The 288,358-nt window shown below is 47.9% G+C and overlaps 2 protein-coding genes and 1 non-coding gene across 4 annotated transcripts; 2 read left to right on the top strand and 1 right to left on the bottom strand.

Annotated features, from left to right (window-relative positions):
• Nucleotides 1-7,076: 7,076 nt before the first annotated feature.
• Nucleotides 7,077-14,353, bottom strand: tifa (TRAF interacting protein with forkhead associated domain). 2 transcript variants are annotated; one of them, XM_072495882.1, is made up of 2 exons: nt 14,183-14,353; nt 7,077-8,646 (listed from the first exon to the last, which is right to left on the bottom strand). In XM_072495882.1, exon 2 carries the CDS (start codon nt 8,642-8,644, stop codon nt 8,060-8,062), a length of 585 nt encoding a protein of 194 aa, XP_072351983.1. In that variant the 5' UTR covers nt 8,645-8,646; nt 14,183-14,353; the 3' UTR covers nt 7,077-8,059. The 2 variants fall into 2 exon arrangements, with proteins under 2 accessions (XP_072351983.1, XP_072351984.1); XM_072495883.1 differs by lacking the exon at nt 14,183-14,353 and adding an exon at nt 13,680-14,123.
• Nucleotides 14,354-49,943: 35,590 nt separating this feature from the next.
• On the top strand, nt 49,944-267,038 carry alpk1 (alpha-kinase 1). Its single transcript, XM_072495881.1, has 15 exons — nt 49,944-50,105; nt 62,524-62,597; nt 127,950-128,112; nt 140,191-140,345; nt 196,036-196,234; nt 215,016-215,075; nt 219,970-220,056; nt 221,483-221,559; nt 223,050-223,145; nt 236,813-236,917; nt 248,928-250,854; nt 258,157-258,310; nt 259,568-259,730; nt 263,001-263,187; nt 264,524-267,038. Exons 3-15 carry the CDS (start codon nt 128,004-128,006, stop codon nt 264,724-264,726), a joined length of 3,522 nt encoding a protein of 1,173 aa, XP_072351982.1. The 5' UTR covers nt 49,944-50,105; nt 62,524-62,597; nt 127,950-128,003; the 3' UTR covers nt 264,727-267,038.
• Nucleotides 267,039-276,009: 8,971 nt separating this feature from the next.
• Nucleotides 276,010-276,082, top strand: trnak-uuu (transfer RNA lysine (anticodon UUU)). The gene has a single exon. It is a non-coding gene; the product is annotated as a tRNA-Lys (tRNA).
• The last annotated feature ends 12,276 nt before the right edge of the window (nt 276,083-288,358 follow it).

Raw genomic sequence — 288,358 nt, 5'->3', positions numbered from 1 at the left:
CATCACACACACACTCAACCAATAGATCAGTTAGATAGGACACGACCAATGGACATTCACGATACACACAGACGTGACACGACCACAGGGGGGCATTACACCAACCCATATATAAAGGACGCCACACACATGATCTGCCTCTTTCCAGTGGAGAGAGTCAATGAGTAGAGACACAGGGTGGATTCAATATTACACCCACCACGTGGATTGCAGCAACTGGTTAGTCAGTCTGGGTAGCTATAGTCGGATTAGCAGTAGTGTTGAACCCGAATAACAGAAGTGTAAATAGTTTAATAAACGTGTTGAAGTTATCTCCACGTCTGAACCTTCCTTTGTCAAGTGCACCACAAGGAAGCCGCTTATGTTGCACCTAGAACATAACAAATCAGACCCTACCAAGCGCGTCCGCCCAGAGGCCCTCCTCTATCTCTTCCCCCCCAGCTCCTCCTGCCACTTTTGCTTCAGCTCCTCGGCCTGCGTCTCCTCCGAACCCATAAGCTCTTTATATATGTCCGAGACGCGCCCCTCTCCTATCCATCCTCTAGAAACCACCCTATCCTGAAACCCTTAGCGGCAGGAGTGGGAAGGTTGGTACCTGTCTACGCAGAAAGTCCCTCACCTGTAAATATCGAAATGCATTCCTCTCCGCCAAAGCAAACTTCTCCTCCAGCGCCCTCATACTCGGGAAGCTTCCTTCTATAAACAAGTCCCCCATCCTCTCGATCACCACTCTCCGCCAAGTTTGGAATCCCTCTGTCCATCCTCCCTGGGGTAAACCAGTGATTATCGCAGATTGGGAACCATACCGATGCCCCCTCTGCTCCCACATGTCTCTTCCATTGCCCCCAAACTCTCAGGGCTGCCACCACCACTGGACTGGTAGAGTACCAGGCCGGCGGGAATAGCAGAGGCGCTGTTACCAGCGCCCCCAGACTTGTGCCCTTACAAGAAGCCGCCTCCATGTGCACCCATGCCGGCTCCCCCCCCCCCCCCCCCCACACCAGCCAACTCCTCACCATGACTATGTTAGCCGCCCAGTAGTAATTGCTGAAATTCGGCAGGGCCAGCCCTCCATCCCCCCGACTCCGCTCGAGCATTGCCCTCTTCACTCGTGGGGACTTGGCCCCACACACAGCCCACAATAATCTTTTTAAAAAGAACCGCGGGATGAAGATGAAGATGGGGAGGCATTGGAAAATGAATAGGAATCTCGGGAGGACCGTCATTTTTACCAATTGAACTCTGCCCGCCAGAGACAACAGGAATGCAACCCATCTCCGGAAATCCTCCTTCATTTGATCCACCAATCGGGCCAAGTTCAATTTATGTAGCTGGTCCCAATCCTGCGCCATTTGGATACCCTGGGACCTGAAACTGTCCCCTACCACTCTGAACGGCAGTTTCCACATTCGCGTCTCCTGACCTCTTGCCTGGACCACAAACCTCTTGCTCATCCCCATATTGAGCTTATACCCCGAAAACCGGCCTAATTCCCCTAAAATTCCCATAATTTCTTCCATCCCCTCCATTGGGTCTGAGACATACAGCAGGAGGTCATCAGCACACAGCGAGACTGTGCTCCCCCCCCTCCGGAGCAATTGCCAGCGGCTCTGTCACCAGCGCAAACAGCAGTGGGGAGAGGGGGCATCTCTGTCTCGTCCCCCGGTGCAATCTGAAATAGTCCGAAGTTGTCCTGTTTGTCTGTACACTTGCAACCGGAGCCCAGTACAGCAACCTAACCCAGTCAATAAAGCCCCTTCCAAACCTGAACCACTCCAGCACATCCCATAAGTAATCCCACTCGACCCGGTCAAAGGCTTTTCCCGTGTCCATCGCGACCACCACCTCAACCTCCCTAACTTCCGCGGGCATCATGATCACGTTTAACAGCCTTCTTACATTGGCCACCAGCTGCCTGCCCTTAATGAACCCCATCTGATCCTCCACTATAACATCCGGTACACAGTCCTCAATCCTGGAGGACAAGATTTTGGCCAGAAGTTTGGCATCTACGTTCAGCAAGGAAATCGGCCTTTAAGGCCCACATAGCTACGGGTCTTTGTCCTTTTTCAAAATGAGCGAGATCATGGCCTGTGACATCGTCTGGGGCAGCGCCACTCTTTCCTTAGCCTCGTTAAAGATCTTCATCAGCACCGGCCCCAATATTCCAGAGTACTTTTTATAGAACTCGGCTGGGTACCCGTCCGGTCCCGGGGCCCCCTTTGCCTTTCTGAGCTGTTCCACTGCCCTGCCCTGTTAACAAACCAAATTCCGCCTGTAGCCTCCAACGTTCCCTTAATAGCCCTGCCTCTGGAGCCTCCGCATACCTCCTATCAACTCGTAGAATCTCTTTTACCAGTCGGTCCGTTTCTGCCCTATCCGTCCTGTCCCTGTGAGCCCGGATCAAGATCAGCTCTCCTCTCACCACTACCTTCAGCGCTTCCCAGACCACAATTGCTGAGACCACCCCCGTACCATTTACCTGCAGGTAGTTCAGCATGCACTTCCTCAGCCTCTCGCACACCGCTTCGTCCGCCAATAACCCTACATCCAAACTCCATTGTGGGCGCTGCTTACTATCCATACTAACCTGCAGGTGCACCCAGTGCAGAGCATGGTCCGAGATTGTAATCGCCGACTACCCCAAGGCAAAGAAATCGATCCGGGAATACATGTACGTGGGAGTAAAAAGAAAATTCCTTGGCCTTCGGCTGCCTAAATCTCCACAGATCCACCCCCCCGATCTGCTCCATGAACCCTTTCAGTTCCTTTGCCATTGCTAGAGGTATTTAAATAAGTGTTCTGGTTCTGTAAGTGATGTGAATGCCCATAGCTATCCCTGTCAATTAATACCAGAGTAGCCAAGCACGGCCATCTTGTGGCCGGATTGTTTTTGCATTGATATCTGAGCACAAGATGTCATTTTATACTCTTCATAAAATTATTCACAGCCAGATATTTATAGCCACTCTGTTGCCTGATTCATCATATCTGTCTGCAAGTTGTCTGTTTCATCATTTCTGTCTACAAATGATAGCAGGAAGCAACTTTTTTATATTTATATTACAGGGGTTTTTTTTTCGTGAAAGTAGTTTGATGACATACAAAGAAATCACTTGATGTTTGCAGTTCATGAAGTTATTATCCTTGAATCCTTCTGTAGTGGATATGACACATTTGTAACACATCCATCTATAAAATGGAGTAAAGTTGATGGGGCTTGGAACTGGTGACATAACAAACAGCCTTTCGGGCAAAGTTTACTGAGGTCATCTGAGAAGAAAATAAGGAAATAGTTACAGAGATGTTTATAATTCTGTCACCAGCTTCTTGTGTGCTTCCTGGTGCTCCATCTCCGACAGCGGGTGATTGTGATGTGCCACTTATCATCAGGGTACCCTCCACCTGTCAACTGCACTGTTTGTGGCAGCTCACCTCAGTCCCGCCTCTATCCTTGCATTTTGGACTCCCCTCTGTTCTGTACTGGGTCGTTTACTAGGCCGCAGTCAGAACCAAACATTATGCAACTCGTGGGATGCAGTAACTCAACAGGTAGGTTTTTATTATTTTATGCTGAGCACTCTCTCGGGCTTAACTACAAGGCTGGGCCTAAAGCCTATCCACCTGACTGATAACTTCACCAGTGCTCACGTGACTCGCCCCTTGAAGTGACACTATCCCAACATAACATGCACCAAGTGTAATACATAACACCGCCTCCCCCTTTACCTTGAAACTTCTTAAGCAAACACCTCCAGTTTTTACATAGAGATGAAAAACAGTAATTTTTGTGGTCTCTGTCTCGTAAAGGGTCATCCGACTTGAGGGACCAATGGAAACTGAGAGTGAGTGATCACCCCAGAGGGTGGAGTCCTCTTTCAGGCAGAATACATTTGAAAGCCATGTACCAAGTATGTAAGGATTGGACCACCCTGACTTGGAAATATATCGCCGTTCCTTTGCTGTCACTGGGGTAACATCCCACAACTCTCTCCCTAACAGCACAGTGGGCGTACCTACACCTCAAGGACTACAGTGGTTCAAGAAGACAACTCACCACCACCTTCTGAAGGGCAACTAGGGCTGGGCAATAAATGCTGGACTAACCAGCGATGCCCACATCCTGTAAATAAATTTTTAAAAGTGGACTGGCCATGCTAAATTGCCCCCTAGTGTCCAACGGTTAGGTGGGGTCACAAGGATAGGGTGGGGGCGTGGTAGGTACAGTGCTCCTTCAAAGGGTCGGTGCAGACTTGATGGGCCATATGGTCTCTGTCTGCACTGTAGGGATTCTATGATGAGATTTATATTTGTTCAGAAGTTACTCCTTGTAATCCAGTATAGACCAGGCCGGCTGTAGAATTGGGTTGTTTCTCTTCTGTATGGGGTCAGTACACACAAGATTGATTTACCCACTGACTCACTGAAAAGCTGCTGAAGATTTGGTCTTTTACAAAGAGGTTTTTTTAAAGATTGTGAAATGATTATATGGCAGCATGCTTGTCAAAACATGTCTTTTGATGATATGAGGGTCTCCTTAAAAGTTTTAGCCAAATGTTGTTGCCCATGTAGGCTGAGAAAGTCAGTTTTCCTTTCTACGGGTGAGATAAGAATTGCTATGTTTAATGAACAGGATGTGGTAAATGCTGTATTTCAATGACAGTTTTACAGATATTTGCAAACTCACAAAATATATGCAAGCAGAATCTGGGCCAAAAACCAGGAAGTACTTGGAGGCCTTCCTTTGTGGAATTGTCCAAGTGAATCTTTTGAACTTTGTAAGCAGCTGTGGAGAACTCGAATGAACAAGGAACAGGAGTAGACCATTCGGCCCTTCAAGCCTGCTCCGCCATTTAATAAGGTCATTGCTGATCTGATAGTAACCTCAAATCTGAATCCTGCCTATGCCTGATAAGTTATCACTGACTTGCTCACCAAGAATTTATCCACCTCTGCCTTAAGACTCTGCTTCCACCACCTTTTCGGGAAGAAATTCCAAAGACTCGCGACCATCTGAGAGAGAGAATTTAATCTCATCTCTGTTTTAAATGGGCGACCTCTTATTTTTAAACAATGACCCCTAGTTCAAAATCTCCCATAAGATCTCACCCTTTTTTATTTGTAGACTCCTTGGGCGGGATTCTCTGACCCCCTGCTGGGTCGGAGAATCGCCGGGGGCTGACGTGAATCCCGCCCCCGCCGGTTGCCGAATTCTCCGGCACCAGATATTCGGTGGGGGCGGGAATCGCTCCGCGCCGGTTGGCGCCCCCCCCCCCCCCCCCCCCCGGCGATTCTCTGGCCCAGATGGGCCGAAGTCCCGCTGCTGGAATGCCTGTCCCGCCGGCGTGGATTAAACCACCTCTCTTACCGGCAGGACAAGGCGGCGCGGGCGGGCTCCGGGGTCCTGGGGGGGCGCCCCAAGGTGGCCTGGCCCGCGATCAGGGCCCACCGATCCGCGGGTGGGCCTGTGCCGTGGGGGCACTCTTTTCCTTACGTCTTCGCCACGGTCTCCACCATGGCGGAGGCGGAAGAGACCCCCTCCACTGCGCATGCGCGGGGATGCCGTGAGCGGCTGCTGACGCTCCCGCGCATGCGCCGCCCGGTAGTCATTTCCACGCCAGCTGGCGGGGCACCAAAGGCCTTTCCCGCCAGCTGGCAGGGCGGAAATCAGTCCGGCGCGGGCCTAGCCCCTCAAGGTTAGGGCTCGGCCGCTCAAGTTGCGGAGGATTCCGCACCTTTGGGGTGGCGTGATGCCGGACTGATTTGCGCCGTTTTTGGCGCCGGCCAGCGGACATCGCGCCGATTACGTAGAATTCCGCCCCTTATGTCCGCTTCACAACTTACTTTCAGACATATCTTTGTGTCATCAGCAAATTTGGCAACTACCCCATCCACCCCTTCACCCAAGTAATTTATGTCAATTAGGAACAGTTGAGGTCTCAGCACTGATCCCTGTGGCACACCACTCATTACATCTTGGTAACCTGAAAACGACACAATTATGTCTACTCTCTGCTTCTTGTTAGCTAGCCAATACTATACATATGCCAATATGTTACCCCATACCATGAACTTTTATTTTCCGCAATTACCTTCGATGTGGCGTCTTATCAATTGTCTTCAAGAAATCTAAGTCCAGTACACCCACCCGTTCTGCTTTATCCACAGCACATGGGACTCCTTCTAAAGAATTCCGATAAGTTGGATAAACATGATTTCCCTTTCTCAAAACCATGGGTTTTTTTTAATATAAATTTAGAGTACCCAATTCATATTTTCCAATTAAGGGGCAATTTGGTGTGGCCAATCCACATCTTTGGGTTGTGGGGGTGATACCCACGCAGACACTGGGAGAATGTGCAAACACCACACGGACAGTGACCAGGGCCATGATCGAACCCGGGTACTCGCCGCTGTGAGACAAAAGTTTTGGCCACTGCGCCACCCGAAGCTTCTTTAATAATAGCTTCTAACATTTTCCCTACTGCAGATGTTAAACTAATCGGCCTGTTGTTTCCTGCTTTCTTTCTTCCTCCCTTTTTGAATAATGCAGTTACATTTCCTATCTTCCAATCTAATGGAACCTTCCCCAAATCTCAGGAGTTTCTCAAAATGAATACCAACACATCAATTTTGCCCCACAACAACTGGAAGAGAAAATATTACAATAGTGACTAGCAATGGAATGGTCTTTAAGACAGAGGGGGAAGTGGATGTTTTTAAAAAATATTACGCATGCCATGTTTATGAATTTTCCATAGTGTGCCATCTACATAATTAAAAAGTGGTAACTGACAATATAGAATGTTAATGTTATCTTGCATTCTGTTACTTCCCAATACAAGTTCACATAAGTTACACCGATTTGTTGAGAATACATTTTTTAAAATGGGAATTGAGGTGCTTTTTTTGTGTGCAAATAAACAATGTAAAAATTCCAAACAAAACTATTTCCCAAAGACACCTATTGTCTGATACGAGGGAATAATTTACAAAGTAAATTGTGATCATTTGGATTGATTTAACGGAAAATTACAATGGAAAGGACTCCAATATAAAGTACCGCCTACATCACATAATTTATACCTTATTTTTAATATCCAACAATACAAAGACAGATCACTTAAAACTACCGCTGTCTCTTGACAATAGTAAAGCAATAAACATTTGGAGGTTGTTTTGTCTATCCTTTAGAACCAGAGGGAAATACACAGCTGGAGAGGAAGTAGACCAGTGGGATTATTTTTCTATTCCTTTAGCAAAAGGCTGCACAGGCATAATACCTGTACAATTCTACAGTTTGCATTTCTGAATTTTGGAAACATACAGCCAGTAAAATACAATTATGGAAACAATAGAGTAGTATGGTTAACAAATATCAATCTTAGCACTTCTATGTTTACCTGCAGCATTACAATCATGAATGCTTCAATTTAAATGATTCTTAAATATTTGATGTCATGCACTTGCACTGACGATGGCCTGGAATTTGTGGTGGCAATAACAATGGTGCTGTCTGCGACCATCGTGATTGCAAATCATTGAGGCCTCACAACTAAGTGGTATGCACAAGCTGCAGCAAGTAAATCCAGAAGTGGCAGCAGACCAATCTACGCTACTCCGAAGGCCTCGCCACCTCAATCACTGACTTGCAGGTTCAAACGGTGGGTACTGAAAAAGTAAGAAATTGGGCTAATTGCCCACTTAATAACAATCTATTCGCACAAGAAACATTTTTGGGCTGTTGCTTTGCCTCTGACCCCAATGTCCAGCTCAATACATTCCAGAGTATTTAATAAACAGGAAAATTCCACGAGGATAAAACAATAGTTTCAGTGCTGGATAAATAATGTCAACAGTGATTCATCTCAGTATATGGATGACTGAAGCAGCTAACCTAATATAGAATGGAAATTCTGTCTCATCATTGCAACTACAATCAAGCAATTTATTAGTCATTTATTGCTATGCCCACAGATCACAGATTATTTGATTAGCACACGCAGAATGGCTCAAATTTCTACTCATGCTGTCTAGCAAGTTATCTTATGGCACCAATTCATTTCATTTCATTTTCATCAATTTCAACTGCAGTCTGAAATTGGCTTTCAGGAGCTGGAGCATTTACAATATTCAAAACGCCAATTTCAGGTACAGGTTGTGTTAGGGTCTCCACATTGATCTCTTGACAAAATGGAACTAGGGAAAGTTTGATGAAGATTTCAAAGTGTTCCCTGGCTTCCCCGTCATCTTTTTCTAGATAGAACTGATAGTCACCAAACCGTAAAACACACTTCCTTGGTAAATCGATCTTATTGAGGTGATCCAGAATTTCATTATTGACACACAGTTTAGTCCTCAAGCTTGTATTTTTGATTTCAAAACAGAGTTCTGAGCTCTCGTTGTGTCGGAAAGCTTGGATGACGAACTGCATTCGAGAGGCACGTTTGTCCATTAGGGGAAAATGACATACTTTTGTATCGCGGCCAAACTTTATCATTTCTTCAGCTCGGTACTTCTGTTTCTCAATGCAATTCAGGGAACTAAATACCACTGCCTGGGGGTGGTAAACATTGATAATGAGACAGGTAATGGTCTCTTCAGTGTCAGCATTTTCAAAAGACATTGTGTTGCACGTTGACATTTCTGCAAAAGCAATAATAATCATTATTGTTTCCCATCAATCCAACAATAGCTGCAATGCAGAAATACATCAATGACTGTGAAATGATTTGAGAGTTCTGAGGTATGTGAATGGCAATGTATAAATGGAAGTGTTTCCATTTTATACATTGGCATCATAAGTGCACCGGACAAACAATTCATCCATGCAATCTAATATTTGAGACATTTAAACTCAAAAATGAACTCAGCACTCTTAAAAGCTCTTTAATGGAACAGCCAATGTCCAGTAAACAGCTCCTTTGTTTCCCTTTTTAAGCAAATACTAGATTTTTAGTACCAGCTTTGTGAGTTGCCACAAACTGAAATCATTAATGCTGTTAACTGTTTAAGCCTGTTCAAAGTGGAATTACTGCGCAGTAACAGAAAAGCAAACAAACCTACCCATAATTATACCATAGAATCCCTACACTGCAGAAGGAGGCCATTGGGCCCATCAAGTCTGCACCGACCCTCCAAAAGAGAATCCCACCGAGGCCCACTCCCCCGCCCTATCCCAGTAACCCCACCTAACCGTCACATCTTTGGACATTAAGGTGTAATTTAGCATGGCTAATCCACCTAACCTGAACATCTTTGGACTGTGGGAGGAAACCGGAGCAGCAGAAGGGAACCCACGCAGACAGTCATTCCAGGCCAGAATCAAACCTGGGTTCCTAGCGCTGTGAGGTAACAGTACCTTCGTGCCACCCACAGTTAATGTTACCCACAGAATCTGTAGAATAGATTAAAGTGCTAACATAAGAGTTTCCTCAAGGCAGCAACTGGTTAACCGTTCTGACAGAACTTAAACAAAAGATTCAGTGCTTGTACCATTGAAAGAATTTGGTAAGATTCCGATACATTTTAACAAGAAGCTTCAGCTGGAATATTGTGTTCAATTCTGGACACCACAGTTTCAGAAGGATGTCAAAGCCTGAGCGAACGTACAGAGATTTATTAGAATGGTGCCAGGGATAAGGAACTGATTATATGGAGAGACTGTATAAATTGAGGTGATGGTCCTTGGAGGGAGGAAGGTAAAGAATAAATTAGATAGAGGTGTTCAAAATCATTAATTATTGCGATAGAATAAAAAGGGATAAATTATTTTCAATGGCAGAAGGTTCAGTAACCAGAAGACATCTGAAGAGCTATGAGAAAAGAGCAAGGAAGTTGTTAGGGTAGGCCTAACAACGTGCCAATGCAAGTTTTTTTAAAATATAAATTTAAATGTGCAGGGTAGGTGGATTGGTCACACTAAATTGCCCCTTAATTGAAAAAAATGAATTGGGCACTCTAAATTTAAAAAATAAAATCTGAGGAAGGATGTTCTTGCTATGGAGGGAATGCAGTAAAGGTTTACCAGGCTAATTCCTGGGATGGCAGATCTGTCATATGAGGAGAGACTAAGTCTCTTAGGATTATATTCATAAGAGTTTAGAAGAGTGAGAGGGTATCTCATAGAAACTAACAAAATTCTAACAGGATTAGACAGGGTAGATTCAGAAATAATGGTGGGGGAGTCCAGAACTAGGGGTCACAGTTTGAGGATAAGGGATAAACCTTTTAGGACTGAGGTGTGGAGAAATTTCTTCACCCAGAGAGTGGTGAATCTGTGGAATTTGTTGCCACAGAAAGTAGTTGAGATCAAAACATTGTCATTTCAAAAGGGAATTAGATATAGCTCTTGGGGCTAAAGGTATCAAGGGGTATGGGGGGGAAGGCAGGATCAGGATATTGAACTTGATGATCAGCTATGATCATAATGAATGGTGAAGCTTCTATTGTCTATGTTTCTATGTTTCACTACAATTAGATAGTGTGATGTAATATAAATGTGTCCAAGTGCCTACGTCAGATTTAATGTGGAACATACGACTTTAGTACTAGGATTAGTCTATCCGAGCCTGATCCACCATTCCCAACAAGGAAAAAGAACATTAAAAACAGAAAGTGCAGGGGGGAAATCAGCAGGTCTGGCAGCATCTATGCTTGAACACTGCGGGAGGCAACATCACACACAGCAGCCAACATCCAAACACCCAGGGGATGGAACACAGCTCCAGGAACATATCCACGGCCAGAGTGTGGGTGGGTGCCATGGGTAGAGGGTATGCCTGGAGAGATGGGCGAAGGGTTCGGAGGTTAGCCCGCCTTGAGGAAGAAGGTAACAGAGGCATCATACTGGTTGTGCACAAAGGTGCTCATTGTGTTTGACAATTCCCCATGCTGCTGATGGTGCGCCTCCTTCCCCACCCCCAACCCCCTCACCTCCTACCTACCCTCCCAACCCCTCCCTCGGTGCCCTCAGTGATCCTTGATGTCCTTTGCCCTTCTAGCTCTACCACTACGTCTTAGTGTTTCCCCAGGATGCACATCTGAGGTGGAGGCAGCCAGCTGCTTACCTCATCCCGTGGCCTTTGATTCCCTGGGTGGGCGTCCTCTGGGGTCAGAGGGCCCTGGCTCACTTTGCAGCACATGCAAAGCTGGCCACCATTGCCACTCCCTGGGACTCGTCTAGGTTTGTGTATAGGGCCCTGAAATTCACCTTGGGACGGAGGGACAGCTGGTTCAAGCCCCGGCTGTCCCTGGCGGTTCCCCATGGTCCACACCATCATGTTGACGTCCTTGGCGATACTCCTCAATGATTGGGACAAGCTCTGCAGTGCCTCAACAATGCCCACCTGCGATTGCGACAGGCTCCACAGTGTCTTGGCCATTCCCATCTGAGAGCGGGACATGTTCCGCAGAACTGCATCAAGGTCAGCCTGGTACTGGGTGACATCCCCCAGTGAAGTGGATATTCTGTCGAGACCCTCAGCCATGGCCGTCACAGACTGCGCAACGCCTCAGACACTTTCACCCTTCACTAATGGTGTTGACGTTGTGCACCAGGCTCTCCACTGCGGTCGCCACCCTAGCCATGTTGGCCTCGGTATCATGCATTGCCAGCGACATCTCCTGCGTCCGTAGCCTTTGGGACTCCTTCAAGCAGCTATTGATCTGCTGGAGTGACACTGACATCTCCCTCTGAATGTCCCAGCTTCTCCCTAATGTCTCCATCAGCCCCGGGTAACCCTGTTCCACAGGCTCAGCATCAGGCTGGGACCCAGCTTGGGCCAGGGATCCAGCAGACCTCTGACTGCTGTCTCGCCTGGGGGTTTCTGCCTCCACCTGATGGACATCAGCAGCAGTGTGGTGCTCAGCAGATTGTGCCCCCGAAGCCTGACCAGTAACATTTCCCACTGAGGTGCGTGTATCTGAGCTGGTGAAGGGTGGGGATGACAGCTGTGCCGCGACTATTACGGTGGCATCCTCGGAGCTCTCCTCCAAGGTGTTCTCCTCAGAGTCAGGAGAGGGTGCCATCCAGGATGAGCCAGCACCGTCCGCTGGAGGACCTGTAGAAGAATGATCATGTGGTTAGTGGGAGGGATGGGTCAGTCAGTAAGTCAATAACACCCGTTGACAGGTCCCCTGGATGGAGCCTGGTGATTTCCCACCTCTGGGGCTTCCACCAGCCCTGTCACCTCCAGGGCCCACTTCTCGAAGGAGGTGAGGATTCTTAGGTTTGGCACACCAGCGCCAGTCTTAGCCTTCTCCTGGCAATTATAGGAGAGCTTTTCCGGAGGAGACAAAGAGGGCATCGTTAGCCATATGCGTGGTTCACAGTAGTGGGAGAGGGGTTGTTAAGGGTTGGAGGGAGGATTGGGGGTCACATGGAGAATTGGGGGTGGATGGTCCCTTGGGGACGGACAGGTCTCGGGGCGGGGGGGGGGGGGGGGGGGGGGGGGGGGGGGGCATTAGTGTCTACTCACTCATGCTGCCCGGTGTAGGTCATTGACCTTCTTCCTGCACTGGAGGCCAGTCCTCTCGGTCACATTCCCAGCAGCCACCACCACATCCCAGGCAGCACTAGCTGTCCTAAGGCTAACCCTCCGGGACCCTCGGGGAAACAGGACGTCCCTCCTGCCTCCACGGTGTCTAGGAGCCTCCCCAGGTCAGTGACTCCGAATCTTAGGGCTGGTCTCCTGGGCACAATTGTTGCGAACTGGCTGGGGTTGGCTGAGCAAGTGTAGCTTAAGTGCTGCTCCACCTTGTTCGCGGGGGGCTGGCGAACGCGGTGGCCGAATCCATTTGCGGCGTGAAGCTCTTGAGGCCTCGTTAAGTAGACCAATCAACGTTGAATAGCTTTGCCTGCCTCGCTGGGCTGAGCGCCGGGAAGCTCGCAGAAATTCCCGCTTGCCACAACACTTGGAAATCTTTCTGGAGAATCAGGCCCAATATGTTACTAGGAGAACAAATGCCAATGCTCAGTGAAAGCAAACTTTTGATCATGTGACAGATGGTTCTGTGGGGGAGGGGGGAACAAATGTTACTTGTTTTCCCTAAACTGCAATGCATTTTCATTGTAGAATAAATATATTCTTCAGCAAATTATCATAGAATATTCCAAAGTAATTCAATTTTCTTAGTTAAAATGAGTTCAACTAATGATGAAAAACATGCATTTCTATTCCATCATAACCAGTTGCTGCCAATGGAAAACTCGTCCCACTCCCCCACCCTATCCCCATAACCTCACCATGTTTGGACACTAAGGGACAATTTGGCACAGCCAATCCACCTAACCTGCATATCTTTGGGACTGTGGGAAGAAACAGGAGCACAGAGAAAACCCAGGCAGACGCGGGGAGAGCATGCAAACCCCAGACAGTCAGTCACCCGAGGGCGGAATTGAACTGGGTGCCTCGCGCTGTGAGGCAGCAATGCTACCCACTGTGCCGGGCTTATACCATACTGGGAAAGAATCTGGTACACACACAAGCCAAATCTCAGCTACTGGCCAGGATACCAATGCTCCACGATAACATTAGGGTTGCCATTAGCGGCTACAACAACATGCTTATGAATATTCATTATTTTAGAAAACCGCACAGCTGCCAAACGTGACTTTAAAAAAAAAAGCCCTGCAATGGATCAGTGGGCACAGGCGCAATAAAGTAAACCGTACAAACCACGGAACGTTTCCGGCTTCGCTTCCAGGGTGGGTGATGAATTTAGCCCGAGGAGCCCACGGCCTGGGGAAGGGGTTAGTGAAGTCAGATCGACATTCCTGCGACTGATGGTAATTCTCAAAGCAAAAATGCAGCTCAGATCTTCTAAGAGAGAACGAAACGCAGAGCTTACATGGCTGTTTTCCTTTACGTTCGAAAGAAAGGGGGCTTGAGGGGGAAATAGTTACTAGAAGATTAAAACTTTTGAAAACCCAAATGTTAAAGCTGCAATGAAAACGTTTTTTTAAAAACTCCGAATCAGGCACGGTTAAATTCTCTGGGACTCCGGATAATTTAAACCGTACTGAGACAGTCGATCCTGTAGCCTGATAGATAAATAAATAAATAAAAATGCAACGCATGAATGAGGGAATCTTGGGGAACGATAGTGCAGTTATGCCGTTGAACAGTGCAGTCTGTTTGCGCGGTCTTCGCGCTGCTGTTTCCAGTCGCCAGTTACCAACCTTGGGAGTCACTGCTAGCCTCAGGAATGTCAGATAATTCATACAGCGAAAATCCGCACCATTCACCACGCCACTGATGCTGAGGAGACGACACAAGTATTGTTCACCAGTCACCAACCTCAGTCCGGTAAATATAGCTCAGAATGGTTCCCTCTGATGGACATCTGAGTTTTCAAATCAGCGCAGTGTCTCTGTGATTGACAGCTTCCTGTCCTTCCTTTTTAAAAACACAGCTTTCTTCACAATGGGGAATTACACAGCTGCAGTAATGGGATATTCCACTTGAACAATGTCAATTTTCTTGATCACAGTAAGAAGTCTTACAGCAGCAGGTTAAAGTCCAACAGGTTTGTTTCGAATCACTAGCTTTCGGAGCACTGCTGCTTCCTCAGGTGAATGAAGAGGTAAGTTCGAGAAACATATAAAAAGACAATGTCAAAAATCCAAGACTATCCTTTGATGGCGAGTCTTTGCAGGTGATTAAGTATACAGGAACGGACGGAGCCCCTGGAGAGAAGGACAAACAAAGAACAAAGAAATGTACAGCATAGGAACAGGCCCTTCGACCCTCCAAGCCCGTGTCGACCATGCTGCCTGACTAAACTACAATCTTCTACACTTCCTGGGTCCGTATCCCTCTACTCCCATCCTATTCATATATTTGTCAAGATGCCCCTTAAATGTCCCTATCGTCCCTGCTTCCACCACCTCCTCCGGTAGCGAGTTCCAGGCACCCACTACCCTCTGCGTAAAAAACCTGCCTCGTACATCTACTCTAAACCTTGCCCCTCTCACCTTAAACCTATGCCCCCTAGTAATTGACCCCTCTACCCCAGGGAAAAGCCTCTGACTATCCACTCGTGTCTATGCCCCTCATAATTTTGTAGACCTCTATCAGGTAGCCCCTCAACCTCCGTCCTTCCAGTGAGAACAAACCGAGTTTATTCAACCGCTCCTCATAGCTAATGCCCTCCATACCAGGCAACATTCTGGTAAATCCCTTCTGCACCCTCTCTCAAGCCTCCACATCCTTCTGGTGGTGTGGCGACCAGAATTGAACACTATACTCCAAGTGTGGCCTAACTAAGGACAGTTTTGTTGATCCCAGCAGATGTGCATCTAGCGCTGGTTTGATTTGTGACGGCAGATGCCGATCAACAACTATGGGAATCACACTCAAAGCTCCAAGAAAATCATTTGGCGCGCTGGGGAGTAAGATTTGAGAAGGGAGCGGGAGGTTCAGGGGGCAGCTCTGAGGTGGAGGTGTGGTATTTTTAAAGGATGGGCTTGCAGACCACGGAGGTGTAAACAAATAAGAGTTTTATTTTAAAAGCATTTACTCCACAGGTTGTTAAGATCGACTGCCCCTAAACGGCCAGGCCTCATCAATATGTCACATGATCAAACTCTTAAAGTGACCTTGTTCCAACTAGGAACAAACATGAATACACACTTTCCTCCCCCTTCACAGGAGAGGAGCCTGCAATGAAACACAATATAACATTAACAATCAAAACTTACAATATGAACAATTAATAAACACAATAGTGAGACTTCCGGGTGCGGGTATGCAGAGCTAGGTCGCATATTTGGTAGCTCCCGCTTGGAACGGACTTTTGGGCTCTTTTACAGGGCCCCCACTGCATTTGTTTGACATTTCCCGGTGTGGTAAGAAGACTGCGGCATTCCCCTGACAGTGTCCCCCACGAATGTTATGTCTTTTGGCTACCAGACCCGGCAGAAACAGTAAAAGATTTGGCTTTGGCTGCAGGTTTAGACAAAAGCCTCTTCCAGCATGCAGGCGGGGGAAGGGCAAGCTTAAAGCTGCAATCTGACTTGACTCTATCAAAGGTGAATTCTAGCAGCAGAGGGAACAACTGTGAAACGGTCTACCATGGCCATTGAAGAAGCAGGGACGAGGCTTCCGGTGGCGGGCATGGAGGAGTAGGTCGCGCATTCGGCAGCTCCCGTCTGGAACTGACTCTCAGACCTTTTTCAGGAGTTTCCATAGACTTTTTAAACGGACCAGAAGTGTAACGGCCAAAGGAGCGGCACTGTATCAACGGGAGAAGCGAGGGAAAGAAAACAAATTGGCGGCTGCCAGGGACAAAGGGGAGCTGCAGGAGTTCATCAAGCGCTGCTTCGAGGAGCAGCGCGAGGAGATGCGCAAGGAGATGTTGGCGCCTATGCTTTCGGCAATTGAAGGACTCGGGATCACCCAGAAGGCCCACGAGGTTAAGATCCAGGAGGTAGAGAAAAGAGTCAGCCAGAACGAGGACGAGCTCTTGGGCCTGGCGGTGAGAGTGGAGCAGAATGAGGCGCTACACAAGAGGTGGGCGGGAAGACTCGAAGACCTGGAGAACAGGTCGAGGAGAAAGAATCTGCGAATCCTGGGTCTCCCTGAGGGAGTGGAGGGGGCTGATGCCGGGGCATACGCGAGCACGATGCTCGAGGCGATGATGGGCACGAAGGCCCCTTCGAGGCCGCTGGAGTTGGACGGGGCACATCGGGTGCTGGCGAAGAAGCCCCAGGCAAATGAGCCGCCAAGGGCGATGGTGGTGAGGTTCCACCGGTTCACGGACAGAGAGTGGGTCCTGAGACGGGCCAAGAAGGAGCGGAGCAGTAAGTGGGACAATGCAGAGATCCGAATATACCCGGACTGGAGCACGGAGGTTGCAAAGCGGAGAGCGGGTTTCAACCGGGCCAAAGCGGCGTTGTACCGGAAAGAAGTGAAATTCGGAATGCTGCAGCCAGCGCGACTGTGGGTCACATACAAGGGCCAACACTATTACTTTGAAACGCCTGAAGAGGCGTGGACCTTTGTACAAGCCGAAAAGTTGGACTCTAACTGATGGTTTGTGAGGATAGGGGGGATGTTTGAGGTTTGATGTGTGATGGTTGTTGTATATAGGGGATCAATCACGCGCAGGAAATGTTACATGGGCTGGGGGAGAGAGACAAGGCCGCGACAGGAGCTGCGCCAGAGGGGGCGGAGCGGGCTTTGGAAAGCGCGGGGTGTTTTCCCGCGCGCAGGAAGAAAGGCGGGAAGGGGAACGAAGGAATGCATATAGATTGGGAGACTCCCACCCGGGGAGGTCAATGGGACAGCGGGGGAAGCCGGGGTCAGCAGGCGTCAGCTGACTTACGGGAGTGACATGGGGGGAGCAAAAAAGCTAGACAGGGGTCTAGCGGGGGGAGGGGAGGGGGGAAGGTGGGGGGGAAAGGGTTGCTGCTGCACTGGCCGAAAGGGAATGGGACACAGAAGAGGTGGTCGGGACGGGGATCCCCCCTCTGGGGGACTGGAGGGTGAGGGAGGCGTGGACACGGGACTGGCCCAGAAAAGGAGATGGCTAGTCGGCGGGGCGTGAGAGCCCCTCCAATCCAGCTGATAACGTGGAATGTGAGGGGCCTGAATGGGCCGGTGAAGAGGGCTTGAGTGTTTGCGCACTTAAAGGGACTGAAGGCGGACGTGGCCATGCACCAAGAGACACACATGAAGGTGGCGGACCAGGTCAGGCTAAGAAAGGGATGGGTAGGACAGGTATTCCACTCGGGACTGGACGCGAAGAATAGAGGGGTGGCAATATTGGTGGGAAAGCGGGTGTCATTTGAGGCCAAGACTATTGTAGCGGACAATGGAGGGCGATATGTAATGGTGAGCGGTCGGCTGCAAGGGATGTGGGTGGTGTTGGTAAACGTATACGCCCCGAACTGGGATGATGCAGGATTCATGAAGCGCATGTTGGGGCGCATTCCGGACCTGGAGATAGGAGGCCTGATAATGGGAGGGGACTTCAATACAGTGTTGGATCCAGCACTAGACCGCTCCAAATCAAGGACTGGAAAGAGGCCGGCGGCGGCCAAGGTACTTAGGGGGTTTATGGATCAGATGGGGGGAGTGGACCCATGGAGGTTTGTAAGGCCGCAGGCCAGGGAATTTTCTTTCTTCTCCCATGTACACAAAGCCTACTCCCGGATAGATTTCTTTGTTCTGGGTAGGGCGCTCATCCCGAGGGTGGAGCGGACGGAGTATTCGGCTATAGCTGTTTCGGACCATGCCCACACTGGGTGGAACTGGAGCTGGGAAAGGAGAGGGACCAACGCCCGTTGTGGCGGCTGGATGTGGGACTGCTGGCGGACGAGGTGGTGTGTGGGAAGGTGAGGGGGTGTATCGAAAGGTACTTGGAGGCCAACGACAACGGGGAGGTGCGGGTGGGGGTGGTATGGGAGGCGTTGAAGGCGGTGATCAGGGGAGAGCTCATTTCCATTAGGGCTCATAGGGAGAAGACAGAGAGCATGGAAAGGGAGAGGTTAGTGGGGGAGATTTTGAGAGTGGACAGGAGATACGCAGAGGCCCCGGAGGAAAGATTACTTGGGGAAAGACGACGGCTCCAGACGGAGTTTGACCTGTTGACCACAGGGAAGGCGGAGGCACAGTGGAGGAAAGCCCAGGGGGCGACCTACGAGTATGGGGAAAAGGCTAGTCGGATGCTGGCACACCAGCTCCGTAAGAGGATGGCAGCGAGGGAAATAGGGGGAGTCAAAGATGGAAGGGGAGCCACGGTTTGGAGTGCGACGAAAATAAACGAGGTATTCAGGGCCTTTTATGAAGAGCTGTACAGATCCCAGCCCCCAGCGGGGGAAGAGGGGATGAGACGATTCCTAGATCAGCTGAGATTCCCGAGGGTGGAGGAGCAAGAGGTTGCTGGTTTGGGGGCACCAATTGGGTTGGAGGAGCTGAGCAAGGGTTTGGGGAGCATGCAGGCGGGGAAGGCCCCGGGACCGGACGGATTCCCGGTGGAGTTCTACAGGAAGTACGCAGACCTGTTGGCCCCGCTACTGGTGAGGACCTTTAATGAGGCAAGAGAGGAGGGGACCCTGCCCCGGACAATGTCGGAAGCAACAATTTCTTTGATCCTAAAGCGGGACAAGGACCCACTGCAATGTGGATCGTACAGGCCGATCTCGCTCCTCAATGTGAATGCAAAGTTGCTGGCAAAAGTGCTGGCCACGAGGATCGAGGACTGTGTCCCGGGGGTAATCCACGAGGACCAGACTGGATTTGTAAAGGGCAGACAACTAAACACCAATGTGCCGCGGCTCTTAAACGTGATAATGATGCCATCGGAGGAGGGAGAGGCGGAGATAGTGGCAGCTATGGACGCGGAGAAGGCCTTTGACCGAGTAGAGTAGGAGTACCTCTGGGAGGTGCTGCGTAGGTTTGGGTTCGGCGTAGGGTTTATCAATTGGGTTAAGCTCCTTTACAGAGCCCCGATGGCAAGTGTAGTGATGAACCGGCGGAGGTCGGAGTACTTTCGACTGTACCGAGGGACGAGGCAGGGGTGCCCCCTGTCCCCCCTGTTGTTCGCATTGGCGATCGAACCATTGGCCATGTCATTGAGGGAGTCTAATAAATGGAAGGTGGTCCGAGGGGGAGAAGAGCATCGGGTGTCGCTATGTGCGGATGACCTGTTGCTGTACGTGGCGGATCCAATGGAGGGGATGGTGGAGGTCATGCAGACTCTAAGGGAGTTTGGGGAGTTTTCGGGCTATAAGCTCAATGTAGGGAAGAGTGAGCTCTTTGTATTACAGGCGGGGGACCAAGAAAGAGGGATAGGGGACCTACCGCTGAGGAGGGCGGAGGGGAGCATTCGGTATCTGGGGATCCAGATAGCCAGGAGTTGGGGGACCCTACATAAACTGAATCTGACGAGGTTGGTGGAGCAAATGGAGGAGGATTTCAAAAGATGGGACATGTTACCGCTCTCGCTGGCGGGTAGAGTGCAGTCGGTCAAAATGGTGGTTCTTCCGAGGTTTCTGTTTGTGTTTCAGTGCCTTCCCATCGTGATCACTAAGGCCTTTTTTAAGAGAGTAGGCAGGAGTATTATGGGGTTTGTGTGGGCGAATAAGACCCCGAGAGTAAGGAGAGGGTTCCTGGTACGCAGTAGGGCCCGAGGAGGGTTGGCGCTGCCAAACCTGGGGAGCTACTACTGGGCAGCAAATGTGGCGATGATCCGCAACTGGGTTCTGGAGGGAGAGGGGGTGGCATGGAAGAGGATGGAGATGGCGTCCTGTAAAGGAACGAGCCTGGGGGCGTTGGTGACGGCACCGCTGCTGTTCTCGCCGACAAAGTATACCACGAGCCCGGTGGTGGCCGCAACGCTAAGGATCTGGGGCCAGTGGAGACGGCACCGGGGTGCAATGGGAGCATTGGTGTGGTCCCCGATCAGGGGTAACCACCGGTTTGTCCCGGGGAAGATGGACGGGGGGTTCCAGAGCTGGCATCGCGCGGGGATTGGAAGAATGGGGGACCTGTTCATCGACGGGACGTTTGCGAGCCTAGGGGCACTGGAGGAGAAGTTCGAGTTACCCCCGGGAAATGCCTTTAGATATATGCAGGTGAGGGTTTTTGTGAGGCGACAGGTGAGGGAATTCCCATTGCTCCCGGCACAAGAAGTTCAAGATAGGGTGATCTCGGGTGTATAGGTCGGGGAGGGCAAGGTGTCAGAAATACACCATGAGTTGAAAGAAGAGGGGGAAGCGCTGGTAGAAGAGTTGAAGGGTAAATGGGAGGAGGAGCTGGGGGAGGAGATCGAGGACGGTCTGTGGGTTGATGCCCTAGGTTGGGTTAATTCCTCCTCCTCGTGTGCCAGGCTCAGCCTGGTACAATTTAAGGTGGTCCACAGAGCGCACTTGACGGGGGCAAGGTTGAGTAGGTTCTTTGGGGTAGAGGACAGATGTGGAAGGTGCTCAGGGAGCCCGGCGAACCATGTCCATATGTTTTGGTCATGCCCGGCACTGGAGGGGTTCTGGAGAGGAGTGGCGGGAGCAATATCTCAGGTGGTGAAAGTCCGGGTCAAGCCAAGCTGGGGGCTAGCAATATTTGGAGTAGTGGACGAACCGGGAGTGCAGGAGGTGAAAGAGGCCGGCATTCTGGCCTTTGCGTCCCTAGTAGCCCGGCGAAGGATCTTGCTAATGTGGAAGGAGGCGAAGCCCCCCAGCCTGGAGGCCTGGATAAATGATATGGCTGGGTTCATAAAGTTGGAGAGGATTAAGTTTGCCTTGAGAGGGTCTGCGCAGGGGTTTTACAGGCGGTGGCAACCGTTCCTAGACTATCTCGCGGAGCGTTAGAGGAAGGTCGGTCAGCAGCAGCAGCAACCTTGGGGGGGGGGGGGGGGGGGGGCGTCCTGGGAGGAGGGGGGGGGAGAGTGGGGACTGCCTGGGAGGGTGGATGAGCAAGAGATAACATGAAGGGTTGGGGAAACTGGCACGTACGGGTGAGGGCCAGTGTACAAAGCTGTGTAAATATATCATTTTGCCATGTATATATCTTGCTCTGCGCGATTTCTCGTTTTTTTTTGTTACAGGGGGTGGGGGGTTATTGTTTGTAAAACTTTGTGTTAAAAAACTTTAATAAGGACTGTACAGGGAAAGACAAAGGTTACATGTGGAATTTGACCTGCTGACCACGGGTAAGTCAGAGGCACAGTGGAGGAGGGCACAGGGAGTGCAGTATGAGTATGGAGAGAAGGCGAGTCGGTTACTGGCCCAACAACTGAGGAAGAGGGGAGCAGCGAGGGAGATAGGTGGGGTGAGGGATGAGGAGGGAGAGATGGAACGGGGAGCGGAGAGAGTGAATGGGGTGTTTAAGACATTCTATGAGAGGTTGTATAAGGCTCAGCCCCTGGAAGGGAAGGAGGGAATGATGCATTTCCTGGATCAGCTGGAATTCCCGAAGGTGGAGGAGCAGGAGAGGGCGGGACTGGGAGCACAGATTGATGTGGAGGAGGTGGTAAAGGGGATTGGGAGCATGCAGGCGGGGAAGGCCCCGGGATCGGATGGGTTCCCGGTGGAATTTTATAGGAAATATATAGACCTACTGGCCCCGCTTTTGACGAGAACCTTTAATGAGGCCAAGGAAAGGGGGAAGTTGCCCCCGACTATGTCGGAGGCGACAATATCGTTACTTTTGAAGAAGGATAAAGACCCGCTGCAGTGTGGGTCCTACAGGCCCATTTCCCTTTTGAATGTAGATGCTAAGCTCCTGGCCAAGGTAATGGCGACGAGGATAGAGGATTGTGTCCCGGGGGTGGTCCATGAGGATCAAACTGGGTTCGTTCAGGGGAGACAGCTGAACACGAACATACGGAGGCTGCTAGGGGTGATGATGATGCCCCCACCAGAGGGGGAGGCGGAGATAGTGGTGGCGATGGATGCCGAGAAAGCATTTGACAGGGTCGAGTGGGACTATCTGTGGGAAGTGTTGAGGAGATTTGGTTTTGGTGAAGGGTTCATTGGATGGGTACAGCTGCTATATAGGGCTCCGGTGGCAAGTGTGATCACGAACAGGCAGAAGTCTGACTACTTCCGTCTTTATAGAGGGACGAGGCAGGGGTGTCCCCTGTCTCCGTTACTGTTTGCATTGGTAATTGAGCCCCTGGCCATAGCACTGAGGGGCTCCAGGAAGTGGAGGGGAGTACTCAGGGGAGGAGAAGAACACCGGGTATCATTGTATGCAGATGATTTAATGTTGTATGTTGCGGACCCGGTGGAGAGGATGCCTGAGATAATGCAGACGCTCGGGGAGTTTGGGGAATTCTCGGGGTACAAATTGAACATGGGGAAGAGTGAGTTGTTTGTGGTACATCCAGGGAAGCAGAGCAGGGGAATAGAGGATTTACCGCTGAGGAGGGTAACAAGGGATTTCCGGTACTTGGGTATCCAGATAGCCAGGAGTTGGGGAACCTTACATAGGCTTAATTTAACACGATTGGTGGAACAGATGGAGGAGGATTTTAAGAGATGGGACATGGTGCCCCTGTCACTGGTGGGGAGGGTGCAGGCGGTCAAAATGGTAGTCCTCCCGAGATTCCTTTTTGTGTTTCAGTGCCTCCCGGTGATGGTCACGAAGGCTTTTTTCAAGAAGATCGAGAAAAGCGTTATGAGTTTTGTGTGGGCTGGGAAGACCCCGTGAGTGAGGAGGGGGTTCTTGCAGCGTGGCAGGGAGAGGGGGGGACTGGCACTACCGAGCTTAAGTGAGTACTATTGGGCCGCCAATATTTCAATGGTGTGTAAGTGGATGGGAGAAGGGGAGGGAGCGGCGTGGAAGGGATTGGAGATGGCGTCCTGCAAAGGAACCAGCCTACAAGCACTGGTGACGGCACCGCTGCCGTTCTCCCCGAAGAAATACACCACAAGTCCAGTGGTGGTGACAACACTGAAAATTTGGGGGCAGTGGAGGCGGCATAGGGGAATGACGGGAGCCTCGGTGCGGTCCCCGATAAGAAATAATCATAGGTTTGTCCCGGGGAGAATAGATGGGGGATTTGGAGCATGGCAGAGAGCTGGGATTGTGCAACTGAGGGACCTGTTCTTGGACGGGACGTTTGCGAGTCTGGGAGCGCTGACGGAAAAATATGGGTTGCCCCAAGGGAATGAATTTCGATACATGCAACTGAGGGCTTTTGCGAGGCAACAGGTGAGGGAAATCCCGCAGCTCCCGACGCAGGAGATTCAGGATAGAGTGATCTCAGGGACATGGGTGGGGGAAGGTAGGGTGTCAGATATATACAGGGAAATGAGAGACGAGGGGGAGAACATGGTGGTTGAGCTGAAGGGAAAATGGGAGGAAGAGCTGGGGGAAGAGATTGAAGAGGGGCTGTGGGCAGATGCCCTACGTAGGGTAAACTCTTCGTCCTCGTGCGCCAGGCTTAGCCTGATACAATTTAAGGTTTTGCACAGGGCACATATGACCGGAGCAAGGCTCAGTAAATTTTTTGGGGTAGAGGATAGGTGTGGGAGATGCTCGAGAAGCCCAGCAAACCACACCCACATGTTTTGGTCATGCCCGGCACTGCAGGGGTTCTGGGTGGGGGTGGCGAAGGTGCTTTCAAAGGTGGTGGGGGTCCGGGTCGAGCCAGGCTGGGGGCTGGCTATATTCGGGTTTGCAGAAGAGCCGGGAGTGCAGGAGGCGAGAGAGGCTGATGTTTTGGCCTTTGCATCCCTCGTCGCCCGGCGAAGGATACTGCTAATGTGGAAGGAAGCCAAGCCTCCGGGCGTGGAGACCTGGATAAACGACATGGCACGGTTATAAAACTGGAACGGATAAAGTTTGCACTAAGGGGTTCGGCTCAGGGGTTCACCAGGCGGTGGCAACCGTTCATTAACTACCTCGCAGAACGATAAAAGAAATGGGAAGGTAACAGCAGCAACCCGGGGGGAGGGGGGGGGAGGAGTGGGGGGGGGAGGGCTCAGGTGGGTCCTCAAGGGTGTTTTTGTAAAGATATTGGTACTTGGTTATGTATATTGAATTGCTGATTTTATTATTTGGGAGAGCTATTATTTTTGTTATGGCAGTTGCCATTTAGTTTATATATTATTTATTTATTTGTTAAAATACGATCACGGTTATTTATATTGTTTTGCTGTTGTAAAAAGGGGGAAAACCTTTGTACTGTTTTGTATGGCCGAAAAAGTTGAATAAAACATATATTTTTAAAAAAACTTTAATAAATATATATTTAAAAAAAAATAAACACAATAGCCAATATGTCAGACGTTTCGGAGAATGTCAAATTCTGCGTGGTTGTCGTACAAATGCTGTGAATACCTGACATATAAATCTTTCAGCCAGCCCATTTGCGGCAGGATGATAAGGAGCGGAGTGGATATGTTGGATTCTGTTCTCCGTTAGATAAATTTGAGAATTCTTAGAACATGGACCATACTGTGCAGAAGGAGGCCATTCGGCCCATCGAGTCTGCACCGACCCACCCAAGGCCCCACCTCCACCCTAACCCCTCCTACCCCTCCTAACCTTTTTGGACACTAAGGGCAATTTAGCGTGGCCAATTCACCTAACCTGCACGTCTTTGGACTGTGGGAGAAAACCAGAGCATTGTGACCCACTGTCACTAGCAAGTTTCTCAGGGTAACTGAATCTTGCAAAAATCTCAGCCAGTCTTTCTATTGTTCTCTTTGAATAATAGTCTTCATAATGGCGACTTCAGGCCATTTCAAGTGCGTGTCTACCACAATGAATAATCTACATGAACTCTTTACCATGGTCCCTCTGACCATTACCATGGCTGTAATGGTGCCAATGGCGGCAGGTTTGGAGCCTTTGCACAAGCCGAACACATGCCTGCCTTCACCTCGATTTTGTTATCAAGCACTGGCCACCAAAAATAGCTTCTGACACTATCCCCTCATCCTTACCATCCCACAGTGCCTTCATGAAGTTGCTTTAGGACATGGTGGCATGATGACCTTCATTCCCCAGAGGAGACAACCAATCTGTACAGATAGTTTGAATCTTTGTGTACCATTTGGCTCCAACTCTGGGTTTGTTCCCACTGTCTTGCCATGAAGTGCCATGTCCATAACTTCTGACAGTAGTGAATTATTCCTGGTATACTTCTTAACTTGTCCTGAAGTTACCGGAGCATTATTGACTTTGTAATAGAAAATATTACCACTTGAACTATTCATTGACAACCCGTTAAGTAAAGATAACCTAGAGAATCCATCAGCATTCCCATGGAGCACTGATTTAGTGACATTTTATCATGTATGAATGTGCTGACAACAGCAATGCCCATCTCTGTATCCGGCACGCTGCTAGAGATGGAATACCAGTGTGCAGTTCAACTATCAATGTCAGTGGGGTGAACGATCCATTGGTAAAGTGAATTGCCTTCTATATAGGTATTGGTAAAAATATTTGATACCAAAAATGATGTCTGGAGCTTTCTTCTTTATCTGAGCATAGTTAATTTCTCCTTTGTTCAAGGATCTTGATGCAAACGCTAGTGGCTTCTCTTCACCATTGGACATTATGTGATAACCCACTGCTCCCATCCCATATTGTGATATGTTGCAAGGTGGTTGCAAGGGTAACTTTAGGTCAAAGTGTGTCAGGATTTCTGACTTTAGTGGTGCCACTTCAGCTTGTACAGAGGCCTTCTCGTGCCGATTCCCCCATTTTAATTTCCTGTTTTAGCATTATAAATTGTGTAAAGGCTTGAGAATAGTTGCTAGATCAGCAAAAACCTTCCATAATAACTTAATAAGCCCCGAAATGATCAAAGTTCATTTACGCTTTGAGGTGCAAGTGCCTCAGTTATGGCTTTTACTTTTGAAGGTGATTTGTGCAGTCCCTTTGTATCTATGACTTGCCCTGGGTATTGAATAAAAGATTTGAAGAATTCACATTTATCCTTCCGTAATCGTAGTCCGTAATCTTCTAGTCTCTGGAGTGTAACATCTAAATTTTGAAAATGTTTTTTTATTCTTTCCATTAATTTTTTTTAAATATAAATTTAGCGTACCCAATTCATTTTTTCCAATTAAGGGGCAATTTAGCATGACCAATTCACATACCCTGCACATCTTTTGGGTTGTGGGGGTGAAACCCATGCAAACATGGGGAGAATGTGCAAATTCCACATGGACAGTGACCCAGAGCCAGGATTCAACCTGGGACCTCAGCGCCGTGAGACAGCAGGGCTAACCCACTGCGCCACCGTGCCCTATTCTTTGCATTAATTAAGATATTGGGTGGGAAACTCCGTTTCTGAGACTAAGGGATGGATTCTCTGATTCTACGACTCTGTCCGCAGGATCCGTCTCGTCTTACAACCAAAAATTTGGCGCTGCACCCACACTGATCCTCCGCCCAGTAGGGGGCTAGCAGCTGCGTCGCGTAAAGCCCCCACTTTACCTGTGGATACGGCCGCAGAATGGCCGGGTCTGTGAGTGACACTCAGGAGGCTGACAAGCCGCAGCCGCACATAAACAATTCCCCCCCCCCACCCCCCCCCCCCCCACACACACACACACACACACACACCGTCCCAGACAACAAGATGGATGTAAGAAGATTGACCCCAAGATGTACCAACGCCAAGCTGGAGACCCTCCTGGACATGGTGGAGAAGAGGCGATGACCCTATAGCCAGGCCCAGGAAGGAGGCTGCCAGGCCTGCAGAGGCAGTCAGCGCAATGGGCATCACGACCCGGACTGGCATGCAGTGCTGTAAAAAACTTTTTTTTAATAAATGTTTTATTAAAGTTTTCCAATGAGCGTTTTTACATAACAAAAATAGAAATACAAATTGTAATAGAAAATAACAATAAACATAGCCCAAAGCTTACAATGAAACAACTTACACAACAAAAAAAAGAAAAAAACCCAATTTTTTAAAACAGAACAAGATGGGTTTTGCCTCTATGCCCAACTCACAATATATCAACAGTACCCCCCCCCCCCCCACCCCACCTGAACCCCCCCCCAGGATGCTGCTGTTGCTGACACTGCTCCCCTAGAAAGTCAAGGAAAGGTTGCCACTGCCGGGAGAACCCCATCAAGGACCCTCTCAAGGCGAACTTTATTCGCTCCAGGCTGAGGAACCCCGCCATGTCGCTAACCCAGGTCTCCACACTCGGGGGTTTCGAGTCCCTCCACATTAACAGAATCCGTCTCCGGGCTACCAGGGAGGCAAAGGCCAGTACCTCGGCCTCTTTCGCTTCCTGCACTCCCGGATCCTCCGCCACCCCAAATATCGCTATCGCTGGGCTCGCCTTCACCCAAGCGTCCAAAACCCGAGACATCACCCTTGCAAACCCCTGCCAGAATCCTTTAAGAGCCAGGCATGCCCAAAACATATGGGCATGATTCACCGGACTCCCCGCACACCTCGGGCACCTGTCCTCCACCCCAAAAAACCTACTCATTCTTGCCGCCGTTATATGCGCCCGATGCACCACCTTAAACTGGATTAATCCGAGCCTGGCACATGATGAGGAGGAGTTCACCCTGCCCAGGGCATCGGCCCTCATCCAGCTCCTCGCCCAGCTTCTCCTCCCACTTATCCTTCAACTCCCCCACTGAGGCTTCCTCTATCTCCTGCAGCTCCTGATATATGTCCGACACCTTCCCCTCCCCTACCTAGACGTCAGACACCACCCTATCCTGGATCCTGCGTGGGGGCAGCCACGGGAACGTCCCCACCTGTTTTCTAAGGAAGTCCCGAACTGAAGGTACCTGAACGCATTCCCCGGGGGCAGGCCAAACTTCTCCTCCAGCGCCTGCATGCTGGGGAAGACCCCGTCTATAAAGAGGTCTCCCATCCTCCTAATACCTGCCCTGTACCAGCCTTGCTACCCCCCATCCAACCTACCCGGAGCAAATCTGTGGTTATTCCGTATCGGGGTCCATAATGAGGCCCCCTCCTCTCCCCTGTGTCTCCTCCACTGCCCCCAGATCCTCAGTGCCGCCGTCACCACCGGACTAGTGGTATGTGGTGTAAAACACTTCACCACCTCCTCAGGGCAGCCAGGGTGAGTAGGCAGCACTGTGCCCTGTAACAGGCCCCCTCCTCCCCCACAGAATGGCCGAATCCCCACCCTGCCCCACATGCCAGTAACCATATCAGCTGCCATGTCTGGGGTGCCCTGGCCACCCATCCCCTGGGTTGCATGCTTCGGACCGTCTAACAGTGTTGTTATGTGTTCTCCCCGCCGCCGCACCCCCCCCCCTCCACCTGCAGGAGAAGGCCGCACATAACCACTGGGAGCGGGAGAAGACAGGCAGGGGAACACCAGACCTGTGGCCACTCACCGTGGCAGAGCGGAGGGTCCTGGACGTGGCCGTCGGCCCGGAAGAACGGGAGGTTGCAGAGGTGGAGTTCGGTCACGGGCGAGGGAGTGAAACCCGCTGAGTTGCGGTTCCCCATGATTCCCCTCCCTCACCCCACCCCACCCTCACCCCCACACCACACGCAAACCCGCACCACCCTCACCCCCACACTACCAATCCCACCCCCCTCCCCATGCCCATATCCATTCCCCCCCTGCGGTCTAATCTTGCATGTTGTCTTGCGTCTTGCAGGACCTGCCGCGGATGGGGTGAGTCTATCTGGCGGACCCCACCTCCAGCCAGTGCCAGTGCCGGAGCCTCCCAATGAGCCAAGCAGTGACGCTGAGAGCAGCTCAGACACCAGCCCTCTGCCCAAGAATCAGGACACCCCAGAGCTCGGGTCGGAGGTTGACGGTGAATTTCCATCAATGCTGTCTCCAAGATCCGCCACCATCCCAGAGACACACACCCTGGTCGGGCGCTTTAGCGAAGTGGCTCCTGGAACACTATCTGGTGCGCACCACACAGCTGATCTGGTACCGCAGGTGCAGATCGGAGCACCCGAGGGACTGGACGGTCGGGGGGCAGGCCGACCCCAGGAACTAGCTGCCATCCAGATGGGCCCTGGGCTTCTGGAACATCCAGTTTCAACCACAATACAGATACAGTCAGAGAGTCAGGGACTACATGAGGGATGTCGGTGAGCATCCAGCACCTGCGGGGGCAAGTGGAGGAGTGCAACCGCCTGCAGGAGCAGGAGGTGGTGCCAGCCATGCGTGACACCCATGCCAACACCACTTGGGTGGTGTCCGCAGAGGAGGCATTAGGATGACGGTTTCGACAATGGATCAGCGTGTCCAGGCCCTGGGGCATTCTGTGCAGGCACTGGCCGAGGCCCAGGACAGGGCTGCCCGCTCACAGGCAGCCATGTGCCAGGCAGCCATAGAACATAGAACAAAAAACATACAGTGTGTCATAATATCCACTCATATATAATGAGATGCAGACAGGCAGTGATTGACACACAGGATGACCAATAAGCACACAACAGTGCAGTCAATCACCAGACAGGACACTACCACTATAAAGCCAGAGGGCACTAGGTTTCCCGTTCTCTCGGGACCCAGCCACTGAGACAGTCAGAGTCCACGAGCTAGCAAGTGCAAACACCATGCGGTAGCTAGTAAGTCTGGTCAGGCTACTACAAGGTCTCCAGTCAGTTCAGTATAGTGTCGACCCACAGCTGAATATGTATATCAGTTCTATCGTTGAATAAAACAGTGTTGGATCTTCTCCAGTGTTAGACGTCTGTTTATAGCTTCCCTGCATCGAGTGCAGTCCACATCGAACCTACCTGCCTAACACATCATGGTACAGGAGTGATACTGATATTGACGGACCTGCCTCAAGTGAATCAGCATTGACCAGCAAGCAGCCATCCGGTGAAATGGATAACATCCAGCCTCCTCCGCAGCTCCGCATCTCCGGCAACCTCGGCGCCAATTGGAAAATCTTCAAGCAAAAGTTCCTCTTGTACATCGAGGCCTCCGACCTTGAAGCAGCATCACATTCCAGGAAGATCGCGCTATTTCTCTCCACCGCGGGGGACCACGCCATCCATATCTACAACTCCCTTACGTTCGCTGACGGTCAAGACAAAACAAAATTCAAAACAATCCTGCTGATGTTTGACAGCCACTGCGACATTGAGGTGAATTGAGAGCTTTGAACGGTACATTTTCCAGCAGAGGCTTCAGGGTAAGGATTAACCTTTCCAGTCCTTCGTGACACATCTCCGCATCCTAGCGCAGTCATGTAACTATGACTCGACGGCTGATTCCATGATCTGGGATTAGATTGTTTTCGGGGTCAACTCCAACTCCCTTCGGCCGCAGCTCCTGAAAGTCAAACAGTTGACCCTATCTGTCGCTATCGAGACGTACGTTGTCCATGAGCATGCCAAGAATCGTTACCCCCACATCAAGGTGGCAGAAACTGCAAAGCTGGCCTCCCACGAGGCGGAACGAGTGCAGGCCATTGCACAAATGCAGGGCCTGAGCATCAAGGAGAGTGGCCGTTTCGCGTGCTTTTCCCGGGTCCCTGCGCATGCGCGCCACGACCGAGTGGATGACGAACCCTACAACCCAACTGCGCAGGTGAGTACATCGACCGACCGCACTGCGCATGCGCAATGGCGCACGGAACGTGCTGACGTCGGCGTCATGACGTGTCCAAATTATGGCTCCGCCCATTTAAAGTGGCAATGTTCAGCAAAAGGACGCCGGTGTCTACAGTGTGGCAAGCCTGGCCACTATGCAGCCCTTTGCAGATCTGCTCCACCGCTCAGCAGCCAGCGATCCCAGCTATGGCGCAGAAGTGTCCGCTTAATACAACAAGGCATGCCAGATTCCGATCCCGACAGCCCAACAGACCCTGATGCTGAGTGCCTCAAATCCCCGTACCGGGTGGGCATCATAACTACACATGTGCTGCCTTCCACCACAACGGCGAAACGCCTCTCGATCCTCAGTGTGGATCCCGACGACAAGTGGTGTGCTGTCCTCACAGTTAACAAGGCTCGCATCCGATTTAAACTGGACACCGCCGCATCAGCGAATCTCAAAATGCGACCTCGACACCATCCGCATCAGACCAAGCATTCTTCCACCGGCCTGCCAGCTCCTTGACTACAATGGCGCAAAGCAATACCATAGCTGCCAGTGGCTACTGTCAACTAGGGGTATCCAACAAGGCGATCAAGGCAACACTGCGGTTCAAAATCGTCTGGCCTGACAGAGCATCCCTGCTTGGTGCTCGTGCCTGCAAGCTCCTGAACCTGGTTCAGCGAGTCCACACCATGTCATCATCACCGGCGACAGCCTCGCCTGATGGAAACTTGCAAGCCGACATAGATGACATTATCACGCAGTACCACATCGTATTCGATGGGATTGGCACGCTCCCATACCAATATAAAATCCTGCTCAAGCCGAACGCCACCCCGGTAATTCATGCACCACGCCGAGTGCCGGCACCCCTCAAGGATCGTCTGAAGAAGCAATTACAGGACCTCCAAGACCAGGGCATCATGTCGAATGTCACAGAGCCAACAGACTGGGTCAGCTCCATGGTCTGCGTAAAGAAGCCGTCAGGGGAGCTTCGCATTTGCATTGACCCTAAGGATCTAAACCGCAACATCATGCGGGAGCATTACCCGATACCAAAACGTGAAGAGTTGACCAGTGAGATGGCTCTTGCCAAAATCTTTACTAAGCTGGACGCCTCCAAGGGTTTTTGGCAAATACAGCTGGACGCGTCTAGTCGCAAGCTGTGCACGTTCAACACCCCGTTCGGTTGCTACTGCTACAACCGGATGCCTTTTGGGATCATATCTGCCTCCGAAGTGTTTCACCGCATCATGGAGCAGATGATGGTGCAAGAGGGAGGGATTCAAATTCCTGGGACATTGGAACTGGTTCTGGGGAGGTGGGACCAGTACAAACCGGACGGTCTGCACCTGGGTAGGACTGGAACCGAATTAAACGGGAAGTGAAAATATTAATGGTAAGCAACGCGGCAGGTTGTTACATGAAGATATGGGTTCAACGACAAGAAAAATTAGGAGAAAGGTTAAGAGGAAATATAACTTAGGAGAGGTTACTGATCGAGGTGTTAAGATTCAGAACAGAGGTAAAAAAGCCAACATAAGTGTACTTTACCTGAATGCTCGTAGTGTTCGGAATAAGGTAAATGAGTTGATGGCGCAAATCATCGTGAATGACTATGATTTAGTGGCCATTACTGAAACATGGTTAAAGGATGGTCACGACTGGGAGTTAAATATCCGAGGGTATCAAACTATTCGAAAGGACAGAGTGGATGGTAAGGGAGGTGGTGTAGCTCTGTTATTTAAAGATGACATCCGGGCAACAGTAAGGGATGACATCGGTGCTATGGAGGATAAGGTTGAATCCATTTGGGTGGAAATCAGGAATAGTAAGATGAAAAAGTCACTGATAGGAGTAGTCTATAGGCCACCAAATAGTAACATTATGGTGGGGCAGGCAATAAACAAAGAAATAACTGATGCATGTAGAAATGGTACAGTAGTTATCATGGGGGATTTTAATCTACATGTCGATTGGTTTAACCAGGTTGGTCAAGGCAGCCTTGAGGAGGAGTTGATAGAATGTATCCACGATCGTTTCCTAGAACAGGATGTAATGGAACCTATGAGGGAACAAGTGGTCCTAGATCTGGTCCTGTGTAATGAGACAGGATTGATTCAGGATCTCATAGTTAGGGATCCTCTCGGAAGGAGCGATCACAATATGGTGGAATTTAAAATACAGTTGGAGGATGACAAGGTAAAATCAAACACTAGTGTTTTGTGCTTAAACAAAGGAGATTACAATGGGATGAGAGAAGAACTAGCTAAGGTAGACTGGGAGCAAAGACTTTATGGTGAAACAGTTGAGGACCAGTGGAGAACCTTCCAAGTGATTTTTCACAGTGCTCAGCAAAGGTTTATACCAACAAAAAGGAAGGACGGTAAAAAGAGGGAAAATCGACCGTGGATATTTAAGGAAATAAGGGAGAGTATCAAATTGAAGGAAAAAAACATACAAAGTAGCAAAGATCAGTGGGAGACTAGAGGACTGGGAAATCTTTAGGGGGCAACAGAAAGCTACTAAAAAAGCTATAAAGAAGAGTAAGATGGATTATGAGAGTAAACTTGCTCAGAATATAAAAACAGATAGTAAAAGTTTCTACAAATATATAAAACAAAAAAGAGTGGCTAAGGTAAATATTGGCCCTTTAGAGGATGAGAAGGGAGATTTAATAATGGGAGATGAGGAAATGGCTGAGGAACTCAGCAGGTTTTTTGGGTCGGTCTTCACAGTGGAAGACACAAATAACATGCCAGTGACTGATGGAAATGAGGCTATGACAGGTGAGGACCTTGAGAGGATTGTTATCACCAAGGAGGTAGTGATGGGCAAGCTAATGGGGCTAAAGGTAGACAAGTCTCCTGGACCTGATGGAATGCATCCCAGAGTGCTAAAAGAGATGGCTAGGGAAATTGCAAATGCACGAGTGATAATTTACCAAAATTCACTAGACTCTGGGGTGGTCCCGGCGGATTAGAAATTAGCAAACGTGACACCACTGTTTAAAAAGGGAGGTAGGCAGAAAGTGGGTAATTATAGGCCAGTGAGCTTAACTTCGGTAGTAGGGAAGATGCTGGAATCTATCATCAAGGCAGAAATAGCGAGGCATCTGGATGGAAATTGTCCCATTGGGCAGACGCAGCATGGGTTCATAAAGGGCAGGTCGTGCCTAACTATTTTAGTGGAATTTTTTGAGGACATTAACAGTGCGGTAGATAACGGGGAGCCAATGGATGTGGTATATCTGGATTTCCAGAAAGCCTTTGACAAGGTGCCACACAAAAGGTTGCTGCATAAGATAAAGATGCATGGCATTAAGGGGAAAGTAATAGCATGGATAGAAGATTGGTTAATTAATAGAAAGCAAAGAGCGGGGATTAATGGGTGTTTCTCTGGTTGGCAATCAGTAGCTAGTGGTGTCCCTCAGGGATCAGTGTTGGGCCCACAACTGTTCACACTTTACATAGATGATTTGGAGTTAGGGACCAAGGGCAATGTGTCCAAGTTTGCAGACAACACTAAGATAAGTGGTAAAGCAAAAAGTGCAGGGGATACTGGAAGTCTGCAGAGGGATTTGGATAGGCTAAGTGAATGGGCTAGGGTCTGGCAGATGGAATACAATGTTGACAAATGTGAGGTTATCCATTTTGGTAGGAATAACAGCAAAAGGGATTATTATTTAAATGATAAAATATTAAAACATGCTGCTGTGCAGAGAGACCTGGGTGTGCTAGTGCATGAGTCGCAAAAAGTTGGTTTACAGGTGCAACAGGTGATTAAGAAGGCAAATGGAATTTTGTCCTTCATTGCTAGAGGGATGGAGTTTAAGACTAGGGAGGTTATGTTGCAATTGTATAAGGTGTTAGTGAGGCCACACCTGGAGTATTGTGTTCAGTTTTGGTCTCCTTACTTGAGAAAGGACGTACTGGCACTGGAGGGTGTGCAGAGGAGATTCACTAGGTTAATCCCAGAGCTGAAGGGGTTGGATTACGAGGAGAGGTTGAGTAGACTGGGACTGTACTCGTTGGAATTTAGAAGGATGAGGGGGGATCTTATAGAAACATATAAGATTATGAAGGGAATAGATAGGATAGATGCGGGCAGGTTGTTTCCACTGGCGGATGAAAGCAGAACTAGGGGGCATAGCCTCAAAATAAGGGGAAGTAGATTTAGGACTGAGTTTAGGAGGAACTTCTTCACCCAAAGGGTTGTGAATCTATGGAATTCCTTGCCCAGTGAAGCAGTAGAGGCTCCTTCATTAAATGTTTTTACGATAAAGATAGATAGTTTTTTGAAGAATAAAGGGATTAAGGGTTATGGTGTTCGGGCCGGAAAGTGGAGCTGAGTCCACAAAATATCAGCCATGATCTCATTGAATGGTGGAGCAGGCTCGAGGGGCCAGATGGCCTACTCCTGCTCCTAGTTCTTATGTTCTTATGATGGAGGGCATCGAGAGGGTGCGAGTATACGTCGACGACATAATTATCTGGTCCACAACGCCCCAGGAACTCATCGCTCGCCTCAAGAAGGTATTCCAGAGAATTCATGAACATGGTCTCCAGCTCAACAGGACCAAGTACTCATTTGGTCAATCAGATATTAAGTTCCTGGGTGACCACATCTTGCAGCAGGACGTGCGACCAGATGCCGACAAGGTCTCGGCGATCAACGCCATGAAGACCCCGGAGGACAAGAAGGCGGTCCTCCACTTCCTCGGGATTGTCAATTTTATCGGGAAATTCATTCCCAACATGGCATCCCACAACACGGCCCTCTGCCATCTCGTCAAGAAGTCAACGGAATTCCAGTGGCTGCCCACGCATGAAGAGGAATGGCGTGAGCTGAAAGCAAAGCTCACCACAGCCCCAGTTCTAGCGTCCTTCGACCCAACCAAGGAAACCAAGATATCGACTGATGCAAGCCAGGACGGCATTGGGGCGGTGCTCCTTCAGAGATGACTCCTCGCCCTGGGCTCCAGTGGCGTATGCCTCCAGGGCCATGACGCCCACTGAGCAATGGTACGCTCAGACTGAGAGGGAATGTCTGGGCCTCCTGACAGGGATAGTCAAGTTTCACGACTAGGTTTACGGCCTGCCAAAATTCACGGTAGAAACGGACCACGGGCCTCTAGTCCATATAATCCAGAAGGATTTAAATGACATGACACCTCAGTTCCAGCGAATTCTTCTTAAGCTACGCCGCTACGACTTCGAACTTGTCTACACGCCAGGCAAAGAGCTGATCATTGCAGATGCCCTAGCCAGGTCCATTACCACACCGTGTGAACAAAGTGACTTCATCTGCCACATAGAAGCGCAAGTGCAGTTGTGTGCCACCAACCTTCCGGCCTCTGACGAACGGGTGGTCCAAATTTGCTAGGAGACGGCCAAGGATCCTCTGCTGCAGCGTGTGATGCAGCACCTTACCAATGGCTGGCAGAAGGGACAATGTCCCCAGTTCTATAACGTAAAAGATGACCTGACGGTGGTGGAGGGAATCCTTCTGAAACTCGACAGGATTGTAATTCCTCAGAGCATGCGGGCTATGGTGCTGGGCCAACTCCATGAGGGTCACCTTGGGGTTGAGAAATGCTGATGCAGAGCTCGGGAGGCGGTCTATTGGCCGGGCATCAGCCAGGACATTGCCGACACAGTCCTCAACTGTCCTGTCAGAAATTTCAACCAGCTCAACCCAAGGAAACGCTGCAACAGCACGAGATCGTGACCTCTCCGTGGTCCAAAGTAGGTGTAGACCTTTTCCACGCCAAGGGGCGTGACTAGGTACTCCTGGTTGACTACTTCTCCAGTTACCCAGAAGTGGTGAAACTGTCCGACCTCACGTCGAAGGCGGTAATCAAAGCATGCAAAGAAACGTTCGCCAGGCTTGGGATTCCGCTCGCGGTAATGAGCGGTCCTTGCTTTTACAGCCAGGAATGGTCTGATTTTGCAGTCCTACAACTTCCGTCACGTAACCTCCAGTCCCCACTACCCGCAGTCAAACGGGAAGGCCGAGAAAGGGGTCCATATTGTAAAGCGGTTGCTGTGCAAAGCTGCAGACTCAGGCTCCGACTTCAACCTGGCGATGCTGGCATACAGGGCAACCCCACTGTCCACTGGGTTGTCTCCAGCGCAGATGCTCATGAATCGCTGAGGACCACAGTTCCAGCCATCCATGTTCCAGACCTTGACCACCTCACGGTCTTACAGAAAATGCAGCAGTCACGGGCCCAACAGAAGGCCACATATGATGCTCATGCCACGGATCTACCCAAGCTGGCCCCAACTGATCATGTTCGTGTCCAGTTGCCTGAGGGCGGCTGGTCAGCCACAGCTGTTGTGATCAAACAAGTGGCCCCAAGATCGTTCATTGTCCGCATGGCTGATGGCTCCCTACTATGGCGCAACAGACGGACACTGCGAAGAGTTCCACGCCCGCTACCTGACCGAAGTGCCCCGCCACCTACGATGCTTCCTCCGGACGTACCCTGCCACGAGGCCACCGATCTACCAGCAATCCTGCCGGCCCATGCGACGACCGCGATGGCAACGATCCAGCCTATCCACGTGTAGGCGGCTCCTGATCCACCTCTGCGGCGATCGACAAGAATTCGTCGCCCACCACAAAGACTTAATCTGTAGATTGAACTTTTGTACATTTTGTGACTTCATCGCTTTAACCTCTGTAAATATTGTTTCGTTCACCATGTATCTGCACTATCGACACCTTCCTATGTATATACGTTCATTTAGACATCTTTTGTATATAGTCAGGCATATATACGCACGCACACCTTAGTATTTACTTATCTTAAAAAAAAGGGGGAGATGTCATAATATCCACTCATGTACATAATGAGAGGCAGACAGGCAGTGATTGACACACAGGATGACCAGTAAGCACACAACACAGAGCAGCCAATCACCAGACAGGACACTATCACTATAAAGCCAGAGGGCACTAGGTTTCCTGCTCTCTCGGGACCCAGCCCACTGAGACAGTCAGAGTCCACGAGCTAGCAAGTGCAAACACCATGCGGTAGCTAGTACGTCTGGTCAGGCTAGTACAAGGTCTCCAGTCAGTTCAGTATAGTGTCAACCCACAGCTGAATATGTATATCAGTTCTATAGTTGAATAAAACAGTGTTGGATCTTCTCCAGTGTTAGACGTCTGTTTCTGGCTTCCCTGCATCGAGTACAGTCCAATCGAACCTACCTGCCTAACACATCGCAGTGCAGAACAAGGCCATTTGGCCTATCGAGTCTGCACCGACCCACATTAAGCCCTCACTTCCACAGTATCCCTGTAGCCCAATAACCCCTCCTAACCTTTTTGGAACTCAGGGCAATTTAGCATGCCCAATACACCTAACCTGCACGGCTTTGGACTGTGGGAGGAAACCGGAACACCCGGAGGAAACCCACGCAGACACGGAGAAAACGTGCAGACTCCGCACAGACAGTGATCCAGCGGGGAATCTAACCTGGACCCTGGCACTGTAAAGCCACAGTGCTACCCACTTGTGCTACCGTGCTGCCCATGTACCAGAACATTGCAGTGGTGCTCCTCAGTATCGCCCAGTCGCAGCTGGCCATGACTGGAAACGTTGGCAGCATTGCCCAAGTGCTGGCCGGCGTGGCACAGACATTGAGGGAGGTGGCCCAGTCCCAGATGGAGATGGCCCAGTCCCAGTAGGAGGTGGCCCAGTCACTGGCTGATGTGACACAGATCCAGAGGGTGGTGGCACAGTCACAGCGTGATATGGCGTAGCCCCAAATGGAGATGGTCCACTCCCTGTGCTTATTAGCCATGAGCATGCAGATCCTAGTCGAGACTAGAGCGGGCCTCTGGGACTGGCAGTGCAGGTGGCGGGGGAGCCTCAGGCGATGCCTTCACTTGCACCCCCATCCCATGGAGTAACCCGGGGGCCATCGGGCACCCTGAGGGAGAAGTAGGCGCTGGGGCCTGTGCCGATGACTCCCGCAGGGGAGGTGCCGGTACACCGCAGCACTTCGGACTCTCCCCTTGCTGTCCCTTATTGGATGGGCAGCGGCCAGAACAGAGCGGCAACACACCATCTGGGACACCCGAGCAGTGGCCGGGCCCATCCAGGCCGGGTCATCCCAGAAGACGCGTGCCAATGAGGACCCTCTTCACAGGTTGGAGTTACAGCAGGCCGTCTCCACTCCTGCTACACCATCTGGTGAACCACCTAGACTTAGTGTGAGGGCTCGTAAGGCCAGGAGGTCAGGCGGCAGTTAAGTTGGCACAGGTGCATAGAACATAGAACATTACAGCGCAGTACAGTTATAGGGGCTAGGGCACAGATCTGTAAACATTTCACATTAACCACCTGTTTCCACCTTTACAACTTGCCTCAGTACTCTGTCTGATTGGTCTAAGGGTTGGGCTGCTCTGGGCTGACCGGTGAGGAGGAGGGGGGGGGGGGTGGGGGGGGGGGGGGAGTGCGGGGGAATGGTACAGGCCCTGTGGGCGGCTCGTGCTCCCCAGCCTCCCCCCAAAATCTATTGTCCGCAGGGGCTGAACGGCCAACATGTTAGCGTGGTGCATACTCCCGTGCCCAACCAAGTCCACCGGACTATACGGTGGCCCCGGTCGGCACTGCAAGCTCCGCCCCCGCATGTCCCCCTCCCCATCCACTCACACCTGCCCATCTGTGACCAGCACCGTGGGGGCCTCCGGCCCCACCGCCCGTCCCTGATGCCAGGGGTACTGTTAGCTGGCACTGCCCTTGCTGGGGGCTGCTGTGGGTGCTGCCCTGGGTGGTCTGCCGGTGGGTGGCGGCCAGTTGGGTGGGGAGTTTGGGGGGCGGGGTGGATAATGTGGTGGAGGGGGTGGGGTGCGGGGGTGGGGGTGGAGGCACCCATACTGCCGGTGTCACTATGCCCAACCAGGGGCCAAGGTGGGTGGTCAGTGGCCGTGCCATCGGAAACTCGGCCCATCAGAGGTGGAGAATTGTCGTTGGGCCCACTAATTGGACGCAAACAGCGTTTAAACTCCATGCTGCGCACGGTGCATTTACTCCATTTTTGGGGTGATTGAGAATAGAAACCACGATTTTGGCATTGGAAGCTATTCTCTGCCCAATCGCGTTTCCCGATTTCAGTGTCGAGAGTCTTAGTAGCACTGGACTCCTTGTAGTCTGCTTAGAATTTGATCCATGGCATGTTGAAACAACACAGACGTGATGTTAAATGGAAATCTTTTATATCTGAAATGCCCCATGTGTGTCACGATTGTCAAATATTGTTGGGAATCTGGTTCTACATTTATCTGGAGATAAGCTTGACTAAGGTCAACCTTACTTAAATGCTGGCCTCCAGCCAACTCAGCAAATAAACTATCAATTAAAGGCAGAAGGTACTGCTCTGCACATAGTACTGGATTGATAGTGACTTGAAGATCACCACGTATGCGTACCGAACCTTCTTTCTGCATCGTGGGTGCTATCGGCGTGGACCAATCATTTACATTAACGGGTTCAAGGACCCCCGTCTTGATCAGCCTTTCTAATTCTGCGTCGACCTTAGGCCTAATGGCATACTGCACTGGCCTAACCTTTAAGCATCTTGATTGGCTTTCATCCTTAATCTTTAGCTTGACTGGGATCTCTTTCATGATTCCCGACTCTCCATTAAAGACAATGACATGTTTAGTTCAAATCTTCGGTCGACCTGCTTTGGATTCCGACATGAGATTCACCTAGACCCAGTTTGGCTTGATTCTCTCCAGCCAGGTTTTCCCCATTAGTGCTGGATGGTTACCTTTAATGACTTGCAGGGACAGGTCTGTGGTCTGTCCATTTAGCTGCACATTTACATTGATGCAGTCCCTCAATGGAACCACTTCCCCAGTAGTTTTATCTTTTGAGGGTTTAATTATGGCGGTGTCATAATTTCTCTTGGTAAACAGTTTCTGGTACCAATTAAACTGCTGCTCCAGTGTCCACCTCCAATTTTACCGGTTGTCCACCCAGTGAAGGAGTGACCCAGTAACGATTTGTTGTGCCCACAACGGCCAGTACCTTCAATGACGGTTTATCATCTGACTGTGACTCTAGTCTTTTTCACACACCTTTTGTATCACGTGGATGCTTTGCTTTTCAGTTTTCTATTTGATACACTTGGTTCTTGCTTTTTATAGTTCTTGTTGGAACTTGTTTCCTTCCACAACACATATGTTTGGTGCACCCCTTTTTACCATACTTCCTGCATTTTGCATCTTTGCACCAGCAGTCTGCTGCTGCGTTCTCCGTTTTTGCACATCGGTGACAATTTTGAACCTGTGTTCAGGTGTCAGCCGATATTTTACGGATTCTGGTGCTAAAATGTATTTGTCGGGCTTCCTTAGATGCTAATCCCATAGAGATCGTGACTTTTCTTAAAAAATAAATTTAGAGTAACCAATTCATTTTTTCCAATTAAGGGGCAATCCATCTACCCTGCACATCTTTGGGTTGTGGGATCGAAACCCACGCAAACACAGGGAGAATGTGCAATCTTCACACAGACAGTAACTCAGAGCCGGGATCGAACCTGGGACCTCGGCGCCGTGAGACACCAGTGCTAACCATTGCGCCATCATGCTGCCCCAAGATCGCGACTTCTAAACCTTCTTTAGGTTTAAGTTGCTTTCTGTTAACAGCATTTTTTGGATAGCTTCTATCAGCATCTCCAAATTTACAATATTCAGCTAATTTTTTCAAAGTAGCTACGAACTGTGTGATTCATTCACCTTCTTGTTGGTTACCTTTATGGAACATAAGACATAGGAGCAGAATTAGGCCACTCGGCCCATCGAGTCTGCTCCGCCATTCAAACATGGCTGATATTTGCTCACCCCCATTCTCCTGCCTCCTCCCAATAACCCCTGATCCACACTTGTCGATGAACCTCTTATCGATGACCAAATGTTTAGGTGAGAAGCGGCCCTGCAATATCTCCACAGTCTCATCACAGGTTTTAGAGCCTGATTTTTCTGGCTGCACCAGACTTCGCAGGAGGGTGAATATTTTCCCCCTACTGTGCTCAGGAAAGTTGGGACTACAGTATCTGCCACAATTTTGTTCAGTGTTCACATGATATGATCCCTCAGCGCCAAAGATTCCTACCATTTCTTTGATGGAAAGGGCTCACGTAAGCACAATGTGCCACTCAGATTTTAGCACTAGCTCACTTCCTTATTTCAAACAAGATGCTCCTGAGCTCAGCCTGTTTCCTTCCAGGTTTTGGAACACCCCCAGCTCTAAACTATTGTTGCAGGGTGATGCACGATCAAAACCACAAAAGTGAGGTTGTAGTCCAACTGAAGGCTTTAATAAGCTCGATGTTTCCCCCAGCAGCTCAGGTACAGAATGAAGGCTGCTGGGGCGGCAGGGGTTCTTCTACCCCGCCTAGCAGGGCGGAGCTATCATACATTCTAACCAATAGAAAGCATACAGTTTCCCCCAATGGTGCTTTAGCCTATCAGGTACCGTAATACCTATAATACCACATTCAGCCCCTGTTAAAAAAGAGTCCGGCGGGGGTGGTGGCCTGAAACTACAAAACATGGCAACGTGGTATAATTAGTTATGGGGGTACCGTAATACCTCCGTACAGTATTTAGTAACTATTTACAATTCTGATAGCTATGTACATTTGCTGGTTTATATTTACAGTTTACAATTAAAATGAAGCAATCAGTCGATCGGGGGCCCTGGTCGTCCTCTGTGATCGTCGGAGCTTCGGTGGTGACTCCGGTGGAGGCTCGGGCGTCTGTGACTCCGGGAGCGTGGCTTCGATCTCCATGGCAGCTTCAGCACCCCTAGACAGCGCTGGTGGGGAAAACGGTTGACCTGGGAAGGGAGCGCCTGCGGGGTCATCGGTGGATGGGGGGGCCTAGATGGGGCCGATGGAAGGACTGATCCTCCTGTAAGGTGCTGCGGTGGAGGGGAGGGTGGGACTGGTGGCTGGGATGTGCGTGGGGTTCCGGCGGGCGCCAGGTTCCGTATGGAGACCATATCTTGTCGGCCGTCAGGGTATGCCACATAGGCGTACTGGGGGTTAACATGGAGCAGATGGACCCTCTCGACCAACGGGTCCGACTTGTGCGCCCGCACGTGTTTTCGGAGCAGGATGGGTCCGGGTGCTGCCAGCTAGGTCGGGAGCGAGGTCCCAGAGGAGGACTTCCTAGGGAAGACAAGGGGACGTTCGTGGGGTGTCTGATTGGTGGTCGTACAAAGCAGTGACCGGATGGAGTGGAGGGCATCCGGGAGGACTTCTTGCCAGTGGGAGACTAGGAGGTTCCTGGACCGTAGGGCCAGTAGGACAGTCTTCCAGACCATTCCGTTCCCCCTCTCTACCTGTCCGTTACCCCGGGGGTTGTAACTGGTCGTCCTGCTCGAGGCGATGCCCTTGCTGAGCAGGAATTGACGCAGTTCGTCGCTCATAAAGGAGGACCCCCTATCACTGTGTATGTAAGCGGTGAACCCGAACAGTGCAAAGATGCTATGGAGGGCCTTGATGACGGTGGTTGCAGTCATGACGGGGCAGGGGATGGCGAATGGGAACCGGGAGTGCTCGTCAATCACGTTCAGGAAGTACGTCTTGTGGTCGGTGGAGGGGAGGGAGCCTTTGAAGTCCATGCTAAGGCGTTGAAAGGGACGGGAAGCCTTTATCAGGTCCGCTTTCTGTGGTCGGTAGAAGTGCGGTTTGCAGTCCCTGGTGGCTGTCCTGACCTCCTCGATGGAGTAGGGCAGGTTGCGGGTCTTGACAAAATGGAAAAAGCAAGTGACCCCCGGGTGGCAGAGGTCCTCGTGGAGGGCTCGGAGGCGGTCCACCTCTGCGGTGGCGCATGTGCCGCGGGACAGGCCGTCAGGAGGCTCGTTTACCTTCCCGGGACGATACAAGATCTCGTAGTTGTAGGTGGAGAGTTCGATCCTCCACCGCAAGATCTTGTCGTTTTTTTATCTTGCCCCGCTGTGCATTATCAAACATGAAAGCAACCGACCGTTGATCCGTGAGGAGAGTGAATCTCCTGCCGGCCAGGTAATGCCTCCACTTTCGCACAGCTTCTACTATGGCCTGGGCCTCCTTTTCGACTGAGAAGTGGTGGATTTCGGAAGCATGGAGGGTACGAGGGTCTGCCCACTTGGTTGAGGGTGGCCGCCAGAGCTACATCGGACACATCGCTCTCGACCTGGAAGGGGAGGGACTCGTCGATGGCGTGCATCGTGGCTTTTGCAATGTCTGCTTTGATGCGGTTGAAGGCCTGGCGGGCCTCTATCGACAGGGGAAAAGCTGTGGATTGGATCAGGGGACGGGCCTTGTCCGCGTAGTTGGGGACCCACTGGGCGTAGTAGCTAAAAAACCCTAGGCAACGTTTCAGGGCCTTGGAGCAGTGAGGGAGGGGGAACTCCAGAAGGGGGTGCATGCGTTCAGGGTCGGGGCCTATAACTCCATTTCGCACTATGTAGCTGAGGATGGCTAGGCGGTCTGTGCTAAACACGCATTTATCCTTGTTGTATGTAAGGTTAAGGATTTTAGTGGTCTGGAGAAATTTTCGGAGATTGGTGGCGTGGTCCTGCTGGTCATGGCCACAGATGGTGACATTATCGAGATACGGGAATGTTGCCCGTAAACCGTACCGGTGAACCATTCGATCCATCTCGCGCTGGAAGACTGAGACCCCGTTGGTGACACCGAAGGGAACCCTTAAGAAGTGATAGAGCCGCCCATCTGCCTCGAAGGCAGTGTATTTGCGGTCACTAGCACGGATGGGGAGCTGGTGGTAGGCGGACTTGAGATCCACCGTGGAGAAGACCTTATAATGCGCGATCCTGTTTACCAGGTCGGATATGCGGGGGAGAGGGTATGCGTCCAGCTGCGTAAACCTGTTGATGGTCTGACTGTAGTCGATGACCATCCTATGCTTCTCCCCGGTCTTTACCACCACTACTTGAGCTCTCCAGGGGCTGTTACTGGCTTCAATGACCCCTTCCCTCAGTCGCCTTTGGACCTCTGCCCTAATAAAGATCCGGTCCTGGGCACCGTAGCGTCTGCTCCTGGTGGCGACGGGTTTGCAATCTGGGGTGAGGTTCGCAAACAGGGAAGGCGGGTCGACCTTAAGGGTCGCGAGGCCGCAGACAATAAGGGGGGGACAGTAAGGGGTATAGGGTCGCCGAATTTGAAGGTCAGACTTTGAAGGTTACACTGGAAGTCTAAACCCAGGAGTGTAGCCGCGCAGAGGTGGGGAAGGACATAGAGACAGAAATTTTTGAACTCCCTTCCCTGGACTGTGAGGTTTGCTAAACAAAACCCCTTTATCTCCAGTGAGTGTGAACCGGAAGCCAGGGAGATTTTTTGATTAATGGGGTGGATGAGGAGAGAACAGCGCCTTACCGTGTCAGGGTGTATGAAGCTCTCCGTGCTCCCAGAGTCGATTAGGCAGGACGTCTCATGCCTGTTGATGAATACAGTCGTCGTAGCAGTTGAGAGTTTTCGAGGCCGAGACTGATCCAGTGTCACCGAGGCTAATCGCAGCAGTTGAGAGTTCTCTTAGGGCAGTGCGTGGTCAGCCGAGCTGGGGTCCTGGGGGTTCATCCAAGATGGCAGCTCCCATTGGTCGCACATGGCTGGGGGTGCACAAAATGGCGGTGCCCATCCCTCCAACGTGGCATCCGCGGAACAAGATGGCGGAGCCCGGGGTCCGCACGTGGCCCTGGAATATGAAGATGGTGGCGACCGCTGGCCGCACGGGGCCCGTGGAGAAGTTTGTGGTTGCGGTCCGCATTCGCTGCCAGAGATCGCGGCAACCGCATGGGCCTGGCATACCCCCACGAAATGGCCCTTTTTGCCGCATCCCTTGCAGGTGGATGCGCGGGCCGGGCAGCGCTGGCAGGGGTGCTTGGCCTGCCCGCAAAAGTAGCAGCGGGGCCCCTCAGGGTTGCCAGACCGCCTTGCAGCGCAGACCTGTGGGGGAATGGGGGAAGTCTCGGGGTCGGCTGCGGAGGGGTTCCACGCTGCCCAGGGGGCTGCCTCGCGGTCGGGAACGTAAGCGCAGGCGTTCCTGGAGGCCGCGTCCAGGGAGCCTGCAAGGGCCCATGCCTCCCTGAGACCCAGGGTGTCCTTTTCTAACAGACGCTGGCGGATTTGTGAAGATAGCATACCTGCCACGAAAGCGTCCTGGACTAAGAGTTCCGTGTGTTCGCTCGCTGAAACCTGCGGGCAGCTGCAGCTTCTTCCCAACACCAGGAGTGCACGGTAGAATTCCTCCAGCAATTCCCCAGGGGTTTGTCACCTTGTTGCAAGCAGGTGCCGGGCGTACACCTGGTTTACCGGGTGAATATAGTGTCCTTTTAGCAGCTCTATTGCTGCATCGAAGTCTTCCGCTTCCTCGATGACGGTGTAAATCTCCGGGCTCACCCTTGAGTGCAAGACATGCAGTTTCTGCTCTCCTGTGGGTGCGTTTTCGGCCATCCCGAGATACCCTTTAAAGCACGCCAGCGAGTGCTTAAAGATTGCCGCTCAGTTCGGCGCGTGGGGGCTAAGTTGCAGACACTCTGGCTTGATTCGGAGCTCCATCCTTTCTTCTTAAAAAACTAGCTTATTAAATTGCTGCACGATCAATGACCACTAAAGCGAGGTTGTAGTCCAACTGAAAGCTTTAATAAGCTCGATGTTCCCCCCAGCAGCTCAGGTGCAGAATGAAGGCTGCTGGGGCGGCACGGGGTCTTATACCCCGCCTAGCAGGGCGGAGCTATCATGCATTCTAACCAATAGAAAGCATACAGTTTCAACCAATGGTGCTTTAGCCTATTGGTACCGTAATACCAATTACGGGTACTTGCTACTCACAGTGGTCCCTGTACTGTTCCAGATCTTTCTGGGTAGAGCATGTGGCGAGCTTCTTTTTGATGTTGTTTCCTCTGAAATCTACATTTAAATTCGATGGCTGCTACTGATATTTGGCACTCCTCCGTCGCCAGCTTTGGTGTAATGAAATTTTTAGCTTCTTAATCTTTTTTGGATGTCGGCGCGCGGTTTGACAATCTTTCTATTTTGTTTTACTTCTCCGGGAGTCTGCCAGCGTTATTTCAAACTCTTCGTTGCCAGTTTTCTTTGTGGTATTTTTAAAGGATAGACTTGTGCACCATGAAGGCACAAACAAGAGCTTTATTAGAAAGGTGTTTACTCTACAGGCTATTAGGATTGACTGAACATTTGCCCGTGCAAACAGCCGATGACGTATTCAATGTGCCATGCGATCAGACTCTTAAAATGACCTTGGCCGGAATTTTCCAGCCATTGCGATTCTCTTTTCCCACTGGCAGTGTAACCCCCACCCATGGATTTCCTGGTGGCATGGGGCGGCTTCAATGGGAAATCCCATTGACAAGTGGTGGGAATAGAGAATCAGTCCGCCAGCAAATCGTGCCCCGCTGAGAAACACGTGACTGGGGAACCGGAGAATCCAGCCGCTTGTTCCACTCAAGAACAAACATGAATACAAAACAGGAGGGATGGTGGGGTAGGATAGGGAAGGAAGGGGGATGAAAAGGAGTGAGGGGGACAGGAGGAAGGGGTCATTGGGGAGCGGGAGAAAGGAAAGTGGGAGAGGAGTTTGAAGAGGGGAGGTGTAGGGGCTGGAGGAGGAGGAAGAGTGATAGCGAGTGGGGGGAAGGGGGAAAGTGGGGATAAGAGGGAAAGGGAGGGGAGGAGGAGGAAAGGGAGAGGGCAAGGAAAGGGGAGGGAATAGTAAGTGAAAAAGTGGGTAAGAGGAAGGGGAGGGTTAGGAGGTAAGGAACGTGGTGAGAGAAGAGGAATGAGAGGGAATGGAGGAAAGAGTAGGAAAGAGAAAGAGATGGGGAGTGAGAGAAGTGGGAAATGGAGGTGAGAAGAGGTAGAGGAGTGCAGGGGAGAGAAGGCGGAGAGGGCTGGGGGAAATTGGGTAAGAGGAGGTGAGAAGAGGTGAATGTGAGACAGAGGAAGGAAAACGAAAACCAGGTACAGTGAGATATGGAGAGGGCAGAAAAGTGCAGAGAGGTTGAGGGGTGGGGGAAATAGGGTAAGAGCAGTGGCAGATTTACAGTGAAACCCACCATGCCTAGGCACAGGGCCCAGACCAATGTGGGGGGCCCAAACTGGCCGGTGTCTGAGGGCACCAATCAGAGACTGATAACTCTACATTTATTGATATGAGCCTATCAGCAAGCAATGTAGAGTGACATCAAACTCTGATTGGTTGAGTCCCCTTAGAGCAGAAAAACAGACAGTCCAAATGTTGAGGCACGTACGAGTAATGAGAGGTGACTAGGTGAGGAGGGAGAGAGGCAAATGCAGCAGATCCTGGGCCAGATTCTCTGATGCTGAAGCTAAGTGCAGACGATCCGTGGCGATTTACATGGAAAAATAGGCGCTGCCCCCTCACCAATGCGACGACTGGTGAGGGGCTAGCAGTCACGCCACGTAAAACGCCCGGCCTCCCCAAAATAAACGGCCGGAGAATTGCCGGGTCCGTGACCTCACGTGCGCATGGCGACAGCCTGCAGTGGTCGTGCCGTACAACATGGCGGCGGCCGTGCGCGGACCGGACCTGCCAGCTAGTGTCCCCTGGACACCCCCTCGCAACCCCCCTACCAGTCCCCTCAGCCCTCGCCGAAGCCCCACTGGCTAGCAGCATGGCTCCCGCCCGACTGTGGCGGCGCTGGGCACAGTCCACAGCGATCACGCCGGGTACCCGCACAGCTGGGACCACACGTCAACCATGCCATCGTGAACTTGGTCCATTGGGGGCGGAGCATCGGGGGAGGGCCTTCAGGTGATGTCCTGAGACCGTCCCAACGGTGTGTGGCGCACACCGCGATGACGCCATTTTGGAGGGGGCTGAGCATGCAAAAGCTGGTAAAACAGGTGTCACCCCCGAGTCTGTCATAAAAATGGATTCTCTGCCCGATTGCCGATTACGAACTCGTGTTCGGGAAACAGAGAATCTCGTCTCTCGTGTTTTACTTTAGCAAATAAAGGCACAGCCAGATTTCTCGAACCAGGGTGAGGAGGGTAGGTCAGTCAGCAAGAGCGAGGTGAGGTGCAAGGCACCGGGCGAAAGCCATGAACCAAGGTGAGCCAGCCGGTGAGCAGTGAGGGGAGCAGGCAAGGGGCGACTTGACCACGGCTGAGGAGGGCAGTCCCCTCAGCAAGAGCGAGGCAAGGCACCGGGTGAAAGCCATGAACCAAAATGAGCCAGTCACCAAGCAGCGAGGGGAGCAGGTGAGGGGCAACTTGACCCCTGGAGCTGGGGAGGGCAGACCAGTCAGAAAGAACAAAACGAGTCAATGGGCGTAAGCCATGAGTCATGGTGAGTCAACCGTTCCAACAGCCTCCAAGCAGCGAGGGGAGCAGGTGAGAGGGGTCTCCACCCTGCCAAGGCTGATGAGGGCAGGCCAGCTAGCGTGAAGCGCCAAATCATGCCGTACCAGCACGAGGAGATGCCGAGTGAGGCAGGAGGCTGCCTTGAAGGCCCCAGGTGAGCGAGGTTAGTGAGATTGTGGGAATGGAAGAGTGTGAGGGAGGGGGGGGGAGAGACTATGACGGGAGGATGGTGGGGGAGAAGTGTCTTGGTGGGGGGGGGGGGGTCAGCCAGGGTTACAGACTTACACTAAAGCAGTGATCCATTTGTATATTTTTGTAGCTTGCGTCGTTGCCCTCTGGAGTGAGGGTGGGCGGAGTGTGAGGTCATGGGGTAGGGTAGAAATGAAGATGGGGGGAAAATGAAGGTGGGGGGGGAGCTCAAAGTGTAAGGAAGGAGGTGGGGAGAGGTGAACGAGGGAGGAAGGTAGGCACAGTGAGAAATGGAGGGGGGGAGGGGCGCTGAGGTGACAGGATAAGAGGGAAATCCCCGGACTGTGCCATTCAGAGAGATAGAGCCGAATTCCCCCACAAGTGTGTCACGCTCAGCCACAGGTGACTGCTCCTCTCGAGGCCCTGGATTTGTAACGGCCAAATGCAACGATTGTGTCTGACATTAAAACATCCACCACACAGCGCCGCCCTGAACACCCAGACCCGGAAGAAGCTTACACAACCTATGGAAAGAATCCACATGGATTCCGGGAAAGGTATGGGCAACAGTTCAACTGCATTTACGTTTGATTTCGGAATAGCTGAGAAAGAAGACGAAATTCTAATAATGCTTAAGAAAATCCATGAACGTAATGCTGGAAATCTGAAATATTTCGGTGGTCTTGCCCAATCATTCAATGCAATGCTGTACTGCAGTTGTGCTTTATACCTGTGTAGCTCCTGATGGTGCAAATCCCTTTTGGATTTTATTTTCCTGTCACGGATGTACAAGTAATCTGCTGAAGCTAGATAAAAACAGAAGAAAAGGTAGATGGTCTATACCTACACGCACTATGCAATAAGTTTGTTACCTTTTCCAGAATGATTAAATGTTTTTCTCAGTTGGGGAATCAGCTGATCATAATGGACAGTGTGAAAGGTTTAATAGAAACAGAAAATGTTCACAAGGAGAGGCAGCATCTATTGGGGGTGTTCATGTGTTAGTGTTTCTCTCTCTCTCTCTCTCTGTCTCTCTCCACAGATCCTGCCTGACCTGCTGAGAATTTCCAGAATTTTCGGTTTTGCCTTGAAGGGTGAAAGGTGTGTTTTGTGTGAGCTGGTGGAATTGCTTTAATTTAGGTTAGAGTTTCTGAACCTGCAGGGATCTGAATGCAATGTCAAATATGAAGAGACTGGGCAGCACGGTGGCGCAGTGGTTAGCACTGTTGCCTCACGGCGCTGAGGACCAGGGATCGATCCTGGCCCCGGATCACTGTCCGTGTGGAGTTTGCACATTCTCAGTGTGTCTGCATGGGTCTCATGCCCACAACCCAAAGATATTCAGGGTAGGTGGATTGGTAATGCTAAATTGCTCCTAAATTAGATTTTTTTTTTTTAAACTATGAAGAGACAAAATCAACGATCTTTAGGTGCCAGGGGGTAAAATGTGTAGCTTTGAATCTCAAAAAAAAAGCCCTGATCATCAATCGATAGATCTCAGGCCATCTTTGCAAAATGAAATGAAATGTAAATCGCTTATTGTCACAAGTAGGCTTCAAATGAAGTTACTGTGAAAAGCCCCTAGTCGCCACATTCCGGCGCCTGTTCGGGGAGGCTGTTACGGGAACCATAAACAAGCAAAGTGGCGCAGTGGATAGCACTGCTGCCTCATGGCACCGAGATCCCAGGTTCGGTCCCGGCTCTGGGTCACTGTCCGTGTGGAGTTTGCACATTCTCCCCATGTTTGCGTGGGTTTCACCCCCACAACCCAAAAAGATGTGCAGGTTAGGTGGATTGGCTACGGTAAATTGCACCTAATTGGAAAAAAAAAAATTTGGTACTCTAAATTTAAAAAAAAAATGTTTTTAAAGAAAATGTTACAGGCTGCCATGTTACACTGCCCATTTGCCTGCACAAACGACTGATGGTGTCATGTAATTGGTCTCTTAAAGTGCCCCTGTTCCACTGCAATGCTGCTAGTGAGGAAAGACTAAAAACACTGTGAATACACAACATACTTCCCTGAAGAATATTGGTGAATTAGTTGGTTTTAACAACGATTACACAGCTTTATTGACACTATTTCTGATACAAGTTTTTTATTCAGATTTATTTAATGAACTGTAGCGCACAAAGACCCCGAGAGACGAATAGAGTGAAGTCGATGAGGCTTTATTAAGCGTGACTGTTCCCCCGCAGTTCAGTAGTAGACTGCCTGCGGGGGAGGACTCCTGGTACTTATACTCCGCCTTCAGGGCGGAGCTAGAGGTCAACGTCCAACCAGGACCCGGGATCTGTCAGCCAATGACATCACGGCTTCACAGTCCCACATGACCCCTAATGCATACTACCACATTCACCCCTTGTTAAAAATGAACCCGGCGGGGTGATGCTTCGCATGGTGGTAAGGGTTTACAAGGCTGGTCCTGGGAGGAAAACTTTTGCATGTTATTACAGTATGTACAAGGTTTTTTTTTGTTTCAAACTATTTACAGTAATCGTCAGGAAAAACAAAATGTTCTCGTTAAAAGTCCACATTTTGTACTGTTAGATCGACGCCACGAGTCGGTCGGGCGGTCTGGTCATCCGTGTCGATCGCCTCGGCCCCGGTGGTGGTGGTGGTGCTTGTTCCGGTGTTATCGTCTCCGGGAGCCTTACGGTTTCAGCTTGGGCTTCATTCCTGGTCGGGCCTGGGAGGAGGACCGATCCTCCTGGGAAGGGGGCGGTCGCGGGGTGCGGCGGTGGCAGGAGGGGGGGGGGGTTGGGTGATTGGTGTCGGGGGGGTGTGTGTGTTGCCGGCGGGCGCCAGATCTCGCAGGGAGACCGTGTCCTGTCGGCCGTCGGGGTACTCCACGTAAGCGTACTGCGGGTTCGCGTGAAGGAGGTGAACCCTTTCGACCAACGGGTCCGACTTGTGCGCCCGCACATGTTTTCGGAGCAAGATGGGTCCTGGGGCCGCCAGCCAGGTCGGCAGCGACGTTCCAGAGGAGGACTTCCTGGGGAAGACAAGGAGGCGCTCATGGGGCGTTTGGTTAGTGCTAGTACACAGTAGTGACCGGATGGAGTGGAGGGCGTCCGGGAGGACCTCCTGCCACCGTGAAACTAGGAGGTCCCTGGACCGTAGGGCCAGTAGGACGGTCTTCCAGACCGTGCCGTTCTCCCTCTCTACTTGCCCGTTCCCCCGGGGGTTGTAGCTGGTCGTCCTGCTCGAGGCTATACCGTTGCTGAGCAGGAACTGGCGCAGCTCGTCACTCATGAAGGAGGACCCCCTGTCGCTGTGGACGTATGCGGGGCAACCGAACAGTGTGAATATGGTGTTCAGGGCTTTAATGACTGTGGCCGCGGTCATGTCAGAGCAGGGGATGGCGAATGGGAAGCGGGAGTACTCTTCCACCACATTAAGGAAGTATATGTTGCGGTCGGTGGAGGGGAGGGGTCCTTTGAAATCCAGACTAAGGCGTTCAAAGGGGCGGGAAGCCTTAATCAGGTGCGCACCATCCGGCCTGAAAAAATGAAGTTTGCACTCTGCGCAGATGTGGCAGTTCCTTGTGACTGTACGGACCTCCTCTAAAGAGTATGGGAGGTTGCGGGACTTAATAAAGTGGTAGAACCGAGTGACCCCCGGGTGGCAGAGGTCCCCGTGGAGGGTTTGGAGGTGCTTAATTTGTGCGTTGGCGATACAAGATCTCGTAGTTGAAGGTGGAGAGCTCGATCCTCCACCTTAAGATCTTGTCGTTTTTGATTTTGCCCCGCTGTGCATTATCGAACATGAAGGCTACCGACCGTTGGTCCGTGAGGAGAGTGAATCTCCTGCCGGCCAGGTAATGCCTCCAATGTCGCACAGCTTCCACTATGGCTTGGGCTTCCTTTTCCACTGAGGAGTGGCGGATTTCTGAAGCGTGGAGAGTTCGGGAGAAAAAGGCCACGGGTCTGCCCGCTTGGTTAAGGGTGGCCGCTAGAGCTACATCGGAGGCGTCGCTCTCGACCTGGAAGGGGAGGGACTCGTCGATGGCGCGCATCGTGGCCTTTGCGATATCCGCTTTGATGCGGCTGAAGGCCTGGCAAGCCTCTGTCGACAGAGGGAAGGTCGTGGTCTGTATTAGGGGGCAGGCCTTGTCTGCGTACTGGGGGACCCACTGGGCGTAGTATGAAAAGAACCCCAGGCAGCGTTTTAGGGCTTTTGAGCAGTGCGGGAGGGGAAATTCCATGAGGGCGCGCATACGTTCGGGGTCGGGGCCTATTATCCCATTGCGCACTACGTAGCCCAGGATGGCTAGCCGGTTTGTGCTAAAGACGCACTTGTCCTCGTTGTACGTGAGGTTCAAGGCTCTAGCGGTCTGGAGGAATTTTTGGAGGTTGGCGTCGTGGTCCTGCTGATCGTGGCCGCAGATGGTTACATTGTCGAGATACGGGAACGTGGCCCGTAACCCGTGTTGATCAACCATTCGGTCCATCTCTCGTTGGAAGACCGAGACCCCGTTTGTGATGCCAAATGGGACCCTTAGGAAATGGTATAATCGCCCGTCTGCCTCGAAGGCTGTGTACTTGCGGTCACTTGGGCGGATGGGGAGCTGATGGTAGGCGGACTTGAGGTCCACGGTGGAGAAGACCTTATATTGGGCAATCCGATTGACCATGTCGGATATGCGGGGGAGAGGGTACGCGTCTAGTTGTGTGTACCTGTTGATGGTCTGGCTATAGTCTATGACCATCCTTTGCTTCTTCCCTGTCTTTACTACTACCACCTGTGCTCTCCAGGGACTATTGCTGGCCTGGATTATGCCTTCCTTTAGTAGCCGCTGGACTTCGGACCGAATGAAGGTCCGGTCCTGGGCGCTGTACCGTCTGCTCCTAGTGGCGACGGGTTTGCAATCCGGGGTGAGGTTTGCAAACAAGGATGGGGGTTGCACCTTGAGGGTTGCAAGACCGCAGATAGTGAGTGGGGGTATTGGGCCGCCGAATTTGAATGTTAGGCTCTGTAGATTGCACTGGAAGTGTAATCCCAGTAATGTGGGGGCGCAGAGTTGGGGAAGGACGTAGAGCCTGTAGTTTTTGAACTCACTCCCTTGCACCGTTAGGGTAACTATGCAGATAGTGAGTGGGGGTATTGGGCCGCCGAATTTGAATGTTAGGCTCTGTAGATTGCACTGGAAGTCTAATCCCAGTAATGTGGGGGCGCAGAGTTGGGGAAGGACGTAGAGCCTGTAGTTTTTGAACTCCCTTGAACCGTTAGGGTAACTATGCAGAAGCCTTTGATCTGTACGGAGTGGGATCCTGCAGCTAGGGAAATCTTTTGTGCGCTGGGATGGATGGTCAAAGAACAGCGTCTTACCGTGTCGGGGTGGATAAAGCTCTCCGTGCTCCCGGAGTCGACTAGGCATGGTGTCTCGTGCCCGTTTATCAGCACCGTTGTCGTCGTCGTCTGGAGCGTCCGGGGCCGAGCTTGGTCCAGCGTCATTGAAGCCAGACGTGGTTGTAGTGGTTGAGCGTCTTCTTCGAACCCCGTGGAGCTGTCGACACTGGGGTCCGTTTTTGCCGTCCAAGATGGCGTCGGGGGTGAACAAGATGGCTGCCCCCATGCATCTCACATGGCTGGGGGGTCACAAGATGGCGGCGGGGGTGGACAAAATGGCCGCCCCCATGCGTCGCACAGGTCTGGGGTGGTCCAAGATGGCGGCGCCCTTCCTCCCCTCATGGTGGCCGGGACCCAAAATGGCGGCGCCTGCGGGTCGCACATGGGGCGCTGGGGGGGGTTGGGGAGCGTTGGGAATACGCAGGACTCCCTATTCTCTGGGGACAGCGGTGGCCGGGACCCAGAGTGGTTGTGCCTGCGGGTCGTACTTGGGGCGCTGGGGGGGGTGGGGAGCGTAAACGGCGTGCAGGGCTCCCTGTTCTCCCGGGACAGCGGCGACCTCGTGGGACCGGCACACAGCCACGAAATGGCCCTTTTCCCCGCAGCTCTTACAGATCGCTGCGCGGGCCGGGCAGCGCTGCCGGGGGTGTTTCGCCTGGCCGCAGAAATAGCAGCGGGCTCCCCCGGTGCGACTTGGCGTTTGAACCACGCAAGCCTGTGGGGTGTCCGGGGGGGGGGGGGGTGGGTTTGTCGCGACGGGTGCGTACGGAGCCCAATGGGCTGCCGCGCGGTCGGGGCCATAGGCGCGGGTATTTCGCGCGGCCACGTCTAGGGAGGCTGCTCGGGCCCGTGCCTCTGAGAGTCCTAGCAACTCTTTTTCTAGAAGTCTTTGGCGGATTTGGGAGGAGTTCATACCTGCCACAAAAGCATTGCGCATTAACATGCCCGTGTCTTCATTTGCGTTCACCGGCGGGCAGCTGCAGGCTCGTCCCAAAATTAGTAGCGCGGCGTAGAATTCATCTATCGATTCTCCGGGACTTTGCCGTCTCGTTCCGAGTTGATAGCGAGCGTAGATCTGGTTTACTGGGCGGACATAGAGACTTTTTAGTGCTGCGAACGCCGTCTGGAAATCCTCTGCGTCTTCGATGAGAAAGAAAATCTCCGTGCTTAACCTCGAGTGCAGGACCTGTATTTTTTCGTCTTCTGTGACCCGGCCGGTGGCCGTTCTGAGGTAGGCCTCGAAACAAGTCTGCCAGTGCTTGAAAGCTGCTGCTGCGTTCACTGCGTGGGGGCTGATCCTCAGGCATTCCGGGATGATCCTGAGCTCCATAGTCCTTTTTAGTCACGCTTAATAAATTGTAGCGCACAAAGACTCCGAGAGACGAATAGAGTGAAGTCGATGAGGCTTTATTAAGCGTGACTGTTCCCCCGCAGTTCAGTAGTAGACTGCCTGCGGGGGAGGACTCCTGGTACTTGTACTCCACCTTCAGGGCGGAGCTAGACGTCAACGTCCAACCAGGACCCGGGATCTGTCAGCCAATGACATCACGGCTTCACAGTCCCACATGACCCCTAATGCATACTACCACATGAACCAAATTCAGTTTCACAAACTGCCATGGTAGGATTTGACCTCGTATTTCCAGATCATCTGATGACAGGTCAGAGGATGGGAATTCTGCAGCGAGAAACTCCTCTCCTGACTCCCCAAACATGTCTACCATCTACAAGACGCAAGTCAGGAGTGACTCCCGCTTCCAATTTCCAAGCTGAGTCCTGGAAGACCGTGTACAACTGCATCTGGTACTATTCCTCCATTTTTGTATCCCTCTGGACGTCTTTTTGAAATTGTCTTACGGAGACAATTAAGGGGCCATGGCCATTAAGCATGGCCAATCCACCTAGCCTGCACATATTTGGGTTGTGGGGGTGAGACCCACCAGACACTGGGAGAATGTGCAAACTCCACAGGGACAGTGACCCGGGGGAGGGGTCGAACCTGGGTCCTTGGTGCCGTGAGGCAGCAGTGCTAGCCACTGCACCACCATCCCAACCACTAAGACAGTTTTAAGAGATTAACTAATGTTTTTACAGTTCTTTCATTAATAATATTTTTTGCAAAAATACTTTATTTGTAAAATATCTGAAAGAATGTTACAAACATTTCAAAATGGACATCATGGAAAGTGCAATGGTATTCAAGCTTTCTGCATAGATCATGGTGCACTCTGAGGTGCTTCAGTAGAATCAAAAGTATATTACAGACATTTCAACTAGCCATTACAAAAAGTGCAATGGCATTTAAGTTGTCTACATAGATCAAATTGCACTCTGACGTGCATCAGTACAATTGTGATACATGTAATATTGACTGCATCCATTCAATGCGAGTCTACAGCCCAAGGTTCGTACAATTCTATTCCCTCTGTGCACCATGGCTGAAAGGTCAACCTTTGACAGCAACCTTCCCCCATTGTGCCTCTGTGGCACCTGCCCAAGCTTTAGTGCAACCCTTAGCATGTAGTCTTGGGCTTTGGAATATACCAATCTGCAGCACTCAGTCAGGGACAACTATTTGCATTGAAAGACGAACAATTTTTAAAAAAAAATCTTTTTATTGAAAAATGAATTGAAAAATGAAAATCGCTTATTGTCACAAGTAGGCTTCAATGAAGTTGCTGTGAAAAGCACCTTGTAGCCACATTCCGGTGCCTGTTCGGGAAGGCTGGTACGGGAATTGAACCGTGCTGCTGGCATTTCTCATTTATAAACAGTTGTGTATATATACATTACATTTTTCTTGCCTGCGCTGATTTACTTTATTGTACAGAGAGGCTTATTTTGTCCTTTGTGTAATTGACCCTATGTACATTTCACTGCCCTCTGGATCGGTCTATAGTTCCTCCCCCCCCCCCCCCCCCCCTCGGCTTCAGCTGTGTCTCTCTTTTATTTTCCGGGAGAAGGGGGAGGTAGCCCCGCCTCCCCCCCGTCCTCTTTTCCTGTGGTTTTGCCACCTTCTGTCCGTCCGTCCGTGTCCCCCCCCCGCCCGGGGTTGCGAAGTCCATTGGTTCCTCATCAATCTTGTTTTTTTATTCTTAGCTTGGTCCTTGTTGTTGGCCTCGAATAGGTTTTGGAACAGGCCGACAAACTGCCCCCAAGTATCCAGGAAGCCTTCCTCCGACCCTAGGATGGCGTGCTCAATCTTCTCCAGGTGGAAAAATTCCAAAAAGTCAGCAAGCCAGTCTGCAGCTGTGGGTGGTGCTGCCGATCGCCAGCTGTGCAGGATTCTCCGGCATGCGATTAGGGAAGCGAAAGCGAGGGCATTAGCCCTCTTCCCCCTGTGTAGCTCTGGCTGCTCCGATACCCTTAAGATTGCCACTATCTGACATGGCTTCACCCTCACCCCCACAACCTTGGACATTGCCTCAGAGAGGGCTGTTTAGAACCCAGCAAGTCTGGGGCAAGCCCAAAACATGTGGGTGTGGTTGGCCGGGCCCCTCTGGCACCGCTCACATTTGTCCTCCACCTCCGGGAAGAACCAAGGTGGAGACTCTGGAGCGAAGCACTGAGCAGAGCTAACTCCACCTCCTGCTGTGCAAGGCTAAGCCTAATGCAGCTCAAAGTGGTGCACAGTGTGCACCTGACCAGGACAAACAAGTTTTGGGCAGACAAAGAGCGCCTTTCACGGAGTTGATGATCCTCCAGCAGCAGCTCGTGTTTGTCTTGGTGTGCGTCACGGGAACAACATGTAGAGCACAGCGCCCTGCGTCACGGAACCGCTCAGGATGAACTTCGACAAAAACCACCTCAGCTTTCCACAGACCTTCTTTGCAAAGGCACATTCCATAAGGAGGTGGGCAACGGTCACTTTCCCACCGCAGCCACCTCGAGGGCAATGTGCAGATGGAGTGAGACTCCAAGCGTGCAGGAAAGATCTGACGGGGAGGGCCTTCCTCAACACCAGCCAAGTATTGGCGATTAACAACTAAACGGATATTTTTTCCACTTGAATCTTAAACCAGGTTTTTTTTTTAAACTTCCTTTCTTGAGTCTCTCTCCTGCTAAGGTTAATTATTTTTGTATTTTTGTCTTCCTTATCTTCTGATTTTTATCTATTTCATCTGTTATTTCTTGTTTAAATCTGGTTGTTAACAGAATAGCAGCTTTTCAAAAATTTTTTTTAGAGTTCCCAGTTCTTTTTTTTCCAATTAAGAGGCAATTGAGCGTGGCCAATTCAGCTACACTGCACATCTTTGGGTTGTGGGGGTGGGACCCATGCAAACACATGGAGAATGTGCAAACTCCACATGGACAGTGACCCAGGGCTGGGATCGAACCCAGGTCCTCTGCGCCGTGAGGCAGCACAAATGCTGTGAAGTTAAACAGTAGTTTGACACAGACAAGAATCTGCAGGCTGTTTCCTGAAGGATCTTTCTCTCTCAAAGTAGTTTTTCCTAGACATTTCTATACAGCAAGTATTCCTGTATTTGCTAACTGTATGTAAGCGTGGGTTTTGACCCGAGATGGGATTTGCTTGATTGGGGATAAAGAAGATAACAGTTAGAACATAGAACATAGAAAATACAGCACAGAACAGGCCCTTCGGCCCACGATGTTGTGCCGAACCTTTGTCCTAGATTAATCATAGATTATCATTGAATTTACAGTGCAGAAGGAGGCCATTCGGCCCTTTGAGTCTGCACCGGCTCTTGGAAAGAGCACCCTACCCAAACTCAACACCTCCACCCAACACCAAGGGCAATTTTGGACACTAAGGGCAATTTATCATGGCCAATCCACCTAACCTTAGGAATTGAATTAAAATGTTTTATTTTATTGTTGTCTAACTGATAATTTTATTATTGTCTAACTGTTAATTGTAAGCTATTTCTTTTTGATGTTAAAGTCAGTTTAATACTGTGTTAATAATAACGATTTTTAACATACCATATCTCTGCGCTTCGAATTACTGCTGGAGTGAAATATCGTTCCCTCACAGCTTTAAAAAATACAAAATATTGGTGTTTCTGTCCAGTATCCCAGCAAACATTGGGGTCTGGTCCGGTATAGTAATAATGCAAACATCAAATATTTAAATATCCCAATAATGGGGAAAGTGATCCACTGGAATCAATAAATCATTTTTGCATTGATTCATTTGGCCTTACCAAAGCCAGTGCTGGTAACTTAATATGGGATGACTTATTAGTTAAATTGCATGACTCAAAATCATCTATGAATGTTTTATATGTTTTAAGCATGCCAGGCCATTAACGCAAGGAAGTAAATTTGCAGATTTGTTGTTGTTCTGGCACTACGGTGGCTCTTTCTTTTCATCACAGACCATCCTCAGTACTGACCTTCAGTCAGGTATTTCAGTATAGGTTGTAATGAGGTGTTCCCCTTGAAAGGTAGTTGCCTTAATGAGTCATCGGATTACCATAGTAATGACCACCTCTTTTCAAAGTTGAGAAGCTGTATGAATGAAACTGAACAGGAATATTAAAAGCAACAAATTTCCACTTTAAGGTGATGTCCTGATGTGAACATTAAGGGAACTTGTGAGTCTGTTCCAGGTCTATAATTTTCTGTACTTGCCGGCATAACTGTTGCAATTTTAAATAATTGTCTGATGAGAAAATGAATGATCCTTTCACTGCTCCACCCATCCTAGCATACAAGCATGTTGGAAGCTCTGCAAATGTTGGTGTACAGGATTTAGCAAACTTCAGGAGTCTAAACTTGCTTGTAGGTTTTTTAGAGTTCGAGGTATTGAATGGTGGCTAATTTCTCTCTGGCGGGTTCAGTTAACCCTCCACCCTTTCTGGTTATTCATAAGCCTACAAAACGTACTTCTTCCTAATTGACCCTTTCTAATGTTGATTAAATACCCAGCACTAACGAGTCTGATAAAATGGGAGTCAATGCATTTCAGGTGCTCTTGGGGATCACTGTCTGAAATGTATATCACGGCATTGGGCAAGTCTCTCAAAAGATCAATAACGTAAGCAGAAAAAGAAGAGGGCTTGTCTGGGGTAACCAGTCCAGCAATGCTGATACCTGTCAAGTTCAGTTATAGCTGTTTGTTGCCAATCGGTCTCTTTACTTGGATGTGACCAAAAGCCATTTGCTAGATCACTACGAACATATGAAATAGGAGCAGATGTAGGGCATTTGGCCCCTCGATCCTGCTCCACCATTCAATAGGATCATGGCTGATTGGTTTTATTTTTCAGATTCCACATTTCCATCTACCCCCCCGATAACCTTTGATTCCATTGCCTGATAGGAATCTATCTACCTCCGCCAAGAACATTCAATGACCTGCCTCCATCACCTTCAAAGGCAGAGAGTTCCAAAGACACAGAACCTTCTGAGAGAAGATATTTCTCCGTCCTAAATGGGGGCCCCTAATTTTAAAATAGTGTCCCCTAGATCTGGATTCACCCACAAGAAGAACCATCCTTCCGATGTCCATCTTCTCAAGATTGTTCAGGATCTTATATACTTCAATCAAGTCACCCCTCACTCTTCTAAATACTAGCGGAAACAAGCTGTATTTTGCACTTCCTAAGACTCCATTAGTGAAAACAAAAAGCATTTATTAATAAAGATTGTTCAACAGTATGGCTATCATCTATCCTCTAGCTTTGTATCTCAGTTCACTTCAATTATCTCAGCTTCCATGCTCACACACTTACCCGTAACAGCCTCCCCGAACAGGCGCCGGAATGTGGCGACTAGGGGCTTTTCACAGTAACTTCATTGAAGCCTACTTGTGACAATAAGCGATTTTCATTTTCATTTCATTTCATTTAAGTTTAAAAAACTAGCCTTCAACCCATTCTTCTCCCTTTCAAGCTGGTTGTAGAATTCAGTCATGTGGTCGTATTTTCACAGTAACTTCATTGCAGTGTTAATGTAAGCCTACTTGTGACACTAATAAAGATTATTATTATTATGGTTGCTTCTACTAAGGGTGCCTTTATCTGAGGATGTAAATTAATCCTCTTACATTACATAATACCAAGTCTAAGAACACCTGCTCTCTGGTTGGTTCCAAGAAATAATAATAATCTTTATTAGCATCACAAGTAGGCTTACATTAACACTACACTGAAATTACTGGGAAAATCCCCTAGCCACCACACAACGGCACCTGTTCGGGTACACTATGGGAGAATTCAGAATGTCCAATTCACCTAACAAGCACTTCTTTCACGACTTGTAGGAGGAAACCGGAGCACCCAGCGGAAACCCGCGCAGACACAAGGAGAATGTGCAGACTCTGCTCAGACAGTGACCTAAGCCGGGAATCGAACCCTGGTCCCTGGCTCTGTGAAGCAACAGTGCTAACCATTGTGCTACCGTGCCGCCCCATGTTGCTTTAACAAACACTCAAAAGCATTCTATAAAGTACAGGATTTATTTCTTTCCCTCTTGATTCAAGCGAGGACTGCAGCATTTTGGTGTTGTGCAGGGTGCAAGGCTATGACTTTATTTAAGGCCGTATAATCGACCACTAATATCCACCTCCCATTTGTTTGGCAACAACAAACGATGATGAATTAGTTTTAGAATGCATTTAATTAGTGCACCTCGTTCTTCTAATTTTTTAATAGATTTCAGAAGATCAAATTTCCCTTTGTGGTCTGAATAAGCCAATGTGTTTTGGGTTTGTGCCAGCTTGCATCAGGTGAGTGAAACTTAATATCTATAATGCCACATTGGTTTGGGTGACTTTGCAGATGAGGGATGAGTTGCTCTAAGAGGTACTTTTCTCCTCTTCTTAGCATGTTTGATAAAGTTGGGCCTGAACTTATTTTAATCTGTTGGCTTGGTCTGTGCATGCATCCACAAGCCAGATTAAGATTTTAGGAGGATGTTTTATATCTGGTTGTCCTGTAATGAGAGGACCGGATAATTTTGGGACCAGTCTTATTACTAGGGTGACTATGATTCTGTATACTGTTAAGATGCTGGACAAAACTCCAACATTTGTTAGGATACCAGAAAAGAACACCAAACACCTTTTTTAATTTGTAAAACTGTGAGGAAAGGATCCAAGAGTGATTCCACTAATAGAGATATGATATATTAAAACAAATGTTCTGATTCTGGGCGAGGGTATTAAAGCGAAGTGGGAGGAAGAGTTGGGGTAGGGCACAGAGGATGGGTTATAGTCTGAGGTGCTCCGGAGGGTGAATGCCTCAACCTTGTGCGTGAGGCTGAGGCTGATACAGTTGAAGGTGGTGTATGGAGCGCACCTGACGAGGATGAGCCCATTCTTTCAAGGGATGGAGGATGTGCGTGAACACTGTGGGAGGAGCCCCGCAAACCAGGATCACATGTTTTTGTCCTGTATGAAATTGGAGGGGTATTGGAGGGAGGTCTTCAGGTTTATCTCGAGGGTGGTGCACGTGAGGTTTGAACCAAGGCTGGAGGCAGGTGCTGAGGCAGATGTCGTAGTCTTCGCTTCACTGATGCCCGAAGGTGGGTCCTGTTGGGCTTCTCTGCCCTGTGTCTCGGCATGGCGGGGGGACCTGCTGGAATTTTTAATGCTCAAGAAAGTGAAGTTCAAGCTGAGGGGAAGGATGGAAGGGTTCTACAATTCATCATGGGCATTGTTTATCATGCACTTTCAAGAATTGGATGACATCGAACATTATGTGGGAGGCAGTATAAGTGTATTTTTTTTTACATTTAGAGAACCCAATTCATTTTTTCCAATTAAGGGGCAATTTAGCGTGGCCAATCCACCTAACCTGCACATCTTTGGGTTGTGGAGGCAAAACCCACGCAAACACGGGGAGAATGTGCAAACTCCACACGGACAGTGACCCAGAGCCGGGACTGAACCTGGGCCTTGGCGCAGTGAGGCAGCAGTGCTAACCACTGTGCTGCCGTGAGTGTATGGGTTATTGATGATTATGTATGGGATCACTGTGGATTCTCTTTTTCTTTCTTGTTTTGTATTTGAGATGTTGGGGATTTGTAGGATAAAGGGGTTGATGGTTAGGGGATTTCCATTGAATTTGTTATTGTTAGTCATCTGTTAGGTGTATTTTTGATGAAAATGGAAAAAAGGAGAATAAAAATATATTTAAAAAGAACAAAAGTTCTTATTAGCACAGGATTAAACTACATTAACATCACAGAAAATAGTTTACAATTAATAGTTAAACAATTCTTAACAATAAAAGGAAGCACTTTAACTTCTAACTGATCCCTTCTCTATTTCCAATCAAGTAAAACCCATTACAAGTCAAAGACTACTTGGAAATACAGTTAGCAAGTACAGGGATACTTGCTGTCCTCTGGGCAGAGTGTTGTGGAAAGATTGCTCAAAGAGAGAGAGAGAGATCCTTTCAGACAAGTTGCAAGACTTTCTGTCTTTGTCAGATTACTGCTTAACCTTTTTTTAAAAAAAAATTCTCCTCCTCTTTCACATTTTCTCCCACATTTACATCCATCAACAATAAACAATAATCAGCAAGATATGTCAGTCCCCATAATAACAACGATCCCATCTACCCACCAACCCCCAAACCTCAACCCGCATGTTTACATAAACAAATGACAAAAAGGAATCCGGGATTACCCGTAGTCACCCTTAATCTTACACAGCTCTCTCTTCCCCCCCCGCCCCCCCCCCCCCCCCCCCCCCCCGGTCTCCAGCTCCTCCCGTCCACCGCCTCTTGTAAAACTCCTCACAATCTCGGTTCCTTCCCCCCAACTTTCCACCCCGGCTAGACCACTCGGACCCTGTTCTGCCAGGCTCCGATGGCCGCAGCCCCTCCCCCCACCTCACTCCCGTTCACTGGCCGGCTTAAACCGGCCAGCGTGGAGGCCCCCGCCCGGGTCCCTTTCCCACTTGCCCGGCCCTGGGAAAGCCCAAAGATCCCCTTTTAGCACACAAATCCCGCATATCCACCTACACCCCAAAGAACCCTCATTTCGAGTGAAAGTCATGTCCCTTCCTTTGTCCAAATATATACCACATTGGCTCCTTCAGTCTCTACACCCGCACGCAGTGATACAAAAAAGAAGAAAATACAGTCATGAGGTTACATTGGCACATGGCCATTCCTCAATTTGTCAGTTCTGCCACAGTCCTTCTGCTTTCGCAAACTCCTCCGCTGCTTCCGACGTTCCAAAATAAAAGTCCCTGAGCTTGTAAGTCACCCTCAGCTTCGCTGGATACACAATGCCGCACCGCACCTTGCTAATGTACAGTACCCTCTTCACCCGGTTGAAGGCAGCCCGCCTCCTTGCCAGCTCCACCGTAAAGTCCTGGTATAGACGTATACCAGCTCTAGCCCACTGCACCACCCGCTTCTGCTTGGCCCAGCTCAGGACCTTCTCCTTCACACTGTACCTACGGAAGCACAGAGTCACTGCCCTTGGCGGCTCACTCGCCTTTGGTACAGGCCTCCACGACCGATGAGCCCGATCCAGTTCATATCGGGAGGGGCCCTCCCCCAATAATTTTGCCAGCATCGCGGCAAAATACTCAGTCGGCTTCGGTCCTTCAACTCCTTCGGGCAGCCCCACAATCCTCAAATTCTGTCGCCTGGATCTGTTTTCCAGGTCTTCCATTTTTTCTCGCAGATCCCTGTTAGCACCCATCACCTTCCGCATCTCTTTCCCCATCGAGGCAAGTTGATCACCGTGCTGCAATAACGTCTCCTCCACTTTCTTCAGCGCCTCCCCTTGCTCTCGCACCTCTGCCACTGCGCTCGCCACCTCTGTCCTCACCGGGGAAACCGCCTCCTCCACCAGCACACTCAACCTCCCTCATCTCCTTCCTCACCGTCTCCATGCATTTCGCAATCTGCGCCAACTGCTTTTCAAATTCCGCAGCCATCACTTTAGTTATTTCTTCAGCCGTAAGCAGTGCGGCCTTCCCTGGTGCTCCAGCCTCCATTTTCCTTGGTGACCCTGCGGTGACCTTTCCACTCCCCGACGGAACTTCAGCTGGTTTTTTTTCGGCCGTTTTCTTGCTCACCCTCGACATTTTTCTTTGGGGTTTTTTTCCTCCTGTGTCTTCACTGTGCCTCCTCCGTGCCTTCTCCCTGCTTCTGCCGCCTCCGTGGACCCTGGGACCGGGCTTAAAGCCCCGAAAATGCCGTTCCCGAACGGGAGCCCTCCATTGTGCAGCCGCCTCCCGCCCGCCGTCACCGGAAGTCCCAGATTACTGCTTAACCTGACAGCCTTGGGGAAAAGCTGCTGCTCAGCTTTGCTCCTTGAAAAACTCAAAGCTAAACTGTCTGCTGAGGACCTGGCTCCTCCTATTAATTACATCATCTCTGTCCCACCAACTGGCTTATGACCATCTTATCAAGACTCTTCATTTATCTTAACCCTAGGGAACCTTATTTCTATAAACAAAATTCCATTAGCCTTATATAGATAAACAATTACATGGTTGTAATGAATGATGATCTCACTTTTAGGACATCCTAATTGCACTTTTGCAGCCACAGACTCTGGATATGTTAATCTAGATTTAGAACACAGTAATAGGTATTCTGCAAAATTTGTATCTCACAATGTTTTACCCTAATGACATTTTATAAATTGGTACCCTCAAATCTTTGTTTTTACATTCTGGGGTCCATTATGGTGTCAGCTTATGTATCAATCATTGGTGGACAAGGTTGGCAGGGCATAGAGGGATTCAAGAGCACTGGCTGGGTGCCCGGGACTTGATCCTGAACTCGGTGATCCTTAGAATCCTGAGTTTTATTTTTGGTCTTGTTTTTGATCATTTTAATTGAATTTAGTTCCTCCCTTTTGGGGGCATCGTCCTTTTCAGATCACTTGGAGAGTTCATCAAGTTGTTTATTGCCACAACAATCTTCCCATTGGGGTTGAGGAAAGTCATGGCGGGAATCTCTTTTATTGCTATCTCCATCATCCTGGCATCAGCCCTGGCTCTATAGTAATCTTGACACGTACAAATACAACCCCCATAGGGATTCCACTGGGGCAGCAGGAAATTTGGAAGGTTAATGGAATGTTAGCCTTTATCACAACAAGATTTGAACACAGAAATAGGAAAGTCTTGTTTCAGTTTTAAAAAAAAATATATATATTTTTATTCTCCTCCTTTTTCACGTTTTCTCCCACATTTACACCCATCAACAATAAACAATAATCAGCAAGATATGTCAATCCCCATAATAACAACGATCCCATCCGCCCACCAACCCCCAAACCTCAACCCGCATGTTTACATAAACAAATGACAAAAAGGAATCAGGGATTACCCGTAGTCACCCTTAATCTACACAGCCCCCCCCCACCCACCCCCCAACTAATGTTCGATGTTATCCAGTTATTGAAAGTGCATAATAAATAGTGCCCATGACTTGTAGAACCCCTCTGAGCTTCCCCTCAGTTCAAACTTAACCTTCTCAAGGGTTAAGTCTTCCAACAGGTCCCCCCGCCCTGCCAGGGCACAGGGTGGAGAGGCTGCTCTCCATCCCAGCCGGATCCGCCTTCAGGCGATCAACGAGGCGAAGGCTATGATATCTGCCTCCTCTCCCGTTTCCAACCCTGGCTGGTCCGACACCCCGAATATGGCCTCCTGGGGACCCGGGTCCAGTTTCACACGCACCACCTTGGAAATTACCCTAAACACCTCCTTCCAGTACTCCCCTAGCTTTGGACAGGACCAAAACATATGAACGTGATTCACACACAGCCCCCCCCCCCCCCTGCAACGCTCACACACATTCTCTACTCCTTCAAAAAATCGGCTCAGCCTCGCCCTCGTGAGGTGCACTCTATATACCACCTTCAGCTGTATCAGCCCCAACCTCGCACATGAGGGGGAGGCATTCACTCTCCGGAGCACCTCACACCAGACCCGCTCCTCTATAACCTCTCCCAGCTCTTCCTCACACTTTGCTTTGATCCCTTCCAGTGGTGCCTTATCCTCTTCCAGAATAGCTTCGTACACCGCTGACACTGCCCCCTTCTCCAGTCCCTTTGTCATCAACACCTCCTCCAGCAATGTGGAGGCCGGTTCCTCTGGGAAGCTCTGTATCTCCTGCCTGGCAAAATCCCGAACCTGCATGTACCTAAACACTTCTCCCTGCTCTAGCCCATACTTCGCTTCCAGCTCCCTCAATCCTGCAAAACGACCACGAAGAAACAAATCGTTTAGCGTCTTAATCCCCTTCTCTTCCCATTTCCGAAAACTTCCATCCCACTTCCCTGGCTCAAATCTGTGGTTCCCCCGAATCGGCATTTCCCTTTACCCTAAACCCAACCCGAAGTGTTGGCGAAACTGCCTCCAGATTTTCAATGAAGCTATTATTACCGGACTCCCTGAATATTTCCCCGGAGCTATCGGGAGCGGCGCTGTTGCAAGTGCCTTCAGCCCCGATCCCCTGCACAAACTCTCCTCCATTCTGACCCACTGAGAATCAACGCCTCTGACCCAGCTCCGCACTTTCTCCACGTTCGCCGCCCAGTAGTAGTACAACTGGTTCGGGAGACACAAACTCCCTGCTTGCCTGCCCCTCTGTAGCAGCACCTTTCTCACTCTGGCCACCTTCCCTCCTCCATATGAATGAGGTAATCCTTCCCTCAATCTCCCTGAAAAAAGACTTTGGCAGGAAAATCGGTAGGCATTAAAAAATAAACAGGAATCGCGGCAACACATTCATTTTAACCACCTGTACCCGACCTGCCAGTGACAGAGGAAGGCCATCCCACCTTGCCAGATCGGCTTTCACGCTCCCCACCAAACTAGTGATGTTGTACCTGCGAAGCCTCCCCCACTCCCGGGCAACCTGCACCCCCAGATACCTAAAATGAGTCCCTGCTCCACGGAATGGCAACCCCCCCACCCCTGCCCCCACCATCGGCCGAGACACCACAAAGTACTCACTCTTGTCCAGGTTCAAATTGTACCCCGAGAAAGTCCCAAATACCCGCAGTAGCTCCAGTATTCCTCCTATCGACGCACTCGGCTCTGACAAATACTGCAGCAAGTCGTCGGCATATAAGGACACCCTATGCTCTATTCCCCCCCCCACCCCCCTCCCCGCACTATTCCTTTCCATGCTCCCGAACTTCTCAATGCGATGGCCAACGGCTCAATCGCAAGTGCAAACAGCAGGGAGGACATAGGACATCCCTGTCTTGTCCCACGGTGGTGAGAAAAGTATCTCGAACTGATATTATTTGTGCGGACACTCGCCTTCGGTTCCTTATATAATAGCTTTACCCAGTTCACAAACCTTGGTCCAATCCCAAACTGCTCCAGCACTGCCATCAGGTACCCCCATTCTACCCGGTCAAACGCTTTCTCGGCGTCCAATGCCACAACTACCTGTTTCCTTTCTTTTCCGCCGGTGCCTGAACAACGTTCAAAACCCTCCTAACGTTCGAAAACAGCTGCCTCTCTTTCACGAACCCCATCTGATCCTCCCCTATCACCTTCGGGAGACACTCCTCCAGCCGACCTGCCAGTACCTTCGCCAACACTTTTACGTCCACATTCAGAAGTGATATGGGCCGATACGACCCACACGCCATCGGATCCTTATCTTTTTTTAGTAACGGGGAAATCGATGCCTGCCCCAAGGTTTGCGGCAATACCCCCTTCCCTATCGCCACCTCAAACAACCCCACCATCAGGGGTGCCAACCTATCCTTAAATTTTTTATAATATTCCACCGGAAACCCATCCGGCCCTGCCACCTTCCCCGACTGCATCCTCCCAATCGCATCCTTTATCTCCTGCTCCACTATTGCTCCTTCTAATGTAGCCCTGTCCCCCTCCCCTAGCCTCTGGTACTCCAACCCATCTAGAAATTCCTGCATCTCACGGCCTCCCCTGAGTGGCTCTGACTTGTCCAGCCTCTCATAAAACTCCTCAAAAACCTAGTTAATCAGCACTAGGGCCACCACCAACTTCCCTGCCCTATCCTTCACCTGAAGAATTTCCCTTGCCGCTGCCTCCCTCCGGAGCTGACCTGCTAACATAGCCTTATCTCCATGTTCATAAACTGCACCCCTTGCTCAACTCAGTTGGCGCACCGCCTTCCTGGTGGACAGTCGGTCGAAGCTCGCCTGTAGTTCCTTCCTCTTTTCCAGCTTCGCCGGATCCCCATCCTCTGCATACCTCCTATCTACCTCCAACATCTCATCTATTACCCTCTGCCGCTCCAACCTCTTCTCTTTATCCACCCTGGCCTTAAACAAAATTACCTCGCCTCTCACCACCGCCTTTAGAGCCTCCCAGACGACTGCCTTCGACACCTCACCCGTACAATTGAAACCTACATATTCCTTAATTACCTTTTCAATTTTCTCACAGAACACTTGGTTCCCCAAAAGCCCCACATCCAGTTTCCACCCCGGTCTCTGCGCTGCCCCCTTCTCCAGCACCATATCCACCCAATGTGGAGCGTGATCTGACACTGCAATTGCCGAGTATTCCGACCCCTTGACTCCAGCCAGCAAAAGCCTTCCCCACCACAAAAAAGTCGATCCCCGAGTATACCTTATGGACCGCTGAGAAAAACGAATATTCTCGTTCCCTTGAGTGCAGGAACCTCCAAGGGTTCACCCCTCCCATTTCCACCATTAGCCCAGCCAGCGCCTTCGCCCCCCCCCCCCCCCGATGGGACCAGCGAGCGCGGCCGTGATCTGTCCAACCTTGGCTCCTGCACCAAGTTCCAGTCCCCCCCCGCCACAATCAGCTCATGCGTGTCCAAGTCGGGAATAGCCCCAAACACCTTCCTCGCGAATCCCACATCGTCCCAATTGGGACCGTATACACTTAACAGTGCCACTAATCTCCCCTCCAGTGCCCCTGTTACAATCACATATGGAGAAGTAGGCTGCAAATGTTGGGCACACTGGATAAGTGGAGCTTGTTCAAGGATCAGCTACTGCGTGTTCTTGATAAGTATGTACCGGTCAGGCAGGGAGGAAAGCGTCGAGCGAGGGAACCGTGGTTTACCAAGGAAGTGGAATCTCTTGTTAAGAGGAAGAAGGAGGCCTATGTGAAGATGAGGTGTGAAGTTTCAGTTGGGGCGATGGATAGTTACAAGGTAGCGAGGAAGGATCTAAAGAGAGAGCTAAGACGAGCAAGGAGGGGACATGAGAAGTATTTGGCAGGTAGGATCAAGGAAAACCCAAAAGCTTTCTATAGGTATGTCAGGAATAAGCGAATGACTAGGGAAAGAGTAGGACCAGTCAAGGACAGGGATGGGAAGTTGTGTGTGGAGTCTGAAGAGATAGGCGAGATACTAAATGAATATTTTTCGTCAGTATTCACTCAGGAAAAAGATAATGTTGTGGAGGAGAATGCTGAGCCCCAGGCTAATAGAATAGATGGCATTGAGGTACGTAGGGAAGAGGTGTTGGCAATTCTGGACAGGCTGAAAATAGATAAGTCCCCGGGACCTGATAGGATTTATCCGAGGATTCTCTGGGAGGCCAGGGAAGAGATTGCTGGGCCTTTGGCTTTGATTTTTATGTCATCATTGGCTACAGGAATAGTGCCAGAGGACTGGAGGTTAGCAAATGTGGTCCCTTTGTTCAAAAAGGGGAGTAGAGACAACCCCGGCAACTATAGACCGGTGAGCCTCACGTCTGTTGTGGGTAAAGTCTTGGAGGGGATTATAAGAGACAAGATTTATCATCATCTAGATAGGAATAATATGATCAGGGATAGTCAGCATGGCTTTGTGAAGGATAGGTCATGCCTCACACACCTTATCGAGTTCTTTGAGAAGGTGACTGAACAGGTAGACGAGGGTAGAGCTTTTGATGTGGTGTATATGGATTTCAGCAAAGCGTTTGATAAGGTTCCCCACGGTAGGCTATTGCAGAAAATACGGAGGCTGGGGATTGAGGGTGATTTAGAGATGTGGATCAGAAATTGGCTAGCTGAAAGAAGACAGAGGGTGGTGGTTGATGGGAAATGTTCAGAATGGAGTTCAGTTACAAGTGGAGTACCACAAGGATCTGTTCTGGGGCCGTTGCTGTTTGTCATTTTTATCAATGACCTAGAGGAAGGCGCAGAACGGTGGGTGAGTAAATTTGCAGACGATACTAAAGTCGGTGGTGTTGTCGATAGTGCGGAAGGATGTAGCAGGTTACAGAGGGATATAGATAAGCTGCAGAGCTGGGCTGAGAGGTGGCAAATGGAGTTTAATGTAGAGAAGTGTGAGGTGATTCATTTTGGAAGGAATAACAGGAATGCGGAATATTTGGCTAATGGAAAAGTTCTTGAAAGTGTGGATGAGCAGAGGGATCTAGGTGTCCATGTACGTAGATCCCTGAAAGTTGCCACCCAGGTTGATAGGGTTGTGAAGAAGGCCTATGGAGTGTTGGCCTTTATTGGTAGAGGGATTGAGTTCCGGAGTCAGGAGGTTATGTTGCAGCTGTACAGAACTCTGGTACGGCCGCATTTGGAGTATTGCGTACAGTTCTGGTCACCGCATTATAGGAAGGACGTGGAGGCTTTGGAGCGGGTGCAGAGGAGATTTACCAGGATGTTGCCTGGTATGGAGGGAAAATCTTATGAGGAAAGGCTGATGGACTTGAGGTTGTTTTCGTTGGAGAGAAGAAGGTTAAGAGGAGACTTAATAGAGGCATACAAAATGATCAGGGGGTTAGATAGGGTGGACAGTGAGAGCTTTCTCCCGCAGATGGAAATGGCTGGCACGAGGGGACATAGCTTTAAACTGAGGGGTAATAGATATAGGACAGAGGTCAGAGGTAGGTTCTTTACGCAAAGAGTAGTGAGGCCGTGGAATGTCCTACCTGCTACAGTAGTGAACTCGCCAACATTGAGGGCATTTAAAAGTTTATTGGATAAACATATGGATGATAATGGCATAGTGTAGGTTAGATGGCTTTTGTTTCGGTGCAACATTGTGGGCTGAAGGGCCTGTACTGCGTTGTATTGTTCTATGTTCTATGTACCCCCCTGATCTGCCACCGCCTTCTCCATCTGGAAGCGTACCCTTTTGCTGACCAGCACCGCTACCCCTCGAGCCCTTCCATCAAATCCGGAGTGAAACTCTTGGCTAACCCAGCCCTTTTTAAGTCTCACCTGGTCCTTCACCCTCAAGTGAGTCTCCTGCAGCATTGCTACATCGGCTTTCAAACTTTTAAGATGTGCAAGCACCCTTGACCTCTTGACCAGACCTCCTAGCCCTCTCACGTTCCACTTGATTATCCTTATTGGGGGTCTCTCACCCCCCCCACCTTTCTTATCCACCATCATCATACCACCGGGCCCTGACCCATAAGCCTGACCCGCCCCTGTCCATTGTTAACATCGAACCCCCCCTACAAAAACATCCCCCAACATCCATCCCTCCACCTCCTCTTGCTCGCCTCGTAGGCCCATTGAAGCCTGCTTTCCAGGCTCCAAAGTCCACAGTCCTCCTCTCACCTCACCCCCGTTCACTAACTGACTTTAGTTAGCTAGCGCGGGTGGCTCCCCCTGCCAAGACCTCTCACCCCCTTCCACCCAGTCCCAGAGAAAGAAACACCAAAACAAACCCAACAATCTAACCCCTACAATTCACTAACATAACATTTTACCGTCGCAACACAGAACGCCATTAACTTGAACTCTGTAACAATGCAAAGAGAAGTAAATTTCAATACAAATCAGTAAAAAGAAAGTTGTAACATTTGTACATTTTCCAGCCGCTCAAACACAGTCCACCGTCTCTCTTCCAGTTCCGCTCTTCACGTCTGTGCCAAGCCTTCTGCTCTCACGAACGCCTCAGCCGCCTCCGCTGTCTCAAAATAAAAGTCTTTGGCGTTATATGTTACACTCAACTTCGCCGGGTACACCACACCAAATCGCACCCCCTTCTTGTACAAAGCCGCCTTCACTCGCCCAAACGCCGCTCGTCTTTTTGCCAACTCCACCGTCAAGTCCTGGTAGATCCGAACCGCAGTACCATCCCACAGCACCTCACGCTCCTGCTTCGCCCAGCTTAATACTTTCTCCTTCATGCAAAACTTATGGAAGCAGATAATTACTGCCCTTGGCGGCTCGTTCACTTTGGGCTTCGGCCTTAATGATCGATGAGCTCGGTCTAGCTCGTATAGGGTGGGGCTCTCACCCTCCCCCATCAGCTCCGCCAACTTCTTAGCAAAGTATTGCGTTGGCCTTGGGCCCTCTGTCCCTTCGGGCAAGCCCACAATTCTCAAATTGTGCTGCCTTGAGCGGTTTTCCAAGTCTTCCAGCTTTGCTCGGAGTCCTCTGTTAACCTCCACCACCCTCCGCAGCTCATCCCCCATCGAGGTGACCTGGTCGCTGTGTCGTGTCACGCCTCCTCCACCTCCTTCATCTTCTCGCCCTGCTCTCTCACCTCGGCCGATGCCTTTGCCACCTCCACCCTCATCAAGCCGATTGCCTCCTCCACCAATGACCTCAACACGACCGCCATCTCTTTCCTCAAGGCCTCCATGTGCCTCACCAAATGTTTTTCCAGCTCCACCGCCATCACCTCAGTCATCTTCTCCACCGTAAGTAGTGCGGCCCTGCCTTGCAGTTCGGCTTCCGCCATCCTGTCGACACCTTTGCTCGTCTTCTCCTTCGGCGGCGAACCCGCGTTTCCTCCTTTCTTCGACGCTGCTCTTCACATCCTTTAGCGGCTTATTGTTTTTTATCTTCCTTCTCTCTCCCCCTTCACCCTCCTGCCCTTCATCAATCTGACATTCTTCTTTTTTGAAAAAAAAAGGGGGGGGAGAAAAAAAAAACTTTTACCAAACTTCCTTAAATCTTCTTTCTTTCTCCTCTGCATTCACCTGGGACCAGGCTTCAAACTTCTTTCTTCTTCCTAGGTGGGAGCCATCCGACGTGGAGCACCCTCCCTACATGGTGTCCTGGCCTCGGGCCTGCCGCCTCGGCCTCCTTGTAGCTCCGCCCCCGCTACTCTGACCTGCCGCGTCGTGCCCGGCGCCTCAGCCCCCCGCCGCCCGACACCCGTGCGGAGCTCTTCGCCGTTTTTTAAACTGGCCCCGCTGGCTGCTCGTGGCGGCCCCAAAGGTCGACGATAGTCGGGGGGTGCTGATGACTCGGGGATTTCCCGAAATCGCCGCGAATCGCGGCCACCGGCGGGAGCTCTTGTTGTTGCGGCCGCCCTGCTCGCCCACGCCACCGGAAGTCCAAGTCTTCCTTCAGTTATATGGAACCTTGTTAGAGCGCACCTGGAATAAGTGTGTAGTTTTGATCCCCTTTCCTTAGGAAGGATATTATGATAGACCATATCCCTTGGAATGTTAGCCTTTATCACAAAAAGATTTGAATACAGAAATAGCAAAGTCTTGCTTCAGTTATATGGAATCTTGTTTAGAGCGCACCTGGAATAAGTGTCTAGTTTTGACCACCTTGCCTTAGGAAGGGTATTATTATAGAACATACCCTTGTTCCAAAATATATCTATGATCTCAGAACTCCTTAAGACTTCCCATGTTCCCCAAAACAACATATAAATTAGATAGATCTATAAGTTAAATTCAGCTTATAATTACCATACTATCCAAGGCTGATGATCAAGTCTAGGAAACATCTTTTCCTGGTCCAGCAAGGACATTTAAACTCCCTTTACAAATGTTTCCGCACTATCTTGGCTCTAAGACTTGAAGGCTGTCAGAAGTAAAACTTAACTTCCAGGCTGCTAGCTGGAAAGTGACTTGTTTGCTTCTGAGGCTGTTAGTGTCAACTGTCCTGCATGCTTCTGAGGGTCTGGGCAATTATACCTTTGTTCCACTTTGATTCTATGTTCTGTGTATTTGGCTGTCTTTCCCTTCAAATTCCTTGGCTCTAGAAATTGCATGTACATGTCTCGCTGATCTCCCAATCGTCTAGATAATCTATTTCTACCATTAGAGGATTTACACCCGATCCTATCTACTAATCTTGTTATTGGGAGAGACACATCTCATCCGGCATTTTGAATACTGGTGACTGCTTAGCAGATATCTACCTGTTGCTGGGCAGGTTGCATCCTATTATGCCTTGTTAAATTTGTGTTACTGTTGGTACTCGGCAAATCCATAACAGAAGAGAATGTTTGAGGACATGGAGTGATAACTTTGATGCAGGTAGGAATGGGATAAATAGAGAGCCATACCATGGTGAATTGTGCAGCAAGATTGTGATGACTGTTTTGTTAGTTGCACTCAGGTGGAGGGCAAGACTAGAAAGACTATCTTTGTTGCCCATCCCTAGTTGCACTGAGAAGGTGGTAGTGATCCTACTCCTTGAACCACTGCAACTCCTGTGGCAATGGTATTCCCAGAATGGTGCCAGACAAGAACTTCTAGGATATTTACCCAGTGACTATGGTGTCCTTAATGCAGAGAAGTTTAAGGGGAGATTTGATGGAGATAGCAGTGACCGAAATGTTAGTGATCAGAGGGCAAGGATTTAAGCTGACTAGCAAGCCAACCAGAAGTGAGATGTGGGAAAATAAACAGCAAGTTATTATGATCTGGAATATATTGCCTGAAAGATGCTGAAAACAGATTCATTGATAACTTTCAAAAAGAGAATTTGAACCACCATGTAAACTACTATATAAATACTTGAAAAGGGAATATATGTTGGGCTATGGGGAAAGAGCAGTGGATTACGGCCAAATTGAATAGCTCTGTCAATTCTTGATAATTCTTGATTCTAAAGTAGATTGGGCTGAGTTTAGATATCTCTGGAAATATGTGGGATCAATTGCATTGGTTTGGGAACTGCAGCAGTAATGCTTTCACATGTTAGTAGTCAAACACTGATTGAGACCAGTTACAGAGTGTTGTGATTTCCTTTTAAGGGCAACACAGCAGAGTAAGGGTCATCTGACCTGGGTCACCAATCAGGACTCAGGATGTGGAATCACCCTATGGTGAGAGAGGCTCCTGGGCAGAGACATTTAGGGAGCTAACTGCAACCATGCTGCACAATTCTTATTAATAAATACCTTTTGTGTTTACGAATGAAGTCTGTGAAAGTGCTTCTTTACACCGAGATTTGTACATTTTTCCAGTCATTGGCCAAGGCACCATATTGAAAGGATGAGCATTGACCTCCTCATGAACATGCTAACCCTTGACAACACTGTATGCAGACTTGGGAGCAGCTTCACATGTATGCAGTGGAGGCCAAATCACTGAGTGCCTTTAAGACAGAGATAGATAGGTTCTTGATTAATAAGGGGATCAGGGGTTATGGGGAGAAGGCAGGAGAATGGGATGAGAAAAATATCAGCCATGATCGAATGGCGGAGCAGACTCGATGGGCCGAGTGGCCTAATTTTGCTCCTATGTCTTCTGATGACTCTACTCTCCACATTCTTCTTGAACTCTTCTTTTCCAATGTCCCATCCTGGATGAGCCGGAATTGCCTCCAATTAAGCATTGAAATGACTGATGCTGGGACAACACAATCCATATTCTTTCCACCCACTCCTGAATTTTGAGACTAGATTATTCCAATGATCTCCTTGCTGATCTTTCAACCTCCACACAGCCTCTGTAAACTTCAGCTCATCTCTGTAATCCCCACTTTAGATCTGTAACCACCCCGCTGAACTCCATGTTCACTTCATTCTGGCGTCCTTTACCTCACCGTTGGCAGCTGTACCTTGAGCCATTTCAAACCCATGCCTTGAAATTCCTTCATTTAACCTTGTCTCTCCAACTCAGTTTTCCTATTTAAGATCCTCCTTACAGCCTGTGTCTTTGAGTAGGCTCTTTTGACCAACACCAAGTCCCCCTCACACTTACTACTCTGTTTCATTATGTTTCTGTTAAGCACCTCGGGATGTTTTACAATGTTAAAGGTGCTATACAAATGATTTTAGTGCAGTGCAATTAAAATGGCAATACTCTGAATAACATTAGCCTTCCTGTATAATTTATTTGACCAGAGCTAATATTCATGCCAGTTCATGTTTGTTTGAGAGTGTGTACTCATTGTTGAATGCTCTGACTTTTGTGGACAAGACACCATACTTGGACCAGAATAAGATACTGGCGGCGGAGTGTTGGACACGTCAGAGTCTATAAAAATAGGAGAGTTGGGAGTAGAGCCTGGAATCTGTAGGTGCTTGAGGTTTGGCTAAAATGGTGGTTGTGCCTACTTGTCCTATTGTATTACATGCCCATAAATAAGCCAATGCCCATAAATAAGCCAATGAGAAACGGCAATCCAAAGAAGTGCAGGTGAGGTGGATTGGGCATGCTGAAATTGCCCCATAGTGGACGAGCTAGGGGGAGAGATAAGAGGCGGGTCGGTGGGCGGATGCCCTAAGCAGGGTTAATACATCCTCATCATGTGCCAGGTTTAGCCTGATACAGTTCAAGGTAGTCCACCGGGCACACATGACAGTGGCCCAGATGAGCAGGTTTTTCGGGGTCGAGGACAGGTGTGCAAGGTGCACGGAAGCCCAACAAATCATGTCCACATGTTTTGGGCATGCCCGAAGCTTAGAGGGTTTTGGCAGGGTTTCGCTAAGGCGAAACACTCAAAACTCAAAAACGAGTGGTGCCAAATCCGGAGGTGGCGATCTTTGGAGTGTCGGAAGAGCCGGGAGTTCAGGGGGCGAAAGAGGCCAACGTCTTGGCCTTTGCCTCCCTGGTAGCCCGGAAACGGATCTTATTAATGTGGAGGGACTCGAAGCCCCCCCCGAGTGTAGAGACCTGGATTAGTGACATGGCTGGTTTTCTCAGTCTCGAGAAAATAAAGTTTGCCCGAAGAGAGAGGGTCAATGTTAGGGTTCTCCCGGAGGTGGCAGCCGTTCATCGACTTTCTCGGGGAAAATTAAAATGTCAGCAGAAGCAGAATTCCAAAGGAGGGAGGGTGGGGCAGACTTGTTTTATGGTTGGGGTGTGTGAAGATTGTGATGGGGTGCAAATGTTTATTATACCATGTTTATGTCACTTATTATTATAAAAATTGCAAATACCCTAATAAAAATTTTTTTTTTTAAAGAAATTGCCCCATAGTGTCCAAAGATGTGCAGGTTAGGTGTGGTTACGGAGATAGGGCGGGGGAATGGGCGTGGGTGGGATGTTCTTTCAGAGGGTCTGTGCAGACTCAATAGGCCAAATGGCATCCTTCTGCACCGTAGGGATTCTACGGAAGGTCAGAAAGGGACAATGTAAGTGGCTGCTCTCCTGGCTTTATTGCCAGGATTGCGTTGGAAGGATTTTCCTGGCCCGTGTTGCGTTGGAAGGATTTTCCTGGCCCATGTAATGTAATAATGGCCAGATGAATGTCACTACAGTTCTTAGTTTGGTCCCAGAATTTCTAAGATTGCTCTGCAATGTCACATATCAGAGCGGAAAAGCCCTGGAATTTTCTAGAATTCTCGCATCTTTTGAGCCAATTTGAGTCAAATCAATCAATGAATTTATGGGTGAAAAGAACTGGGGCTGGATTCTCCGTTTTGCCTGCAGCCCGGGAGTTTCCCGACGGAGTGGGGCTGCCCCACAACGAGAAGCCCCAATGACCGGCCGGCGTAACGGAGCATCCCGCTGGCGGAGTGAAACAGAAATGTGGCGTGGCGAGGCAGAGAATCCAGCCCCTTGTCTCTTGAGTTCAATGAAAGATTAACCTATGAGTACAAAAACTTAAGGTAGTTGCTTGTCTTGAGATTTCAGGTTATTACTGTGGGAGAAAGGTTAGTTTCTTTAGAAATTTGTTGCAAGTTGGAATGCCTTGGACATTCAGATTCCACACAGGGAGAGAGTAATGCTATCCTTGTAGCTTGTCACTGCCCAAACTAGATTAGATTAAAGTTTTTAAAAAATAAATTTAGAGTGCCCAATTCTTTTTTCACCAATTGAGGGGCAATTTAGTGTGGCCAATTCACCTACCCTGCACATCTTTTTGGATTGTGGAGGTAGGACCCATGCAGACATGGGGAGAATATGCAAACTCAACACAGACAGTGATCCAGGGTTGGGATCGAACCCAGGTCCTCGGCGCTGTGAGGCAGCAGTGCTACACACTGCACAACCGTGCTGCCCTAGATTAGATTAAATTTAGATTAGATTTAGATTTATTGTTATGTGTACTGAGGTGCAGCGAAAAGGATTGTCCTGTGTACAGTCCAGGCAGGTCGCTCCATACATGAAAACATAGGACATACGATAAATACAGCATGTAAACACATAGACATCGGATGCAGCATACGAAATATAGTGCTACAACTGCAGAGAAGGTGCAAAGAAAGATCAGTTCAGTCCATAAAAGGCCATTTAGGAGTCTGGTAACAATGGGGAAGAATCTGTTTTTGAATATATTGGTGCATGTTGAAAAAATGAAATGAAAATCGCTTATTGTCACAAGTAGGCTTCGAATGAAGTTACTGTGAAAAGCCCCTAGTCGCCACATTCCACCGCCTGTTTGGGGAGGCTGGAACGGGAATTGAACCGTGCTGCTGGCCTGCTTTGGTCTGCTTTCAAAGCCAGCGATTTAGCCCTGTGCCAAACCAGCCCCTGAAATGAAATAAAAATCACTTATTGTCACAAGTAGGCTTCAAATGAAGTTACTGTGAAAAGCCCCTAGTCACCAGATTCCAGCACCTGTTCAGGGAGGCTGGTGAGGGAATTGCACCATGCTGCTGGCCTGCCTTGGTCTGCTTTGAAAGCCAGCGATTTAGCCCTGTGCTAAACAGCCCCTTGTTCAGCATGTTCTGAAACTTTTGTATATTCGGCCCAATGGAAGAGGTTGGAAGAGCGAATAACCCGGGTGGGAAGGGTCTTTGATTATGCTGCGTGCGTTCCCAAGACAGTGAGAGCTGTAGACAGAGTCAGTGGATGGCAGGAGGGTTCGTGTGATCGGCTGGGCTGTGTTCATGACTCTCCGTAGTTTCTTATGTTCTTGGGCCGAGCAGTTGCCATACCAGGCTGTGATGCAGCCAGATAGGATGCTTTCTATGGTGCATCTGTAAAAGTTGGTAAGAGTAATTGTGGAAATGCCAAATTTCCTTAATTTCTTGAGGAAGTATAGGCGCTGTTGTGCTTTCTTGGTTGTAGCATCGACGTGGGTGGGCCAGGACAGGTTGTTGATGTGTACCTCTACATCATTTGTGTGTTAGTGGCATGAATCAGTTATGAAACGTTCCTCATAAATAACAACATTTAAAGAGCAAGCAAAGATACAAATGGTGCTATAATTTCTGTAATTCCTTAGGTTGCATTTTACACTCTCTACCTCCCCCACCCCCGACTTTATAGCATGGACCATGGATCGAACCCAGTGAGTGCAGTTAAATATAATTCTTCAGCGCCAAACACCTGAAGGAGCATTTCAAGTTTAAATTCATTGCCATACACTCTTTTATTTCATCTGTGGTTAGATCTTTCACCTGCACTTTGCTTGACATCTTGGATTTTTTTTGTCTTAAAAATACTTTTCTTTTGCCCCAGCCACTTCCTCTTTGAAGCATTTTCTTAATGAAAAAAGCAGCTTCCTTATTGTTGTTGCTCAACATCCTGATGAGATCTACTGCCTTTGCAGAATGGAGGTTATGTTTCTCACACGTTAACAAAACTTCTGCATCCTTTCTGGATGGAGCGGTGACCGACCATCTTGCCTTCCATTATTGCTGATCGCAAAGCAGCAAATCCATCGGCCTTCGAATCTGTTGTAAATTCCAGAATTCGCTGTAACCTGGTGGCCCATATCTCTTTGAATTAAAAAAAAACTCTGCAGGAAGACGATCCAATACAGGCAAGTATAGAAACCAGAAAACCCACCCCATAATGGCCTCGTCGGTGGTGTATTTCGCCAGCGAACAGGGTGGCGGAATGTCCGTATGCAGGGGAAGCTATTCGGAATCTTTGCTGGTTGAGAGCTGATACTGGGCAGTCACTGACAGCAGGCTTGCGATCCTCCAGTATGCAGCGACAGCTAGCGAGGACCCAGAAAATCGATCCTGTCGTTGATATTGCACCAGATTTTACAATCTGAGTCATTATAGAGCCAGGAAAACTAAACTTTTCCATGTCTCTGCTATACATCATTCCTCCGCATGAGGGCATATTTTACCCATTGCAGAATCTGCCTCATTTTATCCTATTTGGACTGCAGGGTGATTGATCTATCTGGATACTGTTCTTTTTCAGCTCCAACCGATTTATTAATTTTGTGACATTTGTACTTGTCAAGTGAGCCTGGTGCTCAAGACGGAACGACCCACTGGCGACGTCACACACCTCCCAGATACAACCCGGTGAGGTGCAGAGTAAAACTCGCTCTCTTCCCCACCCCAACAACATCCGTCAGTGTTAAATGCAAAAGAGCATTCCATCTGCACATTCTTTGATTTCCCACATTAGACACCGTTTGCTTTCGCTAAAGACGAGATGTAGCTTCGGGATGGAGGGGTTTTCCTTGGCAGCAGCGGCACCGTCAGTAATTTAAGTGGTGCCTGAAGCTGGAATCAGCCTGATTTGACACTGCAAGTGGGAGCCTTACTCATTTCCCTTCGTTTTGGAAACCGAGCCTTTAACACCTGATTTACATTGCACGAGTTTATCGTTGGTGCAAGATCAAAGCCATTTTGTACCAAATGCTTAAGTGCGCCCTTTAAGCGGTCTCCGCTTTGACGCTGTCCGTGCCCACGAGGAATTGGATTGAGTCTGCAAGGGATTTAAAAAAACAATTACTTAAAGGAGACTGTCCTTCTATCACTTTGGATTTGTACCCATAACCCCTGGCAAAAGCTGGTGCTAGCCAGCTCAGTTTTCACATCTAATGATTTATTCTTCTTCTGAGCTCCACGCCCTGTTCTTTGTTTGGCAGTGCGGGAGGTTTTGTACCCCAACAAAATTTGTTGAAATATTCAGTAGCAAGTGGGAACAAATTCACAGCTTTATTTTCGAAGAATATGGCAGAATGCAAAATCGTCTCGCTTTGGTTCCCACGGTGTGTGTAAATGGATAGATGGAAATAAGTGTTTCAGCTGTGTTTAAACTTTGTCCACGGTGAAGTATTTTTTCAGGTAGCAGTGTCATGCTAACCTCACCTGAGACACAATTAATGCAATATCTATTTGTGGCCACTAGGTGATGTCTGGTGTCAATTTGTTTCGTGCACCATGTGGGGGTGGGCGGGGAGGGAGAGTTTGTTCATTGTTTGCAGAAAAGTAGTGTCTGTGAGTTTAAAGTACCTCACTTCCACCATGTGGGGGGAGGAGAGTTTGTTCATTGTTTGCAGAAAAGTTGTGTCTGTGAGTTTAAAGTACCTCACTTCCAAGTTGGCAAGTTGTATTATGAATAAACTGACTCTTGCCGAAGAGTACTTGGATGTAGCTGGTACAGCAGAATCCCCTCTCCCCGGAACTGCATCTCTTGCTGCAAGTTCACTTGAAAAGACAGTTGGGAGAAAATAATTAAACAAGTGGTGGGGGAATTAATGGAGAAAATCCTAAAAGAAAATATATCTCCACTTGGAGAGGCAAGGTTTGATCAATAATAGTCACCATAGCTTTGTCAGAGGGAGGTCATTCCTAACAAATGTGATTGAATTTTTTGAGCACGTGACTATGTGTAGACGAGGGTAGTGATGTTGATGTAGTTTACATGGATTTCAGCAAAGCATTTGACAAGGCCCCACGTGGGAGACTTATAAAGAAGACAAATGCATGTGGGATACAGGAGAACTTGATAAGGTGGAGTCAAAGCTGGCTGAGCTGTAGGAAACAGAGGGTGACAGATGGCTGCTTTAGGGACTGGAAGCCAGTGTCCAGTGGCGTACCACAGGGATTTGTGCTGGGCCCCCTATTCGTCATTTATATAAATCACTTAGATGACTATGTGGAAGGTAGGATCAGTAAGTTTGCGGATGACACAAAGGTAGGCGGGTGGTTAACAGTGAGGCTGAAAGTCTTAGGTTACAGGAAGATATAGACGGGATGGTCAACGGGCAGAAAGGTGGCAGATGGAATTTAATCCTGAAAAGTGAGAGATGTTACACTTTGGAAGGAGTAATTTGCCAAGGAAATATTTAGTGAATGGCACCACACTGGGAAGCCCTGAGGAACAAAGAGATCTTGGCGTGTTTGTAAATAGATCTCTGAAGACAGAAGGGCAGGTTAATAGGGTGTGGAAAAGGCATATGATACACTTGCCTTTATCAATCACGGCATAGATTACAATAGTAAGGAAGTCATGTTGAAGTTATATAGAACATTGGTGAGGCCACAGCTGGAGTCCTCTGTTCTGGTTGCCACATTATAGGAAGGATGTGATTGCACTGGAGCAGGTGCAGAGGGGTTTCCCCAGAATGTTGCCTGGGATGGAACATTTAAGTTATGAAGGGAGGTTGGATAGGCTTGGGTTGTTTTCGCTGGAGCAGAAAAGACCTGATCGAGGTGTACAAGATTATGAGAGGCATTTACAGGGTGGATAGGGAACAGCCGTTCCCCTTAGTTGAAGGGTCTGTTACGAGGGGACACCAGTTCAAAGTGAGTGGGGGGGAGGTTCAGGGGGGATTCATGGAAAAGCTTTTATATCTAGAGGGTGGCGACGGTCTGGAACGCACTACCTGGGAGGGTGGTAGAGGTGCGTTGCCTCACATCCTTTAAAAGGTACCTGGATGAGCACTTGGCTATGGGCAAGTGCTGGCAAATGGGATTAGGATTGGCAGATCAGGTGCCTTTCTTGTGGCAGTGCAGACTCGATGGGCCAAAGGGCCTTTTCTGCACTGTATTTTTTTGATTCTGTGAAGTTGCCTGCTATTTTATGAAAACTTATGCAGAGGCAACAGTGTAAAGAAAGCACAATACTAATTTTGGTGCAAATGATTGAGGAAACATTTGTTCCAGCCCAACTTTGACACCAAATGACTGCGGATGCTTGAATCTGAAAATACTAGACAATCTCAGCAGGTCTGTCAGTGAGCTTTGACAAAGAGTCATGCAGGCTAGAAACGTTAGCTCCTTTTTTTCTCCACCAATGCTGTCAGACCTGCTGAGATTGTCCAGCATTTACTGTTTTCGTTTACATCGTTTCTGTGAACCCTCTACCTAACAGCCCTTAACCGCTGATAAAGGTCGCCCCATTCTTGTAAGGAAGTACAGCTCGGGTGAAGATGTTTAATTTATGTCTGTTTTTGAATGGTGTGAAAATTTACACCTAAAGTTGATATTAAAGGGGCAGCACGGTGGCGCAGTGGTTAGCCCTGTTGCCTCACGGCGCCGAGGTCCCAGGTTCGATCCCGGCTCTGGGTCACTGTCCGTGTGGAGTTTGCACATTTTCCCTGTGTTTGCGTGGGTTTCGCCCTCACAACCCAAAGATGTGCAGGCTAGGTGGATTGGCCACGCTAAATTACCCCTTATTTGGAAAAAATGAATTGGGCACTCTAAATTTATTTTTTAAATGTTTATATTAATGGAGTTTCCACGCGAGTGTGATTTTTTGGTGAAATACGCCTGAAATCAACGTAACCATCCAAAGGATTGTAGCATTTAAAAAGAATTTTTGTGTACCCAATTCATTTATTTTCCCAATTAAGGGGCAATTTAGCATGGCCAATCCACCTACCCTGCACGTCTTTGGGTTGTGGGGTTGAAACCCACACAGACACGGGGAGAATGTGCAAACTCCACACGGATAGTGACCCGGGGCCGAGATCGCACCCGGGTCCTCGGTGCCGTGAGGTAGCAGCGCTAACCACTGTGCCACCGTGCCGCCCTGGATTGTAGCATTTTAAGCACAGTGTGTATTCAATACCTCACCAGAGGCTCCGAAGCCAGGGAGAATGTGGCCCATGGCAGTCAGCCTCTGCCTTCAGTTGCCCAGTAATCCCACACTGCTGCATCCACCCTGCCTGACTCGGCCTGCTGGCCTCTCGGCACGGCGGCTGGATGTGCCAGCGCTGAGCTCCCCCTTGCTTTTCTGCCTCCTTTTATTAAGCAAGGGGCTCTGTGGTTTCCATTGCCCCTTTGAAAAATTCAGAATCACCCCCCCCCCACCCATAAAGATGCTCTCCTGCCCCTTCCTGCACACCAGCCTGTGCCCAAAGGAGCCAGAAAATACAGCCCCTTTATCCATGCCCGCTGAATAGCATTTCCTGATGTATTTAAGAGTGGTAAACCGGTGCAGTTTTATCAGCTCAGCTGAGGATACGTTTATCACCAAAATAATAGTGCCCAATCCCAGTGACTAACCTGCTTTTAAATCAATGAAAATTACTTTAGAAAAGATACACTGGACCATTTTGTAGCTTCCTTGATTCATAGTTGTCCATTTCTTTGTAAATAGCATATTTTTTTGAAATGAGAAGATTGAGGCTGACACCAACGAAAATGAGCTTAAGTTGAACAATTGACAAAAGTCTTACAATTTCGGGCTGGGAAAGAGCTTTTTTTTTTTTGCATGATGTGGAGATGCTGGCTTTGGACTGTGGTGAGCACAGTAAGAAGTCTTACAACACCAGATTAAAGTCAACAGATTTGTTTCAAATCACTAGCTTTCGGAGCACTGCGCCTTCATCGGGTGAATGAAGAGGCATGTTCCAGAAACATATATATATATATATAGACAAAGTCAAAGATGCAAGACAATGCTTTGATTGCGAGCATTTGCTCGCATTCAAAGCATTGTCTTGCATCTTTAAGACTTTAAGACATATAGACTTTGTCTATATATATATATATATTTTTTGCAGGCAGGGTCTGATCGGGGATAAGTGAATCTTGAACTAGCATAAACGATCACATACAACATGAGTGGAAGTTGAAAATTCGCTTATTTGTTTGTCCAAATTCCACTGATTCCACCCGAATTTGCGCTGATATTGCTCGAGGAAAAAGGCAGAAACTTCCCCGCTGTGCCTAATTAGCATATATAATAGTTTGACGGTTTCAGGCTTTAATTTTCATGCATAAAGAGGGTTTTGAAGAAGGAATATGGTGGAAAGTTGGCGCTTTCCATGTGCGTTGATTGTTTATTCTGATTTTGATTGCAATTTCTGTTTCAGTGTGTTTTTTGTTCTAACATAATGCCACATACCATTCCCGGAAAATTCCCTTGAACTTGCTGGCTGCATTGATTCAGGAACCTTTTGACCAGGTGTTTGAGTTAGGACTTCTGAATTATTAAATGAGAGTGATTCAAACCACTAACTGTCAATTTTCAGTCCAATTCTAGTATTGCAGTGGTTTTCCAACTTTTTTTTTCCTGGACCCAATTTTGCCAAGCGGCCGACCTTCGTGACTCACGCTGGCTGACCTTTGTGACTCATGCCAGCCAATCTTCGCAACATACGCTATATTCAATTACCTTTAATGCGAAAGGAGAACCTGCTTGGTCCTTACAATCTCACTTCAATCAGGTTCACAGGAGGGAAGGGCAATGTACATATTAGGTGCAGACTTTAGTCAGTTCTGTTGTGCCGTGAGAATGGAAAATCCAATCTAGCACATATAGGTCGTTGTGAAGGGCAATAGCAACAAGATGCTTGTTTTATTCAGCACTGGATATGCCTGGGAGATGCTCCTCCAGAATGCTGACAGCCTCATGGACTTTTGGTGTTTTTAATGTGCTATCACAGGTCAGGTAGAGACATGCAGTCTTTTCATTTGGAGTCCGCTGAAAGTTAATAACTGATTCTGGAGTTTCAACCTCAAAAATAAATTTTCATCCACCACTTCTCTTTCAAAATTTCAAACTTCTCCTGTCATGTGCCAGTACTTACCTGAATGTAACACACATGGGCTATGCATTTTATTTGCATTGGCACAATTAACAAAACCATGCATCAAGAAATTTTTATACTGCTTTGTTCTCAAGTTAAGTTTTTTCATTGTAGGCTGTTAACCAGAGGCCCTAGTGCTCTGTACAGAGCTAACACCAGCACTGCACTGTCCTGCCCTGGGCTCTCCTCAGCGGCTCTTCAGCAGATTCATTTGTGAAATCTAGGCCAAGTAGGTACACTCCCTATTTGTGTCTCTGGCTGTCTCTTACTTGTAACAAAACAATTCATCTTCACTGTCCTCTTCCCTTGCTTGCTAGCAGCTAGAAAATGGAACAAGTTCTCCTCTGTGATTTGGCACCAAAAGAGCATACATAGAGGGCGCTTGATGTCAAGTGGACAGGCAGGGTGCATGACTTGCTCACTGCTGCTGCTTCAGAAGACTGCACACAGTGTCATTTCCTTCTTATTTAAGAGGTGGCATCAGCCGCCATTCTCAATAATAATGACAATAGCGGCCATTGGGGACTTCTCTCGCGATCGGGACCAGCGCGGGAATGCCGCGATCAATTATTCCACAACACTTCTGACAGCCGGCTGTGACCCACCCACAGATCATTACCCACACTTTGAAAAACCCTGTAGTAATGTACTGAGGGAACTTTATCACAGCAAGTTTAGTCTCTATACACATTCAGCTTGAAAATGAGTATCAACGTTGGCACCATTCATGCACAGAACAAACTTATATCAAATTCCTGTCTCCTGTACAATAGAAGGATTAACTCATTTTAAATTGATTAGTACTAGCGCTTAGGACCTGGGTTCAGCCCCCACCTGGGTCACTGACCGTGTGGAGTTTGCACATTCCCCCGTCTGTACATGGCTCTCTGGAAACCCACAGACACCAACTGCTTTTTCCAACTGGCTTTCTCCCTTCAAGCAACTCACAGCAAACCAGAACTTCTCAAGCTGCTGTCTCAAAATGGCTTTCTCCTTTTTAATCAGCTCACAGCAAAACAGCCACGCACTTTTAAACCGCTCTCAGCAAAACCAGCCAGGCACTTTTCAAAACTGCAAAACCAAACTGCAAAATGGCTGAACTGACCTCGGCTCCACCCACTCTCTGACATCACTGTTTTTTTAAAGGTACATGGCTTAAACATCCATGTCTTAAAGGTACCCTCACATGACACTGTTAAATCTGAAGAAGTTTGGGTTTATAAATATTCAAATGGCAATGGAAGCCAACAGGCTGGAGCTGGGAGGTAGATTTTATTTTAATTTTAATCCTCCTGACACAACATTCCCACTGGACAGTCATTATAATCGGTCCATGATTTCAGTGAGCGAGTGGTGGCTCAGCAGTTACCCCAGGGAGGTGGTGGAACCTGGAAGTTTGATTAATTCAATCGCACTTAGATGTATTTCTTTCAGGAGATAAGATGTTGGTATGCAGTATATGAGTTTTATATATTGGGAGGCTCACGTACAAAGAGAGACAGAACCTAAGCTGACCAGATCACGCGTTTAATGATGCCATCATGCACTGGGCATGCTGACAAAACGTGAATACACTCCAAAGTGATCTGAAACACAAAATGTGGTAATCACGCAGACTTAGCAGTAATAATGACATCAGAACTCTTAGCGTTCATTGTTATATTTGGGTACGTTACACCTTGTTAAATGTGGTGTAATTGGGTTTTTGACAGTGTACCAACTGGCAGGCTGAACACTCAACAGGAGGCCCTACAGCATTCAAGGCTTGCACATGATCCATCTGGCCTCCAGCTCTTAAAGGTAGTCTGTCCCACTTAAAGGGAAGCTGGAGTGAGTTACAGGAGTCTGCTGCTGACTGTCACTGCTGCAATGGGCAAGAAGGGAAATAGAGCACCAGGGCAGAGAAAGGGCGCCACAGTTCATGGATTGTGTCATGTGAGAGTACCTTTAAGAAATGGGTGTCTATAAATGGGTATGTATATAAGTATCTGTAGTGATAGTACCTTTAACAAATGGGTGTTTATTACTGCAGTGATGTCAGAGAGTGGGTGGAGCTAGGATGTCTTGTCAGTTTTTTTACTTCTGTTTTAGGCTGTTTGCTGCAGGATGTGTTTTACTTTCGTTTTCCGTGTTGGAGCTGAAGCCAGACAGATCAGGTGCACTGTTGATATATCTGCCATCAAAAGACTATCCTTGATCATTTGGTGAATTCAGAATTATAAATATTCTCAGAAGTGAATGTAAACCTAATGTGCTTCTGTTGAAAGGTGTTTTTAAGTCTTATGGATGTTAAAAGGAAAGCTTAAAGGATTACTTCGTCTTGTATTCTTTGGGGGTTGTATTTGAATTAATGGTGCTAAGATGTTCACTCTGTTTTTAAAAAGGTTAACTTGAGTTCACAGAATAAACATTGTTTTGCTTTAAAAAATACTTTTCCATTTCTGTTGTACCACACCTGTAGAGTGGGCCTTGTGCTCCACATACCACAATCTATTAAAAGTTGTGGGTCAGGTGAACTCCATGATACACTTTGGGGTTCTCTAAACCCTGGCCCATAACAAATTGGGGGCTCGAGGGGGATAAAATCTATCTATTGGTTTGGCTTAAAAGACAGTGAGGGGTGACCATATTGTGGTTGCTTTTCAGGTGTAGTATTCTAGTTTAAGTAGGAAGTGTGTTGTGGAAAATGGCTCTTTCAGGGGCTCAGACGTTTTTGGGGGTGGAGACGGTCACACGCAGTACCTTACGGGACAGAGACTAAAAGCAGGCTGTTAGATTTGGCAAAAACATTGCAGTTAACATTACCTGACAAAATGCAAAAAGATAAGATAAACAAATGAAATGGCCACAGGACATGTGGCCATTATAAAGCTGGTAGGTAGGGCTAGTGAAGTGTGTGCATCACTAATGGAGGAGGTATCTGAGACGTATGAGGAGGTGAAAAAATCCACCATAGGTGCATATGAACTGGTGCCTGAAGCTTACAGGCAAAGGTTTAGAAATTTAAGGAAAGAATTTGGTCAAACATACATGGAGTTTGAAAGGATCAAACAGAGTAATTTTGATAGGTGGAAAAGGGCTTTGAAAATGGACCAAACGTATGAAGCTCTCAGAGAAATTATAGTTTTGGAGGAGTTTAAAAATTCAATTCCTGATGTAGTGAGAACTCGTGTGGAAGAATAGAGGGTTAAAACTGCAAGATTAGCAGCAGAAATGGCAGATGATTATGAATTAGTTCATAAATCAAAGCTTGTTTTCCGACATCAGTTTCAACCTGTGAGGGATAGGAACTGGGGACATGAGAAATACTCAAGTGGTAAAGGTAAAGGTGATCTGATGGGAGATAATAAGGAGAGTGTACCTCAGATTAAAGAAGAAATCCAGGAGGGTGGAAAAGAAATGAAAAATTTCAAAAGAGTTTTCACTGCAATAAACTAGGCCATGTAAAGTCACAGTGTTGGTGGTTGAAGAAAAGCACTGGGAAGGCTGATGTGGTAAAACAGGATAAGTCAGTGGGGTTTGTTTAAAGTGGTAAAGGAAAGCCCAAGTGAAGCGAAGGAGGTGCAAAAGATTGTACAGCCTGATCAAGAGGTGATTGATAAGAAGGTGCCAGATCTCTTTAAAGAATTTACTTGTGTGGGTTAAGTTTACTCGTGTATCAGGAGGAGCAGGTAAAGAAGTCACAATTTTAAGAGGTGCGGGAGCTAGTCAATATTTAATGGTAAGAGATGAGGACTATGTAGTCTGGGAAGAATATTGCCAGAAAAGGTGGTAATATGTGGCATTCAGGGTGAGAGGAGTAGTGTTCCATTATATAAGGTAATATTGGAAAGTCCAGTGAAGAGTGGTGAAGTGGTAGTAGGAGTAATAGATAAACTATCTTGTCCAGGAATACAGTTTATCTTGGGTAATGATATAGCTGGATTGCAGGTGAGAGTTATGCCTACTGTGGTTGATAAGCAAGTGGAAAATCAGACAACTGAAGGGTTGAAGAACGACTATCCTGGGATTTTCCGGATTGTCAAGTAACAAGTCGCAAAGTCACAGGTTAAGACAAGAGGAGAAATCAAAGAGTGAAGATGAAGTTGAAGTGCAATTATCAGAAACAATTTTTGATCAGATGGTTGAAAAAGAACAAGAACAGGTGGAGGATGAGGCGGATATTTTTAGTTCAGGAAAATTGGCGGATTTACAACAAAAAGATGTAGAAATAAAACGGATGTATCAGAAAGCATTCACTAAAGAGGAATCTGCGTGTATACCAGAGTGTTATTACCGTAAAAGTGATGTCTTGATGAGAAAATGGAGACCTTTACATATGCAGGCGGATGAAAAGTGGGCAGAAGTTCATCAAGTAGTATTGCCGGTTGGGTATAGAAAGGAGGTGTTGCGTGTTGCACATGAGGTACCAGTGGGAGGGCATTTGGGAATACGGAAAACTCAAGCTAAAATCCAAAAACATTTTTATTGGCCTGGACTTCATAAAGGTGTAGTTAAATTTTGTCAGTCATGTCACACATGTCAAGGGATAGGGAAACCTCAAGCAGTGATAAAACCAGTGCCCTTAATACCCATTCCAGCATTTGAGGAACCTTTTACAAGGGTCCTAATTGATTGCGTAGGACCGCTTCCTAAAACAAAAAGTGGGAATCAATATCTTTTGACTATAATGGATGTGTCTACTAGGTTTCCAGAGGCCACTCCAGTACATAATATTACAGCTAAAAAGATTGCGGAGGAGTTACTTAAATTCTTTACTAGATATGGACTACCCACAGAAATACAATCGGATCAAGGATCAAGTTTTACCTCAAGGTTATTCAAAGAATTTATGGATAGCTTAGGAATAAAACAATTTATATCAACTGCGTACCATCCAGAATCGCAGGGAGCGTTAGAAAGGTGGCATCAGACATTAAAGACAATGTTGAGGGCTTATTGTCAAGATTATCCAGAGGATTGGGATAAAGGAATTCCATTCGTACTATTTGCAATTAGGGATGCACCTAATGAGTCAACCAAATTCAGTCCTTTTGAACTCATTTTTGGTCATGAGGTAAGAGGACCACTTAAATTGATTTAGGAAAAATTGGTGAGTGGGAAATTACATTATTGAATTACGTGTCAAATTTTAGGGAACGATTAAATTGGTTAGACAACATTTGAAAGTTGCACAAAATGTGATGAAACGGGTAGCGGACAAGAAATCCAAAGTTCGTAGTTTTGCCAGTGGAGATAAAGTTTTATGTTGTTACCAGTGGTAGGTGTACCTTTAAAAGCTAGGTTTTGTGGACCTTGTCAGATTGAAAGGAAATGAAGTGAGGTCAATTATGTGGTTAAAAACTCCAGATAGAAGGAACACTCACCGAGTGTGTCATGCGAATATGCTTAAAAGGCACTTTGAAAGGGAAGGAGAGAAAAAGGAGGTTTTAATGATTCTAACTCAAAGTGACGAACCAAATCCAGATGACTGTGAATTTGAAATACCTCAAATTAAATTGGAAAATGAGGATGTTCTTAAAAATTGGGATAAATTGTTGAGTTACCTTCCAGAGGAAGAACGGACTGACCTGAAAGAGTTATTCATATCACGTGGGCAAGTTTGTAGAGATAAATTGGGAAGTACTAAAATGGCTATACATGATGTAGATGTGGGAAATGCTGTTCCAATCAAACAACATCCATATAGACGTAACCCTTTAAAATTGGCACAGGTTAACAAAGAGATTGAGAGTATGTTTAAAAATGGCATAATTGAAGTGGGTTGCAGCCAATGGAGCTCACCCATAGTGATGGTACCAAAACCAGATGATACCCAACGGTTGTGTGTGGACTATAGAAAGGTTAATGCAGTTACAAGAACAGACTCTTATTCTATCCCACGTTTGGAGGATTGCGTTGAGAAATTGGGACAATCAGCTTTTATTTCTAAACTGGATTTACTTAAAGGCTACTGGCAGGTACCTTTATCCGAAAGGGCGAAGGAGATTTCAGCTTTTGTGACTCCAGATGGTATATACCAATTCAATGTTATGCCATTTGGCATGAAAAACGCCCAAGCCACATTTCAACAGTGAACTAACAAAGTCATTTCAGGATTACCCAATTGTGCGGTATACATCGGCAATCTGGTAATTTTCAGCCAGACAGGGAAAGAACATTTAAAACATCTGATGGAGTTATTCGATTGACTTCAAGAGGTGGGTTTGATGATAAACCTAGCCAAAAGTGAATTTGGAAAAGCCCAAGTCACTTTCCTTGAGGAGTTTCCAATACCCTTGAGACAAAGGGAAATAATGCGATTTCTTGGAATGAGTGGATTTGATCGAACATTTGTGCAAATGTATTGTGATTGCGTGATAGCTCCGCTGATAGACTTGCTGAAGAAATGTCAAAAGTTTCAGTGGACAGCAGAGTTTCAACAGGCTTTTGGCTGCCTGAAAGCTGTGATAACCAATGCTCATGTGTTGGAGAATTACAAGGGACTCTGTGATCAGATTGAACTAAAGTATCTGACTTTAAAGAGAAATGCAGAGGCGTAGAGAATTGGACGGATCGTGCAAGGACCTTCTTATTCAAAGAGACTATCAATCAGGAAGGATTCCAGTTGGAGGAAAAACAAAAATTGGACTATATTGTTATACCTGTTTGCGTGTGTTGTATTTTTTAAAAATAAAAAGTATATTTACTGTGTGCATTTCTGAAAGGATAGTGAAAAGTAGAATAATGAAACCATCTTGAAGTTGACGGTTTATTTATTTTTTCTTGGGGGGAGGCGTTATGTGAGAATACCTTTAAGAAATGGGCGTCTATAAATGGGTATGTATATAAGTATCTGCAGTGCGAGTACCTTTAAGAAATGGGTGTTTATTACTGCAGTGATGTCAGAGAGTGGGTGGAGCTGGGCTGTATGTCAGTTTTTTACTTTTGTTTTAGGCTGTTTGCTGCAGGGTGTGTTTTAGTTTTGTTTTCAGTGTTGGAGCTGAAGCCAGACAGATCAGGTGCACTGTTGATCACTCTGCCATCAAAAGACTATCTCGTGATCATTTGGTGAATTCAGAATTATAAATGTTCTCAGTAGTGAATGTAAACCTAATGTGCTTCTGTTGAAAGGTGTTTTTAAGTCTTATGGATGTTAAAAGGAAAGCTTAAAGGATTACTTAGTGTTGTAGTCTTTGGGGGTTGTATTTGAATTAATGGTTGCTAAAATGTTCACTGTATGTTTTAAAAAAGTTAACTTGAGTTCATAGAATAAACATTGTTTTGCTTTAAAAATACTTTTCCATTTCTGTTGTACCACACCTGTAGAGTGGGCTGTGTGCTCCCCGTACCACAACCTATTAAATGTTGTGGGTCAGGTGAACTCCATGATACACTTTGGGGTTCTCTAAACCCTGGCCCATAACAATTGATACACAGTAGCCGTCCACCAGCCATGTTGCAAGCATTGGGATAGCACAGCAAATATGAGCACTTGACCAGGCAAAGGTACCCGCAAGGTAGTCAGTATGGAAATGCACAGGGAAAATCATCCATTTTGTCTAAATGGATGTGCTTTTAGATAAAGATGTTATAGAATTTACAGTGCAGAAGGAGGCCATTCGGCCCTTCACGACTGCACCGGCCCTTGGAAAGAGCATCCCACTTAAGCCCCACACCTGCATCTTATCCCCGTACCCCAGTAACCCCACCTAACTTTTTTTGGACACTGAGGGCAATTTAGCATGGCCAATCCACCCAACCTGCACATCTTTGGACTGTGGGAGGAAGTCGTGGCACCTGGAGGAAACCCACGCAGACATGGGGAGAGCGAGCAGACTCTGCACAGACAGTGACCCAAGCCGGCAATCGAACGTGGGACCCTGACGCTGTGATGCAACCGTGCTAACCACTGTGCTACCATGCTGCCCACAGTAGTACGGTTATTTTTGGTTGCTTTTAGTGCAGGATCTCAGCCCAGGGAATAATGTAATGGGGCAGTCCAGAATGATGCTGAGATGGGGAATAGTATAGCCATGGTGGTAAAGGAAATTTGTCTTCTGGGAGGCGGGGTCTGAACAAGTGCTCTTTCACAGTCCATCCATATCAAAGGTGTCCCAGATGCTTCCTCTTTCTTTTTTAACCTCCTCCTCTGTCTACCTCTCTTTCCGAAGTGGCCTCCAGATTCCAATGGCAATGACTGAGCGCTCATGATGTAGTCAGATAGAAATATAGAAAATAGAAACAGGACAAGATCATTTGGCCCTTCGAGCCCAAGTGCCCTATCTAACTCCTTGAAAACATACAATTTTTTGGCTTCAACTGCTTTCTGTTCCTACCTCTCACTAAATCTTGTGTTCCCCAACATTTCTGGTATCTTATTTGTGTCCTCCTTTGTGAAGACAGAACCAAAGTATGCATTTAGTTGGTCAGCCATTTATTTGTTCCCCATAATAAATTCCCCTGTTTCTGAGTCTAAGGGACCTACATTTGTCTTCACCAATTCTTTTCTCTTCACATACCTCTCTTGACATATTGATAGCCCATCACCATCAACAGGTAGCACATTTAAAGGTATTGTATATGTCGCCCATTCTCACCTGGAACAATCCAGTCGGGTATTGGCTTAATGCCACTGCGACCTTTTACGGCCACTGACATCATGGACCCCTCCTGGTGTGAGGCTCAGGTTATCATAGAATCCCTACAGTGCACAAGGAGGCCATTCTGCCTATCAAAACTACACCAACGCTCTGAAAGAGCACCCTACCTCGACCCATTTCCCCATGCTATCCCTGTAACTGTATCACCCCACCTAACCGTTGGACACCAAGGGACAATTTAGAATGGTCAATCTACTTAACCTGCACAACTTTGGATTGTGAAAGGAAACCAGAGTACTCGGAGGAAACCCACGAAAGACATGGGAGAATGTGACAGTCACCCCCGGTTGGAATGGAACCTGGGTCCCTGGCGCAGTGAGGCAGCAATGCTAACCACTGTGCCACTGTGCCGCCCCTCAGCTAGTGTTTTTGGCTGATTTGAAGCACTTTGCTGAAACTTTCATTGCTCAAGTCCATTGAATATCTGTGCTAATCATTCACAGCTTACAAAGCCAGCCATCAAACTTGCAGGTGAGGTTTTTTTGACTTCTGCTACTGCTAGGCGCCGAGTACTTGGGTTCATTCCTGGCTCCGGATCACTGTCCGTGTGGAGTTTGCACATTCTCCCCGTGTTTGCGTGGGTCTCACCCCCACAACCCAAAGATGTGCAGGGTAGGTGAATTGGCCACGCTAAATTGCCCCTTAATTGGAAAAAAATAATTGGGTACTCTAAATTTATTTTAAAAAACAAATAAAACACCAGGTGATGTCTCTATTATATCTCTTCTCATGTTGCTGTTTTGTGCAGGGCGCACCCATATGAGCACTGTGCCCAATAACGGGTGCCGCATGGAATGCATCCTCTGTGGCGGACAGTGCAGCTCGTGGCTCTTTACAGCTTCAGAACTTCTACTGGAGCAATGATGCTACAGAGCCCCATATTGCAGCCTTCATTTTCTGATACCATGGGCTGGATTTTATGGCTTTCGATGAGATTAGAGAAGTGGAACGTAAAGTGAGCAGTTCACTCACTCCATTTTGCACCATCTCAATTCTGGGAATCAGGCATCTGACGGCCAATTTGTGATATAAATGGGGAAATCCACCCCAAATCGGGAGTGTAGAGCAGGACATTATGCCACAGAAGGGTGATGCCATGAACAGGAAGTTGATCAGGGCTGCAAAAGGCTCCCTGCTCCTTCAGTCTTATCTCCTTCTTATCGCATGCTCAAAACAGTAAATGAATGAAGCCCAAAATCATGCAGTCGTGGCCATCTTCACCAGCATAACTGCTGCTCACATGCTGCCATTTTCAGATGGCTGGCATTTTCTTCCGCCCGTATGATGCCTCTGCTGTTAAACTCTCCCAAAATATATTCCTGTCCAAAATATTCTGCAGGCAATGAAAAATTGCATACAATTGGCTATTTAACAAGATTGGTAGGTTGTTGATTGGTCATTTAAAAATGGCAGACGGGCTGCCGATTTCTGTGACCGCTCGCAGAAATGGTAACATTCATGTGACCAAAAATGTCTGGTTTCTGGTTAGAAACCAAAGGCTGGCGTGATTATGTCGTACTGCCAAGCCGATGTCAATATACCGTATTTCATGTCCGTGTGAAGGGGGTGGCCTCATTTGTGGCCTTTAAAATCCAGCCCTGTATATCTGTATCATAGAATGGGTTTTACAGAAACTGTGCTCTTTGTGTCTCTATGTACAGAGATATATGCATTTGAAATCAATTTAAAGGATAGAACTTTGTTTTAATGTTTGAAAACTGGGATCATAAATCAAAGGAACTTAGACTGAAACTGGAACTGGTTGTTTAATCTCAGGTATGACTTACCCATTGTTATGAATGATACAGTACATATAATACAGTAGAAAAGAGTGTGTTTCCTGTTCCGCTGGGATTGTAAGATGTCATCAATAGCATACAACCAGATAGGTTTTAGTTCCAACACTAAATTACTATCCTGGAGTTTTGCTTGATTATGGGCAGCTCATGGGGTCAGCTACTATATGCATGCTGATGATGTGCAGCTCTACCTCATCAGCATCTTCAGGCTAAGTATAACATAACTGTACAAAAAAACCCTTTAGAAAATGAGTGAAGGGTGGCACGCTGGTGCAGAGGTTGGCACTGCTGCCTTATGGCACCGAAGACCAGGGTTCAATCCCGGCCCCGGGTCGCTGTCCGTGTGTGGTTATTCATTTTGGAGGCAAAAACAGGAAGGCAGATTACTACCGGAATGGTTAGTATTGGGAGAGGGGAATGTGCAGCGTGACCTGGGTGTGCTTGTGCACCATTCGCTGAAGGTAAGCATGCAGGTGCAGCAGGCGGTAAGGAAGGCTAATGGTACGTTGGCCTTCATTGCAAGAGGTTTCGAGTATAGAAGCAGGGACGTGTTGCTGCAATTGTACAGGGCCTTGGTGAGACTACACTTGGAGTATTGTGTGCAGTTTTGGTCTCCTTCTCTGAGGAAGGATGTTCTTGCTCTCGAGGGAGTGCAGCGAAGGTTTACCAGACTGATTCCAGGGATGGCGGGACTGTCATATGAGGAGAGATTGACTATGTTGGGATTTTTCTCGCTGGAGTTCAGAAGAATGAGGGGGGATCTCATAGAGGCTTATAAAATTCAAACCGAACTAGACATGGTAGATGCAGGGAAGATGTTACCAATGATGGGTGTGTCCAGAACCATGGGTCACAGTCTGAGGATTCAGGGCAAACCATTTCGGACAGAGATAAGGAGACATTTCTTCACACAAAGAGTGGTGAGCCTGTGGAATTCATTACCACAGGAAGTAGTTGATGCTAAAACTTTGAATATATTCAAGAGGCGGCTGGATATAGCACTTAGGGAGAATGGGATCAAAGGCTATGGGGAGAAAGCAGGATTAGGCTATTGAGTTGGATGATCAGCCATGATCGTGATGAATAGCGGAGCAGGCTCGAAGGGCTAAAAGGCCTGCGCCTGCTCCTATCTTCTATGTATCTATGTGTGGAGTTTGCACATTCCCTTGTGTCTGCATGGGTCTCACCCCCACAACCCAAAAGGTGGATTGTCCACGGTAAATGACCCCTTTTTTTTAAAAAGAAGAAAATGAGCAAAATAAGACAGCGTAGATTGAAAAATAGATTTATTTTATATTTTTTATTTTATTTTTAAAAATATAAATTTAGAGTACCCAATTCATTTTTTCCAATTAAGGGGCAATTTAGCGTGACCAATTCACCTACCCTGCACATCTTTGGGTTACGGGGGTGAAACCCACGCAGACAGGGGGAGAATGCGCAAACTCCACACAGACGGTGACCTAGGGCCGGGATTGAACCTGGGTCCTCAGCGCTGAAGACAGCAGTGCTAACCACTGTGCCACCGTGCCGCCCTGAGAAATAGATTTCTGAGATGCCATTGTACCAGGCTATAACATCACAGACTCTTTACAGTTTACTCAATATTTTGAAGGAGAATAACTACAGGAAAAACCTCCAAGAAGACAGAACTTTGGGTGTATTGTCCATTATCAAGCAAAATTCCAGAATAGCAATTTGATGATGACTTTGGGTTACCAATGTGGTGCCATCAACCAGTCCCCCAAAGTTACGAAGGCGAGCAAGCATAGAAATTAGCAGGCCACCCACCCTTTTGAAATGGCTAATTAACAAGCTATTGAGTATGTTAACAACCCAATGGTCTGGAATGTTTCACTGCCCACTGCAGCCTTTGGCAATCAGATGTGAATAAGTTGAAGAGTGTTTTACAGCAGCTATGATGAGGTGGCAGCAGGGCAAAAGAAAAGGTGGGACCAAGGCTGAATGTAGTAACAGATTCTGCTGTTGAAGGTGGTAACGTCTATACATTTTCTTAATCTCATTTTCTTTTTTGCTTCTTTAAACCTCAGTAAAAAATGAAGAAAATGTAAAGAGCAAGGGCCACTCTAAATGTGTAGCCGTGGCTGACTTTCATAGAAATTATAGAATTTACAGTGCAGAAGGAGGCCATACGGCCCATCGAGTCTGCACCGGCTCTTGGAAAGAGCACCCCACTTAAGCCCACATTTCCAGCCTATCCCCGTAATCCAGCAACCCAACCGAACCTTTTTGGAAACTGAGGGCAATTTAGCATAGCCAATCCACCTAACCTGCACATCTTTGGATTGTGGAAATCGGAACACCGTGAGGAAACCCACGCACACACAGGGAGAACGTGCAGACTCCGCACAGACCGTGACCCAAGCCGGGAATCGAACCTGGGACCCTGGAGCTGTGAAGCAACTGTGCAAACCACTGTGCTACCATGCTCCCTGCTAGATAATGTTGCAGCCCAGACATCCAGTTGGGCACAGAGCACCCCTCCATGGCACTAATTTGACCACCTTCCCATTGGGTGGTCATCTGATGGTGAGTGTGGAAGCGAGTGATCACTGTCCTTCCGTTACGCTCTGTGGAGGAAGGAGCCAAAAGTAGGGTTATTCAGAACTTCAAAAGTGCCAGTGGTCATCTGTGACTCTTTTCACCATTCACCTATTCTGGACTAGTCTAAGCTGGAGACCTTAAAGTGCGCAAAAAGATTTGTATAGATTGATGCCAAATATGGAAACGGGGAAAGAGACCAAGGATTCTCTCTAGAAGAACCAAGGAGAAATGAGAAGGAAGATTCTAGAACTGATTGCTGTTGGACCATGTGGAAGCCTTCTCCAGCCTCATTCCCTGATTGTTAATCCTCCCCAAGTCCAATCCCTGGTTTCCATCTCTGCCCTGAGTCCCCCCTCCTTGTTTTCCGTCTCTCTCCCCAAGTCCCCATTCTCCCCAAATTAAAAATTCCCCAGTTTTCATCTCTTTTCCAGATACCCATTTCCCCAAATCTCCTTCCCCCTCCCCTGGCCTACATTCCCCAATATCTGTCTCTCCCCTGAACCCTCCTGCGGTGTACACTCCCCCAGCCTCCATTCATCCTGTCTCTAACTCTTCCACAAAACCACGAATATTCCAGTCTCCAACTTTCCCCAGTCTCCATTTCTTCACATCCACTCTGACACCCCTACAATTTTTGACTCCCTCCCAGTCCTGAACCATCCCCCTTCCCCAGTTTTGGATTCTTCAGCAGTCTACTCCCAACTGTTCCAGGCAGTTGATTGGGGAATCTCTGTATCAGTGGACAGGAGACATCACCGAACCCCTCTGATCAGCAGTGGTGATGTAATAATGGAAGAGCATGGTTTGTGTGGAGGGCGTAATAGGAAATGAAGGGGTAGAACTCTGCCATTAGAAATTCAAAGCATTAAACTCCTGGGCTGGCAAAGACCATGCTGAGGAAAAGAATTGCCAATTTTGGGGGACAACCGCCTAAAATGGGAGGGTTGCCAACCCTACCCAGGTGCAGCTGATTTGAAGCAACATCATTATTTGTAATGGCCTGCTGAAAGTTTTGGATCACTGGCTCAAAGGAGAGGAGGGTAGTCAGGGGCTTAAAGTAACAACTTTTATAAACTCATGACGTTTAATATTAAAGAATGGTGTGATCAGACTTTGTCCACGTTTGTTTACATGGCATTTTAAATTAGAGCTAAATATTTCAACCAATTCCAAACCAAGATTTCAGTTTTGTCTTCTTTGTCTCCTGTTAAAATAAGTACTGCTGTTAGCTGTGTACTTGTATATCAGTATAAAAATGCATGGTAGTTTTGATATATGTGCATACTTCAGTATGGAATGTCTCAAACCACTTGGATATTTTTTAAAAACCCGCTTTGGTTTTGTCATCAAAAGGACTTTCCTGCAAGATGTCCCCATTTCATATTTTTATAAAGGTATTATTTTAGGAGCATGAGCTTTCATTAGTTAGTGCATTCACATTGGCCGTATTTCTTACACTTCCATGAGCTTTCCACAGCAGACGTCCAAAGATCATGCATATGTATGAAAGGAGAAGCCCTTCTAACTCTCATTAACATCGACAAAGAATACCTCGAGCTGTGGGTGTTAGCAGCTCCACACAGTCAGGCAAATGAAATTGTATTGAGGCATCATCAGATTACCAAGGCACTGAGTTTATTCCTCACTTGCTGGACCTCTCCCTCCCCACAATTATCACTTGCAGCAAGGTTATTATTTGCTAATGCTTTTTTTCAAAAAAATCCAATTAGATAAAGACAGGTTCCTCCTTTTGTTGAAGAGCAAATGATGGGAAATGAGAGAGTGGAGAAATACAATTTATGGATTAAATTCCACTCACAGAAGAAGTTTTAAAAAAAAAAGAAAAATCCGATTTAGCATGTTGAATATCTCCATTATAGCTCATTCAGTGCCTCTTTGCAACTCTTTGGATTTTTTTTTTGTGATTAATCCTCATTTTACCCATGCCCGGCTCAGTTTCAATAATGTACGTGCTGGTGCTTCGACTGGATGGATGCAGAGGCCTCCTTTTCTTCCCTGTTAATTGGTTGAGACCACCAGAATTCGGAGGCTACAGATGTCGCTGATAGTTTGCCTAGGGAGCACATTCAGGCCCATCTGTTGCGGTCTAGAAGCCTGTTCTTGTGTCCAAAAGGCCCTAATTTGATTCTTGTCAGAAACTAATGTAAATGCAGTTTACCTCTTGGGTCACTGCTGGGTTTTATGCCAGTGAGGTCCTCCCCCTCCTCCCCCATTTTTATACGATGGCTGAATAGGAAAAAGGCATTTCAATGTAAACTAAAGAAGCCCTTCCATGTTAATGCATATTAAAAAACACAATGTCTGCCTTACAGTAGGTTTTAATTTTATTCTGCATGCAATTAATTGAATCCTTGTAATGAGATTGTGGAAAGAAATAAAAAGTACCACAACTGACATTTAGGTGGAAACTGTTGAAAATTAACTGAGGTTGATGTTGAATGCAGTAACCTAGAGAAGCTGCATTCACAGTCTCAGACGTAAATCAATCAATAATTTACATTTCAAATGATAATTGAAGACTTTAATAAACTTGCCCACACAGTTTGCAACACCTCTGCTCCCCGGCTGTATTAAGTCAATTTGTGTACAGCCGATAATAAACCACCTGCTAATTTCCATCTTCCGGTCGGAACAGATGTGAGTCACGTTGATCAGTAGAAACGGTGTGAACTGTCAGAGACAGGGTTGAAAGTAGAGGTTCCTTTCTTCAGATTAGTCTGTTCTGCAGTCACTTGACTATGGACTAACCTATGAATTTTCCGACAGGTGTTCTTTACGAAGGTCAATGGCTGATCTCCGGGTTTGGGCCGGGAAGGCCCCACGGGTGCAGCGGGCTATTTTGGAACGGGGACAGGAGGCCTGGTGTTGCCGAATATGATAAATTATTATTATTGGGCAGCGAATATTGCAATGGTGAGGACATGGGCCGTAGGGGAGGGGTCGGTTTTGGGGGCGGGTGGAGGCGGCATCGTCTCGGGGAACGAGTTTGAGGGCTTTGTTGTTGGCGCCATTTTTGCCGGCCAGATACTCCGTGAGCCAGTGGTGGTGTCGACCCTAAGGGCGGTGGAGGCAGCATTTGTGGATGGAGGGTGCCTCGGTGTGGGCACCAATCTGCAACAACCATAGATTTGCACTGGCAGGGCTGGATACGAGGTTTATTGGGTGGCAGCAGGCGGGGATTGAGCGCCTTGGGGATTTGTTTATAAGTGGCAATTTGCGGGGTGGAGGACTTGTAAGAAGTGCATGAATTGCCCAGGGAGAATGGTTTTAGGTACCTGCAGGTTCGGGATTTTGTGAGGAAAGAGATGCCGTCCTTTCCTGGGCTGCCAGCCTTGGGGTTGCAGGACAAGTTGCTGTCGAAGGATAAAATAGGGGAGGGGAAGGTGTCGGATATCTATAAGGAATTGATGGAGTGGGAGGGAGCCCAGGTGGGAATATGAAGCATAAATCGGAGGAGGAGCTGGGAGGGGCGGTGGGGAACAAGACATGGGAGGAAGCCTTGAGCAGGATGAACGTGTCCTCGTCGTGTGCGATGTTAAGCCTCATCCCGTTTAAGGTTGAGCATAGGGCCCACATGATGATGGTGAGGATGAGTAGGTTCTTTGTAGGGGTAGAGGGTAGGTGCAGGCAGTGTGTAGGGGAGGCCCGCGAAACACGTCCACATGTTCTGGGCATGTCCAAGACTCAGGCGGTTCTGGCAGGGGTTTTAGGACGTGATATCCAAGGTGTTGGTGGTTCTGAGTCCAGAGGTGCCGATATTTGGGGTGTTAGAACACCCAAGAGTCCAGGGGGTGAGAGAGGATGATGTTTTAACCTTTGCCTCCCTGATAGCCCAGAGACGGATTTTGCTAGGGTGGGGGGGTGGGGGGGGGGGGGGGGGGGGGGGGGGGGGGCCCAGAGCCGCCAAAAGCAGGAGTGTGGGTGAACAACCTGGCAGAATTCCTGAGGCTGGAAAAGGTCACGTTCGCTCTGCGAGGGTCAGCAGAGGGGTTCACCCGGAGGTGGAAGCCGTTTATCGATTTCTTTAATGAGGATTGAGAGAGGGCAGCACGGTGGCGCAGTGGTTAGCACTGCTGCCTCACGGCACCGAGGTCCCAGGTTCGATCCCGGCTCTGGGTCACTGTCCTTGTGGAGTTTGCACATTCTCCCCCTGTTTGCGTGACTTTCGCCCCACAACCCAAAGATGTGCAGGCTAGGTTGGTTGGCCACCAACCTGGTACCTCGGCACCGTGAGGCAGCAGTGTTAACCACTGCGCCACCGTGCTGCCCATGCTATCGGTTCCGAACGTACTGTTCTTCCTGGATCATAGCCTGAGCAGGTTTACATTGGAGTTGGAATCGGCTGCATGTTACCATACTTTGGCAAACTGTGTTGGAAACAACTTACTGACATCAGTATGTAAGTAGTTTAGGTTGCAGGACATAGTTCCTCTTCACTTTTCTCATGTCATGACTCTACATTTTGAAGCTTTTGGCGGATCTGGTGACCACCTTTCACTGATTTTCAAGTCTGGCAATAATAGATTTGGGAGGTCTTGAGGTGCAGTGGGTAGTGTCCCTGCTCCTGAGCCAGATGCTCTGAGTTAGAGTCCCACCCCAAGACTTGATGACATGGAAGGTGTATTCATAATATGGTCAAACAGGTTGAATATGTCAACCTGAAAATCCTTCCAAACAGGCTAATAGCTGGGGATAAGAGCAGGAGAGACACCTGGTCAGTCACGCTTAATGCAGAGTAGCAGTCCTCAAGGTATAAGCCCCTGGCTTCAGACGAGTGACCTGTTCCAGGAATTACTAGCTATGAAAACAGACACAGGTCTGCCTTAGTACACCACTAGGTGTGGGAAGAGAATTGGGAATTGCAACATTTGGATTCAGTATAGACATCAGCATTGCCAAACCTGAATTTTTGGATAGCAGAACGTGGAGCTGTGCTTCGGTGATTGCTCCTATCAGACATGCCTGAGCGATGAAGGGGGCAGATGGCAGCAATGCTTCACCTTGACCTGGGATGTATTCAGTGTTGCTCCAGCAAGTGTTACCACATCTGGTCCTCACAATAACCCCCAGTTGTCAGGTCTCAGTGCTATTGACAGAGTGTTTGGCTGTTGTAACAGCCGCTTACGGTAGTTTCAGGAAACTGCTTAAGCAGCTGGAAGTGTTTTTTTTCTGAGATTGGCAGATAACCAGTCACTGATCCTCAGCTAATTTAACTATCACATTTAACTGACCAGTGTATTTCAACTGAAGAGAAAAAATATTTGAGGAGAAGGTTTGTCCTATCCTCTGTGCCATTAAATGTGCTCTTTTATAAAAATCCATTGTTTATTATACATGATGGTCAGAGGCCATTTTTCTCATTGCATTTCAGCAATTTCCTGTATTTATGTTTTCCCTTCAGTTTTACCATCATTGTGTTATTCGGAAGTACTTAAGGGGAAAATAGCTTTGTAAATATATATGAAGTGGCACCCAGTAGCCAACACCAAGGTGCAGTGGTTTCATAGGCCATGGAGGGACATTCCTATTCCCTTTGGTCCCATAAAAATCCTCTCAAAATAATTTGAAAGATAGAATTTTAAGTGGTGTAAGCGGCCGCACTCCCAACCCAAAATGTGCGCAATCGCAGAAGAAGACATTGGGCATGTTTCCCGATATCATTATGCGTCTTGTGTGATATTTTGGTCAGCAGGGGTATACAGGTTTCGGCAACAGATTCAAAGAAAAATACAGTGCAGAAAAGGCCCTTCGACACTGCACCGCCGCATGAAAGGCACATGATCTGCCAATCCTTTTTAAAAATAAATTTAGAGTGCCCAATTATTTTTTTCTAATTAAGTGGCAATTTCGTGAGGCCAATCCACCTACCCTGCAGATCTTTGGGTTGTGGGGGCGAAACACATGCAGGCACAGGGAGAATGTGTAAACTCCACATGGACAGTGACCCAGAGCCAGGATCGTACCTGGGACCTCGGTGCCGTGAGGCAGCAGTGCTACTCACTGCGCCACCGTGCTACCCCTGATCTGCCAATCCTAATCCCATTTGCCAGCACTTGGCCCACAGCCTTGAATGTTAAGATGTGCCAAGTCCTCATCCAGGTACTTTCTAAAGGATGTGATGCAACCCACTGAGGCAGTGCATTCCAGACCATCATCACCCTCTGGGTAAAAAAGATTTTTCTCAACTCCCCCCAGAACCTCCCGTCCCTCACCTTGAACTTGTGTCCCCTCGTAACCTACCCTTCAACTAAGGGGAACAGCTGTTCCCTATGCACCCTGTCCATGCCCCTCATAATCTTGTACACCTTGATCAGGTGACCCTTCAGTCTTCTCTGCTCCAGCGAAAACAACTCAAGCCTATCCAACCTCCCTTCATAACTTAAATGTTCCATCCCAGACAACATCTTTCTGAAACACATCTGCACCCGATCCAGTGCAATCACATCCTTCCTATAATGTGGTGGCCAGAACTGCACAAAGTACTTCAGCTATGGCCTATATAACTCCAACATGACTTCCTTGCTTTTGTAGTCTATGCCGCAATTAATAAAGGCAAGTGTATCATATGCCTTTTTCACCACCCTATTAACCTGCTCTTCTGCCTTCAGAGATCTATTTACAAACACGCCAAGGTCTCTTTGTTCCCCAGGACTTCCCAGTGTGGTGCCATTCATTGAATATTTCCTTGGCAAATTGCTTCTTCCAAAGTGTAACACCTCACGCTTTTCAGGATTAAATTCCATCTGTCACTTTGCTGCCCATTTGACCATCAGTCTATATCTTCCTGTAACCCAAGACTCTCAGCCTCACTGTTAACCACCCAACCTATCTTTCTGTCATCCGGGCAGCATGGTGGCGCAAGTGGTTAGCCCTGTTGCCTCACAGCGCCGAGGTCCCAAGTTTGATCCCGGCTCTGGGTCACTGTCTGTGTGGAGTTTGCACATTCTCCCCATGTTTGCGTGGGTTTCGCCCCCACAACCCAAAAGATGTGCATGATGGGTAGATTGGCCATGCTAAATTGCCCCTTAATTGGAAAAAATGAATTGGGTACTCTAAATTTATTTTAAAAAAGAAAAACAATCTTTCTGTCATCTGCAAACAAACTGATCCTACCTCCCACAATCATTTAAGTCATTCATATAAATGACGAATAATAGGGGACCTAGCACAGATCCCCATGGCATGCCACTGGACACTGGAGTCCAGTCATTAAAGCAGCTATCTATCACCCTCTGTTTCCTACAGCTCAGCCAGCTTTGACTCCACCTTATCAAGTACCTCTGTATCTCATGTGCATTTGCCTTCTTTAGAAGTCTCCCATGTGGGACCTTGTCAAATGCTTTGCTGAAATCCATACAACTACATCAACTGCACTACCCTCGTCTACACATAGTCACGTGCTCAAAAAATTCAATCAAATTTGATAGACATGACCTCCCTCTGACAAAGTCATGCTGACTATTCCTGATCAAACCTTGCCTCTCCAAGTGGAGATAGATTCTCGCCTTCAGAATGTTCTCCATTAGTTTCCCTACCACTGACGTGAGACTCACCGGTCTGTAGTTCCTGGCTTATCCCTACAGCCTTTCTTAAATAGTGGGACCACATTCGCGGTTCTCCAGTCCTCTGGCACCTCTCCCATGGCCAGAGAAGAATTAAAAATTTGGATCAGGGTCGCTGCAATTGCCTCCCTCACCTCCGATAGCAACCTGGGACACAATTCGTCTGGACCTGGAGATGTCTCCACTTTTAAGTCTGCCGACACCTCAAATAACTTGTCCCTCCCAATGACAACTTGCTCAGTAACCTGAATAACCTCATTAACTCTCTCCCCGAGTTCCATATCTTCCTCCACATTCCCTCGGGTGAAGACAGATTTGAAATATTCATTAACACCCTACCAGTGTCCTCTGGCTCCACCCAAAGATTCCCTCCTTGGTCCCTGATTGGCCCTACTTTTTCCCTAGTTATCCTCTTCCCATTGATATACTTGTAGAATATCTTGGGCAACACGGTGGTGTTAGGTACACTGGTATAACACTGGCTACAACTGGATGCAGCATAGATCAAAAAGATACTCCAGACCTTGAAGTTAGTTCAATCAGGTTTATTTATTTATTTATTTTTTTATAAATTCAGAGTACCCAAATCATTTTTTGCAATTAAGGGACAATTTAGTGTGGCCAGTCCACCTAGCCTGCACATCTTTTTTGGGTTGTGGGGGCGAAACCCACACAAACATGGGGAAAATGTGCAAACTCCACACGGACAGAGACCCAGAGCCGGCATTGAACCTGGGACCTCGGCGCCGTGAGGCATCAGGGCTAACCCACTGCGCCACCGTGCTGCCCCAATCAGGTTTATTGAACTAATGGCACAGTTCTCTATGAGTTCGACTCTCTGCTAACTTAAATGTGGTTACTCTGTCTGACTGAACCAGACTAGCTCTTGGCCACGTGGTGGAGGTGTGTGATTGTAACAACACCCTTGACTGACTCTTGATGTTCATCAGTGGAAAGAGACGGAGTGTGAGTGCCTCGTGTCTTTTATAGTCCGATCCCACCCCTGAGTGTCCTGCCTGCTTATTGGTCATGTCCTCTTCTCTTGTGTCCATTAGCTGCTTGTCTGCATATCATTGTGTGTGTCTGCATATCATGACATTTCCCCCTTTTTTAATGTTTGGATAACATATGTGAACGTATTTACAAGAATAGGCCAATATTAATATATATATATATATATACATGCAGTGGATGTGAACATATGTACATGTGAAAACAGCTGTTGAATGCGAGAACACAGAACATAGCAAACAGAACAAATGTTCATAAGTCCAGTCTCTGTGGCTTGCGTCTGATCCTGGTCGACCGCCGGAGAGGTGATGGTGGGGACGACAGCGCCTTAATAGGCGGGATTGAAGCCTGATTGGTGGCCTCGTGAGTCGAGGTATGAGGAGGTGGCAAAACAACGGAAGGAAACGGAGAAGAATGTTGTTGCGGGCAGGCAACGTTGCGCAGTGCCCGCCTGTCTCTTTGCACAAAGAACCATCAGCCAGATGCACAACATACGAGCAGAGGGCAGCCTGTCGAACAACGACAGCTGGAGCTGACCAGCCTCCATCAGGGATCTTGACCCGAACAGTGTCTGATGGGGATAACACGGGCAAATCGGTGGCATGAGCTTCATAGCCCTGTTTTTGCCAGTCTCGGAGTTGCTGCACCTTCTGCAGCACCGGGAGGTGATCCAGGTTGGGTACGTGTATGGCTGGAAGTGTCGTTCAGGTCCCTGTTCATCAGGAGTTGAGCCGGCGACATGCCAGTGGACAGTGGGGTCGCCCTGTACGCAAGCAGCGCAAGGTGAATGTCAGAAGCGAAATCCGCGGCCTTGCAAATGGGCTGCTTCACTATGTGCACCCCTTTCTCAACATTTCCGTTTGACTGCGGATAGTGTGGGCTGGAAGTGACGTGTTTGAACTGATACGACTGGGCAAACATAGACCATTCATGGCTGCTGAAGCACAGGCCATTGTCACTCATGACATTGAGCGGGATACCATGCCTGGAGAACGTCTCCTAACAGGCCTTGATGACGGTCCGAGATGTGAAGTCTGACATCTTCACGACTTCAGGGTAATTGGAAAAGTAATCAATGATTAACACGTAACCACGACCATTTGCATGAAAGATGTCGATGCCAACCTTTGCCCACGGAGAGGTTTCGATTTCATGCTGCTGAAGTGTCTCCTTACTCTGCGCTGGCTGGAAGTGCTGACAGGTCGCACAGTTAAGGACCATGTTTGCGATGTCCTGGCAGATCCCGGGCCAGTAGAGAGCCTGCCTGGCTCTGCGTCCGCACTTTTCCACACCCAGGTGGCCCCAATGGATTTGACGGAGCACCAAGCTCTGGAGACTATGTGGAATTACAATCCGGTCCAGTTTCAGGAGCATACCATCAACCACCGTCAGGTCGTCCTTGACATTGAAAAATTGAGGGCACTGCCCTTTTTTCCAGCCATTGGCTAGGTGTTGCATAACACGCTGCAAGAGGGGGTCTTTGGCTGTCGAAGCACCTTCTCATCAGATGCTGGGAGGGTGCTAGCACACAACTGCACCTGTAACTCAACCTGTGACTCAATTTGCCGGATGACGTTCAGTGGTTCACTAGGTACGGTGGTGGAGCGGGACAGTGTATCGGCAATGATGAGCTCCTTGCCAGGCGTGTAGACTAGGTCAAAGTCGTACCGTCTGAGTTTGAGGAGGATGCGCTGCAACTGAGGCGTCATGTCATTAAGGTCCTTGTGGATAATGTGGACCAGGGGCCTGTGATCCGTCTCGACAGTGAATGCCTTCAGGCCGTAGACACAGTCGTGAAACTTGAGAATGCCAGTGAGAAGGCCCAGGCATTCCTTCTCGATTTGTGCATACCTTTGTTCGGTGGGCGTCATTGCCCTTGATGCGTAGGCAGCCGGTGCCCAGGTTGAAGTATCATTGCGTTGCAGCAGGACTGCACCAGTGCCATCCTGGCTCGCATCTGTCGAGATTTTTGTTTCCCTGTCTGGGTCGAAAAATGCCAATACGGGCGCAGTGGTGAGCTTGGCTTTCACCTCCAACCATTCTGCCTGATGGGCCGCCTTCCACTCGAAGGCAGTGGACTTCTTCAATAGGTTTTGTAGGGCCGTGGTGTGTGAGGCCATGTTTGGGATGAACTTTTCCCAGAAAATTGACCATGCCCAGGAAGCGCAATACCGCCACCTTGTCTTCCGGGACCTTCATAGCCGCGATGGCCTTGACCTTGTTTGTGTGGGGGCACATGCCCAGCTGAGAGCTCTGGTCACCTAGGAACTTGCCAAAGCAGCATTTGGCTCTATTCAGCTTCAGGCCATTGGTGTGGACACAGGGGAATACCTGTTGGAGACGGGAAACATGCTCCTCGGGGGTCGTGAACCATATGCTGATGTCGTCCACGTACACATGAACCCCTCCATCATCTGTTCCATGATGCGATGAAGTATCTCTGATGCCGAACGGCATATGGTTATAGCAGTACCTGCCAAACGGTGTGTTGAAGGTGCAGAGCCTTCTGCTGGACTCATCAAGCTGGATTTGCCAGAATCCATGTGACACATCTAACTTCGTGAAAAACCGTGCATGTGCCATCTCACTGGTGAGTTCCTCCCGCTTCGGGATGGGGTAGTGTACACGCATTATATTCTGGTTGAGATCCACGGGATCAATGCAGATGCTCAGGTCTCCAGAGGGTTTTTTAACCACCACCATCGAGCTGACCCAGTCAGTCGGTTCGGTGACTTGGAAATGATCCCCTGCTGCTGCAGCTCCTTGAGCTGGTCCTTCAGGCGCTCCTTCAGCGGAGCCAGGACCCGGCGTGGAGTATGGACCACTGGCTTGGCATCAGGTCACAGTAGGATCTTGTACCGATATGGCAAATTGCCCATCCCGTCAAACACATCTGGATACTGAGCGAGGATGTCGTCAATGCCAGCTTGAAGATCCACGTTGGAGGATGTAGTTGAATAAACCCGCAGCACCAGGTTTAGCTTTTTGCAGGCATGCCCAGAAGGGATGCCTGTCCGACTTGACAATTTCAAACCTTAGCAGTGCATGGGTACTCCGGTTGGAGATGAGTAGATAGCAAGACCCCAGTGCCGTGATGGCATTACCGTTATAGTCCAGGAGCTGTCAGGCTGCTGGAAGGACCTTGGGGGGGGCTTCTTGATGCATTTGAAGTCTGCCTGTGAGAGGAGGTTGGCAGAAGCACCTGTGTCCAACTTGAACTGGTTGGAGCAGCGGTTGACCTGCATCACCGCACGCCATTTGCCCTCCGAATCCACAGCGAGGATGGACTGAATGCGAGATGAGTTAGAAGTGGCATGTTCACGTGTGGTAATGATGCCCACTCGGTGCCCACTCGGTAGGTGGACTCCAGGCACTCGTACTCTGGATCCGTTGTACTGCCAGGATCAGAATCCTGTAATCGTCGTTGCACATTCTGGACGCGCCGTCGTCTGAATTGGGAGCGCTGGTGGTGCAGACCTGCACAAGGCTGCATAGTACCCAGGCTTCCCGCAGTTTAAACATCGCCTGCCTCTTGCAGGGCAGTGTCCCTTTAAGTGGGCATTGCCACCGTTTGGGCACGTCATGACGTCGGCGTCGCGACGCGGTGTACGTCGTCGCAAATGTGCAGTGTGGTCGGCAGACGTCTCGACCTGCGCAGTGCGGGTGTCGGCCGCTTCGTTATCCCGTTCGCATCGCACATGCGTGGGGCTCAGGGAAAAGCGCGCGAGATGGCCGCTGTCTTCAATGCTGAGGCGCTGCATCCGGGAGATGACCTGCACACTCACTGCCTAGTGGGAGGCAAGTTTCTCATTTTCAGCCGATTTGTATTGGGGATACCGATTTTTGGCGTGCTCATGCACTGTACATCTTTCAATCGCGACTGGCAGGGTCATATGCTTGATTTTCAGTAGCTGCTCTCTCAGAGGATCAGAGTGAACTCCAAAAACGATTTGATCTCTGATCATGGAGTCAGCAATATCACCAAAGTTGCAGGACAGCGCTAGCAGGCGAAGGCTAGTTAAGAAGGCATTGAAATATTCATCTTTACCTTGAAGACGTTGTTTGAATCTGTAGTGCTCGAAGATTTCATTGGTGTCCACTTCACAGTGACTGTCAAACTTGTCCAGGATAGTCTGAAACTTTGTCTTGTCCTGGCCTTCGGTGAAGTTAAAAGAATTGAAGAGTTTGATGGCTTGATCACCCGCTGTTGAGAGGAGAAGCGCGATCTTTCTTGCATCAGACGCACCCTCGAGGTCTGAGGCTTCGATGTACAGCAGAAACTTTTGCTTGAATATCCGCCAGTTGGCACTGAGATTGCCGGAGGTCCTGAGTTGGTGAGGAGCCTGAATCTTCTCCATGGTGCCGGGATACATTTGCTGGTCGTCACGGAACGGACTGAGGTAAGCCACCTTAAATTAGTCGTCACCTGGTATCATGTCATATTAGGTGCACTGGTATAATACTGGCTGCAACTGGATGCAGTTTTGATCAAAAAGATACTCCAGACCTTGAAGTTAGTTCAATCGGGTTTATTGAACTAATAGCACAGTTAGCACAGTTCTCTGTGAGTTCGACTCTCTGCTAACTTAAGTGTGGTTACTTTATCTGACTGAACCAGACTAGCTCTTAGCCACGTGGTGGCGGTGTGAGATTGTAACAACACCCTTGATTGACTCTCTAGATGTTCATCTGTGGAAAGAAGCGGAGTGTGAGTGCCTTGTGTCTTTTATAGTCAGATCCCACCCCGAGTGTCCTGTTCTCGGTGTCCATTAGCTGCTTGTCTGTATATCATTATGCGTGTGTCTGCATATCATGACAGATGACACAGTCGTTAGTACTGCTGCCTACGGCGCTGAGGACCAGGGTTCAAATCCCGGCCTTGTGTCACTGTCCGTGTGGAGTTTGCACATTCGCCCCGTGTCTGCGTGGGTTTCACCCTCACAACCCAAAGATGTGCAGTGCAGGTGGATTGGTCACGCTAAATTGCCCCTTAATTGGAAAAAAAATAATTGAATGCTCTAAATTAAAAAAAAAGAATTGGGATTTTCCCTACTTTTACCAGCTAGAGATTTCTCATATCTCCTCTTTGCTCTGCTCATTGCTTCCTTAAGCTCCATCCTGCACTCCACTAATGCCTCTGTTGATTTGTTCCCCTTGTACTTATTAAAAGTCTCTCTCTTCCTTCTCGTTGTATCCTGAGTGTCTCTGGTCATCCGTGGTTCATAGAATCATAGAATTTACAATACAGAAGGAGGCCATTCGGCCCATCGAGTCTGCACCATCACTTGGGAAGAGCGCCCGACTTAAACTTAAGGTCACTCCTCCAATCTATCCCCGTAACCCAGTAATCCCAACTAACCTTTGGACACTAAGGGGCAATTTAGCATGGCCAATCCACCTAACCTGCTAATCTTTGGACTGTGGGAGGAAACCGGAGCACCCAGAGGAAACCCACGCAGACATGGGGAGAAAGTGCAAATTCCACACAGACAGTCACCCTGAGGTTGGAATTGAACCCGGGACCCTGGAGCTGTGAGGCAGCAGTATGAACCACTGTACCACCGTGCCGCCCCACGATTCACTGGGCTTGTTACTCCTTCCTATTACCCTCGAGGGAGCATGTTGGGCCTGTACCCTCCCCATTTCCTCTAACACCCCCCCCCCCACCCCCCACTGCTCTTCTGTAGATCTCCCCACCAGTAACTTGTTCCAATCCACCTTGGCCATATCCTGCCTTATTTTACTAATGGCTGCTCTCCCCCAATCCAACATCTTTTTCTGCAATTTGTCTCTTTCCTTCTCCATAACAAACTTAAATTGCACCATATTGTGGTTACTATCACTAAAATGCTCCCCCACCATCACATCAACCACCTGTCTGGCTTCATTTCCCAGAATTAGGTCCAGCATTGCAGCATCCCTTGTTGGACCCTCCACATGTTGAGCTAATAAGTTTTCTTGTATACATTTTACGAACTCTGCTCCACCTAAGCCCTTAACACAATGAATATCCCAGTTAATGTTGGGGAAGTTGAAATCACCCACTATAATTACCCTATTATTTTTGCACACTTCTGCAAATTGCGCACATATTTCCTCCTCAATTTCTCGCTGACTATCTGGGGTTCTATAATAAACACCTAGCAATGTGGCTGCCCTTTTTTTATTCCTATGCTCTACCCACAAAACTTCATTGAACATCACCCCCAAGATGTCATCTCTCATTATTGCAGTAATTGACTTCTTAACAAATAGTGCAATGCCTCCTCCTCTTTTGCCCCCTCCGCTGTCCCTCCTGAAGATTCTGTATCCCGGGATGTTAAGCTGCCAATCCTGCCCCTCTGCCAACCACGTCTCCATGATGTCTACTATATCATAATTCTACGTGTCAACCCTCACCCTTAACTCGCCTGTTTTACTGTAATACACCGGGCATTAAAGTAGAAGCCATTCAGTCTTGTCTTACTCTCCTGAAACTTACTACCGCTGCATTCCCACTGACTTGACTGTTTTTCTGTGATGCACTGGGATAGATTCTCCACCCCGCCACACCAGATTTCTGGTACGGCGCGCCCCTGGGATTCTCCATTTCGCCAGACTGCCAATGGGGTTTCCCATTGTGGGCAGCCCCTCACCGTCGGGAAATCCCCGGGCTGTCGGTGCAACGGAGAATCCCAACAGTGGAGAACTCAGCCCACTGTGTCCCCATTCTGCTATCGGTCCGTGTACCCAACCCCTGCCAAATTTGTTTAAACTCCTCTCAACAGCACTGGCAAACCCACGAGCAAGGATGATAGTCTCGCTCTGGTTCAGATGTAGACCATCCCGCTTGTACAGGTCCCACCTTCCCCAGAAATGGTCCCAGTGGTCCAGGAATGTAAAACCCTCCCTCTTGCACCAACTCTTAAGCCACACATTCATCTGTGCTATTCTCCTTTTTCTATACTCGCTAGCGCATGGCACTGGGAGCAATCCAGAGATTACAACCTGAGAGGTCCTGCTTTTTACTCTACAGCCTAGCTCCCTCATTTCCTTATGCAAGACCTCTTCCCTCTTTCTACCGATGTCACTGGTACCAACATGTACCACGACCCCTGTCATTTCACCATCCCCCTTCAGGATGCCCTGCAGCCGTCCAGTGACATATTGCACCCTGGCACCAGGGAGGCAACGCATCATCCTGGAGTCACGTTAATGGCCACAGTAGCGCTTAAATGGTCGCCTAACAATTGAGTCCCCTACCACCAAAGCCCTGCCATTCTTCCCCCTTCCCTCTTGTGCAGCAGATCCACGCATGGTGCCATTAAGTTGGCTGCCACATTTTTCCTCTGTATAGTCATTCCCCCCCCCCCCCCCCCCCCCCCCCAACAGTATCCAAAACGGTATATCTGTTAGAAAGGGGATGGCCACAGGGGACTCCTGCGTTACCTGCCTACCTCTATTGTTCCTGGTGGTCACCCATGCCCTCTCTGCCTGTTCAATCCTCACCTGCAGTGTGACCACTTCACTGAACGTGCCATCCATGACCTGCTCAGCATCGCGGATGCTCCACAGAAAATCCACCCTCCGCTCCAGCTCCGAAATGCGGTTAGTCAGTAGCTGCAGTTTGATACCCTTCCTGCACACGTGGCCACCAGGGACACCTGGAGCTTCCATGATCTGCCACCTAGCACAGGAGCAGATAACACCGGTGCGAGCTCGCCTGCCATGACTAGACCCCTTAATGACTCCTTTTTGTACAAAAGATTAAGTTATATAAGTTAAAGTAATCAATTAATTTGGGTGTTTTTGCTTTTCTTTTTACCTGCCTTTGGTTTAGAGAACCTTTCTTTTCTTTTTTTAAAATGTTTTTATTGAGATTCTTGTGGCATGTGGAGGTGGAGTACTTACAAGGGTAAGTGTGTATATACATTTGAAGTCAACGGGGAAAAAAAGGGTAAAGGAAGCTATTTAAGCATTGGTCAGCCTCTGTTATTTACATCAGTCGTCTTACATTTTTTATAATAGTGGTTATGGTTTCCTGTTTTTCGTTTATCCAGTAGATCTTTTAGTCTGGCTGGGTTCTCTATTCCCCCTCCCTCTTTTTTTCCTGGGTCCCCCACTCTGCACCCCCGGCCTTGTTGCGTGCATTCTTCCCTCATCTATTCTTGCACCCTGCTCCAGTTGCGTTGGTGTAATGCCGTATCTCGTGCCATTTGTTGGGCATGGTTGGGTTCCATGTCTCTTTGTTCCCGTCCCTGTCCCCCCCGCCCCCTCCTTGCATTATTGTGACTACCCTCTCCTGTTCTTTGGCTTATCGGCTGTTGGCTACAAACCGGTCTGGAATAACCGAGTGAATGGCTCCCACGTTTTGTGGAAACCCACTTCCGACCCTCAGGTGGCGAATTTAATTTTCTCCATTTGGATAAATTCCGATAGGTCGGACTGCCAGTCTGCAGTTTTGGGTGGTGCTGCTGATCGCCAGCCGAGCAGAATTCTCCGGCGGGCGAAAAGGGCAGAAAAGGCAAGGGTATCGGCACTCCTCCCTATGAATAGATCTGGCTGTTCTGATATCCCGAAGACTGCCACTCTTGGGCATGACTCCACTTACATCCCCGCCACTTTGGACATTGCCTCGAAGAATGCTGTCCAGAACCTGCAAGTCTGGAGCAAGACCAGAACATGTGGGCGTGGATGGCCAGGCCTCGCTGGAACCATTTGCATTTGTCCTCCACCTCTGGGAAGAACCTGTTCATTTGGGTTCTAGTTAGGTGGGCTCTGTGTACCACTTTCAGCCTTGCACATGTAGAGGTGGAGTTAACCCTGTGCAGTGCTTCGCTCCAGAATACCCACCCTATTTCAACCCTCAAGTCTTTCTCCCTCATCGTGTCCAGTAGTCACTCATACATGTCACCATAGTTCCCTTTCCCTAGGATGTCTGCGTCCAGTAGGTCCTCTAGTAGTGATTGTTGTGGTGGTCGTGGGTACATCCCCGTTTCCCTACAAAAGTACCTTAGTTCATTCCCCCCCGTCAGCTGGAACATTTCTGTCAGTTCCTCGAGCGTTGTCAGTGTAGGAGTCCCTAACTGTCAGTGTCCCCTTGTCCTGTCTCCACCATTCCTCCAGTTCTGTCCCTCCCCCCTATGGGTTCACCGGGAAGATCTCGCTTTCACTCAGATTAAGTTTGTAGCCCGAGAAGGCTCCAAACTCTTTCAAGAGTGCTATGATTCCTTCCATGCTGCTTTGCGGGTCCGAGATGTAGAGAAGCAGATCATCTGCGAAGAGCAAGTCTCTGTGCTCTCTGTCTCCTCTCCGGATCCCCTTCCAGTTCCTTGCCGTCCTAAGCGCGATCGCCAGTGGTTCGATCGCTAGGGCAAACAGCAGCAGGGACAACGGGCATCCCTGCTTTGTGCTGCTGTGCAGCTGGAAGCACTTAGAGCTGGTGGTATTTTTCCGTATGCTCGCTGTGGAAGTGTTGTACAGGATTTTCACCCAAGCAGTGAACCCTGTTCCAAGCCCGAACCGCTCCAGTACCTGCATGAGGTACTTCCATTCGACTCAGTGGAAGGCCTTTCCTGCGTCCAGGAGACGATCACCTCTGGTGTTCTCTTTCCGGATGGGGTCATGATCACATTTAGCAGGCATCTGGTGTTCAATTTCAGCTGTCTACTCTTGACAAAGCCCCTTTCGTCTTCTGCTACCACCTCTGGTACGCAGTCCTCCAGCCTCTTGGCTACGATCTTGGCCAGTATTTTCGCGTCTGCATTTAGAACATAGACCATACAGTGCAGAACGAGGCTATTCGGCCCATCAAGTCTGCACTGACCCACTTAAGCCCTCACTTCCACCCTATCCCCATAACCCAATAATCCCTCCTAACCTTTTTGGACACTAAGGGGCAATTTAGCATGGCCAATCCACCCAACCTGCACATCTTTGGACTGTGGGAGGAAACCGGAGCACCCAGAGGAAACCCACGCAGACACGGGGAGAACGTGCAGACTCCGCACAGACAAGTGACCCAGCGGGGCATCAAACCTGGGACCCTGGCGCTGTGAAGCCACAATGCTAGCCACTTGTGCTACCGTGCTGCTCGTTTAGCAGCGAGATGGGTCTGTAAGAACTACATTCTTTTGCGTCTTTGTCTTTCTTGGGTATCAGCAAGATTGAGGCTTGTGCTAGCGTAGGAAGCAGGATGTCCCTAGCTAGTGAATCTATGAACATCTCCCACAGGTGCGGGGCCAGTGATGTCGGAAATCATTTGCAGAAGTCAGCCGGGAAATGGTCCGGTCCGGGAGCCTTCCCACCTGCATGGAACTAATACTCTCCATGACCTCACTCAGTTCTAGTGGTGCTTCCAGGCCCCGTTCTCTCCCACGACTGTCCTCCCCCACGCTTTTCACTTTTCTCATGCAAGGGCAGGATAAAAAGGGGCTGAAGCACTGGTTGTTTGAGTTATTAGGGGTTCAGAGCTTGTAACTGTCGCTCTGTTCAGACAGGTCCACACACTCACTCATTACCGGGTACACCGAAATAGTCAGGGTGAGCAACCATAAGCTTCACAGCAATTGCTCGGTTCCCCTTCATTCAGAGTGCCATCAACTGCGCTCATGCAACCAGCAAAAAAAAAAACTAGAATCCGAGGGCACAGCCTCAGATTGAAGGGACGATCCTTTAAAACAGAGATGAGGAGGAATTTCTTCAGCCAGAGGGTGATGAATCTGTGGAACTCTTTGCCGCAGAAGGCTGTGGAGGCCAAATCACTGAATATCTTTAAGAAAGAGACAGATAGGTTCTTGATTAATAAGGGGATCAGGGGTTATGGGGAGAAGGCAGGCAAATGTGGATGAGAAATATATCAGCCATGTTTGAAAGACGGCGCAGGCACGATGGGCCGAATGGCCTAATTCTGCTCCTATGTCTTAAGGTCTTATCAAGGCTCCAGTGGGTCAGCCGGATACCTTTGTGAATAAGAAGGATTGCCACTCCATGAACATGCAGATAGTATGCAACCACCGGACTCAATTCTTCAAGCATACGCAAAGTACCTAGGCAGCTCCAGCGATGCATACATTCTGCGATGGGTACCAAGGCTGTCCGTAGCTCCTGCTCGGCTAGATGGTTGGTTTCTGGGTGACAAAGGGTATCTGTTGAAAAGGTGTCTCATGACGCTACTCCAGCACTCTTGGACAGAAGCGAATGAGGGGTACAATTGGTGTCATGCCTACCAGGGGCTGGGTTGAGAGGGCTACAGAAGCTAAAGTTCTGCTGCCTGGATCGTTATGGGGGTGCCCTGAAATACCCTCCAGAGTGAGTGCCATTTATCATCATGGTTTGTTGCATTCTGCACAATCTGGAACTGGCAGGGGGGCACCCACTCGAGGATGAGGATACCGAGGTATTTCCATGTGCCTTAGAGGAAGACTTTACAGATAGATGAGGAGCCTGGCAGGCACAGGGTGAGGATGAGGAGGAAGACATTTATTTTTTTTAAAAATTAGAGTAGCCAATTATTTTTTTTCCAATTAAGGGGCAATTTAGCATGGCCAATCCACCTACCCTGCACATCTTTGGGTTGTGGGGGTGAAACCCACGCAAACACGGGGAGGATGTGCAGACTCCTCAGCGCCGTAGGCAGCAATGCTAACCACTGTGCCACCGTGCTGCCCCCTCACACACATTTCTGACAATACAGTGCCATGACTCAATATCATCTCACAACCTCTGTAATAAAGTTCTTTAAAAATTTGTTTGTCAGAATGTGGTCTTCGTTGGCTCGGCCAGCATGTATTGCCCATCCCTAATTGCCCTTGAGAAGATGGTGGTGAGCTGCCTTCTTGAACCGCTGTAGTCCATGTGGTGTAGGTACAGCCACAGTGCTGTTAGGAAGGGAGTTCCAGGATTTTGACCCAATTGCTGCCCTGCCATCTATTGTCAGGCACTGAAGAAGCCTGCCCCCATGAAAAACATGAAGGACACCTCAGGGCATTGAAACAAATCTTGATTTAAATTTTTATCAGAGTTGCAAAGAGGGAACAATATATTAAATAGCTGCCACGGTTACACAAAAATAATACATTGCATTGTTGAAATGAATGAACGTCCGCCATGAAAACCACCTCCTGAGTCACAGCACTTTATACTTAAGCTTGCAAGTGCTACGTCATGGTGCCAACCAGCCACACCCCACACCCCCTCTCTGGCAATGGCAGTGGAGGCAGATTGTTCACCCTACTGTTGTGGCAGCCCTGAAGACCTTGGCAGTTGTCCTCTGACTGCCGGTGCCTGAGCAGGTTCCACCTGGGAAATTACTGGCCACTGCTTAGTCCTCGCGACCTCAGAGGATGTCACAGTCACTGGCAGAGGGGCAAAGAATCTGCTGCCCTTGTCTGGAGCGCCATGAGAGCAAACCACAGCGATGACAGGCAGCTCGTCAGCCAGCCTGAGGTAGGTTTGGACTTCGCAGCTCATCACTGCTAGACAGGCACCTGGCAGAGAGACTAGGTGCCCATCCATCTCTCACAGCAGCAAAGACCTCCTGGGTTCACCATCAGTGTGTGGGCTTGCAGGTCCAACCAACCCCAGGAACCCTGGATTGATTTCCTGGAATTTCCTCTCCAAGAGAGTCTCCACTCTCTCAGTGAAGGCTGAGTGCTCAATGCTCAGGGTCAGTAAAAGGGTCATATGCCGCATGAACCCCTCCATGACTTAGACCATGGCACACAGACACTCAGGGGTTTCCTCAAAATCTTACAGTACATCCCGCTGGACATCCATCATCTGCAGCCTGATGGACGACTCCAGAGACTAATTTTTCCTCCAACTCAGCATCTCAGCATGGTCCTGGTCTCCAGCAATCAGCTGGCACCCAGTGTACTCTCTGCCTCCACCTGCTCCTCATATGAGTGTTCCGTGCCTTCCCCACTGTGCAGTGCCATCTGAGCTGATGAATCAATCCCCACTAATGTGCTTGTATCTGTGCCAGTGCCTGTTAGTGAGAAAGCAGATGGATCTATCTGTGGTTCCTCCTCGGATGTCAAATGAGGATCCTCGGGCTCCGGCAGTCTCTGGAGGATGGCGCATCGGAGGGAGGAAGACAAAATATCTATAGTATCAACCATCACATAATCAATGTGCATGCTTAGATGGGCTGGTGAGACTGGACAACTACATCATGGTGGCATCGTGATCGCTGGATCACTGGGATTTCTTGCTCAGAACTTCTCATTTTGAGATGTGATGACCCTATATTGTTTCCACTCTTCACCAGTCTCACATCCATCCACTGGACTCTTACCTTCCACTGAGCCTCTGCCTCTCCGTGACCTGATGACCTTGCTCCACATTTGCACTCTAACTCGACGGCATCCATCTCAGAATTGCTCATTATGAGCAGGTTGACCATCCCACCCACTCGTTCAGGTACACTCCACTGCATAATGGATTCTCTTCTCCTGTCTGGACAAAAGTGCATTTATTAATCTATCTGCAACACCACATTAGCCTCGCACCCACCTCCTATTCCACTTTGCCGGAGAACCAGGTTGAGGTACCTGTCAGATTTGCTCACCTCATCCTTCTATGCACCTACGGCTAGTTGGCAGACATTACAACACTGGCCAGCACAGGTATGTGGCCCTTTTGCTACTCTGAATCTTGCACCTTTGAGTGTACTGAAGGACTGCTATACTTCAAGACATCTCCAGACAGAATAATTCCAAATCAGTACTCACCCTAGCTGAACATAGAAGATCATTAAACCTTTTGCATCTCAAGATCCTGGTATGATGCACAATGTCATGCCTGCTGACCTGATATTCTTAGTCTGGTGTGGTGGTCTTCTTTTGCCATCATGGGGTATGAGAATGCCCCACTTGGCACTCACTGACTCCACCAAAAGTGGGGGGCAGAATGCCCACCAGCATTGCCTTCCCGCTGGTGTGTCCAGTGGATGCTGAGGTCATAACTCATAGAATTTACAGTGCAGAAGGTGGCCATTTGGCCCATCGAGTCTGCACCGGCTTTTGGAAAGAGCACCCCACCCAACATTAAGGGCAATTTTGGACACTAAGGGCAATTTAGCATGGCCAATCCACCTAACCTGCACATCTTTGGACTGTGGGAGGAAACCGGAGCACCTGGAGGAAACCCACGCATACACGAGGAGAATGTGCAGACTCCGCACAGACAGTGGCCCAAGCCGGGAATCGAACCTGGTACCCTGGAGCTGTGAAGCAGTTGTGCTAACCACTATGCTACCATGCTGCCCTCATGCCAATTCTTTTTAAATTTAGAGTACCCAATTCATTTTTTACAATTAAAGGGCAATTTAGCATGGCCAATCCACCTGCACACCTTTGGGTTGTGGAGGTGAAACCCATGCAAACAGGGGGAGAATGTGCAAACTCCACAAGAACAGTGACCCAGAGCTGGGATCAAACCTGGGACCTCGGCGTCGTGAGGCAGCAATGCTAACCAATGCGCCACCGTGCTGCCTCTGCTCATGCCAATTTTTATAATCTCTCCTGGACAACTCCCTGAGGCTGCTCAATAACTGCTGGCAGCCTTCGGGGAACTGTGTCTGCCGACTTTAAATCCTCCACCAGATCCTGATTAGACCCAATGCCCTTCACGTTCCCGCCTCTGCTGGCACCCGGTTATGTTTCCCGCTGGTCGGCCCTTAATTGACCAGCCAGCCTGAAATTGCGTTCAGGTTTGAATCATGGCCGGTAGCAGCAATCGCGGCCACTTCCAAGCCCACAAATCATGTGCAAAATTCAGACCCAAATCTTTATTGGATCATTCCCCAATCACTTCTTTGTGAACCTTTGGTTAGGCTGCTCTTCACTTGGTGCAAATATTTTGAATAAGTTCCACCCATTGAACCAGAGAATTTGAATCCGTCTAGGATCCCTATTTGTTTATGTAAGCAGCCTCCCTCCTGTTTTAGGAAAGCAAGTGTGTCTTTTTGTTTTCTTTATTTATTCACGGGATGTACACCCCTGACTTATGCCTCATCAGTGGTGGACAGACTTTGGGGAGTCTGAACGTGAGTTATTCTCCACAGAATTCCCAACTTCTGACCTGCTCATGTAGCCACAGTGTTTATATAGCTGGTCCAGTTCAATTTCTGGTCAATGGTAACCCCCTGGATGTTGAAAATGGGGAATTCAGTGATGGTAATGTCAAGGGAAAATGGTTAGATTTGCTCATGTTGGAGATTTGCACTTGTGTGGCACAGATATTTTATGGTACTTAACAGCCTGAATGTTGTCCAGGGTCATGCTGTGTGTGGACATGGACTGCTTCTGTATCCGAGGAATCGTCAATGGTGCTGAAAATTGTGCAATCATCACTGAGCATTCACACGTCTGACATTATGATGAAGGGAAGGTCATTGATGAAGCAGCTGAAGGTAGTTTGGCCTAGGACGCTACCATGGGAAACTACTGCAGTTAGCCCTGGGACTGAAATGATTGCCCTTCACTGACCACAGTCATCTTCCTTTGTGCTCAGTATGACTCCCTCCAGTGCAGAGTTTCCCCCTGATTCCTATGCACTCCAGTTTTGATCGGGTTCCTTGATGCCACTCTTGGTTCATGACAATGGCAGTCACTCTTGCCTCACCTCTGGAGTTCAGCTCTTTTGTCCATGTTTGGAGCACAGCTGTAATGAGGTCAGGAGCTGAGCGGCCGAGCGGAACACAAACTGAGCACCATTGAGCAGGTTATTGCTGAATAAGTGCCACTTGATAGCACTGTTGATGACGTCTGTTTAAATACCCACTTGAAAATTGTATTAGGTGGGCTTTGTTGTCCCAGATTTGGCCAAGATGGCCCCCTTCCCTGATTTGCTCCCAACCACTTGTTTTTCAGGCAAGAAATGGACAGGTGGCTGTTGAAACTCAACCTTGTAACCTAGGCCGACACTATAGTCCAAAGTGAAGGAGTCAAGCATTGTCAGAGATGCCTCAGCTGCCTGTTCAGGTTAACGTACAAGATGCCAATACAGTATTTGAGGAAGAGGTTGGGAGAACTCTCACTTTCGTGGAAAGCTTTCTTCAAACAATGAAAATAAATGGAATGCTTATTCATTCATTCGCTGATTGTGACATTTTTCATTGATGCCATGAGCGCCACATGCAAACAGTGAATACACCAAAAAACTAAGGCTGGAATTCTCCGGCTGTTGTGATTTACTTGTCCCACCTGAGGTGTTTGCCCACACATGGGTTTCCTGGCACTATGGGGTGGTTTCAATGTGAAATCCATTGACAAGAGGCGGGAGTATAGAATCCCATCGCCAGCGAATGACGCGCGGCTGGGGGACTGGAGAATTCAGCCCTAAATAATTGGTCAGAATTTTACCCACTCTCACTATCTCAGAGCATGTAGCAATATATGAATGCATGTTCTTTCTTTCTATCAATATAAATGAGTGAACCATGTGTTACAGTAAACTGTCATAGAAGCATGTTAACCTTTAGGCCACTAATAATTGTCAGCAGAAATGTCAAAGTTTTGGGGATTTAAAAAAAAGAACTATAATTGTATTGAGGTGGTCTCTTCTACCAGTGCCAAGACTACTAGGCCAGAATATAGATGGTAATATGGAAAAACATTCCTTGCGGGAAGTATGTGTGGTGAATTGTTACAGGATTTATCAGTTTGTTGCATGTGGTGCTTAAATAATTTATACAAAGATACCGAAGAGGAATCCGCAATTGTTAGCCTTATGTTTTTTTTTACTTGTCTCGCCCACCTTGTACATCTTTGGGTCTTGGGCCCTGGACATTCCTGCGCTTTTTGCCAGCACTGCTGTGGAGCAGCCTTTATTACTGACACAGAACAGAAAATACCAATCGCCTGGAAAGCGATAGCTCACATCCGACGTGTTGCTCCTGCCCAAAGTCAGAGCAAATTATGCTGGGAAAATTCCATCCACGTCTTCCCATCTGCCCACCCCACCGCCCAGAGTTTGAAAATCTCTTGATTCACTGATAGCACAGTGGTTAGCACTGTTGCTTCACAGCTCCAGGGTACCAGGTTCGATTCCCGGCTTGGGTCACTAGGTCTGTGCGGAGTCTGCACGTTCTCCCTGTCTCTGCATGGGTTTCCTCCGGGTGTTCCGGTTTCCTCCCACAAGTCCCGAAAGACGTGCTGTTAGGTAATTTGGACATTCTGAATTCTCCCTCAGTGTGCCCGAGCAGGCACTGGAGTGTGACGACTAGGGGATTTTCACAGTAACTTCATTGCAGTGTTAATGTAAGCCTACTTGTGACACTAATAAAGATTGTTGTTGTTGTAATTGTCTTCCGTGCCGTGCAAATTTGACATTGGCCAATTCAAATCAGATTTAACTTGCACTTTAACTGCCACCACACTTCCCAGAAGTAAGGAGTACATCGCCCATTAAGGCAAACCCACCAGACCTCCAAATGGTTCAGTATTACCACGCAGAAGTACCTTGGTTGCCAACAATTTAACCATGGGGATTCACAATGCTTCAGTGTCTATTTTATGATATAATCAGGATACCTGACTTAGCTGCTTCTGCTCGGGGTTAGTAAGGCAAGCAACAGTTGACATCAACACTTAATTCATATTTCATCATTGTAATCCTGCCGGTGGGATCAGAATTCAATTAATAAATCTGGAATATAAAAGCTAATCTCAGTAATAGTGACCATGAAACTACCATCGATTGTCTTAAAAATCCATCTGGTTCACTAATGTCTTTTAGGGAAGGAAATCTGCTGTCCTTACCTGGTATGACCTGCATGTGACTCTAGATCCACATCAATGTGGCTGTTCAATTCAAAGGCAATTAGGGATGGGCAGCACATGCTGGCTTGACCAGCGACACCCACATCCCATGAACGATTAGAGATCCGTATCAATCCTGATTTTCCCACAGGGGCTGTAATGCGAATAGATTAATTCTTCTGCAGCTGGGGCAGGCAGTACTAATGTCAGGAGGTGGGTGTTTGCTTCTGTCTCCTCTGGTGGCAATGCTGGAGCAGCAATGGCTGTTAACCAAAAGCTTGGTGGTTTAAGCCTATTCCGAGATGGGAACTTTGCATTTGTTCTTGTGTTCACAGGCACATTGGACCAAATAGCCTCTTCTGTGCTCTCATTCCATGTTTCACTGCTCCTTTCCCCCCTGCCATCCCCCCACCTCGATGTATTTCCTGTACAGACCCATAGCAGTTATTTAAGAAGACGCACAGACATTAAAATCAAATCGCAACGGAGATCTTTAAACAATATGGCACGTGTTCTCTTGTTTAACTGTTGTTGGTGGAATGCAGGAATCTGTCCCATAATGTAAATGGGGCCAGAATTTCAGAGCATCAGCAGCTGAGACAAACAACATGTCTTCTATTTGAAGTACTATGTATTAGACGCATACAAGCAACCGTGTTTTGATGGATGAATGCGGTGGCCTGGGGAGGCAATCAATGAATACAGCTAAAAAGAAAGCAGTGGTGTGGGTGCTGGGAAGTGGGTGCAATGTGTGTATATATGTATGTGAGAAAAGAGTGTTGCAGCTGCTAATGTCCCAGCATCAAACCCAGTCAAAAACTCTGAAGCTGACGGATAATGTCCGCGGAGGCTGCCGTCTATTTTGATGTAACTCGAGCATTATCTCTCCCTGCTTGAGTCTTGAGATAATTGATGACGGTTTAGTTAATCATTTCTCCCCTTTGTTCAGCAGGTAGTTCGCCTGAAGGATCTTTTATTTGGCTTTTGTGTCTTCCCATAGGTAATTGATCATTCCACACCCAGGGAAGTTCAATTCATAGTCGCGCGAGTGGTCATGAATAACCAAGAGGTGGTAGCACTCCTACAGGAGTGCAAGCGGACCCTAGATGCACCCCCATCAGAACCGTCAGAAGAGGACAAGACAGAGTATTGGCAGTGCGAAGGTGAGAGTTTTAGAGCAGTCTAGCAAAGAGATAACAGCAGTGTCCGTGCAGGACCCACCAGCACGGTCCAGGCTGCAGTCAGACAGGATGTTCTCTCATTTCTGCTTCATTTTTCTTTTGACAGACGAGTGTCGGGAAATAACTGGATTTACACCACATGAATAGGATTTGGCCTTGAGTAGGGAAGGAAGCACACTTTGTCACAGTGAATTGCTGTCAGATCACATTTAAAGCTCCAATAAACACAAGGGGTGAATGGTTGCTGTGATAAAACAGTGGGCAAACTCCTGCTGCACATACCTTCTCAGCAGCCGATGGTAAATCCTAGTTTTAAACAGCATTACCCTTTTTGAGGCTGCTTTTGCCAGTCTGTTTGTGGCTGTAAGTGTCTAAGCTGCTTTGTAGAAGTTTCACATTTACAACATGCAGGCCTCATTTTAATAAATTGTCACGGGCACGATTCACCCAAAAAATTTCTCTTTCTGGTTTCGGGCAAGTTTAGCAGTGTGTTTCTCGGTGGCTGCAGCGCCGAAAAGCTTCTCGCTATTCAGCAGCACTTTGCCGGGGTTTTCTTGGCCTCAGGAAGTTCCTCTCCGCCGAGGCCGCACTCAGAGGTATTTCCTGCAGGCGAGCTTCCTTGCAAATCGGGGCGCCATTTTGAATGGCTGCCACGATATTTGCCCCCCCCCCCATATCCTTTCAGTTTTCCCCCCCCATCCCCGTTTTCGATCCCTCTCTCATCTCCCTACCGTGGGAAGGCCCACGGGAGCCCCACTCACCTCACCTCTACCTGCTAAGGCCCCCCTGGGTCTGACCTCTGGCACTGCCAGCCTAGCACCTGGAATCCCTGCAGCACAGCAGTGCCACCCTAGCAGCCTGGCTCATTTAAATATGCTGACCTAGGTCACGCCCAGCGAGGGCAAAATCCAGATTGCGACATCGCGCGAGATTCCATTCAATCTCGTGAGACGTTTCGAGCGCTGCAAATTCCGCGAGAGACCTTTCACGAGATTTAACAGCCTCTTCCCGACAGCAATCGAAAGGTGACAAACCTTCTCAACGCCTCTTGAGCTACACTGGCCATTAAATTGACTTTGCGAATCTGGGTTTGGAAACACCATTCACTGAGCCACTCCATGGACACTTCTACTTAGCAAATGGACACAATGGTACATCAAATAATAGCAGCAAGCAATATGCCAAACACATTGATCAACACTCATTCACAAATCACAGCCACCAAGCTCGGGCTGCACTGGTGATGATGCTGCATGCAATTAGAGATAAGGCTCTGTCAGGTATTACAATTGTCAGCAGGCTTGACATCATTAAGTCTTCCTTCCAAAGAGTAACTTTGGCCAAAGAGACCATCTGGTGGAGAGCTTTAATTTGCTGAAAACCACCACCACCGCTTATACCTTCCCAGCCTTTGATCCCTGTTTTCTCTATTCCACTTGAAAGTCAAGGGATTCTTTGTCTGCGGCCACCGCAAGATCGCTACGTGCGGGACGCGGACCATGTAAAGGTCCATTGACCTCAGGCGGGAATTTCCAGACAGGCGAGGCCAAAGAATCCCGCCCACGGTAGACTAGGATTTGAAAGATGCTTGTATCCAGTATTACTGTTCACAGAAAGGACTCCTGGCTTTTATACACGTGCTGAATGAAGCATGCCCAGGATGAAAACTCAGAGTGTGAAATATGAATTAATTAGAAATCAGCCATTTGCACACATTTCAACATAATTCTATGCAACCAATTCAAGGCAGCAGTTCGAGGCCACTTGTTTCAACTCCCTTCCAAAATAGCTCCTAGTGCTTTAATAATGCTCACCGTGTAGGGTCAATGAGCAGTCATGTGTATTCTTTGTAAAACTCACATACTTTGAATCACCTCTGCACTTAGAAAATCTGTGCTGACTTCCGGGTGCGGCGATGACCAGCTGAGTCGCACGTTTCGGCAGCTCCCTGTGAAACGGACTTTTGGGCTCTTGATAGGAGCCCCAACGGCAATTTTGACGGCTAAAAACACTGTGCGGTAAACCAGAAGGGAATCCCCCCTGGATACGGATGGAAAAAGGAGGAGAGAGTGGCCAGATTGCAGTGGATCCTTTAGAACAGCGGCAAGGAAGGCAAGCAAAAACCAAGATGGCGTCGGAAGGTGGCAGTTTAACATGGGGCCCTGAACAACAAGAGTTCTTGAAATGCTGTGTGAAAGAGATCAAAAAGGAAATGAAGAAAGAGCTGTTGGCCCCGATACTACAGGCGATCGAAGGGCTAAAGGAGGAACAAAAGACCAGGAGCGGGAGCTTCGGGTCGTGAAGGCAAAGGCAGCCGAGAATGAGGACGATATACAGGGCCTGGTGGTGAAGACGGAGACGCAGGAGGCACATCAGAAACGATGTGTGGAAAGGTTGGAGGCACTGGAAAACAACGCAAGGAGGAACAACCTGAGGATTCTTGGTCTTCCTGAAGGTGTGGAGGGAGCGGACGTCGGGGCATATGTGAGCACGATGCTGCACTCGTTAATGGGAGCGGAGGCCCTGGCGGGTCCGTTGGAGGTGGAGGGAGCATACCGAGTGATGGCACGAGGACCGAGAGCAGGAGAAATTCCCAGAGCCATAGTGGTGAGATTCCTCCGTTTTAAGGATAGAGAAATGGTCCTTAGATGGGCGAAGAAAACTCGGAGCAGTAAATGGGAGAACGCGGTGATCCGCGTTTATCAAGACTGGAGTGCGGAGGTGGCGAGAAGGCGGGCGAGCTTAAATCGGGCCAAGGCGGTGCTTCATAAAAAGAAGATAAAATTTGGAATGCTGCAACCGGCAAGACTGTGGGTCACATATCGAGGGAGGCACCACTACTTTGAGACGGCGGATGAAGCGTGGACTTTTATTGTGGAAGAAAAACTGGAATGAGCGGGTTATTAAAACGAACGTTCGAACAAAGTGGTGGGGCGAATGTGGGGGGCAAAGAGGGGTTTTATATACTAATCCTGCGATGTGGTAACTTTTCTCTCTCCCACAGGTGGTGATGGGGGGAGGAGGGGAGGTGGAGGAGATGGGGCATTGGCCATTGGGGGCGGGGCCATGGGAGAAGCGCGGGCTTGGTTCCCGCGCTATGATAATCATGGCGGGAATAGAGAAGCAGGAAGGAGGGGGCGTCGCACGGTGCGAGCCGAGGTCACGGGGGGAAGCCGAGGTCAGCCAGAGTTTGCTGACTTCTGGGAGCAACATGGGGGGAGTAATTACGTTAGCGGGGGATCTAGCGGGGGGGGGGTGGGAGGGGGGAATTACTGGGTTGCTGCTGCTGGGGAGAGGGGGGAGCTGGTATGGGAGAGGATGGGCGGGGGGGGCACCGCCTGGGGGAGATACAGCTGCGTGGGAACCGGGTGAGGAGCTGGAAAAAGGTGATGGCTAATCGACAAGGGGGGGGGGTAGGAAGCCCCCCAACTCGGCTGATCACGTGGAACGTGAGAGGGCTGAACGGGCCGATAAAGAGGGCACGGGTACTCGCACACCTTAAGAAACTTAAGGCAGATGTGGTTATGATACAGGAAACGCACCTGAAACTGATAGACCAGGTTAGGCTACGCAAAGGATGGGTGGGGCAGGTGTTCCATTCGGGGCTAGATGCGAAAAACAGGGGGGTGGCTATATTAGTGGGGAAGCGGGTAATGTTCGAGGCAAAGACTATAGTGGCGGATAACGGGGGCAGATACGTGATGGTGAGTGGCAAACTACAGGGGGAGACGGTGGTTTTGGTAAACGTATATGCCCCGAACTGGGATGATGCCAATTTTATGAGGCGGATGCTAGGACGCATTCCGGACCTAGAGATGGGAAAGCTGATAATGGGGGGAGATTTTAATACGGTGTTGGAACCAGGGCTGGATAGGTCGAAGTCCAGGACTGGAAGGAGGCCGGCAGCAGCCAAGGTACTTAAAGATTTTATGGAGCAGATGGGAGGTGTAGACCCGTGGAGATTTAGCAGACCTAGGAGTAAGGAGTTCTCGTTTTTCTCCTATGTCCATAAAGTCTACTCGCGAATCGACTTTTTTGTGCTGGGTAGGGCATTGATCCCGAAGGTGAGGGGAACGGAGTATACGGCTATAGCCATTTCGGATCACGCTCCACACTGGGTGGACTTGGAGATAGGGGAGGAAACAGGAGGGCGCCCACCCTGGAGAATGGACATGGGACTAATGGCAGATGAGGGTGTGTGTCTAAGGGTGAGGGGGTGCATTGAAAAGTACTTGGAACTCAATGATAATGGGGAGGTCCAGGTGGGAGTGGTCTGGGAGGCGTTGAAGGCGGTGGTTAGAGGGGAGCTGATATCAATAAGGGCACATAAAGGGAAGCAGGAGAGTAAGGAACGGGAGCGGTTGCTGCAAGAACTTTTGAGGGTGGACAGACAATATGCGGAAGCACCGGAGGAGGGACTGTACAGGGAAAGGCAAAGGCTACATGTAGAATTTGACTTGCTGACTACAGGCACTGCAGAGGCACAATGGAGGAAGGCACAGGGTGTACAGTACGAATATGGGGAGAAGGCGAGCAGGTTGCTGGCACACCAATTGAGGAAAAGGGGAGCAGCGAGGGAAATAGGGGGAGTGAGGGATGAGGAAGGAGAGATGGAGCGGGGAGCGGAGAGAGTGAATGGAGTGTTCAAGACATTTTATAAAAAATTATATGAAGCTCAACCCCCGGATGGGAGGGAGAGAATGATGGGCTTCTTGGATCGGCTGGAATTTCCCAAGGTGGAAGAGCAGGAAAGGGTGGGACTGGGAGCACAGATCGAGGTAGAAGAAGTGGTGAAAGGAATTAGGAGCATGCAGGCGGGAAAGGCCCCGGGACCGGATGGATTCCCAGTCGAATTCTATAGAAAATATGTGGACTTGCTCGCCCCGGTACTGACGAGGACCTTTAATGAGGCAAAGGAAAGGGGACAACTGCCCCCGACTATGTCTGAAGCAACGATATCGCTTCTCTTAAAGAAGGAAAAGGACCCGCTACAATGCGGGTCCTATAGACCTATTTCCCTCCTAAATGTAGATGCCAAGGTCCTGGCCAAGGTAATGGCAATGAGAATAGAGGAATGTGTCCCGGGGGTGGTCCACGAGGACCAAACTGGGTTTGTGAAGGGGAGACAGCTGAACACGAATATACGGAGGTTGTTAGGGGTAATGATGATGGCCCCACCAGAGGGAGAAACGGAGATAGTAGTGGCGATGGATGCCGAGAAAGCATTTGATAGAGTGGAGTGGGATTATTTGTGGGAGGTGTTGAGGAGATTTGGTTTTGGAGAGGGGTATGTTAGATGGGTGCAGCTGTTGTATAGGGCCCCAGTGGCGAGCGTGGTCACGAATGGACGGGGATCTGCATATTTTCGGCTCCATAGAGGGACAAGGCAGGGATGCCCTCTGTCCCCATTATTGTTTGCACTGGCGATTGAGCCCCTGGCGATAGCGTTGAGGGGTTCCAAGAAGTGGAGGGGAGTACTTAGGGGAGGAGAAGAGCACCGGGTATCTTTGTATGCGGACGATTTGCTACTATACGTGGCGGACCCGGCGGAGGGGATGCCAGAAATAATGCGGATACTTGGGGAGTTTGGGGATTTTTCAGGGTATAAATTGAACATGGGGAAAAGTGAGTTGTTTGTGGTGCATCCAGGGGAGCAGAGTAGAGAAATAGAGGACCTACCGTTGAGGAAGGTAACAAGGGACTTTCGTTACCTGGGGATCCAGATAGCTAAGAATTGGGGCACATTGCATAGGTTAAATTTAACGCGGTTGGTGGAACAGATGGAGGAGGATTTCAAGAGATGGGATATGGTATCCCTGTCAATGGCAGGGAAGGTGCAGGCGGTTAAGATGGTGGTCCTCCCGAGATTCCTCTTTGTGTTTCAGTGCCTCCCGGTGGTGATCACGAAGGCTTTTTTTAAAAGGATTGAAAAGAGCATCATGGGTTTTGTGTGGGCCGGGAAGACCCCGAGAGTGAGGAAGGGATTCTTACAGCGTAGCAGGGATAGGGGGGGGCTGGCACTACCGAGCCTAAGTGAGTATTATTGGGCCGCTAATATTTCAATGGTGAGTAAGTGGATGGGTGAGGAGGAGGGAGCGGCGTGGAAGAGATTAGAGAGGGCGTCCTGTAGGGGGACTAGCCTACAGGCTATGGTGACAGCCCCATTGCCGTTCTCACCGAGGAACTACACCACAAGCCCGGTGGTGGTGGCTACACTGAAGATTTGGGGACAGTGGAGACGGCATAGGGGAAAGACTGGAGCCTTGGGGGGGTCCCCGATAAGAAACAACCATAGGTTTGCCCCGGGGGGAATGGATGGGGGATATGGAATGTGGCAAAGAGCAGGAATAACGCAACTGAAAGATCTGTTTGTGGATGGGAAGTTCGCGAGTCTGGGAGTGCTGACCGAGAAATATGGGTTGCCCCAAGGGAATGCATTCAGGTATATGCAACTGAGGGCTTTTGCGAGGCAACAGGTGAGGGAATTCCCGCAGCTCCCGACACAAGAGGTGCAGGACAGAGTGATCTCAACGACATGGGTGGGGGATGGTAAGGTGTCAGATATATATAGGGAAATGAGGGACGAAGGGGAGACTATGGTAGATGAACTAAAAGGGAAATGGGAAGAAGAGCTGGGGGAGGAGATCGAGGAGGGGCTGTGGGCAGATGCCCTAAGCAGGGTAAACTCGTCGTCCTCGTGTGCCAGGCTAAGCCTGATTCAGTTTAAGGTATTACACAGGGCGCATATGACTGGAGCACGGCTCAGTAAATTTTTTGGGGTGGAGGATAGGTGTGCGAGGTGCTCGAGAAGCCCAGCGAATCATACCCATATGTTTTGGTCATGACCGGCACTACAGGGGTTTTGGATGGGGGTGACAAAGGTGCTTTCAAAAGTAGTAGGAGTCCGGGTCGAACCAAGCTGGGGGTTGGCTATATTTGGGGTTGCACAAGAGCCGGGAGTGCAGGAGGCGAGAGAGGCCGATGTTTTGGCCTTTGCGTCCCTAGTAGCCCGGCGCAGGATATTGCTAATGTGGAAAGAAGCCAAGCCCCCGGGGGTGGAGACCTGGATAAATGACATGGCGGGGTTTATAAAGCTAGAGCGGATTAAGTTCGTCCTAAGGGGGTCGGCTCAAGGGTTCACCAGGCGGTGGCAACCGTTCGTCGAATACCTCGCAGAAAGATAGACGGAATGGGAAAAAGAAGGCAGCAGCAGCCCAGGATCGGGGGGGCGGGGGGGGGGGGAGGAACCAGAAGGACTCTCAGGGTTGTTAATATATACTGTATAGTATGTATAGGTCGCTGCTACAGATAATTATATATTGGACTGTTAAATTATATTTTTGGAGAGTGTTACTTGTGACAAGGCAGTTGCCAATTAGGGCTAGTTTTCATTTTTGTTATTTATTATTTATTCTTTTTTTTGTTTATAAAATAGGTCATTGTTATTTGTGTTGTTATAATATTGTGTAAAGGATGCACAATGTACTGTGTTGGTTGACCAAAAATTTTCAATAAAATATTTAATAAAAAAAAAAGAAAATCTGTGCTTAACTCTCTTAAAATGTGTCTGTGAGAAAAGTGTGAAGAATGTAAATAATAACAGGAAACACATGATCAATGTGGGTAAACGTACCAGGTGGTGCTGCACTGAACCACGCCCCTCAAAATATGCCAAATTCAACCCTGGTTGGTTTTGCTTCCCATTAGGCTTGCTGACAACTTTTACATTGTGCTGGCTTCAATCTAACTATTGGCACAATGTGGAAAAAATCCTGGCTGACCTGGTTGGTGACAGTTCCAATTAATCCACCCCCCTTCCCTCAGATCTGCTCCTTTAAGGCAGTAACTGGATAAACCTGCATGGGGTCAGTGTAACAGCAACTCGGAGTGCCGATCGTTCCAGCAATGTAATCACATGTGAACCAACCTGGATGGATACTGGCAAGGGCGTTGTGACTTCCCCAATGTTCTGAAAAATAATGGAGATACTTGAGACAAATTGGGCAGGATTTTCTGGCCCTTCCCAACGGCAGGAACGTTCGCACCCGCCGAAAGCAACCTAGCCCTGTGGTGGGTTCCCCGGCAGTGCGACTGTCGGGCCAGACTTCGGTGGGACCGGAAGATCCCACCAGCGGCCAATGGTGAGAGGCCTCCGCTGCGGGAAAACACGGGGTAGGGGTGAAGTCCCGGCTAATATTATTTCGAACTTCTTCACTTGTGTGGTGATAGCAGTGTTATACTGCCATAATATTAACAGCATAGCATTCACAGACCATATTTTAATTTTTAAAGAAATAAATAAGCACCATCAATTTATACAGGGTATGATGCAGTTGATGTTTACCTTGGATCGACCCTTTACTGTAAAACTCAATACAACATTTAAAAATGGAATGAGTGGCATTAGGTAGAGCACGGTAGCACAGTGGTTAGCATTATCGCTTCACAGCGCCAGGATCCCAGGTTCGATTCCCGACTTGGGTCACTGTCTGTGTGGAGTCTGCATGTTCTCCCTGTGTCTGGGTGGGTTTCCTCCGGGTGCTCCGGTTTCCTCCCACAAGTCCCAAAAGATGTGCTATTAGGTAATTTGGACATTCTGGATTCTCCCTCTGAATACCCGAACAGGTGCCAGAATATGGCAACTAGGGGCTTTTCACAGTAACTTCATTGCAGTGTTAATGTAAGCTTACTTGTGACAAGAAAGATTATTTTAAAAAAGGTAAATGATTTCAGTAAAGGATTAATGACGATGCAGTCACAGAGTTCAGCATTCTTGGCAAGTAAAGCAAATCTACTGCACTGACATGCTCAATATTCATGGCATTGATATCAATCTCGCTGTGACCCAAGGTGCAGGTAGTTAATAGCAGCATACAAGCAGAATACTGTTTTTTTTTCATGAAGATCTGCCTGAATCATGGAAATCCAATTGCCCTTTAAACTGGGTTCCTTCAACTTTCTCAACTGGGCAGGCCTTTGCTTCACTCTCTAGATAGTATCCTGCCAAGGCTCCAGTCAATTTTGTTCCAGTCAGGGCTATGTAATAATCACTAATGACATAAGTCTCCAGTACACAATTCAACTAAAAACTGGATAAGGATCTCTGGAACCTATTCCTCAGGCCATTGTCATGCCCCAATAACCTCCAATAGAAAACAAAATTGCTGCTCATTACTGCAGCAGATTGCAAAATGGCACCTCAGTTTTGTTCACTTCGGCCCTTGATTGTAATCAAATTCTCAGAGGTGTGGCCTGCGATATTCTTGATATTTAATTTAAAAATGAATAGTAATGTCTCCTGGATAGCACCAAACAAAGGGTATCAATACAGAAGAAGTGCTGGGAGTGGAATTTATGATCACGAGGAGGGCGAGATTTCAAACCTCATTCAACAAGAGAAGACCTATTTTAAGAATGTTCCCTGTAGGAGAGGACTCAAGGAAAGCACAGTCGCTTTTCCTGCTTTTCTGCCTGTTCATTTTATGGACAAAAGATCATGGGCAATAGATCTATGCTTTCCCATATACTCTCCCAGCATTTGTAAAATCTGCCCTCTGAGTTATGTTTATCTTGAAAAGTAAAGTTTGTCTAAAAAGAATAGGTTTCAAAACTAAAATGAATTATTTTCACTCCTATTACTAAGGCGGAAGTGGTTCTGCAACAACCTTCCGTACAATTTGTCCTACCTTTCTTCAATGATGCCAATAAAGAATGAAGATACATATTACAGATATGACTTAGAATAATGTAAAAATAATGTAAAAATATTTTGCCTGCTTCTCTTTTAGTTTATCAAAGAAATCTTCTGAGTTAAGAGGTTATTTGGGTGCTGGACATACCTAGTTTTACTTGATAATTTCTAGCATCTGATATCATTTCAAATTAATTTTAGGGATATTATTTAATGGCACAAAATAGGTAAGAAGGAGGAAGATTAATCCATCTCATTCTAACTCATCCATACAATTCCATGATCATCCAGCACTGCACGGCAGATAAATTTGACTTTAGCAATATAGCTTTAAAATCCCACAGAGCTTCGACTGGTCTACTGGTGTAACCTTGGCGAAAGGTAAGAGTAATTTCCAGAGATTTTCCCTCTACCATTCGAGCATACAAGATTTATGGGCAGGGAAAGGCTAAACTGGTTCATCAAGCCTACCTACCATGATAAGCATGATAGCAGGAGCATCATTTATCAAATCCTCCTCTATCCCAATCCCCCTCGCCCCCCGCTCTAACCCCAATCCATCTGCACCACACCCATCCCCACCCCACAGCTAAGTAATCTCACAGGAAAAATACAAAAAGTAAAGAAAGAGGATGAACACACAGAAAATTCTTAACTATCTCGTTGCTGCTTGTGGGATCCCTCAAGTGAGGGATCAAAATGCCATTTGCTACCTATAAAGGCTCTGTCTCAGTCAGGGGTCAGTCCAGCTCCATATTGAAGACCATGTAGAGAGTTAGAACCCACCACACCAGCCTAAAGTACATTCCTGAAACTCACTCCTTGAAGAAGAAGGACTGCCTAACATCCTGCCGTTTCCTACTTTTGTATAGTTTAAACTCATGTCCCCTGCTCCTCCCCAAAATATTGAACTACAAAAAATATATCCGCATCAGATCCAGATTGCATATTCTTTAAGGATACTTTTACCATCGGCTGAGGAAGACGTCGCTGATTTTCAGTGAGAAAAAAGATCAGCTAAGCTATGAAATAGGCTGCCAATTTGCAGTCAACTATTCTTTTTTATAAATTTGGAGTATCCAATTCTTTTCTTTTCCAATTAGGGCAATTTATCATGACCAATTCACCTACCCTGCGCATCCTTTTAGGTTTTGGGGATGAGACCCAGGCAGACACTGGGAGAATGTGCAAACTCCACGTGGACAGTGACCCGGGGCCTGGATCGAACCTGGGTCCTTACAGTCAGTGATTTAACGCAAAGTTAAAATGATCCCTTCTGTGTGAAAGGGAAGTTTCTAATACTCAATGTTCGTTTGCCGTTTCAAATTTGAAGTTATGGTTTCTTGTGCTGGTGCCATAATTTAGCTTGAAGTATTGTTTCAGATTTACCTTTTAATATACATTATTTATGATCTCCTATAATGCTATGAGTTACCCTCACTGTCGGTCCTTTCTTTCAAAGGCTGAAAAGCCCAGTTTCTCAGTGCACTCCTCCTAACTCAGTCCTGACAGAAGGGATCAAGTCTTGAGGTTTTTTTCCACCGCCTCCTTGCGTTCATCTTTTAAAATCTATAGAAGTCATTCAGTACTCAAAGTTCGAAAAACGAAAGAAGCTTAGCTTGGCATTAGCCAGAATTTAGCTTTGTTAATCCATCCTTATTCATCAGCACGAGGGGTTGGTGCATAAAGCAAAGGCATAATGAGTAGGTAGGTGGATGTTATTGATGAGCACTGCATGAGTGGATTAACTTACTCACAAGGTAAAAAAAAACAAGTGTTCAAACACTGATTTATATGTTTTAACTAATAAGGTAAACTTGCTGTATTCTGGCTGACGTCCAAATCAACTGCTCCAGAACATGGGCTCTGAAATTCTGCTGGAGTTGTCCTGATCTCCAACTATAACTCCAGCAAGAGACTGGAAAAACCACTGTGGAATTTCAAGGACGGAAATTTCTTTTTGTAAATTCATCAGCAATGCAGAGTTCACAAAATGGCCCCATCCAATTCTGCTTAAAACAAATCCCAGGCACTTTGCTACAGTGTGCATTACTAAGTGTTTTGATGACCATTTTGTCTCATTCCATTCCTGCTATGGTTCTTCATGCATAGAGTGTCATTGAAAGGATTTACTTCCTTTAAAAACGTTTTTAAGAGCTGATTGAGTTTGTTTACCTGCAGGGCATGGTATAGTAAAGCACCCAGTGACAGACAAATCATCATTATGACTCTTTTGTAAGGATTGAGCAGCTTGTAGTTACTCTCAAGTGGCTGTGCTTTCACAACTTCAGATGCCATATCTTAGCATTTGCAATTGAGGTGTCTTTTATTTCTTTGAGATTTCCTTACATGAACTTTAACCTTCGTAGCTTCACTCTCTGCTGATCTGAGGACCCTGCTGGAGCAGGCAAAGGAAATGAAGTGGCCCTTTGTGCCAGAGAGGTGGCAATACAAACAAGAAGTATGCCCAGAAGACAAAACAAACCTGAAAGATATCATCAGCGAGAAGCTGCCAGATTTGCTGGTATGAATAATGCACCTGTTGCACAAAAAGATTTCCCTTTCAAAAAAATGTATGCGTGAAAGCAAAATATTTTCTCCTTTAATCCACACATGATCATGATGTGCCTTTAAATACTTTCAAGAGCTTCTGTAAGGGTGTGTATTTCTAGTTTTTGTAAAATTATTTTCATTCTTTCACATTATACTTAATGAAACCAAACACACGCTGTTCACCAAAGCTAATGAGTAAAAGTGACCTCTCTCACATGAACGGAGATGAGCCAATATTCCAAACATTTTGAAAGGCACAGACGTGGGGATCATTATAAAAGAGGGACCGTCTCTTCCCTCCCCCATTTTTTTAAACAAACAAAGCCAAAACAACTCATTCTGTCTTAGGAATTCAACTCAAAAGTTTTCATATGTTAGTTCACACAAAGGATGTTCAACATTTTCTCAGAATCTGTAAATTAACCCCCCCCCCCCCCCCAATAAAAAATGGGCTGACAGTCATTTTCTTTCTTCATCACAAAGCCAACATAGATAAATATTTTCACTTTATTTTCTCCAAAAATAATTTACTGGTGAACACTTGGATAAATCTTTTTCAAAGTTTTACTCTGTTTTGTTATGTGTTTTGTGCATGTTTTTTGGGAGTTGGGGGGGGGGGGGGGAGTGATTGTCTGTAAAAGTAGTAAAGCTGTTTTTGTTCCTTCAAGACAGGAATTTATAGCTCTGCTTGACCTTCGTTATCCCACACAAAAGCTTTATAACTTTAGAGAGTTTGCCTGCATCAGAAGGCTTTCTCACAGAAGAAACACCTGCAGTAAACTCCCCAAGAAACCTGTGTATATGAGAGATTAATGCAGCAGTAATAGCGACCCCGTGTTTTTTGTATTATGCCTTCTCCCCAGGTAGACGGCTCTTTTCTGAGATGATACCAATTATTTATTGCCGAAACATCTGTTGATAACCGCAGCTGCCATAGCTAAACAAAGCAAATCATGGGGTCACACACTATTCAGGCCCAAAATCCAACCTCATGCCAGTTCGAACCATTCACTGATACTTGAGCCCATAGGTTAATGTCTCTTCTTGCAATGTTTCATCATGCTGCTTAAAAAATACTTTGTAAACACCACAGCCCTCGCGATCGGCTTTGAACTATTATTTAATTGCTGCTGGTAATTTATATTCCAGTGCCATTGTGTACTTCTGAAAGAGGAGGAGGTGGAAAAAAAAAAGAATTTCGAAACTGCAAACAGCAGCAGAAAGAGTGCCATTTTGACCCGTGATATTTTTTAGGTTTAGGAATATAAATTGTTTTGCACTGAGCGCTCGCTTTGGTTGTGACAGCGCTCTGTGGCCCTCATTTGGAGGAAGAAGCATGAATACAGAGTCAGAAAACATACTACAATTTTTGAACACTGATTTCAGGCAGAAATGTTTCCTCTCTTGAGTATCCTTTAAGTTTTGATTAAACCACTCAATCATTTTTCATGAATGCAGGACAGTGCAACTTTAAAAATTCACGGTTCCCTTTTAACTTTTTAACCCTGGGAACTTTGAGTTAGCATTTTTGGGACCCTTGTGTCATTTGCTTCTTTTCATTCTGGATATAAAAGTAACTATTTTTGCTCACACCTTTCCACAATTTTGTTCCATCAAATTTTTTCGACAAATATAAATCTGTTTTTTTAAAAAAAAGACCCCGATATCAGTTCAGTTGTCAAGCAATTATTCCAATCGGCAATAGTGAAGGAGGTTCAAGCATCTGAAAGTGATCAGAGTTCAACAACTGCAATTATGTAGAATACTGTGAGAATCTTAATGTTATTGACCAGTGAATTGTTCTATGAAGGCTCGCAAATCTTGGGCAATTCACGACAACTCTGAGGTAAAGCTGTAGAGTTACACAATGGCTGCTGAAAACACCTGTCTTTTTTTTCCAACTGGATCTTTTTTAATAGTCAGTGAAATAGTATAAAAACAACTTCACAGTGATAGTTTTGAAAGTGTCCTTTTGAAGGTGTAAGGCTCCTGCATGAAATGACTTGGGGCAGTCTTAACCCAGTCACACACATTTTTGACACCAAGGGTTGAATTTCTGCAGTGGTTCTTCATTTCTTCCCCCATAACCTCAGCAGGTGGACTGGGGAAACCCTGAGAAAATGTTGGCTTTTCCAGAATTTTGATGCCCCTTTAGCCAAACTTAAAGCAGGTTTCTTCGTGAGAGCCTCCATGGAAATTGCAGTCCACCCCGTCACCCACCGAGCTGGCAACCGCACTCATAGAAATACTGAGCATGACTTCCGGTTATGGCATGTAGGTGGAGGTTGTATGTTTGGTGGCTCCTTTTTTAGGCCCTTTACACCCAGTTTTGGGGGTAAATTCTTTTGTGAGAGGTTGTGGGAAGGGCTGGAGCATCTATAGAATGTCAAAAATCGGAAAGAAGAATCCAGGGAAAAAGGAAGCGAGTGAAAGTGCCGCTGAGCATGGTGAGGGGTGCAGTGGGAGGAAAGATGGTGGGAGAGAGCCCATCAGTTGGGGCTGCGCCCATTATGGTGGCGAAGATGGCTGAAGTGATGGCTGGAGAGTTTGAGTGGTTGTTGTCGAAGCATTTTAAAATGCATCGGACAGAGATGATGACCACGCTTAAGGGGTGGACGGTGAGACCCTTGCCCCAATGAGAGAGGAGTTGGTGCGAGAGCAGGGGTAGAAAATGAAGGGGTGGAGGAGGCGTTGTCGCGGCACAGTGACCAGTTCACCTCGATGGCGGAGGAGCTGCAGAGGATGGCAGATATCAACAGAGGGCTGAGAGCCAAGGCAGAAGGCCTGGGGGGCAGCACGGTGGCACAGTGGGTTAGCCCTGCTGCCTCAAGGCGCTGAGGTCCCAGGTTTGATACCTACTCTGGGTCACTGTCCATATGGAGTTTGCTCATTCTCCCCGTGTTTGCGTAGGCTTCGCCTCTACAACCCAAAAATGTGCAGGTTAGGTGGATTGGCCATGCTAAATTGCCCCTTAATTGGAAAATATGAATTGGGTACTCTAAATTTATTTTTTAAAAGGTAAAAGACCTGGAGAACGGGTCACAAAGACAAAATCTGAGGATTGTGGGTGTGCCTGAGGGGGTGGAGGCCCGGAGACCCACAGAGTTCTTCGCCGAGATGCTAGCGAGGTTGATGAGGGAGGGGAGGATCCCTCCGAGTATGAATTGGGCAGGGTCCACTGGTCGATCCAGCCGAAACCGAGAACAAATGAACCACCGAGAGCTGTGGGTCATCTGTTTTCACAATTTTCAAGTGAAGGAAAAGGTGCTGGGGTGGACGAAGCAGAAGCGGGAGGTGAAGTGGGACGGCAATGGTATACGTAAATACCAGGACATGAGGACGGAGCAGACGAGGAGACGGGCGGCCTTCGGTCGAACCCAAGCGGCGTTGTACAAATGCAACGTGGAGTTCAGTGTGGTCTACCTGTGCAGCTGCAGGTCATGCACAATGGCAGGGACTATTACTTCAAGTCGGTGGCAGAGGTGGAGGGGTTTGTGAAGGCAGAAGGCATGGGAGTGGACTGAATTCGGACTTTGATGGTTTTTGACTGCGATTTCCCTTGTTTTTTTCTGTTCTTCTTTCCTTTTAGGGTGTTATGGTTATCTTTTCCGTGTAATAGGAGATTGGGCTGGGGTGGTTTGGGATTTATGGCCCTTTGTTAGGCCATAGGGTATGGCGAGATTGGAAGATGTGGGTGTGGGGTCTTTGGAGTTGGTGTGCTTTTTCGATGTGAGGGAGGGTGCTCTGGCAGGGGCCGTCGCGCTAGCTGGTTAGTGAACGGCAGGAAGTAGCCACAGTCGTTGGAACCTGTATGGGCAGGTTTCGATAGGCTGAGGAGGTGTGAATGGTGGGGGGATGGGGATGATACTGGGTGAGGTATTTTCAAGAGGAAGTGTTGGAGGGGTTGCTGGGAAGGGGTTGCTGCACCGAATGTGATCCGGAAGCGAGGGAGATTGTTTGGAATGCGGGGGAAATTTGGAGAAAACATCGCCTTTCTGTGTCTGGATGGACAAAGCTCACCGTGCTCCCAGAGTCAAACAGGCAGGGCGTTTCGTGCCCATTGACCCAGACGGTCATCATCGAGTTCCTGAGGTGCTTGGGCCGTGACTGGTCGAGGGTGACAGCGCCGAGCTGCGGGTAGCCGGCGTGGGCGGAGGTGGTGGGGTGGTCCCAAGATGGCTGCCCCCGTCGATCGCACGTGTCAGGCGGCGTTGGAGATGGCTTCCCCCGTCGGTCTCACGTGTCGGGCGGCGTTGTAGATGGCGGCCAAGATGGTGGCCCCCATGAGTCGCACGTGTTGGGTAGGGTTAAAGATGGCTGCCCCCACGGACAGCATGAGGCTGATGACACGTCCGAAGGGGGCGGTACCGGCAGGCACGCCGCCATGCTGCGCGGTCTGCCGGGCCTGTGAGTCTAAAAGTCGGGCCTGTGATTTAGAAGATTTGGATCTGGCCAGGCAGACTTTGGCAAAGTGTCCTTTCTTGCCGCAGTCGCTACAGGTCATGTTGCGAGCCGAGCAACGCTGCCTGAGGTGCTGGTTCTGGCCGCAGAAATAGCAGGGCAGCCCCCCGGGTTGGGCGGGCAGCCGCGTGGCACAGGCCTGGGGCACCCTCTGGTCGGGTGTCCATGAGGGGATCGCATGGTCGGAGGGGAAAGCATTGAGGCTCTGAAACGCTACTTCTAAGGAGGTGGATAGTTTTACCGTCTCTTCTAGGCCGAGGGCGCCCTTTTCGAGCAAGCGCTTTCTGACGTAGTTGGACCGGACTCTAGCCTCATAGGTGTCCCAGATGATGAGCTCCATATGCTGCTAGGCCGTGACGTCCTTATAATTGCAGTTTTGAGCGAGTACCTTCAGGTCGCATAGGTATTCCTCCAGCGATTCCCCGGGTCGTTGACGATGAGTGGTGAGGAGATGCCGCGCGAACACTTTGTTCACCGGCCTCACGTACTGCCTTTTCAGGATCGCGACCGCGTCTGCGTACGTGGACGCTTCCTCGATCTGCACGGAGATTCTGTGGCTCACCCGGGCGTGGAGGAGACTCGGCTTCTGCTCCTCGGTGACGGTGGGCAAGGAGGAGGTAGGCAGAGCCTACAGTGAGAAAAAACTCCTTTGGCTTCTGCTGCCTGAGGGTCGAGTTCCAATCGATCAGGTTTGAGGGCTGCTTCCATAGCGATATTGTAGCTAGTTAAATTGATGCGACCATCAATTCACACGAGACGGAGAGTTGAAGTGAACAGTGGTTTTAATCAGCTAGAACTGAGCCTGCCTGCGACTGCTCTGTACTGAGTGCCGCCTACAGGCTGCAGATCTATATACCTCCCCCCGAGGGGGCGGAGCCACAGGCGGAGCCCACAAGGGCACCAACATAATACAATGTAATGTAATGTAATACATTCCCCACAGCGGGGAACATAAAAACTGACTGTAAAAGTTTCCATCGGTATGTTCGAAGAAAAAGATGGATAAAAACCAATGTAGGCCCCTTACAGTCAGAAACGGGGGAATTCATAACAGGGATCAAAGAAATGGCTTGAGGAGCTAAATTTGTACTTTGCTTCTGTCTTCACAAAGGAAGATATGAATAATGTACCGGACGTTTTGAGAAACATAAGTTTTAGTGAGGAGCTGAAGGAAATTAGTATTAATAGTTTTGGGGAAATTAATGGGATTGAAGGCGGACAAATCTCCAGGGCCTGATAATCTTCACCCAGGAGTAGTGGCCTGGAAATAGTGGATCATTGGTGGTCATTTTCCAAACTTCTTTGGACTCTGGAATGGTTCCTCCAGTTTGGAGAGTAGCGAATGTAACCCTACTCTTCAAAAAGGGAAGAAGAGAGACAACAGGGAACTATAAACTAGTCAGCCTAACGTCCGTAGTAGGGAAGTTGCTGGAGTCAATTGTCAAGGATTTCATAGCACAGCATTTGGAAAGCAATGATGTAATCAGACAAAGCCAGCATGAATTTACAAAAGGAAAATCATGCTTGACAAACCTACTAGAATTCTTTGAAGATGTAACTAGTAGAGTTGACCAGGGAGAACTGGAGGATATGTTTAATCAGACTTTCAGAAGGCTTTTGACAAGGTCTCACACAGCAGATTAATATGTAAAGTTAAAGCACATGGGATTATAGGTAGTGTCTAGAGATGGATAGAAAGCTATTTAGCAGGCAGGAAGCAAAAATGTTGGAATAAATGGGTCTTTTTCTGATCGGCAGGCAGTGACAATTGGGGTAATGCAGGGATCTGTGCTAGGACCCCAACTGTTCACATTATATATTAATAATTTGGACAAGGGAACTAAATGTATTATCTCCAAATTTAAAGATACTACAAAGCTGGGTGGGAGAGTGAGATGTGAGGAGGACGCAGAGATGTTTCAACAGGATTTGGACAGGCTAAGTGAGTGAGCACATGCATGGCAGATGCAGTATAATTGGATAAATGTGAGGTTATCCACTTCAGTAGCAAAAATAGGAAGGCCGATTATTATTTGATTGGGTATAAATTGGGAGAAGTGGATACTCGGCGAGACTTTGGTGTCCTCATGAATTAGTGGCTGGAGGTAAGTGTGCAGGTACAGCAGGCAGTAAAGAAGGCAAATGGTATGTTAGCCTTCCTAGTGAGAGGATTTGAGTATAGGAATAGGGATGTTTTACTGCAATTGTATAGGGCATTGGTGAGTCTACACCTGGAGTATTGTGTCAGTTTTCGTGCCTTATCTGTGGAAGGATGTTCTTGCTGTGGAGGGAGTGCAGTGATGGTTTACCAGGCTGATTCCTGGGATGGCAGGTCTGTCATAGGAGAGACTAAACCGGTTAGGATTATATTCATTGAGTGTCGGAAGATCCGGGAGTTCGGGGGACGAAAGAGGCCGACGTCTTAGCCTTTGCCTCCCTGGTAGCCCGGAGACGGATCTTGTTAATGTCGAGGGACTCGAAGCCCCTGAGTGCAGAGACCTGGATTAGTGACATGGCTGGGTTTCTCAGTCTCGAGAAAATAAAGTTTGCCCTAAGGGGGTCAATGTTAGGGTTCTCCCGGAGGTGGCAGCCGTTCGTCGACTTTCATGGGGAAAATTAAAATGTCAGCAGATGCAGTATGCCAAAGGGGGGGTGGGGGTGGGGGGGGGGGGGGGGCGCGGACGGATTGTTGTTGTATGGTTGAGGTCCGTGAAGATTGGGCTGGGGGGGGGGAAATGTTTATTTTACCATGTTAATGTCATTGTTTATGTTACTGTTATAAAAATTTTCAAATACCTTAATAAAATATTATTTTTTAAAAAAGATTATATTGGTGTTTGGAAGAGTGAGAGGAGATCTCATAGAAACTTACAAAATTATAACAGGATTAGACATGGTAGATTCAGAAAGAATGTTCCTGATAGTGGGGGAGTCTGGAACTAGGGGTTATAGTTTGAGGATAAGGGTTAAACCTTTTAGGACTGAGGTGTGGAGAAATTTCTTCACCCAGAGAGTGGTGAATCTGTGGAATTTGCTACCACAGAAGGTATTTGAGGCCAAAACATTGTGTAATTTCAAGAAGGAATTAGATATAGCTCTTGGGGCTAAAGGGATCAAGGGAAATGGAGTTACGGCGGAATCAGGGTATGGAACTTGATGATCAGCCATTGTCATAATGAATGGCGGAGCACGCTTGAAGGGCTTAATGGTCTCCTCCTGCTTCTATTTTCCATGTTTCTATGACAGACAAAGTGGAAAAGTTGGTGGAGTTGCAGTGCTGGTTAAAGAGGAAATTAATGCAATAGTGAGGACAATGTGTAATCTGTATAGGTAAAGCTGAGAAACACCAAGGGGCAAAAAATGTTAGTGGGCGTTGTATAGTGGTGTTAGTGGTGCTGTTGGGAATGGCATTAAACAGGAAATTTGAGATGCATGTGGTAAAGGAACATCTGTAATTATGTGTGATTTTAATATAGTTTGGGCAATTCAAATTAGCCACAATAACGTAGAGGAGGAATTCCTGGAGTGTATACAAAATGATTTTCTGGACCTATACATTGAGGAGCTAACTGGAGAACAGGCCATCGTGTAATGAGGACGGAATCATTGGTAATGTAGTTGTACGAGACTCCTTGGGGATGAGCGACCATAATGAGATAGACTTTTTCAACAAGTTGGAGAGTGAAGTAGTTGATTCTGAGACTAAGGTCCTTAATCTTAATAAAGAAAACCAGGATTATATGGGACCTTAGTTAGCTATGATCGATTGGAAAACATTACTTAAAGGGATGACAGTGGATAGGCAATGGCAAACATTCAAGGAGCGCATGGGTAACTGCAACATTGTTTATTCCTGTCTGGCACAAAAGTAAAACAGGTTTACAAAGGAAATTAGAGATAGTATTTGATCCAAGGAAGAAGCCTACAAATTGGCAAAGAAAAACACCAGGTGTGAGCAGTTTAGAATTCTGCAAAGCAGGACCAAGAGATTGATTAAGAGGAGAAAACAGATACAAGAATAAGCTTGCAGGGAACATAAAAACTGACTGTAAAAGTCTCTATAGGTACGTGAAGAGAAAACGATTGGTGAAGTCAAATGTAGATTCCTTACTGTCAGAAACAGGGGAATTTATAATGGGGGACAAAGAAATGGCTGAGCAGCTAAATACATACTTTGGTCCTGTCTTCAAAAATGAGGACATAAATAAGATACCAGAAATGTTGGTGTTGTAACCTGCCTGCTTACCATTGGCTGGGGACTAATGACAATCCCACAATCCTGTGGGAGTATGAGCTTCCCCAATGAGGGGGGGCGGAGAAACCATTAGTAAACTCCATGTATAAAGAAAGCTGGCCAGTTTGGAACCAGCAGGAAGGAGTGTGCAGCAAGGGAAGTTGCTGCTGCTGTTATATGTATATAATATATATATATATATTATATATATATATTATTGTAAATAAATGTTATTACTGTGTATCCTTAAAACTCGTGCTGGATTCTTCGTGGGCCTCACAAAACTGGCGACGAGGGTTAAAGTGAATAGCTGTCTACACTGCTGAAGCCACCTCCCTGTATTTTTGTTGGATACAGTTGGAAGTTGTTTTCTGTTACACCATGCCTCTGTACGGACGTTTGGATGTTTTTGATGCTGCGTTGGAAAGCTGGAACCAGTACGCACAACGGATGCGTTACTATTTCCGGGCAAACAATATCACCGAAAACGAGCGCCAGGTGGTCATATTGCTCACCGCCTGCGGCCCGCATACGTTTGGGGTGATTAGGAGCCTTGCGTACCCAACTGCGCCGGACACCAAAACGTTTGATGAACTTGTGAATACAGTGGGGCAACATTTTAACCCAACCCTTTCCATGATAGTCCAGCGTTACCGGTTTAATACCGCTGAGAGGACCCCTGGAGAATCCCTTGCCGATTTTCTATCCAGGCTACGCAGGATTGCGGAGTACTGTGACTATGGTGAGACCTTGTCAGAAACGTTACGCGACCGTTTGGTTTGCGGTATTAACAATGCGGCCACCCAGAGAAAGTTGTTAGCTGAGCCAACATTGACTTTTCAACAGGCCATTCAAATAGTATTGTCCCGAGAGAACGCAGAACGAGGAGTGCAGGAGCTACAGGGAATTCCGAAAACGTCCCCCCGCACTCCTGCGGTACCTTGGGCGAGTCGACGTCCGGACCGATGCCAGTGGCCGTCAGACATTCCTCCCCGAAGGGAGCCTTCTCCAGAACCAATGGATGAGGAGCCATGTCCGTGTCAGACTTGTAGGCACCGACCCCATCGCGGACTCCGGTCCTGGGGGTGCCAGAGGCGCCGTCGTTCCGACCGAAACTGGGACATGCCCAGGGGCCGTACCTTCCATGTGGATGAACCTGCGGCGATTACTCCTGAGGACGTGGAGACGGAGGACGACTGCCTGCAGCTGCATTGTGTGGCAGCTCCCCGTGTGGCCCCCATTAAGGTGACAGTACGGGTCAATGGCCACCCGCTTGAGATGGAGTTGGACACTGGCGCAGCGGTCTCCGTGATCGCCCAGAGGACATTCGACCGCATCAAGCAGGGTATACATACCCTTACATTAACCGATTCACAGGCCAGGTTGGCCACCTACACGGGGGAACCACTGGACATTGCAGGAACTACAATGAACCCCTGTTGTTTATGGACGCCAGGAGGGGCGTTTCCCACTTATCGTGGTGCGCGGCCATGGGCCCAGCCTGTTGGGTCGGGACTGGTTGCGCCATTTGCTTTTGCAATGGCAGCACATCCTCCAAACAGTTTCTGAAGGGTTGACTGAGGTGCTAGGACGATACCCAGATGTATTCCAGCCTGGTTTGGGGAAAATAAAAGGGGCCGTAGCCCGTATCCAAGTCGAACCAGGAGCCACGCCGCGCTATTTCCGGGCGCGCCCGGTGCCTTCCACCTTGCTCGAGAAGGTAGAAGGGGAGCTCACTCGTTTGGAGAGTTTGGGTATTATCAAGCCCATCCGTTTTGCTGACTGGGCAGCACCAATTGTACCTGTAATGAAGTCAGATGCCACAGTTCGCTTGTGTGGCGACTATAAACTTTCAGTGAATACGGCTTCCCGACTCGACCGATATCCAATGCCTCGCATAGAGAATCTCTACGCGAAGCTTGCAGGCGGACTCTCCTTCACAAAATTAGATATGAGTCATGCCTACCTACAGTTGGAGCTGGACCTTGCCTCCCGACCATATATAACGCTTAATACACACCGGGGCCTGTATGAATATACATGGTTGGCCTTTGGAGTATCCTCTGCCTGCGCCATTTTTCAACGTGTTATGGAGGGCATTTTGAGAGGTTTACCACGTGTTGCTGTCTACTTAGATGACGTTTTGATTACAGGGACGTCGGAGCAGGAACATTTGGAAAATTTGGAGGCTGTCCTCAGACGCTTTTCGGAGGCTGGAGTCCGTTTACATCGCACAAAGTGCGGATTTCAGGCAAAGGAAGTAGTCTCCCTAGGTTATCGGGTGCACTGCGAAGATTTGCACCCCGTCGCAGAGAAGGTGCGTGCGATTCAACAGGCCCCCGCCCCGACTGACACTTCGCATCTTCGTTCTTTTCTCGGTCTCGTAAACTATTACGAGAAGTTCCTCCCCAATCTGGCAACTACGCTGGCCCCGTTGCACCTTCTGCTAAAGAAAAATCACACCTGGGTTTGGGGTCAGCCGCAAGAAACCGATTTCCGGCAGGTAAAGCAACAATTGTCGTCGTCTGGGTTACTAACCCACTATGATCCTGGAAAGCCTTTGCTCGTCACATGTGATGCATCCCCGTATGGTATTGGGGCCGTCCTGTCCCACAAGATGGAGAATAGCTTTCGCCTCCCGCACATTGACTGCAGCGGAAAAAAAGTACGCGCAGATCGAGAAGGAGGGCCTGGCAGTGGGTTTTGCGGTGAAACGCTTCCACCAGTACGTGTATGGCCGCCATTTCATTATCGTGACTGATCTTAAGCCTCTGCTGGGACTTTACAGAGAGGATAAGCCAATACCGCCCATTGCTTCCGCACGGATCCAGCTCTGGGCTTTGTTGCTTGCTGCATACGAGTATTCTCTGGAGCGCAAACCAGGAACGCAGATAGCAAATGCCGACGCACTGAGCCGATTGACTGGCCCCATGTCGACCCCCACGACCGGTGAGGTGGTTGCAACCCTAAATTTTATGGACACCTTGCCTGTCACGGCATCACAGATCCTTGAGTGGACCCAGATGGAGCCAGTCCTGTCAAAGGTTCGGCACATAGTCCTGTATGGTGGGCAGCATAGACAGCTCCCAGGCGAGTTGTGGGCATTTTCCTCCAAGCTGTCAGAATTCAGCGTGGAAGACGGCATCCTCTTGTGGGGGACGCGTGTGATTGTCCCGGAAAAAGGCCAGGAGCTGATACTAAGAGACTTGCACAATGGGCATCCAGGTGTGACCAAAATGAAAATGTTGGCCCGGAGTTATGTCTGGTGGCCAGGCCTCGGCACCGACATTGAGAAGGTGGCCCAAAACTGCTCCATTTGCCAGGAGCATCAGAAGCTTTCGCTGGCCGCACCCCCACATCACTGGGAATGGCCAGGGCGGCCTTGGGCATGCTTGCATGCAGATTTCGCAGGCCCTTTTCAAGGGTCCATGTTCCTTCTATTAATCGACACCCAGTCTAAATGACAAGAGGTGCATAAGATGCAGGGGACAACGTCCTGCGCAACAATTGAAAAGATGCGTTTGTCCTTTAGTACGCATGGCCTCCCCGAGGTGCTGGTCACGGATAACGGCACTCCATTCACGAGTGAGGAGTTTGCGAGGTTCATGAAGATGAACGGCATACGCCATATCCGCACTGCCCCTTACCACCCGGCTTCAAATGGGTTGGCAAAGCGCGCAGTGCAGACATTCAAAAGAGGCCTAAAGAAGCAGCCTTCCGGATCAATGGACACAAGACTAGCTCACTTTTTGTTTACGTATAGGACCACCCCCCATGCGGTGACTGGGGTAACTCCCGCAGAACTCCCGGAGACTTCGCACCCGCCTTAGTATGGTTTTCCCGGACATTGGCGCAAAAGTACGCCGCACACAAGAACGGCAGGGCCAGGGATTTTCTCGGCATCGTCCGATTCGGCAGTTTGCGCCCGGTGACCCAGTGTTCGTTCGGAATTTTGCTGGTGGTGCCCAGTGGGTTCCTGGCATAAGCTTTCGCCAAACGGCCCTATATCTTACCAGGTGCAAGCCCAGGGTCGTCTCCAGCGCAAACATGTAGACCACGTTCGGTCCAGAAGACTATCCCCTCCAAAGATTCCCCGCCCCCGGAACTCATTTCTACAGCCGCAGAGACCAGAGACAAGGGAAGGTAGTCCTCACAATCTTCCACTGGTGCCTCACTCAAAGCCTGCGCAGGTCGTTGCAGAACCAAATGGAGATAGAGACGCTGACATGACGGAGGCAGCAGACTCTGAGTCTGAGATGGAGACACAGGCCGCGTCAGAGGGGGAATCCTCGGGTCCACGGGCCGTGGATGTACAACCGTTACGCCGTTCACGGAAGCGCCGGTCTCCATCTCGTTACACGCCGCCTGATCCAGCACCGCGTGCAAATGGTGTCCGGCCTATGGCAAAACGAGTCCAACGCCCTCCTTCGCCAGGGTCTTCGGTGGATTCCTTGGACTTTGGGGGGAGGGATGTTATAACCTGCCTGCTTACCATTGGCTGGGGACTAATGACAATCCCACAATCCTGTGGGAGTATGAGCTTCCCCAATGAGGGGGGCGGAGAAACCATTAGTAAACTCCTAGTATAAATAAAGCTGGCCAGTTTGGAACCAGCAGGAAGAGTTGTGCAGCCATGGAAGTTGCTGCTGCTGTTATATGTTATTGTAAATAAATGTTATTACTTTGTATCCTTAAAACTCGTGCTGGATTCTTCGTGGCCCTCACAAAAGTTGGGGAACTAAGGGTTTAGTGAGAGGGGCGAACTGAAGGAGCTCAATATTAGTAGAGAAAGATGTTGAAGAAATTAATGGGATTGAAGGCTGATAAATCCCCAGGACCCAATAATTTACATCCCAGAGTATTTAAGGAAGTGGCTGTAGAAATAGTGGATGTATTGGTAGTCATCTTCCAGGATTCTACAGGCTCTGGAACAGTTCCGAGATTGGAGGGTAGCGAATGTAACTCCACTATTTAAAAAGGGAGGTAGAGATAAATAGGGAATTATAGACCAGTGAGCCTGACGTCGGCAGTGGGGAAAATTCTAGAATCCATTATTTAAGATTTATAGCAGAGCACTTAGAAAACAGGGACAGGATCGGCCAGAATCAGCATTTATGAACTGGAAATCTATTGGAATTCTTCAAAGATGCAATTAGCAGAGTTGATGACAGGGAGCCAGCGGACTCTCAGAAGGCGAGAAAGACCCGTGTAAGAGATTACCGTGTAAAATTAAAGTACATGGGATAGAGGTAGTGTATTGAGATGGGTGGAAAGCTGTTGACAGACAGGAAAGAAAGTTTTAATTAATTTGTCTTTTATAAATTGGCAGGCAGTGACTAATGAGGTACTGCAGGGATCGGTACTGAGACCGCAGCTATTCACAATTTATATTAATGATTTAGATGAGGGAACAAAATGTAATATCTCCAAATTTGCAGATGACACAAAGTTGGAGGGAGAGGGGGAGCTGTGAGGATGATGTTGCAGAGATCCTTCGGTATGATTTGGACAAGTTGAGTGACAAATTTGAGGGCAAATGAATGGCAAATGCAGTATAATTTGGATAAATGCGAGGTAATTCACTTTGGCAGCAAAAACAGAAAGGCAGACTATTATCTGATTAAGAGAGGGGAGAAATTAGGAGAAATAAGGAAAGGGGAATGTGCACTGAGACTTGGGTGTTCTCGTACACCAGTCACTAAGGTAAGCATGCACGTACAGAAGGCGGTAAAGAAGGCAAATGCTCTCCTGGCCTTCATTGCGAGAGGTTTCGAGTACAGGAGCATGGATGTATTGCTGCAATTATATAGGTTCTTGGTGAGGCCACATCTGGAATATTGTGTGCAGTTTTTGTCTTCTTATCTGAGGAAGGATATTCATGCTATAGAGGAAGTTCAGCAAAGGTTTACCAGACTGATTCCTGGGATGGCAGGACTGACATATGAGAAGACATTGAATCGGTTAGGATTTTATCGCTGGATTTCAGAAGAATGAGAGGGGATCTCATAGAAACCCATAAAAATTCTAACAAGACTAGACAGGGTAGATTCAAGAAGGATGTTCCCAATCTTAGGGGGTGGTCAGAACCAGGGGCAGTCTGAGGATATCGGGAAGACCATTTAGGACAGATGTGAGAACTTCTTTACCCAGAGAGTGGTGAGTCTGTGGAATTTGTTACCACAAGAAGTAGTTGAGGCCAAAACATTGTGGACAGGTTTCTCCGTCCCGCTGCACCAGATGTCTGGTGCGGCACGCTGTCAGGATTCTCCATTTCGCCGGCTGGTTAATGGGGTTTCCCATTGTGGGGAAACCCCAAGCTGTCGGGAAACCACTGAGCTGCCAGCAAAATGGAGATCCCGACGGCAGAGAATTCAGCCATGTTTTCAAGAAGCAATAAGGCATAGCACTTGGGGTGAAGTGGATCAAAAGATATGGGGGGAAAGGCAGTACTACTAATAATAATCTTTAATAATCTTTATTATTGTCACAAGAAGGCTTATATTAACACTACAATGAAGTTACTATGAAAATCCCCTAGTTGCCACACTCCGGCACCTGTTTGGGTACACTGAGGGAGAATTCAGAATGTCCAATTCACCTAACAGCATGTTTTTCAGGACTTGTGAGAGGAAACCGGAGCACCTAGAGGAAACCCAAGCGGACACGGGGAGAACGTGCAGACTCCACACAGACAGTGACCCAAGCCGGGAATCGAACCTGGCACCCTGCCACTGTGAAGCAACAGTGCTAACCACTGTGCTACCATGCCGCCCATTAGGCTATTGAGTTGGATGATCAGCCATGATCACAATGAAGGTAGGAGCAGGCTTGAAGGGCTGAATAGCCCCCTACTGCTCCTATTTTCTGTGTTTCTATATTTTACTGCGGATGTTGATGATCAGAAATAAAAACAAAACGTTCTGGTGTGGAGAGTGGAGAAAGAAACCGAGATGACATGCGGAATTTCATCATTTTTTGACTAAGAGTCAACTCAGGCGGGAAAAGCCGTGTGCAGCCAGCTGGCTCCACTGCCAGCTTTTCCCGCCAAATATTTTGACACTTTGTCAAAACAAATCCTGGAGATGGATTCCATGAAGTCACGCTGGAGGAGCCCACCCTGCCGGCCACATCGGCTTTCAAGAAATCTGGACACTGTTGTTAAAGGGAACCCCAATCTAATAAAAATAAGTATAGAAACCACCACCATGGGCACGACCCCCCCATAGGGAACGCCCCTGCTGCCGCCTCCCCCACCCACAGCTCGCCCCAACAGAAGCACAACCTGCCATCCGCGGACACTGTCCCCTGGTAGTGCCCTGGCATTGCCCAGGGGTACTGCCTGGGCATGGCCTGGGTATGAACCTCCCGTCCTTGGGGGCTGTTCCTGTGAGCCTCCAATGGGTTCTCTTCGCCAAGTCCTCGTTTGTCAGGACCTGTGGTGAACCCCGCCAACATGATCTCACACTGGTGGGGGTCATCTTATCATGGGGGGAATAACACAGCAGGGAAGCCCACTAATGACATTGAAATGTATGGTAATGAGGTTCCTGGCCTTTCATGGCAGGAACCCCATTATGTAATTGGTAGGGGCAATTGGAACAGGAAATCCCACTGATGTAAAAGCCGTTTGGATTCTCTGCCCTCACCAGTTTTTCTGCCCACTGACAAAGGGAATTAAGAATGCTGGCCAACATTTCGAGTCAAACATTATTCTTCTTCAGAACAGAAGGAGGTTTGAAATCTGATGGGTTATATGCTGTGGACGAGGGGAGAGCAAGGAAGAAGAAAAGGGAAGGTGCTCAAGGGAAGCAGATTTTTAAGTCCTACTTTGCTCCAGTGCTAGACGAGAGCAGCAGATTTGAAATGCACTACAACTGATTTCCTGTCCCAGGCCATTGGGATAGGCCCAGCACTGACCCACCTCCTTGTGCCAGCAGAGGAGACAAGATGGTCAGGGGCATCTACCATTGTTTCAAGCCTGAATCTTCGTCGGTGCCCCCGCTCCTTGACTGCCTCAGAATTCCCATGGACTTTGCTATCGATAGGGTCAGTTACAGGCCACACCATTACCGAACGACCCTGAGGTGCCCAGGCAACATTAGTTCTTGTGAATGAGGCAGGAAATATGGTTTGCCTTCAACACCCCCCCCCCCCCCACCCACTAAATATCTATTAGAATACTTACATCTGGTAGGATAGGTTTGGCCCCTTCCATCTTCCAAGGCAATGCAAACACTACATTAAAGTGGCAGAGGCTGGATCAGTGTTCTCTGGGAATATAGGCCCAAAAGTCCTGCCCTAATATTACAGAAATAAATACACTGAACTTTGTGTTCAGATTATAAAAGCAAATTGCTGTGGATGCTGGAATCGGAAACGAAACTGGACAATCTCAGCAGGTCTGACAGCACCTGTGGAGAGAGAAGGGAGTGAACGTTTAGAGTCTGGATGACTCTTTGTCAAAGCTTTGTGAGTTATATTGCAGTGAGGTGAATCAGGAGAAAATGGGCAGGAGTGTCGAAATAAGGTAAACATACACAGTGGAAATGAAAGTCGCCATAACCCCTGCGGACCATAGGCTGCGCTCCACTTTTGAGAGAGAGCTGACTGGTGGTGATTTAAGCTGACGTTCACCACACCTCAGTCAAGGAGCAAGGTTGAGAAGATGGGTGTCATGATATTTAGATCAGCATATCATGGTGCAATCACACACACACTGATGGACATGCAGTAGGACCAACCAGCACACAACATCGCAGTCAATCACCAGTGAGAGCACACGCACTATAAAAACAGGGGACACTACAGTTCTAGCAGCAGCCAGCTCAGAGAACCGAACTCAGAGCCTGCCACTCAGACATTCACCATGTGCTGAGTGCCTCACCCAGATAGTGATAGGACAGGGTCCACAGATTAGCTGGTAATGCACGTACCCAAGTTAGCAGTGTGTTGTTACAGTTGCGTAGTTAATAAAATTGAGTTACACCTTCTCCAGCCGTGTTGGATCTTTTGTACATCAGAACACCCAACACGACATGATACCAGAAGTTGACGCAAGCCAGCGCCTGTGAGACCTACCTGCAACGTATCAGCAATCCGGCGTCCTGTACCATGGAGAACATCAACCCGCCGCCGCCGCTCCAAATCGCTGGCAATCTCGGGGTCAATTGGAAACTGTTCAAGCAGCGCTTCCAGCTCTTCCTCGAGGCCACAGACAGGGAAAATGCATCGGACACCAGGAAGATTGCCCTTCTTCTCTCCACGGCGGGGCAACACGCCATCCACCTCTTTAACTCCCTTACATTTGCGGACGGCGAGGACAAAACCAAATACAAGACGGTGCTCCTGAAGTTCGACGACCACTTCAGCGTTGAAGTAAACGAGAGCTTCGAATGGTACCTGTTTCAGCAGCGGCTGGAGGGTAAGGACGAACCTTTCCAGTCTTATTTAACACACCTCCACATCCTCGCGCAGTCCTGCAGCTATGGGACCACCTCTGACTCCATGATACGCAACCAGATAGTTTTCGGGGTCATGTCAGACACCCTACGCCAGCAGCTCCTTCGGGTCAAACAACTCACCCTGGCGACTGCCATCGAGACCTGCGTACTGCATGAGAACGCCACTAGCCGGTACTCACATCCAGGCGGCCGAAACGGTGTGGCACGGGCCCCACGAGGCGGAGCTGGTCCAAACGACCGAGTACCTCCCAGGCCGCGGCCTGGAGGAGGCCGGCCATTCTGTGCGCTTTCCGAGGCCTCCCACGCTTGTACGCGCCAAAAGAGGGGACGCTGACGCAGAGGAACGCAATGGCAGGCGCGCACTACGCAAGGCCACTTCAGCATGCGCGGTGGCGCAATGAACGCACTGATGTCAGGACGTGCGGCAACTGTGGCTCCGCCCATTTAAAGTGGCAATGTCCTGCCAAAGCGCGACAATGCCTACGCTGTGGCAGGTTGGGCCACTATGCTGCCTGCTGTTGAGCAGCTCAGCCTGCCAACTCGTACCCATTTAACTAGCCTCGCAGAAACGTTCGGGCAATTCAACCCACGTTCACCGAGTCCGATCCCGACATCATACAGACCAGTGACACTGAGGACAGGGAGCCTTCCGCGTTGCTGTCATCAACAAGAACACGCTGTCCCCGAGTTGAAAGCACCAGCCACTGTCAGTGCACAGCATTGATCCGGACGACGAGTGGTGTGCCATCCTGACGGTCAACCCAAATTCGTCGCCCACCTGAGAGACTTAGGGCGGGATTCTCCGAAATGGAGGCAGAGTGTTCGCGCCGTCGTGAACACCGTCGAGGTTCACAACGGCGCGAAACGGCCCCTATCCCGACCGATTCAGGGCCCGATAATGGGCTAGGAACGGCGCCGCGTCATTTACATGCACCAGGCCTTGGAGCCACGTCAAGGCGGCGCCGCATACATGACGCAGCCGGCGCCGCATAACTTGCATCTCTCGCGCATGCGCGGGTTGGCCGGTGCCAACCCGCGCATGCGTGGTTGCCGTCCTCTCCGAGTCCGCCCCGCAAGAAGATGTCAGACGGATCTTGCGGGGCTACGGAAGAAAGGAGGTCCTCCTTCAGAGGGCACCGATCGCGGGCCAGACCCCATTTGAGGCCGCCCCCCCCCCCAGTATTCCCGCGCTATTCCCGCCGGCAGCGACCAGATGTGGACGGCGCCGGGGGGAACCCGCCGTTTTGGGCTGGCCGCTCGGGTGCCGAAGAATCGCCATTTTGGGTGTCTCGGGCTATTCTCCGGCCTGCGCCGTGCGGAACTCGACGGGGCCATTCTCGCCGCTTGGGAGAATCGCGGGAGGGCGTCGGACCGGCGTCGCGGGAAAATTTGGCGACCCAGGCGATTCTCCCAACCGGTGCGCCCTTAATTTATGAACCTTTTCATGGGCTTTCAACCGGCGGGGGCGGGAACCAGCACACAACATCGGAACACCCAACACGACAATGGGGGCCTCCATTAAGAACCTCAGCAGGTACAGGAATTGAAGCCACGCTGTTGGAGTCGTTCTTCATCACAAACAGCCAACCAACCAACCGAGCTGGGTTCAATTCCCGTACAGGTTATTCATAAAGGCCCCGCCTTCTCAACTTTGCCCCTCGCCTGAGATGCCGTGACCCGCAGGTTAAACCAGTCAGCTCTCAAAGAGAAGAGCAGCCTATGATGCTCTGAGACTGTGGAGATATACATAGTAAACCGCAACTGAATTCACAGATGTCTTCATGAGTGTTCATGAATATTGAGCATTGACATACATGAGGTAAAGTTAAGAAGGGAGTAGAAAGCAAAGGAAATGCCCCCTTCCAGAATTGAAGGCAGGAATACAATAGATTAAATGATATTAATCCCGCTGGAGCAAGTCTCCCCACTACTTTTCCTCTTGCTCCTGGCTTCTGCCCCTTCTGGTAACTAATCAGTGTTTTGCTATTTTTAAGTTTTCCATAAAGCGAAGGGCTAATTTCTTTTCCCTAATTTGGTTGGATGCTGTGTTTGAAATGGTAATGCTTCCCAGGAAGTGTTTCATTAATTTATGCCTGTCGTCATGATTCCACAATGGTACAAACAATCCCAACTTTCTCCAGTTTTTCACAATGCTGCTGAAGTGCTCATTTTACTCCACAGAGACACAAACAGATGTAAACTTTTGCAAACACTTTAGAAAGTAATTCAGTAAGTTTGTCTTCGCTGCAGCAATGAATAGTTGACAGGAAAAATGTCTAATTAGTGTATGTCCAAATAATAGAGCCACTTGGATTTTTTCACCCTCTTTGAGAGCTACTTTCCCTTCCGATTCAAAGCCCTTTTGTTGGTGGAGTCACTTGCATTCAATCTTTTGTTCAGGAAGTGATAATAAATAGAAGAAAGCTGAGAGAATGGATAAAACCCACTTGCATCTGAGGCTATGGCTTTACATGTTCCGTGATATTCTGCAATGCTTTCTGTGGACCCTCTCTGTCAAACCACAACTGGAACCATCTCTGGTGATTGTGGAAAGTTAAGGTTTTGCACGGGCCTTTCAGAATTGATACGCTAGGTTGGACAAAAACACTTTTTGTTTGCCGATTGGCAGAAGATTTTAGGTAAAAGTTTGATGAGCTGCAATTGTAGTGTGTTTTCGGTTACCTTGGGCTGGTTTCTCCCAAAATGAGGCTATGTTCCCACTCTGGCGTAAAAACACTGGTGTTTCACTCCAAAGATTCCTGAAGAAACTTAGAGCCGATTCAATGCCCTGCGGTGGGCTAGCAGGGGCCCAGAGTAGTTCACGCAGCTTTAGCTGCGGATACGGGCCCCCACATTTCCAGTTTGAGTCCACGCATGCGCACGGCGGTGGCCTCCAGCGACCGCGCCGAGCGCCATGGCGGACTCTGACCGCGGAGGTAGCTGCAAGATGTAGGCCCCCCCCCCCCGTTTGGTCGCAAGCCCTTACATCCGACCCGCCCGATCTGTCCCTGAGCCGCCCATAAGGCCCTCCCTGGTGCCTGATCCGCCCGACCCCCACCAGGGCAGCTGCGGACTGATTCCGCAGCCGTCACGCGAGAGTCCCGACCGGCCATAGCATGTTAGTTCCACGCTGTCGGGAACTCTGCCGGTCGAGAGCGGAGGATTGCTGGGCCGGCCTCTGGCAATGCCCCCCCAGCTGTGCGGAGTAATTCGCGAAAATGACGATTCTCGGGTTCCAGAGAATCGCCGGGCCCGATTTCAGCGTGAAAGTTGATTCTCCGCAGCCGCGCCAAACGCGATATCGGCGCAGGGCTGTGGAGAATCCAGCCCCTTATTTTGAATATTGCTGAAGAGAGAGGGACATGTTGATGACGTTTTTCATCTCGCATCATGACAAACTCGAGAATGCCAAATATCAAATCATCACAACAATTTAAACTGCAGGAGAAAAGGGTGCTGATTAGTTGGCAAGTTGGATCTGATTGGCTGAGGTGTTGCCAAGAGAAAGCAACATTGGACTAAAGGCTCCCAAGCTCCTGGATAATTCAAAAAAGTTGCAAGGTTTGAACGTGTTCCTGTTGTTTGCAGAAAATTAAGCCCTGCATTTGAATGAATATCACTTTGTAAGCAAGCATAAATAAGCCAGCACATGAGCTCAGATAGTTATCTTAAATTGTTCCTGCTGTTTACTACCACACACAGGATTGTTCAGCAAGTGCTGCCCAATTGCGGAATCGTATCCATCAGTAGATATTTGGTTGGGTTTTGAGATTTTAATTTATTTCGCATTATCTTGCTGTGTATAAAATACTTCCCATGTGTGTCTGCATAACAATAAGACTATATTGGCAACCTTGAACTGATGTTTAACCAGTTTATAATATAAATTTATATTTTCAGTAAAATGATAGTTAAATTGACCTTTATTTTACGTCGCCAAACTTGGTTTTATTAGACCTTCAAAAATGTTATAGCTAAATTAAAAAAGGCCTGCATTTCTGCAATGCCTCATTAAAGATTCTTGGAAACATATCAAAGCACTTCACTGACACGAAGGATAAAAATTCCATTGTGTTGCTTCAGGTTCCAATTCATTCATTAGTGCCAGGAGATCTTCAACGCTCATCTCAAAAGGGAGGTGTTCCTCTTTAACTACTTTATTCAAGAAAATGAACATTCAACATCACAACACTCCCTCTGCGCTTCATTTAAGCCTTCACTTAGATTATGTTTTTTATTCTTTTATAAATTTAGAGTACCCAATTCTTTTTTTTCCAATTAAGGGGCAATTTAGCGTGGCCAATTCACCTACCCTGCACATCGTTGGGTTGTGGGGATGTATCATAGATTATCATAGAATTTACAGTGCAGAAGGAGGCCATTCGGCCCATCGAGTCTGCACCGGCTCTTGGAAAGAGCACCCCACCCAAGGTCAACACCTCCACCCTATCCCCACAACCCAGTAACCCCACCCAACATTAAGGGCAATTTTGGACACTAAGGGCAATTTATCATGGCCAATCCACCTAAACTGCACATCTTTGGACTGTGGGAGGAAACCGGAGCACCCGGAGGAAACCCACGCACACACGGGGAGGATGTGCAGACTCCGCACAGACAGTGACCCAAGCCGGAATCGAACCTGGGACCCTGGAGCTGTGAAGCAATTGTGCTATCCACAATGCTACCGTGCTGCCCAATTTGCCCACGCAGACATGGGGAGAATGTGCAAACTTCACACGGACGTGACCCAGGGCTGGGATCGAACCAGGTCCTCAGTGCCATGTGGCAGTCAGTGCCATGTGGCAGCAGTGCTAACCTCTGCACCACTGTGCTGCCCTTTGGCTTAGATTATGTGCTTAAAAAAACACACTTGCATTTACTTGGCACCTTTCGTGTCCGCAGGATATTCATAGCTAATGAAATGCATTTGAACTGTAGTCATTGTTTCGTAGGCAATGTGGCAACTAAATTTCACACAGCAATGAGATAAATGACCGGATACCCTGCTTTTGGTGCAGTTGCTTGATGGGTACTGTTGGCCAGGACACTGAAAGAACACCCTTACTATTCTTCAAATAATGTCATGGACATGTTGGCCCTGAAATTCAATAAGGCCCAAAATTGGATGCAGGGTTTGCGATGTGTTATTAATCTGTGCCTGTTCCTTCCAATGCAGACAGCATGCAAACTTTGTGCTACTTATCCATTACCCTGACTAGAGAGTGCAGCCAACGCTAAGCATGCTGCTGATGCATTGCATGCCTGAATAAGGGGTGCAAAAGCATGAGAGGGTAGATCTCCTTAAAGCCCGCCTGCACTACTTAAAGCCAGCCTGCAACTCTTAAAGGGAAGGTGCACAGCGGCTGCAGCAGGTGCTAAAAGTGACTTGAAAGGAGCACTCATCCAGAAAGAACACCAACAAATGGCACAACTAAGCAGAAAGCATGTTCCAGTGCAACACTGGAGGCCTAGATACAGGGTGTGGACAGGGCCCTCTTGATAGACACAGTGAAGGCAGTGAAAGTGAGTAGCTATGGAGATCAATGTCAGCAATGTAGCCCAAGAACCTGTATGCAGTTCTACAAGTAGTTCAAAACCTCATATTGATAAAGTGGGTAGTAGGTTAAAAGTTAAGATGTTATCTAGCGGGGGTGGGGGGGGGGGGGGGGGGGTTAACTGGGTTGCTGCTGCTGGGGAGAAGGGGGAGCTGGTATGGGAGGGGGGGGGTCGGGGCGGGGGGGCGCCGCCTGGGGGGGATTCAGCTACGTGGGAACCGGGTGAGGAGCTGGATTGAAAAAGGAAATGGCTAGTCGTCAAGGGGGGGGGGCGGGTAAAGCGCCCCCCAACCCGGTTGATCACGTGGAACGTGAGAGGGCTGAACGGGCCGATAAAGAGGGCACGGGTACTCGCACACCTAAAGAAACTTAAGGCAGATGTGGTTATGCTTCAGGAGACGCATCTGAAGCTGACAGACCAGGTTAGACTTCGCAAAGGATGGGTGGGGCAGGTGTTTAATTCGGGGCTGGATGCGAAAAACAAGGGCGTGGCCATACTAGTGGGGAAGCGGGTAATGTTTGAGGCAAAGACTATAGTGGCAGATAGTGGGGGCAGATACGTGATGGTGAGTGGCAAACTGCAAGGGGAGGCGGTGGTATTGGTGAACGTGTATGCCCCGAACTGGGATGATGCCAATTTTATGAGGCGTATGTTAGGACGCATCCCGGACCTAGAGGCGGGAAAGTTGGTAATGGGTTGAGACTTTAATACGGTGCTGGACCCAGGGCTGGACAGATCGAGGTCCAGGACCGGAAGGAGGCCGGCTGCAGCTAGGGTGCTTAAGGATTTTATGGTGCAGATGGGAGGAGTAGATCCCTGGAGATTTAGTAGAGCTAGGAGTAAGGAGTTTTCGTTTTTCTCCTATGTACATAAAGTATTTTCACGAATAGATTTTTTTGTTTTGGGAAGGGCACTGATCCCAAAGGTGACGGGGACGGAGTACACGGCTATAGCCATCTCGGATCATGCTCCACACTGGGTGGACCTGGAGATAGGGGAAGAAAAACAACAGCTTCCACCCTGGAGAATGGACATGGGATTATTGGCAGATGAGGGGGTGTGTTTAAGGGTGAGGGGGTGTATTGAAAGGTACTTGGAAATTAATGATAATGGGGAGATACAGGTGGGAGAGGTCTGGGAGGCACTGAAGGCAGTGGTTAGAGGGGAGCTGATATCTATTAGGGCACATAAAGGAAAGCAGGAGGGTAGGGAAAGGGAGCGGTTGTTGAAAGAACTGCTGAGGGTGGACAGACAATACGCGGAGGCACCGGAGGAGGGACTATACAGGGAAAGGCAAAGCTACATATAGAGTTTGACTTGTTGACTACGGGTAAGGCAGAGGCACAATGGAGGAAGGCACTGGGTGTACAGTACGAATATGGGGAGAAGGCGAGTAGGTTGTTGGCCCACCAACTGAGGAAAAGGGGAGCAGCGAGGGAGATAGGGGGGGTGAGAGATGAGGAGGGGGAGATGGAGCGGGGAGTGGAGAGAGTGAATGGAGTGTTCAAGGCATTTTATGAAAGATTATATGAAGCGCAGCCCCCGGACGGGAAGGAGAGAATGATGTGCTTTCTGGATCAGCTGGAATTTCCTAAGGTGGAGGAACAGGAGAGAGTGGGGCTAGGAGCACAGATTGAGACGGAGGAAGTAGTGAAAGGGATTGGAAGCATGCAGGCGGGGAAGGCCGGGGGGACCAGACGGATTCCCAGTTGAATTCTATAAGAAATATTTGGACTTGCTGGCCCCGCTACTGATGAGAATCTTTAATGAGGCGAGGGAAAGGGGGCAGCTGCACCCGACTATGTCAGAGGCAACGATATCGCTCCTCCTAAAGAAGGAAAAAGACCCGCTGCAATGCGGGTCATACAGGCCCATTTCCCTCCTGAATGTGGATGCTAAGATCCTGGCCAAGGTAATGGCAATGAGGATAGAGGATTGTGTCCCGGGGGTGGTCCATGAGGACCAAACTGGGTTTGTGAAGGGGAGACCGCTAAATACAAATATACGGAGGCTGCTAGGGGTAATGATGATGCCCCCACCAGAGGGGGAAGCGGAGATAGTGGTGGCGATGGATGCCGAGAAAGCATTTGATAGAGTGGAGTGGGATTATTTGTGGGAGGTGTTGAGGAGATTTGGTTTTGGGGACGGGTATATCAGGTGGGTACAGTTGCTGTATAGGGCCCCGATGGCGAGCGTGGTCACGAATGGACGGGGGTCTGACTATTTTCGGCTCCATAGAGGGACGAGGCAGGGATGTCCTCGGTCCCCGTTATTGTTTGCGCTGGCGATTGAACCCCTAGCCATGGCACTGAGGGGTTCCAGGACGTGGAGGGGAGTACTTAGGGGGGGAGAAGAACACCAGGTATCTCTATATGCGGACGATTTGTTGCTATATGTGCGGACCTGGCGGAGGGGATGCCAGAGATAATGCGGATACTTGGGGAGTTTGGGGATTTTTCAGGGTATAAACTGAACATGGGGAAAAGTGGGTTATTTGTGGTGCACCCGGGGGAGCAGAGCAGAGAGATAGAGGATTTACCGTTGAGGAAGGTAACAAGGGACTTTCGTTACCTGGGGATCCAGATAACCAAGAATTGGGGTACATTACATAGGCTTAATTTAACACGGTTGGTGGAACAGATGGAGGAGGATTTCAAGAGATGGGACATGGTGTCCTTGTCATTGGCAGGTAGGGTGCAGGCGGTTAAAATGGTGGTCCTCCCGAGATTCCTTTTTGTGTTCCAGTGCCTCCCGGTGGTGATCATGAAGGCTTTTTTCAAAAGAATTGAGAAGAGCATTATGAGTTTTGTGTGGGCTGGGAAGACCCCGAGAGTGAGGCGGGGATTCTTGCAGCGTAGTAGGGACAGTGGGGGGCTGGCACTACCGAGCCTAAGTGAGTACTACTGGGCCGCCAATGTTTCAATGGTGTGTAAGTGGATGGGAGAAGGGGAGGGAGCGGCGTGGAAGAGAATGGAGAGGGCGTCCTGCAAGGGGACTAGCCTGCAAGCAATGGTGACGGCGCCGTTGCCGTTCTCACCAAAGAAATACACCACAAGCCCGGTGGTGGTGGCTACATTGAGAATTTGGGGGCAGTAGAGACGGCATAGGGGAGGGACGGGAGCTTCGGTGCGGTCCCCGATAAGAAACAATTATAGCTTCGTTCCGGGGAGAATGGATGGGGGATTTGGAGCATGGCAAAGAGCTGGGGTAGTACAATTAAGAGATCTATTTGTAGATGGGACGTTTGCGAGTTTGGGAGCGCTGACGGAGAAATATGGGTTGCCCCAAGGGAATGCATTTCGGTATATGCAATTGAGGGCTTTTGTGAGGCAACAGGTGAGGGAATTCCCGCAGCTCCCGACGCAGGAAGTGCAGGATAGAGTGATCTCAGAGACATGGGTGGGGGACGGAAAGGTAGCGGACATATACATGGAGATGAGGGACGAGGGGGAGATCATGGTAGATGAGCTGAAAGGGAAATGGGAAGAAGAACTTGGGGAGGAGATTGAGGAGGGGCTGTGGGCGGATGCCCTACGTAGGGTGAACTCATCGTCCTCGTGTGCCAGGCTAAGCCTGATACAATTTAAGGTGCTACACAGGGCGCATATGACTGGAGCACGGCTTAGTAAATTTTTTGGGGTAGAGGATAGGTGTGCGAGATGCTCGAGAGGCCCAGCGAATCACACCCACGTGTTCTGGTCATGCCCGGTACTACAGGGGTTCTGGGTGGGGGTGGCAAAGCTGCTTTCGAAGGTGGTGGGGGTCCGGGTCGAACCAAGCTGGGGGTTGGCTATATTTGGGGTTGCAGAAGAGCCGGGAGTGCAGGAGGCGAGAGAGGCTGACGTGTTGGCCTTTGCGTCCCTTGTAGCCCGGCGCAGGATATTGTTAATGTGGAAGGAAGCTAAGCCCCCGGGGGTGGAGACCTGGATAAACGATATGGCAGGGTTCATAAAGTTAGAACGGATTAAGTTCGTGTTAAGGGGTTCGGCTCAGGGGTTCACCAGGCGGTGGCAACCGTTCGTCGACTACCTCACAGAAAGATAGAGGGAATGGAAAAGAAGTAGATAACAGCAGCAACCTGGGGGGGGGGGGGGGGGGGGGGGCGCGCGGAATCGGACGGACTCTCAGGGATGTTATTGTACATGTATAGGTATTTGGTATATGTAATTGTATATTGGACTGTTGGACTGTAATTTTGGAGAGTTGCCATTTAGTTTTGTTTTTCTTTTGTTTTTGTTTGTATATATTATTTATTTATTTGTTTAAAACTGGCCACGGCTATTTATATTGCTTTATTGTTGTGTAAAAGAAACACTACGTATTGTTATGTTTGGCCAAAAAACTTGAATGAAATATATTTTTTAAAAAGTTAAGATGTTAGAGAACAATAGCAGAGATTAAAGGAGATATTTCTAAATCTCAACAAAGATATATTCCATTGGGGGGGAGGGCACGGTGGCACAGTGGTTAACACTGTTGCCTCACAGCACCGAGGACCCGGGTGGAGTTTGCACATTCTCCACGTGTCTGCGTGGGTCTCACCACTACAACCTGAAGATGTGCAGATAGGTGGATTGGCCATGCTAAATTGTCCTTTAATTGGAAAAAAAGAAGTAGGTGCTCTAAATTTATTTTTTAAAAGAAAAAAAAAGATAGATTCCATTGAGAAAGATAGACATCTGTGAAGGGTACTTCATTGTGGCTAACAAAGTAAATTAAAGATGACATAAGATTGAAAGAAAAGGGATACAATGCTTCAAAGATTAATCGTAGCCCAGAGGATTGAGAAATTGTAAAACACAGCAAAAAATGACTCAAGAAAAAAGAAGGAAAAATTGCAGAATGAGAGAATATTGGCAAGATATTTTAAATCTGCAATAAAAGAATATAAAAAGCAAACTGACAGCTAAAGTAACCAATGGTCCTTGAGAGCAAGGTTTTTTAAAATGTGGGTCGTGACCCACAGGTGAATCGCGGGCAAATTTCGGAGGATCGCAGAGGGATTGGCCGCGCCGTTCCTGCGGTAATCCTGATCGCGGGAGAAGCGCTCAACAGCTGCTATCGGCTTTTACATTGAGAATGGCGGCTCCTGCAGCCTTTTAAATGAATATAAATGAGGCTGTATGGAGTCAGAAACAACAGCACAGAGCAGGTCACGTGCCTGCATGCACACTTGACATCAAGCACCCTCCAGGTACATTCTTGTGCCGCCAAATCACAGGGCAGTGTTTTTTCCATTTTCCAGTTGATGGCAAGCAAGGCAAGTGAACCATGAAGATGAATGGTTTTCTTAAAAGTAAGAGATGACCAGAGACTCAAACACTCAGTTTACCTATTGGACAGGATCTCACAACAGAATCTACTACAGAGAGCTGGGCAATAGCAGCAGAGAGATAGAGGAACAGATTGGGCGGCAGATCTTGAAAAGGTGCAGAAGTAACAGAGTTGTTGTCATGGGTGACTTCAGCTTCCCTAATATTGACTAGAACCTTCTTACTGCAAATGGTTTGGATGGTGCAGATTTTGTCAGGTGTGTACTGGAAGGTTTCCTGACTCAATATTGAGATAGGCCGACTAGGGGGGAGGCCATATTGGACTTGGTGCTTGGCAACAAACCAGGCCAGGTGTCAGATGTCTCGGTGGGAGAGCATTTCGGTGACAGTGACCACAACTCCTTGACCCACCATAGTCATGGAGAGGGATAGGAACAGACAGTATGGGAAGGTATTTAATTGGGGGAGGGGAAATTATACTGCTGTTAGGTAGGAGCTGAGGAGCATAAAGTGGGAACAATTGTTCTTGGGGAAATGCACAACAGTAATGTGGGGCTTGTTTAAGGAGCACTTGCTGCAAGTGCTGGATAGTTTTGTCCCACTGAGACGATGAAGGAATGGTAAGCTGAAGGAGCCTTGGATGACAAGAGAAGTGGAGCTTCTAAGTCAAGAGGAAGAAGGAAGCTTACGTACGGTTGAGGAAGCAAGGATCTGGCACGGCTCTAGACGGTTACAAGATAGCCAGGAAGGAACTCAAAAATGGATATAGGACAGCTAGAAGGGGGCATGAAAAAGCCCTGGTGGGAAGGATTAGGGAAAACCCTACGGCATTCCACACTTATGTGAGAAGCAAGAGGATGATCAGAGTGAGAGTAGGGCCGGTCAGGGATAGTGGAGGGAGTTTGTGCCTCGTCTCTGAAGAGATGGGGGAGGCCCGAAATGAATATTTTGCTTCAGTATTCACTAGAGAGAGGGACCTTGTTGCTCATGAGAACATTGTGAACCAGGTTAATAGGCTCGAACAGGTTGATATTAAGAGGAGGATGTGCTGGAAATTTTGAAAAGCATCAGGATAGATAAGTCCCCAGGGCCTGACGGGATATACCCAAGGTTACTACGGGAAGCGAGGGAAGAGATTGCTGCACCATTGGCGATGATCTTTACGTCCTCACTCTCCACTGGAGTAGTACGAGATGATTGGAGGGAGGCGAATGTTGTTTCCCTGTTCAAGAAAGGGAATAGGGAAATCCCTAGGAATTACAGACCCATCAGTCTTACGTCTATAGTGAGCAAAATATTGGAAAGGATTATGAGAGATAGGATATATGATTATTTAGAAAAACATAGTTTGATTAAAGATAGTCAGCATGGCTTTGTGAGGGGCAGGTCATGCCTCACAAGCCTCACTGAATTCTTTGAGGATGTGACGAGACACATTGATGAAAGTCGGGCAGTGGATGTGGTGTATATGGATTTCAGTAAGGCATTTGATAAGGTTCCCCATGGTAGACTCATTCAGAAAGTTAGTGGGCCTGGGTACAGGGAAATTTGGCTGTCTGAATACAGAATTAGCTGGTCGAAAGAAAACAGCGAGTGGTAGTGGATGTAAAGTATTCCGCCTGGAGGTCGGTGACCAGTGGTGTCCCACAGGGATCTGTTCTGGGACCTCTGCTCTTTGTGGGTTTTATAAATGACTTGGATGAGGAAGTGGAAGGGTGGGTTAGTAAGTTTGCCGATGACACGAAGGTTGCGGGAGTTGTAGATAGTGTTGAGGGCTGTTGCAGGTTACAGCAGGACAATGACAGGATGCAGAGCTGGGCTGAGAAGTGGCAGATGGAGTTCAACCTAGATAAATGTGAAGTGATTCATTTTGGAAGGTCGAATTTGAATACTAAATACAGGGTTAAAGGCAGGATTCTTGGAAGTGTGGAGGAACAGAGGGATCTTGGGGTCCAGGTATATAGATCCCTCAAAGTTGCCACAGGTTGATAGGGTTGTTAAGAAGGCGTATGGTGTGTTGGCTTTCATTAACAGGGGGATTGAGTTTAAGAGCTGCGAGGTTTTGCTGCAGCTTTACAAAACCTTAGTTAGACCACACTTGGAATATTGTGTCCAGTTCTGGTTGCCTCATTAGAGGAAGGATGTGGATGCTTTGGAGAGGGTACAGAGGAGATTTACCAGGATGCTGCCTGGAATGGAGGGCATGTTTTATGAAGAAAGAGTAAGGGAGCAAGGGCTTTTCTCACTGGAGCGAAGAAGGAAGAGAGGTGACTTTATCGAGGTGTAGAAGGTGATGAGAGGCATGGATAGAGTGGATAGCCAGAGACTTTCCCCCAGGGTGGAAATGGCTGTTACGAGGGGACATAAGGTATTGGAGGAAGGAATAGGGGAGATGTCAGAGGTATGTTCTTTACACAATGAGTGGTGGGTGCGTCGAATGCACTGCCAGCAGAGGTGGTGAAGTCTGAGTCATTAGGGACATTTAAGCAACTCTTGGACAGGCACATGGACAGCAGTAAATTGAAGATGTGTAGGTTAGGTTGACCTTAGATTAGGATAAATGGTCGGCACAACATCGTGGGCCGAGGGGCCTGTACTGTGCTGTACTGTTCTATGTTCTAAGAGAGTCCAGAACAGAGCAGTGGTACTGATAGCTTCAGGACCTCTGGTTAACAGCCTACAAAGAAGCTTAACTCTGGAACAAAACAGTATAAAGATGATTTCTTGATGTATGATTTTGTCAATTGTGCCAATGCAAATAAGGATGCAAAGCCCACGTGTGTTATATACAGGGAAGTACTGGCAAATGAGAGGAGAAGTTTCAGATTTTGAAAGAGAAGTAGTGGGTGAAAAATTCCTTTTTGAGGTTGAGACCCCAGAATCAGTTATTAACTTAGAGCTAGCTCCAAATTAAAAGACTATGTTGTTGTAGCTGACCTGTAATACCATATTAAGAACATACCCATGAGACTGTCAGCATTCTGGTATAGCAAGATTAAAGGTACTGAATAAAACACGCAATTTGTGCTATTGCCCTTCACGATATCCTACATGTCCAAGGTTTGATTTTTCGTTTTCATAAAGATGAAGACGGCACAAAGGAACTGGCTGAGGTCTGTACCTGATAAGCGCATTGCCCTCTCCTCCTTTGAACCTTTTTCAAGTGAGATCGGGAGGAACAAGCAGGCTCCCCTTTCACGTTAAAGGCAAGCGAACGTGGCGTGGGTCTTGAAGGTCAGCTGGCATGGGTCACGAATGTTGGCTGGCGTAGGTCCCGAAGGTCAGCCGGTTGGCAAAAGTGCGTCCTGGTAAAAAAGGTTTGAAAAACATTGCTCCAGAGCATGAGATTGGGGATTTAACAATGAGAAGTAAGGAAATGTCTGAGACTTTGACCAAGTATTTTGGCCTGGACTTTTACTGAACCAAGATGACTTGGGAGCCCTTTAAAAATAGCGGCCAGGACCTAATTCCTGGATTTCCAATACATACCCAGGGTTTCCAATTTTTCAAAGTGCCTTTTAAGGGTGCGGGTTGGTTCAGGCCTGAAGCCTGCAACCGACAGTTCCATCGTGGGCTGAGCATGCCCCGATCCTCTGGAATTTACATGGAGTTGGGCCAGGTTTTCAATGAGGCACAATTCATGGCACCTCAGTTGCTTCATGAACCGTACTCTGCATGAGGAGACCTTTCAAAAGGAAAGTTCAAAAGTTTCTCCCTATGCCCTTCCATGCCTAGGTATGCCGCCTATGTCTCATCATGACTCTTCTGCCAAGCTATGTGCCTTCAGCCACCCCCTATGGGCATTCATTCCCTCCATATCAACCTGGCAATTACTGCCCCATCGGTCTACTCTTGATCATCAATAAAGCGATGGTCATCAACAGTTCTGTCAAGTGGCACTTGCTAAGCAATAACCTGCTCATGGATGCTCAGTTTGGGGTCTGAAAGAGCCACCCAGTTCCTTATCTCATTGCAGCCTTGATTCAAACATGGACAAAAGAGCTGAACTCCAGAGCTGAGGTGAATGTGAATTCCCTCAACATCAAGTTAGCATTTGACCAAGCATGGCATCAATGAACACTAAACAAAACTGAAGTCAATGGGAATCAGGGTAAAAACTCGCCACTGATCAGAGTCATACGTGGCACAAAGGAAGATGGCTGTGGTTATTGGAAGTCAATCATCTCAGTTCCAGTACATCACTGCAGGAGCTCCTCTGGGTAGTTTCCTAGGCCTAATCATCTTCAACTGATTTTTCAATAATCTTCTTTCCACCATAAGGTCAAGAGTGGGGATATTTCCTGATAATTGCACAATGTTCAGCACCATTAGTGACTCCTCAGATACGGAAGCAGTCTGTGTCCAAATGCAATAAGATCCATGTTTTTGCTGACAAGTGGCAAATAACATTTACTTCACACAAGTGCCAGGTGATTACCATATTCAACAAGAGAGGATTGAACTATCATCCCCTTGACATTCAATGGCATTACCATTACTCAAACCCCCACCATCAACATCCTGGGGTTGCCATTGACCAGAAACTGAACAGGACTAGCCCTGTGGCTACAAGAACAGGTGAAAGGCTAGGGATCGTGTGTCGAGTAACTCAAATCCTGACTCCCCAAAGCCTGTCAACCATCTACAAGGCACAAATCAGGAGTGTGATGAAATACCATTCACTTATTTGAAGGAGTGCAACTCCAACAACACTAAAGAGGCTTGACACCATCCAGAAGAAAATAGCCCGCTTGATTGGCACTTCACATGCATTCACTCCCTCCACCACCAACTCACTGTAGCAGCATGTGTGTCCTATCTACAAGATGCACTGCAGGAACTTACCAAGGCTCCTTAAACAAACACACAACCACTATCAACTAGAAGGACACGATAACAGACCCATAGGAACATCACCACCTGCAAGGTTCCCTCCGTCACTCACCATCTTGACTTGGAAATATATCCCCGTTCCTTCACTGACGCTGGGTCAAAATCCTGGAACTCCCTCCCTAACAGCACAGTGGGTTTATTTACACCACATAGACTGCAGCGGTTCAGAAAAGCAGCTCACCACCACCTTCTCAAGGGCAATTAGGGATGGGCCATAAAAGCTGGCCTAGCCAGTGACCCCTACATCTTGTGAATGAATAAATGAAAAAAATGAGAGATGATCTTATTGAAACAATACTGTAATTCATGACATATTAATCTACCCAGTGTATAAGACAATCTCATTTTTCCAGCCCCAAAATGTTGTTTTTTCTTACGCTGGGCATATAAGCCCCTTTTCAGCCACACTGTGTTGTTTTTGCATTAATGTTAGCCACAATTTTCCGCCCCACAAATGCATGTTTTACTTTCCATTATCTTCTAACTGGCCGCAATGAATCAAGCAGACAAGGTAGGCTGTGTTGTGAAGATGTGTGGGAGCTTAAGACACACCACTCTTTGCATCAGATACTGATTACATTTCAAAATGGTGACCACGCAAAGGCAACTTTTTTTAGAGGGATATTTCAATGATTGTAAGGTTGGCTTATACGCCAATTTATCTGGTAGGATTCTGAGGGACCCTGACATTGTAGATGCTGAGAAGATGTTTCCACTCATGTGGGAGTCTCGAACTAAGGAACACAGTTTAAAAATAAAGGACCTCCCATTCAATATGGAGATGAGGAGGAAGTTCTTCTCTCAGAGGATCATAACTCTTTGGAATACTCCTCCACAGAGAGCAGTGAGGCTCCGCACTTGGCTGATTTAGATAGACCTTTGTTCACCAAGTGAATCAAGGATTATGGGTGACAGGCAGGGAAGTGGAGTTAAAACCACGATCAAATCAAGAATGATCTTGTTGAATGGTGGAGCAGCTCAAGAAGTCGACTGGTCTCATCCTGCTGCTACGTCTTATGATCTTATAATGGTGCAGGAGTGAGAATTGGAAGTGGAATAAAAAACAACAATGTGATAATGAGCAGATATCCTGTTTTAACGATGTTGACTGAAGGATAAAGGTGGGACACTGGGGAGAGATTCTCTGCTTGTCTTCAATACTGTGTCATGGGATTTTCACATCTGCCTGAGACAGCAGAAGGAACCTCAGTTTTAACGTTTCATGCGGGGGGGGGGCAGTATCTCCAACAGTGCAGGACTTTGTCAATATTGCACTGATGAGTTAGCCTATTTTTTTATGCCGAAGTCTTTAGAGTGGGGTCTTGGACCTACAACTTTTTAATTCAGAGGCAAGAGTGCAACCAACTGAGCAAACAAAGAACAAAGAAATGTACAGCACAGGAACAGGCCCTTCGGCCCTCCAAGCCCGTGCCGACCATGCTGCCCGACTAAACTACAATCTTCTACACTTCCTGGGTCCGTATCCCTCTATTCCCATCCTATTCATGTATTTGTCAAGATGCCCCTTAAATGTCACTATCGTCCCTGCTTCCACCACCTCCTCCGGTAGCGAGTTCCAGGCACCCACTACCCTCTGCGTAAAAAACTTGCCTCGTACATCTACTCTAAACCTTGCCCCTCTCACCTTAAACCTATGCCCCCTAGTAATTGACCCCTCTACCCTGGGGAAAAGCCTCTGACTATCCACTCTGTCTATGCCCCTCATAATTTTGTATACTTCTATCAGGTCTCCCTCAACCTCCTTCGTTCCAGTGAGAACAAACCGAGTTTATTCAACCGCTCCTCATAGCTAATGCCCTCCATACCAGGCAACATTCTGGTAAATCTCTTCTGCACCCTCTCTAAAGCCTCCACATCCTTCTGGTAGTGTGGCGACCAGAATTGAACACTATACTCTAAGTGTGGCCTAACTAAGGTTCTATACAGCTGCAACATGACTTGCCAATTCTTATACTCAGTGCCCCGGCCAATGAAGGCAAGCATGCCGTATGCCTTCTTGACTACCTTCTCCACCTGTGTTGCCCCTTTCAGTGACCTGTGGACCTGTACTCCTAGATCTCTTTGACTTTCAATACTCTTGGGGTTCTACCATTCACCGTATATTCCCTACCTGCATTAGACCTTCCAAAATGCATTACCTCACATTTGTCCGGATTAAACTCCATCTGCCATCTCTCCGCCCAAGTCTCCAAACAATCTTAATCCTGCTGTATCCTCCGACAGTCCTCATCGCTATCCGCAATTCCACCAACCTTTGTGTCGTCTGCAAACTTACTAATCAGACCAGTTACATTTTCCTCCAAATCATTTATATATACTACAAAGAGCAAAGGCCCCAGCACTGATCCCTGTGGAACACCACTGGTCACAGCCCTCCAATTAGAAAAGCATCCTTCCATTGCTACTCTCTGCCTTCTATGGCCTAGCCAGTTCTGTATCCACCTTGCCAGCTCACCCCTGATCCCGTGTGACTTCAGAGGCTGACATAAAAATAACATAGATGATTGGTGCATTGGAAGGCTTGCCAGAAAGCCGCTGTCAAGGATCATGGATGTGTCAGCACCAAACCGGCACATGACTACGCTGAACTTGGAACTCATCCTTTTTTAAATGATGTGGAGATGCCGGCGTTGGACTGGGGTGAGCACAGTACGAAGTCTTACAACACCAGGTTAAAGTCCAACAGGTTTGTTTCGATGTCACTAGCTTTCGGAGCGCTGCTCCTTCCTCAGGTGAATGAAGAGGTATGTTCCAGAAACATATATATAAACAAATTCAAAGATGCCAGACAATGCTTGGAATGCGACCATTAGCAGGTGATTAAATCTTTACAGATCCAGAGATGGGGTAACCCCAGGTTAAAGAGGTGTGAATTGTGTCAAGCCAGGACAGTTGGTAGGATTTCACAGGCCAGATGGTGGGGGATGAATGTAATGCGACATGAATCCCAGGTCCCGGTTGAGGCCGCACTCATGTGTACGGAACTTGGCTATAAGTTTCTGCTCGGCGATTCTGCGTTGTCGCGCGTCCTGAAGGCCGCCTTGGAGAACGCTTACCCGGAGATCAGAGGCTGAATGCCCTTGACTGCTGAAGTGTTCCCCGACTGGAAGGGAACATTCCTGCCTGGTGATTGTCGCGCTTTTTTTTTTCCCCACTACCTTTTTTCAATAGTAGTGAAGACCGACTCCATTACTACACTTGTGGATCCAATTGTAGTGTTGCTTCTGATGGCTGATGTCTCCACTTCCATTGCGGCACAAGCAGAAGTCACCCAATGGGCTGGATTGAATGTTCCCAACATGGGTTGGAGAACCGATGGGTAACCCACATATCTTCTGTGGGGGAGGCCCGACGAAATGAAGTGGCTTTCAGGCACTTAACTAGCCAGTGTTTGGCTGTCCCCAGGATTTAGACTCCAGCGGTGTAAATCCTACCTGCCAAGACCGACCAGCCAATGATCTACCAGCAGTGCCACTGGGAGGCATGGCTGCTGCTGGTAGTACTCCAGGGACTTCACCAAAGATCGTCATTGGATCCCTGGCCTCAGGTGAATGAAGGTGGAATGGGGTTCGCGGGAGGTGTTGTTGGAGAGCGAAGCGGGAGAGGCAAGGGAAGGAGGGTGGTTCCCAGCACCACTTTCCCTTCCTGATACCAGGTTCCTTGATTACTCAGAGAGTGCCTGACAATGCGGAACCTCCCACTAACTGCCACCTCCCCAAATCTGACAGGATTTGCTGGGCAACCTTCAGGAGACATGGAAAACCCATGTCCCATTTAATCCCTGGGCCACCACTAAATCCCAGTGGGCTCAGGGGTGATTAGTGTAATGTGACTCATTATTTAGCTTAATTGATATCCCACTGCAAGCAAGCGAGTTTTCCAACTTGCCATCTCTGCCTTAATTGTGGGAAGTTTTCCAATCATCGGTAGACTAACACGTGACCTCTTCCATGATTAAGTGGGCCTGCTGTCATGTTCCCAGCCATGACAGACTGCATTAAATTCCACTCAATATGGAAGCTTAGACTGCAGTCATGCAAGCACAGCTTGATTCCTTCATAGTGGTGGAGCGGCTGGCAGGGTCTTGGAGCGGCCCAGCAATCGAACATGATTTTAGGATTGCTGAGGTGCCACCCTGGGGGAGCGACTGTAGCTCCATTGTACGCAAACCTGCTGATCTTCCCCAGGTGGTAGCATTTGTTCCCCCACCACTGCTACTCCATCAATACTTACCTGTCAGCCAGTCATCCCAGACTGATGCCACCTGTCCTGGGACAATGCAGTCCAAAATTGGATTTTCTAGGGCTAGAGCTGCTCAAGGTTATTCTCGAAGGCCATCTGCTGTCTCCTCCACTGAAAGACAGAAACCTTTCACCAGCCACTGGGGTAGCATTGCGGAGACACTGTGGAGAGGCAAAGGCAAGTTCTCGTTATTTGCTTGCTCCCCATGTATGTGTTGCCACCATGGCCATGAGCCAGGTGATCAACAGATTGCCCTTGTTGCCCAGTAGCCACCCTCTTGTTTCATGTGATAGCACAGCAGATTACGAGAATAAAGATATCATGACTGCTGCCAGGATTCCACCTATTAACCTGTATGATGCACCAAGTAAGGTCACACACTTTAGGGGGTGGCACAGTGGTTAGCAGGGACCAGGGCTGGAATCTGACCTTGGGTGATTGCCTGGTGTCTGCACATTCTCCCCGTGTTTGTGAGGGTTTCCTCCGGGTGCTCCGGCTTCCTCTTACAGTCCAAAGATATACAGGTTAGGTGGACTGGCTTTCCTGAATTGCCCCTTAGTGTCCAAGTGTTAGGCGGGGTGGGGTTATGGGGATAGGGCAGCTGAGTGGGCCTGGGTGGGTTGCTCTTTCGGAGGGTCAGTGCGGACACAATGGGTCGGACGGCTTCCTTCTGCACTGTAGGGATTCTATGTTCTATGTAAACCAGCTGGACATTGAGGGAGTGAAACCATTGACAGTCACAGTACATTTCTGAACTTACATGCAGTCTCCTGTATCAATGAGAAAGGCCCAGTGAAGTCTTGTACTCACTCTGCCTTCTTCTCTCTTGCAATACTCTCTCTTTGCAGAGAGAGCATCAATATTTCATGTATACAGCAGTGGATGGCAAACTGTGAGATGGTGCAGAAGCCACCTGCACCAGCCTGAAAAGACCTCGAACCTGAGGAAGTTCATGACTGTGGTCACCTTTCCAACCACTAGCAATGCCAACCTCACCCTGCTCCGAGGCTACAGGTCTGCCTGCAACAAGTGGCAGATATCACCTCCTTCAGGAAAAGAGGACTTTCACCAGTGGGGTAAATTTTCCATTTCAGCCCGCCACGGAAATCATCGCGGGGGAGACGGAAAACCCGATGGACCATTAAAAGGTCTGTTGACCTCAGGCTGGAATTTTCGGTCTTGGGCGGGCATGACTGGAAAATCCCGCCCAGTATGTCTTGCTGAGATTTACATAGGAGTGTTGCTCTCTGAAGACCCTGGGTGGATATGGCCTCTGCTGAACGCCCCTCTTCTCTTCTCTCTTCAAGTAGCTTGTACTCCTTTGTGTCACCACCGTTTATTCACCCTGTCATGCTGAAGGCAAAGGAGAATGAAAACTACTGAACAGAATCCTTGAAGTCAGAACCAAGACCTTTAACACATGTCACACCACTCCCGATTGACTTTTTAAATCTATCAATGCAAACCACTAAATGCTTCCACTAATTCAGCAGCAGCCAACAGAAATCAATCATCAACTAACCTGAAAAAAGTTTATGGTCCTGTTAAATAGTGCTGGCCGTAGCCCCTAAAATAGGGCCAAGTGGTGTCCTCCTGACCCTTCGTATAGGCCCTCATATACTCCCCAGTCTCAGTTCAGGCCTAGAAGACTGAGATTCCATTGAACTCAAAGGACTCTTCTGCTCCTTTATTATTTTAAATAAATTTAGAGTACCCAATTTTGTTTTTCCAATTAAGGGGCAATTTAGCATGGCCAATCCACCTACCCTGCACATCTTTTTGGGCTGTGGGCGGTGAGACCCGCATAGACACGGGGAGAATGTACAAAATCCACACGGACAGCTGTCCTCCTTTAAGGACCGAACCAAACTTCTGGTGCTGGAGAGTGGTGTGCCAGCATTGAGATTTTGCAGTCAGGCACTGGCAAACCGCCTCTTGGCAGCAAAAATCTTGCCAGGAGCTAATGTGTATCATGAATGACTTCTTATTTGGGAAAAAGATTAAGAGCAAATTGAGGGCAACTAGTATAATTTCTGCTCTTGTCACTATTGTAATGTGTTGCATTTAATTTGGTGAGATCACACAAAAGGACAAGACCTTTACTTTCTATGAAATATGAGGGGTATTGTGGTAGGCAGACCATAATTTTCAAACAGAGTCAATTAGTCACAAGTTCATATGCAGGACCCCTGTATTAAATGAGACAGATAACAATCTGCAGTCGTAAGACACGTGCATGAGGCGTCTCCGGTTTTTACTGTTGTGCTTATTCTAGAAAGCAATAGAATTTTTCTACATGCAAAGTAGTCTACTATTCCCATCCAAATTTCTCCGTACATGAAACCATTATTTGATGCCAAGCAGCAGGGGTGCTAATATCTAACACCTACTCCCTTGATAGCTGCTCCAGGAAGCACTGTGAAGAGAATCTCCTTTAGGAAGTTCATTACAGCATTTTTTTCTGGTTTTATAAATTAGTAATACTTAGCGTCATGGGCATAATAATCCCAATGTGTTCTTTTGTGGCATCCCAGAAGTACATGGTGAAAGGAAAATCACCACTTGTAGCTCTGAAAATTTAGGAACGTAGGAACTGGAGTATTTCATTCAGCCCATCAAATCATTGCCCACCAATCAGTTAGATCATGGCTGAACTATATCTTAACTCAGTTTTCCATCTTGGGGATTCATAAACATTAACATCCTTGCATAAACAAAAATCTATCAACCCCAGGCTTAACATTTTGAATTGAACTAATCCTGAGAGATGTGGGGGGGGTTCTAGATTTCCACTACTCTCTGTGTGAAGAAGTCCTGACATTAATCATCTAGCTCTAATTTTAGGATTACGCTATCCACCTCTTGTCTTGCACTCCCCCAGAAGAAAATATAGTTTCTATCTATGCTATGAAATCCTTTTATCATCTTACATATATTTATTAGTTCACTCCTTTATCTCTTGTATTCAAGAAAACACAAGCCTGCTTCTGTTTATATTTAAGGGAGTAGATATTATAAATTTGTACCTTTCGTCACAAAGCATGCATATTTAATCTGCACTAAGCGTGGTGTACTGGAATTCATACCATAAAGGGAAGTAAAGAAATTCTTTGCAACCAGTCAAGGACATTGCATTCTGTACAGCAAATGATGCCCAATCAGACATAATTTCAGTGTATCTGCTCTATGCTAGTTGCCTGAAATGGATAGTTCCAGAGACCTACAAAGAATTCTAACAGATAAAGGTTATTAGCTCATCCAGTTGTGCAGATAGGTGGATTTGTCTTGGCACTGGTGGGTTTTGGCAGGAAGAACATTTCCAAAAATTGACATATAAAAAATGGATATGTGATAACGAACCCATTGATTAGATTCTAGGCTTTTGATTGGTTCAAATACAGGTGTCGAACAGCTTTCAGCTAATGTTATATTTTGTAAGAGAACAGTTAGTCATAAATGAGAAACAAATGAGTGAGTTGAATATTCAAAGCTTCGGTTTTTTGAAGACGTACAATTTATTTGGTCAGGTTTATAAATTAAAACTGAAGTTAAAATCACAATCAGGCACAAAAGAAAAGGAAAGAATGGAGCTAAATAGAGACAACAAGGCAGAATTGAAGTGCTTACAGTTTTTAAATTTTTGTTGAAATATATTTTTGAATCTTTATTTTTGCAGTTTAAGGTTAACACTGTGTTGAAACATTCTGCAATTGTGATGTATTTTATTATTTTAAATTTTTGTAGTTATTATTTCATTAACAGTATGTGAGCCAAAAGCGATTCCCTTGTCCCAGGGAATCGGGAGTTTAATTATATCTGCAAGTAGTCTAAATGATAAATTACTGGCTACCGGACAGGAAAAAAGCAATTTCCTGGCAAGTACATTGTTATGGAACATTATTTTCATTCAATATGGATATTCACCTGCTTCTAACGTTAGTTTTAAGATTCAACAGTATCAGTGGAAAATTAAAACTGTTGCAACTGAGAACAATATTTCGCAATTAGAAAACATTCTCAAGGAAGACCTCAGCTCATTCATTGATAAACATGTCTATGTCTCCGAAATAGAGAGGAACCAAATCAACATTTTGTATTTATTAATGAATAAAGCTAAATGTTACCTGGCAACATTTCTTTAGATAAACTATACCAATAAGTTTATTATTTCTGCATCAATTTACATAACATTTTTATTTACAGTTATAGAAAATCTTCAGTCAATGCTTAGGTGATAAATAAAATGCCGGCGTGAGGCAAGGCACAAAATGAAATTTGTGCAAAACGGTTTGCAGCAGTTGTGAATTCTTGGCTAAAATTAGTAATTGAGCTAAAGGGTATCTGCCAGTGGGGACCGGTGGTGGAATGAAGTTTGACGAAGGGTTTATTCACATGGACCAAAAGAAGGAGGAATGAGTTGCCAATGACACAATAGCTTAAAAGAGACAGGCATGGGGCGCAGCGAACAAAGTAGGAACAACGCATTTCCAAATGATTCAATGCAGATATAAAGTAATTATCGTATTTACTGTGTGGAGTTTACTTTTGTCACAGGCAGCTGAATTTGGAGGGCTATTTATATTATTATTTATGTCTTGTATTGTTTGGCTCGCTTTTTAAGTAATTTAGCAAAGCATGTATATTCCAAACCTAGATCAAATAAGGATGTTAATCTTTCACTGCCAATTTCACACCTAATTATGTATCATTCTTCTTTGTGACTGCTTCAACTCTTAACCTGTGGACAGCTAAGATTGCCTTTGACTTTGTTTCATTGATTGGACTGTTAAACATTTTGATTGTGAGAGTGAAAGAGGGAGAGAGGTAACACGTGGAAAACATTATACACTATTAAACAGAGTGGGACAATAGCTTTCTAACAAATCATTTCTGTATAGAATTTCAGTTACATGGTGTCAATTACCATGCAAAAGGTAATGCTGACTTTTCTGTAACCTACATATAACCCCAAAGCAGCATCCTCCACATGACAACATCTACTGTCATCATCCCTCACATTCAATAATAAGCCAGTTTGTGAAAAAAACATTTACCATATAAAAATTCTTAAAATCTGCAAATTTGACTTCTTGATGGTAAGGGCCAATTTAGGGAGACAAAATACGGAATCTGTAGCACTCAGTGGGGAGGATTTTCATCTTAATTGGCCAGGCAGTAATCTGGTGGGTAGATTTCCCACCCTTAAAAAAACGACCTGACTTCCACTTCATTCATCATATCCTTTCTTCTCACTCTTCCCTGCCTCAAGGCTAGCTATTATATCTTTGATGTCTGAGTCCACAGTTAAACCTCTCACCCTGGTACGGCCCTCAGTTGTGGTCCCTTAAGTCCAAGGGATGCAAAATTGAAAGGATATGGCAGAGAACTTGCTTAACCATCCACAACCATATCTGGCAGAACCACTTAAAACACTATGGGGGCCCTCTCTCATCTGGATACCTTTGCCACCAAGCTTGAGACAATTTGACCAACTGTCTCTGCCCTGTGCCTCCCTTCCACTGCTCACTGGGACAAACTTATTTTAATACCCCCCCTGTGCTATCTGAATTCATCTTGCTCATGAGACCCACCCTCCTTTTCCCTACATCCTATCTCCACTAAACTGCTGATCTCCTGGCCCAAAGGTTAGCCAATGTTGTAAATAGTTCTCTCAAAGTGTCCCTTTTTCCTTTAGATCTGTCATTGTCACCCATCACTTTAAAAACCAACTCTTAACTTGCACTTTCCTTGCAAACGATGTTACCATCACCAGCATCCCTTTTGTCTTCAAAGCCCTTGAACATGTTGTTGCTTCCCAAATTCATTCTCATCTTACTCAGAACTCCATATTTGAATCCATCCAATCAGATTTCTGCCTCTGCCACAGTGTCAAACAGCCCTCCAAAGTCTCAAATGAAATCATACGTGACCGTGACAACAGTAATCTTCCTTTCCTTCTCCTTCCGCATTTGACAGGGCTGATCACACCATCCTCCTCCAAGACCTCTCCACATATCATTGAGCTTGGTGGGACTGCTCTCTCCTGGTTCATCGATTATCTGTCCAAATGCAGCCAGAGAATCATTTATAATGGCTTCTCTTCTTGTTCCCACACCCTTGCCTTTGTTGACCCCAAGGAGTGAAGGCACAGTGCTAGTTTTCACATGTGTGCTGAAGCCACTCAGCGCTACCTCATCACCATCTCTCTGGACTTCTTCACAGATGTTAAATTACCAGACTGCCATTATCCAAACTAATTTTCATGCCACCCCTATGGTTACCTACTTCTACTCAGTAACACCACTTGGCTGCGCCTTTGTCTCTGTTCATCTGCTGTTGAAACCCTCATCACTTTACTTTGTTACTTCCAGATTTAACTATTCCAATGCACTCTCAGCTGGTCCCCCATATTCTACTCTCCACACTGCTGCCAGTGTCTTAAAGCGCAGCAAGCCCCATTGCCATACCAACCCTATGCTTGCTGACTACACTGGCTCCCGATCAAGCAACATCTTGATTTTAAAATGATCATCTTTGTTTTCAAATCCCTCAATGGACTTAAGCCTCCTCATCTCTGTAATCTCCTCCAGCCCCTCTGCGATATCTGCATTCTTCTTCTGAATTCTCGATTTTAACTGTTGCCCTATTGGTGGCCGTGCCGAGGCCCCAGGCTCCGGAATACCCTCCCTACACAGCTCCAACTCTCTGCCTTGATTTCCTCCTTTAGAACGCACTCCTTAGAATGCACCATTTTGACCAAGATTTTGCTTTCCTGAGCTAATATCCCTTTAAGTGGCTTGGTGTCAGAACTTATAATGCTACTGTGAATCATCTTGGGATGTTACATTATATTAAAGGAGCTACATAAATATAAGTTGTTATTGTTGGCATTATCATTGTATCTCATAACATTACAGAACTCAGACAAGAGTTGGCAGCAGATGTCCATCCTTTGAGACTCATCATCACTGTTGTGCATCATTGAGTTATTGTCACTGGAACTTTATTCCTGCATCACGGCCTTTGATTGACTAGCACCAGTGTGTAAGTTGTGAAAGTTTGTCAAATTGGCTCAGTCATGAGGTTGCTGCAGAGAGATACTCAGCAGGTTTTATATCCAACTGCTGTGCCTTATTCTGTTGATGTATTCTCTAAGCAATCATTCCTCACGGTTTCACACTGGAGTTGAGAGGATTGACAGTGTGCAGAAGGCTGTGCCTTGACTTCACACTGTACACCGGACAGAAAAGTCATAGAACAATAGATTACTAGGAATGATAGGTTGTCTGTTTCTTTCAGCTCCCACTATGATTGCTCTTCGCATCTCTGGAGGTATAATACACTAATATAGGTAACAGCCAGTTACTTCCTTAATAAATTTAAGGAAGCCATTATTGCAATGGAAGAAGGCGTTAAAAACACACTCTGACTCCTTATTCTGCTGTTGCCCTTAAAACGATAATTACGACATCTCTCCCCCTTTAAGTCCTTTATACAATCTTCAGTGACTGATTCACTCCTTTACATGAGTTGAACAATTATAAATCGAGTTTTGAAGGGTTTTTTCTCTTCCTTGTAGAGCAGTGAAATTCTGTTGTCTGGAATGCTTCTACAGGATCAACATTAACAGAACTGCACTGATGGTACCTCTTCTGGCACATACGATTTATCACTATTTGCTTCCACGGAGACACCAATCATGTCGATAAAAGGCCTATCAAGTTCTTTAGTGTTTACGGGTTCAGAAACATTTCTTGATGGGTGGTACGGTAGAACAGTGGTTAGCACCTTGGCTTCACAGCTCGAGGGTCCCAGGTTCAATTCCCAGCTTGGGTCACTGCCTGTGCGGAGTCTGCACGTTCTCCTTGTATCTGCGTTGGTTTCCCCTGGGTGCTACGGTTTCCCCCTGCAGTCACAACGATGTGCACATTAGATCGATTGGTCATGCTAAATTGCCCATATTGTCCAAAAAGGCGTAGGTTACGGGGATGGGGTGGGGGTGTGGGCTTGGATGGGGTGCTCTGTCCAGGGGCAGGTGTAGACTCAGTGGTCCGAATGGCCTCTTTCTGCACTGTAAATTCTATGATTCTATGAACACTGACTGCTGGAATGTCTCTCTGGTCCTCAAGTGGTCCACTTGTTTACCAGCGATCCGTCCCTCCACGTCCACTTGGTACGAAAGGGGTCCGGTCTTAGAGACCTTAATTCCAAGGAACCAACTTGATCCCCCTACCGATGTTTGTCACAAATATGGCTTCATTTACCATAAACGATCAGGCTATGCTATGTGAATCATGTCTTGCTTTCTGATTATTTTGACTGTCTTCTACCCTCCCTGGCAAATCTGGAAACACGAGGCATACTCTCATTCTGAGACGATGTTTCATTAGCAGTTCTGCTGGTGGAAATCTCGTTGTTGCTTGTGGAGTGATACAATAGCTAAGGAGGAATCGTGAAATTATGGGTCTGGATTCTCCGCTCGCCGATGCGGAAATTGCGTTCGGTGAACGGCTTGAGAATCCAAATTTTCGACCAAATTGGGGGCGCCGCCGCTTTCACGATGCGCCGCCCCTTCCAACGTGGTGTACACACAGAGTACGGCGCGCCACGTATCAACGGCCTCAGGCCTTGCCTGATGCCCGCCCCACCATGCTCCGCCCCCGACCGGCCGAGTTCCCGACAGCATGGGTCTCTCATGGTCTCACACATTGATGACTCGGCGTGGCGTCTGCGGACTCAGTCCAGCGCTGCCACAGTCGGGGATGGGCTGATCCGGGGGCAGGGGGGGCATTATTCGGGGCTGGGGGCACTGTGGGGGTGTGGTCCAGGGCGCACTAAAATAGGCTCAGTGGAGCAGGAACAGCCTGAAACAATGGGTCAACCCTGTTTATGGATCTTGGAAAGAAGGTGGAAGCGGGGTGTTCAGAGTTGGACAACCATGAGATTGGAGACATTGGAGGGAAGACCTCCAAAGGAGATGAGGTTAGTAACAGTCATGGGCACAACAGTTTGATGTTTGGAAGTGAAGTCATGGTCCAGAGGGAGGTAGGAGGTAGGTAGGTGTTCAGCCTGTGCTCGACAGAAGTCAGTGTACCAGACAGGAACAGTGTCACCTCTATCTGCAGGTTTGGTGATGATGTTGGGGTTCAGCCTGTGCTAGACAGAAGTCAGTGTACCAGACAGGAACAGTCTCACCTCTATCTGCAGGTTTGATGATGATGTTGGGGTTGGACCTGAGTGAATGGAGTGCAGCACATTCAGAGTGAGACAGATTAAAGTGAATGAGAGGAGCAGGGAAATTAAGATGACTGACTTCACACCAGCAGTTCACAATGAAAAGATACAGAGAGGGTAGGAAGCCAGAAAGAGGGGTCTAGAGGATGGAAGATATTGGAGACAAGTGAAGGGATCTACTAAGCAGAGAGGATCATTGCTGATTAATCTAGTTAGAAGGCCCTATTAAAATCCATTTTCAGGGCAGCACGGTGGCGCAGTGGGTTAGCCCTGCTGTCTCACAGTGCCGAGGTCCCAGGTTCGATCCCGGCTCTGGGTCACTGTCCGTGTGGAGTTTGCACATTCTCCCCGTGTTTGCGTGGGTTTCGCCCCACAACCCAAAGATATGCTGGGTAGGTGGATTGGACACGCTAAATTGCCCATTGGAAAAAATGAATTGGGTAAATTTTTTTTTTTTAAACCCATTTTCAATCCACTGGATCGGATTAAGTAGTTGGTTAATTCAGGAGTTTCCAAGAGCAGAAACCTGTTTGTTCTCGGATAAACAATTGATTTCGATGGAATGAAAATCAGGTGGCTTCTATAAAGGGCGAGCGATCAGCCATGCCAGATTACTGACCAGGTGGTAAGGTTGAATATCTAGCCCATAATATGGTCCACTCGTACCCCACCTCCACTTCACCTGTAGTCCTCAGCATATCACCTAAACCCAGGGCTTCTTCGAATCCTTTTTCAGAGACCATCAGTCATGCAAGTGACATAAACGTTTAAGTTATCTGCAGATTCTTTATGATAAGTCTTGAGTGGGTCACATGAGTACTTTTCCTGCAAATGTGCTTCCCGATATCTTTCACACTATTTGGTGGCCTATAAACTATACCCAGTAATGTAATGGTACTTGCATTGCTTTTTTAACGTTAACCAATAGATTCTATCCTTGACACTCAGATACCCCCCCCCCCCCCCTTTAACGGCAGCTGCCAACAATCAAACACAAAAGAGCAGGGCTTCAGCACTGTGGATCTTCTCGCGACCAAAGGGTAAGTGTATGGGTTAGGGGAGTGCACTTGAGCATTGTCTTCCTAATGTTCCCAGCAGAGCTCTGGGGTCTAGGGGCTCCTGATATGACCAGAGGTGACTGTGCAGAGCAAGGCTTGCCAGCACAACTGGCTGCTGTCTGGCACTCTGAGAGAAGGCGGGACTGTCATGGTACAGGGAGACCTGTGGGATTTGAAGGTCCTGGGATGGAAGCCCTAATTGATTTCTGGTCTCTTTCCTTCTCCAATTACTAATAGATATCAAAAAGGATGTTGGTGTTGGGCCTGCAGCAGCTGCCATCGCATTGCTGGTGGAAGCCCAGGTGGCCAGATGCCAGGGAAGGTGGCAGCAGCGACAACACAGGCTGGAGGCGGCACCCCATGTGCAGGGGGTGGCCACAAACCCTGAAGACCTGGCTGCCCATCAGGCTGAGGAGGAACCCAGAAGGGGAGCCCAGCAACATCCCACGGGGTACAGGCGTCGTTGGTCTTTCAGTGAGATGACGGATAGTATGTGCTGCAGAAGACTCTGTCTCAGGAGTGAGACAGTGCTACACCTGTGCGTCCTCGTGGACTTGGCACCCCGTGGAGGAGGAAGAGGTCACTCTCTCCCAGTGGCTGTGAAGGTTACCACATCCCTCCAGTATTATGCCACTGGTCCATTCCAGCGCTCGAGCGGGGACCCGTGGAGTATTTCATAATCTACAGCCCGCAGGAGCATCCTGTAGTAGGGGCGACACGGTGGTGCAGTGGTTAGCACTGCTGCCTACGACGCTGAGGACCCGGGTTCGATCCCGGTCACTGTCCGTGTGGAGGTTGCACATTCTCCCCGTGTCTGCGTGGGTTTCAGCCCCACAACCCAAAGATGTGCAGGTTAGGTGGTTTGGCCACGCTAAATTGCCCCTTAATTGGAAAAAAAAATTGGGTACTCTAAATTTATTTTTAAAAATAGGTGTATCTGTGAGGTAACAGGTGCCCTGTATTCCCAGGTTTCAGTCTTTATCAACTTCAACCAGGACCAGGCCCAAGATGTCTGGACTGCAGGATTCTGCACCATTGCGGGATGCCCCAGATCCAGGGAGCAATAGATAGCATGCATGTCACACTGCACGCACCGGGGCATCAGTCAGTGTCCTTTATTAACAGGAAGGGTTTCCACTCCCTGAATGTTCAGTTTGCGTGTGACCATCGCCTCTGTATCATGCACGTGGGTGCCCACTATCCAGAGAACGTGCATAACAGCTATATCCTGGGACACTCGGAGTTCCCCGGCATTTGCGAGGACCACCCCAGGATGACAGGATGGCTCCTGGGGGCAATGGATACCGGCTGAGGTCCTAGCTGATGACGCAGGTGTGGAGCCTGAGATCAAGACGGAGACCTGTTATAATGAGACCCATGCTGCCACCCGTGCTGTCACTGAACGGTGCATTGGACTGCTAAAATTGCAGTTCCGATGCCTGGACAGCTCTGGTGGTGCCCTGCAATACACCCCAGAGGGTTTACTGCTTTTCGGTCGTTTGCTGTGCCGTCCACAACCTGACACAGCAGCGGGGCGACATGCTGGAGGAGGGGGAGGAGGGACATGTGGTCTCACCTGAGGAGGAGGAGGAGGACCAAGAGGGGCTGGAGGACGAGCCCGGGCAGGGGTCGAAGGAGGGATCGGAGGATGGAGGACAGGCAGTGGCAAGGGTTTAACATGCCTGGAGGACTAGGGAGGCCCTCATACTCACTGGATTCTCATAGGACGAGGCTATGTTTTTCAGCTCAACCCCCTCCCCCAATCTCCCTCCTTCTCCCCTCCCCAATCCACCTATTCCCCCTCCCCCACCATTTCTTTCCACCCATCCCGTTCCACCCTTCAAGGGTCGCTGCAACATCACTCCAGGGTTTACAAGGCACTGTATGCAAGGCAGGAGAGTTATGATAACTTGCTGTGAGGAAAGGTTTGGTGTTGCCCTGTATCTGCAGAAGTCTGACTCCAGTCTTTCTGCTGACAGTGCGCTCACACCCATCCTCTGAATGAGGTCTGCATTGGGGGAGTTTGTTCTTGGACCACTGTGCCTGGGGGTTGAAGTTGGGAGAAAAGGAGGGGGGTAGGGGTGCAGGCAGGCACATTGAAAATTAATGTGACAGAGGTTTCACATGTATCAGGTGTAACATGTTTTAAAAGCGAACATTTGACATTTCCATTTCCCCTAGCTACAAATAGTGCCCCTCAATCTTCTTGATCTTTCGTGGTCTACTGTGATGTCCAGGTCCCCCCCCCCAGGATGCACATCAGAGGTGGAGGCAGCCTGCTGCTTTCTGTGCCCTGTGGCCTTTGATGCCCTTGGCAGACGTTCTCTGGAGGGTCAGAAGCCAGAGGGTCCTGGCTGAATGACTAGCGCCACTGACGTGCTGTGCCACCCTGTTCTGCCTGTTGCCCTTGAGATATGCTGATGTCAGGATAAGAGATTCCGAAGAATCGTTGTCTCCTTGGTGGAAGCTCTGGGTTGGCCTCCAGCACTTCCTCTTCTCCGACGATGTCCATAGGGCCCTGGCGGACTACGTGGGATGGAGGGGCAACTGGAGTGATCTCCACGGGCCTCTGAGTCATCTGGCACTGCCAGTCCTGGTGGCTCCCCATTGTCTGAACCATCATGCCGCCATCCTCAGCGATGGTCCTCAGTAACTGGGCCATGCTCTGGAGTGCCTGGGCAATGTCCATCTGCATTTGGGACACATTGCTCAGCGACTGGCATATGATGGCGAGGCCCTCAGCCATGGTCGTCAAAGACTAAACCTTGCGCACCACGATTCAAGATGCGGCGTTGTGCTCCAGGCTTTCCATGGCGGTCTCCACCACAGCAGTGTTGGCCACGCCTTGTCGGCACCATCACCTGTGCCCAAAGCCTTTGGGGCTCCTCCAATCGGCAAGGCACTCGCTGGAATGTAACTGACATCCCCTCCTGAATGTCACGGCTCTGACCTATCATCTGCATCATAATCATAGAATTTACAGTGCAGAAGGAGTCCATTTGGCCCATCGAGTCTACACCAGCCCCTGAAAGAGCACCCTACCTGTGCCCACACCTCCACCCTATCCCTGTCATTCAGCAACCCTACCTAACCTTTTTGGACACAATGGGGCAATTTAACGTGACCAATCCACCTAACCCGCACATCTTTGGACTGTGGGAGGAAACCGGAGGCCCCGAAGCAAACCAACGCAGATATGGGGAGAATGTACAGACTCCGCACAGACAGTGACCAAGCCGGGAATCGAACGCAGGTCTCTGTCACTGTGAAGCAACAGTGCTAATCACTATGCTACTGTGTCGCCCACAAATGATCAGCTCTGTGAGAACCTTGTCCAGAAGCTCGGCATCTGACTACACGCTTGATGGGTCATGTATGGGCGCCACACCTGGACATGGAGGAGTTGTGCTGGTGGGTGCAAGGGGGTTCTGAGGAACAAGCATGAAGATCGGAAGTGGGGAGGTTGCGAGGTGTCAGCCAGCGATTTGGTGGGAGGGGGGATTTGGGAATTTGAGATATGCCAGGCAGGACTGATCCCAGGAGATAGCTTGTAACCTACCCTTGCAACTTGGTAGAGATCGATGGTCTTTTGCTGACATTGGATGGCTGTCCTCCTGGTCATGCTCCTGACAGCCGCTGCCGCTGCCTCCCAAGCAGCATTATTGACCCTGCTGCTGGTCTCCGACCCCCTCAGGGGAACAGGATGTCCTGCCTCGCATCCACTGCATCAAGGGCGGCACAGTTGTTAACACTTGTTTCACAGTGCCAGGGACCCGGGTTTGATTCCCAGCTTGAGTCACTGTCTGTGAGGAGTCTGCACGTTCTCCCTATGTCTGCGTGGGTTTCCTCCAGGTGCTCCAGTTTCCTCCCACAAGTCCCGAAAGACGTGCTTGTTAGGTAAATTCGACATTCTGAATTCTCCCTCTGTGTACCCAAACAGGCCCCGGAGTGTGGCGACTGGGAGATTTCCACAGTAACTTCATTGCTGCGTTAATGTACGCCTACTTGTGACACTAATAAAGATTATTACTACTATAAGAAGCCTGGCCAGGTCAGCAACCACAAAGAGCGGAGCAGATCTGCGCGCTGCCATGCTTGTGTGTTGACTGGCAGTGAATGGTGTGGGAATGCTAAAAAGCAGTTCCCCCTTATTAGTGGCGAGACTCTGAGGCACAAGTCTAGCGAATCAGACGGCGAGGCAGCCAGTAATGGTGAGAATTTCATGGGCTGCGATCACACCAACACGGCATTGAGGAACACCCCGCCAAACGCACCCAAAATGACACTTGGAAATGTCTCCGTTGAATCGTGCCCTAAACCTAAAATTGAAATTAAAACTTCAGGTTGCTGGGGAAACTGAAACTGGTTGAGACCAGATAAAGGACACAGACCGTTCTGGCTTAAACCACCGCATGGACAAGTTGGAAGACATGAACAGTAAAGTTAAATCTGAGAACGGAGATTTTTAAAAGGTGACTGCAGCTGCTTCAGTTATTTTTTTTAAGTAACTGTTAACCAGAACTGGCCATATGGTGCACAGAGTGACCACTGAGGGCTTGGATTAAGGATTTTCTGGGAGATCCTCACCATCAAATGTGCCATGAACAAGACTGAGGAGGTTCTGCAGAAGTGCACCATTTTGCTGAAGACAGTGCCCACGGAACTGGGGTTGGCAGTGGGCTGCTGTCAGCTGACGATCAAGAGCTAAATCCTCAAGGAAAGGGAGCTGGAATTCTATCCGAGCAAATTCAGAGCTGAGTAGGACTTTGTGTCTGAAATAGTGTCTAAAGGCTGAGTGGATCCATGATATTTGTTATATCTGATATTTATGTGCAATTTGTAATATTTATTTTGACCACAATTTTCCTGTTAATTCATGTATAATTTATGTTGATTTGGTGTGATTGCTAAAGTAAAAGTTATAAAAGGTGAAATCTTGTACATTAGCTTTCTTGTTGAGGTCGTTTGGGAAATTCAGTCCTTTTGGTTGGTTGATCTCCATGGGGATCAAAACAAAATTTTTAAATTATGTAGAACGTAACAGCTGAACAGTCAGGCACTGAGTGAAAATGGTTCTCCTCTTTTTTTTTAAATTTAGAGTACCCAATAATTTTTTTTCCAATTAAGGGTCAATTAGCGTGGCCAATTCACCTAACCTGCACACCTTTGGGTTGTGGGGGTGAAACCCATGCAGATACGGGGAGAATGTACAAACTTCTCACGGACAGTGACCCGGGGCCGGGATCAAACTAGGGTCCTCAGCGCCGTAGGCAGCAGTGCTAACCACTGCGCCACTGTGCCACCCTGAAAAAGGTTCTCCTATTTTTATTTGAATATCACATTGTCTGCATTTTGTCCAAGTTACCAACTGTGGAGCTCTTCACTGGAATGTGATAATTTTCAGAATCTGAACTGGATTACAGAATCTCCTTTTAAAAAAAATAAATTTAGAGTACTCAATTCATTTTTTACAATTATTAAGGTAGTTGTTTGTAATGCAAACATTATCCATTGGTCTGCTTTGCCCCTATTCCAACCCTCTTCTGTCACGTAATTCTTTGTTGGACTTGGTTGAAGGTGATCATCCCCAGTCTACTTAAAAATAAATGCAAATAATGATCAATATGTTTGGCTCTGTTGGTCTCATTTTGGATATTGCCACCACTACTGATCATTAAGCAGTCCATTGTTCACCTGAGAATTAGTCGGAATAGTAATTCACATCCAGGTGTTTCAAACAGCACTGAAAGCAGGGCCAAAGTGAAATCTGGTTGTTGACCAATATCCCTATTAACTTATTGTTATGGCATCCTGGGCTAGTGCGTGGTCAATTCCAGCCCCACTTGACCTGGAGTCGCAACACAATTGTATTACTAAATAATTCTTAGAAAAATAACCGAAGTCTTTGACCTTTGGCTGCCCAATAATTAGAGTTACCAGGTTTGTAAGTTTAAACAACAGTTATTTCTTATTTATAACAAGAACAATAATGAAATATGCAGTAAATACAGCTGGTTAACTGTTATATAATTCCTAATTCCCCACTTTAACTTGTCCCCACCCTTTATACATGCACACACATAAGACAGACAAACACAGAGGGGGAGAGAGGGGTGCAAATAATAAGGATAAAATGCAAAAGGTAAGAGTCTTTGTTTCTAGCATCTTTCTTAAATCCAGGCTTTCAGTTCGAGGTTTTCACTGTAGATTCATGCAGATTCTGTGGCCAGCAATGCTGTTTGTTCTTCCTTTCAGCCTGTAATGGTTTCCCTGTGCATTCATTCATTCAGGTTCTCTGTAGGTTAGAAATACATCAACCCACAGCCTTTCTGGACAGAGAAGGAGCAGGTCCTTGTCCCTGTACTTTCAGGTGTCAACTCTGGAAATCATCCCATTCGAGCAGTATCCAATCACCATCTGTTAACTGGTAGAATACACCCTTCTGGCCAATTCATTGGCCACCAGCCAATCAATCAAACTCAGTCCATTCTAACTCTTTGGTGCCGAAAAGTCTGGGTCTTGCTGTCCAATGCTAGCGGTACCATACACTATGTTGCAATTTCTAGAATTCCTCATTCTCTCTACCTCTCGACTTACAGATACATATCCATTAAGCATCCACAGATCAAAAATAATAATGGCAAAATTAAAGGAAGGGGAATAAGGGAATCAGCCGGAAGGACCTTTACACCATTGACTTTGGCAATAGCATAACATGGATAATACATGTTATACATCTTTAAATGACAATCTGGAACAATATACGAGGAGTGACTTCTTCATAATATTTCCGGGTTACAGTATTGCCCAAAATTATCACCAATGAAACTTTTATTGCTTCTCATGTAGCTAAATTTGAATTATTGATACTGTATTTTGTTTTATTGAGTGGGGAATGGGTGGGGAGGCTCAGTGGATGGCATTCCAATAAATATTGCATCATATTATTTTCCATATATTGCATATGTGTCGTTAATCTTTTCTAACATTGTGGCAGGATCTCTTGTGTCTTAAAAGCTTTTTTTCAATAGCTCTCTGCTATCATGCTACTCAGGGTGAGTCAGCCCGCCATTCAGATAAATCTAAAATTCAGTACAAGCGCGGTGGTGAAGATTTTGCCTTCTTGTCTGTACAGAGCTGATGATTGGACTTCTTAACTTTTTTTTATTTTCTACTTATCTGCAGTGTAGATATATTTTATTTAAAGCAAATTTTCTCTCCGCAGGTCTTTTTGAAAGCCTCCGTCTCTGTTGGTGACTATGCATCTGCAGCTGCCACAGTCTTTTTGATTGACAGATTTCTATACTGGGTCGATGCATCCAGCAAACTTCTGCAGGTTGCCAAGGGCCTGCACAAGCGTCGCCTTGAAATACCAATCGCGCCACAGGTGGTTGTTCGCCAGGCCCGAGTGTCTGTAAATTCAGGTGACGTAACTCCTGTTGATCTTTCTCTGTTTCCGTGGCGAAACTCCAATTAACAAGTATTTGACTAATCAAGAGGACATTTTGTTCTATTTCAGATGGGGAGGGGAGAGCGGGGGAGAGAATGTCATTCCACTGAGCATAGTGCCATCTTTTCAAACCCACTGCTGACCCTTTGAACAGACACAAAGGCCCAGAAAGAAAAGGATTTTGAGCCAAAAGGGTAGAGTGATTGTGAATGGGTGTGGAAAATACTAATTGGTGGCTTTGTTCCCTCACAAATGCACCCTGCGATTTCAAACGAGATGCCTGAATTGCTATACTTCTGATCAAGAGTTTAATAAAACAGATTAGTATTCTGTCAGTTTTTCCCTATCTCTTTCATCAAATTCACTTTTTTCAGCAAGGCCACTTGACTATACAAACAATACAGCTGCTGGCTGATTGAAGTAACCCAATACGTTTATCACACTGCGTTACCTGAATTGCCCACTGCTTTGTTGTCTCTATATACCACTAAATTGTGAACTATACGGTATCATTACTGAAACAATTCTTCTGATTCTTAGATTGCCTTTGTTAAACCTAGAGGCAGGTAAACGGCTACTTAGACACCACAAAGAAAGGTGGTTGTTAAGGATCCATTTAATTTGTATTATACGTACTGGGAAAAATAGTGGAGGAAATAAAGATTGTCAAAGTAGGGCACAGGAAATTGAAACAAAATTGGATAATAGCAAATGGAATGCACAATGAATCATTAAAAACCATGTTGTCTCACTTTTCAAAGCAGTAAATTTGGAACTTTGTCATCTTTCTCAGTTGAATGAAGTCCTTTTGCGTGATATTAATGTTTGAATGTGCCAATAATTCAAATGTAATTTCTTTCCCCACTATTTTAATAGAGACATTCATTTTTTTGTTCAATAAAAATGATAACCCCCATTAGAGGACAGAACATGTTAAGTGTTCATATTCCAATATTATCATGATTTCACTCCACAGGTATTTTATTTTGCAGCGTTGCTTGTGACTTGGGAAGTCTTACCTGTTCAGGGATAATTAAATAACAAAATTCTAAAATGCTTTACGTTCAATTACGTACTTTTGACGTTTAGCCACTGCTGTAATATAGGAAATTCTGCAGCAAGGTTCCGCAATGTGTTCATGTGTTGGTTGAGATATAGCTATTGGCCAGGACGAGGAAGAACCATAAGCGGGATTCTCCGCCCCCCAGCCGGATCGGAGAACCTCCGGGGGGTGGCGTGAATCCTGCCCCGCCACTCCGACGCCGGCTGCCGTATTCTCCGGCGCCAGTTTTCAGGCGGGGGCGGGGTTCACGCCACGCCGGTCGGGGGCCGTTGGCAGCGCCTCCCCCGGCAATTCTCCGGGTCCCAATGGGCTGAGCGGCCGTCGGTTTCTGGCCAGCCCCGCCGGCGTGAAATGGACTGGCCAGCTGGTGCGGTCCTCGGGGGGGGCACGGGGGGATCCGGCCCCGGGGGGGGAGGGGGGGGGGGGCCACGGTGGCCTGTCCCGCGATCGGGGCCCACCAATCTGCGGGCAGGCCTGTGCCGTGCGGGCACTCCTTCCTTCCACGCCGGCCTCTGTAGGGCTCCGCCATGGCTGGCGTGGAGAAGGAACCCCCTGCGCATGCGCATTAATACGCCGGCCGGTCTGCGCATGCGCAGAACCACAACGACGATTCTGCGCATGCGCCAACTCGCGCTGGCCCTTCGCCGCTGGTTGGCGCGGTGCCAACTCCTCCGCCGCTGGCCTAGCCCCGTGAAGTGCGGAGGATTCTGCAACTTCGGGTTGGCCCGACGCCAGAGTGGTTCGCGCCATTTTTTTACGCTGGCATCAGGGGATTCGGGAGAATCCCACCCATAGTTCCTCTTTGAAACAGTCCCCTGGGAGCATGTACGTCACCATGAGAGGTCAGACAGTTCCTTGGTTTGACATCGCCCTCAAAAGATGGCAGCATTCCCATCAGTTCTAGGGGGGGGGCACCTTAACTCCGAACGTCTGCTGGTTAGGATCCAGTTGTGATGTCAACATTTTAAAATTCTTAAATCCGATACCATCCTGCCTTCAGCACACTCACTTCCCATTTACTATTTGAGTGGGCTTGGAAGTCTCTGATTTACTTTGCATCTTTAACTTAGGCAAACTCAGTTTGGGAAAACCGACAGCCGAAAGGAGATGAGAAGAGGTTCAAGGAGAAGGTAAGTACTCGCCCCCTGAACCCCGCTCCAACGTCCCTCCTTCAGATCCCGCCCCGTCTGTATTAGGGATTGAAACCCTAAACCCTGCGGATTGAATTGCCCCTGGGATTGAAATGAAATGAAAATCGCTTATTGTCACAAGTAGGCTTCAAATGAAGTTACCGTGAAAAGACCCTAGTCGCCACATTCCGGCGCCTGTTCCGGGAGGCTGGTACGGGAATGGAACCGTGCTGCTGGCCTGCCTTGGTCTGCTTTAAAAGCCAGCGATTTAGCCCAGTGTGCTAAACCAGCCCCTCACACTTCTGCAGATCAGGGATCAGAACCTCCCAAACACTCCGACTAGCAGCATCAAGCAATGTATTTGCCGCCTCAGTCTCCCCCAGATTGCATCCCGTCAATGTTGCTGTTGGGCTGTGTGGCTGCATGCGAGCACAGCAGCCTGAAAGCCTTGTGCTGGGATAACCTCTGCGATTCTGAGGTCTGAGAATACTGGCCGTGCACAACGACATTTTGATGGACGTTTCTTACTCTCCTGTCAATCAGACTGACTTCTGGGTGAGAATCGTGTCAAAGCAAAGCTCCACAGCATGCAGGGAGACACAAATTTCCACCCTGCCATCTACGCAGCCTGCCCTTTTCAGGGTTCAGCTCCTTTGCCTGCCTGGATGTTGTGCTCAATTATCTGAAGTGGAACTGCTACCACTGAACCTCAGCTATTTTCAACTTTTTGTGCTTAACCCTTTGAGAGCTGCAACATTGATGAAACAAGCTGGGAGCGATTCAGCGGACAAAAGTTAAAGTTCACTTTGCGACCCTCTGCGGAGTGTTTCTTGGCGGCTGCAGTGCCAACAATCACCCCGCTATTCAACAGAATTACAATTTTTTGGGGCATCCAGGAATTCTTCCCCACCGAGGCCACACTCATCCTGCACCGGCAAGGTGAACTCGCCAGCAGAATCGGCTCCTCGCAAATCAGGGCGCCAGTTTAGAAGCCTGTCCCGATCTCTCGACCCCACATATTAAGCCCTCCCCCAACTTTCAGGAACCCCCCCCAACCAACTTCACCCCCTCCCCCCCTCCCCCCCTCCCCCACCTTCTCTGGTTGCCCACTCCCCCTCACTTCTGCTCTTAAGGGCAAAGTCCCCCAGGCCAACCTGGCACCATGACACTACCAGCCTGGCACCCTGGCCCTCCCATCCTGGCACCCTGACAGTGCCAAGGTGCCTGGATGCTAGAGGGAGTGCCAGGGTACCACGTTGCCTGTCCTCGACCACCCACAGGTCTCTAATGGCCTGCAAGGCCCCCCGAAGAGCTGTCATGCTTGGTCCATGTTTGTGGAAACCAGTGCTAAACGGTGCCCTGGCAAGTTCTCGCAGACAGGACCTCTATGGTTGTAATCTCGGGATTACTCCCTGTGCTACGTGCCAGTGAGGCTAGAAATAAGAAGATAGAGCAGCTAAACATGTGGCTAAACAGCTGATGTAGGAGGGAGGGTTTCAGTTATCTGGACCACTGGGAGCTCTTCCGGGGCAGGTGTGACCTATATAAGAAGGACGGGTTGCATCTAAACTGCAGAGGCATAAATATCCTGGCCGCGAGGTTTGCTAGTGTCATACGTGAGAGTTTAAACTAGTATGGCAGGGGGGTGGGCATGGGAGCAATAGGTCAGAAGGTGAGAGCATTGAGGGAGAACTAGGAAATAGGGCCAGTATGGCTCTGAGGCAGAGCAGACAGGGAGAAGTTGCTGAACACAGCAGGTCTGGTGGCCTGAAGTGCATATGTTTTAATGCAAGAAGTATTACGGGTGAGGCAGATGAACTTAGAGCTTGGATTAGTACTTGGAACTATGATGCTGTTGCCATTACAGAGACCTGGTTGAGGGAAGGGCAGGATTGGCAGCTAAACGTTCCAGGATTTAGATGTTTAAGGCGGGATAGAGGGGGATGTAAAAGGGGTGGCAGAGTTGCGCTACTGGTTAGGGAGAATATCACAGCTGTACTACGGGAGGGCACCTCAGAGGGCAGTGAGGCTATATGGGTAGAGATCAAGAATAAGAAGGGTGCAGTCACAATGTTGGGGGTTTACTACAGGCCTCCCAACAGCCAGCGGGAGATAGAGGAGCAGATAGGTAGACAGATTTTGGAAAAGAGTAAAAACAACAGGGTGATGGGAGACTTCAACTTCCCCAATATTGACTGGGACTCACTTAGTGCCAGGGGCTTAGACGGGGCAGAGTTTGTAAGGAGCATCCAGGAGGGCTTCTTAAAACAATATGTAGACAGCCAACTAGGGAAGGGGCTGTACTAGACCTGGTATTGGGGAATGAGCCCGGCCAGGTGATAGAAGTTTCAGTAGGGGAGCATTTCGGGAACAGTGACCACAATTCAGTAAGTTTTAAAGTGCTGGTGGACAAGGATAAGAGTGGTCCGAGGGTGAATGTGCTAAATTGGGGGAAGGCTAATTATAACAATATTAGGCGGGAACTGAAGAACCTAGATTGGGGACGGATATTTGAGGGTAAATCAACATCTGACATGTGGGAGGCTTTCAAGTGTCAGTTGAAAGGAATTCAGGAACGGCATGTTCCTGTGAGGAAGAAGGATAAATACGGCAATTTTCGGGAACCTTGGATAACGAGAGATATTGTAGGCCTCGTAAAAAAGAAAAAGGAGGCATTTGTCAGGGCTAAAAGGCTGGGAAGCCTGTGTGGAATATTCGGAAAGTAGGAAGGAACTTAAGCAAAGAGTCAGGAGGGCTAGAAGAGGTCACGAAAAGTCATTGGCAAATAGGGTTAAGGAAAATCACAAGGCTTTTTACACATACATAAAAAGCAAGAGGGTAGCCAGGGAAAGGGTTGGCCCACTGAAGGATAGGCAAGGGAATCTATGTGTGAAGCCAGAGGAAATGATTGAGGTACTAAATGAATACTTTGCATCAGTATTCACCAAAGAGAAGGAATTGGTGGATGATGAGTCTGGAGAAGGATGTGTAGATAGCCTGGGTCACATTGAGATCCAAAAAGACGACGTGTTGGGCGCCTTGAAAAATATTAAGGTAGATAAGTCCCCAGGGCCTGATGGGATCTACCCCAGAATACTGAAGGAGGCTAGAGAGGAAATTGCTGAGGCCTTGACAGAAATCTTTGGATCCTCGCTGTCTTCAGCTGATGTCCCGGAGGACTGGAGAATAGCCAATGTTGTTCTTTTGTTTAAGAAGGGTAGCAAGGATAATCCAGGGAACTACAGGCCAGTGAGCCTTACGTCAGTGGTAGGGAAATTACTGGAGAGAATTCTTCGAGACAGGATCTACTCCCATTTGGAAGCAAATGGACATATTAGTAAGAGGTAGCAAGGTTTTGTGAATGGGAGGTCATGTCTCACTATCTTGATAGAGTTTTTCGAAGAGGTCACAAAGATGATTGATGCTGGTAGGGCAGTGGATGTTGTCTATATGGACTTCAGTAAGGCCTTTGACAAGGTCCGTCATGGAAGACTAGGCCAAAAGGTGAAGTCACACAGGATCAGGGTGGCAAGGTGGATACAGAATTGGCTAGGTCATAGAAGGCAGAGAGTAGCAATGGAAGGATGCTTTTCTAATTGGAGGGCTGTGACTAGTGGTGTTCCGCAGGGATCAGTGCTGAGACCTTTGCTGTTTATAGTATATATAAATGATTTGGAAGAAAATGTAACTGGTCTGATTAGTAAGTTTGCAGACGAGACAAAGGTTGGTGGAATTGCGGATAGCGATGAGGACTGTCAGAGGATACAGCAGGATTTCGATTGTTTGGAGACTTGGGCGGAGCGATGGCAGATGGAGTTTAATCCGGACAAATGTGAGGTAATGCATTTTGGAAGGTCTAATGCAAGTAGGGAATATACAGTAAATGGTAGAACCCTCAAGAGTATTGAAAGTCAGAGAGATCTAGGTGTACAAGTCCACAGGTCACTGAAAGGGGCAACACAGGTGGAGAAGGTGGTCAAGAAGGCATACGACATGCTTGTCTTCATTGGCCGGGGCATTGAGTATAAGAATTGGCAAGTCATGTTGCAGCTGTATAGAACCTTAGTTAGGCCACACTTAGAGTATAGTGTTCAATTCTGGTCGCTACACTACCAGAAGGATGTGGAGGCTTTAGAGAGGGTGCAGAAGAGATTTACCAGAATGTTGCCTGGTATCATAGAATTTACAGTGCAGAAGGAGGCCATTCGGCCCATCGAGTCTGCACCGGCTCTTGGAAAGAGCACCCTACCCAAGGTCAGCACCTCCACCCTATACCCACAACCCAGTAACCCCACCCAACACTAAGGGCAATTTTGGACACTAAGGGCAATTTATCATGGCCAATCCACCTAACCTGCACATCTTTGGACTGTGGGAGGAAACCGGAGCACCCGGAGGAAACCCACGCACACACGGGGAGGATGTGCAGACTCCGCACAGACAGTGACCCAAGCCGGAATCGAACCTGGGACCCTGGAGCTGTGAAGCAATTGTGCTATCCACAATGCTACCGTGCTACCCGTGGTATGGAGGGCATTAGTTCTGAGGAGCGGTTGAATAAACTCGGTTTGTTCTCACTGGAACGACGGAGGTTGAGGGGCTACCTGATAGAGGTCTACAAAATTATGAGGGGCATAGACACGAGTGTATAGTCAGAGGCGATTCCTCAGGGTAGAGGGGTCAATTACTAGGGGGCATAGGTTTAAGGTGCGAGGGGCAAGGTTTAGAGGAGATGTACGAGGCAAGTTTTTTTACACAGAGGGTAGTGGGTGCCTGGAACTCGCTACCGGAGGAGGTGGTGGAAGCAGGGACGATAGTGACATTTAAGGGGCATCTTGACAAATACATGAATAGGATGGAAATAGAGGGATACGGACCCAGGAAGTGTAGAAGATTGTAGTTTAGTCGGGCAGCATGGTCGGCACGGACTTGGAGGGCCGAAGTGCCTGTTCCTGTGCTGTACTTTTCTTTGTTCTTTGTTCTTGTTCTTTGACGCCGGTGAATCCGGCATCCGGGTATTTCCGGATCTCGCCAGGCTGGGGAAGTCAGGTGACTTGCGATCGGTGTGGAGCCCAATTTGGGATTCACCTGTGGCACCTAGATCTGCTCCAGGCACAATGGGATCACTGAATGGCGCCCAGGAAGTCACAGGGACTTCCTAGTAGTTTGTTGGAGAGCAACATGGGTAAAAGGTTTGGGCCCATTCTCTCAACCAGGGAAGGGTGCATCGCAAGACCAAAGTGAGCTTACTTTTATCACTACTATCCTTTCACTTCTCTGCTTTGGAATGTTTCAATATCTCATGGTGTTATAAATTGAAGTATTGTTCATATTTAATAAACAAATAAATACTTGCATTTTTGTAAGATCTTTCACAACTTCAGGAGATTTCAAAGTGCTTTCCAGCAAGGGAAGTACTGTTACTGTTGCGATGTAAATACAGCAGCCAATTTTTAAAAGTATGCTCCCACACCAGCAGGCAGATAATTGGTAGATAATCCGCGTTGGATCTGATCAGATTTAGGGTGAGAGATAGGTAATAGCCAGGTATTAAGGAGAACTTCCATGTTCTTCTTCAATATAGTGCTATGGGATCTTTTACATCCTAATGTGACGGCAGACAAAGCATAGATTTAGGATGGGATTCTCCAATAATGGGGCTATGCCCCCACGCCAGCGTGAAAACCGATGCCAACCACTCCGGCGTCAACGGTCCCCGATTATGGGGAATGCTCCCCTTCCTAGGGGGCTAAGTCGGCCCCGCAGTGGTCCCTGCAGTTCCAGCAGGCGCGGAACAGCCCGCGCGAGTTCGCGCATTCGCGCTGCGGCTTGCGTATTTCCGCGCATGCACGGAACGGCCGGAGTGATTTCCGCGCATGCGCGGGGGTTCCCTTCTCCGCACCGGCCCCCGGGCAATAAGGCGGAGCCCTACAGGGGTCCGGCGTGGAGTAAAATAGGCCCCCAAGGAACCAGCCCGCCCGCCGATCGGTAGGTCCCGATCGCGGACCAGGCCATTGTGGGGGCCCCCGCCGGCTTCTGATACCCCCCCCCCCCCCCTTCCAGGACGGCCCCCACAGACTCACCTTCCAGGTCCCGTCGTGTGGGACCTGAGTAACCCACGCCAGCGGGACTCGGCCAAACTCGTTGGCCCATCGGGGCCCGGAGAACCACCAGGGGAGCAGCAATAAACGGCCCCTGACCGGCACGGCGGGAATCTCGCGGCTGCCCGAGAATCGGCAGGGGAGAATGGGGAAGCCGGCGGCGGGGCACGATTCTCACGTCCCCCCGGGGATTCTCCGACACAGCGCTGGGTCGGAGAATCCCGGCCGTAGTACTCACCCATCAAACAGCGGGCAGGATTCTCCGGCCTCTCAGCCACATGTTTCTCGATGATGGGAGGGGGCATGCCATCCGCTGGCGGCAGGATTCTTTTGGCCCGCCGCTGTCAAGGGGAATTCCCATTGAAGCCGCCCTATGCCACTTGGGAACCCGCGGCAGGGTGTGTGCAGCCAACGGGACCAGAGAATTCCGCCGGCTAAATGGCCTGAGAATTCTGGCCAGCACTTCTGACAGTCTGAATAACAGATTTATTAGTGGTTTTTGAAAATGTAATTATTCGGATATATAAAGGAAGCAGGTAGATAGGTGTACTTGAATTTCTAAAAGGCATTGGATAAGCTGCCATATAAAAAGCTAATATGCATGATAAGTGTCCTGGGAGTTAACATGGATGGAGGATTAGGTAACAGACAGGATACAGAGAGTAAGGGGTAAACAGGGCATTTTCACATTGGCCGACTGTAACCAATGTAGTGCTGCAAGGATTAGCACAGGGGCCTCAGCCATTTCCAATCTATACCAATGAGTTATTCAGAGACCAAGAACAATATATCAAAGTTTGCTGACAATACAAGGCTTGGTGGGTATGAAAGCTCAGATGAGGAAACAAAGAGGCTGCAAAGAAATATAGACAAGTTTAAATGAGTGAGAAAAAATGAGTATAATAAAGAGGACAAAAAAGGACATTTTTTCGAAAGTGTAATTTTTTTAAATGTTAAAAATTGTACAAGGAGCACAAAATTAACATGGAAATAGTGACAATAAGCAATTAGGAAGGCAATTTGCATTTTGGCCTACATTGCAAAGAGACTGGAGTACAAGCATAAATAAGTTTTGCTTTAGTGAACCCACATGGAATTCCTACTGTGCAGAAGGAGGCCATTCAGCCCATCAAGTCAGCACTGGTCCTCTGAAAGAGAACCATACCTATGCCCCGCCCTAACCTTGTAACCCAACATAACTTGCACATCTTTGGACACTAAGGAGCAATTTAGCATGGCCAGTCCACCCAACCTGCACATCTTTGGACTGTGGGAGGAAACCGGAGACAAGGGGAGAAAGTGTAAACTCCACAAGGACAGTCACCTGAGGCCAAAATTGAACCCGGGACCCGAGGGCTGTGAGGCAGCAGTGCTAACCACTGTGTCACGCATATTCACATCTGGAGTACCATGAGAAGTTTTGCTTTCCATATCTAAGGAAGGATGTGTTTTCCTTGCAGGCAATGCAACAAAAGTTCACTGGAATGTTTCCTAGGATGAAAGGGCTGTCCTATGCTGAGAGGCTGAGTAAATTGGGCCTACACTCTCTGGTGTTTCGAAGGATGGGAGGTCATCTTATACAAGATTCTGAAGGGGCTTGTCAGAGTAGATACTGCAAGGTTGTTTCTCCTGATCAAGGAATCTAGAACACATGGGCCACAGTGTGAGGATAAGGGATTGATCATTTAAGCCTGAAATTAGGCGAACTTTGTTCACTCAGAGTGCTGTGATTCTTTGGAATTCTGTGCCACAGATTGTTGTGGATGCTCCATCGTTGAGTATATTCGAAGCTGGGATAGATAAATTTTCGATCCCTCAGGGAATCAAGGGATAAGGGGAGCAGGTGGGAAAGTGGAGTTGAAACTGTCGAGCAACCATGATTGTGTTGAATGATGGAGTAGGCTTGAGGGACCATATAATCTACACCTGCTTTTTCTCTTTTGTTCTCTCTCCCTTGTTCTCTTCCTCTTCTGTCCACGCTCTTTTTCTCATGTTTCTGTTTATTCCTTTATTTAAAGGAATTAAATCCTGCACACGTACATCTTATTCATTTAAATTGGACTTCAGTATATAATTAACTGGATGGGGAGCAAAGTTGCAACATTGGATGAGAAATGTATCAAGATTACAAGTTGTTCATAGGTCCAGCACTGTCTCTACTGCTTGTAGACAAATGGGAAAATTGTTACCGCCAGTTCATTTTTTGTATGTATTTTTAGCGTTTTTTTTTTTGTCATAGAATTTACAGTGCAGAAGGAGACCATTCGGCCCATCGAGTCTGCACCGGCTCTTGGAAAGAGCACCCTACCCAAGGTCAACACCGCCACCCTATCCCCATAACCCAGTAACCCCACCCAACACTAAGGGCAATTTTGAACACTAAGGGCAATTTATCATGGCCAATCCACCTAACCTGCACATCTTTGGACTGTGGGAGGAAACCGGAGCACCCGGAGGAAACCCACGCACACACGGGGAGGATGTGCCGACTCTGCACAGACAGTAACCCAAGCTGGAATCAAACCTGGGACCCTGGAGCTGTGAAGCAATTGTGCTATCCACAAGGCTACCGTGCTGCCCAAGGTTTTACTCTTACTGACAGTACAATGGGGCGTGTGAGGCCTTGTTATAGTCACTTTACTTCGAAGAATTTATTTTACTGAAATTTGATTGATCTGAGTTTTGTATAGTTGGCAATTGATTGCTTAGATTATTTTAGTTGCCTGGGAGGGGGTGAAAGTCGAAATTAACCAATTATCAAGGAGCAAAACATTAAAAATAGGGAGAATAATGACTGTCATGATATGCAAACATGCAACCAATGAACACTCAGAATAGGACACAACCAATGGGCAGTCAGGACACTCAGTGGTGATATCACCACAAGGGGGCATGACATAAACACTATAAAAGGGATGAGGCACTCACACCCTGCTTCTTTCCACAGACAGACATCTAGAGTCAGACAGGGTTGATAAGCAGCATCACACCCCAGCACGTGGCTTAGAGCAAGCTGGTACAGTTAGACTGAGTTACTACAGTTAGATTAGAAGAGAGTTGAACTCATTTAAGAACTGTGTTAATAGTTCAATCAACAAGTTGAACTAATTTTAGAGTCTGGAGCATCCTTTAGTTAAGACCGCATCAAGTAGCAGCCTGTGTTATCTGAAGCAGCAAAACAGAACATGATACAAGAGTGATTGTTCAATCTATTTAGTTCAACTCAGCAAGATCCGTGACAACCAGCTACTGAATACAGGCACAATGGACAAAATTCAGGCTCCTCATCAGCTCAGGACCACCGGCAATTTTAGTGCCAACTGGCAATCATTCAAGCAGAAATTTCAACTATACGTGGAAGCATCCTACCTCAATGGCGTGACCGATGCTCGAAAGATAGCTCTAATACTCACCACTGCGGGTGACCATGCGATAGAGATCTTCAACTCTTTTCACTTTTCCGAAGGGCAGGACAAAATGGAGTACCAACCATCCTGGACAAATTTGACAGCCACTGCGAGGTGGACACCAACAAAATCTTCAAGAGCTACATCTTCAAGCAGAGGATGCAAGGTAAAGACGAATCCTTCAACTCCTATCTAACTAACCTTAGACTGCTAGCGCAATCCTGCAACTTCGGTGATATCACTGACTCCATGATCAGAGACCAAATCGTTTTTGGAGTCCACTCTGATCCTCTGCGAGAGCAATTGTTGAAAATCAAGCACATGACCCTGCCAATCGCGATTGAAACGTGTACTGTGCATGAGCACTCTAATAATCGCTATTCACAGTACAAAACGGCAGAACGTGAAAAACAAGCCTCCCACGAGGTGGAGAGTGGTCAGGCCATCTCCTGGATGCAGCGCCTCCACATTGACAAAAGCGGCCATTTCGGCCGTTCTTCCCGGAGCCCGACGCATGCGTAATGCGATTGGGAACACGAAGCGGCCGAAAACTGCACTACGCAGGGGCAGACGTCCGAGAACCGCACCGCGCATGCGCAACGACGCACTGAGCATCATGATGCCGGCGTCAAGACGTTTACGAACTGCGGCACCGCCCATTTCTTTAAAAACTGCCCCTGCAAGAGGCAAACGCTGTTTAAACTGTGGGAAACCAAACCACTATTGAGCCTTGTGCAGATCTGCACCACCAGTCAGGAGCCAGCGCTCCCAATTCCGACAGCAGCGCACCAGATGTGTGCAACACCGAATGCATGATTCTGATCCAGGCAGTGCGATGGATCCAGATGATGAATACCTGGACAACGCTTACCGAGTGGGCATTATTACAAAGTGCGAATACGCCACACCGGACACATCGCGTCCAATCAATCCTAGCAGTGGATTCCGAGGACGAATGGCATGCAGTGATGAAGGTCGACCACTGCCCCATCCAGTTCAAACTGGACACAGGTGCCTCCGCCAACCTGATTTTGCAGGTGGACTTCAAGAGAATCAAGAAGCCTCCCACAGTCCTTCCAGCTGCCTGCAAACTCCTGGACTACAATGGAAACGCAATTAAGGCACTGGGGTCCTGCCATCTGCAGGTGTACAGCCGTCACACACAAGCAAGCTTACGCTTCGAGATTGTTAAACCAGACAGGGCGTCCCTGCTAGGTGCGCACGTCTGCAAGCAACTGAACCTCATTCAAAGTGTCTACACCACGATGCCGTCCCATTTGGATCTTCAAGCCAGCATCGATGACATCCTAACCCAGTACCCAGATGTAATTAGTGGGATGGGCACGCTGCCGTACGAGTACAAGATTCTACTGCGGCCTGATGCCAAGCCAGTGGTTCACGCACCACGACGTGTCCCTGCTCCACTGAGAGAGCGCCTGAAGGCAAAGCTCACGAGTCTACAACAAAAAGGCATCATCTCCAAGGTCACTGAACCAACCGACTGGGTCAGCTCGATGGTGTGCGTAAAGAAACCTTCGGGGGACCTACGCATCTGCATTGACCCCAATGATCTAAACAAAAACATTATGCGGGAACATTACCCCATCCGGAAGAGGGAAGAAATCACAAGTGAGATGGCACACACGCGATTCTTTACAAAATTGGACACATCCCAAGGATTTTGGCAAATCCAACTTGAAGAATCCAGCAGAAGGCTCTGCACCTTCAACACACCTTTTGGCAGATTCTGCTACAACCGAATTCCATTTGGCATCATCTCGGCATCAGAGATTTTCCATCGCATCATGGATCAGATGATGGAGGGAATAGAAGGGATTTGTGTCTACGTTGACGATATCATAATCTGGTCCACAACCCCAGAGGAACATGTGTCGCAACTCAAGAAAGTATTCCGACGCATACGTAAACATGGCCTCAAGCTAAACAGGTCCAAGTGCTGTTTTTGGACATCCACGCTGAAGTTCCTGGGCGATCAGATTTCGCTACATGGTGTGCGCCCGGACACAGACAAAATTAAAGCCATCGAGGCAATGAAAGTCCCTGAGGACAAGAAGGCAGTACTGCGCTTCCTGGGAATGGTCAATTTCCTTGGCAAGTTTATCCCAAATTTGGCCACACACACCTGTTGCCCTACGCAACCTGGTGAAAAAATCAACCGCTTTTGAGTGAAGGCGGAGCATTGAACAGAGTGGCTGGAGCTGAAAGCCAAGCTCACCACTGCATCCTTCCTTGCATTCTTTGACCCAGACCGAGAGACAAAGATATCCACAGATGTGACTCAGGATGGCATTGGGGCCGTGTTGCTTCAAAGAGACGACACGTCATCCTGGGTACCAGTAGCATACGCATCACGGGCAATGACACCCACTGAGACCAGATATGCGCAGATTGAGAAGGAGTGTTTAGGTCTTCTCACCGGCATCCTCAAATTTCATGATTATGTCAACAGCTTGCCAACATTTACTGTTGAGTTGGATCATAGACCTCTGGTCCACATCATCCAAAGGATCAGAATGCCTCGTTTGCAGAGAATTCTGCTCAAACTCCGGAGGTATGATTTCAATTTGGTGTACACACCTGGCAAGGAGCTCATCATCACCGATGCATTGTCCCACTCCATCAACTCACCCAGTGAACCACTGGAGATCATCCAGCACATTTAATTGCAGGTACAACTGTGTACAAGCACTCTCCCGGCAACAGATGAGAAGATCGTTCTCATCCGAGAAGAGACGGCCAAAGCCCCCTGTTGCAGCGAGTCATCCACAACCTCAGCAATGGCTGGCAGGAAGGGCAATGCCCTCAATTCTACAACATCAAGGATGACCTGATGCTGATCGACGGCATCCTGCTCAAGCTGGACAGGATAGTCATCCCTCTACGTCTCCAGAGCATGGTGCTGCGGCAGATTCATGAGGGACACCTGGGCGTAGAAAAGTGCAGACGCAGGGTCCGGCAAGCTGTCTACTGGCCCGACATCAACCAGGACATCATGGACATGGTCCTGAACTGCGAAACCGGTCAGAGATTCCAACCAGCACAGAGCAAGGAGACGCTCCAACCATATGACCTAGAGATCTCTCCGTGGTCCAAGGTTGGCATTGACCTATTCCACGCGAATGGTCGCGACTATATCTTAATGATCGATTACTTTTTGAACTATCTTGAGGTGCTAAAGCTGTCAGACCTCACGGACCGTCATCAAAGCATGTAAAGAGACATTCTCACGGCATGACATCCCGAATACCGTCATGAACGACAATGGCCCGTGCTTCCACAGTTGAGAATGGTCCACATTCGCCAAGAGCTACAGTTTCAGGCATGTCACCTCCAGTCCGCACTATCCGCAGTCCAATGGCAAAGTCGAAAAAGGGGTGCACATCATTAAGCAGCTCATCTGCAAGGCCTCGGACTCCGCTTCCGACATACACCTTGCACTACTTGCGTACCGGGCGACTCCCTTGTCCACTGGCATGTTGCCAGCTCAACTGCTGATGAACAGGGACCTGTGGACGACCTCCAGCCATACACTAGCCCAACCTTGATCACCTCCCGGTGCTGCAGAAGATGCAGCAGCTTCGCGACAACCAGAAGCAGGGCTATGACCCACATGCCACTGATCTGGACGTGCAGACACTGGCAAGATCAAGATACCGGATGGTGGGTGGTCTGCTCCGGCTGTCGTTGTTCGACAGGCTGTGCCCAGATCCAATGTCATACGTATGGCTGATGGCTCCATTGTGCGAAGGAATCGAAGGGCACTGCGAAAAATTGCTTGTCCACAGCCACTTTCCCCTCCATTTCCACATGTCGAATTGCCACCTCCAGACACCTCGAACCACGAGGCCACCAGTCGTGCCTCCCACTCGCCTGTCAAGACACCGTCATCCCCTCCACCACATCTCTGGCGGTCGATGAAGATCAGACGCAAGCCTCAGAGACTGGACTCATGCGCATTTGTTTTGTTTGATCTGTTCTGTATTCCTCAGTCAGTCACATTAGACAGACACATTGACATGTATATACATCTAAAAAAAAAAGGGAGAGATGTCATGATATGCAACCATGCAACCAATGAACACTCAGAATAGGACACAACCAATAGGCAGTCAGGACACTGAGAGGTGGCATCATCACAAGGGGGCATGACGTAAACACTATAAAAGGGATGAGGCACTCACACCCTGCCTCTTTCCACAGACAGACATCTAGAGTCAGACAGGGTTGATAAGCAGCATCACACCCCAGCACGTGGCTTAAAGCAAGCTGGTACAGTTAGACTGAGTTACTACAGTTAGATTAGCAGAGAGTCGAACTCATTTAAGAACTGTGTTAATAGTTCAATAAAGAAGTTGAATTCATTTTAGAGTCTGGAGCATCCTTTAGTTAAGACTGCATCAAGTAGCAGCCTGTGTTATCCGAAGCAGCAAAACAGAACATGATACAAGAGTGACTGTTCAATCTATTTATTTCAACTCAGCAAGATCCGTGACAACCAGCTACTGAATACAGGCACAATGGACAACATTCAGGCTCCTCATCAGCTCAGGACCACCGGCAATCTTAGTGCCAACTGGCAATCATTCAAGCAGAAATGTTAACTATACGTGGAAGCCATGCAACCAATGAACACTCAGAATAGGACACAACCAATAGGCAGTCAGGACACTGAGAGGTGGCATCACCACAAGGGGGCATGACATAAACACTATAAAAGGGATGAGGCACTCACACTCTGCCTCTTTCCACAGACAGACATCTAGAGAGTCAGACAGGGTTGATCAGCAGCATCACACCCCAGCACGTAGCTTAGAGCAAGCTGGTACAGTTAGACTGAGTTACTACAGTTAGATTAGCAGAGAGTCGAACTCATTTGAGAACTGTGTTAACAGTTCAATAAACACGTTGAACTCATTTCAGAGTCTGGAGCATCCTTTAGATAATACTGCATCAAGTAGCAGCCTGTGTTATCCGAAGCAGCAAAACAGAACAATGACTAGAGGCAGAACGAGGCACAAATCAGCAGAAAAGGTCGCATACTCTGTAGGACAACCGCTTTTATTCGTTAATTTAAAGTCAGAAAAACCAGTAAGGTTTTTGTTACCAACATGGAATTTGATAATCCCTTGAATGATATTGAACTGGATGATGCAGAAGCTTAAAGAGACGATTGGTTGTTAGATTGTTAGGTGAATTGGACATTCTGAATTCTCCCTCTGTGTACCCGAACAGATGCCGTAGTGTGGTGACTTGGGGATTTTCACATTAACTTCATTGCAGTAAGCCTGCTTGTGACACTATTAAAGATTATTATTATTATTATTATTATTATTATTACTGGGCCTGCTCACTGTACAGCAATGCTCAGCAAAGAAAATAGGTTTCTAGATCATTTTGCTAAATCACTAAGTTGAAGATATCTGGTTAAAACCACATATTCTGCACTACTCTGAACATTATGTCCATTTTTTTGTTGCAAAGGCACAAAGAAAGCAATGCAATATTGAGCAATAAAAAACTTGGGCGTGATTTTCTCACCGCGTTGCCCCCAGCACTGATTCCGTTGCTCCTGAGGCATCACGGGAGAGGCCCAAAACAGGCTTCATGCCAGGTGCAATACCGCACGCGAGTCATCCAACACGTGGTGCCCGCCATGATCTGGATCACGCCCTCGCTGGGTGTGATCCAGCTAACGATACTTGAATGAGCCATTAGGCTCATCAAAAATATGCAAGGTCAGGTTGAGGCGGCAGTCTCCTGGTACCCGGGAATCCATGACCGCACCGGCGATGCCACACCCTGGCGCTGATTAGTACTGGTCTCCACAAGCGGACACCAGGTGTGATTGCCATGCTGGGGGGCCTAGAGGCCATTGGAGTCCCCCGGGTGGTCAGGAACAGAGCAGGGCAGTATCCTGGCACTCCAACTGGTACCCGGGAAGACTAGCAGTGCCAAGCTGGCATTGGCAGTGTGTCGGGCAATGCCTGGGTGCCAGGCTGGCAGTGCCCCCCAAAGTGAGGACACCACGCTCTGGGGTCATTTAGGGCCCCCCTTTCAGGACCCCCCCATACACTCTCCAACCTTCATGACGCCCCTTCATAGCCCCTCTCAACTCCCACCCTTCAGAACCTCCCTTCACCCCCTTTCATGGACATGGCCCCCATCAGGCCACGACTCTTGGCCGTGCCAACCTGTCCATGCCAATCTGGCACTGCCAGCCTCACACCTAGAAAGTGTCCTTGACACCCTTGCAGTGCCAGGTTGACACAGCGTCGGTACCCAGGCACCAGAAAGAGTGCCAGGGCACTGCACTGCCCTGTCTCCGAGCACACGGCGGCTCCAATAGCCTCTGAGAACCCCAGAATGGCCAGCACACCTGATCTCTGCTTGTGGAGACAAATACTAATTGGCATCCGGGTGAGGCCTCACCAATGCAGCCAGTGACTCCCGGGAGCCCGGCCTCAAACATACTGCGCATATTTAGATGAGCCCAATGGCTCATTTAAATATGATTAGTCTGGATCACGCCAGCGGGCGCGTAATCCAGATCACGACCGGCACCACCTGTCGGATGCCTCATGCACGGTTTTGCGCCCAAAGCCCGATTTGGGCCTCTACTGCGATGCTCCCAGCACAACAGATTCGGCACCAGGCGCAACACGGTGAGATAATTGCGCCCATTATCTGGTTACCTTTGATGTAGAAAGAGAAGAAATGTTATAATGAAGTTTTAAAAGGTAGAGATGGAAATTCATCTCGGGTAACATCACAAAACATGCAACATAGCACTGGCCGCCTGCTATACGCAGCACTTGATATTCAGTTCCATTGGAGCACGCCCAAACAAATTTCTACCCCATATATTAACAACGTTTCAGCAGTAGGAAGTCAGCACAGGCCATTGAAATCTGTAGAAAGCAATTGTGTCTCTTTCATGAAATACTATCATCTAAAAAGGGATGATTGCACAGCAATATTGCATTTTGTTAATTCTTTTTAAAATTGAGTCACATTCTTCTTTTAATGTTGACAGGCAAACTTCTCAAAGCTGAATACATCCTGAGCAGCCTCATTAATAACAGTGGGGCAACAGGTTAGTGATTACTTCGGTAAAACTGGTGCCTTTATAAATGTGTTTCATATAGCCATGAACATGATATATGAAATCTAAATTAGGTTTGGAGTTGGGAATTTTTCATTATCCTTCAAGGTAATTTCAACTCACTGCCTCAATAAGCCTCAATAACGTTCTGCTGGATCTAACTGAAGAGGAATAACTGCTGCATCAACTAAGGGGAAGTGAACTGGAGCACAACAGAGCAATAAACATATAGGGAACATATAGGCAGTGGCGATCACAACGTAATAGCATTTAAAATAATGATTACGAGACATAATTAAGGTAAAATGGTGAAAACAGTGAAGTTTTATTTATCATATATATTCCTCAGTGCAGCAAAACTTCTCATGCTTGAGCTGATTATCATTTCAGTCCCTAGCATTGGATCTTTCCTATGAAAGGTTCTTCCAACTACACTATGTCTAAGGTTTTGACCCTGTTTGATTTCCAGCATCGAAGGCCTCCCTCAAGAGGTAGCTGAGGGCCAGATTTGTTCGCCTGTAAGCCTCTAATTATTTATGGTTCTATTGGTAGTTTTTTGTTCATCTTTATGCTTGTGATATATAATGGCTGTGATTTGTATATAGAAGTGACTTCCTGTGCTTAACAAATAACTGCTCATTTACCATTTGCTCACACCCTCCCCCACTACCATCATGTGCCTGGAAAGCACTGCAGTTGCATTTCCCTGCATGGTTTTTCAGGTGGTTAGACCAAAATGCACCTCGAACCAGAGAATGATGGAATGGTAAAGCATAGAAGCAAGCCATTGAGCACAAGCTGTCTGTGCTCGCTCTCTGGTAGAGCTATTGACTTAAATATCCTCGGCTTACTTTGTGCTTCCACATTCTTTTTTGCTCCTCTCACTCCTTCCTGCTATTTGGTGAACTATTGTACACCTGATGCAAATGCACTAAAGTAAATTGTTTGCACACAAATGTCAGAGATCTGTACACTCATGCTAACATCAGGCATCGTTCAAGGGCAAACTGCTACCAAATATACCAAACACTTTAGCTTCCAGAGCTCCTGTTGCTGTGCTACCTGCCTCAAAGAGCCAGTCAGCGCTTGTCAAGATAGGTATTTTTGGCACCTTGAATGAAAAAATAGGCTTTCACCTTCAGAAATTGTTATGGAATTTTAAAACTTTTTTCTGCTCATCAGTGGATACCATATTGGCACAGTGGTCCCCCCACCCCCATCTTCTATGCAAAACCATATTTATTCATGCTGAAGTGGAGCATCAACCACATGCTGCCTTGACAGTTTCTCAAAGATTTGACAGACCTTCTCCAGTGCCACAAATAATTGTGATGTGGAGATGCCGGCGTTGGACTGGGGTGAGCACAGTAAGAAGTCTTACAACACCAGGTTAAAGTCCAACAGGTTTGTTTCAAGCACTAGCTTTCGGAGCACTGCTCCTTCCTCAGGTGAATGAAGAGGCCTGTTCTAGAAACATATATATAGACAGATTCAAAGATGCAAGACAATGTTTAGAGTGCGAGCATTTGCAGGTAATTAAATCTTTACAGATCCAGAGATAGGGATAACCCCAGGTTAGAGAGGTGTGAATTGTCTCAAGCCAGGACAGTTGGTAGGATTTCGCAAGCCCAGGCCAGATGGTGGGGGATGAATGTAATGCGACATGAATCCCAGATCCCGGTTGAGGCCGCACACATGTGTGTGGAACTTGGCTATAAGTTTCTGCTCGGCGATTCTGCGTTGTCGCGCGTCCTGAAGGCCGCCTTGGAGAATGCTTACCCGGAGATCAGAGGCTGAATGCCCTTGACTGCTGAAGTGTTCGATCCTGGCCTCGGGTCCCGGTCCGTGTGGAGTTTGCACATTCTCCCCGTGCCTGTATGGGCCTCACTCCCACAACCCAAAGATGTGCAGGGTAGGTGCATTGGCCTTGCTAAATTGGAAAAAAAAAAGAATTGGGCACTTTACATTTTTTTTTTTTAAAACATCACTCTCCACAGCTCCAGATTGCAACATGCATGCGAATGTATAAATTAGAGCATTCCTGCCTGGTTATTGTTGCGCGATGTCCGTTCATTCGTTGTCGCAGCGTCTGCATGGTCTCGCCAATGTACCACCCTTCGGGACATCCTTTCCTGCAGCGTATGAGGTAGACAGCATTGGCCGAGTCGCACGAGTATGTACCGCGTAACTGGTGGGTGGTGTTCTCACGTGTAATAGTGGTAGTCAAGTCAATGATCGGGCACGTCTTGCAGAGATTGCCATGGCAGGGTTGTGTGGTGTCCTGGTCGCTGTTCTGAAGGCTGGGTAGTTTGCTGCAAACAATGGTTCGTTTGAGGTTGCGCGGTTGTTTGAAGGCAAGTAGTGGGGGTGTGGGGATGACCTTGGCAAGATGTTCATCTTCATTGATGACGTGTTGGAGGCTGCGAAGAAGATGTCATAGTTTCTCCGCTCCAGGAAAGTACTGGACGACGAAGGGTACTCTGTTGGTTGTGTCCCGTGTTTGTCTTTTGAGGAGGTCGGTGCGTTTTTTTACTGTGGCGCGTTGGAACTGTCGATCGATGAGTCGAGCGCCATATCCCATTCGTACGAGGGCATCTTTCAGCGTCTGTAGATGTCTGTTACGCTCCTCCTCTTCTGAGCAGATCCTGTGTATACGGAGGGCTTGTCCATAGGGGATGGCTTCTTTAATGTGTTTAGGGTGGAAGCTGGAGAAGTGGAGCATCTTTAGGTTATCCGTGGGCTTGCGGGAAAGCGAAGTGCTGAGGGTACCATCCTTGATGGAGATGAGTGTGTCCAAGAATGCAACTGATTTTGGAGAGTAGTCCATGGTGAGTCTGATGGTGGGATGGAACTTATTGATGTCATCGTATAGTCGTTTCAGTGATTCTTCGCCGTGGCTCCAAACGAACAAACTGTCATCGATGTATCTGGTGTATAACATCGGTTGAAGGTCCTGTGTGGTGAGGAGGTCTTGTTCAAACTTGTGCATGAAGATGTTGGCATATTGAGGTGCGAATTTGGTGCCCATGGCTGTTCCGTGCGTCTGGACGAAGAACTTGTTGTCGAAGGTAAAGATGTTGTGATCCAGAATGAAGTGGATGAGTTGCAGAATTGCGTCTGGAGATTGGCAGTTGTAGGTGTTGAGTACTGAGGCTGTTGCAGCAATGCCGTCGTCATGGGGGATGCTGGTGTAGAGTGCCGAGACGTCCATTGTGACGTGGAATGTTCCTGGTTCAACTGGTCCGTGGGTGCTGAGTTTCTGTAGGAAGTCCATCGTGTTGCGACAGAAGCTGGGCGTACCTTGTATGATGGGTTTCAAGATGTCCTCGATGTAGCCAGAGAGGTTCTCTCACAGGGTCACATTGCCTGAAACGATAGGACGGCCTGGTGTGTTGGCCTTGTGTATTTTCGAGAGGCAGTAGAGATCTCCAATGCGGAGAGTACGTGGGATGAGAGCACGTAGGGTGCTCTGAAGGTCTGGCTCCAAGGTCTTGATCAGTCTGTTGAGTTGGCGGATGTGTTCCTTGGTCGGATCTGCGGGTAACTGTCTTAGTGTTCCTGGTTGTAGAGTTGTCGGTATACTTCTTTGCAGTAGTCCGTTCTGTTCAGTAATGATAATTGTAAAAGGGCAGGAATCCTTCTTCCATCTTCCCATATAGTAGTTCCACCCTGCAATCAAAACAAAAAATCCCACAGCTGGAACTGAAGTCTACTCCTATTTCCAAACATCCAATGTGCATGCACAAAATTGTTGTCCATGTTTGTCTTCAATAAAATACCACAAACAGAATAGTACTGACTTCCCTGGCGTGGAATTCAACTTCATCAGAAGTACAAAATGTGTGCTAGTGAGTCAGTGTCCCATTTTACACCCTGCCCAAATTTCTTTAACTTCCACTCTTTATCATCATGAACTTCCCTTTTGTTGATCTTTTCCAAGGTGATGGTCTAGGTATGCAGTTGTGTATCCTAGTGTCACTCCTAAGTAAGATTTACTGACTGGAGATTGGGCCAAGCTGAACTGTTTACCTGCTACATAAAATCCATATGCTGCAGTGAATTCTGTGGTGTAGCGTTCCCAGCTCTGAGCCAGAATTTCTAGGTTCAAGTCCCACTCCAGAGCTTGATGGCCAAGGAAGGTGCGTTCGTAACACAGCCAAACTTGTAAATCCTTCCAACACACGCCGATAGCAGGTGGTAAGAGTGGGAGAGGTTCCTGATCAGCCTTGTGATGGAAAGAAATGGAAGCCTCTACCATCACTATCAGTGCAGCACGGTGGCGCAGTTGTTAGCACTGCTGCCTCACGGCGCCGATGACCCGGGTTCAATCCCGGCCTCAGGTCCCTGTCCATGTGGAGTTTGCACATTCTCCCCGTGTCTGTGTGGGTCTCACCCCCACAACCCAAAGATGTGCAGGCTAGGTGCATTGGCCATGCTAAATTGCCCCTTAATTGGAAAAAAAGAATTGGGCCCTTTAAATTTTTTTAATTTAAAAAAAAACATCACTCTCCACAGCTCCAGACTGCAACATGCATGCGAAAGTATAAATTAGCACAGCAGCTCAGGCTCTTTGGAGGGGCTGGTTGGCTCAGTTGACTGGATGCCCAGTGTGGATCAGATAGATGCCAACAGCATGGGGTTTGTTACCCATTCTGGCTGGGGTGGATTTGGGCCCTGCCCCCTTGCTCTGCCATGGTGGAGATTGCAGCACTGTGGAGTGGATCTGCCTTCAGACAGAGAATTCAAGAGGAAGAAGCAGAAATGTATTATAATTGTTTGGAAAGTGCAGAGCCTCTAGCAAATAGTAATCCGATAACAGGATTAATACATACAATTTGATTTTACTCTTTCTCTTGACTCTTTCATTACTTCTTGTGACATGCAGGTAATTGGGTCTATGAGAAAAAGAGTGATCGAGTTCTGGTGCAGGCTGTCAGTATTCAGATCAGGGGACAGATACTACAAAAACTCGGTAAGCTTAAAGATGGATTTACGGCATCAGGCACCATGCTGAATAATGTTGGGATATTTTCAGTTGATTTTATTTGGAGCTTTTCATTTCTGGTTGCTAAATGTCTTATTCAGTTCTGCATCTTATAACAAAGGTCATGGAGTGGGCCACAATTATGTCCATCTTCTTAGTATGAGGGACACTGGAGAGTAGGCGCCATGACCCTCAATTGACACCAATCTTGCCAGGGCTCCTTGGGGCCATAATCCGTCAAATGCCTTGAAGTTGAATGCAAATATCTCTTCTCTGGTACTGGGGTCTAGTTGAAAGGAGGCTTCAAGGGCAGTAACTGACTGTAATCGATGCATCATTTTTGGATAAGCACTACTTGGCAATTTTTCACATCGCCAGTTAATAACTATTGCCGGAATGGTCCAGTCCCGTCTGCTGCTGGGATTTACCGGTGCCACCAAAGTCAATGGACATTTGGCTGGTTCCCCACATCTGCCATGGGCGGGGGAGGGGGAAGTGGAAAATCCCAGCCAACGTGGATAACAATCGCTGAACACCTTGCTTGGGGATTGTTGCAATTCCAGTAGTGGCCACCCCTCCTGGTGGCACTGCTGGGACAAGAGAGCTTCCAGCCATTTCATTCACTGCAGCTCTCTGAGTCGGGACTTGGAAGAGGGAATGAGGCCACCTCTCAAGCTAATTAAAGGCCTGACAGCTGTCAACTGGCTACAGCAGGCAAGTTTTAACATCAAAAAGCAGGGTCCCTGGCCCCAGGTTAAGGTTCTTGGAGTGACCTAACAGGGGCCTAGGAAGAAAGGGTGAGTGGGGTCATTTATTTACCGCTTTGCATGAAGCCATCTGTACATGCTTCAATCGTGTCCCTTGCACTCATCCTGCTCTGCCTTAATTGAAGATGGAATTGTTGATGGAACATCATTCTCCTGTTAATTTTCTGGTAGGCCACCACCTTTCTTGACTGGATGTGATAGTGCTTTCCTTACAAATGCAAGTTTATATTGAAAGCCCCACGTTTGCTGTGAGTATTGAGGCCTGCATTATTTCAAACACTAAGCCATTTTTACTTCTTACCATAGATCCAAAAGGGCAATTAAAACATAAAGAAATGGCCTCAGTTAGTCCCTGTAACAGCCTAGAACCTATATTAGCAGTATTAACACCAACGTGGTGAAAGATTGGTCCCAGCAGAAAGCATGTGGAATTTCACATGGAAGAGCAATCATCAAAAAATAGAATTGTTAACATTCCAAGCATCAGAAAGGAAAAACATACCTGACTGTGAACCTTTGTGGCCATAAAGATGTGTGATCCATTCAGTATGTCAAATGGGCTGCTGAGCTGCAAATAGATTCTGTATTCAGAGAAAATGATGTAGAGAGCTCTTAATATTGCTGTTTTAATTCCTGATCAATTTTAGGACTGTGGTATGAAGCTGCAGAGCTGATCTGGGCTTCTATTGTGGGATTTTACGAGCTTCCTCACCCAGATAAAAAGGTTTGTTTTAATTTTTTTTTTCCTCTACTAAATTTCCCTAAAGATTTTCTTCTCCTAACTCTCCTCTCCTCTGAAAGCAGTGTCTGAGTGCTGCCCTCCAACCTGCTCTTCTCGGAAGTTCTTTAGAACATAGATACTGCCACTTTTTAAAAACTGCGGTGAGAAAGAACTCCTTTTCAAGAGAGGAAGCACTTCAGAGTTAATTGACCCCTGCAGAGCTATATAAATAAACAACAGTGCTCCTTCTTTTGAAATTGCCTGGACCTGTCAATCAAGAGGTTTGTAAAAGGCAATGGACCATGAAATTGAATGTAAACAATATAGTACAATTTTTAAGCTTCTAGGCATGCACAGAGTCTTGCAAAAGTTAAAGGGCAATAAAATTGACTGTGATAAAAACACCTCAAAACTTCTCACCACATTAAACCTTCTTCTGATAGATCATTGATCTTGACAGGTTGGGAGATTCCAACAGATCAGAAGGAAGATTTTAAAATGAAACTTGACATGCTGAAAGACAGTTTAATGATTTTTCAAGGCTACAGATGGGATGTCCTGCCAAATGACTCCCATCCTGGGAAAGAGCCCTGACCTGAGACCCACCAGCCCAGCCTGAACCCCCCAACCCCCATCTCCCCTGAAGGCCCCACCCCACTCGGCATCCTGGAGGTAAATGTAGAGAGGGAACTCACCCCCCCCCCCCCCCCTCAGAGTGCAAGGTGCCAGGTCCCCACTTCTCAAGACTTGCACCAATTCACACCAGTGTCACCCCCAGATGGCGAGGGCTGGAGCATCCTCAGGAGGCTGGTGAATCAGGCGTCTTGCCTGATAATGATATTGAAAAGAGCTTTAATTAGGTGTTTGCATGTTCCTGCCCACTGTGGGCAAGAACTTTGTTGGGGCCAGCGGGCCAGGCCGGAAGACTCGCAACGGATTTGACGCCCAGCGGGAATCCCATTTTTGCCCAATTTGACGGTTCATTGCAATTCCTACCTGGGGCTAGTGGGTCCGGAGAATTTCTCCTCTATCCTTTAACTAAATTAAAACGGTCAAGATGTTGCCAAGATCCCATGTACAGTTATTTTTATTTATTTAGTTATTTATTTTTGAAATTTAGAGAACTCAATTCATTTTTTCCAATTAAGGGCAATTTAGCATGGCCAATCCAACTACCCTGCACATCTTTTTGGTTGTGGGGGCGAAACCTACGCAACACAGGGAGAATGTGCAATCTCCACACGGACAGTGACCCAGAGCCGGGATCGGACCTGGGACCTCGGAGCCATGAGGTAGCAGTGCTAACCACTGCGCCACTATGCTGCCCAATCCCATGTACATTTAAAGTTGTGCAGAGACAGATATAGATGTTGGTGTGAGCACAAAATGTTAGAGGACATGGATAGAGTTTAAAACAGTAAATGTACAGGGGTGGCATTTATATTATTAATTGGAGTTAAAAGCAATTTGTGTTAAATTATTTGTAATTCTAGGGCATTTCCACTTCACTGGGCATTTTGGCTGATGTGCTGGTTTCAATGAGTGATGGTGATTACAATCGATTTAAGGATGACCCTCAGATGGACCTGGTAAAGTATCTTTGACTGTTGATGCTTCTAACAGTTGAAGTCCAATTGTTTTTAATGATGAAAGTAAATCAAGCAACTATACATTAATATAGAAATTGCTGGGTTAGATATCTGTGTGTGAAACAAAGAGAAAGGGCTGGATTTCCTGACAGGCATCAGGACCCTGAGGTCAACCCAATGAGACAGTAATGGAGGAAGCCAAGGTCCTTGGTTGTCAAGGATGAAGAATCACCCATAGCAGGTACTAGAGGCTATTGTAAAGGCACTTTGGAACATGATGGTAATGGTCGATGTACTGCTGTTAGTTCTCTTGCCATGAGAGGACATTGACAAGGGAAGGAGTGCAAAGTTGAGGTTGTGTGATAAAGGAAGCATGATAAGGTTAAAGTCAATGGCATTTGTCAAAACATGCTGCCCCAATGTCAAGCAAGAGCTATATCTCATTAACTCCTTTTGTCACACACACATCTCAGCGCTACTCACTCAGCACCCTGCCCCGAGGCCACCTCATCCCATGAGCACCAGGAGGAAGAAGGGATGTCCGAGGAGGCCACATCACATCTTACTAGCCAATAAACTGTCAACATAAATGCGAACACCTCGGAGGGGTGTAGTGCACATGTAGAGTCAGTAGCATGGGGTGACGGCCGCCACACCAGAGTGCGAGAGGAAGCACTAGAATCAGAGGCATCTGACTTCTGTATTCAGCCCCCTTGGGGAAGGGAGAAAGTCACAATGACGCTCCAGGAGGCAAGAATGTGGACTCTGAGGGGTCACCTTTTGGGGCACAGCATTTGCACCATCAGCAGCAGGTGGGTGGACATCTGTCGGAGTTCCATGAGGCAATGCAAGCTCACGCATGCACGTGCAGGAGTCCATCATGGTGATGAGCTTCACCTTGTCTCAAGGGCTCAACAAATGGGCTACCACCATGAGAGAATCCCCAATTTTATGGAGAGACACATGCAGCTTCACTCGGAGTGGATGCAAGAACAGTTTCACTGCCTGCAAAGGGTGCACAGCCCACTCCGTAACCTGGATTGCTCAGATAGAGTATTGTGTGCCGGGGATGATGGGTGGGGACCAGACGAGATTTGTGAAGGGACGGCAGGTGTTGACGAATGTCCGGAGGTTTCTAAATGTAATTATGATGCCTTCAGAGGGCTGAGAAGTGTTGTGGTGATGGACGTGGGGAAAGCTGCCAATCAGATTGAGTGGGCTTACTTGTTCAAGGTGCTGGGGCAGGTTAGCTTTGGGCAGGAATTTGTGGACTGGATCCGGCTGTTGTGTAAGGCGCCTAAGGCGAGTATTCGGACTAACAAGGTCAGCTCGGAGTACTTTGGGTTACACCGAGGGTTGATGCAGGGGTGTTTCTCCCCGCTGCTCTTTGCCCTGGTGATTGAGCCATTGGCAATGGCTCTTAGGGTCTCGAGGGGGTGGAGGGGTATTGAGCGGGGGGGGGGGGGGGGGGTAGAGCACCGGGTTTCTCTGTATGTGGATGATCTCCTGCTGTATATTTCGGACCTGGTCGGGGGCTTTGATAGGATCATGGGGATTTTGAGGGAGTTTGGTCTCTTTCGGTTATTAGCTCAACATGGGGAAATGTGAGATATTCCCAATTAATCCCTGGGGACAGGGGAGGAGGTTGGAGTAGGGGCGAGTGTTCATTATCTTAGGATACAAGTGGTACAGAGTTGGGCCCAGCTGCATAAGTTCAGTCTGGTGTGGTTGGTGGAGGGAATGAATTTGGACTTTAAGAGGTGGGACGCACTGCCATTGTAGTTGGCTGGTTGGGTCCAGACAGTAAAGATGACGGTGTTTCTGTTTCAGAACCCCCTGGTCTTTGTATCCTAGTTCTTTTTTAGGAAGGTTAATGGGTTGTTTTGAGGTTTGTGTGGGCTTGTAAGGCTCCGTGGGCTAGGAGGATGTTCTTGGAGAGAGATTGACGGGTATTGTTGGTGGTGTGTGTGGAGGAGGTTAGCGTGCCGAACTTGTAAAACTATTATTGGACAACAAACATTGCAATGGTTAGGAAGTTGGCGGTGGAGGAGCAGTTAGTGTGGGGGCGGATAGAGGCGGCCTCTTGTAAAGGGACCAGTTTGAGGGCACTATTGCTGACACCACTTCTGTTCTCACCGGCCAGGTACGCCACAAGCCCGGTGGTGGGTGTGGAACCAGTGCCGGCAGGATTTTAGAATGGAAGGCATGTCCCTGTGGGCGCAGATTTGTGACAATCATAGGTTTGCCTCGGCGGGGTTAGATGCAATGTTCCGGGGTGGCGGCAGGTGGGGATAGATTACTTTAAGCATTTCTTTATTAGAGGAACATTTGCAGACCTGGACAAGCTGGAGGGGACATATCAGTTGCCAAAGGGGAATGGGTTCAGGTATGTGCAGGTTAAGGACTTCATGAGGAACGAGGTGCCTTTGTTTCTGATGCTGCCACCCCACGGTGTTGCAGGACAAACTGCTGTCTGAGGAGGAAATAGGGGAGGGCAAGGATACAGATATATATGGGAAGCACCTTGCACCTTCCTACCAACTGGGTTCCAAAGTCTCAAAGACAAAAATATCTGCCCTTCCAAGGTCACTAGTCCCACCCTCTAACTCCTTTGGGTGTCAGATACACAACTATAATTAATTGGTCTACGTTCTGTGGCACTTGGTGAAACTTTTTGAAGTTTTCTGAAAAGGACATCCTTGGGGTTACCATTGTTGATCTCTTTTGTGGTGTCTCTTAATTTGGCTTTGTTTAATTACGTTTGCTCAAGAGTCGCTAGGTATTTTTCGACACCACCACAAGGTTCAGAACCGATTACTGATTGAAGACTCGATACACCAGTTAGTAAATTCAAAAGCAATGCTCATTTATTTACACACAGTCAAATCGACTCATGCATAAACTCTACAAACTAAACTATCACTATTACTTAGCTTCGGGTGCCCACTCAGTCAGAGGAACAATGGATGTTGCTCGGTTCTGAGGCTGCTGGGTTGAGCTGTTTACAGGATAGCAACTAGGAGCGTCTATCTCGTAGCGTGCGTTGACTTGGAACTTACTTGGTCTGGTGTAGCTGCTCAGCTGGTCTCTCTCTTCGCTGAGAGCCAAGGCCAAAGAAGAAAGATTCTCTCATGGGGAATACTTTTTATACCTAAAAGGGCTTTGCGCGCTTTTGGGCGGGCCTTGAACTTGGCCTCAATTAATTGGGCCTTTCCCAATCATTCTTATCGATCTTCCTCCAATAGAGGGGTGGATTCCCTGGTTGCTGGGTGTGTCCTAGGTAGCCGTTGGTTTGCTTTGTTTGAGTCTCCTCTGGCGCCGGGGTGTCTGCCTTAACATTGTTTATCTAAATGTTCCTTTTTGTCCCCGGAGATGGCCATTAGTATGTAGATGGCTTAGCAGTTTCTGTCCTGTCTGAGAGCTAAGGCTCTAATCAATAGACAGACCTTGCACTTGCTTGTTTCTCAGTATTGTCCAATTTTCCCTGCATTCTTTGCAAGTGTCCATTTTGTAATCGGGACGTGGCCATCCCAGATGGCTACACTTCCTCCTTGTGATCCTCAACGCGAAGCGTGTAGGATCACACTACTACGTCGTCTTCATCCTCTGACCAAACGGGGCACCCATACTTAGGCTCTACACTGTCCTATCCTAAGCAACACAATTTTACCTGAACCATTTTAAATACATTCATTATCATAAAACTCTATGGGGCGCTATGACATTAATACATGCATTACAGAAAAATTAAAAAACTGGAACCTCTAACTATTCTCTATGAACTATCCTCATTCAAACAATCCAAAAATAATCTATACATCTTAACCTGTACAAAATAGCAGCACACAAATTTCTCTGGCCTGGCAGTCAGACACAGAGGCTTACATCTCTTTATTCCACAGAATACATAAAGGAAAATGGATGCACTTTAATCCGTCCCAATGGGTTTGGGGGTCTGGTGAAATCCGAAAATGGGGGATCTAAACCTGTATACCGGGGTGCGAGAGCGATATGCTCTCTTTCGCCATTTCCTAACTCTAAATGTTTGCACGACACTGCAAAGTATTGCCAGCACTAAAAGTGCTTCGACTACATGTGAGAGTGAGTACCAGGTGATAAACTTATCACACCAGGTCGGGGTATTGCTAGCTGGCGCGGGGCTAGTTATCTCGAGGTTCCGTGTATTGCAGGGGTGAGAAGCATTTACGGTTCGTGTGGTAAGGGTCAGGGGGGTAGCGTCCGCGCGCAACTGAAGGGATCCCGCTAAGATCCATGTGAACACGAAGGCTGTCTTCATCTTTGTCGGTCTACTTCTTTGTCTTCCTCTGGGGTTCCTGAGATTCCGGAGTTCTGTGAACACAAGCATAATTTCTGTTATTATCTTGCTTAAGATCTGTCTGTCTGTCCTTTATTGCCAATTTACCTTTATAATTGGTCACCATCTGTGACTCCCTCTTTTTTTTTTGAAAACAAATATTTGGGACAAGGCATCCGGGAAAGTTACTGACATACTGCGAGCCATCTCGCAGCTTGTGTGATCTACCATCCTAGTGTTTGAGGATGTAAATAGCATACGGAAGCAACCTAAGGGTTGCCAAAACCAAACAAAAGAATTATGAACGTAACGAGCCAAAATGGGGTGTGTATGGGCCGTGGCGGGTAAGAAATGGGTGGAATCCCCGGGTAGGATGATGATAAGTGCCGTTTGTGCTCTACCCGAGCGTAGCTGACCAGGGGGGGTTCTCAGGCAGGGCGGGGACCAATGCTGTTTCTCCACTGCCTGAGCAACCGGCAAGAACGGGTAAGAATGTGGTCGTCGTGGGGGCTTCCTCTCGAATCAGGAGAGTAGCTATGAGTCGTGTTCTGTCGACAAACTAGTTCCTCTGAACGGTTGTCTGGCGACAAACTTGAACCTTTAAAACTGGTTTCTGTTGACAAACTAGTTCCTCTGAACTATTGTCTGGGGACAAACTTGTTCCATTAACAGGCATTGGGCGTCAAAGGAGTGGTGACGTGGGGCCGTGAAAACTTTCAAGTTTACGAACAACACTTAACGTTAACACTAACGAGCAAACATACAACAAACATGCTGCAGGTTCCATCAGAAAGGACACCGTATCTCTCCAGCGGTTCCTTTTTTTCCCCATCATTTGGACACCTCACTGCTCAATAGCGAACAGGGTCGCAAAGGGATTTGTTTGGTGGGAGTCAGACTCTAAGTCATCATCTTCTCCCGGCTGCCAAACGCTTGACTGTAGTAACCGTGCTAGAGCTGCTTGGGGCAAATTGGGGCAGCACGTTAGCATTGTGGATAGCACAATTGCTTCACAGCTCCAGGGTCCCAGGTTCGATTCCGGCTTGGGTCACTGCCTGTGCGGAGTCTGCACATCCTCCCCGTGTGTGCGTGGGTTTCCTTCGGGTGCTCCGGTTTCCTCCCACAGTCCAAAGATGTGCAGGTTAGGTGGATTGGCCATGATAAATTGCCCTTAGTGTCCAAAATTGCCCTTAGTGTTGGGTGGGGTTACTGGGTTATGGGGATAGGGTGTAGGTGTTAGACCTTGGGTAGGGTGCTCTTTCCAAGAGCCGGTGCAGACTCGATGGGCCGAATGGCCTCCTTCTGCACTGTAAATTCTATGATGATAATCTCATCATTCCAGATGAGCCTGAACGGATTGTCTCGGTGCCAGAATCGTGTGTCGAGGTTGGAGCTACTATGCGTCAATCCGTAATCGTCGGGCGGTGGGTCTGGGGCTTTGATATATGTAATCTCGAAAGGGTCAGTGGAATCATGCTCGGATTCACTGGGAGTGGGGCCTGGTGCAGGGGTATATTCGTAACGTGTGCTGTGGCTATCGTCATCGTGATCGCTATCACTGTCGCTGTCGCTGCTGGTTGAGGGAAGGGAGAGGCGGAGTCGTGCCTCTGGGGGCGGAGTTGAAGTCGTGTTTGAGGACGGGCTGGACTGGGTGGGGGAGGGTTGGAAACGTCATCTGTGGGCGGGCGTGCTCGTCTGCTGCTGCGAGCAGGATGTGGTGGGTGTGGTTATTTTGCAAGCCATAAGTCTTGAGCTGGTTTATATGAAACCACGCAGACTTATCATTGAGATAGGTTATTTTGTATACTGAAGGGCTGACTTTGTCCGAAATGGAGTACGGTCCGGAAAATTTGGGGGAAAGGAATGAACTGGGGTTGTAAAGGGAAAGCATAACTTGTTGCCCTACTGTAAACTCAGTGGCGTGTACTGTTTTGTCGAAACAAGCCTTACTCTGTTTCTTCCTGGTTCCAAGTCTCACAGCTGCTGTGAGTTGGGCTGCCTTTATGTTCTCTAACAATTGTTGAACCGCATTTTCATGCGTGAGGGCTGTAACTGCGGGGCTGGCCAAATCCAGTCCTAATAAATACTCAGTGCCTTTCATGGGGCGTCCGGTCATGAGGGTGTGGGGGGTGTATCCTGTGGACGTGAATACCGTGTTTCTTAAAAACATTAAAGCAAATGGGAGAACTGAATCCCAGGTGCTGTTATTCTTCTATACCATCTTCCTGAGGGTGGCTTTTAATGTCCTATTCTTCCTCTCTACAATACCACTTGACTGGGGGTGGTATGCAATGTGAAACTTTTGTCGAATGCCGAAAATTGTGAGGGCGTTTTTCATTACACGTCCTGTGAAATGGGAGCCTTGACCGGACTCTATACTGCGGGGGTGTCCCCATCTTGTAAATATGTGGTGTGTTAGTATTTTAGCCATTGTCTTGGCCGTATTAGTTCGCGATGGAAAAGCTTCCACCCATTTTGTGAAGGTGTTTATGACCACCAACACATACTTATAACCATTTCTGCACTGGGGTAGGGGTCCTATATAATCTATCTGGAGATTTGTCCAGGGTCCATTAACGGGGCGGGTATGACTAAGTTGAGCCTTTTTAGCATATCTGTCCGGATGGTTCTGGGCACAAATTAAGCAATTCTCTATGTAGTGCGTTACATCGGTTTTTATATCAGGCCACCAACAGAGTGATCTGAGGTGGGCTAGGGTGGGTTCAATTCCTTGGTGTCCATGATTGTCATGTAACTGACAAATGATCTGGTTCCTGTCCTGGCTGGGAACTATATAAATGCCATCCTTTAAAATCACACCGTCATGTGTGGTTATTGCGTTTTTGTATTTATCATATGGGGCTGGGAAGGTTCCCTTTAAAACTTCCCTGAATTTCTCGACCTCTTTCTGTGCCTTTGCTAAATCCTGAATGTTGGTCTGTGAGACCTGAACTGCGTGTACTGGAGTGCTTTCGGGGGTTTTCCAAAAATAACCATGCCTGGAGCCTGCCTTCGCTAGGGCGTCTGCTTTAACATTACCAGGGGGGGAAGAACGGTGATGACTGCGAACCTTTATTATTCCGTATTTTCTTTCCTTCGCTGTCTCTAAGATATGGCGGAGTAATGGGGCTGAGGGTAGGGGTTTACCATCCGCGGAAACAAATCCTCTTGTTTCCCAGAGTGGTAGGAACTCTGTCAAACTATTACAGACATACAAGCTGTTCGAATAGATGTCTGCTGGGGTTGGGAATGAGTCGGGGTGGTCTACAGTGTATGCAATCGCTGTCAGTTCTGCTGCCTGCGAGCCAAAGTGTCCTGGCAACTTTAATGAAATTTCATCTAGGGCGCGTCCCTGCACGTCCTCTACATATATACCGCAACCGGTAATTCTCTTTCCATTTAACACTGTGGAGGAGCCATCCACATAAATCTTCAGGGGTGCGCACGTGTATGTGGGCTGGGGTCTCTGGGGTGTACTATCTGTTTTCCTGGGAGGTGTCTTGGGAATAAATGGGCCAGTGTTTTGTCTTGTGGTGATGATCTCACACTCATGAGGGGTGCCTGCATACTGCAAATTATCGGCAAGGAAGGTGTGGGTCCTGGTTCATTTTACTGTGATGTCCCGTCCCTGTAAAAGAAGGGTCCAACCGGCTGCGCGGATTTGGCTGACTGTGCCATCCTTAAGTCGGCCGTCTAACAATAGCTGTGTTGGGGTGTGTTCTGTGAGGATGGTGATGGGGTTGAGTCCTGTAATGTAGGCGGAAGTATTGTACTGCCCAAAAAACTGCAAGCAGGTGCCTTTCACAGGCAGAAAATCCTTGCTCTACGGGGTCTAACACGCGTGAGGCGTATGCTACAGGGTGTAATTGGTCATGACGTTGCTGGAGGAGCACGGCTGAAAGGGTTCGGTCGGTGCTTGGAACTTCGATTGCGTATGGGGAAAGTGGATCTGGGACCTGTAGTGCGGGGGCTGTGCTGAGTGCTCTTTTTAAAGCATCCACAGCATCTGTATGCTGTGGAAGCCATTCCCAAGGTGCCTGCTTCTTGAGAAGTTCGGAAAGGGGCGCTGTTTTAGTGGCGAAACCGTCAATATGGTTTCGGCAGTAGCCAACCAGTCTTAAAAATGACCGGAGGGCTGAGACATTGTGGGGAAGGGGCAATTTGATGACCAAGTCAATTCTCTTTTGCTCGATCTCGCGTTTACCATGTGTGATCACTGTTCCCAAGTAAATCACCTTTTCTTTCAAAATCTGGGCCTTCTTGGGGTTGACTTTACAACCAATTTCTTTTAGGAGTCCTAGGAGTTCGGCGAGAAGCGAAGTATGCTCTCCCTTTGTGTCTGTCTGTAGTAACAAGTCGTCTACGTACTGGACCAGACAATCGGGGCGGGAATATTTTGCTAGTCCATTTGCCAGCTGTCGGTGGAAAATGGAGGGGTCTTGTGGAAGGCACGTCCACATATACTGTTGCCCTTGGAATGTAAAGGCGTATTTGTACTGGCACGCTTTAGCCAATGGAATGGACCAAAAGCCGTTACTAATGTCCAAAAGCGAAAAAAAAATTTGACTGGAGTCCCTGTTTGAGCATGTTCTCAGGACTCGTGGCTACGGTGGGGGCTGCTGCTGGGGTTACTTTGTTCAGTTCCCGGTAATCAATGGTCAGTCGCCATGATTCTTGACGGGCCAAATTGGTGCGTTGTTTGTGGAGGCTACTGACCTGAGTACGCCTTGATCCAACAAACTCTCTATTACTTTGGAGATTTCTCCCTCTGCTTCCTGGGGAAAGCTGTACTGCTTCTGGGGTTTGGGGTTGGGACCTGTAATGTTCACAAAGCCAGCCAATTTGCCACAGTCGTGCTTGTGCTGTGCAAATGCTGCTTTATGTTCCTGCAGGACTGCACTAACTTGTTTGTCTGCACTAATGGTTCGAGGGTCGAACCAGAAGTCTCCTACTGAGCTAATCCTGTTTACATACTCTCCGACTGTGAGCATTGCGGGGGCTCGTGCTGCCTTTGCCATTTTCCAAACACACTAGTTAACTGGCTCAAAAGAAAGGTTATGGGAGCTCATGAAATCGATCCCAAGGATATGTTCTGCTGTCTGGGGCAGATCAACCAAAACTACGAGGTGCTTAGTCGTGATGTTACCTATTTGTATCGCTACAGGTGCTGTGATGTGTCCCTGTTGTAAATGGCCTGTAAAGCCGCTGAGTGTGATGGTGTCTGTTGTGGGCCACTTGTATCGCTGAAACATCGTGGAGGAATTGAGTGTGGTGCGGGACCCTCCTGTGTCCCAAAGAAATTCAACAGGTTGTCCCCGAATTTTGCCTGCCACTACCGGTCTACCGGACTTGTCCCAAAGGGTGTCGCAGACCCAAGTTGGGGAGCCCGAACACTGTCAGTTGGTGCCATTCATGTCTGCATTCTCTGAACAGGCGCTAACGCTATGGATCGGCTTTGCCCTATTCCTGTTTAGGGTGCCTGTCTGTTGGTTTTGTGTGCTGCTTTTGGGGCGCATTGCACTCACGTGCAAAGTGTCCTAGCTGTCCACAATTGTAACATTCCTGAGCTTTAGGCTGTTCCTGCCCTCATTTACCACTGCGGGGTTCTGGTGCGGAAAGCAGAGATTACAATTCTGCAATTTGCTTCCGGCATTTTGCGATGTTTATTGAGCTCTGCCTTTGTTCCGTCGTGGAAGTATGGAGTGCTCGTAGGGCTGCTTTTAAATCATTGCATTGTTTCTGCAATTTCTCGACTTGCCGTTCTGTCTCTTGTCTTACCAAGACCGCACGTTGCGTGTCCTGGTAGGTCTTATCATATTGCGTCTGAAAACTGTTCAAATGCAGCACGTGGGGCAACACGGTAGCACAAGTGATTAGCACTGTGGCTTCACAGCGCCAGGGTCCCAGGTTCGATTCCCCGCTGGGTCACTGTCTGTGCGGAGTCTGCACGTTCTCCCCGTGTCTGCGTGGGTTTACTCCGGGTGCTCCGGTTTCCTCCCACAGTCCAAAGATGTGCAGCTTAGGTGGATTGGCCATGCTAAATTGCCCTTAGTGACCAAAAAGGTTAGGAGGGGTTTTTGGGTTACGGGGATAGGGTGGAAGTGAGGGCTTAAGTGGGTCGGTGCAGACTCGATGGGCTGAATGGCCTCCTTCTGCACTGTATGTTCTATGTTCTATAAATGTGCGAGACAAGACTGTGCCCGCTTGGCATCATCCACCTCTTTGTCCCTTGCTGCTAACTGCTCTTTTAAATCTCTATTCTCCTGCTCTACTTCGCTCACATCTACCTCACTAATTCTGTCTCTCTCCTCTATCTCTCTACGGAACATCCTAATGACCTCCTCTGTGCCTCGCAATTGTGCCAAACAGGACACGATTGCCATCGGCTTGCGAGCTTTCCCTAAGCTCTTCTTGTGGATCTCTGACAGGTTCTCCCACCAAGTATGTCCTATACTCCGGGGACCTGGGGCGAAATTCTCCCCCAACGGCGGGATGCCCGCCGACTGGCGCCAAAGCTGGCGCAAATCAGACGGGCATCGCGCCGGCAAAAAGGTGCGGAAGTCTCCGCATCTTTGGCGGCCTAGCCCCAACATTGAGGGGCTAGGCCGACGCCGGAGGGATTTCCGCCCCGCCAGCTGGCGGAAATGGCGTTTGTTGCCCCGCCAGCTGGCGCGGAAATGCGGCGCATGCGCGGGAGCGTCAGCGGCCGCTGTCAGTTTCCCCGCGCATGCGCGGGAGCGTCAGCGGCCGCTGAAAGTTTCCCGCGCATGCGCAGTGGGGAGAGTCTCTTCCGCCTCCGCCATGGTGGAGGCCGTAGCGGAGGCGGAAGGGAAAGAGTGCCCCCACGGCACAGGCCCGCCCGCGGATCGGTGGGCCCCGATCGCGGGCCAGGCCACCGTGGGGGCACCCCCCGGGGTCAGATCGCCCCGCGCCCCCCCCCAGGACCCCGGAGCCCGCCCACGCTGCCTGGTCCCGCCGGTAAATACCAGGTTTGATTTACGTCGGCGGGACAGGCAATTCCTGGGCGGGACTTCGGCCCATCCGGGCCGGAGAATCCAGCGGGGGGTCCCGCCAACCGGCGCGGCTGGATTCCCGCCCCCGCCCAATCTCCGGGAGCGGAGACTTCGGCGGGGGCGGGGGCGGGATTCACGGCGGCCAACGGCCATTCTCCGACCCGGCGGGGGGTCGGAGAATGACGCCCCTGATTCCTCATTATCGTAGAATTCACTCCAAAGGGGCCATCCTTTCCCTTTGAGATATTTCCTGATCTCATCTTCCCAAATGGGACACTGTCCTACTCTACTGGTCGCTGCGACCTCAAATTCCTGGGGATCCATAAGGCGTTCCATTGCCTTCATTGTCATTTTCTCTATCTAGGTTCTCTACTGAATTTGGAACAGGGGGTGATAAAGTGGTGATGTAAACACGGCTTAAGCTAATTTCCGGCCTACAAAACTCCCGACAGTTTTTCGCAACAAAATCTCTCAGGTTTACCTTATATCCCTGTTAGTACGCATGCATTAACACACTTCCAAATCTCAGAGGCTTGATCAGTACTGTTCTTACGCTTGTGGTTTTTCTGTTTCCAATTGGATTCTCGATTCAAATTTGGGTTTTCTCGGAGTGGTTAGGCCACTTCTAAGTCGAGTCCTGTCAGATGTCGCCAGGAAATGTTGCTCTCTGGTGTTGTCTCTTAATTTGGCTCTGTTTAATTACATTTGCTCAAGAGTCGCCAGGTATCTTTCGACACCGCCACAAGGTTCAGAACCGAATACTGATCAAAGACTCAATACACCAGTTAGTAAGTTCAAAAGCAATGCTCATTTATTTACACACAGTCAAATCTACTCATGCATAAACTCTACAAACTAAACTACCACTATTACTAAAGCCTATACTTAGCTTCGGGTGCCCACTCAGTCAGAGGAACAATGGCCGTTGCTCGGTTCTGAGGCTGCTGGGTTGAGCTGTTTACAGGATAGCAACTTGGAGCGTCTATCTCGTAGCGTGCGTTGACTTGGAACTTACTTGGTCTGGTGTAGCTGCTCAGCTGGTCTCTCTCTTCGCTGAGAGCCAAGGCCAAAGAAGAAAGATTCTCTCTTGGGGAATACCTTTTATACTAAAAAAGGCTTTGCGCACTTTTGGGTGGGCCTTGAACTTGGCCTCAATTAATTGGGCCTTTCCCAATCATTCTTATCGATCTTCCTCCAATAGAGGGGTGGGTTCCCTGATTGCTGGGCGTGTCCTAGGTGGCCGTTGGTTTGCTTTGTGTGAGTCTCCTCTGGCGCCGGGGTGTCTGCCTTAACATTGTTTATCTAAATGTTTCCCTTTTGTCCCCGGAGATGTCTCATTAGTATGTAGATTGCTTGGTAGTTTCTGTCCTGTCTGAGAGCTAAGGCTCTAATCAACAGGCAGACCTTGCACCTGCTTGTTTCTCAGTATTGTCCAATTTTCCCTGCATTCTTTGTAAGTGTCCATTTTGTAATCGAGACGTGGCCATCCCAGATGGCTACACCATTGAGCAGAAACTGAACTTGACTAGCCTTATAAATACTGTGGCTGCAAGAGCAGGTCCGAGGCTAGGAATCCTGTGGCGTGTAACTTACCTCCTTACTCCCCAAACCTCCCACCTACAAGACACAAGTCAAGAGTATGATGGAATACTCCCCACCTGCCTCGATGAGTGCAGCTCCAACAACACTTAAGAAGCTCGACACTATCCAGGACAAAGCTTGACTGGCACCCCTTGCACAAACATCCGCTCCCTCAACCACCAATGCACAGTAACAGCAGTGTGTACCATCTACAAGATGTGCTGCAGGAACTCACCAAGGCTTCCTCGGCATCACCTTCCAAACCCACGACTACTACCATCTCGAAGGACAAGGGCGGCAGAGACCTGGGAACACCACCAGCTGGAGCTTCCCCTCCAAGCCACTCAGTATCCTGACTTGGAAACATATCACCGTTCTTTCACTATCGCTTGGTCAAAAATCCTGGAATAACAGCACAGTGGGTGTAGCTACACCACAGGAACAGCAGTGGTTCAAGAAGGCAGCTCACCACCACCTTCTCAAGGGCAATCAGGGATGGGCAACAAATGCTGGCCTAGCCAGCGAAGCCCACATCCCATAAAAATGAATTAATAAAAAAACATACCAGCTGGGCTCTGAGAAGTTAAAACGGCCTTTGGTTCACACACTGCACAGCATTATGGACAAGGGATATGCTGATACTCCAATGAGTTGCCCATCCTCTTATGTTTATTGTGTAATACGAAATGTGAAAACAATATTTCATAATGTACTTGACAATTAAACTAATATAGCCTGATTTTGTTTTTGGTTCTCAGATTCTGGTTGAAGAGTACACTGATCGACTCTTGTCAGCTGCTGAAGCAGGCAAACTGGCTGCTGTACTCAGTCAGTACACTCCACTGTTTGTGCTGACAAACCTGGTGAGTGTGGGACCTCTGGCAGACTAAAGATGCATTTCACGTTACTTGCCAGATAGGAGACTGGCTTTTCATTTTAATTCCATCTGAATTGTTTTCAGGTGACAAAATTGTGAATTTTAACCAACAAAAATGAAGCCTAAAACAAAAAACATAGGTCAGGTTATAGATGAAGAATTATTCAATCTCTAATATGCTTTAGTGCTTCAAAAGTGTGGCTGGGTTACTTAAATGAGTGAACAATTTGAAAATCTCTTATTGATCAGAATCATTTTATGTGCTCTTGCCGCTAGAAACCTGATGTAATTTAATGATTTATTAGGAATTCCGTCCTTTGAGCTTGCTTTTCCAATATATTCATCAATGTGGTTTAATACTGTAGAACAAATCGTCCACGCAACAAAACTATTTTATTCTAGAGAATATTTATCATAGTCCAACTTAATTAGATAAATTGAATTGGAAGGTTTTAGATTGTATTTCTGAAAAAGAGACACGTTGTCGAAGTTTACAATCCTGCACTCATCAGGACAAATTCACAACAATACCAAATCTCAAAGGGTACAACAATTTATACTACATCAGAAGAGGGTGCTGATTGGTTGGCAAATGGGCTCTGATTGGAAAATGCACCAATGTACAGTTAACTGCCAAGTTTTTCTTTAAATCAAACCAGGCAAGTCAGCTGTGATTGGTCAAGGCATTGCCACGGGGAATGAACCAGAGAATGGCTGTCCCCAAATCTTTTGTATAGTTAAAAAAGGCACAATGCATGGACATGTTTTTTCAGTCTGTGTGTGTGTGTGTATGTGTGTGAATATATGTAGCTTCTAGCAAATGTAAGTGATTGTGGGTGCTCGCGATTTATGTCGATATGTGCTGAAAGCTATTGATAGCTTTCAGGGTCTTAATCATTCAAAGAATGTGTTGGTGTCAATAATTGTACATGTAGAACCAGCATTGACTCATAGAAACATAGCATCTATTGTGCAAGTTAAGTAATTACTCATATCTGCGTATATGATCATAAAGACAAGCAAAGATGAGAGGTCACTCAGGATAAGATTTTAACTTACTCAAAACCCATTTACTTACACAAAGTTAAAGACGGGCCCTTACTGTGCCCCAATTACAGGTCCAAGCTGCCTTTGAACGATCGCTGAGGTTTTACCACCATGACCCATCTTGTCCAGAGATCACATTACTGTGGTACTTGCATTACTTGCATTTTCAAGTTTGAATATCTCAGCAACCAGAAGTGGACACTTTGCTGTACAGCTGTACTTTGCTGTACAGTTTGAATATGAATTGCATAAAAATACTACTCCTTCATGTAGTTCATGATGTCATCTGTTATGCTCTTGAATAAGATTCCAGTCCTTATTCATCATAAAAGCTTAGTTTGTATTTAGATTCTGATTGCCGATCATCATTGCTTGTACTTAAATTTACCTTCATTGTTTCTTTTGTGAGCTTGCATTTCTGTACTGATTTCAAAGGGGTGAATTTTACCAGTTTCCAGTGTCCAAACAAGAATGATATAGGACATTCCTTTCATGAGGAAGTTCAAATGGAAGCCACATGTATTTGAATTTCTCTTTTAAAAGACTTTTCCAATTGGGGAAATTATTATTTGCACGTCTTGGGTGCTCCATATGATATATTGCCAAATTGCCACTGGCTTCAATTTGCATAAGACAACGTTTTTTTAAATTCATTCACGGGATGTAGGTGTCACTGGTTAGGACAGCATTTTTTGCCCATCCCTAGATGCCCTTCAGAAGGTGGTGGTGAGTTGCCTTCTTGAACCGCCGCAGTCCCTGAGGTGTAGGTACACCCACTGTGCTGTTAGGGAGGGAGTTGCAGGATGTTGCCCCAGTGACAGTAAAGGAATGGCGATATATTTCCAAGTCAGGGTGGCGAGTGACTTAGAGGGAAACCTCCAGGTGGTGGGGTTCTCAGGTACCTGCTGCTCTTGTCCTTCTGGGTGGTAGAGGTCGTGGGATTGGAAGGTGCTGTCTAAGGAACCTTGGTGAGTTACTGCAGTGCATCTTGAGATGGTACACACGGCTGCCAGTGTTTGTCGGTGGTGGAGGGTTTGAATGTTTGTGGAAGGGGAAACAATCAACAGGCACCTGGATGGTGTTGAGCTTCTTGAGTGTTGTTGGAGCTGCACTCATCCAGGAAAGTGGAGAGTATTCCATTACACTCCTGACTTGTGCCTTGTAGATGGTGGGCAGGCATTGGGGGGTCAGGAGGTCAGTTACTCGCCATAGAATTCCTAGCTTTTGACTTGCCCTGGTAGCCACAGTATTAATATGACTAGTCCAGTTCAGTTTCTGATAAGTGGTAACCCCTCGGATGTTGATTCAGCGTTTATAATGCCATTGAATGTCAAGAGGCGATGGTTAGATCCTCTCTCGTAAGAGATGGCCATGCTTGACCCTTGTGTGGCGCAAATGTAACTTGCCAATTGTCAGCCCAAGCCTAGATATTGTCCAGGTCTTGCTGTATTTGGACATGGACTGCTTCATTATCTGAGGAGTCGCGAATGGTGCTGAACATTGTGCAGTCAGCCGCAAACATCCCCACTTCTGACCTGATGACAGAAGGAGGGTCATTGATGAAGCAGCTGAAGATGATTGGGCCTAGGACACTACCCTGAGGAACTACTGCAGTGATGTCCTGGAGCTGTGATGATTTACCTCCAACCACCACAACCATCTACCTTTGTGCCAGGTATGACTCCAACCAGTGGAGAGTTTTCCCCCTTATTCCCATTGACTCCATTTTAACTAGGGCTTCTTGATGCCATACTCGGTCAAATGCTGCCTTGATGTCAAGGCAGTCACTCTCACATCGCCTCTGGAATTCTGCTCTTTTGTCTATGTTTGATCCAAGGCTGCAATGAAGTCAAGAGCTGAGTGACCCTGGCACAACCCAAACTGAGCATCCATGAGCAGGTTATTGATAAGTCTCGCTTGATAGCGCTATTGATGATTCTTTCCATCACTTTGCTGATGATGGAGAGTAGACTGATAGGGCGGTAATTGGCTGGGTTGGATTTCTCCTGTCCTTGTGTACTGGATACACCTGGGCAATTTTCCACATTGCCGGGTAGATGCCAGTGATGCAGCTGTACTGGAACAGCTTAGCTAGGGGTGCGGCAATTTCTGGAGCACAAGTCTTCAGAACTACTGTCAGAATATTGTCAAGGCCCATCGCCTTTGCAGTGAGAGGCAAAGGTGCAGAAATTGGGATTTTTATGGGCTTCAACCCTTGCTGCATTCAGGGTGAGTTATTTCAAGCAGTACCTGCCAGGACGAGGTAATCAAAACAGAAGTAAGGAGTTTGTGCCTCAAAAGAGTCTGGAGATCTTTGAATACAAGATTTCTATAGCTGGATTTTTAAATATTTTGTTTTTCTCCATTCTGCCTACTGCAGTTGGCCAATTCTAACAAGGTCAGACCTCTAGCAGCTGTTCAGTCCTTACCTAAATTTGAAACTTCTCAGAAGTAGGTATAGCATTCCCCAGAGGGATAATCGTTGTCATGGAAATAGGGCAGCACCACATGATGAAACAAAAGAGATTCATGCAGCTAGAGACATCAAAATCCATCTCATCTCTGAAATCTGTGCAAAGTTTGCCTCCTTAGTCCTCATTTTCCAATAAAGGAACTTTTCTTCAAACTACTGCCCATCTACCACATAGCCACAGATTACCAGATATCGGCACCACCTAAATGCCTCCTTTGGGATAGGCCATGAACCACCACTGTGGTGACTTGCTCCTCATGGTCTTTTTCCGCATTCTCATTGTCATAATATACACCAGTATATCATGGTGCAGACACACACTGATGGACACACAGTGGGACCAATCAACATACACAACACCGCAGCCAATCACCAGTGAGAGCACACGCACTATAAAGACAGGGGGCATCAGAGTTCCCGCTCATTCAGGTTCCAGCTAGCTAGGAGGATAGAGCTCACAGCCTGCAGCACAGACATTCACCATGTGCTGAGTGCATCAACTGATTAGGACAAGGCAAAGGTCTTTAGTTAAAGCTAGTATCGTATTAACCCACAGTCTGAGTATGTTTAAACAGTTAATGATTCAATAAAATAATGTTGCACTATTTCAAGTGTTGGTGACCTGTATGTGATCCAGAACACCCAACACATCATGATACCAGGAGTGGTGGGATATTAGCACTTCTTAGACCTACCTGCAAGTGATCTGCCTTCCGCCAGCATTCTGTCATCCTGCAACATGGACAACATCAGCCCGCCGCCGCCGCTCCACATCGCCGGCAACCTCGGGACCAACTGGAAGATTTTCAAACAGCGCTTCCAGCTCTTCCTCGAAGCCACAGACAGGGAGGGAACCTTGGATACCAGGAAGATTGCTCTTCTCCTCTCCACGGCCGGGGATCATGCCATCCACATTTTCAACTCTCTCACCTTTGCGGATGATGAAGATAAAACAAAGTTCAAGACGGTCCTCCTCAAGTTTGACACTCACTGCAGTGTAGAGGTGAATGAAAGTTTTGAACGCTACGTGTTCCAGCAGCGTTTGCAGGGTAAGGATGAACCTTTCCAATCCTTTTTAACGCACCTCCGCATCCTTGCACAGTCTTGCAGCTACGGGCCCACCTCAAACTCCATGATACGCGACCAGATCGTTTTCGCTGTTCAGTCGGACCCCCTACGTCAGCAGCTCCTCAAAGTAAAGTAACTCACCCTAGGGACCGCCATCGAGACCTATGTCTAACATGAAAATGCCACGAGTCGGTATTCCCATATACAAGCGGCTGAAATGGCGCGGCAAGGTCCCCACGAGGCGGAACGGGTCCAAGTGATTGAGCACCTCCAGGGCCTCAGCCTGGATGAGAGCGGCCATTTTGTGCGCTTTTCGCGGACTCCCGCGCTTGTACGCACCAAACGAGGGGACGGCGACATTGAGGAACGTAATGCGCAGGTGCGCACCATGCACGACCGCGCATGCGCAGTGGCGCAGCGAACGTGCTGACGACACGTCATTACCCATTTAAAGCGTCAATGCCCCGCAAAACCTCGACAATGCCTACGATCTGGCAGACTTGGCCACTATGCTGCCTTCTGTCGAGCAGCTCTGCCTGCCAATTCATATCGCTTCAGCCAGCCTCGCAGGAATGTTCGGGCAATTCAACCCACGATCACTGAGTCCGATGCAGACCTCCCACACAGCAGTAACACCGAGGACCCGAAGGCGCCTTTTCGAGTCGGTGTCGTAACGAAAACCAGGCTGTCCCCGAAGCAAAGACACCAGCCACTGTCGGTATACAGCATCGATCCAGACGATGAGTGGTGTGCCACCCTGACAGTCAACCGGTCCCAAATACGAATCTGCCTGGACACTGGTGCCTCCGCTAATCTCATGGCATGGTCTGACTTCCAAAGCCTTCGTGTCAAACCAGCCATCCTTCCATCAGCCTGCTAGCGGCTCGTGCCAACTTGAAGTGACGCACCGTCACGCAAAGCCATCCTGCCTTTTGAGATCGTGGGCTCCTCGAAGAACTCTCTGCTTGGCGCACAGGCATGCAAGCTGTTGAACCTCGTTCAGAGGGTTCACCCTCTCTCTCTCTCCTGATGACACGTCTGTCTTCCAGGACGCTGACTTCAGGGCGCAACTCGCCGCCATCATCGACCAGCACCGCGACGTCTTCGAAGGCATGGGCACGCTCCCATATACTTACAAGATCCTACTCAAACAGAACGCCACGCCTGTGGTGCATGACCTCGCAGAGTCCCAGCACCCCTTAAGGACCGCCTCAAGCAGCAGCTGCAGGACATCCAGGACCAAGGAGTGATCTCCAGAGTTACGGAACCAACCGACTGGGTCAGTTCCATGGTGTGTGTAAAAAAACCTTCCGGCGAGCTGATAATTTGCCCTGATCCCAAGGATCTGAATCGCAATATCATGAGGGAGCATTATCCAATTCCCAAGCGCGAAGAGATCACATGCGAGATGGCTCGCGCCAAGCTCTTCACCAAAGTCGACGCCTCGAAAGGATTCTGGCAAATCCAGCTCGACAAATCCAGCAGGAAACTGTGTACCTTTAATACCCCCTTTGGCAGATATTGTTACAACAGGATGCCGTTTGGGATCATGTCGGCTTCGGAAGTGTTCCACAGGATCATGGAACATATGATGGAAGGCATTGAAGGTGTTCGCGTCGATGTCGACGACATAATCATTTGGTCCACCACCCCGCAGGAGCATGTCAGTCGCCTCCAGCGCGTGTTCAAACGCATACGTGAGCAGGGCCTACGCCTCAACAGAGCCAAATGCTCGTTTGGTCAGACGGAACTCCAGTTCCTAGGGGACCACATCTCCCAGTTGGGTGTGCGGCCAGATGCGGACAAGGTGGCTGCTATCACAGCCATGAAAACGCCAGAGAACAAGAAGGCGGTCCTCCGATTTCTGGGCATGGTCAACTTTTTAGGGAAGTTCTTCCCTAACCTCGCCTCTCCTACCACGGCTCTCAGGAACCTGGTCAGGAAGACGACAGACTTCCAATGGCTTCCTGCCCACGAGCGCAAATGGAGAGAACTCAAAACCAAACTCACCACGGCCCCGGTCTTGGCTTTCTTTTGATCCAGCGAAAGAGACAAAAATTTCGACCGATGCCAGCCAATCCGACATTGGGGCAGTGCTCCTGCAACGCGATGTGGCCTCATCATGGGCCCCCGTTGCATATGGGCCAAAGGGACCAAAGGGACAAAGGGACCATTGGGGCCAAAGGGACCCAAAACAATTTCCTCCTTTTTTGTCAGCAACAAACAAGGTAAGAGAAAATGGTGGGTCACACAGGTCAGCCGGCGTGGGCCGCGAAGCTCGGCCGGCGTGGGTTGCGAAGGTCAGCCGGCGTGGGTCGCGAAGGTCAGCCGGCGTGTGTCGCAAAGGTCAGCCGGCGTGGGTCGCGAAGGTCAGCCGGCGTGTGTCGCAAAGGTCAGCCCGGTTGAGTCCCAATCCAGGAAAAAAGTTTGAAAAACACTGCCCTAAACTCTTTTAAAACGTACCTGGATCTGCACTTTAAGTGCTGTAAGCTACAGGGCTATGGACCAGGAAGGAAGGTGGAATTAGAAATGGTACCTGGGTGTCCTCGGGATGGCATGGCTAAGATGAGCCAAATCACCTCTTTTTGTGCTGTAACCTTTCTATGGTTCCTACGGTTCTATGTTGAGTGGTATCTGGCTATGGAAAAGGATGTTGCTGTTGGCATTGTTGTTGCTCCTGTTGTTCCTGGTGATGGAATGCAATCCTGTTGTTCCTCATCAGAGGTCCAGGCTGCCAGTGTATACGCTGCTCCCATGCCTTGAGGGCTGACAGGTAGGAAGTTGAGATGAAGGTCAGTAAGATCCAAGGGAATTGAAAGTACTTCCAAAAATGCCCTTCACAGTTGTGAAGTCAGGCTCTCTGAACAAATCCTGTAAACACCAGCCTTCGAGGCTGGCGCAAGCTTTGAAATTTCCCTTTTTTAAAAGGCTTTCCAGAATATCAACCTTATTGTTCAATGAGTCCCCATTGTGCTCCAACCTCAGTGACCTTGGCGAATTTTGCACAGCTCAAAAATCTCGTATTTGCCATGGGTTAAGTAAATTGCCTATTCCCATATTTTATACTCCTGACTCAACAGCTCCACAGGGATTCCACTGCACCCGCAAAGTCACCCAAGTTAAACCCAGATGTGGGCAGGATATTATCGGGTTCCTGACACAATACAACTTTTGGAGCTTTACCGAGCTTTACCCAAACCCAGCCACCCTCACCCTTTTTTGGAGGTTAAAATTCAGCCCCAAGAATTGGTGGAAGGTCGCATCTATCTGCTGCCCCAGTGAAGGTGCTCAGTCAGTTTTCCGGTGCGTTCTCACAAGCTGTATCACTTTCTCTTTGGAAATGTTGAGTTCTTATGGCTAGGAGTTCCTCCCTCCTCCACATGCCCTGTTTGTAGGTGCTGTGCACCAATTCATCCCACAGTAAAGCAGATGTAATTAGAATAATGTCAAAAGTTGAGGAATGTGAGCTAACAGCAGCAACAAACACCTTGGGCTGGATTCTCCGGTCGCCGAAATCGCATTCGGCGATCGGCCGGAGAATCAAAGTACCTGACCAAATCAGGGCCGGCGGCGCTTTCACGATGCGCCGCCCCCTCGAAAGCGCCGTACTCGGAGAGTACGCTGTGCGCTATATCGACGGCATCAGGATGTTGCCTTGAGGCCTCCCCCCCCCCCACCGATGCTTCGCCCCCGACCGACCGAGTTCCCGACGCCGTCGGTCGCGTGTGCTATCATCCGTCGGGAACACGCGTGGCGGCTGCGGACTCAGTCCAGCGCCACCACACAGTCGTGGGGGGGCCAATGCACGGGCAGGGGGAATTGTATCAGGGGCGCTATTCGGGGGTCGTCCGGGGCGCGCAAGCCAGCCAAAGGGGGGGGCACTCATTCGCAGGCGCCATGTTGCACAGCGCGGCCGCTGCAGACTGCCGCCGTGCACATGCGCGGCCACGACGCTGCAATTCTCCGGGCTGCATCGGCAGCTAGACCCGGATGCTCTACCCTGCCGGCATGCGAGCCCCCAGCTACACGGAGTTTGGGGGCCCGTTTTGCGCCGGCGTGAGGACATAGCCTCACAATCGGAGAATCCAGCCCCTTATTTCCATTATTTACCAGTACAAATCTAAATCTTTCAAAACTACCTTTGTTTTCCTAACGCAAGTTGTTCAAACCCTTCCCAATTGCACAGGGAAAGCTCCCTGTGAGGATATTAGTCCCAGCCCTGTTAAGGTGTAACCTGTTCACTTTGTACAGGTTTCACTTACCCCAGGGCCAGTCCCAATGCCTCAGAAATCTGATACCCTCCCTCCTGCACTAATTCTGCAGTCATGTGTTCAATCGACCAATTCCTATGATCATTAACACGTGGCACCAGGAGTAATCTTTATATTACTACTCTTGAGGTCCTGCTGTGTTAATTTCCTTCCAACTTCCGAAAATCTGCTTTCAGAGCCTCCTCCCACATCCTACCTATATCATTGGTACCAATGTGGCACCCGACCTCTGGCTGCTCACCCAGCCCCAGACGGATGTGCTGCTGCTCTGTGATATCCTTTATCCTGACCCCAGGGAGGCAACACACCACCCTGGGGTTACATTTACAGTTACAGAAATGCCTTTCTGCTCTCCTGGCTATTGAATCCCCTCGTACTATTGCTCTTCCACTCTTCTTCCTCCCCTTGTGCACAGCTGAGCCACCTGTTGTGCCATAGACTTGGCTCTGGCTGAAGAACCAGGATCTAAAATGGAAAACAAATCAGCAAACAAGATAGACTCAGGAACCCCTGCACTACCTTCATTGTCCTCTTCGACTGCCTGGTGAAACTGCCTGATGTGATGAATTCCCTAAACGTGCTATCCACACAATTCTCAGTACACCACAGTGACCCCTGTCCTGCTCAATTTCCAAAATCCAGCCGGTGACACTTGCTGCAAATGTGTTTGTTTAGGACAGTTTATGTGTCCATGATTTCCCACATATCGCAAGATGTACATTTCACTTGGCCAACCTGACCTGCCATACCATAACTTTAAAAACTATTTATTACAACTGGAATAAATAGAATAACTCACTAGTTACATACCAATTAGCTTTTTCTCCTGAAACAAAGTAAGAACCAGCTACTATAGTCTGAAAAAGGTAGAAAAAGAAAGGAGCGCCCTCTCATATTGAACTCCCTCACTCACCAAATTCCCACTTTACATTTGTACATTTGAAGCAGCACTGAGGAAGGCCTGTTTTTCTACTTCCAGCAACACACGAATGAGTGCGAGAGAAATTATATCAGCAATGTCTCTGCTACATCCTCTGGATTAAATGGGAGGACCATCGAACAAATGCTAGTGTCCTTTTTGAAATGAACCCCACAGACATTTAAGTAAAACGCCTGAAAAATCAACAGGAGACCAAAAGGCATCTCCTCTGCCAGGTCAATTTTTCTCAACTCTCAAATGGCTAATGTTCGAGGGGAGGATAAAGGATATGTGTCAATGCTCTCCTTGTAGTGTGGCAGCATTGACATTAGTGACTCAGAAGAGCTTGCTACCAGTCGTTGAAAATGTCCATCAAGCTGCATCATGCTTTGAGTAACAAAGTTTCAATGTTGCGGCAGAGCGATGGAAAAGATGGTAAGAAAAGGAGGCAAATCCTGCACTCTATATCCCATTACCTCATGGAATGTCCTGCTCCATGTACCCAAAGATCTGTGGGTTGAGAATTAGCCTGTTCAGCCACATGAAGATCAAGGGCAGAAACTTGTGACCCTGAGTAGGCATCATCCTCAAATCGAGGAGCAACTGAAATGAGCACGAGGGAGCAAAGCAGTGATGAGTGAACAAAATTGGCATAGCGCATGGGTGGGTTGTAGAGAACAAGGACATTAAATGAGTGGCAAGGAGGGGAGACCAAGGTGACATGCACAAAGGAGGAGAAAGTGCCAGCGAATTAAAGGGACAGGCCAATGTATGTGTTTGTGATGCCAGCAATACTGCCGCCATGGCACATTGGTTAGGGAAAGTTCTGAAAGGGATAAGGAGGAGGGAAGGTTTTCAGTAGAGGGAAAGTGTCATTAACTCCTCAGCCAGGTTTGTCTCAAGGCCAGGATGTGGCAACGTCACGTAGAATAAACTCATTGGTGACCAAGGCCTTGTTCCCAAGTGAATGCAGTAAGAAGTCTTACAACACCAGGTTAAAGTCCAACAGGTTTGTTTCAAATCACTAGCTTTCGGAGCACTGCTCCTTCCTCAGGAGCAGTGCTCCGAAAGCTAGTGATTTGAAACAAACCTGTTGGAATTAACCTGGTGTTGTAAGACTTCTTACTGTGCTCACCCCAGTCCAATGGCAGCATCTCCACATCATGCCCAAGTGAATGGATATTCTGCTGGGAGATACAGAGGGGAATGGTGATTGATAATCAACTGGCAGTGACAGATCTGGGTGAGACAGGAAGAAGGTCGGAAACATTAGCCCCAGTGGTAAGAAGGGGTAAAGATCAAAGGTAAAAAAGTGGGGAGGTAAACATGAAAAGGGAAACGATGGACTCAAGTCCAGAGCAGCTGCTAAAATGCGTATGCACACATGGTAACTCAAGTTATATGGGCCTAGTTACAAAACAAACTTAGGATTGATATATCATGGCAATAAATGGTGAATAGACAGGAGATAAAAAGAGGAATTCTAGAGTTAATACCAGCGGTCCCATGATGAGATAAATGTAACCTAGTTAGAGTGGAGTCAGCATGGTACATTGATAAACTGATGTCCAGCTTCGAGGCACGTGTGGAACGACAGTGACCCAGAAACTATTTGAATGATAGTGTAGGATGATGAAAGGCGGCACGGTAGCACAGTGGTTAGCACTGTTGTTTCACAGTGCCAGGGTCCAAGGTTTGATTCCCGGCTTGGGTCACTGTCTGTGTGGAGTCTGCACGTTCTCCCGAGTCTGCGTTGGTTTCCTCCGGGTGCTCCGGTTTCCTCCCACAAGTCCCGAAAGACGTGCTTGTTCGGTGAATTGGACATTCTGAATTCTTGCTCTGTGTACCCGAACAGGCGCAGGAGTTTGGTGACTAGGGGATTTTCACAGTAACTTCATTGCAGTGTTAATGTAAGCCTACTTATGACAATAATGAAGAGCCAGGAGGTGCACAGAATTGATCAAGTAGCATGGGAGGGCTATTAAAGTGAAGGAAGTGGTTTACGGGATTGTGCATATTGCTGAACATTGTAGTCCAAGAACCAGAGTGCATTAAATTCTGCAGTGTCTGTAAAATTTGGTCTAGTTACTGATGTGAGTGCTTTCAGTGCAATCATCCATCATATTAAAGACTTGATATGGAATCAGCCTGCTAATTATTGTCAAAACAATTTGAAATAGAGAGAGATTTAACTGCCACTCTTTATTTACTCCCCCAGAACATTTATGGAACATGTCTCCTTTCATATAGTTTTAAAAGGGAACGGACAGAAGAAGAAAGACAGTTCTACCTTTCCCAAGCAAAGGAGGCCTTTGAAATAGGTCTCCTTACCAAGAGATGTGGTGAAATGATAACAAGTAAACAAGAACTGCATGGCTTTGTTAAAGCAGCTTTCTCTCTTACCACTGTGCACAACTGGCTCACAGATAAGAGTGGGAACCTTAAAGAGGCAAGACAATTATGTAAAGAGGCAATGAAAAAATTGTATCTGTACAGCATTCAAACCCAGGAAGCTTTGGCACAGGAAATCATGGACCTGATCAGCCAAGTCAAAGTTAATTTGCAAATAAAAGATCTCTGCAACTCTGATGTTAAGTCGTATGTCCCCGATCACTACAAACATTACTGGGATAAGCCGATAGTCAAGGGCAGAATCGCCTTTGAACAAGTCCTTGAAAGACATACACAGTATCACACAACAATATGCACAGTATTTGAAAGAGCCTGCAGAGGACAACAAAATAGCAAAGAGACATCAGCCTACAGCTGTATAACTGCTTTCAAAACAGAAACAAAAGAATTTGATACTGCTGATACCAACGTAAGTGCACTTCACCCTGGTGGCCATGATCTTCTTCAGCACCCGCTACCAAAAGGGACAACAACGAGGGAAAATAGTGACGGGTTGCAAAGCAGGAATAACGAATTATCAAGTGCAGGCAAAGCTGAGAAACAAAACGTTGACTCCCCGAAAAACAGTAGCGTTCCCCAAGGCTGCTCAAAAAGTGGCCCACCCCATGTCTCGATAGATGCGGAGACAGAATTGGATGATGTAATATCAGAGGACAAGGGCAACATGAGTTTGAAAGACAGTCATGGCTCCAGCTCCTCCTTGAAATCCCGGTTCAAAGCATCTGGGTCAGGATCATCTGGCAGTTGGGAGGACATGATCAACGGCAAAGACAATGGGCTACCCGGGGTTGGAAGGAAACCATATCCATTCACTGTGGACACAGACTGCTCAACTGAAGAGGATAACAAGACAGGCAGTTACATTAAGACCACCAGACATGATCAAAATCATTTCAGTCCCTCCGATCCAACATATAGAACCAGATATCAAACTTCAAGAACTCCTTTAGATTCAGAAAACATGAGGAAAATTGCCTCCTTTTCTTCAGGAGAGAGTAGTTCATTTGAGATGGTTGACTCTGATGCAGAAACTGCTGACGACATGAACAAAATGCTTCCAGCCACAAAAGATGTAAAACCCTCTTTTTTTCAGTCAGATTCAAATGCCACTAAGCCTACCTCAATTGGCAGTAAGAATTCTGTGAGTTTTGCTCAGAAAAGTCTCTCTTTGTCAAAGGAAAGCGGGCCATCTGAAATAATAGAAGTTGACCCAACAGCAGAGACTGTTGGTGATACAGAAGACAGCAATAATCTTCCGATTACCGAAGGAGTCTCTGAGATGGTGCACAAACATCCGGATGAAAGCAAGGATCTGGAGGTGCATGATCATGATGCAGTCCAAAGGAAGGACTGTTCTGCTCAATGTTCACTGTCCAACAAGGAATCTGACAAAGGGTGTGGCAAAGTGTCGCCGACAGAAGCTGAAGGTGGAGGTGACAGACTGAGTAACCAGTTTCTAAAGAGCAGCCTCAATTCCAGCACCTCTTTTAGGTCATGGTACAAATCACCCTTTTTTTCAAGCAATTGCTCAGACCTTAATTATGTTGCTCCATCGGCGAGCTCAAGTAGCAGTTCCTTTGTGTTTCTTTCAAGAAAGAACCAAACATTTGAGAGGCGTGTTATAACTGATGAAGATTGCAAAATGCTGTTTGCAGGTGTAAGCCATGAGTGGCTTATGGAGAGAATTACGGGCACTGGAGTATTCTACCCTCATAAACTAAAAGACACTTGCAGTAAGTCATTTTTCTAAACTGGGGGTATTTTAATAGAATTAGATAAATTAGATATTAGATCAATTCAAACAATGTTCAATTAATTTTCTCTCCAGTTTATCTTTGTTCAAATCTCTGCCTCAGACAATGATTGTGTATCCAACAGTTTCCTCTAGGAAAGAAAGATTTATATTTATACAACATCTTTCATGAATTCAGTAACTCCCAAAGTGCGTTTACACACTCCAGACCCACAGAAATGTGGTTGACTCTTAAGATGTCCTCTAAAATGGCCTGGCAAGTTCAAGGGCAACTAGGGATGGAGACTAGTTGCTGGCCCAGCCAGCAATGCCCATATTCCATGAATGAACTTTAAAAATCAAATAATGTGTGAAGTATAGTCACTGTAATGTAGGAAATATGGCAGCTAATTTGTGCACAGCAAGCTCCCATAAACTATAATGATATAATGATCAAATAATCTGTTTTAATAATGTTGGTTGATAAATATTAGCCAGGAGATCAGAGAAATATAAATTTTCCTTCTGTTGAAGAAATATGAAAGGAGTAAAAGGAACATTTAACAATTGCATAAGAACTAGGAACAGGAGTAGGCCATCTGGCCCCTCGAGCCTGCTCCGCCATTTAATGAGATCATGGCTGATCTTTGTGGACTCAGCTCCACTCTCCAGCCCGCACACCATATCCCTGAACCCCTTTATTCTTTAGAAAGGCATCTATCTTTTTCTTAAAAACGTTTAAAGAAGGAGCCTCAACTGCTTCACTGGGCAAGGAATTCCAGAGATTCACAACCCTTTGGATGAAGAAGTTCCTCCTACACTCCGTCCTAAATCTACCTCCCCTTATTTTGAGGCTATAGACATATAAAACATAATATTTACAGAATAATTTCTTATGTACAATTTACAGGTACCCCTTGTGTTTCCCTCCCCCTTTCTTTGCTCTCCCCCCCTCCCCTCTCCTCCCCCCATTGATAGTCGGGCTCCATCTTGTCCCCTTCTTCTGCCATGGATGTTTTTTTTATTTTAAGTGCCCAATTCTTTTTTTTCCAATTAAGGCCAATTTAGTGTGGCCAATCCACCTGTCTGCACACAGACACGGGGAGAATGTGCAGACTCCACCTGAACAGTAACCTGGGTCCCCGATTGAACCCGGTTCTCTGTGTTGTGAAGCAGCAGTGCTAACCACTGTGCCGCCCCCATTCCACCATGGGTGTTGTATTGATATATTCTTTCTTTCATGTTATGATTGTTGCTGGTGCCCCTATGGCTTCGCGGTGGGTGGCCCTCTGCTCCCACACCATCCTTGCTCTTTTCCCATGTCCCTTCCTGATACTTCCCTGGGTTCCTTCCTTGCCGTCGCCGCATCCCCCCCTCCCCTTTGTTACTATCTGTTCTGTGCAATGTCTGCCCTTGTTGGTCCCCCCTCCTCCCTTTCTTCCTAACCACTATTGGCTTCGAACAGGTCTTGAAACAGGCTGGTGAATAGCACCCATGCTTTGTGAAAGACCTTGTCCGACCCTCGGCTGGTGTATGATCTTCTCCAGGTGGAGAAATTCCGACAGGTCAGCCAACCAGTCTGTAGCTGTGGGTGGTCCTGCTGATCATCAGCCGAGAAGGATTCCCCGGCATGCGATTAAGGGAGCAAAAGCAATTTTTGCTCCTCCCCATGTGTAGTTCTGTCTGGTCTGACACCCCGAAGACTGCCACTCTCGAGCAAGGTTCCACCCTCACCCCTACAACCTTGGGCATTGCCTCAAAGAAGGCTGTCCAGAACCCGACAAGTCTGGGGCAGGCCCAGAACATATGGGTGTGGTTGGCCGGACCTCACTGGCACCATTCACATGTGCCCTCCACCTCTGGAAAGACCTGTTCTTCGTGTTCTGGTTAGGTGCGCTCTGTGCACCACTTTAAACTGCATGAAACTTAGCCTTGCGCAGGAGGAGATGGAGTTGGCCCTACTTAGTGTTTCACTCCTGAGTCCCCACCCTACTTCAGTCCCAAGTTCGTCCTCCCATTTCTGTCTTTCTCTGTCTAATGGTGTTCTCACCCTTTCTAAAAGTCGTCTGTACATGTCCCCCCACAGTTCCCCTTCTCCATACTGTCCATGTCCAGCAGTTCCTCCAGCAATGTGTCTCTCAGGGCCCCAGGGTGCCTCGTTGTCTCCTTGCGGCAAAAGTTTTTGATTTGTAAATGTCGGAGCTCCTGTCCATTCAGTACATAGAACATAGAACATACAGTGCAGAAGGAGGCCATTCGGCCCATTGAGTCTGCACCAACCCACTTAAGCCCTCACTTCCACCCTAGCCCCGTAACCCAATAACCCCTCCACAGTGCCAATCACTTGTGCTACCGTGCTGCCCGAACTACTGGTAGCTCCAGTCTTTCCGTCAGCTCATACAGGGTTGCGAGTCTGTCTCCATGTAAAAGTCCCTGACCATGAGTGTCCCCCCTGTCCTGTCTCCACTTCTTAGAAATGGCGTCCAGCATGGCTGGCGGGAATTTGTGGTTACCACAGATGGAGGCCATGGTGGACAACTCGGTTAAGTCGAACTGTTGTCTCATCTGGTTCCATGTTTTCAATGTGGCTACCACCACATTGCTGGACGTGTATTTCGCCGAAGTCTTACAACACCAGGTTAAAGTCCAACAGGTTTGTTTCGAATCACTAGCTTTCGGAGCACTGCTCCTTCCTCAGGTGAATGAAGAGGTGGGTTCCAGAAACAGATATGGAGACAAAGTCAAAGATGCAATACGATACTTTGAATGCGAGTCTTTGCAGGTAATTAAGTCTACCGTTCCAGACGGAGCAACTGGAGAGAGGGATAATCACAGGTTAAAGAGGTGTGAATTGTCTCAAGCCAGGACAGTTGGTAGGATTTCGCAAGCCTAGGCCAGATGGTGGGGGGTGAATGTAATGCAACATGAATCCAAGGTCCCGGTTGAGGCCGTACTCATGTGTACGGAACTTGGCCACAAGTTTCTGCGCGGCGATTCTGCATTGTCGCGTGTCCTGAAGGCCGCCTTGGAGAACGCTTACCTGAAGATCAGAGGCTGAATGCCCTTGACTGCTGAAGTGTTCCCCGAATGGAAGGGAACATTCCTGCCTGGCGATTTTCGCTCCGTCTGGACCTGCAGACTAATTACCTGCAAAGACTTGCATTCAAAGTATCGTATTACATCTTTGACTCTTTGTCTATAAAAATGTTTCTGGAACCCACCTCTTCAATCACCTGAGGAAGGAACTGTGCTCCGAAAGCTAGTGATTCAAAACAAACCTGTTGGACTTTAAACTGGTCTTGTAAGACTTCTTACATATGCAGAAAGACCTGGAAAATATTTAGACTTGGACTCATCACTGGCCAGGTAATGACCCTCTCCAACAAGGGAGAATCTAACTATCTCCCCTTGATATTCATTGGTATTACCAGCACTAAATCCCTGACCATCAACATTCTGGGGTACCATTAACCAGAGAAGTGATTGCACCAGCCGTATAAATACTATCACTGGAAGAGTAGAGAGAGGCTGGGAATTCTATGGCACGTAACTCACCTCCTGACTCCCAGAACCTGTTCATCACCTAGAAGGCATAGGTCAGGAGTGTGATGAAGTACTCTCCACTTGCCTGGCTGAGTGCAGCTTCAACAACACTTAAGCTAGCCATTCAGGTTTGGCAGGTAATAGAGAAGGGAAGTGGAATATTGGCCTTTATTTCAAAAGTAAATAAGTATTAAAAATAGGGAAATCTTGCTAAAACTATACAAGGAACTAGTTAGACCACACCTGGAATATTGTGAACAGTTTTGGACCCCTTATCTAAGGAAAGATACACCGGCATTAGAGGAAGTCCAGAGAAGGTTCACTGGAGAGGTTGAGTAGGTTGGGCCTGTACTCATTGGAGTTTAGAAGAATGAGATGCGACCTTATTGGGATGTAGAAACATGCATAGAAAATTATTTATTATGATCATGGCTGCTCATCAAGTTCAATACCCTGATCCCACCTTCCCCCCATACCCCTTGATGCCTATTGAATCCTATAGAGTCATATCGGATTTGCATTGGGCCTTGACACAGTAGGTGCTCAGATGTTGTTTCCCCTTATGGGAGTGTCTAGGACCAGAGGACATAATCTCAGAGTAATGGGTCACCCATTTCAGACAGAGTTCAGGAGTCATTTCTTCTCTCAGAGGGTAGTGAACCTGTGGTATTCATTACTGCAGAGAGCTTTGGAGGCTGGGTTATTAAATATGTTCAAGGCTGAGATAGACAGATTTTTAATCAGTGAGGGAATCAAGGGTTATGGGGATTAGGCGGGAAGTAGAGTTGAGGATTATCATATAATCAGTCATGATATCATTGAATCTTGGAGCAGACCTGATGGGCCGAATGGCCTATTTCTGTTCCTATGTCTTATGGTCTTATGGAAACTCAACACCATCCAGGACAAAACAGCCCTCTTGACTAGTGCCTCATCCACCAATGCCAACATTCACTCCCTCCCCCACCGACGCACAGTGGCAACAGTGTGTACCATCTACATGATGCACTGCAGCAATCAGCAAGCCTGCTTTGACAGTATCTTCCAAATCCATGACCTCTACCACTAAAAGGACAAGGGCGACAGATGCAAGGGAACACCACCACCTGCAGGTTCTCCTGCAAGGCACACATCATCCTGACTTTGAACTATATTACTGTTCCTTCACTGTTGCTGGGTCAAAATCCTGGAACCCCATTCCTAACAGCACAGTGAGTGTATATAAACTAGGTGGACAGCAGCAGTTCAAGAAGGCAACTCACTAGCACCTTCCATGCAACAAATCCTAGTCTAGCCAGTAATGCCCACATTCCATGATATAATTTTTAAAAAACATGTCTCAATCAAATAATCTCTGGCTCCGGGTCACTGTCTGTGTGGAGTTTGCACATTCTCCCCGTGTCTGCGTGCATCTCACCCCCACAACCCAAAGATGTGCAGGGAAGGTGGATTGGCCACGCTAAATTGCCCTTGAATTGGAAAGAAAAGAATTGGGTACTCTGTTTTTAAAATAAATTTAGAGTACCCAATTAATTTCTTCCAATTAAGGGGCCATTTTAGCGTGGCCAATCCACCTAACTGCACATCTTTGGGTTGTGGGGGTGAAACCCACGCAAACACGGGGAGAATGTGCAAACTCCACATGGACAGCGACCCAGAGCCGGGATTGAACCTGGGACCTCGGCGCCGTGAGGCAGCAGTAATAACCACTGCGCCACCGTGCTGCCCCTAGAATTGGGTACTCTAAGTATATTTTTTTAAATAATAATATTCTCTGGCCATTAATCAAGAAAATTAAAGATTATTTTGGAAATAAACATCCCAATTGAAAAATTGAGTCCACAAAAGATTTGAGCATTCTCACTCAAAATGTTTCATTCACTGCACCACACCTCAGGTACTGGCACTCCTTTTATATATATATATTTTTTTTTTTCACAATAGTTTTAGTGATTCTAAATTGCGGTATAATAACTTCTATTTTTTTCTTCCTCTCGACAAATTTGACATTTTCATGTGCCTTATTTCGACATGTGCCCCTTTGTCACCAAAACTAAAATAGCATGCATGGCACATGACACAAAAACATATAAGAAGAGAAGAATTAGGAGGAGGAATTTGCCATTTATCCTCTGAAGCGTGCTCCGGACCTCTGACATTGATAAAATCATGGCTCATCTGATTGTGGTCTCAACTCCATATTCCGGTCTGTCCCTGCCCCCCCCCCCCCCACCCCTTGTCGATCAAAAATCTATTTAACTCAACCTTGAATATATTCAATGCAGGTTCGATTCCCGTCTTGGGTCACTGTCTGTGCGGAGTCTGCACGGGTTCTCCTCGTGTCTGCGTGGATTTTCTCCGGGAGCTCCGGTTTCCTCCCACAGTCCAAAGATGTGCAGGTTAGGTGGATTGGCCATGCTAAATTGCCCTTCGTGCCCAAAGGGGTTGGGTGGGGTTGCTGGATTTCAGGTGTGGGCTTAAGTGGTGTGCTCTTTCTGGTGCAGACTCGATGGGCTGAATGGCCTCCTTCTGCACTGTAAATTCTATGTCTATGTCTAACCTCCATGAAGAAGGGAATTCCACAGACTAGACTAATGAGCCTCTGGGAGACCCTGTGGTGCAATGGTAGCATTAAACCAGAAGCTCCAGGTTTGAGTCCGAGCCCAGGACTTGATGGCCAAGGAAGGTGCGTTCATTACACGGCCAAACAGGTTGAGTGTCAACCTGCAAATCCTTCCAACAGGCCAATGGCTGGTGGTAAGTGCAGAAGAGACTCCTGGTCAGCTACGCTTGAGTGGTGGAGTGGTGCCCCTCAAGCCACTGGTGACAGGGTAGTGACCTGTTCTGGAAACAGATGAATGTCTGTCTTAAGTGGACTATTAGGTGAGAAAAGAGAATTGGAATGGAATGACCTTCGTATAGAAAAGATTTCTCCTCATCTCAGTTTTATAAAACTGTGTCCCCAAGTTCGAGACATCCCTACAAGAGAAAACATCACCTCGGCATCCACCCTGTCAAGTCCCCTCAAGATCTTGTATGTTTCAATAAGATCACTTCACACTTTTCTAAACACCAATAAGTGTAAGCCCAATCTATACCACCTAAAGAGACAAAGGCAGCAGGCGTGTGGAAATGCCAATACCTGCAATCCCCCTGTTCAACCTTTCCCCATAAAATAATCCCTTCATCCCAGGAATCAGTTGAGTGAACCTTCTCTGAGCCGCTTCTAATGCAATTCATCCTTTCCTAAGTAAGGAGACCATTAGCGAAGGTCAGAGAAGTATGAGCACCAAATTGAGGCCATGCAAACTTTGCATTTTATGGCAGGTGTAGGTTTGTGATGGCAGAGAGTTGAGCAGGAACCAGTTACACATGTCTCCCTACTGTCTTCACTGTAGAAGAAACAGAAGGTAACCAAGGAGCAAATAAGAATGTGTAACTTAAAGTAATTAATATCAGCAAAGAAAACGTTTTGGAGAAACTTAAAGAACTAAAATTCAATAAATTGCCTGGGCACCTGAAAAGGGCACCATCCTCAGATACTTTAGGCCTGGGTGTTTTGGAATTACAATTATGTTATTATTACAGTGTGTAAGTTAGGTTACAAGGCTTATGGGGATGGGGTGGGGGAGTAGGCCTAGGTAGAGTAGACGTTAGGTTGGCCGGTGCAGACTCGATGGGTGAATGGCCTCATTCTGCGCTATAGAGATTCTAAGGTTCTGTGGGAATGAAAAATATGGTTACAATGTATTTTTTTCAGGTGCCCTGCTGTTGAAATATAGCAAGAGAAACGACACCTGGACAGCCCAAGAAACTCTGGTTTATATTGGTAAGCCTTTAGTTGTGGACAAAATAGGTGCCCAGAGGATAGCTTTGGAGATGCGTTTTCTACACCAAGAAGAAATACTGGGCAGGTACTTCAGTTTCTCATCTCCTTTATAGTAGACTTGTCAACTTACTTGCTACCTATTTTTGTCTCATTATTCCTTCCCAAGGTACTGGTGTTGGTGAGTAGGCAGCCATTTAATGCCCATCCCCAGATGTTCTTGAAAAGAAGGTTTCTTGAAATGCTGCAGTCCACAATATGAAATTACTCACACAATTTTGTCAGAGAGGGAGGTCCAGGATTTTGACTCAGTGCCAGCCTCCCCGAACAGGCACCGGAATGTGGCGACAAGGGGCTTTTCACAGTAACTTCATTTGAAGCCTACTTGTGACAATAAGCGATTTTTATTTTTTGGATGACAAATAGAAATCTGTGTTTTGAGGTCATAATCTCACATAAATTCCAAGTCATTATCCTCCCTTTTCATTTATTAATTATTGCAATAATTGCAGCTCCCTTAGACTGCTCAATTGGTGAGACACACATATCAATAGTTAGTTTGTTTACAATCTCTATTTCATTTAGCTGAGCTCAATGAATGGACCAACAGGGGCTAGATATCACTATCTGATTGTAGCTGTTGGATTGAGTGGGTTGATAGGTAAGGATGGAAAGCCAAGTTTGATGCCCCCTGTGGCACAATGTCTTGGTTCATAATTAAATATTGCTACTTAGTGCCTTCATGAAAGCAGGGGGGGGGAATCTTTGCATTCACCCACTTTACGGAGCAGATTGAATGAGGTAGGACAAAAGGTTCCCTGCAATATCACAGTGGGTAGGGGTATGAACATGCTCAGATCATAGAATACCTACAAGGCATACGGAGGCCATTTGGCTCATCAAGTCTGCACCAACCTCCGAACGAACACCCTACCTCGGCCCATGCCCCCACCCTATTCCTGAAACCCCACCTAACCTTTTGGACACCAAGGGGCAATTTAGTATGGCTAGTCCACCTAACCTGCACATCTTCTGACTGTGGGAGGAAACGAGAGCACCCGGAGGAAATCCACGGGGAGAATGTGCAAACTCCAAACAGGCAGTCACCCAAGATAGGAATCAAACCCGGGTCCCTGGCGCTTTGAGGCAGCAGTGCTAACCACTGTGCCGCCGCGCCGCCCTTATTTATGTTTTTCAATCATCAGGTGATTCCAATGTTTTTGTAGTTAATTCCAGCAGTGGAAAATCACAGGCAGTGTGCTCCCTGCATGACCCATGAAGTGCTCCTTTTACCCAACAAGAATGGCATTTGGTGCCTTAACCAATTTTTCTTTGACAAACCCAGGTATGTTGGAAAGCAGTACAAAAGAACAAAAGAGCTTGCTTACCACTTCAATGATGTTGAACGCCAGATGACAGCACAATACTATGTGACAGAATTCAACAAAAGTCTGTATGAGCAGCAAGTTCCTACACAAATATATTACATCCCAGCCTCAGTTCTTCTGGTAAGTCCAGGTATATGTTTCATACTGTCACAGCATGTCACTTTTTCAAGGATAACATTTTACTTCAAGTAGCTGCATACTGGAAGGGTCATTGTAGCAGGTGCTGGAGGATTCACTGCTCAGAGGATTCTTCCAGGCCTGAGCCTTCAGAGGATAGTTGCTGGGAAGACTGCGAGAGCAAAGGACATTTTCATCTGGGCTTAGAGCTGAAGGCCCTTTAAACATAGCATCAGTCCTTCCTTCCTTATCAGGTGACTATGTGCTGCTGCCTCAAAGCCCAGTTTTGGCTACGGATTGGTCAGCTACCTGATCTGCCAGTTGTTATTGGCTGGCTGATGCAATATCACTATGGGAACTGGAGTCAGTGGAGGAGGGTGTTCATCATTTGTTTCCAGTTCCACTCCAGCAAGGTCCCTGGAAAAACTGGGATAAAAGCAAATTACTGCGGATGCTAGAATCTGGAAAAAAAAACAGAAAATACTTGAGAGTCATGCAGATTTGACAGCATCTGTGGAGAGAGAAGGCAGCTAACGTTTCGAGTCTGGATGACTCTTTGTCAAAGTTCAGACAGTTTTGATAGGGTCATCCAGACTCGAAACATTAGCTTCCTTCTCTCTTCACAGATGCTGTCCTACCTGCTGAGATTGTCCAGTATTTTCTGTTTTTATCCCTGAAAACCTGGGCCAGATTCTCTCTAAATAACTTACCTGTTCGCCTTAATGCATGGAAAACTGTGATCAAATCATTGTTTAACCATTCTAAATACCAGTGAGTGTAATTCCAGTTTGTGCTTTCTTTACCACCATTTCCACCTGTGCTGCCACTTTTAAGGACCTGCACGCCCAGATCTCTCTGTGTCTCTATGCTCCTGATGGTTCTGCCATTTATTTTATAGCTCCCACATGAATTGGATCTACCAAAATGCATCACCTTGCATTTGTCTGGGTTAAATTCCATCTGCCATTTCTCTGCCCAATTTTGCAGCCTATTTATATCCTGTTGTATTCTCTGACAATCTTCATCACTATCCGCAACTCCTGCAATCTTAGTTTCATCCGCAAACTTGCTAATCAAACCCACTACGTTTTCTTCCAAATCATTTATATATATTACAAAGAGCAGAGGTCCCTGCGGAACACCACTAGTTACAGACTTCCATTCGGAAAAACACCCTTCCACTGCTACCCTCTATCTTCCATGACCAAGCAAGTTCTGGATTCATCCAGCTAGTTCACCCTGACCCCATGTGATCTAATCTTTTGCACCATCCTGCCATGAGGGACCTTATCAAATGCTTTACTAAAGTCCATGTGGACAACATCCACAGCCCTTCCCTCGTCAATCATTTTTGTCACCTCCTCAAAAAATTCAATCAAATTAGTGAGTCGTGATCTTTCTCGTACAAAACCATGCTGTCTGTCCCTAATAAGACCATTCACTTCCAAATGTGCATAGATCCTATCTCTGAGAATCTTTTCCAACAATTTCACTATCACTGACGTCAAGCTCACTGGCCTATAATTACCCAGATTATCCTTGCAACCCTTCTTTTTTTTTTAAATTTTAGAGTACCCAATTCATTTTTCCAATTAAGGGGCAATTTAGTGTGGCCAATTCACCTACCCTGCACATCTTTGGGTTGTGGGGGCGAAACCCACGCAAACACGGGGAGAATATGCAAACTCCACATGGACCTGCAACCCTTCTTAAACAATGGTACAACATTGGCTATCCTCCAATCCTCTGGGATCTCACCTGTTGCCAATGAGGATACAAAGACTTGTCAGAGGCCCAGCGATTTCATCTCTTGTCTCCCTCCGTAATCTGGAATAGATGCCATCTGACCCTGGGATTTGTCTACCTTAATGCTGTTTAACACACCTAACAGTTCCTCCCTCGTAATAATGACCTGTTCTAAAGTGTTTACTCATCCTTCTGAGACACCACCAATCAACGTGTCCCTCTCCTTTGTAAATACCGATGCAAAATACTCTTCAAGGACCTCACCTACTTCGTCTGGTTCTACACATAATTTCCCTCCTTTGATCTTGTGTGGACCAACTCTTTCTCTAGCTACCCTCTTGTTCCTAATATACATATAAAATGCCTTGGAGGGTGGCATGTGGCACAGTGGTTAGCACTGGGACGGCAGCGCTGAGGACCCGGGTTCGAATCCTAGCCCTGGGTCATTGTCCGTGTGGGGTTTGCACATTCACCCCATGTCTGCATGGGTTTCATCCCCACAACCCCAGTATGTGCAAGTTAGGTGGATTGGCCACGCTAAATTGCCCCTTAATTGGAAAAATAAATAAATAAATAATTGGGCACTCTAAATTTATTTTAAAAATAATTAAATAAATAAAATGCCTTGGGATTCTCCTTAATCCTGTCTGCCAAGGACATTTTGTTGCCCCTTTTTGCCCTCTTAACTCCCTGCTTGAGCTCTTTTCTACTTCCTTGTATTCCTCAAGTGCATTATCTGTTTTTAGTTGCCTGTACCTCACATATTCATCTTTTTTCTTTTTGACAAGATTCTCAATTTCCCTGGTCATCCATGGTTCCCGAATCCTGCCTTTCCTGTCCTTCCTTTTTACCAGCACATGCCTGTCTTGCACTCCCATCAACTGCTCCTTAAAAGACTCCCACATGCCAACTGTGGATTTACCCTCAAACAGCCTCTCCCAAACAACAGCCTCCAAATCCTGCCTAATCTGGTTGGAGTTAGCCTTCCCCCAATTTAGCACCTTAACCCGAGAACAACACTCGTCCTTTTCCATGAGTATCCGAAAGCTTACGGAATTGTGGTCACTGTTCGCAACATGTTCTCCCACTACAACTTTGATGACCTGGCCGGGCTTGTTCCCTAGTACTAGGTCCAATATAGCCCCCTCTCTAGTCGGACTATCCACACATTGTTCCAAAAAAACTTCTTGGACACACTTAACAAATTCCTCACCATCCAGACCCCTAGCCCTAAGGGATTTCCAGTCAAAATGAGGAAAATTAAAGTCTCCCACTACAACAACCCTATTATTTCTACATCGATCCAGAATCTGCTCACATATCTATTCTTCAACTGCCCGTGGGCTGTTTGGAGGCCTGTAGCACACCCCCATCATAGAGACTGCCCCTTCCTGTTTCTGAGTTCTATCCACAGTGCCTCGTTGATGTTTTAAATAAAAGCAGGCAAACATAAAGAGCCTCTGGTGATATGTTCAATGAAACCTAAAATTTACTCCAAGATTTGACACATGACTTCTGTTTCCCCAGCTTTTGGAAGACAAGCAAATTGTGGGCTGTGTAAGTGTGGAGCCGTACATGCTTGGGAAGTTTATAAAATTAACAAACAACACAAAGACTGTTCGTAAAGAATACGAAGCAACAATGTATGGACTTGCATTTGGACATTTTACCTATGAGTTTTCTAACCAGGAAGAAATAGTAGTTGATTTACAAGGTAAACCATGACCCATTGGATAACTGCTGTCCTCATAATGTACAAGCCAGTAATGCTGATTGTTTTATACCAGGATCAATTTCAGTTGGACCATCTCAAAGTTCACAGAGTCAAGGAGTGGCCTCTTTATTGACCCGGTGGATACAACCACCACAAGGAATTACTGGCATGGTGGAGAGGCTGCGAAAATCAGCCCATTGCTGCTTTTTTTGGAGGTGAAGTGGTCATGACAGGGCTTCCTTAAACAAGTGGTCTCCATCTGTACCATTGAAGTGGCTGGTGCATCTTCTTTCACTGCCATGGGTCTGAATAACGCCAGAGTTTGGGAACATGTGAATTTCCAGATTTGGAAGTACCACTTACCTTCCTCAAACCCTGATCCCCAATCTTCTCCCCAACTCTCCACCCTCACCCCTTCTCACCCTCAACCTCCATACCCCACTTTCATCCCCAGCTATCCACCCTCGCCCTGTTCCTCAGCTTTCCACTCACACCTCCCTCCCCACACTCTCGCCCCTCACCACCCTCACTCTCCTCTGAATCAAGGACCTTAGTTTAGGCAGGCAAAGTGAAGACACAAGAGATGGGAATTCAGGTGTACTACAGGTATAATTTTAAAAGGCACTAACAAACCTTCCTTATCATTGCTCACATTGAATCTGAGGGTACACTACTATGTTGCTCGGAGAGGAGAGATGCTGAGATATGTTTAAAAAAGAAAATCTGATTGAAAGGATTTTGATAGTTTGTAAGCAATGTCCCAACAGTGAACTTTTTATTGTTTTATCATTTCCATACTCATTGAAAGCAGATTTTTAAAAATTTATTTTATATATCCCAGTTGCACAGTTACATTAACCTCTGCATACATCACGGGGGGCAGCTGTTAGCCTTCACTATCCTTCCCTTTAGTAGTATGAGATTTTGCAACAGGGGCCAAGAAACATGCAAATCATATAAAAGCACGTGCATCTAAGGGGCACATGAAAACTAATGGAAACAGAAATCCCAAGACACGTTAGAATATCTGGACAGGATGAGTGTCACCAGTTTGAAATAAAGTTTGGCCAATACACCATTGTCTGATGTAGCCACAACATTTGTTGATAATTTGATAACAGGATAATTTGTTCAGATCAATGTAGTTGATGACTCTATCAATAAGTTAACATTTGAGGACTTGTATTCCCAGGTAGCAAAGGGAAAAGCAAGATTTTATTATTCTTTCTGAACTTATTAGATCCAGACAGAAGGTTGACGTTACCAATTTCTGTCCTCTGTCCTATTTCTAAAAAAACAAAATCCCTCTAACTGTGTTCACTATATTCCTCCACAGGTTGGGTCACTGGAGATGGAAAAGGTCTTATTTACCTAACCGATCCTCAGATTCATTCAGTGAAAAAGAAACGAGGGGGATCAAACTTTGCAGACAAAGGGATCAGATACTTCCTCAACTGCCAGCACAAAGAATGTAATGAGATTTGCCGCATCCTTGCATTGCAAATTCCTGCCAGGGAGGAGTTGGATGATATACTTTAAGCAGAGTGTATTTTTATATTGATTTTGTAAAGTATATTCAATTGTGACAGGATCTTACTATATTGCTGGACAGGTGTTCGTCCTGAGAATCCACAGATTGTCAGCCCAGCAATTACATCCAGATACACAAATTGGTAACCTCTAGTGATGGGCACCAGAGAATACAGGGACATTTGGAGATCATCTAACTTGGAGATCACATTACATAGAAGTACATAGAATTTACAGTCTAGAAGCAAGCTATTTGGTCCAACTGGACTGGGCTATTATTTAAGCTCCACACAAGACTCCTCCCACCCTACTTAATCTCCTCAGCATATCCTTCCATTCCTTTCTCCATCCTGTTATCAAGTTTCCCCTCAAATGCATCTGTGATTTTCACCTCCATGTGGTAGCAAGTTCCCCATTCCCCATTTGCCACTCTCATGGCAAAGACATTTCTCCTGAATGCTCTGTTGGATTTATTTGTTGCTATGGCCTCTAGTTTTGAATTCCCCAAAACAGAACATTTTCTCTTTGTCTACCCTATTAAACCCCATCATAATTTCGAAGACCTCTATTAGGTCATCGCTCAACCTCCCCTTTTCTACAGTCTTATCATGTTCCATTTTACCTGATAGTTGTAACCTCTCAGTTCCGATATCATCCTTGTAAATCTTCATTGCACCTTCTCCAGTGCTTTAGTATCGTTTTGTATCTGAGGGTTTGGAGGTTGGGGTTGGAGGGGTGGGGTTAGAGGGATGGGTATGGGGGTTAGCTCCACTTCCGTGGAAAAAAGATACGATTTTGCCTTATAGCTTCCTTTGTCGGGATGGGGGTGATATATGTTCAAGTGAGAAATAAAAATAGACCGGTTAGCTGTCTTTGGGGATGCAGGTAATGACCACACACTACATCTCACCACCACACCCCGCTCGTCGTTGGTGGTGGCCCTGACCATCCATCAAAGTAGTAAGTATGTCTCTTCTCACTGGGCACACCTCAATAGGTGATAATAGTGAGCAGACAAGGTCACAGGAATTCCCAACATTGAAAGTCCCCCCCCCCCCCCCCCCTACATCACTGACCTTATAAAGGAGTGGACAAAGTCTCCAGCTCTTAAAGAACTATGTGGGAACTCCCTGCACAATCCAGAACCTGCTGACCTATTTTCTGCCACTTTTGAGGAATTCTTGTTGGAGCAATAATGGGAATGTGCGAGAAGGGTAAAGGATTTTTGGTGTACTGGTGTTCAAGTTATAGAATTATTCATTGCTAATGATGGGAATACCATTTAGAATCTTGTAACTTGCAGAAATATTCCCCCTTCTTCAATTATTAATTTAGTTTATTTATTCACTACTTTCCTCTGTGGTGATTTTCTTCATGTTCACTCTTTGCCCTCTATATCACATCGCACACAGTACTCTATAAGTGTGGTCAAACCAAGGTTTGAAACAGGTTCAGCATATGTTTTGTTACTTTTCAGCTCTATCCTTCCAGAAATAAAGCCGAGTGCTTGTTTTACATTTTTATTGCCTTATTGACCTATGGCACAACTTTCACCGAACGATGTATTTGACCTACGAAATCCCTTTATTCCTCTACCTCAACTAGGCTTGCACCTTCCAAGTAATAAGTGACCTCGCTATTCTTCCCAACAAAATGTACAACCTCACATTTATCTGTGTTGAATTTCATACACCAATTATTTGTCCATTCTGTGGACTTATTTGTATCTTCCAGAAATTTCCTACAGTCTCCTCAGTATTGACTATTCTGCCAATTTGGTGTCATCTGAAAATTTAGAAAGGTTTTTGATTCCATATTTAAAGCTGTTAATGTAAATTGTGAACAGTAGTGATCCCAGCATTGATCCTTGGAACATCACTTTGCATCTTCTGTCATTCTGAATTTACTTCCACTCTCTACTGTCTCAAAGCCATTCTGCTACTTGTTTCCTGACTCTGCATCCTCACCTTACTCATAGGTTTTTGCCTTACATAAAGATCAAACCACTTTCAGTTTTCTCAAATGAAAAGGGAAACTTTTAAATTAAACATGTTGGTCATGATTTATGATTGTTTCAATTTAACCTATAACATGATTTTTGTGTGCATTCATTGTGGAACTATACAATTAGTTGAGCACCAAATCATTGTTCGAAGGATATCCATGTTGTGATTTTGGTCACAGCGTAAAGATTCTTGACAAGCACGATCTTGTTTTCATTTGAAGTCATTCATTGTAAATGTATTGCCATAAATATACATCCTTTCCATTGATTATCTTTGGGCTACTCTCTTTTTATAATAAAATTTATCATTAAATTTACTATATATTCATTGACATTTTCATGGGGTATGGGCTTTGTCCAGAATTTGTTGTTTATCTGTAATTGTCCTTGGGAAGTTGGTGGTGAGCTGCCAAGTCAGGATGGTGTGTGACTGGAGGGGAACTTGCAGATGGTGATATGCCTGCTGCCCTTGTGCTTCTAGGTGGTAGAGGTTTCAGGTTTGGATGGTACAACCAGAGGAGCCTTGGCAAGTTTCTAAAGTGCAACTTGTAGATTGTACACATTGCAGGCACAATGTAGTAGAGGGAATGAATAATTAAAGTGGTGAATGGGTCATCGGTCAAGTAAGCTGCTTGTCCTGGATGTTATCAAACTCCTTTAGTGTTGCTGCAACTGCATTCATCCAGATAAGTGGAGAGTATGCCAACACCGTCCTGACTTGTGCTTTGTAGATGGTGGGCAGGCTGTGGGGAGTCAGAAGGAGAAATACTCGCTGGAGAATTCAGAGCTGCTCTTGTCGCCACAGTATTTATATGGCCAGTCCAGTTAAGTCATGTCAGCAGTGAATCCCCAGGATGTTGAAGGAATTTGGCGATGGTAATACCATTGAATTTCAAGGGAACATGGCTAGATTCTTTCTTATTGGAGATGGTCATTGCCTGGCACTTGTGGCGCATTAATGTTATTTAATTCCTGATGGAATAGCAAGAATGAATGGAATAACTACATGTAGGCTTTATTCCATGCCAGAATATTCAATGGCCTTATTTAAATTCCAGTATTCACGCATTGTGTTGTCCATTATTACCTCATTGTATGTTGCTGTATTGTGATGTACAACACTATGTAATTGATCCAGTTCTTTGGCTGCAAAACAACTTTTTCACATTAATATTTTTCTTAGTGATGGACTTATGAGTTGCAGAACTGATAAACAAAATGTAATAAATTGCTCTGTGAAACTGTCCCATCCACCTCATTAGTTTGCCCTGTTTAAGGTTTCTCTGCATTATTGTGGAGAACATTTACCAAGGCTTCTCATTTTTCTAAATTTGGCCCATACTGAGAAGGCTACATTAATCACCTATCCCTTCTTGAAGTTGTGCTGGTGCCAAGCCTTCCAACTGAGTTGCCGTAGCCATTATGCTGATGGTACTCCCACAATTGTGGGAGACAGAGAATTTCTGAATTTTGACTCCAGAGACATTCAAGGAACTGCAACACATGTCTAAGTGAGGCTGGTGTATGACTTGAAGGTGATGGTGTCCCATGATACTGCTGCTCTTGTTCTTCTCAGTGGTTGCTGATCTGTTCTCTTGCTGGTACCCATGGTGTGTACTGCTGCTTGGACATCATGAAGTAGTTTTGTTGAAGTCACAAAGGAATCTTTATTAACAGTTTGAACAATGGATAATTTACAGTGAAAGCTAAGGTATAGAAAGGGCCCTTACATGTTTCTACCTATCTCTTGAATGCTCTTAGCTCTAGGTCACGTGCCTCCTTACGTCACTGTGTGGGTGGTACTGTATATACTCAGTACCATGTTAACCATTTAGGTACCAGGGGCTGGATTCTCTGCCCCGCTGCGCCACATTTCTGCCCCGACCCACCGGCGGGATTCTCCGTTACGCCGGCCGGTCAATGGGGTTTCCCATTGTGGGGTAGCCCCATGCTGCCGGGAAACCACCGGGCAAAACGGAGAATTACGCCGACGGAGAATCCCGCCCCAGATATTTCTACTACAGTTGGGTTCACTGAGATGCCATGTTCTGTTGGAGAAAGATTTTGGTTCAACTCAATTAATGACCCTATATTTATTTCAGTGCTTCGGATTGGCAATTGTTGGATTTTATTGACACATTAAAAACTAAGAACTCCTCTTCTCAGAGGCATATTTGTTAAATTCAACACCACTACTGAGCAGATGTGGATTTACAGTTAGTGGGGCCCTGTGCTCGGTTTCAATTATGCCCTCCCCCCGAGGGGACCTCCATCTCTGTCTTCTGTCTCATCTGGGGTCCATCTGCTGCCTTGGTCACCAGGAGCTCACTGCCTCTCTCTCATTTGCTGGGGCCCGCTGCCTGACCCACACCTGGTGCCTACCCACCGCCTCCCCCTCGCCTCCGGGCCTCACCTGCTGCTGGGGTTTGTTGCCTCACCCACACCTGGTGCCTACCCGCCGCCTCCCCCTCGCCTCGGGGCCTCGCCTGTTGCTGGGGTCCACTGCCTCACCCACATCTGTGCCAGCTGCCTCTCCCTTGACTCGGGGCCTTAGATGGTTCTGGGGTTCAGCCGTTCGAATTGGCCTTCTTGGTAATCAGAACTTACCTTCCTCCCATTCTTAGTTTCTCATCCATTCACAACCTTTAGCTCAGTTGGCTGGTCAGCAGGTTCATGATGCAGAATGAGGCCAACAGCATAGGTTTAATGCCCGTACCGGATGAGATTATTCATGAAGGCCCCATCTTCTCAACCTTGCCCCCACCTAAGGTGTGGTGATCCTCAGGTTAAATCACCACCAGTCAGCTCTGCCCCTCAAAGAGGAAAGCAGCCTATAGTCATCTGGGACTATGGCAACTTGATTCACAACCTGGTTTTGCACTGCTGATATGATGCTGATCGGTCCACATCAGCACCAAATGCACAGAGGAATCAGCCAGTGATTCAATGAGCTGCATCTTTCAAGTATTTGCCTTACCAGCCATGTTCCAGGACTATCTTGCATCCCACCCACCCCCCCCACACACACAATCATTTGGGGACTTGTGCCTAGACACCGGGGGCGCGATTCTCCGCTCCCGCGCCGGTTGGGAGAATCGCCTGAGTTGCCGAATTTTCCCGTGACGCCGGTCCGACGCCCTCCCGCGATTCTCCCAAGCGGCAAGAACGGCCCCGTCGAGTTCCGCGTGGCGCAGGCCAGAGAATCGCCCGAGACACCCAAAATGGCGATTCTCCGGCACCCCTGCTATTCTCAGGCCCGGATGGGCCGAGCGGCCAGCCCAAAACGGTGGGTTCGCCCTGGCACCGTCCACACCTGGTCGCTGCCGGCGGGAACAGCGCAGGAATGCTGGGGGGACGGCCTGCAAGGGGGGGGGGATCCTGCACCGGGGGTGGGGGGGGGCCTCAAATGGGGTCTGGCCCGCGATCGGTGCCCACCGATCGTCGGGCCGTCCTCTCTGAAGGAGGACCTCCTTCCGCAGCCCCGCAAGATCCATCTGACATCCTCTTGCAGGGCGGACTCGGAGAGGACGGCAACCACGCATGCGCGGGTGACGCCAGTTATGCGGCACCGGCCGCGTCATGTATGCGGCGCCGCCTTTACACAGCACTAAGGCCTGGCGCGCGTAAATGACGCGGCGCCACTCCTAGCCCATTATCGGGTCCTGAATCGGTCGGGATAGGGGCCGTTACGCGCCGTCGTGAACGTCGACGGCGTTCACGATGGCGCAAACACTCTGCCTTCATTTCGGAGAATCCCGCCCGGTGTGTTTCAATGTCAATCTGCTCTGACTGACTAATTATACAGAATAACAAGCACAGTTTGTATTTACATGGCACATCCACATAAAAGGATATTTCAGAAAACACCACAAATGGAAACATTGGAGGGAGAGCAAGAATTGCCATTTTAAAATCAAAGAGCTGCTTGATGAGCCATTGAATGAGCAGAGGGGTGATGGGTGAATAGGGCATGGTCCAAGTTAGAACACAGTCAGCATAGTTTTGGGGAAACCTCAAGGTTAAGGAAGGTAGAAAGTGGGATACTGAGGGGGACTGTGTGTGTTAATGGTGACTATGGGTGATTCTGGATTCCTTTTTGTCATTTGTTTATGTGAACATGCGGGCTAATGTTTGGGGTTTGGTGGGAGGATGGGATCGTTGTTATTGACATGGGGTTTGACATATTTGTTACTGATTATTGTTGGTGGGTGTAAATTTGGGAGAAAATGTGAAAAAGGAGAATTTAAATTTTTTTTAAAGAAAGTGGGATCCTGGCCAAAAGGACGTAGAAATAGTCAAGTCTAGAGGCAACAAATGAGAGTTTCAGCCACAGAGGAGCTGAGGCAGCGACAGAGTCGGGAGCATGATGTGAAGGTGAAAATAGGAAAGCTTAGATTTCGTCTTTCACAGGTACCATCACCTACCATCAACCACCCCAATATCCTTCCTGAATGTTAAATTTGTGCAGGATAGCCCTGGAAAGAAATCCTGCAGGCGATCCATGGTCAGTAGAAATAATCTGAGCAACATGATTTTCCAGGCGGCATAGTTTAAATGAGGCTTGGAGACAGTAATCATCAACCCCAAATATGCAAGGCAGCCAATACCTATGTCTTTTGGAAATCAGAATAAGAAAGTCAAAAATATTAACATGTGCCGTAGTCACTGGGAAAGTGCAGGCCATCAGCAGCTGCCAACTCAAAGTACTAGCCTTCCAGAATTGTGTTTTGGCCTTAGCAAATTTGTGGCAGATTTGTCTATGGGTATCAGTGAATTATTGTCAGCGACATCAACCCCTTTCTCCCGTATTTAACCAGCATCATATAGCTTTGGGTGACTGGGGAAATGGGCAGACCTGATGTAACCGAGTGTTTGTGTAACACTTATATGGCATATCCAATAACCATACCAAATTCCAGGTTATTGCATGACGCACCCAACAACACTCTATCAATCCTTAATGGATTTTCAAGCGTGCAATATGGAGGTGGCACACAGCTGGATAATGAGAAAATGCTGGTTCAGTCGAGCAGGATTACCAAAGGGAGTAATCCTCCTTTTCAGAGATCGCCGACAGCTTCTGGAGGACACAGGCTCTGCCAGGTGAGCTGGAAACAGGCTCAGATCACACTCTCAATCTCATTGCACACCCTGTCCATCAGCCAAAGGCATTTGGCGCACTGACCATTGTGAACGGAAAAGCCATTTCACCTGCCACTGAACGAAAGGATCATTCTTTTTTTAAATTTCTTCCACTCGCTTTAAACTGGACACCGTTACTATTTTATTTCCTGCTTTATTGTCACCCCATACTGCACGGGGGACGCGTCTGACTTATTTGAAGTTTGTAGAAATGCATTTTAACCAGGAATTTCGGTATAAAACAAGCCTGGGCTTCAAAGAAAGAAGGGGAAGGGGGGGGGGGGGGGGGTAGATTCAGATTGCAGCTAGCGGTGTATTCCGAAAAGACATGGCATTAATGGCTCCATCGAGGAGCTGGGGTGTATAATGAGATTTCCATTTGTCTTTTTAACGGTTGTTGGGGTTAATTGAAAGCCGGCTACACTGCCGCCGCTTTATCCGCCTGAGCTAATGATACCTGTCACGCGCACAGACATTAAGAAAGGTTTAAAGGGAAAGAACAAAAAGTGTAATTCATCGGATAACATACGGCACGCACATGAATGAGTCCTACAAGCAAAGCCAGCGGCCAAATGCAGACTATAATGGACATTCTGTGCAGCTCACTCCTTCGCGCCTGAACACAATCACACAGCAGTCTGGCCAGATCTCCGCCTCACACAACTTCCACCCACATTAGCGCCTGCTCTACAAATTGCTTTCGGCCGGATACATATTCATGGCGGTTCAATTTAGGCATTTCTACCGTCTCGCGGATTTGGGACCGCTCTTCACTTCCACTGGTCGCTGGCGAAAGAGTTGCCAGGGAGATTTCAAAGTGGCCGCTTTTGCTCCATCTCCTCCGGTCACGCTGACAACGCTGGCTGATTTCACACTTCCACAAGGAGGGTGCGGGGACGCCACTCTTACAGCCCCGTTGCCCCCCTCGTATTGTCCGATTGCCAAAAGCCAGAAATAAAACCAGAGCCGCTTTTTATGCGCAGTTAACCTCCCAGGGGTGTCGCTGAGAGGAGTGTGAATCATTTTGTTCCCCGAAGAAATTGGCGAAATTGATACTCCAGGTCAGCTGAACGCCGAGAATGGCTCGCGATCCCGTCCCCACTCTTCCCGTTCGCACTGCAACCCCATTTCTCCAGGAGCTTGTGTTTCCTCGCCGCACTATTCCCCAATTCTGGATGTTGCGGTGAAACTGACAGCTTTCGCCGACATTAATTGACTGAAACAGACAGAACGGCGCGAAAATCTTGGCGTTGCTCTCAGCGAGTTATTTCTCACAACTTCCACCCCTATGTTACCTGTCTCACTGCAAAGGCCCTTTTTTTAAAGTTCAACCTTGTTGAACGGGGTGTACCTGGATTTTTTAACAACGTTTTAACTTCAAAATTACTGCTCAACACTGTTTCTGACCTGTCAGGCCAGTTAGTGATAGAGGGAAAAAAATCTAGTGTCTTTAAAAAGTTTGTTTATCTGGCTTTTTTAACGTCAATTCAATTATTCCGATTAATTCGCTCTGTGAACATTTAAATTAAAGTGAAGGATAATCAGTGTTTCTTTTTAAACTTCCTCTGTTGTGAATATCTCCAGTGTGATTGGCGCCTTGTAGTTTGTGGATAAGTGCCTGGAGATCCCTCTTGGTACCAGATTTAAAATACCCGGGAGGGGGGGGGGGGGGTGAACCACGCCACAGAAATCGTGAAGTCTTTGTGCATAGTTTTCTTCCATATCAGAGGAGAGTGCTCTTGCTGTGTGTCTGTCTGGAAATTTGCTGCCTGCGTTTATCGCATGGACTACTCCCGTCAGCCCATTTTCCCTATTTCTCCCTTCTGTGATCGTTACAACAAACTCAATCTGAAATCTGCCATGCAAACTAAATAGTAATGCAGAAATTTCAAGCCCAATGTCCCAGAACTGATGTTTCCATCGGGTTGCGATGGCATTCTTTTCCCAGCGCAACTTGCGTGAGATGGAGGAATTTCAAGCTCAAATCGAATTTGAGGCTGGTTTAAAAAGCAGTGCCCGAGGAGGCGGCCACACCCACAAAACCGAGCCCTGCCCCCAGGTTGCACTAAGCAAGTTTTCACTAATTGCGCTCATTTCTGGGCTATTAGAACCACAGAATTCCTACAGTGCGGAATTCGGCTCGTCGGGTCAGCACCGACCCACTGAAAGAGAACCCTAGCTAGGCCCACTCACCCACCCTATCCCACCTAACCTGCACATCTCTGGACTGTGGAAGGAAACGGGAGCACCTGGAGGAAACCCAGGCAGACAGGGAGAATGCAAACTCCACACAGACACCCAAGTCCCAGATTGAATTTGAGTCCCTGGTGCTGTGAGGCAGCAGTGCTAACCCTGTACCACCCTGAGATGGCTTTTAAATTAAGCACATTTTCAACATGGACACCTAAATATATCCACATTCGGATAAAGAACACCCTAAGACATGATCAAATACTGTGAAAGTCCTTTGCCTGTATCTGCAATAGTGTCAGGGAGTGACTTGGAACCTCGCTCATGTCATTTTTATTGTTTAGAAAAGGGATACATTCAGAGCCAGGAACCCTGAGGCCTATCAACCTGATATTCACCCAACTGGAGCATATTAAAAGTGAATATAAAAGCTAGCCCAAAGCAGGCCTGGTGTGGTTAGTTCTCCCAACAAGGACTGTACTGGAAGCTAGTTGCTGCCTTGAGCAGAATAAAAAACAAAGAACAATACAACACAGGAACAGGCCCTTCGGCCCTCCAAGCCTGCGCCGATCACATGTCCTATTTGACCAACCGCCTGTATCCTTCTATACCCCATCTGTTCATGTGCCTATCCAGATAAGTCTTAAAGGTCACTAACGTATCTGCCTCAACCACCTCACTTGGCAGTGCATTCCAGGCCACCACCACCCTCTGTGTAAGAAACTTCCCCCGCACATCTCCACTGAACCTTTCCCCCCTCACCTTGAACTTGTGCCCCCTTGTAATTGTCATTTCCGCCCTGGGAAAAAGCCTCCAACTGTTCACCCTATCTATACCCCTAATAATTTTATAAACGTCTATCAGGTCACCCCTCAGCCTTCGTCTCCCTCGGGAGAACAATCCCAGTTTATTCGCTCTCTCCTCGCAGCTAATACCCTCCATACCAGGTAGCATCCTGGTAAACCTTTCTGTACTCTCTCCAAAGCCTCCATGTCCTTCTGGTAGTGCAGTGACCAGAATGTTGTATATAGTTAAATAAACCTCTGTTCTCTTACCGCTGGCTTCCTGAAGTTACTAAACTGCTAACGAGGATGGGATGATGACACAGAATGACTCATTACATTCGTTTCAAGGACCCTGGCGGGCGCAGAGCGACATTTCGCTCAACTTGAGAAGGAGGGCTTGGCGGTAATGTTTGGTGTCAAAAAGTTCCACCAGTACGTTTATGGGCAGCATTCCTCCATTGTGGCTGACCACAAGCCACCGCTCGGTCTTTAGAGGGAGGATAAGGGAATCCCATCCAACTTATCAGCTAGAATTCAACGTTGGGCGCTTCTACTCTCTGCATATGAATATTCGTTTTGATACCTCCCGGGTACGCAGATTGTCCATGCCAGTGCACTCAGCTGTCGACCACTGCCCCGTATCCACTTGTGGCCGAGGAGGTGGTTGCAACTTTCAGCTTCATGGATATTTTTCCAGCGACGGCTACTCAGGTGCGCGCATGGATGCAGCGGGATCCAGACTGGCGAAACTTCACGTCATACTATTGAGTGGTGGAGAAAAGGGGGCTCTTCCTGTAGCTGTCTGGCTTTTTGCACAGATGTTCTAGGAACACAGCGTAGAAGATGGCAGCATAATGTAGGGAGCTCGCATGGTCAGGAATGTCTGCTGCAGGATCTTCACAATGGTCACCCGGGTGCCTGTAAGATGAAGATGTTGGCCTGTCATTATGTCTGGTGGCCCAGCATCGATGGGGGCAGCTGCCCGGTGTGTCAGGAGCATCTGAAGCTCCCACCAATGGCCTCCCTTCATTCCAGGGAATGGCCAGGACTCCCGTGGGTGTGTCTACATGTGGATTTCGTGGAACCATTCAGGGGTCCGTGTTCCTCGTTATCGTTGTGCACTAGTGGCTAGAGGTGTACAGGATCACCTCAATGATGTTCAGGGCTAGAACCTGGATAGCTCAGTCAGTAGAGCATCAGACTTTTAATCTGACGGCCCAGGGTTCAAGTCCCTGTTCGGGTAATGATTTTAAATCTGAATTAGAGCCATAGAGGTTTATAGCATGGAAACAGGCCCTTCGACCCAACTTGTCCATGCCGCCCAGCTTTTACCACTAAGCTAGTCCCAATTGCCCACATTTGGCCCTTATCCTTCTATACCCATCTTACCCATATAACTGTCTAAATGCTTTTTAACAGACAAAATTGTACCCGTGTCTACTACTGCATCTGGCAGCTCATTCCAGACACTCAGCACCCTCTGTGTGAAAGAACTACCCCTTTGGCCCCTTTTATATCTCTCCCCTTAAACTTGTGCTCCATTCATGCAACACTTCAAAAAAGAAAACAGGAATAATATATAAGGGGGCGGCAACTGCTGCCTCACGGCACCGAGGACCCAGGTTCGAACCCAGTTCCGAGTCACTGTCCGTGTGGAGTTTGCACATTCTCCACGTGTCTGCGTGGGTCTCACCCCCACAACCCAAAGATGTGCAGGTAGGTGGATTGGCCACGCTAAATTGCCCCTTTATTGGAAAAGAAAATGAATTGAGTACTTTAAATTTTTTAAAACTATGCTTCGGTGCACGTTTAGCACCCATGGGATCCCTGAGCTCCCGGTAACAGATAATGGAACGTGTTCACTAGTGAAGAATTTACGAGGCGAAAGGGCATACGGCTTATTCACACCGTCCCACATCATCCCTCCTCCATGATATGGTGGAAAGGGTATCCAGATCTTCAAAAGGGACATTTTATAAAACAATTCACTGGTTCCATGGACACGACTGGCACGATTCCTTTTTAATTACCGCACAGCACCGCATGTAGCACGGTAGCATTGTGGATAGCACAATTGCTTCACAGCTCCAGGGTCCCAGGTTCGATTCCCGGCTTGGGTCACTGTCTGTGTGGAGTCTGCACGTTCTCCCCGTGTCTGCGTGGGTTTCTTCCGGGTGCTCAGGTTTCCTCCCACAGTCCAAAGATGTGCAGGGTAGGTGGATTGGCCATGATAAATTTCCCTTAGTGTTGGGTGGCGCTACTGTGTTATTGGGATAGGATGGAGGTGTGGACCTTGGTAGGGTGCTCTTTCCAAGAGCCGGTGCAGACTCGATGGGCTGAATGGCCTCCTTTTGCACTGTAATTTCTATGATGATGTGACAACAGGAATCATTACTGCAGAACTGTTAATGGGCCAACCACTTAGAACCCGGTTGAGTCTCAAGTTTCCAAGCCTCGGCAGGAAAGTGGAGGCGCAGGAGGAGAAGCAGGAGAGGCACCATGACTTGAGGACACCAGTGCCGCAATTTCATTCAGGGAGGCTATGCCCGCAATTTTGGTGATGGGGCACTTTGGTTCCCCGGCGTTGTGCTGGAGAGGACGGGTCCAGATTCAGGGGTGAATTCACCTGAAGAAGTGAGAACCTGCACTTCACGATGCCCAGCCCACAGTATTGGCACCTCCTCCGTACCAGCCTGGGACCCAACCATCTGGATTACAGCGCCCAGTCCAGCAGGAAGGAGGAGGATGACTCCGAAGCAGAGACAGACACCAGAGTGTCCATACCAGTGGACGATGTTGTGCTCGGGACCAATGTCCCGATGACAACTCTCTGGAGAATAGCCAGGAAACAGCGGTTGACAGACTGATACACTCCGCCCGACCCAGAGCCGCTGCAGGTGGAGACACAGCCGCGGGCACAGCGGCACAGAAGACCCCCCACATTTGGTGGCTGAGGGAAAATTTCCAGACTTTGGAAGGAGGGCTGTTGTAACCCACAGAAGGACCAAGGGGAAACCATTGTTGATCTTCCTGTAGGATTCGTGGAGTACGAGATTTTGAGTTGGGGGGCGGAGGCCAACCATCTGGAGCTGATTTTCTTTTTAAATTTAGAGTACCCAATTTTTTTTTCCCCCAATTAAGGAGCAATTTAATGTGGCCAATCCACCTAACCTGCACATCTTGGGTTGTGGGGGGACGGGGACGGCGGCACTGAGGTCCCAGGTTCGATCCCGGCCCTGGGTCACTGTCCCTGTGGAGTTTGCACATTCTCCCCGTGTTTGCATGTGTTTCGCCCCCACAACCCAAGATGAGCAAGGTGGATTGGCCACATTAAATTGCTCCTTAATTGGAAAAAAAAATGAATTGGGTACTCTAAATTTTTTTTTTTTAAAGGATGCTGTGTGGCTTTCAGAGGAACTTACAGGTGGTGATGTCCCCATGCATGTACTGCCGTTATCCTTCTAGCTCGTAGAGTGGGTTACGATGGTGCTGTTGAAGGAGCCTTGGTCAGTTTTTGCAGTCCATCTTGTAGATGGTACACACTGCTGCCACTGTGCGTACATGGTAGAGGATGTGGATGGTGGAGGTGGTGCATGGGGTGCCAATCAAGCAGACTGCTTTATCTTGGTGTTGAGCATCTTGAGTGTTGTTGGAGTTGAACCCGTCTAGGCAAGTGGAGTGTATGCCCTCACACTCCTGACCTGGGCCTTATAGATGGTGGGCAGGCTTTGGGGAGTCAGGAGGTGAGTTATTCACCCCAGAATTCAAACCCCTTGACCAGCTGTTGTAGCCACAGTATTTATATGGCTGGTCCAATTCAGTTTCCCTTTAACGGTAACCCCTAGGACGTTAATAGTTAGGGATTCAGTGATGATAATGCCATTGAATGTCAAGGGAAGATAGTTGGATTCTCACTTGTTGGAGATGAACGTTGCCTGGCACTGGTATGGTGTGAATGTTACCAAACGTGAACATTGTCCAGATCTTGCTGCATTTAGGTATGGAATGCTTCAGTCAAAGTTGAAATTATTGCACAAAGCTGAAAAAGCTAACAGACTGATTATGGTGCACAGTGTTTGTTTTAATGTTAATATCAGCAATCATGGTGTTTGTTCTGAAGACCTTCCATGCCAATGCTCGTATTGGCAGTACCTGCAGAGCCTTGGTGCTTTTAAGAAAACATGGAGTTTGTTAATTACCTTAGAGATGCTCCAATTTGTACATTGCTGAGTGTTTTGTGGAAAGTTGGTGGAAGATGGGTGTTCAGATTCTGCACACCCAGCAAAGCTATGAATGAACCTGTGTGCATCCATGACTGCTATGAGAGTAGAGAATAATGAAGAAGAGACTTTAAAAACACCCCAGCTTTTATGTGGCATCGAGCAATGATTTCTTTTACAGATTTCCTAGTCACAATAACATAAATGGAAATTGAAAGTCTAAAGAGTGACAGGCCGGTAAATTACAAAGAGAAAATCGCAGGTTGTGGACGCCTTTGGCTTATTGTGACAGTGTTTTATGTCTCTTCTTGCCTCTTTAGTTTTAGTAGTTTCAAAGTCGCAAATTCTGATTGGAAATAATGGTGGCAATTGTCCAACAGCACTTTCATGTCTTATTACCATCTAGATGACATGAATCATGGAATGTTTAAAATATGTTGGAACTTAGTATGCATTGTAAAAGATACATATGTTCTTGATGCATGAAGGAGTTGAAATTGATCACTTTCTACAATGAAGTACCATGTGCATTTCAGTAACATCTTGTTTAGATTTTACTTCATAACAGAATAATGGCAATCCTTTGCTAAAACACAGCCTGTTTCACTCATTGTTAATGAGTAACTAAACCACAATGCAAAGAGAGTTTTAACCTGAAGCATTTGTATTTATTTCCCCATCATTAACCCCATAACCTAAGCCTTTAATTTCATTATGAGCTTTCAGCCTTCCTTCCATAGAAGTAGCCTACCTGATTAAAGCTGGTCATTTGAGTTGCATAGAAGAAGACAATAATTCTTTTTTCCATGTGCTTCTTTTACAGACTATCAAAGATCTTGCTGGTTCCCCTAAATTTATTAGAGTGTCATAAATACTTTGGTTGAAAGGCTGGAAATTTCGGAACCCGCAGGGAACTAAACCCAAATTTAGAATGGCAGTGAAGAAGGTAATATTCACTTTTAAGGGGGTTTTGTTAAATGTAAAAGTAACTTGTGAATGCCTGTTTCATGGTTGCAGAGGTCAGTTTAAGTGCACTGCCCATGACCATCAACAAGAACTGACCTCTTGTATCTAATCTAAGAGTAAAAGAACAATCTCACTAATAGAGAAAGTTCTGTGCCGTTAATCTGAAGTATTTGTTGGGCTAAGATAGAAGCTAGCAAAATGGTAGAGTGTAAGAATGAAGGACTGATTGTTTAACATATAAAGAAATGTAGAGAGAGTGAGACAGCAGCAAAAACTTTCATGTATGCACCTTTACAATAAAAAGAAAGGCACTTTGTGCAGGCATAATCAAACAAAAATATTATGCTTAGATTTCCATTCGGCATTTGATAAGGTGCACAACTTGAGGAAGCCAGCAGTAGTAGAACAGAGATTTATTTAATTATATACAATATTCTACTCAAGGCAGTAACTCACTCCCACTTGGGTCCTTGCTGGGAGAACTAACCACACCAGGCCCTGCTTTGGACCGGCTTGTATGTAGGTCTGTCATGAGCTCCTGCTGAGCAGCCTCCATCCCCTGTCCGGGAAGCTCGTACTCCATGAGTTCCACAGGGAGATCAGCAATGGTTTATCCATGGTCCTCATGGGGGTTATAACAGCCCCCCAAAGTCTGACAGCTCCCATTCAGCAGCCAACAGTGGGGGCCTTCTGCATCGCTTTGCCCGAGGCTGTGCTTCTGCTTGCGACTGCTCTAGGTCAGGCGGCGTGCATCGGTTTGTCGACCACCATTTTCTGGCCGACCTCCGAAGTGTTATTGCCGGGTCCTCGCTCCCAGACACGACGTCGTCCGGAGGCACGGACACTTCCGTGTCCATTTCCGAGCCGGATTCATCCTCCTGCTGAGGGCACTAGGATTTAGACAGTTGGGTCTCCAAGCTGAGGGGCGGTTCCTGGCATGAAGGAGATATCGATGCTGCCAGTTGGGCATCCTGAAGGTTGTCCAAATGCTTCCACTGAACTCTCCCCTGAATCTGAACTTTGCACGAGATTAGTCCCGTTCTCTACAGCATGACACCTGGGAGTCAAAGTTCCCCGTTTCCAAAGTTGGGGGGCATAGACTGTGCCCCCTGAGTGAAATTGTCGCCCTGGCATCCTCAAGTATAGGTGCCACATTTGCATCTCCTGCTGCGCCTCCACTTTCCTGCCAAGGTTTGGAAATGTGAGGCTCAACCGGTTCTAAGCTGTCGGCCCATCAGCAGCTCTGCAGGGGCGATTCCAGCTGTCACATGTGGTGTTGTGCGGGTCTTAAAAAGGAACCGCGCCACTCGCGGGTCTATGGAATCTGTGGATTTTTTATTATGCCCCCTTTGAAAGTCTGGACCGCCTTATCTGCCAGGCGTTGGAGGAGGGATGATTTGCGGCGGTTCTAACATGTCGGGTGCCATTTCGCTTTGTCGACGAGGCCAACTCTTCACGAGTAAAGGGCGGCCCTTTATCCGTTACCAGGACTTCTGGAATCCCAGGGGTGCTAAATGAACACTGGAGCTTTTCTGTCGTGGTTCATCTTAGAGGCACCCAGTTGTCCTTTGCTAGGGCCTCCTGACCCTGCGGTGGGATTACCACATGAGCTCCCCACAATATGACACCATCCTCTGTAGTTATCTCTGTATGTAGTAATACATGATCAGGCTATGTTAAACTAGCACAGGCAACTGAATACTAGATGGCCACACTATCAGGACCTATATAAATGTTTTCCTGCTCTTTCCCAGAGGAGTGTGTGTCTGGAGTGCAGAGAGTACAGAGCTAGAGAGAAGAAGTTAATAGATATCAGTAATTATCTTTATCTTATTTAATAGTTTGATCTACAGTTATTTGTTTGTTTACTAGTTTAGTATTAAGTAAAAAGAACTTACGAGATTATTTTATATTACTCATTAAATTACTTTATCATCACTGGAAGACTACGGCTATATTTCAAAAACTCAGCTAGATAGAAAGAGTAATATATATATTACAACATCGTAATATAACATGGTACACGTTTTAAAAAGCTTTAAGAAAGACTAGTAAGCGAATTCAAACAAAGAATATAAATTTCCGAAACCAACTCTTCGACTGGTGAAGTCATCACAGAAACTGAATCCTCGACTATGGATTGATTTTCGATGGATCAAGTCCAGGCTCCCAGACATCTGAAGACAACCGGCAATCTTAATCTTTAATTGGAAACTGTTTAAGCAACAATTCCAGTTTTATCTGGACGCTAGGATCTGGACACTGCTTCAGAGGCTAGATAGATCGGTTTGCTTCTCTCCCTAGAAGGACAGCAGGCAATTAAAATCTATAATTCTTCTATTTTTGCTGCGGGCGAAGATAAAACCAAATTTGAACATATAATCGCCAAATTCGATGATCACTGCAGAATGCAAACAAACAAAATTTTAGAGCGGTAACGATTTCATAAGCGAGTGCATAAAGTTGGAGAACTTCATTGATCTAAAACTCCTAGCTCAGTCATGTAATTATGCCGATCTGCATGACTCTCTAGTGAGAGACCAGATCGTTTATGGTATAACAGATGAATCTTTAAGAGAAGCCTTATTACGTTAAAATGATCTTACGTTGAAAATTGCTATTGAAAAATGCATCTCCAGTGAACAAAGTAAAAGTCAATACTTAGAGTTTTATCTGAAAGAAAAAACACAAAAGCCCATCACGAGGCTGAGAAAATAAAAATGGTGTCGCAGGCAGCACAGAAGCACATTCGAGACAGCAGCTATCTTGCGCACGCATTTTCCAACTCGGGACATGCGCACTTTGCACAGAAATGCGAGACGCTGCAAAAGAGGTCTGCGCATGCGCGAATGTCAGTGATGCATCATGGCAACAGCGTGATGATGTGTCACAGATGTGGCAATGCCTGCTTAAAGGGAAACTGCCCAGCTTTTGGAAAGCACTATTTGAGATGTTCCAAGATGAATGATTATACTTCTCAATGCCAGTCTTCAGCAAAGTATCTCCCTCCTACACGCAAGTAGAATTTCAACGTGAGTACAGTTGAAACAAAAGAAAAAGTCAATTCACCACAAGATTTTACCCAAGATGACAACATTTTCTCCTTGGAAAATACCTTCTTTGTCGGAGTGATTGAATAATCAGTGAAGACAGATCTTCAAGCAAAGAAGACAGATCTTCAAGCAACAAAGAAAGCTCTTCACACAACTAAGAAAACTCTTCAAGCAACAAATAATCAACAAGTCAACATCGTTAGCAATGAGTGGATGACTACAGTATGTATCAACAATTGTCCTATAACTTTCAAATTAGACACAGGCGCTTCAGAAAATCTTCTCAATTCCAAAGACTTGTCTACTATCACAGGTGACTATGACATAGTTCCTGCGGAATGCTCATTGAAAGATTACAATGGCAATCAAATTATTTCGCATGGCTGGTGTTATCTCAATGCAAGCAACAGGGACATTCACAAAAGGTTAAGGTTTGAAATAATGGATGATCACCGATCTTCGCTATTGGGTGCTCAGGCATGTAAAGATTTACAGCTAATTCAGGGAATCTTCCTGAATATTTCTGAGACATCTACAATACAAGCAATTATTAAAAGAATGCCCTGATGTTTCTCATGGCATGGGTTCACTGCCATATCAATATAAATTCTTCTTAAAATTGATGCCAAGCCAGTAATACATCCGCCGAGACAAGTACCAACACCTCTCTGAGAACGACTGAAAGCTGAACTCTCAAGACTGCAAGCTCAAGGGACTATATCAAAGGTGACGCAACCAACTTCCGGTTGCGGCGATGCACTGCTAAGCCGCACGTTTCGGCAGCTCCCGTTCTAACGGGCTTTTGGGCTCTTTTTGGGAGCCCCAACGGAATTTTTTTTGGACCAAACCCAGTGTGGGGTGACGAAGGAAGGAGTCCCCCCGGGTGTGTATGAAAACGATCGGTGGTAGTGGCCAGATTGCGAAGGATCCTTTGGAGCAGCGGCAGAGAAGAGAAAGAAGAAGCAAGATGGCGACGGATGGAACCCAGACGACATGAGGCCCGGACCAGCAGGAATTCCTCCGACGGTGTGTGGAGGAATTAAAGAAGGAAGTGCGGGCGCCGAGGTTATTGGCAATCGAAGGGCTAAAAGAAACGCAAAAGGCCCAGGCGATAGAGCTCCGTGGGGTGAAGGCGAAGGCATCTGTGACGAGGATGAGATTCTGGGCCTAGCGGTAAAAATGGAGACGCACGAGGCGCTACATAAGAGGTGTATTGAAAGGCTCGAAGTCCTGGAGAACAGTTCGAGGAGAAAGAACCTCCGGATTCTGGGTCTCCCCGAGGGAGTGGAGGGAGCTGACATTAGGGCTTATGTGAGCACGATGCTCCATTCGCTAATGGGAGCTGAGGCCCCCTCGGGCCCCCTGGAGGTGGAAGGGGCTCACCGGGTCCTTGTGAGGAGACCAAAGGCTGGAGAACCACCAAGGGCAATAGTGGTGAGATTTCACCGCTTCACCGACAGAGAGGCGGTTTTGAGCTGGGCCAAGAAGGTACGGAGTAGCATGTGGGAGAATGCAGTGATACGAGTGTATCAGGACTGGAGCGCGGAGGTGGCGAGAAGGAGGGCGAGCTTTAATCGGGCCAAGGCGGTGCTTCACAAGAAGAAAATAAAGTTTGGGATGCTGCAGCCGGCGCGATTGTGGGTCACGCACCAAGGCAAACATTACTACTTTGAAACGTCGAATGAGGCATGGACCTTCATCCAAGAAGAGAAATTGGACCAGAACTGAGGGACTGATGCTGTGGGGGAGACGACGATGTTGATGTATAGAAATGTAAATTGGGGAATGGGAGGTTCACAGTATCGGGACGATAGACGGGGTTTTTCTCTTCTTGATGGGGGGACACTGAGAAATGTGGGCGCCGGTGGAAAAAGGGACTGGGGAGGGGGATGGGGAGTGGGGGAGCTGCGCCATGGGGGGCGGGGCCGATCCAGGAAAGCGTGGCTTTTTTCCCACGCTAGGGAGATGATGGCTGGAAGATAGACGCAAGAAGGATGAGAGTTCCACACACCGGGGGGGGTCAAGGAGAGAGCGGGGGAAGCCGGGATCAGTTGGAATCAGCTGACCTTCAGAAGTATCATGGGGGGAGGAACCATGCTAGATGGGGATCTAGCGGAGGGGGGGGGGGGGTCAACTGGGTTGCTGCTGCTGGGAGCGAGAGGGAGCTGGCAAGGGAAGAGGTGGTCGGGACGGGAGTGCGCCGCCTGAGGGACGGGTGGGTGCGCGGGACCTGGACAGGGGACTGTCCTAGAATAGGGGATGGCTAATCGGTGGGCGGGGGGGGGGGGCAATCCGTCTGATCACGTGGAATGTGAGAGGCCTAAATGGGCCGATTAAGAGGGCCCGAGTGTTCGCGCACTTAAAAGGACTGAAGGCAGACGTGGTCATGCTTCAGGAGACGCATCTGAAGGTGGCGGATCAGGTTAGGTTAGGGAAAGGTTGGGTGGGACAGGTGTTCCACTCAGGGCTGGACGCGAAAAATAGAGGGGTGGCGATATTGGTGGGGAAACGGGTGTCATTCGAGGCGAGGAACATAGTGGTGGACAACGGTGGTAGATATGTGATGGTGAGTGGTAGATTGCAGGGAAAGGAGGTCGTGCTGGTAAATGTATATGCCCTGAACTGGGACAACGCGGGATTTATGAAGCGGATGCTGGGACGTATCCCGGACCTGGAGGTGGGAAGCCTGGTAATGGGGGGGATTTCAATACTGTGCTGGATCCAGGGTTAGATCGGTCTAGATCCAGGACCGGAAGAAGGCCGGCAGCGACCAAGGTGCTCAGGGGGTTCATTGAGCAAATGGGGGGAGTGGATCCGTGGAGATTTGCCAGGCTGTTGGCCAAAGAGTTCTCCTTTTTCTCTCATGTCCATAAGGTATACTCCCGGATAGATTTCTTTGTTTTGAGCAGGGCACTGATTTCGAGGGTGGCAGGAATGGAGTATTCGGCCATAGCCGTTTCAGACCATGCCCCGCACTGGGTGGATCTGGAACTAGGAGAGGAGAGGGAACAGCGCCCACTCTGGCGACTGGATGTGGGACTATTGGCGGATGAGGGGGTCTGTGGAAGGGTGCGGGGATGTATTGAGAGGTACCTGGAGGCCAATGATGATGGTGAGATCCAGGTGGGGGTAGTATGGGAAGCACTGAAGGCGGTGGTTAGGGGAGAGTTGATCTCCATTAGGGCTTACAAGGAGAAAAAAGAGGGCAAAGGAAGGGAGAGATTAGTGGGGGAGATTTTGAGTGTGGATAAAAGATATGCGGAGGCCCCGGACGAAGGACTGTATAGAGAGAGGCAAAGACTTCAGACGGAGTTTGACCTGCTGACCACAGGGAAGGCAGAGGCACAGTGGAGGAAGGCACAGGGGATGAGATACGAATATGGGGAAAAGGCGAGCCAGCTGCTGGCCCACCAGCTTCGTAAGAGGATAGCGGCAAGGGAAATAGGCGGAGTCAGGGATGAAACGGGAACTACGGAGCGGAGAGCAGGGAAGGTAAATGAGATGTTTAAGACCTTTTATGAGAGGCTATATAGGTCCCAACCCCCGGAGGGAAAAGAGGGGATGCAACAGTTTTTGGACCAACTAAGGTTCCCGAGGGTGGAGGAGCAGGAGGTGGCAGGTCTGGGGGCGCCTATTGGGGTGGATGAGGGGACTAAAGGGCTGGGGAACATGCAGGCAGGGAAGGCCCCGGGACCAGATGGGTTCCCGGTGGAATTTTACAGGAAATATGTGGACTTGTTGGCCCCGCTGCTGGCGAGAACCTTTAACGAGGCCAGAGAAGGGCGGACTCTACCCCCGACAATGTCGGAGACGACGATATCACTAATCCTGAAGCGGGATAAAGATCCGTTGCAATGCGGGTCGCATAGGCCTATCTCGCTCCTGAATGTGGACGCCAAGTTGCTGGCAAAAGTGCTAGCGACGAGGATTGAGGATTGTGTCCCAGGGGTGGTGCATGAAGACCAGACAGGGTTTATAAAGGGGAGACAACTAAATGTCAACGTGCAACGGCTGTTGGGGGTGATAATGATGCCCCCAGTGGAGGGGGAGGCAGAGATAGTGGTAGCGATGGATGCAGAGAAGGCATTCGATAGGATAGAGTGGGAGTATTTATGGGAGGTGTTGAGGAGGTTTGGGTTCGGGGAGGGGTTTGTCAGTTGGGTCAAACTCCTCTATGGGACCCCAGTGGCAAGTGTAGTCACAAATTGGCAGAGATCAGAGTATTTTCGGTTCCATAGGGGAACAAGGCAGGGGTGCCCCCTGTCCCCACTACTGTTCGCATTGGCAACTGAACCACTGGCCATAGTGTTGAGAGACTCTAGGAAATGGAGGGGGTGGTTAGAGGGGGAGAGGAACACCGAGTGTCACTCTACGCAGATGACCTACTGCTGTATGTGGCGGATCCTGTGGTGGGGATGACAGAGGTTATGCAGATATTGAGGGAGTTTGGAGATTTTTCGGGATATAGGCTTAATATGGGGAAGAGTGAGCTTTTCGTAGTACACCCCGGGGATCAGGGAAGAGGGATTGACGCCCTGATCCAAACTGCTAAATCACCCTGAATCCCATGCCTCCGTATTTTCTGCAGTAGCCTACCGTGGGGAACCTTATCAAACGCTTTACTGAAATCCATATACACCACATCAACTGCTTTACCCTCATCCACCTATTTGGTCACCTTCTCAAAGAACTCAATAAGGTTTGTGAGGCACGACCTACCCTTCACAAAACCGTGTTGACTATCTCTAATCAAATTATTCCTTTCCAGATGATTATACACCCTATCTCTTATAAACCTTTCCAAGATTTTGCCCACAACAGGAGTAAGGCTCACTGGTCTATAGTTACCTGGGTTGTCTCTACTCCCCTTCTTGAACAAGGGGACAACATTTGCTATCCTCCAGTCTTCTGGCACTATTCCTGTAGACAAAGATGACTTAAAGATCAAAGCCAAAGGCTCAGCAATATCCTCCCTAGCTTCCCAGAGAATCCTAGGATAAATCCCATTCGGCCCAGGTGACTTACCTATTTTCACACTTTCCAGAATTGCTAACACCTCCTCCCTATGATCCTCAAGCCCTTCTAGTCTATTAGCCTGAATCTCAGTATTCTCCTCGACAACATTGTCTTTTTCCTGTGTGAATACTGATGAAAAATGTTCATTTAGCACCTCTCCTATCTCCTTGGACTCCAAGCACAACTTCCCACTACTGTCCTTGACTGGCCCTACTCTTACCCTAGTCATTCGTTTATTCCTGACATATCTATAGAAAGCTTTAG

Source organism: Scyliorhinus torazame, chromosome 3 (genome assembly GCF_047496885.1).
Source record: "Scyliorhinus torazame isolate Kashiwa2021f chromosome 3, sScyTor2.1, whole genome shotgun sequence".
Lineage (NCBI taxonomy): Eukaryota > Metazoa > Chordata > Chondrichthyes > Carcharhiniformes > Scyliorhinidae > Scyliorhinus > Scyliorhinus torazame.
Note: the sequence above shows the minus strand (reverse complement) of the source record. Positions and strands in the feature narration are given on the sequence as shown.

Excerpts from the sequence above, each read along its gene's own strand:
- alpk1 (XM_072495881.1), top strand. The coding sequence starts at position 128,004 with ATGAATAACCAAGAGGTGGTAGCACTCCTACAGGAGTGCAAGCGGACC. Across the intron at positions 215,076-219,969 it reads TAATAACAGTGGGGCAACAG|GTAATTGGGTCTATGAGAAA; the intron begins GTTAGTGATTAC and ends TGTGACATGCAG. Across the intron at positions 250,855-258,156 it reads TAAACTAAAAGACACTTGCA|GTGCCCTGCTGTTGAAATAT; the intron begins GTAAGTCATTTT and ends TATTTTTTTCAG.
- tifa (XM_072495882.1), bottom strand. The coding sequence starts at position 8,644 with ATGTCAACGTGCAACACAATGTCTTTTGAAAATGCTGACACTGAAGAG.